The 288358-nt window shown below is 43.8% G+C and overlaps 4 protein-coding genes across 6 annotated transcripts in view; all 4 read right to left on the bottom strand.

Annotated features, from left to right (window-relative positions):
- LOC140476722 (cartilage matrix protein-like) overlaps positions 1 to 49094 on the bottom strand; it is a 51483-nt gene extending 2389 nt beyond the window's left edge. The window contains exons 1-8 of the mRNA XM_072569541.1: positions 49067 to 49094; positions 17203 to 17346; positions 13312 to 13881; positions 10658 to 10780; positions 8271 to 8393; positions 5348 to 5761; positions 3311 to 3463; positions 1235 to 1327 (exon numbers count right to left, since the gene is read on the bottom strand). Coding sequence (XP_072425642.1) covers positions 1235 to 1327; positions 3311 to 3463; positions 5348 to 5761; positions 8271 to 8393; positions 10658 to 10780; positions 13312 to 13881; positions 17203 to 17346; positions 49067 to 49094 — 1648 coding nt within the window. The remainder of the gene's footprint in view (positions 1 to 1234; positions 1328 to 3310; positions 3464 to 5347; positions 5762 to 8270; positions 8394 to 10657; positions 10781 to 13311; positions 13882 to 17202; positions 17347 to 49066) is intronic.
- Positions 49095 to 57163: 8069 nt separating this feature from the next.
- On the bottom strand, positions 57164 to 114599 carry laptm4b (lysosomal protein transmembrane 4 beta). 2 transcript variants are annotated; one of them, XM_072569743.1, is made up of 7 exons: positions 114272 to 114574; positions 104107 to 104218; positions 101318 to 101391; positions 95284 to 95406; positions 85777 to 85875; positions 72085 to 72177; positions 57164 to 60411 (listed from the first exon to the last, which is right to left on the bottom strand). In XM_072569743.1, exons 1-7 carry the CDS (start codon positions 114368 to 114370, stop codon positions 60337 to 60339), a joined length of 675 nt encoding a protein of 224 aa, XP_072425844.1. In that variant the 5' UTR covers positions 114371 to 114574; the 3' UTR covers positions 57164 to 60336. The 2 variants fall into 2 exon arrangements, with proteins under 2 accessions (XP_072425844.1, XP_072425845.1); XM_072569744.1 differs by lacking the exon at positions 85777 to 85875 and having other exon boundaries at positions 114272 to 114599.
- Positions 114600 to 148148: 33549 nt separating this feature from the next.
- Positions 148149 to 244915, bottom strand: LOC140476871 (protein LYRIC-like). 2 transcript variants are annotated; one of them, XM_072569741.1, is made up of 12 exons: positions 244182 to 244914; positions 219552 to 219665; positions 206069 to 206159; positions 190092 to 190280; positions 188053 to 188307; positions 177665 to 177751; positions 169930 to 170028; positions 167325 to 167449; positions 164015 to 164137; positions 156412 to 156534; positions 153663 to 153816; positions 148149 to 150286 (listed from the first exon to the last, which is right to left on the bottom strand). In XM_072569741.1, the coding sequence occupies exons 1-12, from the start codon at positions 244605 to 244607 to the stop codon at positions 150216 to 150218; spliced, it is 1857 nt and encodes a 618-aa protein (XP_072425842.1). In that variant the 5' UTR covers positions 244608 to 244914; the 3' UTR covers positions 148149 to 150215. The 2 variants fall into 2 exon arrangements, with proteins under 2 accessions (XP_072425842.1, XP_072425843.1); XM_072569742.1 differs by lacking the exon at positions 188053 to 188307 and having other exon boundaries at positions 244182 to 244915.
- A 7926-nt stretch (positions 244916 to 252841) lies between these two features.
- On the bottom strand, positions 252842 to 288123 carry mep1ba (meprin A subunit beta a). Its single transcript, XM_072569540.1, has 14 exons — positions 288066 to 288123; positions 287875 to 287925; positions 286841 to 286884; positions 286639 to 286717; positions 285328 to 285445; positions 280136 to 280314; positions 279814 to 280032; positions 274876 to 275028; positions 271226 to 271429; positions 267173 to 267634; positions 266905 to 267087; positions 261054 to 261228; positions 259250 to 259460; positions 252842 to 253206 (listed from the first exon to the last, which is right to left on the bottom strand). The coding sequence occupies exons 1-14, from the start codon at positions 288121 to 288123 to the stop codon at positions 253192 to 253194; spliced, it is 2151 nt and encodes a 716-aa protein (XP_072425641.1). The 3' UTR covers positions 252842 to 253191.
- Between the last annotated feature and the right edge of the window lie 235 nt (positions 288124 to 288358).

The following is a 288358-nucleotide window of genomic DNA, read 5'->3' as shown; positions in this document are numbered from 1 at the left end:
CTGGTGCTGAACAAGACTCGATGGGCCAATGGGCTTCTTCTGTACTGTGAGATTCTAAGATTGTTTCAGGATAACTATCAGATGTTCACCTCTAACATCGCTTGACTTCATTCCTGCCTCAGTTTAGATCAGAGTGGTGCTGGAAAAGCACAGCAGGTAAGAAAGCATCTGAAGAGCAGGGAAATCGACGTTTCGGGCAAAAGCCCTTCATAATTCCTGATGAAGGGCATTTGCCTGCAACGTCGATTTTCCTGCTCCTCGGTTGCTGCCTATCATGCTGTGCTTTTCCAGCACCACTCTGATCTTCACTCTGGTTTCCAGCATCTGCAGTCCTCACTTTTGCATTTATTCTTGTCTCAGCTTATCTGCTGAAATCCTTATCCGTGCTTTTGTTATCACCTAGACTTTCCAATATTCCCCTGGCTCTACTCCTATATTCTATCCTCAGAGAGCTTGAGGTTGACCCAACTTGTATCAAGTTTAGTTCATTCATCACCTTGTGCTTGTTGACCTACATTGGCCCCTGTTTAACCAGCGCTTTAATCTTTAAAATACTATCCATGTTTTCAAATTCACCATGATCTTGCCCCTCTGCTAAACCTAACCACCTCTAGCTCTGCCACTATCCAATTTCTGCCCTGTTCTAATCCTGAATTTTTACCATCTCTGATCCATGCACTAGGGTGCAAGGCTGTTTTAAATTCAAGTCTTTAGGATGGCACAGTGACTCAGTAGTTACACAGTCACAGGCCCAGGTTTGAGTCCACCTCTGCTACTGTTTGTGTGGAGTTTGCACATTCTCCCTGTGTCCGTGTGGGTACCCTTCCATAATTCAAAGATATGCAGGTTGGGTGAACTAGCTATGGGAAATGCAGGGTTAAAGGGATAGGGTAGGTAGGTGGGTGGGTATAAATAGGATATCCTTTGGAGAGTCTGTGTGGACTCTGTTTCTGCACTGCAAAAATTCTGAATGAGACCTGAACCCAGAACCTTCTGACTCGGGCAATAGCGCAGCCAATTACTTAAATGTCAATGTGTCTCCCTCCCTGCCCTTTTTTTTAATAGACTGCGATAACAACATTCCCAGTGCCTATGGCCACCAGAATATTGAGAAAATGAAATTAATCTACACGTACTTACAGACACTCAGAATAAATCTAGGTCATTATTTTGCATTGTGAAGGAAATTAAATTTTTTTTTAAAGTACTGTCGCACATTACATTGAAAGGATATATTTCTGGTTTAATGTCCGTATTTCTTCTTTAGCTTGAATCTGGAACAACACAATTGCTTCACATTTGCATTGATCACCAAGTGATGGAGTTCCTGTAATAATTTGTGTACACTTATTAATTTCATTCTTACTGTGTAGAGTTTCATACTAGACAAGTCTGATTCCAGAGTGAGGTCTGACTTGATAGACCATAAGTTTAGATTTTGCAAACTGCAGTGATCAATTGTGATAGTCACATGGAGGTATCAATGTACTTTTAAAAAAGTTTATTACATGAAAGGAAGGAGAAAACACAGATATAGGAACAATTTGAAAGGGTTTTATTACAAATATCAAATAAAGATTTTACCCTTTTACACTCAACAGCAATCTTGCAGACACTCGAATCTCAGTGTTTGTTTATCCAGTTTCCACTTCAAAGTTTGTCAGTTGGCAGAGCTGTATCTGGTTTATTTCAAACTTGTGTATTCAGAATTGAGTGGTGCTGGAAAAGCACAGCAGGTCAGGCAGCATCCGAGAAGCAGGAGAATCAATGTTTTAGGCATAAGCCCTTTGTCAGGAATGAATTCCTGACAAAGGGCTTATGCCCAAAACGTTGATTCTCCTGCTCCTTGGATGCTGCCTGACCTGTTTGTGCTTTTCCAGCACCACACGCTTGACTCTGATCTACAGTCCTTACTTTTTCCTAAACATTTGCATTCGCTCATTCTTCTTAGCAGTCTTATCAATAGATGTTAACTAAACAGCTAAAACAGGTGACTTATTCCTTAATGTGTTCCTTAAATTCGTGGAAGATTGGCAGGTAGGACAGGTCTTGAGGACGGTGCTGAGCTGGAAGTTTGGAACTAGGGTAAGGTGGGGGAGAGGAAATGAGGAAACTGGTGAAGTCCACATTGATGCCCTGGGGTTGAAGTGTTCTGAGGTGGAAGATGAGGCGTTCTTCTTTCAGGTGGTGAGGGAGTGGCGGAGGATGCCCAAGACCTGCATGTCCTTTGGCAGAGTGGAAGGGGGAGTTGAAATGTTGGGCCATGGGGTGGTGTGGTTGATTAATGCAGGTGGCCTGGAGATGTTAGGAGGCGTCCAGTCTCCCCAATGTAGAGGAGACCGTATCAGGAGCAACGGATACAATAAGTGACGTTGGTGGATGTGAAAGGTCCTTTGGGGCCTTGGATGGAAGTGAGGGGGGAGGTGTAGGTGCAGGTTTTGCAATTCCTGCGGTGGCAGGGGAGGGTGGGTTGTTGGGGGGTGTGGACCTGACCAGGTAGTCACGGAGGGAATGGTTGGGAGGTCATGTTTCAGCCATGCAGGACATTGGTTAGGCCACTTTTGGAATACTGTGTGCAATTCTGGTCTCCCTGCTATACGAAATACATTGTTAAACTTGAAAGGGGGTGCAGTAAAGATTTACAAGAATGTTGCAGAAATTTGAGCTATAGGGATAGGCTGGGGCTGTTTTCCCTGGAGCCAGGGAAACCTCTATAAACCCTAGAGGTTTATAAAATCATAATGGGCATGGATAAGATGAATAGCCAAGATGTTCCTGTGAGTTGGAGAGTCCAAAGCTAGAGGGCATAGGTTAAAAGTGAGGGGGGAAAAATTTAAAAGGGACAACTTTTGCATGCAGAGAATGTGTATATGGAATGAGCTGCCCAATTTGATAAATTGCAGCTACAATTGCAGCGTTTAAAAGGCATCTGTATGGGTATATGAGTAGAAAGGGTTTAGAGGGATATAGACCAAATGCTGACTGATGGGACTAGATTAATTTAGGATATCTGGTTGGCATGGATGAGTTGGACTGTAGGGTCTGTTTCTGTTCTGCTACTTGAAATTGCAAAATTCTTCCCTTCCAGATATTTTGAACCTTGCCACCAATTGCACCTAGAAACAAATGGTACCGAAACATGACACTAATTGGGTCAAGAGCTATATGCTGTATTTCAGTTGAATTAATGTCACAATGTTAATACTGACTTCAGAATTCTTCCCACTCTATACATGACAGGAATTATTCTGACTTAATTTTCCCTTGGAGGGAATTCCCACAGAAATTACAATACATGTTACTTAAGTACCTTGACAAATTTGTAGTTTGACTGTTTCTGCTATTTCACCCATGGTCCTGAAGTCTTTTGTGTAATGCAGGTATTCATCATGTGGCAATGAAGCAATTTGTTGTAGCTGTTCTTCAGTTGCCTTGCCAACTCCAATAGCGAATATATTGATACCTGTTGAGACAGTTCCCATGAGTATGTTGTTCCTCTTCACCTTCAATGCACTATAGAGCCACAGAGTGGGTTATTATGTGAAGCACACCAACTGAACAGGTGTTGGAAGCAGATGTGATTATAACTTCCAAAGAAAATTAGATAAAAACTTAAAGCTTTGCAGGATTTTGGGGAAAGTACAAGGAGAAGGACTAATTGGATTGCATTTTCAAAGAGCTAGCACAGTGATAATGGGCCAAATGGCATCCCGTGCTGTGGAATTCTGAAGAACATCTTGTCCTTGGTTGTCGATCAAGGAAAGTGGTGGACAATTGTGTAATGGGGACACATATAGGTAAAGAGTTTACCAAAGAGAAAAGGACTCCAACCAAAGTGGTGTCTGGACTGGCCCCATACTGAATGCTTTGATTTGATGATACAACTGAAATGAAGACACTTGGTCAATTTCAGATTCATGAGTTAGTTGCCTAGTGCCTGTTCAATAGTGCACTCAACTTGCAATTCATTTTCAATCTTTTGTAAAGGCCACAAATCAAGCATTAGTAAGGTGGTGTAACTGTGCAAGTTAACTACTTACTGCAGCTTTTCTTAGCTTCAGCCTCTGAAAGATGACAGCACATTAGAATTAGGCAGGTGTCCTGGCCACTATTTAGTCATCGATCAATATCACTAAGGATTGATAATTATGATTTTACTGTTTGAGAACTTTGTATGTGTAAATTGGCTGCTGTGTCTCTTAAATATTAAAAATAAAACAGCACTCCTGAATCCCTTTGGTGAATGACAATCTATCAATCTCAGACTTAAAAATTAACAATTGATTTGGTTTCAGTCACCATTTGCAGTCATCAAGTTCCCTGACCTCATAATGATCTAAGTACCTAGAACCAACCCAATTTTCTGCAGATGTTGAGATGTTTAGCTTTATATAGAAAATAATTTATCCTATGCTTTCAAGGTCCAAAGCGCATTACCTCACATAGGCCTACATTGAAATCCTTTTGCAATGGTTCTGCCCACTCACTTAATCAATATCTTGATGTGATTTTCCAATTTCATCTACCCAATTTACAATATTATCTACCCTTATTCAACAGCTCTCATAGACAATCATGGGACAGTGATGAGAATGTACAGTTCCTGTAGCAGATTGGCCATAATCCCATTAAAGGGGAAAAAGACCTGAGGCACTAAATAGCCCCGTGCTACTATGTTTCAGCATCTTTTGTGCTGATCTGAATAGACAGACAGGACTTTGATTAAATGCCCTAATAATAAACACTGCAGCAGTCGCTATATTGCAATTTGAGACTTTAGCCATGTCATTGAGCTACATATATGGATAAAATTATTGCTTTGTTACAATGTCCTTTTATCTGTAACTGAAAACCAGTATTCCTAAATAATTAAAATTTAATCAAGTTAAAATAGAAGATTATGTCCTTAAATGGCCTGACTGAAGAACAGAATGGCCTACTTCTGCCTTAAAGAAAAAAGAGTTGCATTTATAGAGGGCACTTCACAACCTTTCAATGCCCTGCAGGACATATGAAGGCTTGTGCTGGAACACGAGTGGCTTTATGCAGGATCCCAATGTGATAATGAGCAGTAATCTGTTTGTTTTAGTGGTGCTCACTAAGAGACACACATTGGCCAGGGCACTGTGAAGAACTCAGCAGCTACTTTTTGGAAAATTGCCTTTTGAGACTTTCGATGTCCACCCAAGGGGCCTTAGGCAGCACTCCACTGGCACCAGAGCTTAGGTTTTCTAGAGTGGCCTTGAACTTTATGACTAAAATGCGCGATTGTACGTCAAGACAATGTACAAAAGTAAGCTATACGATTCTGTGGGAGATTCTTTGCATGGTGTAAAATGTGCATTACCAGTCTGCTTTGCTTCAGTCGCCCATTCCACAACATCAGCCTGTTGCCGGCTATCAGTGAGCACGATCGCTATCCTCGGAATGTTTTCTGCAAGGGCTCGAGCTCCTTCGGCCACCTTGAAGCTGTTTTTAAAGATCTGTCTCCGAGGGCGTCCTCCTGTGGGCTGTTGGCCTATGGATTTAGCTCGACTCACTGCAGCCTTCACCTGGTTGACAGTGCTGTAGCGTCGGAGAGGAAACTCATTCCGGACCTTAGAGGAATACTGCACCAGACCCACTCGAGTTGCATTTGGTGCAACTTCCAAGCCATCCACGATGCTGTTAACAAACTGTTTCACTGAGCGGAAATGATTTGTTCCAAGGCCTTTGGATTCATCAATAAAGAAGACAAGATCCATAGCTCCATGGATACACTCTACAGCATCCAAACAAAACATTAAACAGAATGTGGGGGTATCACACACCGATAAACCCAATCTTAAACAAAAGTTAACATACGCTATTTAACTTTTGTGCAGATCGGTATTTTTTAAAAATGGTTTCTTGAGAAAGCATTGTGGCAGAAAGTGCTAAATTGTAATGACGATTAAATAAATCAAGTTTAAGAATTTACAAGTTAGAGACAAAATAATTGAAATAGAATAAAGTATAAGCTAATAAAAAGCTGGCACCGTTGTGTGTGTAGAATTGATCACATTTTATTGCAAAATCAAGGTCTTCTTACTTTCAACCTAGTGACGAGATTGGACAAAGTCTGCATGGATTTATGGAAGGGAAATCATGCTTGACAAATTGGCTGGAATTATTGATTAGATTAATTACATTCTTGACAAATTGACTGGAATTGTGGTAAGTTGGTACAACACAGATATCCAGACAGTGATAGAAAGAACATTGGAGCCTAATCGTTATATTGTTTGTTACAAATGTGTTTGGTGTATTAATGTGCCTATATAGAGGAACTCAGTTATGTCCCCACTTCATACAGATTCATCAACAATTCAATGTCCAATTAACCAGGCAGACTCCAATTTTGGATCACTACATCGAGAGGCTAGAGGGTCTCTTGTGGTATAGCAAAACTGACCCTCTCTCTGAGCCTAGAGGTGTGGGTTCAAGCCCCACCTACTGCAGAGATGTGTGAGATACCATCTCTGAGCAGTTTTAATAGAAACATCTAATGAAGCTACAACACAAAAAGAGGCCTTCAGTCCTAACTGATGAGACCCTGTCCATTACTTTTAATCTATCCTGGTACTCCTTTCTTCTTTTCCAGCTTCCCCAAAATAAGAGCTCTCATAGAGACACTGCACAGCAATGGCTTTACAACTCCAATAATGATCAATGTGAGGTTACACAATGCTAAGAGATCTCAGGCTTACCTCAGATGGTTATTTATCCAGTTAAAGTGATGAGCCATTCACAAATGAATACAAAATGATAAGGGGCTCTTGTAGTGTAGGAGTAGTATCCAGCTCTCTGAGTCAGGAGGTCTAGGTTCAAAACCTACCTGCTCCAGAGAAGTGTAATGACATCTCTGAGATGTGGTAATATGCAGAGAAGCTGGAGCATAACAATGGGATTAGTGAGGCTTCCTCTGGAAGGCTGTGTCCAGTTTTGGTCACCCAGTTATAGGAAGGGATATTATTAAGCTAGAAAGGTTTGAGAAGAGATTTAACAGGATGTTGCCAGGTATGGAAGGTTTGAGTTATAAGGAAAGGCTGGATAGGTTGGAACATCTTTCACTGGAGCATAGGAAGTTGAGAGGTGACCTTATAGAGATTTATAAAATTATGAGGGATATCAATAGGATTAATGGTCGGTGTCTTTTCCCTAGGATGAGAACTTTCAAGAGTAGGGGCATATTTTTAAAGTGAGAGGAGAGAGATTTAAAAAAGACAAGAGACAAATTCTTTTACACAGAAGGTGGTTTGTGTGTGGAATGAACTTCCTGAGGATGTGGGTACAATCACAAAGTTTAAAAGACACTTAAATAAGGACGTGAATAGGAAAGGTATGGAGGTATATGGGCCGAAGGGACTAGTTTAGCTTTGGGATTATGTTCAGCATGGCCTAGTTGGACCGAAGGGTCTGTTTCCATGCAGTATGACTCGATGACTCTTGTGACACAGTGGTGGTGTCCCATACTCTGAGACCTGAGGACCTGTATTCATGTCCCAACCACTACAGAGGTGTGGAGGAATGTCCCTGTGCAGGTTGACTGAAACTATCTGTATAGTGACAGTAAACCTACAGAATGGAGGTCGCCTGCGAATACTCAACCAATCAAGTTTGCTGATCTGCATCACTTATTTGATTAACAATCCAGCATTTTGCTACCTGCATTCCATTTTGATTCCTTGTAATTCCCAAACAATGAGTCTCCGATGTATGTGGTGCACAACTGACTCTGGGATTGTGATTTGGGCAAGTTTCATCAAGCATATCTGTTTAATTTAGTGTTTCCTGTCAATGATGATTGAATGACTGTTTCTACATCATTGAATCCCTACAGCATGGAAATAGGTCATTCGGCTTGTCAAGTCCACACTAACCATCCAAAGAGCATCTCACCCAGATTCATCCCCCATCCTTGTAACCCTGCATTTCCCACAGTTAACCCACCTAGTTTGTACATCCCTGGACACTATGGGCTATTTAGCACAGCCAATCCATCTAACCTGCCCATCTTTGGACTGTGGGAAGAAACCAAAGCACACACGGGAGAATTTGCAAACTCCACACAGACTGATGGTGGGATTGAACCTGGGTCCTGGCGCTGTCAAGCAGCAGTGCTAACCACTGAGCCACCCTAAATACATTGTTTGGATTGGAATAAAAAGGAATTTGGCTTGTTATGAGACAGGGTCTAGAAGAAGATGAAATGGTGTGTTGTGAGAGTGAATAGTTGCTGAGGGACATACGCAGACATGTCTTGCCATCGGGGTGAAGTTTATATCCTTTCCGACATCTGCAGAGATAACTATCCTCCGTGCTCACACATTCATGTTCACAGTTGTGCCTGGCCTGGACACAGAAATCAATTCCTGTAAAAAGAACAAAGAACGTATTGAATTGTGTTAATTTAAAGCAGCTGTTACTCTTTTTTTCCCCCAGTACTACAGATATTTTAAATCAAGTTGCTCAGAGATATTATTAGGCCTGCCCCCAAGTCTCCAATCTCAGAGGTAGGGACACTACCACCACACCACAAGTGCCCTACAGGCAAGGTACTTTATGTTAAGCATATACAAGTCATTTAGACTTTTCAGTTCGAACTGGGGGTCTGGTTAAGCTGATAGAAGTCTGTAAGATTCCAACAGGTTAGGTCTCAAGGGTGTGTCAGAAAATATATCAGGATATAATAATGCCATGTGAAAAAACCCAATCATGGTGATTTTAATCTTGCTGTAAATTGGAATATTCAGATTGGCAGAGATAACCATGAGGAATAATTTGTAAGTGAATTTCTTAGAATAATATATTATGAATCTGACCCAGGATAAGGCTTTTCTTGGATCTATAGATGTGTATCGAGGCAGGTTTAAGAAATGATGTCAGAGTAAAGGATCCCCAAGGAAATAGTGATCATAACATTTAGCATTGTTTGAAAGGGAAAAGTGCTGGTTGGAAATTAAGCTTAAATAACGATAATAACATGGGAATGAGGACAGAGCTGGTCTGATTGGAGGGGGAAAGGAGTTTATCAAAAAAAGATGGTTGATGAACAATGGCAAACGTTCAATAAAATAGTTCATGACTCACAATAAAGGTATATTCCCATAAAAAAGAAGGTTTCTAAGAAAGGGATAAGCCAACCATGGTTAACCAGGGAAGCTGATTAGCATCAAATTGAAAGAAGAAAAATATAGAGTATGGCAAACCTTAGAGTTAACCCAGAAAAATTGGGAAAATTTTCAAAATCAACAAAAGATAACTAAATGAATAATAAAGAGGCAGAAATTAAACCTTCAGCATAAAGCAGCAAATAATATTAGGATGGAAAACAAGAGCTTTCTTAAATAAGTAAAAAAGAGTAGGAAAAGTGACTGTAGGCCCCTCACAGGATGACATTGGAGAATCAATAATAGGGAAACGAAAAAAGACAGAGGACTTGATTTTTATTTATTAATATAGGAGACACCAAAGAATTCCAGAAATATTAAATAATGAAGAGGCAAAGGATGCGAGGAACTAAATTCAATAATAAACATAAGGGCAACAAATGGGGCAAAAGATTAACAAATTCCCTGGACCTGATGGATTGCATCCTAGATTATTAAAGGAAATAGCTCGAAGTCACACGACACCAGGTTATAGTCCAACAGGTTTGTTTGAAATCACAAGCTTTCATTCAGATGAACTTCACCTGACAAAGAGGCAGTGCTCCGAAAGCTTGTGTTTTCTGACTTTGTTCCCCCTCCCCCAGCCGAATCCAACAACGGCACCTCCACATCAAAGGAAATAGCTACAGAAAGAGTGATAGTAATTCTCCAGGAATCTTTAGATTCTGGAAAAGCACCATATAATCCCCCTCTTTTAAAAAGGGGTCGGTAACAAAAAGCAGGTTACTGTAGGCCAGTTAGTTAAATATCTGTTATTAATATTTCATTACACTCTAATATAAAGGATATAATAGTAGAGCACTTCAGAATAAATGATATGATCAAGCAGAGGCAGCCTGACTTCAGGAAGGAAAGGTCACACCCCTGGCAAATCTATTAGAATTCTTTGAGGGGGTAACAAGCAGCACTGCAAGGCATCGGACACACTATGCTGTCCCCTTTAACCCTTCAGATCTGATTGTAACCTTCTTTAACACTGTTGAACCTCACCATCACATTCTCAGCTACGACTAGGACAGGCTTTTTATATATTCACAGGATGTGGGCATTGCTGGCTGGGCCAGCATCTATTGTCCATCCCTAATTGCCCAGAGGGCAGTTAAGAATCAACCACATTGGCTGTGGATCTGGAGTTACATGTAGACCAGACCAGGTAAGGATGGAAGTTTTCCTTCCCTCAAGGGCATTGGTGATCCAGATGTGTTCTTCCTGACAATCAACAATGATTTCAAGGTCCTCATTAGACTCCAGATTTTATTGAATTCAAATTCCACCATCTAGGTGGATTCGAACCTAGGGCCCCAGAAAATGACCTACTTCTCTGGATTAATGGTGTTGTGATAATACTCGGTCATTGCCGACTAAACACTGGCCTATAATGCAACACCTATTTCACATGAAAGTGTTTAAAAAACATTCCTTCAAATGGTCAAAGCGATTTAAACTATGACACCAACTGGCCTTACTTCGGCAGGTTTTCTGATCACTGTTGAGGACGAATCCTTTTTTACATTTGCAAATGAAAGACCCTGGTGTGTTGACACATATCTGTTCACATCCATGGCCAATCACTCCGCAGAGATCCGTATCTGTGCACAAAAAGAGAAAGGTTTATCGTTAGTGAAATATTTCTCAAAGGTACATGACGAAAGACCACGAGGGGAAGATGAAGAGATGTGGAATGTTGTTCTTGAAAAGGTGTGGGAAGCTGATTCAAAAGGAACTTTTCCAAGGATTAAAATTAAAGCAGAAGGCCGTGTTATACTGGAGGAGGGACGTGTGGGATGAATTGGATAGCTGTTTCAGAGAGCTGGCACAGGTTCAATGGACCAAATAGCCTCCTTTGGTGCTGCATTAATCTATTTATCTACACTTCCTGCATAAGCAAACCCTGTGCATTACCTTCTATTTTGACCAGGACAGATTACTCCTTTCAATTAGTGTGAAATCACTGCTAAATGATTGACATTAGGAAATTATCCTGAAGGAATTCTTCACAATAGTGACAAGTACAGCTAGGTGAAGATGCATCAATTGTAGTGAATGAAACTTCAAAGGGTTTCATTGAGCTGGATTCCATTTAAAGGCAAAACAGTGGGCCAGTAAACTTCCAAAGATTTTATCAATATCTGCTCGTGGGTAAGTTGGACTTTCATGCAGTCCCTTCTCAAAGTTAATTCACTGAGAGAACTTGCATTTCTACAGCACCTCTTCCACCAATCTTCCTAAAAGGACTCCTGAATGCTTATAATGCAATTTGACATTACCTCCTCTCGGCCTTGCTGCAGTTTCAGCAACGACCACTGCTCCAGGTGGCACTGTCGGAATGAGTGAGTTGCTTGGCTCTTATTGGTCAGCTTTCTGAGGTGTAACGTCCTGTACCTTTATTCCTGATGAAGGGCTTTTGCCCGAAACGTTGATTTCGCTGCTCGTTGGATGCTGCCTGAACTGCTGTGCTCTTCCAGCACCACTAATCCAGTATTTGATTTTCAGCATCTGCAGTCATTGTTTTTACCCAGTCTATCATCAGCCAATGCTTACTCATGGTTGCATGGTTATCCTTCTTTGCCTGGTGATATTTTGAAAGCAGAGTTCACAAGACCCCTTAAAACCCATCCTTTAGACTGATGCAAAAAATAGGCCATTTGTCTATCTAGTCAGTGCTGGCTCTCTCTACAGTGATCCTGACAGTCCCTAACCTCAGGCTTTAGCCCTGTAGTCCTGCAAGTTTATCTCTTTCAAGTGCTCATGATTTCCTTCTGGAATCATTCATTATCTCCATTCTCACCTTCCTCCACTAAAATACCTCTCCTGTAGGCAGTGAGTTTGAGATCTTTTCAAATCTATTTGTTATAATAAAAATCTTCTTTATCATATTCTGATGCAAGGTCTTAAATCTGCAACCCTAGTCCTTAGGATGGCAACCAATGGAAACGGATTATTTTTGTTTATGTCTCTAAATCTGTCATAGTTGGGAACAATTCTCTCATGTCTCCCCTCATTCACCTTCACCCGAGGACCTGCTCAGATTCTCCAACTTCATCCTTCAGCTAAATTCGCTCATCCCTGGGACTGTTCTGGTAAAAGTCCTCATCCCTCTCTCAAGTACCCCTCCTCAGGTTGGTGACCAAAAACATTAGGTGCCACACTCGAGTTGTGGCCTATTGAGAGTTTCATAAACATTCAGCATAGCATGCCTGCTTTTGCACTAAACATCTCTTTATATGAAGCCTAAAAGAGCACATGATTTGCCAAATAATCTCCCAATATGAGCTGGCACCCTCAAAGATCAGTATACGTGCACCCACTAATCCCACACACCCATAAAACTCTTTTGACCCATGCCATTAAGTGTATATTACCTCTCCCTCTCTTTGGGAAGCACTTCGCATTTGGACAGATACATGGATAGGAAAGGTTTCCAGGGACATGGGCCAGACACAGGCAAATGGGGCTAGTTCAGTTTGAGAAACCTGGTCAGCACGGACGGGTTGGGCCGAAGTGTCTGTTTCCATGCTGTATGGCTCTACGATTCTCTGTATCAAATCGCATTCTGTCAGTCTGTCACTGCCTTGCTTGGCATCATTCTCCCCGTCTGCCACATCTCCAAGGCTAGTACCATTGGCAAATTTTGAAATTTTATTCTGTAATCCAATATCCAGGTCAGTTGGATATATTTTTAAAACAATAGCAGTACCAGGAAAAGCCATCATTCTGAAAGTCAAAAATTGTCGTGACTTCTGTTGTTGTCTGTATTTGACCAATTTTTGACCCAAGTTGGAAGTCTTGCTACTTGAACCTCAGTTTAAGATAGTGTGGTCTTTTGCACTCACTTGAGAGGGCAGGTAGCATTTAGGTTTAATGTCTCAACTGAAACACAGCACCTCTGGCAATCCTGCACTCCCTCAGTGATGCACTGGACTGTCGGTCTACATTTTGTGCCTAAATGTTTGTTGTGAACTCATAATCTTGGGAACCTCCTGATGCTAAGGGTGAGACCATTGGCCACAAAACACTCTACATGGCTAAAAGTTAAACAGTGCATTTGAAACATAATGGTGCTATTCCCATCCCGTTTCCCACCCCACCTCCCCGCCACCCCCCACCACCACCAACATACCACATATTTTGGTTTGGAATTCAGAGAGGAGAGTTTGGATCATGCTGAAATTCTGCACAAAGAACACATGTTTCTCATGTGGCTCGCTCCCAATCAGCTGGAGTGTCTGCATATCGACTCTCCCTACACCCACGGCGAATATCAGAATTCCTGAGTCTCTTGCTTGAGCTGCTACTTCTGCCACCTTGTCCTGGGGTCGCCCATCCGTCACAATAATTGCCACGCGTGGTACGTTCCAATCGAACGGCCTTGCCCCCTCCTGAGTGGAGAATGCCACGTTCATCGTGTATTCAATGGCCAGCCCTGTCATGGTGCCAGTTGCCAGGTGCACCATCTCCTCAACTGCCCTCATCATGTCCTCCACCTTCCTGTGGGTGTTGAGGGAGAACACACTTTCGACAGTGCTTCCGTAGAGGACAAGGCCCACTCTCGTCTTGGCCAGACCGATGTCCAGGAATTTAAGGATGTTTTTGATGAATTCCTTCACTTTCTGAAAGTCAGGAGGAAGTATACTTCGGGAACTGTCAATGATGAAGACTAAGTCTAAGGCCTTGCCAACGCATCGTTCCTCTGTAAAAATAAAACACAATATTTACAGTCTAGAAAATGCATTGGAGTACAGGTAGTTCTTCTATTAAGTGATGGTTGCTTTGTCATACAACTCTGCGTTATAGAAAAATTGCATTTTAGAAACAGCACATAAAGTATTGGCGATGTAATTGCATCACAGCCAATACATGTTTTAAAAGTTCACACTTTAGAAACAGTGTCCCCAATCGCGTTACAGCGAATTCGTGTTATCGAAATGTACTTATAGCAAAATGACCTGTAGCTTCTGTCATGGGTAAATACCACAGGAGCAGGCCATTTGACTCCTTGAGTGTGTTCTGTCATCAATGGCTGATCTAGAAGACACCCTCCTTTATTCTTCCACAGGACAGGCCATAATTGGCAAGCCCAACATTTGTTGAACAACCCTAATTACCTCTTGAACTGAATGACTTGCTAGGCCATTTCAGAGGGCAGTTAAGAGTCAACTACATCACTGTGGATCTGGAGTCATATGTAGGCCAGACCAGGTACAGATGCCAGATTAGCTTCCCTGAGGGATGTTAGTGAACTAGAAGTGTCTTTTTAAATTTAAGCACAATCAATAGTTGTTATCAATTCCAAGACAAGTTTTCAATTCCAGCTGCCCATGGTGAGATTTGAACTCATGTCCTCAGAGCAATGGTTTCAGGCCTCAGTATTGCTAATCCACAATAACATCACCATCCTTCCTGCCCCAGAACCCTTAATCACTTTGGGTGATAAGAACCTCTCAATGTATTTTAAAACTGACAACAAATTTAGCATCAACTGCCATTTATGAAGAGAATTCCAAGTTTCCAAATTTCTTGATTTTACTCCTGAAATTTCATGTTTTGATTAAAGCTCCTAGATCAAGATCCACACCTCATCTCCATGCCTCCAAACAGTGAAAATACTTTTTCGTGATCACCTCTTTTTTTGTTCTCATTAATATCTTGAAAATTTCTATCAAATCGTCCCATTCCAACCATGGTTTCATTCAGTAGTTGTTTGGTGCTGTCCTCCCAAGTACAATAAAAATTTTATAATTGAGATTTCTTTCACTCCTTTCCTCCTTCAACACCTTATCACAAGGATTTCGGCCTTCACGTCACCTCATCATCTTCTCACTCCTCTGAGATTACTGGCCTCTGATCCACTCTGAGAAACTCCCAGCACATGTTCAAAGTCATCTCCTTGATCTCACTATCTGCTCCTTACAATACCATAGTTTCAATCATAGGCAAGTTTAGCTCTGTTTACATCTTTAAGCATCTAAGGCCCCCTTCAACACCTCCAACCTTCCCTCCATCCATACAGCCCCTGGAAAAAGTGAGCCCAAATTCATTCACAGCTGCACTTTCATCATCTAGCCTTTGACCTTCCATTTTCCATGACATTCCTCCAACAACTGATTCACTCATATGCACGGTGTCTGATGTTGCCATCCCCAGTGAAATGGTACTTTCTCATGTGACAATGCTGTCGCTTTGAAAAGGTTATTTTGTCCTTGGTTTTTTTGAAGAGAGGTCGTAAAGGCAGAGATGCCGAAGGGTCTGTTTCATCAATGGAAGGGGAGTGGTCAGTTCTCCCAGTTCAGGTTTTTCTAGTTTGTTTTAGCTGTAGCAATCACAAGATGTGAGAGTCCGGGGGAATTATAAGCTTCAGTGAAGAATTCCTCTGACTTTCTTCTAAAATGTCTTGCTGGAAATTGTTCTTTCCTGCCAGTAAGAATCTGTGCTTGAACTTACCTTTTTATCAAAGGTGTGTCTATGGGATGTTACTGTATCGGGTCGGTTAAGTTTTCCAATAGTTGAGTGGGTTTCTCTTCGGAGGGTCGGTGTGGACTTGTTGGGCCGAAGGGCCTGTTTCCACATTGTAGGTAATCTAAATCTTAAGTTATTCTAAATTCTGCTTCCCTTTGTTCATGTTTTAAGTGTAGTGTTTAAATAAATACAGTTTTGCTTAAAGCCAACTGGCTTGACCAGCTGCATCACACCTGGAATATCCACTTCACACCTACCTTTAAAATAAGAAAAACTTAGGGTCTAGGCTACCCTCTTAAATATCTTGAGGGGATTTGGTCTGCTCCATAACGCTCTCTCATCCTGACTGTTCCCCTGGCATGGTTCCCAACTCCACTCCCTTACAGCAAAGGACGCAGGCATGAAAGGATATGACAGACAATGGTTTGGTCATCGTTCAGCAGATTTGGCTGGAAAATACCATCGGATCCTGTTGTCATCTGTTAAAATCACTGACTATTCCAGAATCCTGCTGGAATACATTCCAGATCATAGCATACTCACTGTGCTACCATTAGCAGCAAAAACAAGAGGACAAACAACATTAAGGATAGAGGATTGGCTAACTAAGAGGAGACAGAGAAATGGGATAAGGTGGACATTTTCAGGATGGCAACCTGTAAACAATCATATGCCACAGGGATCAGTAATAACCATTACTTTCAATATATAAATTACGAGGATAAAGTGCTGAAGATCAGAGTCAAAAAGTGTTGGAAAACACAGCAGGTCAGGCAGCATCCGAGGATCGATGTTTTGAGTGTAAGCCCTTCATCAGGAATGTGGATGAGGATAGCCAGGTTTGTGGATGACACAAAAATTTGTGGGAAGGCAAGTGATAAGTATTACACAAAGAGTTTGCTGAGAAATATAAACAGGTTAAGTGAGTGGGTAAAAGTGTGGCAGATGTAATGTGGGGATATGTGAAGTTATGCATTCTGGTAGGAGGATTGGAGGAGCTGAATATTACTTAAATGGAGAAAGACTGCAGAACGCTACAACACAAAGTGATTTAGGAATCCTCGTCCATGAATCACAAATTGCATTTTCCTTCCTAACTGCCAGCTGAACCTGTATGTTTTCCTTTAGGGAACTCAGACTCCTAAGTCCCTTTGTGCTTCAGATTTCTGAAGCTTTTGCCACATAAACAATAGCCCACATCTCTATTCTTCTGACCAAAGTGCAGAACCTCACACTTTCCACACTGTATTCCATCTGCCACTTCTTTGCCAACTCTCCTAGCCTTTCCAAGTTCTTCTGCAATCTTCCCACTTCCTCAGCACTATCTGTCCCTCCCACCTAGCTTTTTGTCATTCAGGTGAAGAGTCACCAGACTCAAAATGTGAATTCTACTTTCTTCCCAGAGGTGCTACCTGCAGGAGGTATGGATGGAAGATTAGTTGTTGCTGCTTATTTAACTCACTCACAGTTTTTTGATATGGTCCCTTTTCCTTACCGAGATGCTTTAGTGCTAATTTGTGTGATCTGTTGTTTTGAGCTATCTGCCAGTACTCACCAACATATTGTTGCGCTGCGATTTCATCCCCTGTGCTCACTTTGGATTGTTTTGCATGCTGTGTTTTTCTGGCCAATGCAACATTCAACAGTGCAATTTCCAAAAGAAGCAGGAGAAAGATATTTCGCGGTGTCATCTTCATACCTGAGGAGTTATAAGAACAGACGAACATTAAGAATAGGGAAGTCAGCCATTATTCCCACCTCGAGCTTCTTCAGTAACATCAGTGCTCAACTTCATTGGCTCCAGCTAAGTCTTACAGTTTTCCCTGCATCCCAAATTCACAAAATGCACACCCATCTATTGCTGTCAATACTGAACACTCCACAACCCTCTGAGGTAGAGAATTCCAAAGGTCTGCCGCTCTCTGAGTGAAGAAATTCCTCCTCATTTCAGTCCCAAATGTTAATCTCTTGATAATGCCCCCAGTTTCTAGACTCTCCAGTTGGTGGGTGGTGGAGGGGTGGGGGACATACAGTCACCATCTATTCTACTAAGTCCTCACAGGATCTGATAAATTTCAATGAGATCACCTCCCATCCTTCTAACTCCAGAGAGTATAGGTTGTCTTTTCCTTGACCTTGGGAACCCATGAGCCATGAATTGAACAAGGTTGCCCTTTGTCTATTTTTAATATATGATTTCTGTTATTAATATAGGCACCAGAGTATGGCGACTTAAACACTTTTCACTGTACCTTTTGCAAATGGTAATACATTACTGTTCTATTTTATTCTATTTTGTAATGACATGGAGAAAGACAACTGAACCAAATCAGCAACACGGTAACATTAAAGCATTCAAAGATCCTTAAAATTGACCCCAATGGTTCCTCATTAGAGTTTTTGAATAAACAATCCCGAACTGTGTGAATAGTCAATCTTTGACACCAGTTTGTATTTTAGAATAAAAAACATTGTAATTTATTAACAATATAATAACTTTGGTAGTGTAAGATTAAACGACAAAGTCATGTAGTTGGTTGATGCTAAAACCCAAAAACCTTTGATATCAGACACACACACACACACATTGCTTCAGTGGGTTCCAAAATGTATTGTTCTACAGGCTTGAGCCATGGTTCCTTGGTTGATTATCTGAAGATGTCAATTATGGTCGATTTTACAGTTCACCCAGATAAAGGCAGGAATACATCTAGCTTGGTTTTCTATTCTCTGAATGACTAAGAGATGCTTGTGGGAGGTTAGTTATGGAACTTTCAAATCTTCAAGCTGTAGCATCAATAATCAGAGAAAACACGATCCAAAACTCAATTCAAATGCTGTCCTCTCCCTGACAGACTGACCTTCCCCTCCATCAGGTCCCAGTTCTCATTTAATATCTACCATCTGTTAGGGCATAAGGTCCATTCCAAATTTGCTGTAACCAATTCCCAAGGACTGGCTGCATTAATAAACAACTTCAGTCAATCTGTTTACATGTAATGCTCTTACCGGATGATGCCACATCTGTAGAACCTTTTGATCAGGAACCAATCTGCAAATAACTTCCAGGGCTGGCCTCACAATTAAACAAAAGCTTTTCATTTACGATTCTATGGTCTTTTTCTCGTTTTAACACAAGCTGTTACTCACAGTCCAAGAGTCATTGTTAGCTTACAATTCTCAGTTTCCAGTTCCGTAAGAAAATTGATAAAAGAATAAAATAAAAACAAGGAAAATCAGCAAGGGCTTTAGCAAGGTCCCTACTCATTGGAAGATTTCAGGAATAATGTTTCGTTGCACTATCTGTCAAGAGTAGCTGAATGAGTTAGACCTTTATTCACCAAAGGGCTGATTTTATTGAAATGTACAAGATTCTGAGGTGGTGTGACAGAGTAGATGTTGAGATGTTTCTACCAGCTGGGCAGTCTCAAACCAGGATACATTGTTGCAGAATAATCACTGAAAACTGTGATGTGAGGGAATGTCTCCTCCCAGAGTGGAGTGATTGCCTGGGGTGTCTACTCAGACAGTTTAATGATCCAGCCCAAATTATGGATCAGACTCGTGGACGATACCTTTGTTATCATTGAATGGTCCAATTTGGAAAGTACACACCATCTCATCAATACCATACTCACCGGGATCAGGTTCACCAGAGAAGAACAGGACAACAACCAACTCCTGTTCTTTGACAAACAATGGGGAATTCCTTACCAGAGTGTATAGAAAGGCCAAACATGCAGACCAGATCCTTAATTACAACAGTAACCACCCCAATGTGCACAATCAGAGCTGTGTCAAGATCCTGCGTAAACAAGCTATAGTACGCTGCAACATCCCAGAACTCCACGTAAAAGAAAAGGAACACCTATACAAAGTTTTTGCCAATAATGGGTACCTTAGCAGCTTCATCTGCCGAAGCCTGGCATACAAACAACACCAAGAAGACACTGTGCCCCTCGACACACTGACCACCCTATCCTACATTTAGAAACGTCTCAGAACTAACAATGAGACTTTATGCCCTCTGGGAATAATGACAGCACTCAAACCCACAGCCACACGTCGCTAGCTACTATTCAGGACAAAAGACTCCATACCCACAACATGCATGATGAATGTGATGTATAAAACACCGTGCAGCAACTCTGAGAAAATTACATAGGACAAACAGGCAGGAAACCTAGCAGCAGAATACATGAGCATTAGCTAGCAACAAAATGACATGACCAATCCTCCCTCATATTAATATACACTGACAATGAAAGACACCAGTTTAACTGGGACAATGTCATGATAATGGGACAGGCTAAACAAAGAGAAGCTCAGGGAATTCCTGGAAGCCTGATATTCATCCACTGGTGCCATAAACAAACACGTTGAAGTCGATCCCATTTACAGTACAAAAACAGAACCAGAACCACCTGCCATGACAGACAGAACCGTATAAATTCTGGGCAGACCACAATGACAGCACTTCACAAGAGGCTACACAGCACTGAAGATGTCACCCAGAAGGGTGATGAAAAGCTTACAAGATAACCAACCAGCTCAGCGAACCGACAAACAACTTCAAATACATGGTGTAGCTGAAAAGACAGGTGTATGGCTGCTCCGTTTTGCAGTCATCCATAGAGTTCTAATCCAAGATCCTTACAGAAACAATGAAGAAAAGGTTCACAACAATGGTTCCAGGGATGAGGGACTTTAGTTACAAGGAGAGACCAGAGAAGCTGGTTGGGAAGGCTCTCCTTAGATGGAGAGGGGAGATTTCCTTTATTCTTTCATGGAACGTGGGATGTCACCAGCAAACTCAGCATTTATTGCCCATCCCTAATTGCCTGGAGTTAGTTAAGAGCCAAACACATTTGCTGTGGATCAAGTCACATATAGGCCAAATCAGGTCAATACAGATGATTTCCTTCCCTCAAGGAAATGAATGAACCAGACAGGAGTTTTGCTTAAAATAAATCATTGAGATTTTTCATAGTCACCATTACCATTAATATCCAGTGACGCTACAGTGAAATCACTATCATCATTTTGACAGATCTGTTCAAAGTCCTGAGGATCTGGACAAAGAGAAATGGTTACCTATTGGCAGAAGGGTCGATAACTGGAGAACGTGCTTTCAAAATGATTAGGAAAAATATTGAAAGCGAGATGAGAACTTTTTTTATACAATGAATTGTATGCTTTGGAATGTACTGCCTGAGAATGTGGTAGAAGCAATTCAACTGTGTGGAATGCTCTGCCCCAGAGGGCAGTGGAGGCCCAGTCTCTGGATTCATTTAAGAAAGAATTGGATAGAGCTCTTAAAGATAGTGAACTCAAGGGCTATGGAGATAAGGCTGGAACAGGATACTGATTGGGAATGATCAGCCATGATCATATTGAATGGCGGTGCAGGCTCGAAGGGCTGAATGGCCTACTCCTGCATCTATTGTCTATTGTCTATTGTCTATTGTTGATTTCAAAAGAAAATTGAATAAGCATCTGGACTTAACAACTATGGAGAAAGGTGGGGAATGTTTCTAAGTTCCTTTTTGGGAGGGTTAGTGTGATGAGGTTTTTAGTCATTTGTTACAGTCCTGGGTGTGCCCCCAATTTTATATTACAGTCTGTTTAGGTCCCAGTAACATTTTTGTCTAAAGTCAACAGTTTTTTGAAATCCTAGGTACTTATTAAGAGAGTAAAGCCACAACTTCCAGTTTTGAACAGTCTGCAGAAGTTTATTGTGTATTGTCAGGAAAGGAAAACAATCTACAAAATGCTTGCAATTTATATTCTAATATTCAAAATTATCATGAGGTAAAATGAATGAACAGTTAAAGATAGCGAAATACTCCCCAGAGCACATCAAGGTGCAGTCACTAATTTCTCTGTAACCCAGCTAGATTTTAGTGACACTATGGATAATCGAATCCCATTAAAAATTTCTCTCCTTCATGAAAGATTAGAACTCTTTATTTTTGAAGATCTAGTCTGTGAATTTCCTTAAAGGCTGCGTCAATTGTCACCTGCTGGTGGTTCAACCTCTTCTCCTGAAACAGAAACCCTGTGGACCCATTAAGCTGCACTCCTGCCTTTAATTACAAGCACAACTGTGAATGTTTCACAGACAGAAAGTAGCAGAAAATCTCCCAGTAACTCTTCTCGCTTGGCAAGTAACTAGGAAGAGCAAATTGCCTGTTGAAAGGATTAGGGTGAAAAACCACCTTTAGAAGCACTGAAAGGGGGAAATGCCCAATCAGTGAATGAAAGATAGCATCGCTATGGAAACATCATGGTCTGAGCAGGAAGGAAGGGGAAGGAAGTGATTCAATGTGCGTTAATCAAACTGGGGTCAGAATTGTTTTCTCTTTCTTTTACTTTCCCCACTGTAAAGACATGGGCCTTCTCTTGTCTCTTTGTGTGGCTGTATCTATGTGCATGGGCATTTTAGAAACAGATAGTTTAAGATTTTAAAAAATTCATTAATGGGATGCAGAAGCCTGGGCCCAGTATTCATTGCCTGTCCCTAATAATCCCTTGAGAAGGTGGGGGTGAGCTGCCTTCTTGAACTTCTGCAGTCCATACTGTGGCTTGGCCCACAATGCCCTTGGTAAGAGAATTCCAGGATTCTGACCCAGCGACAGTGAAGATCCAGTGAAATATTTCCAAGTCAGGTTGGTGAGGGATATAACAGATCCAGCTGTTTATAATCAATGGTAACCCCCAGAACATTAACAGCAAGGAGTTCCAAAAGGCCATACAAGAAAAAAGTAGAATTTAGGCCATTCAGCCCATTGTGTCTGCACTGCTATTCAGTCATGGCTTATGTGTTTCTCAACCCCATTCTCCTGCCTTCTCCACGTAACCCTTGATCCCATTACAAATCAAGAACCTGTCTTAAAAACCCTCAATGATGCCTCCACAGCCCTCTGTAGCAATGCGTTCCACACCATCTGGCTGAAGAACTTCCTCCTCATTTAAAGGGTCAACTCTTCACTCTCAGTTTGTGCCTTCGGGTCCTAGTCTCTCCGACTAGTAGAAAAGTATTCTTCACATCTATTCTATCCAGACCTCCCGGTATTCCGTAAATTTCAGTCAGATCTCTCCTCATCCTTCTAAACTCTATTTAGGACAGATCCAGCATCCTAAACTGTTCCTCATATTCTAAGCCCTTCATCCCTGGAATCATTCATGTAAACCTCCTCTGGACCCTCTTCCAGAGCATGTCCTTCCTTAGATACAGGGCTCAAAACTGCTCACAATATTCCAAATGTGGTCTGCAATATAAGTGATAGTAATTCAGTCATAGCAATGCTATTGAACATCCAGGAACCATGGTTAGAAGGAGCAGTGATATCTTTCCATTCGGATGGAGAGAAACTCTCAGGTAATAGTGTTCCCACGTATCTGCTGTAAATAGTCATGCGTTTCGAAGGTTATTTAGTTATAAATCAGCAATTCTTGTTTCTGTTTTGTTGTTGTTTAAAAATAGTTCAATTAAAATAAATAGTTATTTTCTTATTAATGATTCCCTGATTGGGGCTGTTAACTGATCCAATCAGGGACCCCTGGCTGACAGGAGTGTCAGAGGTTCTGTTCACTCTGAGAGCTGCCACTAAGGGACCTGGATCAGTGTCAAGGGCTCTCCACATGTAAATAAAGGGGGATTTGGTGATGGGATACCGGCCTCTATGGAGTTATTTCAGTTACAAGTCAACCACATCGCCGTAGGTCTGGAGTTACAAGTAGGCCAGACCAGGCGAGGATGGCAGATTTCCTTTCCCTAGAGGGATTAGTAAACCAGATCTGATCTTATAACAACCCAATAATTTCATGGTCACTGTTGCTGATGTGTTTTATTTTGATTCCAAATTTATTTAATGCTTTGAATTAGAGGTGGTGGTCAAGTGATATACTGGCTAGAACATTAATCCAGAGAACCTGGTGACGTTCTGGGTATCTGAGTATGAATCCTGCCACGGTAGATGGTGGAGTTTAAATTCAACAAGTATCTGGAATTAGGAGTCCAATGATGACCATGAAACCATTGCCGATTGTCAGGAAAATCCCACCTGGTTCACTAAAATCCCACCTGGGATGGCACGGTGGCTCAGTGGTTAGCACTGCTGCCTCACAGCGCCAGGAACCCAGATTCGATTCCAGCCTTGGGTGACTATATGTGTGGAGTTTGCACATTCTCCCTGTGTCTGTGTGTGGGTTTCCTCCGGGTGCTCCAGTTTCCTCCCACAGTCCAAAGATGTGCAGGTCAGGCGAATTGGCCATGCTAAATTGCTCTTAGTGTCAGGTGTGTTAGGCAGAGGGAAATGGTTCTGGGTGGGTTGCTCTTCGGAGGGTCAGTGTGGACTTGTTGGGCTTGAGGGCCTGTTTCCACACTGTAGGGAATCTAATCTCTAATGCCCTTTAGGGAAGGATATCTGCCATCCTTACCTGCTCTAGCCTACATGTGACTCCAGACTCATAGCAATGTGGTTGACATTCTATTGCTCTCTGGACAATTATGGGTGGGCAATACATGCTGACCTAGCCAGAGACATCCATACCCTGTGAATGAATTAAAAAAACCTACAATCTCCCAATCAGTAGTCCGGATCTCTAGATTACTGGCCCAGTGACATTAGTGACTTTTTTCCTTAACCCTCACACCATAGCTCCGTATTCATATCCCTCAACTTCAAATTCATCATTTTTTGGTATCCTTCCTCCAACTTAAATGATGCTGGGGTGACCTAAATCCAACATGGGCAACACAACTTTGTCAACCCCAACACATACTACCCAGAGGCTGATGGGAATCTGGACTCCCTGTGTGTCAGCCTGGTACAGACACAAACCCTGATAGCATTCCAATGTATATAATTGTGCATTGTGCATATAATTGTACAAGGTATGGGCCAAGTGTTGGAAAATGGGATTAGAGCAGTTAGGTGGTTGTTTTTGAGAAGTGTGGACACAATGGGTAAAGGTTTTTCTGTGCTGTAAACCTCTATGGCTGGTTTAGAGCAGCAACACTGGTGGCTGATGTATTCCTGAGCTTCACAAGCCTGTGGTGCGCTGACACTGCCCGATCATCAAACATGCACAGGATTTCAACTGCTTGGCACCACAATGTCTCTGGGAGTGGGTGCAAGGGGCTTATTGAGGGGGACACACTTTGCACAGCATTCCTGCTCAGCAGACCACTAAATGTGTACTAAGCTGGTCAAAAAAACTGTTAAGGATGCACTGCCAAAAATTACATAGCTTACCTTACTACAGCACAGTAACTTTAACCCAGTCACAAACATAGGAGCAGAAGTAGGCCATTCAGCCCATCAAGTCTGCTCCACCATTCAATGAGATCATAGCTGATTAATAATCCTCAACTCCACTTTCTTTCCTTTGCCCTATTGCCCCTGATTCCCCTTACTGATTAAAAATCTGTCTATCTCAGCCTTGAATGTACTGAATGACCCAGCCTTGAAAGCTCACTGCTGTAAAGAACTCCACAGATTCACTCCCCCTCTGAGTGCAACTTCTTAATCCAAAAATGTGCAGGTTAGGTGAATTGGACATACTGAATTGCCCATTGTGTTCAGGGCTGTGTCGGTTTGGTACATTCGTCAGGGGTAAATGTAGAGTAATAGGGTAGGGGAATGGGTCTGGGTGGTTTATTCTTCGGAGGATCGGTGTGGACTTGTTGGGCCAAATAATCTGTTTCCACACTGTAGGAATTGGATGATTGGATCATTGGGAAATGAACAAGAGGGGCATTGCGGAGAATTTATGCTAAAACCTGGTGTTGTGATCAGCAGTGAACTGCCTGAAGAGGTGGCAGAAGCTGATTCAGTCATAACATTCAAAACAAGAATTGGAGGGTTTGAGCTACAGGGAGAGGCTGAATAGGCTGGGGCTATTTTCCCTGGAGCATCAGAGGTTGAGGGGTGACCTTATAGGATATGGATAAGATAAATAGACAAGGTCTTTTCCCTGGGGTGGGGGAGTCCAGAACTAGAGGGCATAGGTTTGGGGTGAGAGGAGAAAGATGTAAAAGGAACCTAAGGGCCAACCTTTTCAGCAGAGGGTGGTACATGTATGGAATGAGCTGCCAGAGGAAGTGGTAAAATTACAGCATTTAAAAGGCATCTGGATGGGTGTATGAATAGGAAGGGTTTAGAGGGATAGGGCCCAAGAGCTAAATTCATTTAGGATATCTGATGACCATGGATGAGTTGGACCAAAGGGTCTGTTTCTGTGTTGTATCTCTCTACGACTCTATGACTCAATGCTCTCTGCTCCTAGATTCTTCTGCAAGGAAAAACAATTTCCTATATCTACCCTCCCATTCTTTTATATATATTCATTTCCTCTCATTCTTCTATATTCCAACGAGTAAAGACCAATCTCCTCATAAGACGGTCCCTCCATGTCCAGGATCAGCCCAGTCAACCTTCTCTGGACTGCCCCCCCATGCCAGTATATCTTCCTTCACATAAGGGGCCCAAACTGCTCTGGTCTGACTAGTATCTTGTATAGATTTAGCAAAACCTCCCTCATGCCCTGGAGGTTTTACAAATACCTGGAATTATTTAGTTAAGACTCCACCCAAGGAGGTCATTTGGCCCACCCTGCCTGTGCAAGCTCTTCAAAAGAGCAGAGCAATTAACTCCCCTTCCTCCTGCAATTATTTATCCAACTCTTGTTTTGAACATTATGACTGAATCAGCTTCCACCACCTCTCCAGGCAGTTCACTGCTGAACACAACGCCAGGTTTTGGCATAAATTCTCCGCAATGCCCCTCTTGTTCGTTTCCCAATGATCTTAAATGTACTCCTTCTGATTACAGATATTAAAATTCTAACCATTCCACCGACTAGAATTCCAAACAGTCTCAGATATCCCGTTGGGATCAGATCCACATTGTTGGAGATCACTCGATCATTATTTCCGCAAACTCTGACCTGGCAAAGTATTTAACGTTCCCATTTATTTAAAACATTTCAACAAAGCAGGATACCTGATTGTGCTGTAAGCTAACAGAATGTGAATCAAGAAATATTCGACTGTTCCCGGTGTTTGATTCCTGTGGTGTAGCCCCTCGCCCAGTGGGCTCTCTGGAGAGAGGGTTTGGAATTGGCAAGAGTTTAACTTGAACATTACAATTACTTCTATTGCAGCGCAGCAAATCTAGAAACCCATAAAATCAATTTCTTCGAGAAGAAAAGCCACAAAATTTAAAGACAGGGTGGGGTGAAAAATCTAGCCTTTCATTGGAAACAATCTGGAAATATTTCAGAGAAAACAACCAGTTTTTTTTTGTGTGACAGAACATTACAGGTCCCCCAACAATTATCCAGCTATTGTTTGATTTGAAAAGAAAGGGTAAATATGTAACTTCGTACCTGCTGCAGCGTGAATCGATCCAGACCTCGGAACCCAGTTACACGTTGGACCAAGAGCTGAGTTCTGAAACCACTCTGAAAGCGAAAACCTTATCCAATGATGCTGCTGCACTCGGTTGGTTAGAGTAAGGCGGGCAAATTTCCAGATGCAAAAACCACTTTTTAAAATTCTCGTTGTGTTTGTGGAGCTGACTATTCCATTGAGGTAAAGCTCAGTCCGTTTTTGCTTTAAGATGGGGTGGAGATTCGTGTTGCTAAACTAGACTATTATGGCCGATTCACACACTGCCAGGACTAATGATAGCCAATGTTATGATTTCCGTGACGCTAGAAAAAGGATTAACAGAGAGTGTGGAAATAGTAAGCTCCACGAACTACTGCTGATTGCCAGAAGAAAGCTTTTCGAAATTAGGGCTAACTAGCTGACAGCAAGGAAGAAAGCAGAAGGTCAACATGATCAGACAGATACACAAAATGAAAATTGTCATTTCTCATTGTGATAATGCACTAGAAATCAAACTTTGCTATTTCCAGAGTCATCACAAAATTGAAATGTTTTACTACAAATAAATAGATTCTAGCTACAGGTAAACAATAATGAACAGATAAATCTGATAATTAAAACTCTAACCTCCTTATAATACACATACAGAAGAACATGAACAGGCACCAAAGAAACATTGGTGTTATGGTTGGAGGGAAAGACCGAGAAGGCAGTTCAGTGATCCCTGTTCACAGGATTTGCTGAAATGATTCTTTAGGCTTGTCAGGATTGGCTGATGGTCAATTTCTCTCTAGGACAATTGTTTTTACATTGTTACAGAGCTACTGGTCAACAAATTATAAAGCTATGCCTTATTTGTTAAAAGCAACAGCTTACAGCAGTTGTTGAGGGAAAATGGCTTTCTTCGGTCTTCAGTTGTGTTTCCACAGCAGAGAAAAGGACATCACCTCCCCTTCTGGAGGTCAGAGGGATTTGGTTTTATCATTCACAGTCACAAAGTAGTCAGCTGGCTAGGAGCCAATCACATTGTTGTTGGCAGGCAGAAAGCCTTTGTCATCGATAACTGGTCACCATTCCACAGACCAATCAGCTACTTGTTGCTGGTCAAATCTCACTTTGTAATACTCCCTGGCACCATTGGCCAGCAATTAATATTTCTCTACTGGTTGAACAAACAGTGCGGTAAGCAGCACTTACAATAAAAGTGCATTTAAACAATGCAGAAATCCCTTCCCCAGTCCTGTTTTTAAAACAACATTTTTCCCATTTCAGTTGCCAATCAAAAATACAGGTAAAGAAAGGTTAGAGTCATCACATGCCTTCAGCCTTATAAGATGAAGCATTAGACAGAAGGTGGTATGTAAGGGTATACCTCTGTAAGGATATAGGGGCATGGAAGAAAAAGGCTGTAGGAATTAATAATAGAAATATTTAAGGCATTAGAGGAAACAGGAAGATGACAGTGAGGAGAAAGTGAGCAACAGGTTAAACCTTGTAAGGCCAATATCTGGGAGAGATCTGGGAGTTCAGGTCCGTTGTACCCTGAAGGTGGCTGCACAGGTGGATAGAGTGGTCAAGAAGGCATATGGAATGCTTGCCTTCATTGGATGGGGTATTGAGTATTAAGAGCCGGCAGGTCATGTTAAAATTGTACAAGACATTGGTTCAGCTGCATTTAGAATACAGTTCTGGTTCCCACATTACCAAAAGGATGTGGACGCTTTGGAGAGGGTGCAGAGAAGGTTTACGAGGATGTTGCCTGGTATGGAAGGTGCTAGCTATGAAGAGAGGTTGAGTAGGTTAGGATTGTTTTCATTAGAAAAAAGGAGATGAGGGAGGGACCTGACTGAGATCTACAAAATCATGAAGGGTATAGGTAGGGTAGATAGAGATCAGCTTTTTCCCAGGGTGAGGGATTCAATGCTTTCAAGGTGAGGGGAGGAACGTTTAAGGGGGATACACATGGAAAGAGGGTGGAAGGTGCCTGGAACGCGGTGCCAGCAGAGGTAGTAGAGGCAGGGCAAGGTAGATTAATTTAAGGTGCATCAGAAGAGATGCATGAGAAGGTGGAGAGCAGAGGGATACAGATGCTTAGAAATTGGGCAAGAAGTTTAGACAGTGGATTTGGATCGGCACAGGCTTGGAGGGCGGAAGGGCCTGTTCCTGGGCTGTAAGTTTTCTTTGTTCTTTCTTCTTTGCTCAATAGGAAAGTATTAGGGAAAAGAAGTCTGAAGACTTACATTTATGTAGCGCCTTTCAGGATCACAGGACAGCCCAAAGAGTTTTACAGCAAGTCGTGTACTTCTGTTGGTTGTTTAGGATACACGGCAACTACAGGAAGCTCCCACAAACATTAATAAGATGAAGCACTATTTTAAATATATGTTTCATCACTAGATATGTGATAGACAACAAAACACAAGAAACACATCCATTCATTCCGTTATACAATTTATACATTCTTAACAATTTGTAAACCTTTAACTTACTCCAACAATTTACACTCGGTAAAATGCACCTGCAATTGCAATGTTTATTCCAGCAATGTGAACACCTTTGACAATAAATGGTTGAAATAAATGACTCCACCTGAATAATCTCATGTTTTGAGTTTATAAACTTTTCAATGTAGACCAGTGCATTGTGATCAGTGAAGGTTAATGTTTCATTATGACAATGTCAGAGGCCTTTTCCTAACCTGCTCCGAGATGCAATGAGACATCTCTGCATCAGGTGGGACTTGAACCTTAGTGTAATAACTCAGGAAACCTGACTGGAAAAGAGCATCATTTATTGTTGAACACCAACATAGAGCTACTATTCATGGTATACATGTGCTAGGCCCAGCCTGGGAAGTAATGACCAGTCGATCTGTTTCTCAGTGATGTGGATTGTATGCCAGAAACATGTCCCCATCTCTTCGTCTAATAATATCATGCAATCCGTACATTCAGAGTCGAAAAGTGTGGTGCTGGAAAAGCACAGCAGGTCAGGCAGCATCTAAGGAGCAGGAGAATCTACATTTCAGACACAAGCCCTTCATCAGGAAGGTGGGCAGAGGGGCTGAGAGATAAATGGGCGGTGGGAGTAGGGAGAAGGTAGCTGGGAAGGTTCTCAATGTGGTCTCCTCTGCATCGGGGAGACAAGACACCGACTCATGGAATGTTTCAGGGAACATCTGAGGGACACACACACCAAACAACCCCATCGCCATGTGGCTGACCACTTCAACTCCCCCTCCCACTCTGCCAAGGACATGTAAGTCCTGGGCCTTCTCCACCGTCAAATCCAAGCCACCCGATGATTGGAGGAAGAATGCCTCAGCTTCCATCTTGGGGCCACACAGCATCAATGTCGATTTCACCAGTTTCCGAATGTCCCCTCCCCCCTACCCCATCCCAGATCCAACCTTCCAACTCGGCACTGCCCACTGACTTGCCCTACCCATCCACCTGCCTTCCCACTTATCCCCTCCACCCTCTGCTCTGACCTATCACTAATACACCCCACCTGCAACTACCTATCGTCTTCCCAGCTACCTCCCTCCCCCCACCCTCACCCTCCTATTTATCTCTCAGTCTCCTTCCCCCTCCACATTCCTGATGAAGGGCTAATGCCCAAAACATCGATTCTCCTGCTCCTCAGATACTACCTGACTTGCTGTGCTTTTCTAGTGCCATACTTTTCAATCCTGATTTCTCCAGCCCTCACTTTCCCTCAGATCTTTATATGCACCCAAGAGAGCAGACAGACCCTTAGTTTCACATTTCATTTGAAAAGTAGTACCTTCATCAATGCACCCTTCCCTTTGTAGCACACTGAGAGGATTAATCTAGATATTGTTGATAGATGTGAGGCTGGAAGAGCACAGCAGGAGAGTCAACGTTTCGGCTGAAACCCTTTGTCAGAGCTGGGGAGGGGGAGGGGAGCCCAGAAGTAAATAGAGAGAGGAGGGTGGAGCTGGGGGAGGGGTAGGTGGGATGGTGTTAGGTGGATGCAGTCCGGGGTTATTGTGATTGGTCAGTGGGAAGGGTGGAACGAATGGGTGAGTAGGAAGATGGACAGGTTAGAACAGGTCAGGGAGGCGAGGAGGATGGGTGGGGCTAGATATAGGATAAAGCTGGGAGGGACTTTGAAGCTGGTGAAATTGATGTTGAGGCCTTTGGGCTGTAAGCTTCCCAGGCGAAATATTAGGTGTTGTTCCTCCAGTTTCCGTTTGGCCTCACTCTGACAATGGAGGAATTTTTCGTTTATCTAAGTTAAGGCTAAGATTGAAAATGGCAGGAGATCTCAGACCTGTGTTATGCTCCTCTTTCTGAATGTGGGAGCTCAGGAACCAGCTGATGACCCTGGCTCCTTCATGTGCAGGAAGTGTGTCCAGCTGCAGCTCTTGTTTGACCGTCTGACGGATCTGGAGCTGCAGATGGTCTCACCGCGATGCTTAGGAGGTCGTGGATAGCGCGTTTAGTGAATTGGTCACACCGCAGATTAGGATTGCTGAGGGAGACAGTGAATGGGTGAACAAAAGGCAGAGAAAGAGCAGGAAGGCAGCGCAGGTGTCCCCTGTGGTCATCTCTCTCCAAAACAGTTATACCATTTTGGATACTGTTGGGAGAGATGGCTCACCAGGGGAGGGGGGCAATTGCCAGGTTCATGGCACCATGGCTGGTTCTGCTGTACAGAAGGGTGGGAAAGAAAGTGGAAGGGCTATAGTCACAGGGGATTCAATTGTAAGGGGAGTAGATAAGTAGTTCTGTGGTTGAAAACGAGACTCCCAAATGGTGTGTTGCCTCCCAGTGCATGGGTCAGGGATGTCTCAGATCGGCTGCAGAAAGTTCTGAAGGGGGAGGATGAACAGCTGGTTGTCGTGGTGTATATAGGCACCAATGATAAAGGTAATAAATGGGATGAGGTCCAATAAGTAGAATGTAGGGATTTAGGAGCCAAGTCAATAAGTGGGACCTCGGAGGTAGGAATCTCAGGATTGCTACCAGTGCCACATACTCGTCAGAGTAGAAGTGAAAGAATAGGCAGGATAAATGCATGGCTTGAGGGATGGTGCAGGAGGGAGGGGTTCAGATTTTTGGGATTGGGACTGGTTCTGGGGAAGGTGAGACTATTACAAATTGGATGGTCTACACCTGGGTTGGACTGGAACCAATGTCCTTGGGGGAGGAGAGGGTTTAAACTAATATGGCAGGGGGATGGGAACCAAATGAGGAAATTAGTGGACAGTAAGGAGGTAGTAAGTAAAACCTGTAAGGACCTAGATAATGAAGTCAGCGTGACTAAGGGGAATAGTAGGCAGGAGAAAGTGAGGACTTTAATATTAGTGGCAATATTAGGGAACCATGAATGATAGGTGAAATTGTAAGACTAGCTAAGAGGAAAAAGGAAGCATACATAAGGACTAGGCAACTGAAAACAGATGAAGCTTTGGAAGAATATCAGGAATTAGAACCAATCTGAAATGAGGAATTAAGAGGACTAAAACGGGTCATAAGATACTGTTAGCAAACAGGGTTAAAGAAAACCCCAAAGCCTTTTATTTATATGTAAGGAGCAAGAGGGTAACTAGAGAAAGGGTTAGCCCACTCAAGGACAAAGGAGGAAAGTTATGCGTGGAGTCAGAGAAAATAGGTGAGATTCTTAATGAGTACGTTGCATTGGTATTCACTGAGGAGAGACATGACAGATGTTGAGGTTAGGGATAGATGTTTGATTACTCTAGGTCAAGTTGGCATAAGGAGGGAGGAAGTGGTGTGTATTCTAAAAGACATTAAGGTGGACGAGTCCCCAGCTCCGGATGGGATCTAACCCAGACTACTGAGGGAAATGAGAGTGGAAATAGCTGGGGCTTTAATAGATACCTCTGCAGCGTCTTTAAACATGGGTGAAGTCCTGGAGGACTGGAAAATTGCTAATGTTGTCCCCTTGTTTAAGAAGGGTAGCAGGGATAATCTGGTAATTACAGACCTGTGAGCCTCTTGTCAGTAGTAAGGAAGCTGCTGGAGAAGATACTGAGGGATAGGATATATTCCCATTTGGAATAGGCAACATGGTTTTGTGCAGGGAAGGTCATGTCTTACCAACTTAATAGAATTCTTTGAGGAAGTGTCAAAGTTTATTGATAAGGGAAGGGCTGTGGATGTCATATACATAGACTTTAGTAAGGCATTTAATAAGGTTCCCTATGGTAGACTGATGGAGAAGGTGAAATCGCATAGGGTCCAGGATTTACTAGCTAGATGGATAGAGAACTGGCTGGACAACAGGAGACAGAGTGTAGTAGTGGAAGGGAGCTTCTCAAAATGGAGACCTGTAACCAGTGGTGTTCCACAGGGATCCATGTTGGGACCACTGTTGTTTGTGATATACATAAATGATCTGGAAGAAGGTGTAGGTGGTCTGATTCGCAAGTTTGTAGATGACACTAAGATTGGTGGAGTAGCAGATAGTGAAGGGGACTGTCAGAGAATACAGTGAGAGTGTGGTGCGGGTAAAGAACAGCAGGTCAGGCAGCATCCGAGGAGCGAAAGAATCGACATTTCAAGCCCGATGAAGGGCTTATGCCCGAAACATCGATTCTCCTGCTCCTCAGATGCTGCCTGACCCGCTGTGCTTTTCCGCACCACACTCTCAACTCTGATCTGTAGTCCTCACTTTCTTCCTGTCAGAGAATGCAGCAGAATATAGACAGACTGGAGAGTTGGGCGGAGAAATAGCAGATGAGTTCAATCCGGGCATATGCGAGGTGATGCATTTTGAAAGGTATAATTCAAGAGCAGTAAATGGAAAGTCCTGGGGAAAATTGATGTACAGAGAGATCTGAGTGTTCAGGTCCATTGTATTCTGAACGTGGTAACGCAGGTCAATAGAGTAGTCAAGAAGGCATACGGCAGCCTTTCCTTCATTGGACGGGGTACTGAGTACAAGAGTTAGCAGGTCATGTTACAGTTGTATAAGATTTTGGTTTGGCCACATTTGGAATACTGCGTACAGTTCTGGTCGCCACATTACCTAAAGGAATGAGGATGCTTTGGAGGGGGTACAGAGGAGGTTCATCAGGACGTTGCCCAGTATGGAGGACACTAGCTTTGAAGAGAGGTTGAGTAGATTATGATTATTTTCATTGGAAAGACAGAAGTTGAGGGAGACCTGATTGAAGTCTACAAAATCATGAGAGGTATAGACAGGGTGGATAGCAAGAAGCCTTTTCCCAGATGGGGCACTCAATTACTAGAGGCCATGAGTTCAAGGTGAGAGGGGAAAAGTTTAGGGGAGATATGCTTGGAAAGTTCTTTATGCAGATACATGAATGGGCAGGGAGCAGAGGGATACAGATCCTTGGAAAATAGGTGACAGGTTTAGATAGAGGATCTGGATTGGTGCAGGCTTGGAGGGCCGAAGGGTCTGTTCCTGTGCTGTAATTTTTTTTGTTCTTTGTTTATTGAGGAGGCCAAGGATGGACGTGTCGCTGAGGGATTGGAAAGGGGAATTAAAATGGATGGCAACCAGAAGTTTGTTCTCAAGGCTCAGGAGGAGGATTTGAGCACACAATCGCCTGACTGTCACAGCTAACAATCTTCTTCCTGACCTCTCCGCCCCCACCCCACTCCAGCCTATCACCCTCACCTTTACCTCCCTCCACCTATCACATTCCCAACGCCCCTCTCCCAAGTCCCTCCTCCCTACCTTTTATCTTAGCCTGCTGGACACACTTTCCTCATTCCTGAAGAAGGGCTGATGCCCGAAACGTCGATTCTCCTGTTCCTTGGATGCTGCCTGACCTGCTGCGCACACTGCTGCTACTGAGCATCAGTGGTGGAGGGAGTGGATGCTTGTGGATGTGGTGCCAATCAAGAGGCTGCTTTGTCCTGGATGGTGTCAAGTTTCTTGAGTGTTGTTGGAGCTGCACCCATCCAGAGCATGGAGCTGGAAAAGCACAGCAGATCAAACAGCATCCAAGGATTCTTGGATGAAGGGCTTATGCCCGAAACGTCAATTTTCCTGCTCCTCGGATGCTGCCTGACCTGCTGTACTTTTCCAGCACCACACTCTTGATTCTGATCTCCAGCATTCGCAATCCTCACTTACTCCCAGCTGCACCCATCCAGGGAGTATACCATCACATTCCCGACTTGTGCCTTATAGAGGATGGACAGGCTTTGGAGCATCAGGAGCTAGTTAGTCATCATAGGCTTCGACACACTGTAGGGATTCTATGACTTGATGATTCTATGATGAAGGAAGCTGCAATGAAGCCAAATGCTTTGGTCTGAATGTGGTGACTTTTGATCGCACATTGGAGAAATAACATTTGAAAATTGAACTTGTTTAATTGCCACACACTTCTCTGCCAAAGAAGCCAGGGCAAGCTGTCAAGTAATTAATATTTCCATTTATTATCTGGAGAATACTGTTGCTTTCAGTATTTCTTGTATTTTTGTAACTTAGTGGAAAAGATGTTATTTGCCAAATATTTCGTTTCCATTCTGAGATTTTACTTTTCAAATGTAGACTAATTTGGCAACACCCAGCAGTAATGTAGTTCAGGAATTCTGAATAGAAAATAGGTTGTTTGTCTGCTGTTAACCTCCACATGCTAACCCCAACATGGACAATGGAGGGTAGATGTTCCATAGATGTTTGTATCAATGGAAAGGATGGGTTTGGTTTGGGAAAATTAGGAGGAAATTCAATGGATCATTTTGTAATATTTCTCCATGAATTGTGAGTGTCACTGACAAGTTCCAATCCTAATTACTCTGGAGAAAGTGGTAGTGAGTTGCCTTCTTGAAACACTGTTGACCATGTGCTTTCGTAGACCCACAATAAGACGGTAAGACCATGAGATGTACAGGCAGGGTTAGGCCATTGGGCCCAGCTGGTCTTCTCCGCCATTCAATCATGGCTGGTATGTTTCTCGACCTCATTCTCCAAATCTTCTCCCTGTAACCCTTGATCCCCTTACTAATCTCCCCATGTCTGCGTGGGTTTCCTCCGGGTGCTCCGGTTTCCTCCCACAATTACAAAATGTGAATTGGCCATGCTAAATTGCCCATAGTGTTAGGGTGCATTAGTCAGGGGTAAATATAAGTTGGGAGAATGGGTCTGCATGTGCTACTCTTCGGAGGGGCGGTGTGGACTTGTTTTTGCTGAAGGGCCTGTTTCTGTACTGTAAGGGATCTAATCTAATAAAGAACCTATTTAGCTATCTCTGTCTTATATATAATCATTGACTTCACCTCTACAGCCTCCTGCAGCAATGAGTTCCACTGATTCACCACCCTCTGGCTGAAGACACTCTTCCTTCTCTCGGTTCTAACAGTCCCTTCACTCTGGGGCTGTGCCCTTGGATCCTCATCCCTCCTACTCTTGGAAATATCTTCTCTACGCCCGCTCTATCCAGGCACCTTAGTGTTCTGTAAGTTTCAATCAGACTCCTCCCTCATCCTTCTAACTCCATCGAGTACAGACACAGAGTCATCAGTCACTCCTCAGATGACAAAGCCTTCACCCCCAGGATCATTCTTGTGAGCCTGCTCTGGACCCCTTCCTTTGCAGCACATCCTTCCTCAGATATGGGACCCAAAGCTATTCACAATACTCCAAATGCGGTCTGAACAGAGCTTTATATAACCTCAGCAGTACGTCTCTGCTCTTGTAATCTATCCCTCTTGAAATGAATACTAACTAGTAACTAACCAAATAAATACTATTGCATTTGCCTTCCTGACTGACAACTGAACCTGTATTTAACCTTAAGAGAGTCCTGAACTAAGTCTCTTTGTGCTTCAGATTTCCAAAGCCCTTCTCCATTTAGAAAATACACCTCTATTCTTCCTAACAAAGTGCATTATCTTCCACTTTCCCACATTGTATTCTATCTGTCACATCTTTGCCCACTCTCCCAACCTGTCCAAGTCCTCTGCAGCCTCCCTGCTTCCTCAGCATGACCTGTCCCTCCACTTATCTTTGTGTCAACTTCAATGTTAAAAACAATGCCCTCAGTTCGTTTGTCCAGATCGTTAATGTATAATATGAATAGTTATGGGAGAAAGTGAGGACTGAAGATGTAAGAGATCACAGTTGAGAGCGTGGTACTGGAAAAGCACAGCAGATCAGGCAGCATCCAAGGAGCAGGAGAATCAACGTTTCGGCATAAGCCCTTCATCTGGAATGAGGCCATGAATAGCTATGGTTCCAAAACTGATGCCTGTAGAACTCCACTAGTCACCAACTTCCATCCTGAAAAAGACCCCTTTATCCCCATTCTCTGCCTTCTTCCTGTCGGCCAATCCTCTATCCATGCTCCCAACACTACGGGCTCTTTTCTTATTAAGCAGCCTCCTATGCAGCACCTTGTCAAAGGCCTTTTAGAAATCCAAATAGATAACATCTACTGGATCTCCTTTGTCTAACTTGATGCCGGAGAGGGAATTCCAGGATTTTGACCCAGCGACACTGGAGGAACAGCGATATATTTCCAAGTCAGGATGGTGAGTGGCTTGGAGGGGAACTTGCAGGGGGTGGTGTTCCCATGTATCCGCTGCCCTTGCCCTTCTAGCTCGAAGTGGTCATGGGTTTGGAAGGTGTTGTCTGAGGATCTTTGGTGAATTTCTGCAGTGCATCTTGTAGATGGTACACACTGCTGCTACTGAGCGTCAGTGGTGGAGGGAGTGGATGTTTGTGGATGTGGTGCCAATCAAGAAATGGTGTCAAGCTTCTTGAATCTTGTTGCATCCATCCAGACAAGTGGGGAGTATTCCATCACGCTCCTGACTTGTGCCTTGTGGATGATGAACAGGCTTCGGGGAGTCAGGAGGTGAGTAAGCACTGCAACATTCCTAGCTTCCGACTTGCTTCTTGTAGCCACTGTATTTTTATGGATAGTCTAACTCAGTTCCCAGATAATGATGTTAACATGGGATATTCAGTGATGGTAATGCCACTGAATATTGAGGGTGAGTGCGGCATCCTCTCCCATTGGAGACAATATTTGTCTGGCAGTTGTATGGCACAAATGTTACTAAAACTTGTCAGCCCAAAACCGAATACAGTCAGTTCTGCTTAACGTGATAGTTCAATCTTGTGCAATTCCGTGTTATAAGAAAATCGCGTAATAGCAGCACCATTTAAACTAATGGGGCCAGAATCCCATTGTAATCAATACACACTTTAAAAGTTCGTGCTTTAGAAACAGTGTTCCCAATTCATCAATTGTGTTACAGCGAAATCGCATTAACGAAACAGAATGACCTGCACTGTCCAACTCTTTCTGCATATGGGTATGGACTGCTTCAGTATCTGAGGAGCAGAAAATGGTGTCAAAACATGTGCAATCATCAGTTAATGTTCCAACATTTGACTTCTTTTGGTCTCTCACAGTATGTGGGTGACACTGCCAAGGCCAGTGTTTATTGCTTATCCTGAATTGAAGCTTGAGAAAGTGGCGGGAAGGTCATTGGTGAAGCAGCTGAGGATGGTTGGGTCAAGGACACTACCCAGAGGAACTCCTGCAGAGATATCCTGGAACTGAGCTGACTGACCTCCAACAACCACAACCATCTTCCTGCGTACCAGCTTTGACACCAACCTATATGTGCAATGGCAACAATCAAATTCACCCGAGGGTGGGATGAATTATTGACCATAAGCTGAAAACCAGTCACTTTGCCCTGTATTCCATATTGTCTTTGCACAAGGATTTTTATCAACACCAAGCTTACATGTTAGCAATTGATTAAGAATAAATAGTTATTTGCAGAGGAGAGTTCAGAGCCTCCATTGCCCATTGTGAGTAGAGACGTTTCCTAATCACACTCCTGAAATATCTAACTCTAATTTTTAGACGTCTCTCCCTCTGTGATTAATGTTAACCCCGGGAATTCTCAAACCTCCTGATAAACAGAAATAGATTCTGTCTTCTTGCAAGTAGTTCTAGGATAAGGTAATGTTTCAGATATTTCACATCACCTCTAACCCTAATGCAAACAAATCCCTTTACTTGTAGATCCCTTTCTCCCAGACAACTATGATTCAGAAGGAGCCAGTTTAATCATGCTCTCTTAAATTAACAAAAGGATGAGCTTAATAAAGACTAAATAATTAATAACAGAAAATAAATAAAATTACAGCACAAATATACACAGATTGGATTTTTTTTCTAATTCTATTATCGTAGGACAGTTATCCTGAACTTTTTATCTAGATTAGATTCTCTACAGTGTGGAAACAGGCCCTTCAGCCCAACCAGTCCACACCGACCCTCGGAAGAGTAACCCACCCAGACTCATTTCCCTCTGACTAATGCACCTAACACATGATGGGCAATTTAGCATGGCCAGTTCACCCTAACCTGCACATCTTTGGACTGTGGGAGGAAACCACAGTGGGAGCAGCGGCCGAGGAAAAACGAACCCGGGAGACTACAGCTAAGGTAAGACAGTTTGTTTCAAAATTACTTACCTGTAGCGGGCAGCGGAAGTGAGGTTGGAGCGCATAGCTGGGCGGGAAGGCAAGTGATTAGTATTTGAGTGGGTGTGTTCTAAACCCCAGGTTATTGACTCAGTGTTCTTGTTTTTGGAGACAGTGTACAGTCATGGCAGCACAGGCGGTGGAATGTTCCTCCTGCAGGATGTTTGAGGTAGGGGTGACCACCGATACTCCTGCCGACTTCGTGTGCAGGAAATGCAGTCAGATCCTGATCCTCACCGAACGAGTTAGGGAACTGGAACTGGAACTGGATGAGCTGAGGATTATTTGAGAGGCTGAGAGGGTGATCGATAGAAGCTACAGGGACATAGTTACGCCAGAGAACAGAGGTAGCTGGGTAACAGTTAGAGGTAGGAAGGGGAAGAAACAGGCAGTGCAGGGTTCCCCTGTAGTCGTTCCCCTAAAAAATAAGTATGCAGCTTTGGAAACTGTTGGGGGGGACAGCCTTGCAGGTGTAAGCTGCAGTGAAGGGGTCTGTGGCTCTGAGATTCAGAAGGGAAAGGGGGAGAAGAAGAGAGCGCTAGTTATAGGGGACTCTCTAGTTAGAGGGACGGACAAGCGGTTCTGTGGACATGGGCGAGACTCTCGGATGGTTTGTTGCCTCCCGGGTGCTAGGGTCCGAGACGTCTCGGACCGTGTCTTCAGAATCCTTAAGGGGGAGGGTGTGCAGCCAGAAGTCGTGGTACACATTGGCACCAACGACATAGGTAGGAAGAGGGGCGGGGAGGTCATTCAAGAGCTCAAGGAGTTAGGCTGGAAGCTAAAAGCTAGGACAGACAGAGTCGTCATCTCTGGGTTGTTGCCGGTGCCACGTGACAGAGAGGCAAAGAATAGGGAGAGAGTGCAGTTGAACACGTGGCTGCAAGGATGGTGTAGGAGGGAGGGCTTCAGATATTTGGACAATTGGACTGCATTCTGGGGAAGGTGGGACCTGTATAAACAGGACGGGTTGCACCTGAACCAGAAGGGCACCAATATCCTGGGGGGTAGGTTTGCTAGCACTCTTCGGGGGGGTTTAAACTAATTTGGCAGGGGGATGGGATCCGGACTTGTAGTCCAGCAAGTAAGCTAGCTGTGTGTCAGGATGTCCAAGACTGTAGGGAGGCTGTGGAGAAGGTAGCACTGACAGGGACTACTTACAGACACAGAGATGGGCTCAAGTGCGTATACTTCAATGCAAGGAGTATCAGAAATAAGGTGGGTGAACTTAAGGCATGGATCGGTACCTGGGACTACGATGTTGTAGCCATCACGGAAACATGGATAGATGAGGGACAGGAATGGCTGTTGGAGGTTCCTGGGTACAGATGTTTCAGTAAGATTAGGGAGGGTGGTAAAAAAGGAGGGGGGGTGGCATTGCTAATTAGAAATGGTATAACGGCTGCAGAAAGGAAGTTTGAGGGGGATCTGCCTCTGGAGGTAGTATGGGCTGAAGTCAGAAATAGGAAAGGTGCAGTCACCTTGTTGGGTGTTTATTATAGGCCCCCCAATAGCAGCAGAGATGTGGAGAAACAGATTGGGAAACAGATTTTGGAAAGGTGCAGAAGCCACAGGGTCGTAGTCATGGGCGACTTCAACTTCCCAAATATTGATTGGAAGCTCTTTAGATCAAGTAGATTGGATGGGGCGGTGTTTGTGCAGTGTGTCCAGGAAGCTTTTCTAACGCAGTATGTAGATTGTCCAACCAGAGGGGAGGCCATATTGGATTTGGTACTCGGTAACGAACCGGGACAAGTGGTGGGCTTGTTAGTGGGTGAACATTTTGGTGATGGCGACCACAATTCTGTGACTTTCACCTTGGTTATGGAGAGAGATAGGTGCGCACAACAAGGAAGTTTCTACAATTGGGGGAAGGGAAATTACGATGCTGTAAGACAGGATTTGAGGAGCATACGTTGGGAGCATAGGCTGTCAGGGAAGGATGTGGTGGAAATGTGGGACTTTTTCAAGGAGCAGATACGACGTGTCCTTGATATGTATGTACCGATCAGGCAGGAAAGAAATGGTCGTGTGAGGGAGCCTTGGTTGACGAGGGAGGTTGAATGTCTAGTAAAGAGGAAGAAGGAGGCTTACATAAGGTTGAGGAAACAAGGTTCAGACAGAGCAGTGGAGGGATACAGGATAGCCAGAAGGGACCTGAAGAAAGGGATTAGGAGAGCTAAGAGAGGGCATGAAAAATCCCTGGCGGATAGGATCAAGGATAACCCCAAGGCATTCTATGCGTATGTGAGAAACCTGAGAATGACGAGAACGAGGGTAGGTCCGATCAAGGACAGTGGTGGGAGACTGTGTATTGAGTCGGAAGAGATAGGAGAGGTCTTGAACAAGTACTTCTCTTCAGTATTTACGAACGAGAGGGACTGTATTGTTGAAGAGGAGAGTGTGAAACGGACTGATAAGCTAGAAGAGATATCTGTTAGGAAGGAAGATGTGTTGGACATTTTGAACAACTTGAGGATAGACAAGTCCCCCGGGCCTGACGGGATATATCCTAGGATTATGTGGGAAGCAAGAGAGGAAATTGCAGTACCGTTGGCAATGATCTTCTCGTCTTCACTGGCAACGGGGGTGGTACCAGGGGACTGGAGAGTAGCGAATGTTGTGCCCCTGTTCAAAAAAGGGAATAGGGATAACCCCGGGAATTACAGGCCAGTTAGTCTTACTTCTGTGGTAGGCAAAGTAATGGAAAGGGTACTGAGGGATAGGATTTACGAGTATCTGGAACGGCACTGCTTGATTAGGGACAGCCAGCACGGATTTGTGAAGGGTAGGTCTTGCCTTACAAGTCTTATTGAATTCTTCGAGGAGGTGACCAAGCATGTGGATGAGGGTAGAGCAGTGGATGTAGTGTACATGGATTTTAGTAAGGCATTTGATAAGGTTCCCCATGGTAGGCTTATGCGGAAAGTCAGGAGGCATGGGATAGAGGGAAATTTGGCCAATTGGATAGAAAACTGGCTAACCGGTCGAAGTCAGAGAGTGGTAGTAGATGGTAAATATTCAGCATGGAGTCCAGTTACAAGTGGAGTTCCGCAGGGATCAGTTCTGGGTCCTCTGCTGTTTGTAATTTTTATTAATGACTTAGATGAGGGAGTCGAAGGGTGGGTCAGTAAATTTGCAGATGATACAAAGATAGGTGGAGTTGTGGACAGTGAGGAGGGCTGTTGTCGGCTGCAGAGGGACTTAGATAGGATGCAGAGCTGGGCTGAGGAGTGGCAGATGGAGTTCAACCCTGCCAAGTGTGAAGTTGTCCATTTTGGAAGAACAAATAAGAATGCGGAATACAGGGTTAATGGTAGGGTTCTTGGTCAGGTGGAGGAACAGAGGGATCTTGGGGTCTATGTACATAGATCTTTGAAGGTTGCCACTCAGGTGGATAGAGTTTGTAAGAAGGCCTATGGAGTATTATCGTTCATTAGCAGAGGGATTGAATTCAAGAGTCGTGAGGTGATGTTGCAGCTGTACAGGACTTTGGTTAGGCCACATTTGGAGTACTGTGTGCAGTTCTGGTCGCCTCACTTTAGGAAAGATGTGGAAGCTTTGGAGAGGGTGCAGAGAAGATTTACCAGGATGTTGCCTGGAATGGAGAGTAGGTCGTACGAGGATAGGTTGAGAGTTCTCGGCCTTTTCTTGTTGGAACGGCGAAGGATGAGGGGTGACTTGATAGAGGTTTATAAGATGATCAGAGGAATAGATAGAGTAGACAGTCAGAAACTTTTTCCCCGGATACAACAGAGTGTTACAAGGGGACATAAATTTAAGGTGAAGGGTGGAAGGTATAGGGGAGATGTCAGGGGTGGGTTCTTCACCCAGAGAGTGGTGGGGGCATGGAATGCGCTGCCCGTGGGAGTGGTAGAGTCAGATTCATTGGCGACCTTTAAGCGGCATTTGGATAGGTACATGGATGGGTGCTTAATCTAGGATAGAAGTTCGGCACAACATCGTGGGCCGAAGGGCCTGTTCTGTGCTGTATTGTTCTATGTTCTATGTTCTATGTTCTAAACCGGAGCACCTGGAGTAAACCCACGCAGACACAGGGAGAATGTGCAAACTCCACACAGACAGTCACCCGAGTCTGGAATCGAACCACTGAGCCACCGTGCCACCTCTCTTTTATTTTTCCTAATTTATTGTTATGATTTTTGTACTTTTGAAGGTCTGAAATGCAGAAATTTTAATTTATTTAGTTTTCTATTTTGTTTTCCTAAGAATTTGTACTCCAGGTTCTAGACTTGGGTACTTTTGTACTAAGATGGCACTGTAAGTGGTGACTTGTAACCTTTTCACCGTACTCATGTGAGTAGATGTGACATTAGAGCTAATTCATTCATTCATTCATATTGATATTGGAAATGTGAGATAGGTCCGAAAAAATAAAAGAAAGGAAAAATCTCTGTATTGCTTGTGAGGAGCAGAGAGGTGAATCTTAGGTCTGTTGGTAGAATTGATGTTGATGATTGAAGATGTGGTTTTGAGGTTCCTGGCTTTGTAGTTTGCTGAAAATCCTTTGGTTCTGATTCCTTTTGGCAGTGGCTGATGAATGTGGCTTTCAGCAGGTTACTTGGTCCTGGTTTTTTTTTGAAGAGAGATTGGCTACTGAAGACCACTTGAGTAAACAGCATGGGAGGCCTTGAGGTGTTTTTTTTGGAACATTGGAACAATGGAAGCAGCCTGGATGTGACGAGCTCTCACAGACCAGGCTTCCCAGGTTTTGTTAGTTTTTAGATTTAGCTTCAAACAGTAGCTATTGGTGTCTCAAAAGAGTGGGAAGCTTCAGTAACCGTCTTCTGGACACCTCTCTCTGAATTTTCTCTTGATCTTTTTTCCTCCTGAATGTGTCTGAATTTGCCTTTTTGCCAAGGGGTGTGTTTATGGGATATAACTGTATTGGAACAGTTCATTAGCAATAGTATCTATTATTCTGATAAGCTTTCCAGTAGTCATGGTCATAGAGTCATACAGCATAGAAACAGACCCTTCGGCCCAACCAATCCATGCTGATCATAATCCCCAAACTAAACTAGTCCCACCTGCCTGCTCCTGGCCCATATCCTTCCAAAGCTTTCTTATTCACGTGTCCATCCAAATGTCTTTTCAACTTTGTAATCGCATCCATCACTTCCTCAGGAAGCTCATTCCACACACAAACCATTCTCAGTGTAAAAAAATTGTCTCTCATGTCTTTTTTAAAATCTCTCTCCTCTCACCTTAAAAATGTGCCCCGGGTCTTGAAATTCCCCATCTTGGGGAAAAGACAACTCTAACTCTATCTCTGCCCCTTGTTATTTTATAAACTTCCATCAGGTCACCTCTCACCCTCCTACACACCAGTGAAAGAAATCCCAGCCTATGCAGCCTTTCTTTATAACTGAAACCTTCCACACCTGGCAACATCCTGGTAAATCTCTTCCTCAATTCCTTGTACCTTGGTAGTATTTAAACTGCAGTGTTTAAATAAATTGAGTTTTGCTAAACATTAAGTAGTTGACCTGTCACATTGCCTCGGGAACAGACATTTTAGTTTTGCCTTTAAAATAAGAAAAGGTTAGAGTTTAGGCTCCTTTCTTAAAATATTCTTGGGGTGGGGGAGGGGGTCTGATCTAGTCCATAACAAGGCTCACTGGCTTCTAGCACTCACAGCAAAAGAGAAATTTTACCCTTTGTCTCTCCTACAGCACAAGATTGTTTGAACGGTTATTCCCCGGGCTGTGATGCTCCCAGCAGTCTAGCCCACATACTACGTTGTCAGGGCACCATCTGATTCACCCGGGGATGGGATGAGTTATTGACCATAAGCTGAAAACCAGTCACTTTTCCCCATATCCCACAAGGACTTTTAGCAACGTCAAGCTTACACAGGCTCAAGTTGAAGTCAATTTTTAACCTTTGTTTAATTTCCTGCAAAGCCAAAGTACAGAAAGTCTGCAAGAGGTGCAGCGAGGGAGAGTTGGCCAGCCTCTCATTACCTTTTCCTGTCATGGTTCTCTCTCTGTTTGAAGTTTCCTCAACACTCTACATGTGTGACAATCCATGGACCCCACACTGGACTTTGTCAGGCAGCAGCTGAATGTATATCTGCACCCATCTTTTGGCTGTAGTAGATTTCTTTTTTTTTCAAAAAAGAACTATGTTTTGAAGTTATAAGTTAACAATCAAACCAGACAGATCACCTGGCATTGGCCTGGACACCAGAAAAGACAATGGCAGCAACAGCCACATCAACCCTGTACTAAAATCTGAAGGGCTAGTGCCAACACTGGGAGAGCTGTGTCTCAGACTAGCCATGCAACAGTCTGACACAGTCATACTCCATGGGTACGAGGGCTTCTGATACGTCATCATGATACTATCTGTCCTCTTTAATATCTAGATGGCTTAACTAATGTGCTGAACATCATGCATTAAATCAGCAGTACCATTTTTATTGAAAAATTTCACTTTCGACAATGACAGCGTGCATTAATATAGCTCCTTCACTGCAGTAAAATGTGGTCAGTTGGCTTTGCAAGAATATAATCAAATACAATTTGACTGAGACGTGTCAGGAAATATTGGGATGGGTGATTAAGAACTTAGACACGTTAAGTATTATAGAGTCATCGAGTCACAGAGATGTACAGCACGGAAACAGACTCTTCAGTCCAACCCGTCCACGCTGACCAGATATCCCAACCTAATCTAGTTCCACCTGCCAGCACCTGGCCCATATCCCTCCAAACCCTTCCTATTCATATACCCACCCAAATGCCTCTTAAATGTTGCAATTGTACCAGCCTCCTCTGGCAGCTCATTCCATACACATAACCACCCTCTGTGTGAAAAAGTTGCCCCTTAAGTCTCTTTTATATCTTTCCCCTCTCACCCTAAACCTATGCCCTCTAATTCTGGACTCCCCAACCCCAGAGAAAAGACTTTGCCTATTTACCCTATCCATGCCCCTCATAATTTTGTAAACCTCTATAAGGTCACCCCTCAGCCTCCGATGCTCCAGGGAAAACAGCCCCAGCCTGTTCAGCCTCTCCCTATAGCTCAAATCCTCTAACCCTGGCAACATCCTTGTACATCTTTTCTGAAACCTTTCAAGTTTCACAACATCTTTCCGATAGGAAGGAGACCAGAATTGCATGCAATATTCCAACAGTGGCCTAACCAAAATTGAGAGCCCAAGTGTTTTAGAGAGAAAACTCTATTCACTGGAGTTTAGAATGAGGGGCAGATGTCATAGAAACCTATAAAAGTCTAACAGGAGTAGACAGGGTAAACATAGGGTAAGGATGTTCCTGATGACCAGGGAGTCCAGAACCAGGGGGTCACAGTCTAAGGATATGAGGTAAGCCATTTCGGACTGAGATGAGGAGAAATGTCTTCACCCAGAGAGTGGGGGAGCCGGTGGGATTCTCTGCTACAGGAAGCAGTTGAGGCCAAAACATTGAATGTTTTCAAGGAGTTAGATATAGTTCTTCGGGCTGAAGGGATCGAAGGGTATGGAAAGCGGGAACAGAGGACTAAGTCAGATGATCAGCCATGATCAAAGGGTCGAATGGCCTACTCCTCATTTTATTTTCGATGTTCACTAGAATGTTTCTGCTGAAGCCAAAGATGGAAATAGTTTTCCATGCTCATTTTCATTTTACACGGAAGCATTTCAGGAAACAAAGTGTGAACCAAGTACTACTAGTTTATAAAAGGTCAGGGTATTTTAGGAGGTAGGAGTATGCTGAATTTCTTCTGTTTGTTTTTATTGTACCTTTTATGCCTATTTTGCTTTGAAAGCCTATAGATGAATAAAATTCACTCACTTGATTTTGAAAGTTTACTTAAAACTTGACTAAAATTATTTGCAGCATTAAATGGTTACTTCAGTTTGAAATGGATCAATCTTTACTCTTTGGATAAGACTTTCATAGGATCATAAATCCCCTTTTTAATTTTGGACTGTAGACTGAAAATGGAAAAAAAAGGACACTAGTTTAAGAAAGAAAAAAGTTTGCAACTTCGACAAACGAGTGAAACTATGTGACACCTAAGAGACAATGTTACTTTTCTGGGCACAACAAATCCAGACGGATTGGTATCGATTGTTATGGGTTCAGGGCAGCACAGCATGGTAACAGCCTTCTGATTGGTCCAGCTACAATGGACCAATTAAGGAGGCGATGGCCTAGTAGTAATCGCGAGACTATTCACCTACAAATGAATGGCCTGGGAACCTGGTTTCAGTTCACGCCGCAGCAGATGGTGAAATTTGAATTCAAATTTTAAAAATCTGGAATTAAGAATCTTCTGTTGACCATGAAATCATTGTCGATTGTTTTCAGAGAAGGAAACTGCCATCCTCACCTGGTCTGGCCTATATATGACTCCAGACCCGCAGCAATTGGTTGACTCAATTATCCTCTGAAATGGCCGAACAAACCAGTCAGTTGTACCAATCGCTACGAAGTCTTAAAGAAGTGAAACCAGACGGATCACGTGGCAATGACCTGGGCACTGGAAAAGACAACAGCAGAAACTGCCCTGTCGACCCTGCAGAGTCCTCCTCACTAACATCTGGGGGTGAGTGCCAAAATTGAGTGTATTTAAGACAGAGATAAGTAGGGTCTTGATTAGTAAGGGGATCAAGAGGACAAGGTAGGAGAATAGAATTTGGAATCATATCAGCCATGATTGAATGTTGGAGAATACTCGATGGGTTGAATGGCCTAATTCTCCTCCTATATCTCATGGCCTTATGATAGATGGGTAGACTCTTTCGGATAGAGATACGATGCAATTTCTTTATGATGGGAGCGAATCTTTGGAATTGTCTGCCTCTGGGGATGTGGAGGTTCCATGGTTCAGTATATTCAGGACAGAATTCCAAAGACGCCTTGATGTTAAAGAGATATAGGATCACTCCAGGATTGGGTGTTGAGGTAGAGGATCAGTCAGGATCCTGATGAATGGTACAGAGGGCTTGAGGAGCCTAATGGCCTCCTCACTCCTACTGAAGCGTTCTCATGGTACCTCACTATTTGTCATTCCCATTCTGATGGTCTTGGTCCAGAACCTGTACAATGCTGCTGTTCTTGAACTCTACGACTAAACCAAAAACAGACCAGCAATGCCAAAGAACTGACAGGGAATTTGTTTGCCCAGTAAAGTCTTTGAAATACATCGTACCTAAATATTATTGAACAAACCTTGGCAACATCTCATTCAGACATTCCACTCAACATTATAAACCCCTTTTGATGTTGGTTTGAGATGCCCTTACGGCTCACAACTGTGCGAAGCTCCATCGACTAAAGCATAAGGACATACATACAAGAGTTGGGTCTCACTGCCCACTGGCCTGAATTTGTGTGGAATGGGCGGGTGCAGGACAAGAGTTGGTGGCAGATAAAGTCCACGCCCAATGCAATGAATTGGTTAGAGACTGATCGTCAATTCCACCTCAGACAATGTCGCCACTTGCTTCCGGAACCTGACATAGATGGTATGGGTTGGCGAATGGGCAAAGGCAGCCCCCACCCCCACTTACAGAGGCACACACCCTCTTTCACCCGCATCGTGGTGAAGGCCTTGGGGTATACATCGTTGATCTAGTTTTATACAAAACTCACTGGGCGGTAACAGGCCATTCGGCCTAACTGCTCTATACTGATCCCCACAAACCCCACTCTCGCTCCTCCTTATCCTGCCCCCAGCAACATACCCATCGCATCCATTCTCCCCTCATATATATGCCTACCTTTCCCTTAAACATACCATTTTAACCACATTCATTTTAACTGCTCCCTGTGGTAATAAATTCCACCTTTTAAAAAACCTGAATTTCCGATTGTATTTAGCCATCCTACCCCTTGGACCTGCTGTGCTTTTCCAGCACCCCACTCTCGACTTTAGCCATTAACAGGCTAGTCTCAGCAGTGATGGCCAGGAGCCAATCAGATTATTGGAAAATGTCAGCTTCACTAATAACCTTTAGCGAGGAAATCCAAAGTCCTTTTCCCAGTCTGGGCCCTATGTAATTCCAGACCCACATTACTGTCACTGACTCTTTAACTGTTTTCTCAATGAGTTTCATAGACAGGAGAAATAAATTGCTCGGGAAGCTCCATCGGTCTGGCAACATCTGTGGAAAGAGAAGTATAGAATCCCTACAGTGTAGAAGCTGGTCATTCAGCCCTCACCTGGCCCTCCAGAGAGCTTCCCACTCAGAATCACCCCTCAATCCATCCCTGAAGTACTGCATTTCCCGTGGCTAATCCACTTAGTCTCTTGCAGGCCTGTAGTGGTCTCAGGGCCTGGCCCAGTGGTCACTCGCAGGCCTGTAGTGGTCTCAGGGCCTGGCCTGGTGGTCTCTCGCAGGCCTGTAGTGGTCTCAGGGCCTGGCCCAGTGGTCACTCGCAGGCTTGTAGCGGTCTCAGGGCCTGGCCTGGTGGTCTCTCGCAGGCCTGTATTGGTCTCAGGGCTTGGCCCGGTGGACTCTCACAGGCCTGTAGTGGTCTCAGGGCCTGGCCCGGTGGTCTCTCGCAGGCCTCTGGCAGTCTCATGGCCCGGCTGTGACCTTCCAGTCCCGAGAGCCTCGGCGTGAAGCCTAGCGCAGTTTGGTGTCACAGCCCAGTGCAGTCTGGAGTCACGGCCCAGCGCAGTCTGGAGTCACGGCCCAGCGCAGTCTGGAGTCACGGCCCAGCGCAGTCTGGAGTCACAGCCCAGCGCAGTTTCGAGTCACAGCCCAGCGCGGCCTGGAGTCACAGCCCAGCGCAATCTGGAGTCACAGCCCAGCGCAGTCTCGAGTCACAGCCCAGCGCGGCCTGGAGTCACAGCCCAGCGCAGTCTGGAGTCACGGCCCAGCGCAGTCTGGAATCACAGCCCAGCGCAGTCTGGAGTCACAGCCCAGTGCAGTCTGGAGTCACAGCCCAGGGCAGTCTGGAGTCACAGCCCAGCGCAGTCTGGAGTCACGGACCAGCGCAGTCTGGAATCACAGCCCAGCGCAGTCTGGAATCACAGCCCAGTGCAGTCTGGAGTCACAGCCCAGCGCAGTCTGGAGTCACGGACCAGCGCAGTCTGGAGTCACGGCCCAGCGCGGCCTGGAGTCACAGCCCAGCGCAGTCTGGAGTCACTGACCAGCGCAGTCTGGACTCACAGCCCAGTGCAGTCTGGACTCACAGCCCAGTGCAGTCTGGAGTCACAGCCCAGTGCAGTCTGGATTCACCGCCCAATGCAGTCTGGAGTCACGGCCCAGCGCAGTCTGGAGTCACGGCCCAGCGCAGTCTGGAGTCACAGCCCAGCGCAGTCTGGAGTCATGGCCCTGCACAGTCTGGAGTCACAGCCCAGCGCAGTCTGGAGTCACGGCCCAGCGCGGCCTGGAGTCACGGCCCAGCGCGGCCTGGAGTCACGGCCCAGCGCAGTCTGGAGTCACAGCCCAGCGCAGTCTGGAGTCATGGCCCAGCGCAGTCTGGAGTCACGGCCCAGCGCAGTCTGGAGTCATGGCCCAGCGCAGTCTGGAGTCACAGCCCAGCGCAGTCTGGAGTCACAGCCCAGGGCAGTCTGGAGTCACAGCCCAGCGCAGTCTGGAGTCACAGCCCAGCGCAGTCTGGAATCATGGCCCAGCGCAGTCTGGAGTCACGGCCCAGCGCAGTCTGGAGTCACAGCCCAGCGCAGTCTGGAGACGCAGTCTGGAATCATGGCCCAGCGCAGTCTGGAGTCACAGCCCAGCGCAGTCTGGAGTCACAGCCCAGCGCAGTCTGGAGTCATGGCCCAGCGCAGTCTGGACTCACAGCCCTGTGCAGTCTGGACTCACAGCCCAGTGCAGTCTGGAGTCACGGCCCAGCGCAGTCTGGAGTCATGGCCCAGCGCTTCCTGGAGTCACAGCCCAGCGCAGTCTGGAGTCACGGCCCAGTGCAGTCTGGAGTCATGGCCCAGCGCTTCCTGGAGTCACAGCCCAGCGCAGTCTGGAGTCATGGCCCAGCGCAGTCTGGACTCACAGCCCAGTGCAGTCTGGACTCACAGCCCAGTGCAGTCTGGAGTCACAGCCCAGCGCGGCCTGGAGTCACAGCCCAGCACAGTCTGGAGTCATGGCCCAGCGCAGTCTGGAGTCACAGCCCAGCGCAGTCTGGAGTCACAGCCCAGCGCAGCCTGGAGTCACGGCCCAGCGCAGTCTGGACTCACAGCCCAGGGCAGTCTGGATTCACAGCCTAGCGCAGTCTGGAGTCATGGCCCAGCACAGTCTGGAGTCACAGCCCAGTGCTTCCTGGAGTCACAGCCCAGCGCAGTCTGGAGTCACAGCCCATTGCAGTCTGGAGTCATGGCCCAGCACAGTCTGGAGTCACAGCCCAGCGTTTCCTGGAGTCACAGCCCAGCGCAGTCTGGACTCACAGCCCAATGCAGTCTGGAGTCACAGCCTAGCGCAGTCTGGAGTCATGGCCTAGCGCAGTCTGGAATCACAGCCCAGCGCAGTCTGGAGTCACAGCCCAGCGCAGTCTGGAGTCACGGCCCAGCGCAGTCTGGACTCACAGCCCAGCGCAGTCTGGAGTCACAGTCCAGTGCAGTCTGGATTCACAGTCCAGTGCGGCCTGGAGTCACAGCCCAGCGCGGCCTGGAGTCATGGCCCAGCGCAGTCTGGAGTCACAGCCCAGCGCAGTCTGGAGTCACAGCCCAGCGCAGTCTGAAGTCACAGCCCAGCGCAGTCTGGAGTCACGGCCCAGCGCGGCCTGGACTCACAGCCCAGTGCAGTCTGGAGTCACAGCCCAGCGCGGCCTGGAGTCACAGCCCAGCGCATTCTGGAGTCACGGCCCAGCGCGGCCTGGAGTCACAGCCCAGCGCAGTCTGGACTCACAGCCCAGTGCAGTCTGGAGTCATGGCCCAGCGCAGTCTGGAGTCACAGCCCAGCGCAGTCTGGAGTCATGGCCCAGCACAGTCTGGAGTCACGGCCCAGCGCAGTCTGGAGTCATGGCCCAGCGCAGTCTGGAGTCACAGCCCAGCGCAGTCTGGAGTCATGGCCCAGCGCAGTCTGGAGTCACAGCCCAGCGCAGTCTGGAGTCATGGCCCAGCGCAGTCTGGAGTCATGGCCCAGCGCAGTCTGGACTCACAGCCCAGCGCAGTCTGGATTCACAGTCCAGTGCGGCCTGGAGTCACGGCCCAGCGCAATCTGGATTCACAGTCCAGTGCGGCCTGGAGTCACGGCCCAGCGCAGTCTGGAGTCACAGCACAGTGCAGCCTGGAGTCACAGCCCAGTGCAGCCTGGAGTCACTGCCCAGCGCAGTCTGGACTCACAGCCCAATGCAGTCTGGAGTCACGGCCCAGCGCGGCCTGGAGTCACAGCCCAGCGCAGTCTGGAGTCACAGCCCAGCGCAGTCTGGAGTCATGGCCCAGCGCAGTCTGGACTCACAGCCCAGTGCAGTCTGGATTCACAGTCCAGTGCGGCCTGGATTCACGGCCCAGCGCAGTCTGGATTCACAGTCCAGTGCGTCCTGGAGTCACAGCCCAGCGCAGCCTAGAGTCACAGCCCAGCACAGTCTGGAGAATAGGGGCTAACATGGACTAGATTGGAAGGACTGTTACTCTAGGCTTTTTATTTCTTTATTTTTTGAATTGTTTTCCCTAATGATATGTACTTAGAAATCTGTACCTGGATACCTCGTACCTAAGATGGCATCGTAAGTGGCAACTTGTAAACTTTTCCCTGTACTCATGTGGGTACATGTGACAATGAAGCTAATTGTAAGATTCTAGTGTCTATTGATGCAATTGCCAAATGGATCATTACGAACGCTTGGAGACATCACTACCTGCAAGTCCCTCAGCAACTCACCATTCAGAGCTGCAATCCATTCGGTCTCTTTAATTTGGATCAAAATGCTGGAATCAAATCCACCCTCACAGCATGGCTGGTACCCCGACACCCAATGGACTTCATTGGTTCAAGTTGATTAGGGTAATTAGGGATGGGCAATAAAGGCTGTCCTGGTCAGCAACACCTACACCCTTCCCTTAATTGCCCCGACCTGAGTGGCTTACTAAAATATTTCAAAGGGCAGTTACGAGTCAACCACATTGCAGTGAGTCTGGAGTCACATATAGACCAGACACGGATGGCAGATTTCCCTCTCTAAAGGACATTAGTGAATCAGCTTTTAACAACAATTGATGAGAGTTTATTGATTACTTTCCTGTAACTAACTTTATATTCTATAGTATTTCACTGAATGAAAATTCCATCAGCTGTGGTAGTGGGATTCGAACCCGGAGCAATCGAACTCGAACCCAGTAATATTACCCATGTATGATTTCTCTCTGTCCACTTCCTCCACCACTGGTGCACAGCGATAGGGAATGCTGCGAGTGACCAAGCCTCCTCTGATGCCACCCATCACCTCTGTTGCCAAGAAGCTGAAAGATAGAAGGTGCACAGGAGTTCCGCCACTACCTCCAGGTTCTCCTCCCAGATACATGCCATTGGGTTTTGGAAATACACTGCTGTTCCTTTTGATGCGGTCAATTCACACTCTCCTGGAACTTCCTCCCTTGTAGCATGTGACCTTACCACCCTCAAGAAGGTAGATCATTATTACCTTCCCCAGGGCCAACAGGAATGGGCAATAAATAAAAGAATTTGAATGCTGGCATGGGCCTGAGGGTTGGAATATGCCAATGCTTTTCTGATGGCAGTGTTCGTATTTTTTGAGCTTTTGACACAGAACATCCCAATGCATTTATCAATTATCCTTTGAAACGTTCCATCCATTGACTCCATCTTCACTTCTCACTGCCAAGGTAAGGCAGCTGACATCATCAGAGACCCCTCCCACCCTGGTTATATTCTCTTCCAACCTCTTCCATCAGGCAGAAGGTACGAAACCTTAAATAAGCATACCAACAGATTTAAGAACAGCTTCTTCCTCGCTGTTATTAGACTTTTGAATGGGCCTCTCAAATTTCAAATCTAATGTGGATCTTACTTCTTGCGTACCTTCTCTGCAGCTGTAGCATTGTACTCCTCGCTCCGTTCTATCACCCTGTGATCTTTGTATGGTATGATCTGCCTGTATTGCTCACAAAGCAAAACTTTTCACTGTACATAGGTACAAGTGACTACCATAACTCAAATCAGATCAAATAAAAGGAGCAATGGTGATTAGAAGCAATCCCAAGAGAAAGGATGTATTTGCAGTAGGATTGCTGTGCAGCGGAGGTTCACCAGATTGATTACAAGGATGGCAGGACAGTCCTATGGGAAGGGACTGAGGAGACAGGGTCTGCACTCACTAAAGTTCAGAAGAATATGAGGGGATTGCACTGAGATCTGCAAAGTTCTGGTAAGTACATGTAAAGTAGATTCAGAAAGGGTGTTCCCCCTGGGAGAAGGGGCCAAAAACCAGGGGGAAACAGTCTTTGAATTAAGCGTCAGCCATTTAGATAAGGGTGAATTTCCTCACGCAAAGGGGCTGGATCTCTCTCTCCCAAGGGGCTGTGGAGGATCAGCCATTCAGTATGTTCAAGACCAAGAGTGACAGAGTAAGAGGGTGGTGTGGAAGTTGTGTCTTTGAATCCTAGAGTCATACAGCACAGAAAAAGACCCTTTGGCCCATCACGTTTGGAGATGATCTAGAATGGCAGAAGGGCTCAAAGGGCTGAATGGTCTACTCCTGCTCCAGGAGTATATCCTGAAAGTGTATACATTGAAGCTAAATACAACAAAACAGTATCGTCAAAAGGAAGTTGCGAAAAGTGGAGGAGATGTACTGGAAGGCACCGTCAATGATGTGGGATGGGAAATTATGATCTTGGAAGAAGGAGGCCATCTGGGATTTTCTATGGTGGAATTCGTCATTCTGGGAACTGATGCAGCAGAGGCGGAGGAATTGGGAATACGGGATGGCATTTTTTATCACCACGTGGTCGATGATGCCCTCCAGCACATCTCCTCCCCTTCCCACACCTCCGTCCTTGAACCCCACCTCTCCCAACGCAACAAGGACAGAATCCCTCTGTCCTCAGTTTCCACCTCATCAACTTCCACATACATCGCAACATCCTCCGCTACATCCGCCACCTACAAACAGACCCCACCACTAGGAATATATTTCCCTCCCTAACCCTATCAGCATTCCGGAGAGACCATTCCCTCTGCGACTCCCTCATCAGATCCATGCACCCCCACCAACCCACAGCACACTCCCAATACCTTCCCCTGCCACCGCAGGAAGTGTAAAACCTGTGCCCACACTTCCCCCCTCACCTCTGACCAAGGTCCCAAAAGATTCTTCCACATCTGACTGAAATTTACCTGTATCTTCACAAATGTCATCTACGGTATTCATTGTACCCGATATGGTCTCCTCTACCTTGGGGAGACAGGACGCCAGCTTGCAGATTGTTTCAGAGACCATCTCTGCGACACCTGCACCAACAAACCCAAAACCACCTTGTGGCTGAACACTTCAACTCCCCCTCCCACTCCGTCAAAGTGGGAGGTGCAGGTGCTGGGGCCTCCTCCAGCGCCAAACCCTACGACCCGACACTTGGAGGAAGAACACCTTCCGCCTTGGGATCCTGCCACCACATGGGATTATTGTGGATTTCATCAGTATCCCCTTTCTCCCTCCCCCCACCTTACACTATTCCAAGCCTCCAACTCGGCACTGCCCTCTTGATCTCTCCATTGTCTTTCCCATCTATCCGCTCTATCATCCCCTCTGACCTATCACCTTCTCCCCAGCCTTCATCTACCTATTGCATTCCCAGCTACCTTCCACCCAGCCCCATCCTCCTCGCATTTATCTCTCAGCCCCCCGGCCTACAAGCCTCATTCCTGATGAAGGGTTTATGCCCGAAACATTGATTCTCTGGCTCCTTGAATGTTGCCTGGCCTGCTGTGCTTTTCCAGTACCACACTCTCGACTCATGTACTATTGGGCCAGGAATATCATACAATTTGCAACGATTGTGTATAAAGCAGGCATGCTTCTGGTTTTGAACCACAATTGTCAGCCTTGTTTGGAGGAGCAACAGAAATCGCAGGGCTCCAGGGCTACTCCTGAACCAGGCCCTAGGTCTGTTCCTGTCCAGGATTCAGGGCTGCTCCTGAACCAGGCCTCAGGGTTGCTCCTGTACGTCATGTCAGCGCTCCTCCTGACCAGGCCTCAGGGCTGCTCCTGAAGCAGGCCCCAGAGTTGGTCCTGAACCAGGCCAGGGTTACTCCTGAACCAGGCCTCAGGGCTGCTCCTGACCAGGTCCCAGTGCTCCTCCTGAACAGGCCTCAAGGCTGCTCCTGGACCGGGTCTCAGTGGTCCTCCTGAACACGCCGCAGGACTGCTTTTATACCAGGCCCCAAGGCAGCTCCTGGACTGGATCTCAGGGTTGCTCCAGAACCAAGCCCCAGGCTGGCTCTGACCCAAGCTCAGAGGGCTACTGTTGTACCTCAGGCCACAGTTCTTGGACTATGGTGTCCCATACTGACCCAGGCCCTGCTTCTTTGCATTAATGAAGGTGAACCACTGCTGCATATCATAATCCGGAAACAATTACATCTCCTTCAATACATTGAGGGTACAATGTGCAAATTATTCCCATAACATCTCTGATGACCAAAGTAATAGTTAACCACAAAATCAAATTCAAAGCATACACAGACTCAGTTTGCACAGGATTTATTGAACCAGGAGTATTTACAAGAAAATCTGTATTCAAACAGACAAATCTTTAAGTAAAAGTGCTGTGATTTCAATACTTAACAATTTGGTGCTTAACGTGCTAATAGTTGATTTAGTTTTCTGTTTTATTTAACATACATAAAAGATTTTTTTGAAATGCTGACAGTTCTGACCAACTCATACATTATTTTCGATCCCAGGACTAAATAGTTTTGGCCATGCTTTAATTCTATCTATTTGAATGTTTGATATGTGAACACACCAGGGAGAAACTCAGTAGTGACGGGTAACATGCAAAAAGATCCTGCAGTAAAATTTGTAATCCAACAGGGTACAAATAAATATGCTCAATTAAGTATAACATCTTCCTGTCAAAGAGCAAAAAGTCATGGAACTTTTTTGATAGGGTACTTCAGAAGGGTTGGTTAGCAGAGGATATAGGTTTGAGCGAATTGGTGAAGGAGATGTAGAGGATTCTTTTCTTACACAGTGAGCTGATATGATTCAGAATGCACCACTTAATGAGAAGCAAACTCAATGCATGTATCCCTTGCCTATACGAGAGACATCTTTAAGGAACTGTAGTGATCTTGACGACAAGATCCTTGATTGGGGTAGTTAACCTGGGCCATTCAGGAAAACCCTGGCTGATCAAAATAGCCAGGAGATACCAGGGCGGGCTGTCTAGAGGTGGCCGGAAGGTGCTAAGGGCGGTTAGGGAAGCTGTAAGGTGGGTAGGCCGTCCTGATCGCTGTTGTCCTGGGGAGGTTGGGGAAGCAGATCAGGCTGTCCTATAGGTGTCTAAAAGGTGTGTCAGGGCAGATTGGGAGCTTGAAGGGGCATGCAGTGGACCGAGAGCTGGAAGGGATGTAGGGGCAGGCTGCCTTTAGAGTGACTGGGAGGTGGGAGGGACGGGTGGCTTGTTGGGTTTTTTGGGGGCTCTGTCTTTTATGTACTGTTTTTTCTGTAATCGGACATTTCTGTAATATGTACATGTCATTGTTACTGTTTTGTGACTGAAGGTGGGATTTGAGGTTTGTCCTCGTTTCCCTGTAAACTGGTTGAACAGTAGGGTTTGGGGCCTGGTTTTGCTGCTCCTCTCCCTTGTAAAATTACTGTTTCTTTGTATACAGCTGTTAATGTTAACTGTTTTTAGTAAACTGTGTATTGTTTAATAAAAAAAACCAGGAGATACCAGGGCGGGCTGTCCTAGAGGTGGACGGAAGATGTGAAGGGCGGTTAGGGAAGTCAGAAGGTGGGTAGGCCGCTGTCCTGACCGCTGTCGTCCTGGGGCGGTTGGGGAAGCAGGTCTGGCTGTCCTAGAGGTGGCTGGAAGGTGTGTCAGGGTTGGACCGAGAGCTGGAAGGGGCGTAGGAGCAGGTTACCTTTGGAGTGGCCAGCAGGTGGGAGGGACAGGTGGCTTGCTGGGCTGCTGGGGGTCTGTATTATATGCACTGTGTTTTTATGTAATTGGACTGTCTTATATGTACTTACTGTTTTGTAATGATGAAAAGTGGGATTTGAGGTTTATCCTCATCTCCCTGTAAACTGGTTGAATGTTGGGGTTTGGGGCCTGGCTTTGTTGCCCCTCTCCCTTGTAAAATTGCTGTTTCTCTCTATACAGCTGTTAATGTTAATTATTTTGTAAACTGTGTATTGTTTAATAAAAACCAGGAGATAGCACTACCGATGTTAGAAAAAAAAACAGGGGATTTAGAATCTCCTCAGTTCAGGGACTGACTCTGGGTTGGCTGGCCACAGCCAGTGTACTGTGAATGCGTAAATAAAGGGTGACTTGGGGATGGGATAACAGCCGTGGTGCAGTTATTTCAGGAACAGAAACAGAAATCACTGGAAAAGCTCAGTAGGTCGGGCAGCATGGAGAGAAATGAGAGTTAACGTTTCGGGTCCGGTAACCTTTCCTCAGAACCCTTCCTCATCTTTAAGGGCAGCACAGAGTCAACATTGTGACTCTGTCAGTGAGTCTGCTGTGGTTTTGGAAGCTACACAAATAGAAATTAGCTGGTTGCTCTAATATCTGGTTTATAGATTATAATATGTCTTACTGTTTTAAATAAATGAATCTACAGAGTTAATCGATCCCTGATGAGCAACTGATAATAGTCTAGATCAGAGTGGTGCTGGAAAAGCACGGCATGTCAGGCAGCAACCAAGGAGCAGGAAAATCGATGTTTCGGGCAAAAGCCCTTCATGATGAAGGATTTTTGCCCAAAACGTCGATTCTCCTGCTCCTCAGATGCTGCCTGACCTGCTGTGCTTTTCCAGCACCACTCTGATCTAGACTCTGATTTCCAGCATCCGCATCCTCACTTTTGCCGAGCAAATGATAATAGTTTAATTACCATAATAATAACTTTTTAAAAGGAAATTGGATAATTATTTGAAGAGAAAGAAATTTCCAAGGCTATTGGGGAAAAAACAGGGAGTGGGATAGCATCCGTTCAAAGAGTTAGAACTGAGTGGCCTTGATGCAAAGAAATGTTACCCTTGTCTGGTAATCATTAGAAGGTCAACAATTGTATCTTTTTGTAGAACAGTTACATTGCTGTAAAGGTCAAGTCTCCATAGTCTCAGAGGATCATAGGACTGGACTCTCATAGGAGAGAGATGACTAGTGGTGAGTTTAATCTGAGGGTCACCATCCCTCAGGCGAAGGACAAGGTTGAAAAGGAATGTATGTAAGCACAGCGTTTACTAACAAAATATAATCTATTTTAAACCACAACAATTAGAGAAAGTGCTCAGAGTTACCCACAGATAAACTTGGCTCTCTGTTAAACACTGAACGTGGTTTATTTCCTCAATCATACTTGTGTTTTTAACTCAGTACAATAATCTCTGAGATTTTAGTGACTGGGATTTATAACCAATGTTAAGTGGCAAGTTCTCATTTTAAACATTACAACGAATGAATAAAATGCAAAACAATGCTCTTGAATCTCACTCCTGACAGCTATACCCAAAATACCCAACAATATAAAACAAATCATGTTTCTAGAAAGTTTCACTCCCAGGATAATGCAAATGTTTTTCACAATGGAATACAAGTATGTTTGAAATAGTTGTTGGTCGGACAGTGTGCGTGTAAAGATTGTTTCAATCCTAGTGTGGGTGGTGGTTGTTCTTGTGGTCTTTAAGCTGACATATAAGGTGGGGGTGGACCTTTGGTAGGCATCGTTACAGCTTCATCACTGGGTGGCAAAAGGATCTAAAGGAGAGATAACAAGACGGTTTATGTCAAAAAAATAGTTCATGTGTTCCAACTTGCAGGTGCCTCACCACAACACCTTCCTAATTACAAAAACCGGAAAGTGCTGGAGAAACCCGACGCAGTGGAGAGAGAAAAACAGAGTTAACATTTCAAGTTCCAGAAGAGATTGTAGCTGGGAAAAGGTAGTATTGAATTTGTTGGCAGGGGATTGTGGGGCGGAGAGATGGGAAGGAGTGAGTGGATAGGTGGTGACAGAGCCCAGAAACAGAGAGAAAGGCAGACAAGGGAATGTTTGATAGTAAGCCAGGGAGGAAGAAAACTGTGAATAGGGACAATGAAGAGGTGAGGATGGGTTGGCCACGCTGAAAGCAGCGCATGTGATGACAGGGCCTGGGGTGTGGGCATGGGTAAAGGACATGGAAGAAAGTGTTCAGTCTTCAAAATTAGTAATCTCGATATTGAGTCCTGAAGGCTTGAGGATCCCCAAGCAGAAAATGAGATGCTGTTCTTCCAACTTGCGCTGAACCTCTGAGTAGGCCCGATACAGAAATGTTGGCTGAGGAACTCAGCGGTGATTTATCCTAATTACTCTAACTGCAAGACGAAGGATAAGCTGACAGTTTTATAGCACCTTTCACAACCCCAAGACACTGCCAAGCTCCTTCCAACCTTTCAGTGCTTCCTGAAATTTATTGTAATGCAGGAAAGGGGGTGGCCATTGTGCTCCTACAAACAGCAATGTGAAAACTCAGCTAGCCAATCCCTGCACAGCTACTTTCAAACCCTTGACCCTTCCCACCAAGAAGGACAAAGGCAGCAGATCTGTGCAATCAACACTAAAATCAAGAAAGCACACCAACGCCTCTACTTCCTCAGGAGGCTAAGAACATTCGGCATGTCTACAATCACCCTTATCAATTTTTATAGATGCACCACAGAAAACCTCCTATCAGGATGCATTTCAGCTCTGCCCAAGACCACAAGAAATTACAGAGAGTAATTTCTGTAGCCCAGTCCATCACAAAAAACAGCCTTTCTTCCATTGACTTTGTCAACATGTTCCACTGCCTCAGGAAGCAGCCAATATAATCAAAGACCCCTCCCACTTCCGTTAAACTCTCTTCCACCTTCTTCCATCAGGCAGAAGATGGAAGTTTGGAAACACGGACCAACAGATTTAAGAATATCTTCATCCCCACTGTTATCAGACTTATGAACAGACCTCTTATATAATAGAGTTGATCTCTCTCTGCACCTGCTCTATAACTGTAACAGTATATACTGCATTCTGTTGTATTACCCTGATGTACTTATGTAAGGTATGATTGGTCTGGATAGCACACAAAACAATACTTTTCACTATATCTCACTGCGACAGTAATAAATCAAATCATGTCAAATCAGAATATCCATAAGTTCCCCTCCAAGCCAGGCACACTGTTGGAACTACATCACTGTTTCTTCACTGTCAGCGAAACAATAACTCACAACCCCTTCTCTAACAGCACTGTGACTGTAACAGCAATGCGACAAGATCTGGACAACATCCAGGCATGGGCTGACAAGTAGCAAAAACATTCGCCAGGCAATGACCAATTCCAGGTCATCAGCAAAAAGAGGACAAGACGTGATAATCACCAGGAGGTGATTACATTACCCAAATGTGACCGAATGCATCCGGGGTCAATGTTGAGGCCTCCCACAGCAGCTCTCACCTGACCGTACCCCAGTGCTGCTGCCAACTCTGCTGGCTTTGTCCTGCTGGTGGGACAGGGATGGTGATGCTGGTGTCTGGGACATTGTCTGTAAGGTATGATTCCATGTGCATGACTAGGTCAGCCTTCTGTTTGATTGGTCAGTGAGATACTTGTGCTGGCATAGTGGAGAAGGGCATTCATGTTCCCGAGCTGCAACTTGATTCCAGACTTTACTGAATTCATCCGCCATGAGGAGAAGTTCGAAACCTGTGACCCCTAGAATGTTAACCTGGGTGACCAACTCAGTGAGAGGGCCCAGAAATGGCAAATGGAATTTAACAGAGAGAAGTTGCATTTTGGAAATTCAAATCAAGGAAGGTGTTTCAGGGTGAATGGTAGGGGCTCAAGGGAGTATGGTTGAGCAGAAGGACCTTGGAGTTCATGTGCACAGTTCTCTGAAAGTGGGGTCCCAGGTAGACAGAGCAATGAACAAGGCCTTTGGCACACTGGCCTTCATCAGTCAGGACACTGAATATTGAAGTTGGGAAGTTACGTTGCGGTTGTAGGAAATGCTGGATGTCTTGAAACGGTTAAAAGTGGATAAATCCCCAGGACCTAATCAGGTGTACCCGAGAACTCTGTGGGAATCTAGAGATATTTTTATCATTGATAGTCACAGGTGAGGTGCAGAAAAACTGGACGTTGGCAAACGTGGTGCCACTGTTTAAGAAGGGCGGCAAAGACAAGCCAGGGAACTGTAGACCGGTGAGCCTGACCTCAGTGGTGGGCAAGTTGTTGGAGGGAATCCTGAGGGACAGGTTGTATATGTATTTGGAAAGGCAAGGACTGATTCAGGATAGTCAACATGGCTTTGTGCATGGGAAATCATGTCTTACAAACTTGATTGAGGTTTTTGAAGAAGTAACAAAGAAGATTGATGAGGGCAGAGCAGTAGATGTGATCTATATGGACTTCAGTAAGGCATTCGACAAGGTCCCCAATGGGAGACTGATTAACAAGGTTAGATCTCATGGAATACAGGGAGAACTAGCCATTTGGATACAGAACTGGCTCAAAGGTGGTGGTGGTGGAGGGTTGTTTATCAGACTGGAGGCCTGTGACCAGAGGAGTGCCACAAGGATTGGTGCTGGGCCCTCTACTTTTTGTCATTTACATAAATGATTTGGATGCGAGCGTAAGAGGTACAGTTAATAAGTTTGTAGATGACACCAAAATTGGAGGTGTAGTGGACAGCGAAGAGGGTTACCTCAGATTACAACAGGAACTTGACCAGATGGGCCAATGGGCTGAGAAGTGGCAGATGGAGTTTAGATTATTTTTAGATTACATTACAGTGTGGAAACAGGCCCTTCGGCCCAACAAGTCCACACCGACCCGCCGAAGCGCAACCCACCCATACCCCTACATTTACCCCTTACCTAACACTACAGGCAATTTAGCATGGCCAATTCACCTGACCTGCACATCTTTGGACTGTGGGAAGAAACCGGAGCACCCGGAGAAAACCCACGCAGACACGGGGAGAACGTGCAAACTCCACACAGTCAGTCGCCTGAGGCGGGAATTGAACCCGGGTCTCTGGCGCTGTGAGGCAGCAGTGCTAACCACTGTGCCACCTTAATTCAGATAAATGCGACGTACTGCATTTTGGGAAAGCAAATCTTAGCAGGACTTATACACTTAATGGTGAGGTCCTAGGGAGTGTTGCTGAACAAAGAGACCTTGGAGTGCAGGTTCATAGCTCCTTGAAAATGGAGTCGCAGGTAGATAGGATAGTGAAGAAGGCGTTTGGTATGCTTTCACTTATTGGTCAAAGTATTGAGTACAGGAGTTGGGAGATCATGTTGCGGCTGTACAGGACATTGGTTAGGCCACTGTTGGAATATTGTGTGCAATTCTGGTCTTCCTATCGGAAAGATGTTGTGAAACTTGAAAGGGTTCGGAAAAGATTTACAAGGATGTTGTCAGGGTTGGAGGATCTGAGCTATAGGGAGAGGCTGAACAGGTTGGGGCTGTTTTCCCTGGAGCATCAGAGGCTGAGGGGTGACCTTATAGAGGTTTACAAAATTATGAGGGGCATGGATAGGATAAACAGACAAAGTCTTTTCCCTGGGGTCAGGGAGTCCAGAACTAGAGGGCATAGGTTTAGGGTGAGAGGGGAAAGATATAAAAGAGACCTAAAGGGCAACTTCTTCACACAGAGGGTGGTACGTGTTTGGAATGAGCTGCCAAAGGATGTGGTGGAGGCTGGTACAATTGCAACATTTAAGAGGCATTTGGATGGGTATATGAATAGGAAGGGTTTGGAGGGATATGGGCCGGGTGCTGGCAGGTGGGAATAGATTGGGTTGGGATATCCGGTTTGCATGGACGGGTTGGACCAAAGAGTCTGTTTCCATGCTGTACATCTCTATGACTCTATGACTCTATGACATTGGTGAGTCTGCACTTGGAGTATTGTGTTCAATTTTGGTTACCTTCTTGTAGGAAGGATGTTATTAAACTGGAAAGAGTGTAGAAGAAACTTACAAGGATGTTGCCAGGACTCAATGGTCTGAGATATAGGGAGAGGTTGGACAAGCTAGAACTTTTTTCTTTAGAAGGTAGGAGACTGAGATCTTATTGAAGTGTATTAGGTCATGAGAGGCATGGATAGGGTGAATGTACTCAGTCTTTTCCCAGGGTTAGGGAATCGAGGACTAAAGGGCATCAGTTTAAGGTTAGAGGGAAAAGAATAAAAGGGAACATGAGAGACGACTTTTTTATGCATATGGAATGAGGTGCCAGCGGAAATGGTTGAGGCTGGTACATTAATAAGATTTAAAAGGCATTTGGACAAATACATGGATAGGAAAGGTTTAGAAAGGTTTCGCCAAGTGCAGCGAAATGGATTAGTGTGGATGGACATTTTGGTCAGCATGGACCAGATTGGGCCAAAGGGCCTGACTCCGTGCTGTAGGACTCCAAGACTGTAAGTGAAAACCCACCAATTTGAAAGATTTAGCCACCGAGCCCTTCTTTCATGAGTGTGTTTTATATTAAAGAATGAAACACCAAGCAGATCTTTCTTGAAATTGTGGGATGTAGAAAGTATACTCCAAAGGCAATATCGCCCTTTCTACTTTTGCTGTTCCTATCTTGCTGTTGGTTGACTGTCTCTCATGGTTCGATATATACAGTGGCACTATTTATTCTGGCAATGTTCTCAGGGTACAAATGAGAAGGTACTCTTGGAGCTAAAGGCTGGAAACTGAACCCATTTGTCTTTCACACCTCAATCCAAACCACGAGCTGCAATCAATATCCTCCCTTGCTACCGCAGTTAACCTGCCTGCTCGAGTACTCAAGCCCCAACATTAATACAGGCAGCCTGGCTCCGAGCTGGACAAAGACTGTCTGACGTGTGTTTGAAGCATTAATCCACATGCCGTGAGTGAGACACAAGATGCATTGAGAGAAGATCGTTTCAAGATCTTTACACATTCAGCAAGAAGAGGGCATGGTCGCCTGTTATTAATAAACTGTGATGACTGTGGAAGTTTGCAAGAATCGCAGAATAGTTACAGAACAGCAAAAGGCCATTCTGCCCATCGGTCCCTGCACTAGTCCTACCCCCTGACAGCATAGTCTCAGCGAAAGGGAAACGTTGAGGCCGCACAGCCTATTGGATACCTGTCACATTGCATATTGTGCTTCTGTCTCCTCACACCAAATAGTCTCACTGACCAATCAAAAGAGTTCAGACAGAGAAAGACTGCACACGGCTTTTTATCATTCATTCACGGGATGACAGTGTCACTAACTAGGGCAACATTTATTGTCCATCCTTAATTACCCAGAGGGCAGTTAAGAAGCAACCACATTGCCATGGGTCTGGAGTCACATGTAGACCAGATGGGGTAAGGATGGCAGTTTCCTTCCCTAAAGGACGTTAGTAAACCAGACGGGTTTTTCCCAACAATTGGCAATTCATGATCATCATTAGAATCTTAATTCCAGTTTTTTATTGAATTCAAAATCCACCATCTGCCATAGTGGGATTCAAGCCCAATCTCTGGAATATTACCTGGATCTCTGAATTAATAGCCCAGCAATAATACCAGGAGGCCATTACCACCCCCCTGTTCTTGTCCTTTATTCTTTGGTTATTTGTGGGCCTTGCCTTTGTTGCCCATCGGTATTCTCCCTTGAACTGAATGGCTTCTTCGGTCATTTCAGAGGACAGTTAAGAGTAAACCACATCTCTGTGGGTCTGGAGTCACGAGTAGACTAGCCCAGGTAAGGATGACAGATTGCCCTCCCTGAAGGGCATGAGTGGACCAGATGGGTTTTTTTACAACAGTCGATGATAATTCCATTGTCACCACTGAAAGGCTGAATGGCCTACTCCTGCTCCTATATCTATCATTCGGTTACTGAGACCAACTTTCATTTTCAGGTTTCTCTTTCATTAATTGAATTTAAAATCCACAAGTGTCTTGGGGTAGAGAGGTGGTCGGAGTGGGGTGGGGGATGAATTTGAGTCCTTGTTGCCAGGGCTTTAGTTGGTAGCATGGTGGCTCAGTGGTTAGCACTGGTGCCAGGGTCCCAGGTTCAATTCCAGCCTTGGGCATCTGTCTGTGTGGAGTTTGCATGTTCTCCCTGTGTCTGCGTGGGTTTCCTCCCACATTCCAAAGATGTGCAGGTGAAGTGTGTTAGTCAGAGGGGGGTGGGTTACTCATTGGAGAGTTGGTGTTGGGCTGAAGGGCCTGTTTCCACACTGTAGGGAATCTAATCTAATTTCAGGCCATGGGATGTTACTCCACCACTATCTTTAACTTCATCATCAAGATAAGGCTCTGGTAAGTTGCAATTATATTGTTAGGTCAGTTCTCTCTTCATATACAATGACATTCAGGCATGTAATGGAACTGCTGTGTATTATTCAGAGCGACTGCCTTATAAGTAAATTGATGAAACTGAGAGAAACTGTGTCCATATCAGGGGCTAACTTGTGTTTATAATATTCACATTAGTTGCCAACCAAAATTAATTATTAACAAAATAAACAATGGCACTAAATGCTCAGTACATTATATCTGTTTCAGTCAACTAATTAAAGATTAAAAACTAATTAAATGAAGAATTCGATCTCCTTTGCTCTCTTGCAAAGACATCTTTCCCCAGCCCAGTCGCTCTCCTCATCCCTGTCCCCAGCTCTGCCAAACCCCCTTTAAAACTTTCTAAAACTCCACATCCCTTGGTGGCACAGTGGTTTGCACAGTGGCACGTTGGTTAACACTGCTGCCTCACAGCGCCAGGGTCCCAGGTTCAATTCCAGCCTTGGACGACTGTCTGGATGGAGTTTGCACATTCTCCTCGTGTCTGCATGGGTTTCCTCCCATAGTCCAAAGATGTGCAGGTCAGGCGAATTGGCCATGTTAAATTGCCCATAGTGTTGGATGCATTAGTCAGGGAGAAATGAGTCTTCGGAGGGCTGGTTGGGCCGAAGGGCCTGTTTCCACACTGTAGGAAATCTAATCTAACCTAAAACCCTGTCTCCATTTCGGATCATTCATCTACACCAATAACTGAATGCAATGTTGTCCTGCTCAATAGTCATTCCTCAATCGACACTGCAAACAAACAGAATAGCGGATAATTGTCATGTCCCTTTATATGGGAGGTCGTTGTGTGGAAATTGTTTGCTGTTTTTCCCACATCACAACCGTGACCGCATTGCAAAAGTATTAGAATTGCTGCAAAGTTCTTTGCAAACTTCAGTGGAAATGCAGGGTGCCACATAAATGCAAGTTTCGCTTTGCTTTCTTTCAAATTAACCCTCTGCATCTTGGTATCACTTAACCACAATGAAAGCATACTCTGACAGCCAGCACTGACCACATCCACTGACCTGTTTCAATGTATCTGATGAAGTAGCAGTTTGAAGTCCTTATGAATTTATGATTTAGAGATGCTGGTGTTGGACTGGGGTGTACAAAGTTAAAAATGACACAACATCAGGTTATAATCCAACAGGTTTATTCAGAAGCACTAGCTTTCGGAGCTCTGCTCCTTCATCAGGTGATTATACACCACAACTATCTGATAAAGAACAGGCACTCCGAAAGCTAGTACTTCCAATTAAACCTGTTGGACTATAACCTGGCGTTGTGTGAGTTTTAACCTTATGAATGTATACCTTTAAATTTTGGTTTCTGGGAAAGTTATTTAAACGATGAGTAGTGGCAATGGCTGGCAGTAAAACACAAGGTGGAGTAGGGGTTATATTGTGAGAGGCTTTGATTTTTCTTTTGTGCACACACACTGATCCAGCTCCCTCAGAGCCAGCTCTCAGAGTGACAGAACCTCTAACACTCCTTTTTTTAAACCCCCCCCCCCCACACTACCGCCTAACTGCGGTAGTGCTTATTTTTTTTCCCCAGCACCCACGTTGTGTGTTTGCAGGTGTGACAGGCTTTGATGCTGCTCATTCCCTTATCAGAGCTGCTCTGAGGGACATAGAATCAGATGGGAGGTTCCAGCACCCCTTAGATGGGCAGAAGGTAGTTAAAATTGGAAGATGAGTAAGTGATGCTAGCAGCTGATTCCAGGAATAATTAATAATAAATAATTCTGTACTCACCTTGTTACATTCTGACCAGCTGAACAGATTCAAAAGATATGATCTTTTCTAAAAACATTTCCATCTTACCATTTTTATGATACAATAAAGTGGCCTTTTTAACCTGTCCAAAGATGTTTCCTTTCTCTCTTTATTCAAGACGGCTTTGCCAAAAGTGGGTCAACCATCTTCTATTTTCCTTTATCGTTCACAGAATGCGGGGTCGCTGGCTGGTCCATCATTTATTGCCCGTCCCTAGTTGCCCCTTGAGAGGGTGGGGGTGAGCTGCCTTCTTGAACCACTGCAGTCCACATCCTGTAGGTGGATACAGAGTGTTCTTGGACCCTAACATCTCTAGGTCAATCTTATCCTCGAGTGAGGCTGTCTAACCCTCTTCACAACCCCTACACTCTAACACCAACATACCATTCCCAAATTTCAGGGAGAAGGTGCAACAATGGTATTCTCTTTCGACTAACAATCCAGAGGCACAGGGACCCGGGATCGATTCCGCCTTCATGTGACTGTCTGTGTGGAGTTTGCACATTCTCCCCGTGTCTGCATGGGTTTCCTCCCATAGTCCAAATTTGTGCAGTGGACTTGATGGGCCGAATGGCCTTACTTCCGCTCCTATGTCTTATGGTCTTAGGTAGATTGCCCATGGGAAATTTCCCATAGTGTCCAGGGACGTGCAGGCTAGGTGGGTTAGCAATTGGGAAATGCAGGTTTCAGGGATTGGGTGGGGGAGCTGAGTCTGGGTAGAATGCTCTTTGGAGAGTCAGTGTGGATTGATGGGCCAAATGGTCTGCTTCCATTCTGTAGGGATCCTATGATCTGGAGACACAGGTTCAAATCCCACCCTGACAGCCAGCAGAAATTAAATTCAGTTAATCAATCTCAAATAAAACGTTTCTCACAGTAATGATGACTCTGAAAGTATAATCGATTGTTATAAAAACCCTTGGAACGTACTAATGTTCTTCAGAGAAGGACATGCACCCTCATCTGGTGGGGAGGGGTACTGCACACAGTAAGGAGACACTGGGTCAAAGTTTGGAATGTTTACAGAGGGTGGAATTTGTGAGGCAGACGTGGAGTGGATTTGAATAATCAATTCCAGAGTTACCGAAGGAACGGATAAGGGATTCAGGAGCTGGGGAGCTGAGGCAGAGGCAAACTATGAGGATGTTATAGAGATGGAAATAGCCGTTTCAGTTACAGGACAAAGATGTGGCCAGATATTTGCTCTGGGATAAATAGAAGACTAAGGTTGTGAATAGAACACTTTAAGTTTCATACTCTTGTCAGGGAGACAAAGAGAGGAGACGGGTAGGGAATAAAGATAGGTATTGGTGGGAAGGGGCAATGACAGTCGCAGTAAACATGGCTTGACAACATTGGGCAGAATGGTGGAACTGAAAAGCATTCTCATTCGTACTGTTGGAAAGGAGAGATGGCAGGAGTGACTCATCTCTGAGGTGCATTCCATAAGAAGGGGGTGGGATGACAGGGTTGGAGTTGGGAAAGGACATGTATGACACAGAAAACCTGGAAGGTAAGGTCTTACCAACATCCTACACTGTCTGGTTGGTGAGCCACTGGTGCTGGTTTGGGGAAGGGGTGGTGCATGTCTATGGTTGTGAGGGTGATGGAGGAATGGGGAGATTTTCAGACTAACTTGCTGGACTGGAGGACAAACTCCCTCTTCCTTGTGACCCTCAAGCAGTGCTGTAAAGACGTTTACGAATTGAATTTGGCCCGTCTTGTCTCCTGACGACGTAGGTTAAAATGGAATCCTTGTCAAATTGGGACATACCCCCTAATTATAATATTTGAAATGAATGAACCTTTTCCTAATATCAGATTGGTTGTCCACACCCTGCTCCACCAGTCGTAAACCTAAAAGTGGAAGCCTTTGAGGTGGAAAGGGTTCAGGTGCCAAATTTCTATCCTCCCTTTCGAACAAAATTGCTGCTTTTTTTGAATGATTAAATTTAATTATGAGCTGTCACTGAAATAAGAGAAGGACAATAATCAAACTGTCTCACATTATAGGTCAGTTTGTCTGAAAGCACTCACAATGAGGGTATCCAGTGTTATTATGTGTGGGAACTGTCTATGTAATAGGAGACTGGATACTGATCAATAATGGAGTAGGAAACTGTCCTGTCTCTTTTTGATGAACCATTGAGTATACTCAATCATTGAAGGCGGCAAAGCAGGTTAGTAACTGGTGAAATGGAATCCTGAGCTGTAGAAATGGGCACATCAAATATAAAATCAAGATTATTATGCTGAATCTTTATAAAGCAATGACTTGCTCTAAAGTTCAGTCATTGAATGGGCCCAGTATTTATTGCCCATCCCTAGTTGCCCCTTGAGAAGGTGGGGGTGAGCTGCCTTCTTGAACCGCTGCAGTCCATGTGCAGTAGGTAGACCCACAATGCCCTTAGAGAGGGAATTCCTGGATTTTGACCCAGCGACACTGAAGGAATGATGATATATTTCCAAGTCAGGATGGTGAGCGTCCTGGAGGGGAACTTGCAGGGGGTGGTGTTCCCATGTATCTTGACCTTCTAGATGGAAGTGGTTATGAGTTTGCAAGGTGCTGTCTGAGGAGTCTTGATGAATTTCTGCAGTGCATCTTGTAGATGGTACACACTGCTGCTACTGAGCGATGGTGGTCAATGGAATGGATATTTGTAGATGTGGTGCCGATAAAGTGGGCTGCTTTACCCTGGATGGTGTTGAGCTTCTTGAGTGTTGTTGGAGCTGCATCCATCCAGGTAAGTGGGAAGTATTCCATCACACTTCAGACTTGTGCCTTGTAGATGGTAGGCATGTTTTGGGGAGTCAGGTGGTGAGACACTTGCTACAGAATTCCTAGCCTCTGACCTGGTCTTGTAGCCACTGTATTTATATAGTTAGTGGCTGCCTGGATGTGCCTCCAAGTGTTTATGCTGCTCGCTTTTTGAGGATTCTGTCTGCTCTCTTCAAAAAGGCAGCAGCAGGCTCCAAGATGGCTGCCTTCCGCCTTTACCTCTAATGCTAAGCAAGTAGCTCCTGGTGACACTTGGCACCACTGATTTGGTTCCTGGGTACTCACAGTTCAAAATGCCACCACCGGAGGAGCAAGTCAGGATTTGGAATCTATTCATCCATCCCGTCCCTTCAAAATACAGCCTGAGGAATGGTGTAGCATCCATTCAACAATTAGATAGCGAAAAGGACTTCACCCGATGTGATTTCCTGCACCTTCAGGTCAACAGGAGGGTGGTGTTGAACAAATCTTTTCCCAGAGGAGAGGATAAAGTGAAAAGAAATGAAAACATTGAAATTTACACTTACCGCAGTGTCATTGGTGACGTAGACTAAAACATCTGCCGAGCGTCTGCCATTGATGTATCTGTAGCAGTTCCAGACACAGCCAATTAGGTAGGCCTGGAAAATACAAGAGATTGATGTCTTAGTTCAAATTTCTAAACCGACAGAGTGTCCATATCTGCTCAGCTTTGATCCAGTGGAGTACAAGATAACACAGAGGAAGCGATCAAAGTGCTTCCAACATTTTATGCTTTGTCAAGCTGTGACATTTGTTAATGTGGATGAGAAGGTGGTTGTTGTACACCTCAGGAATTCCTGTCAGGCCCACAGACTTTATGGTTTTCCTGGCAGCATGTCCTGGTGATGGAGGGAGAAGACCACACTAGATCTCTGCAAATGGAGGATGTTCCGATTGGTGTTAGGACAGGGAATTCCCAACTGGTATATTGGATGGTCCACATCCTGGGGCCTACCTGTCTTCCCTCAGTCACTGTCCCAAACCATGGAAGCCATTTCCTTTCTCAGAGATTGTCCAAGCTCCCCTACCTCCACCTTTCCCCTCCCCAAGCTTCTGTTTCTTTCCTTGTCCCGTTACCACTCCCTTCCACTAGTGACCCTATTTCCATTTCATTTCTCTTGGCTTACACCCTATCACAGACTATCCCAGTAAATAAGGAGCAGGGAATGAGGGCAAGTGAGGCATCAGTGTTTGAGCCCCAGATAGTTACAATCTTAATGAGGGAATCAAGTTCAACATTTCCAAGTTTGCTGACAACACAAAACTCTAAAATGGATGATAAAGACCATTTTTCTGCATTTTTGATTATGGACTGAAAATGAAAAAGAACTGTTTTTAAAATCAAAGAGCTTGGAAGGATTGCTGTGCTTTTTAAAAGCACCTGATACTCATTGTAAGGGCTGTTTATATAGCTTCTTGTTCAAGCAGCTGAGAGTTGAGGGGACGTTTAGTTACAGATGAGCTGGATCCAGGGGGCTGTGTATGAATGGAAATTCAGCCAGCAACATATAGCTGATTGGTTGCAGAATGTGACCCGTTGTCAATAATAAAACATTTCTGCCTGCCAACAACCATGTGATTGGCTCCTGGGGAACTGAACAGCCTGGGGGTGTGAATGAGATAGCCAGAAAGTTTTGGACATCCAGGAAGGAAGGTGCTGTCGTTGTCTCTGTGGTTTAAAAAAAAACCCTAAAGCCTGAAGTTAGCCAATCTATTTTCCCTTACCATTTACTGTAAGATGAGACTTTTCGCAATAAGTAAGAGGCATTATAAATTTGTGATCCAGTCACTGTGTGCCTTCTGAAAGAAAGTGAAGAACATTGGGAGAAGAGAAATTGGTGACAGCATAGCCTGACAGCCAAAAAGATCATCTCAACTAATTCTGTGGACAGGGTCTATAAAACAGCCTTCCTAGTCTTTCCCTTCATTCATAATACCAATGCTTTTTTGAAGTGTATCCATGTTTGTCTGCATGTCACAGAGGAATAGAGATGTTCAGCACAGAAACAGACCTTCATTCCAACACATCCATGCTGACCAGATACCTTAAATTCATCTAGTCCCATTTGCCAGCATTTGGTCTATATCCATCTAAACCTTTCCTATTCATAAACCCATCCAGATCACTCTTAAACGCTGTTATTGTACCAGCCTCCACCACTTCCAATGGCAGCTCATTCCAGACATGCACCATCCTCTGTGTGAAAAAGTCGCCCCATAGGACCCTTTTAAATCTCTCCCCTCTCACCTTAAACCTATAGCATTACTGCTGTACCTAGGGAGGATATTCCTGGGAATACATCCAGTGAAGTTATTTAGGTGGAACTGAGAAATAAGAAAGGGATGATCACCTTATTGGGATTGTATTATAGACCCCTTAATAGTCAGAGGGAAATTGAAAAACAAATTTGTAAGGAGATCTCAGCTATCTGTAAGAATAATAAGGTGGTAATGGTAGGGGATTTTAACTTTCCAAATATAGACTGGGACTGCCATAGTGTTAAGAATTTAGATGGTGAAGGATTTGTTAATTGTGGACAATAAAATGTTTTGATTCAATATGTGGATGTACCTACTAGAGAAAGTGCAAAACTTGACCTACTCTTGAGAAATAAGGTGGGGTAGGTGACTGAGGTGTCAGTGGGGGAGCACTTTGGGACTAGGGACCATACTTCTATTAGCTTTAAAATAGTGTTGGAAGAGGATGGACCAGATCTAAAAGTTGAAGTTCGAAACTGGAGGAAGGCTAATTTTGATGGTATTTGGCAAGAACTTTCAAAAGCTGGTTGGGGGCAGATGTTCGCAGGTAAAGGGACGGCTGGAAAATGGGAAGCCTTCAGAAATAAGATAATGAGAGTCCAGAGAAAGTATAGTCCTATTCAGGTGAAAGGAAAGGCTGGTAGGTATAGGGAAAACTGGATGACAAGAGAAACTGAGGTTTTGGTTGAGAAAAAGAAGGAAGCATATGATATGGGAGATCAAATGAATCCTCAGAAGAGTATAAAGGCAATAGGAGTATACTTAAGAGGGAAATCAGGAGGGCAGAAGGGGAACATGAGATAGCTTTGGCAACTAGGGTAAAGGAGAATCCAAAGGGATATTATAAATACATTAAGGACAAAAGAGTAACTCGGGAGAAAATAGGGGCCCTCAAAGATCAGGGTCAAGAGCGTGGTGCTGGAAAAGCGCAGTAGGTCAGGCAGCATCCGCGCAGCAAGCCTTTCTGATGAAGGGCTTTTGCCCGAAACGTCAATTCTCCTGCTGCTTGGATGCTGCCTGACTGGCTGTGCTTTTCCAACACCACACTCTTGAATCTGATCTCCAGCGTCTGCAGTCCTCACCTTCCCCTCAAAGGTCAGCAAGGCAGCCTTTGTGTGGAACCGCAGGAGATGGGGGAGATGCTGAACGAGTATTTTGCATCAATGTTTACTGTGGAGAAGGACATGAAGATATAGAATATGGGGAAATAGATGGTGGCATCTTGAAAAATGTCCATATTACAGAGGAGGATGTGCTGGATGTCTTGATACACATAAAAGTGGATAAGTCCCCAGGATCTGATCAGGAGTACCCTAGAACTCTGACCCCTTTGCTGAGATATTTGTATCATTGATAGTTACAGGTGAGGTGCTGGAGGTTGGCTAACATGGGGTCACTATTTAAGAAAGGTGGTAAGGAAAAGCCAGGGAACAATAGACTGGTGAGCCTGATGTCGGTGATGGGCAAGTTGATAGAGGGAATCCTGAGGGACAGGATTTACATGTATTTGGAAAGGCAAGGACTGATTAGGGATAGTCAGCATGATTTTGTGAGTGGGAAATCATGTCTCATTAACTTGATTGCATTTTTTGAAGAAGTAGCAAAGAGGATTGATGAGGGCAGAGAGGTAGACATGATCCATATGGACTTCAGTAAGGCATTTGACAAGGTTCCCCATGAGAGACTAATTAGCCAGATTAGATCTCATGGAATACAAGGAGAACTAGCCATTTAGACACAGAACTGGCTCAAAGGTAGAAGACAGAGGGTGGTGGTGGAGGGTTGTTAATGTCCTGGGGAGTGTTGCTGAACAAAGAGACCTTGGAGTGCAGGTTCATAGTTCCTTGCAAGTACAGTCATAGGTAGATAGGATAGTGAAGAAGGTGTTTGGTATGTTTTCTTTTATTGGTCAGAGTATTGAGTACAGGAGTTGGGAGGTCTTGTGGCTGTGCAGGACATTGGTTAGGCTTTTTTTGGAATATTGCTTGCAATTCTGGTCTCCTTCCTATCAAAAAGATGTTGTGAAACTTGAAAGGATTCAGAAAAGATTTACACGGATATTGCTAGGGTTGGAGGATTTGAGCTATAGGGAGGAGCTGAATTAGCTGGGGCTGTTTTCCCTGGAGCATCAGAGGCTGAGGGGTGACCTTATAGAGGTTTATAAAATCATAAGGAGCATGGATTGGATAAATAGACAGAGTCTTTTCCCTGGGGTGGGGGAGTCCAGAACTAGAGGGCATAGGTTTAGGGTAGGAGGGGAAAGATATAAAAGAGACCTAAGGGGCAACTTTTTCACACAGAGGGTGGTACGTGTATGGAATGAGCTGCCAGAGGAGGAGGCTGGTACAATTACAATATTTAAAAGGCATCTGAATGGGTATATGAATAGAAACGATTTGGAGGGATATGGGCCAGGTGATGGCAAATGGGACTAGATTTGGTTGGGAAAACTGGTTGGCATGGACGAGTTGGACTGAAGGGTCTGTTTCCATGCTGTATATCTCTATAACTCTATGACTCTATTCTGTGACCCCTAGTTCTGGACATCCCCAGCACTGGGAACATTCTTCATGCATCTAACCTGTCCAGTTCCATCAGGATTTTATGTGTTTCTGTGAGATCCCATCTCATTTTCGAAATTCCAGTCGATCCAGTCTTTGCTCATATGTCATTCCTGCCATTCCGGGAATCAGTCTGGTGAACCTTCACTGGGCTCCCTCAATAGCAGGAATGTCCTTCCTCAGACTGGGAGACCAAAACTGCACACAATACTCAAGGTCTGGCTTCACCAAGGCCCCATATGCTGTAACATAAATGTGACCTCTCTAGTCATGTGATAGAGACTCTGGTAGAAGATTGGAGCTGGAGTCTGAAAAAAATGCCTTGAGGTCTGGTGAGAGATTATCAGAGCTGATGAACTCATAACGAAAACAAGGTTTATTCACATCTTTCTGTTGTAGACTAATTGGTAAAGACTGACTGCTTTCATTTAGTCAACAATCCTTTTCTTGTATCATGAGACTAACTGTACACGAACTAGATGACCCTGATCTTTATCTAGCAATTCTTATATTCCTATTAAGGGAATAGAAACTGGCTGTAAGTCAATCTTCAACAGACCATGAAAGATTTCTGCTGAAACTGGTCCCTTTTGGGTACTGACCAGCTTCACTGTGCTTCCTCCTTCTGAACTGTATGAATTCTGTGATCTGCTTCCATTCCATTTTTCCATTGATTTTATTTTAAGAGTTCCACAAATTCAAAGCTTTCCATCTTGCATTCATCAGGGACAGAAGAAACCAAATGTACAAAAGGAACACCATTTTATACAGTAGGTAAAGAGGGTGCTGATTGGTTAGACTGGATAGATCTACAGCAGGAACTATTCACTGCCCATCCTAGCAGGTTAACCTCTGACCAGCAGGTAGACTTTGATTCTGTGAGCTCTTGTGTGGCTGAAGAGCCCAATCCAAGAGCCACATCTCCGAACACACATTTTATACTTTACAATATTGACACAATATTGACACGGTGGCACAGTGGTTAGCACTGCTGCCTTACAGCGCCTGAGACCCGGGTTCTATTCCCGCCTCAGGCGACTGACTGTGTGGAGTTTGCACGTTCTCCCCGTGTCTGCGTGGGTTTCCTCCGGGTGCTCCGGTTTCCTCCCACAGTCCAAAGATGTGCAGGCGAGGTGAATTGGCCACGCTAAATTGCCCATAGTGTTAGGTAAGGGGTAAATGTAGATGTAGGGGTATGGGTGGGTTACGCTTCGGCGGGGCGGTGTGGACTTGTTGGGCCGAAGGGCCTGTTTCCACACTGTAAGTAATCTAATCTAATCTAATCTAATCTAATAAACAGAAAGTGGGTCATAACATCAGTGCTTCACCGGAGGCTCACTGACAATGTTACCTATTATGGTGACGAACTGTCTGAAAATGAACCTTCCAGCTCAGCAAGCAAACTTACATCCTCAACTTGAGCTACAAATCTTCTCCAAACTCATTGACATAATATCTCCCTCGATGGCAATGGTGCAAGATGTGAACAAATTCCTTTCCCGTCAGAGAGCCAGGTCCTGTGTGAGAATGTAGGTGGGGTTTGCTGCACACAAATCACTCTGAGAGCCATCACACCATAAGACATAAGAGCATAATTAGGCCATTCAGCCCATCAAGTCTGCTCTGCCATTCAATGAGATTACAGCTGCAGTTATAATCCTCAACTCCAATTTCCTACCTTTTCCCCATAACCCTCAACTCCTCTTCCTGATTAAAAATCTGTCTGTCTCAGCCTTGAATGTACTTGATAACCTAACCTTGACAGCCCTTTGTGGTAAAGAATTCCACAGATTGACTCCCCTCTGAAAGAACCCAACTATGTTACAAGCAACTATGTTTTTGATTTCTAATCTTTCCGGGTTTGATTTTCAGCTCCACAGAGAAGTTTTCTTCTGCATAATTTTACAATCCCAGCACTGATGGATATATCACTGCTACCATTTGATGTAGACTCCAATTTGTTAAAAGCATCGTAGTCAGTCAGACACCATTGATCTTTACATCCTGACACAGGAATATAATGACTGTAAGAGAGTCCAGTTACCCAGAGTAGAAAATACCTAAATCCAGCCAATGACAATATTATTCTATGGGACTGTGTTGATTCCAAGTCCTTTAACAGCAGCTTAATCCATTGACTGTTAATTTTTTTTGGCACCTTCTAATATTTATATATATATATATAAATATTTTCAAATCCTAAAGAAGAAAATTCTCCTGTCATGACAGGTACAAAGAATAAAATTGCACTTTGTAAGAAGCAGGAAGAGTCTCCAGTTCAAAATGCACAGAAAGGTGTTATTTGATCTGAGAAAGATGCAGTAACATTTCTAGTCTGTTCCCATTCATAATCTGACAAGTGAAAGCACATCCACTCCAAGTCGCCCTCCCCATTAATCTATCATCCCATTTAAAAAGGAATATTTGTTAATTTATACTGGGCATTCACTCACATCAAAATCTAGTCAAACAGAAATCCACTGATGTGGCCTGTATGTCTGAGTATAAAAGCAGGAGAGAGTGAGGACTGCAGATGCTGGAGATCAGAGTAGAGAGTGTAGTGCTGGAAAAGCACAGCAGGGAGGGCAGGCAGCATCTGAGGAGCAGGAGAGTTGACGTTTCTGGCATTAGCTCTTCATCAGGAATGTAGGTGGGGGTGGGGGTGGGGGTGGGGGGGGGGGGTTGGTGGGAAAGGGGCTGAGAAATAATTAGGAGGGTGGGGATGGAGTTGGGGGGAGGTAGCTGGGAAGGCGATAGGTAGATGTGGGGGAGGGGGGGAATGAGAGTGCTAGGTCGTTGCGAAGGTGGAGCGGAAAGGTGGGAAGAAAGATGGACTGGTAGGACAGTTCAAGAGGGTGGTGCCAAGTTAGAGAGTTGGATCTGTGATGAGGTGGGTGGAGGGGAGATTTGGAAACTTGTGAAGGCTACGTTGATGCTGTGTGGTTGAAGAGCCCCAAGATGGAAGATAAGGCGTTCTTCTTCCAGTTGTTGGATGACTGGGACTTGGCGGTGGAGGTGGGCCAGGACTTGCATGTCCTTGGGGGAGTGGGAGGGGGTTTGAAGTGGTAGAGTTGAGTGTAAAAGTACTCAGATTTAGAGGAATATTCTGACTATGGAACATATAAAATTGTTTTATTTGGGTGGGAGAATATTCAGAAATAATATGTGAGTTTGCATAAGGAATGATTAAAGGATAGGAGCTTGGAGAGGTGTGCCATTCAGTGTAAGTTGTCTATTATATGTATTTAGTTGAATGCATGTAGTGGGCACCAACCAGGGAATCATTTGTGAACCTATTCAGAGGAGCAAGATTGAAGCCATGGTACTCGGTTAAGGAGATGTTACTTTATAATGGGCATCTCTCGTACATTAGTGCTTACAAAAGATAATAAAGATTGGGTTCTGAAGATGAGGCATCTTGGAATTCTAGAACTAGGGGTGGGGTGTTATAGTTTAACAATTAAGGGCCGCCCATTTAAAACAGAGATGAGGAAACATTATCTTCTCTCAGAAGGTTGTGAGTCTTTGGGATTCCAAAAGGTATTGATGCAGAATCTCTAAATACCTTTAAGGCAGAGATAGACAGAATCTCAGGGATGAAAGATGAATATGTCAGAATGTAGAGTTGAGATTAAAATCAGACCAAACACGATCTTGGTAAATGGTGGAGAAGACTCGAAGGGCCAAGGGGCTGACTATTGTTCCTTGTTTGTGTGTAACATCAACCTTGTTCCTCTCTCCGTAGACTGAGAGTTCCTTCAGCATTCTGAATTGCTCTTCAGGTCTTAACATTATGGTCTTAATTTGGTAAGAATATCACAAATGTCCAGTTCAGGAACCACTAAATACCACACAATGTTCGATCGATCATCCCTATTGTGTTCTTCTTTTTTAAACACCAGAATCCTTCTCTTACCCACACATTTGCTCCCCCCTTTTTAAAAGGCACTAATAACTACCTGGGTTCAGTGTCAAACAAACTGAGCACTATAAAAATGTTGGCATTTTGTTTTGTTTGAAACTTGTCAAGACCATAAGACAGAGGAGCAGAAATTAGGCCATTCAGCCCCTCAAGTCTGCTCTGCCGTTCAATCATGACTGATAATTTTCTCAACCCCATCCTCCTACCTTCTCCCAATAACGCTCGATCCCCTTGATACTCTAGAAGCTATCTATCTCCGTCTTAATTATCCTGAATGACCTGGCCTCCACAGCCTTCTGTGGAATGAATTCCATAGATTGACCACTCTCTGGCTGAAGATGTTTCTCCTTCTCTCTATTCAAAAAGGTCTTCCCTTTACTCTAAGGCTGTGCCCTAGGGTCCTATTCTCTCTACCAATGGAAACATCTTCCCAACACGGTTATGGGGTGGCATGGTGGCTCAGTGTTAGCACTGCTGCCTCACAGCATCAGGGACCTGGGTTTGATTACAGCCTTGGACAATTGTCTGTGTGGAGTTTGCACATTCTCCCGTGTCTGCGCAGGTTTCCTCCGGGTTTCCTCCTGTTTCCTCCCACATTCCAAAGATATGCAGGTTAGGTGAATTAGCCATGCTAAGTTGCCCATAGTGTTCAGGGATGTGTAGGTTAGGTGCATTAGTCAGGGGAAATGTAAAATAATAGGACAGGAAAATGGGTCTTTGGAGGGTCGGTGTGGACTTGTTGGGCCAAAATGGCCTGTTTCCACACTGTAGGGATTCTAAATTCTAATTTTAAAAAAACTACTCTGTCTAGGCCATTCTGTATGTTTCAGTTAGATCCCCCCTCATCCTTCTAAACTCCATCAAGTATAGACCCAGAGTCCTCATATGTTAAGCTTTTCATTCCTGGGACCATTCTTATGAACTTCCTCTGAACACAGTGCAGGGCCTGTACATCGTTCCTGAGATATGGGGCCCAAAACTGCACACAATACTCCAAATGTGGTCTGACCAGAGTGATATGGAGTCTCAGAAGTACATCCCTGCTTTTATATTCAAGTCGTCTCAAAATAAATGCCATCATTGCATTTACATTCCTAACTATTGACTCAACCTGCAAGTTTACCTTGAGAGAATCCTGGACTAGAACTCCCAAGTCTCTTTGCACTTCAGACTTCTGAATTTTCTCCCCATTTATAAAATAGTCCATGCCTCCATACTGGGAGAAAGGGAGGACTGCAGATGCTGGTGATTAGAATTGAGAGTGTGGTGCTGGAAAAACACTGCAGGTCAGGCAGCATCCAAGGAGCAGGAGAATTGACGTTTCGGGCATAAGCCCTTCATCAGAAATGAGGCTTCACTGTCGACTCATGCCTCTATTCTTCTTAATAGCGTGCATGACCTCACATTTTCCCACATTGTATTCCATCTGCCCCTTCTTTGCCCACTCTCCTAACCTGTCCAAATCCTTCTGCAGCCTCCCCACTCATATATTTTAGTTTTAGGCTCAATATCTAATTTGAAGCACCTACTTCTATCTACATTTCTGAGTAATCTTCAAAATCTTGGGTTATGTCTCACCTCCATCAATTTTCCCCTAATCAAAGCAAACCAATGTAGAGAGTTTTGTCTCGATATTACAATCTCAGACATTGGAATTGCTTGAATCAAACCTTCCCAATGCAATATTTACTTCAGCAGATAAAAGTCCGGCTGTCTTATCAAAATTTATGCAATGCTAGAATAACTTTCTTCAGACAGCGATAAGTGACCTTGTGGTGGATCTCTGTAGTCAGTCAACACTGGCAACATCTGGTCCAATATATCCACTGGATAGCAGCCACCTTCTCCTTCTCTTACAGTTCGACTTAAATGTTGGCCTAGCCACATGTCGAGACTGTGTTGCTGGAAAAGCACAGCAGGTCAGGCAACATCCAAGGAGCAGGAGAATCGACATTTCAGGCAGAAGCCCTTCATCAGGAAGGGGCCTAGCCACATCCCTATTATGGATTAAACAAAGGAATATTTTTATACGCATCAAGATCTAGTCAGACAGAAATCCACTTATTTGGTCCATATATCAAAGCAGTCGAAAGGCACATAGATTGCTGCCATCAACAAAATCTGCTAAATGAGGTAAAACAATGACTGCAGATGCTGAAAACCAAATACTGGATTAGTGGTGCTGGAAGAGCACAGCAGTTCAGGCAGCATCCAAGGAGCAGTAAAATCGACGTTTCAGGCAAAAGCCCCTCATCAGGATTAAAGGCTGCCTTTATTCATGATGAGGGGCTTTTGCCCGAAATGTCGATTTCACTGCTCCTTGGATGCTGCCTGAACTGCTGTGCTCTTCCAGCACCACTAATCCAAAATCTGCTAAATGTCAATTGTATATCCACCAATGCTGCAATTCCTCAGTACTGCAGGGCAGAGTTCTGCAGATTATGTACCCATGTCCGAGAGTGAGTCTTAGATTCACAATGCTCTGATAATGGGGCATCAGAGCTGGATCAAAGCTCAGACGATGAATGAGAAATGATACCTCAGGTAATCTCTGTCCTGTATGTAGTAGCAGGAAAAGGTCACAAGAGAATCAGAAAAATACCAGATGTACTTGAAAGCTTAGACACATGTTGCTCTATCACTTTCTGATCAGAGGCAGAGAAGTATTATAGATTAAGGGCAGCACGGTGGCTCAGTGGTTAGCATGGCTGCCTCACACTGACAGGGACCCAGGTTTAATTCCAACCCTGGACCACTGTCTGTGTGGAGTTTGCACATTCTCCCCATGTCTGCATGAGTTTCCTCTGGGTGCTCTGGTTTCCTCCCACAATCCAAACTTGTGCTGGTTAAGGTGGATTGGCCATGGGAAGTGTAGGTTTACAGGGATAATTGAGCAGGGTTGGATCTGACTGGAATGCTCTTCAGAGGGTCAGTGTGGACGCAATGGATCGGCTGGCCTCCTTCCACACTGTGGGGTTTCTATGAATCCGAGTCATACAGCATGGAAACAGACCCTTCGGCCCAACCAGTTTATGCCGACCATGATCCAAACCAAACCAGTCCCACCCTACCTGCTATACCCCTCTGAACATTTCTTATTCATGAACTTATCCAAATGTCTTTGTGATGTTGTAACTGTTGCCACTGCCTCCTATTTGTCTTTTCCTATCAGCTTTAGCTAAGGCTCTTCAACCAGTGTATGAATCTGAGTGTCTAAATCTTCTGATTATTTATTATGATTATTTATTCTGATTTTATTTAATATGATCTCTGCTTTCACCAACTTTCCCTTGAAATCCAGCTGTGTGGCTAGTTATGCGTGGTAAACAAACCGAGGCAAATGGTACGGTATACATCTGATTATGAAACACAGTTAAGATCTGCAAATGTCCATAGAAACCAAAATAGCCTTTTTACAATTCGATTGTATGAGATTAGGTGTCGAGACAGACTCTCTACGTTGGTTTGCTTTCATTAGGGGAAAGATGATGGAGGTGAGACATAACCGAAGATTTTGGAGATTTCTCAGAAATGTAGACAGAAGTAGGTGCTTCAAATTAGATATTGAGCCCAAAACTAAAATATACAAGGAGGGGGGGGAGCTGTACCCACCACTTCCTCTGGACTTACAACTCTGTATAAAAAGCTGTCCCTCATGTCTTTTTAAAATATTTCTCCTCTCACCTTAAAGTGTGCCCTTTGGTTTGAAATTCATTGTAACTGAAATTGAAATTTAATGTTCCAGCACAGAGGGAGGCCATTTGACCCATCTTGCTTGTGACTGCTCTCAAAATGAGTAACGCACCTCGTGCCATTCTCCCTGTAACTCTGCTCAGCCTTCCTTATCAGACAATAAGTGAATTCCCTCTTGAAGCCCTAGATTGAACCTGCCTCTGCATCCCAGATTCTAACTACTTGCCGTGTGAGAATACATCCCCCATGTTACTATTTCCTTCTTTTATTTCTTAAAATCTGCATTCTCTTTGTCCTGTTCCTTTCACCCATGAGAACAATTTCTCCCTATCTACTCCGTCGATAGGAGTAAACGATAGGTGATTGGGAATAAAGTCTAAAGCGAGAGAAGAACAGTCGGATAGACGAAGGAATGGATAACCATGTGGCTAGTAGGCTGAGTAGCTGTTAGTGGAGACTGTTAGTGGCTAACAATGGGTTTTGTATAATGGCAGACTATGTGATTTGTGGGGTAGGTGGCTGGGACATGGGAGAGCTCAAGCCCTGAAATTATTGAACTTGATATTCGGTACAGAGGGCTGCAGGGTCCCCAAGCAGAAAATGAGGTGCTGTTCTTCCAGCTTGCTGTGAGCTTCACTGGAACACTGCAGCAAGCCTGAGACAGAGATGTTGGCCAGGCAACAGGGTGGTGTGTTGGAGTGGCAGGCAATTGGAAGCTCAGGTTCGTTTTAGCGGGCAGAACGTACGTATTCTGTGAAGTAGTCACCCAGTCTACACTTCGTTTCCCCAATGTACAGGAGACCACATTGTGAGCAGTGAATGCAATAGACTCAATTGTGAGAAGCGCAAGTGCTGCTTATGCTGGGGAGGGAGGAGGGAAATGTGCAGGTGCTACACCTTCGGCGGTTGCAAGGAAGGTGTTGTGGGGCTGAAGGCAGAGGTGAATTGTTGTCGGGAATGAAGGAAGAGTGAACCATCCAAGATGCAACAAGGATGGTCTAGATGGTGGAGATGTTCAGAATCAAGTATCATAGTTTAAGGGTAAGGATTAAACATTTCAGAATTGTGATGAGGAAAGATTTCTTCACCTAGGGACTGAGAGTCTACGGAATTCATTTTACCACAAGAAGTGGTCAAGCCAAAACATTTTATTTTCAAGAAGGAGGTAGATATAGTTCGCCTGACTAAAGGAATCAAGGGATATGGAGGATGGTGGGATTAGGGATTGAGTTTGATGATCGATTATGATCATTTGAATGGCCGAGCAGGCTTGAAGGGCCAAATGGACTACTCCTGCTCCTATCTCCTATGTTTCTCTGAAGTTCCACATCCCTGGAACCTTTCTCAAAAACCTTTTCTGCATCCTCTCTCACACCTTCATAGCTTTTAATTAATCACGTAAGTTAATATTTAGTAATCACAGCAAGTGGTTGGAGTGTGTGTGTAGCAGCCAGCTAATGTTCCTTCTTAGAGCTGAAATCAGCACATTGCCTCTTGAATGCATGTTTTACAAATTTCTGCAGGTGGAATTGTTCAATCTTTAGCTTTTTCCATGATATTTTTGGCTGGATTATGTTGCTAAAAGATTACTTCCTGGAAAATTAAAATATGAGTCATTTATGAAAATGATGGATTAAAATGAAAAAGGTAACAGTCACCGTCAATGGTGTATTGAAGGCCTGAGTCAGGATAGGGAGCATCAATCACATATCATTGTTATAGCTCATACAGTCACTCTGATAAACTAAGAGGCTCAAGCTTACCTTAAAGGCCAGAATGATGCCAATGAAGGAAAGAACAACAAACACCAGGCATGCTGGGTTCATTGACATAAGGTGCTCCTTGTAGGGGATATTAGCAGGCTGTGAAAAAGGAATGTGAAAAATAAATGCTCGCAGAGCTGCCTCTAGGGTGGCATATCCAAAACGTGAACAGCACAGAAACAGACCATGAGGCAAACTGATCTACACTGGTGTTTCCACAGCTGCCGATCCCTCTCCCACCAACCTGGAAAGGGAGATAGTGTGAATGGGCTAAAGACCTTTATCTGTGCTGTATAACTCTATGACCTAACCAATCCTTACCAATCTGACCTACCCTACTCTTACCAATATGACCTGACATAACCTTATCAATATGAGTTAACCTACTCTTACCAATCTTACCTAACCTACCATTACCAGTATGACCTAACCTACCCTTACTAATCTTACCTAACCTACCTTTACCAATCTGACCTAACCTACCCTTACTAATCTGACCTAACCTACCTTTACCAATCTGACCTAACCTATCTTTACCAATCTGATCTAACCTATCCTTAATAATCTGACTTGACTGACTTTTACCAATATGACCTAACCTACCCTTACCAGTCTGACCTAACCTACCCTTACTAATCTGACCGAGTAACCCTTACCAATATGACCTAACCTACCCTTACCAATATGACCTAACTTACCCTTACGAATACCCTGACCTACCCTTACCAATATGACCTGATCTACCATTACTAATCTGATCTAACCCACCCTTACCAATATGACCTGACCTACCCTTTTCAATATGACCTAACTTACCCATACCAATCCAACCTGACCTAACATTATCAATCTGACCTAACCTACCCTTACCAATCTGACCTAATCTAGCTTTACCAATATGACCTAATCTACCCTTACTAAGCTGACCTGACCAACTTTTACCAATTTGACCTGACCTACCCTTACCAATATGACCTGACGTACCCTTACCAATCTGACCTGACCTATCCTTACCAATACGACCTGACCTACCATTATCAATCTGACCTACCCTAGCTTTACCAATCTGACCGAACCTACCCTTACCAATGTGACCTAATCTACCCTTACTAAGCTGACCTGACCGACTTTTACCAATCTGACCTGACCTACCCTTACGAATCTGACCTAACCTAACCTATCCTTACCAATACGACCTGACCTACCATTATCAATCTGACCTACCCTAGCTTTACCAATATGACCTAACCCACCCTTACCAATCTGACCTAACCTGCCCTTACCAATATAACATGACCTACCTTTTCATTCCCCCTCACATGTTTATCCATTTCTCCTTAAATGCACTTAATATTACCTACTTTTAACAAATTATTTCAGGTAATGACTTCCACATTCTCACCACTCCGTGAGCAAAGGCCTGCCCTTTTTTCAATTCATTCTTGTGCATCGCTGCCCAACCTTGGTTACCCTGTGAAGGAAGTGGTGAATTGCCTTTTTGATTGTAACTCAGCAGCTCACTACACAATTCTAGATGGCTATTAAAGGTCAACCACATTGCTATGGGTCTGGAGTCACGCTGAAGGCCAGATTGGGTAAAGACAGCAGATTAGGTCTTCCAAAGTGAGTTAGTTGGGTTTCTATAACAATTGATGGTAGCGCCATGTTTGCTATGACTAAGTGTTACTTATAATGATCAAAGTGAAACTGAAGTGTGACTGGGACTGGTTAAGCATTCCAGATTTTATTCATTAAATATAAACTTCAGCAGCTATCAGTTTGAGATTTCAGCCTGCATTGCCATAGCATTAGCCTCAGCCCCCAGGTTACTGAAGCTCTGATTATGTCATTCTGCTACTATAGAATATAGAACAGTACAGCACAGGAACAGGCCCTTCAGCTCAATATGTTTGTGCTGATTATGACGCCATCCAAACTAATTCTATCTGCTGCACATGGTCTGTACCCCTCGACTCGCTGCCTGTTCATGTGTCTGCCTAAATGCCTCTTAAACATTGCTACTGTATCTGCTTCTACCATCTTCTCTGGCAGTATGTTCCAGGCACATACCACCCATTATGTATTAAAAATACTTGTCACTCATATGTCCTTTAAACTTTGCCCCCCGCCCCCTCCACTTTCAACCTATACCCCTTAGTATTTGACATTTCCACCCTGGGGAAAAAGATTCAAACTTTCCTCTGTATCCATGCATCTCATAATTTTATAGACAGGTCGCTTCTCAGCCTAGAGTCATAGAGTCATAGAGATGTATAGCATGGAAACAGACCCTTCGGTCCAACTCGTCCATGCCGACCAGATATCCCAACCCAATCTAGTCCCATCTGCCAGCACCTGGCCCATATCCCTCCAAACCCTTCCTTTTCATATACCCATCCAAATGCCTTTTAAATGTTGCAATTGTACTAGCCTCAACCACTTCCTCTGGCAGCTCATTCCATACACGTACCACCCTCTGCGTGAAAAAGATGCCCCTTAGGTCTCTTTTATATCTTTCCCCTCTCACCCTAAACCTATGTCCTCTAGTTCTGGACTCCCCAACCCCAGGGAAAAGACTTTGTCTATTTATCCTATCCATGCTCCTCATGATTTTGTAAACCTCTATAAGGTCACCTCTCAGCCTCTGATGCTCCAGGGAAAACAGCCTCAGCCTATTCAACCTCTCCATACAGCACAAATCCTCCAATCCTGGCAACATCCTTGTAAATCTTTTCTGAACCCCTTCATGTTTCATAATATCTTTCCGATAGGAAGGAGACCAGAATTGCATGCAATATTCCAACAGTGGCCTAACCAATGTCCTGTACAGCCGCAACATGACCTCCCAACTCCTGTACTCAATACTCTGACCAATAAGTGAAAGCATACCAAACACCTTCTTCACTATCCTATCTACCTGCGACTCTACTTTCAAGGAGCTATGAACCTGCACTCCAAGGTCTCTTTGTTCAGCAACATTCCCTAGGATCATACCATTAAGTTGGTAAAAACAATGACTGCAGATGCTGAAAATCAAATACTGGATTAGTGGTGCTGGAAGAGCACAGCAGTTCAGGCAGCATCCAATGAGCAGCGAAATCAACGTTTCGGGCAAAAGCCCTTCATCAGGAATAAAGGCAGTGAGCCTGAAGCATGGAGAGATAAGCTAGAGGAGGGTAGGGGTGGGGAGAGAGTAGCATAGAGTACAATGGGTGAGTGGGGGAGGAGATGAAGGTGATAGGTCAAGGAGGAGAGGGTGGAGTGGATAGGTGGAAAAGAAGATAGGCAGGTCGGACAAGTCAAGGAGGCAGTAACTGAGCTGGAAGTTTGAAACTAGGATGAGGTGGGGGAAGGGGAAATGAGGAAGCTGTTGAAGTCCACATTGATGCCCTGGGGTTGAAGTGTTCCGAGGCGGAAGATGAGGCGTTCTTCCTCCAGGCGTCTGGTGGTGAGGGAGCGGTGGTGAAGGAGGCCCAGGACCTCCATGTCCTCGGCAGAGTGGGAGGGGGAGTTGAAATGTTGGGCCACGGGGCGGTTTGGTTGATTGGTACGGGTGTCTCGGAGATGTTCCCTAAAGCGCTCTGCTAGGAGGCGCCCAGTCTCCCCAATGTAGAGGAGACCGCATCGGGAGCAACGGATACAATAAATGATATTGGTGGATGTGCAGGTGAAACTTTGATGGATGTGGAAGGCTCCTTTAGGGCCTTGGATAGAGGTGAGGGAGGAGGTGTGGGCACAGGTTTTACAGTTCCTGCGGTGGCAGGGGAAAGTGCCAGAATGGGAGGGTGGCTCGTAGGGGGGTGTGGACCTGACCAGGTAGTCACGGAGGGAACAGTCTTTGCGGAAGGCGGAAAGGGGTGGGGAGGGAAATATATCCCTACTGCGAATCCTCTTGCAAGGATACCTGCCTTGAAGAAGTTTTCCTCCTCTCTCTACAAGAATCTCAGGGAGTCCCTCTCCCACTGCAACTCCCAGGTCATTTCCTCTGCTCTGAAGCTCTTCAACCATGTCGTCAAACAAACTCGCTACCACAGCCACATTTGCTTCCTCAGTGCATGCCTCCGTAACCAACTCATCCCACATGGACTCCAGACCACCTTTAAACCAGCAGAGTTCGGACCCGAACAGGACAAACAGTACAGACTACAGATTCAAAAACACCAGCAACAGTTCTCCTTCAAGATCCTCGCTCCACGCTTGCAGCAATGCGCCGGCACCTAACCTCTCTCCAGTCAGCCCTGCCTCAGCTGAGGGCCACACTCTCTCAGAATTGCAAAGGACCCACTCTGTACTACATCCTCAGGAGAATTCATACTCTCAACAAACAGTATTTCAATTCCATCTCAAACATCAAAAACTGTAAGTACAACAAACTTTTATCCACCCACCTCCATAACCAGCGCTCCTCAAACATTCCAGAAGATTCCCCTGGCCTCGGAAACGCCATTAGCCATGCGGCTGACGCAGCTACCACCCCCACGCTGAGTGATGATGTCACTTCCGCCCCCATCATGGCCACTCCCACAACCACTTCCGCCCTTCACATCATCGCTGATGCCACACGCTCAGTGACTCCCGCCACCCCTACTGCCATGATCACCACCACTTCCACCCCCACCAGCGCCACTCACCTGCATTCTGCTAACACGGCCCCCACAGACCCCACTGTCACTATCCCCACACCCCAGAACCCTGAGGGCAACATTACCCCTGCTCATGCCTCCACCCCCATTCCCCCCACCATCACACCCACTCCAGGTGCTGGCTCCGACCCCACTCCCAGCTCCACACCAACACCAGATCCCAGCTCCCAGCCCTGCCGAGTTTTCACCATCCCCCCAGACCTCCCACTCACTGAGGACGAACGATCAGTCCTCAGCAAAGGACTCACCTTCATCCCCATCCGTCCACGCATCAATGAATTTAATACACGACGTGACATCGAACAATTCTTCCGTCGCCTCCGCCTCCGAGCTTACTTTCACAATCAGGACTCCCGCCCACCTTCCGAGGACCCCTTCGCCCACCTCCAACACACTGCATCCACCTGGACACCCCGCGCTGGCCTATTACCTGCCCTCGACCTCTTCATTTCCAACTGCCGCCGGGACATTAACTGCCTCAACCTGTCGTCCCCCCTCCCCCACTCCAACCTCTCACCCTCACAACGCGCAGCCCTCCAATCCCTCTGCTCCAATCCCAACCTCACCATCAAGCCAGCGGATAAAGGGGGCGCAGTGGTAGTCTGGCGCACTGACCTCTACACCGCTGAAGCCAAACGCCAACTCGAGGACACCTCTTCCTACTGCTCCTTCGACCATGACCCCACCCCCCATCACCAAACCATCATCTCCCAGACCATACAGAACCTCATCACCTCAGGAGATCTCCCACCCACAGCTTCCAACCTCATAGTCCGGGAACCCCGCACTGCCCGGTTCTACCTCCTTCCCAAGATCCACAAGCCTGACCACCCTGGCCGACCCATTGTCTCAGCATGCTCCTGCCCCACTGAACTCATCTCTACCTACCTTGACACTGTCCTATCCCCCCTCGTCCAGGAACTCCCCACATACGTTCGAGACACCACCCACGCCCTCCACCTCCTCCAAGACTTCCGTTTCCCTGGCCCCCAACGCCTTATCTTCACCATGGATATCCAATCCCTCTACACCTCCATTCGCCATGACCAGGGCCTCCAAGCCCTCCGTTTTTTCCTCTCCAGACGTCCCCAACAGTACCCTTCCACTGACACACTCATTCGTTTGGCCGAACTGGTCCTCACCCTTAACAATTTCTCCTTTGAATCCTCCCACTTCCTCCAGACCAAAGGCGTAGCCATGGGCACACGTATGGGCCCCAGCTATGCCTGTCTCTTTGTTGGCTATGTAGAACAGTTGATCTTCCGTAATTACACCGGCACCACTCCCCATCTCTTCCTCCGCTACATTGATGACTGCATTGGCGCCACCTCGTGCTCCCGCGAGGAGGTTGAGCAATTCATCAACTTCACCAACACATTCCACCCTGACCTTAAATTTACCTGGACTATCTCTGACACCTCGCTCCCTTTCCTGGACCTCTCCATCTCCATTAGTGACAACCGACTTGACACTGACATTTTTTACAAACCCACTGACTCCCATAGCTACCTGGATTACACCTCTTCCCACCCTATCTCTTGCAAAAATGCCATCCCGTATTCCCAATTTCTCCGCCTCTGCCGTATCTGCTCCCAGGAGGACCAGTTCTACCATAGGACACACCAGATGGCCTCCTTCTTTAGAGACCGCAATTTCCCTTCCCACGTGGTTAAAGATGCCCTCCAACGCATCTCGTCCACATCCCGCACCTCCGCCCTCAGACCCCACCCCTCCAACCGTAACAAGGACAGAACGCCCCTGGTGCTCACCTTCCACCCTACAAACCTTCGCATCAACCAAATCATCCACCGACATTTCCGCCACCTCCAAAAAGACCCCACCACCAGGGATATATTTCCCTCCCCACCCCTTTCCGCCTTCTGCAAAGACCGTTCCCTCTGTGACTACCTGGTCAGGTCCACACCCCCCTACGAGCCACCCTCCCATTCTGGCACTTTCCCCTGCCACCGCAGGAACTGTAAAACCTGTGCCCACACCTCCTCCCTCACCTCTATCCAAGGCCCTAAAGGAGCCTTCCACATCCATCAAAGTTTCACCTGCACATCCACCAATATCATTTATTGTATCCGTTGCTCCCGATGCGGTCTCCTCTACATTGGGGAGACTGGGCGCCTCCTAGCAGAGCGCTTTAGGGAACATCTCCGAGACACCCGTACCAATCAACCAAACCGCCCCGTGGCCCAACATTTCAATTCCCCCTCCCACTCTGCCGAGGACATGGAGGTCCTGGGCCTCCTTCACCGCCGCTCCCTCACCACCAGACGCCTGGAGGAAGAACGCCTCATCTTCCGCCTCGGAACACTTCAACCCCAGGGCATCAATGTGGACTTCAACAGCTTCCTCATTTCCCCTTCCCCCACCTCATCCTAGTTTCAAACTTCCAGCTCAGTTACTGCCTCCTTGACTTGTCCGACCTGCCTATCTTCTTTTCCACCTATCCACTCCACCCTCTCCTCCTTGACCTATCACCTTCATCTCCTCCCCCACTCACCCATTGTACTCTATGCTACTCTCTCCCCACCCCCACCCTCCTCTAGCTTATCTCTCCATGCTTCAGGCTCATTGCCTTTATTCCTGATGAAGGGCTTTTGCCCGAAACGTTGATTTCGCTGCTCATTGGATGCTGCCTGAACTGCTGTGCTCTTCCAGCACCACTAATCCAGTATCATACCATTAAGTGTATAAGTCATGGAGTCATATAGTCATATAGTACGGAAACAGACGGAATTCTGTTCAACTCACCCATGTTGACCAAGTTTCCCAAACTAAACTAGTCCCACTTGTCTGCATTTAGCCCATACCTCTCTAAACCTTTTCTATTCATGCACCTGTCCAAATGTCCTTTAAATGTTGTAACTATATCTACATCCACCACTTGCTCTTGTTCATTCCCTGTACCCACCATCCACTGTGTGAAAGCGTTGCCCCTCAGGTCCCTTTTAAATCTTTCTCCTCTTATTTTAAAGGTATGCCTCTAGTTTTGAATTCCCCCACCCTAGGGAAAAGACTTTCTGCTGTTCCCTTTATCTGTGGCCCTAATGACTTTATAACCCTTTATAAGGTCACCACTCAACCTACAGCCTCTCATTATAACTCAAACTCTCCAGTCCCAGTAACATCCTTGTAAATATTTTCTGCACCCTCTCCAATTTAAGAATATCTTTCCAAAGCAGGGTGACCAGAACTGGACACAGTACTCCAAAAATGGTCTTATCAACATTCAGTATAATCGCAACATGATGTCCCAACTCTTATACTCAATGGTCTGAGCAATGAAGGCAAGCATGCTAAACCAGTCTACCTGTGATGTACGTTTCAAGGAACTATATACTTGAATTCCTAGGTCTCTCTGTTCTGAACATTCCCCAGGGCACTATCGTTAACTGCATAAAGCCTGCCCTGTTTGCCTTATAAGAATGCAACGCCTTGCATTTATTTAAATTAAACTCCATCTGCCACTCCTCGGCCTATTGGCTCGGCTATCCAAATCATTTATGTAAATGGCAACAACAGTAGACCCAGCACCAATCCCCGCAGAACTCCATTGTCACAGGCCTTGAGTCTGAAAAATGAACTCCACCACTACCCTCTGTCTCCTACCATCAAGCCAATTTGTATCCAATTGGCAAGCTCTCCTTTGATCCCATATGATCTAACCTTACTAACCAGTCTGCCGGGGCAGAACCTTGTCAAAGGCCTTGCTCAGATCCGTGTAGACAACATCTACTGCTCTGCTCTCATCAATGTCTTGGTGACATCCTCAAACAAAAAAATCAATCAAGTTTGTGAGATGTGATTTCCCAAGCACAAAGCCATGATGACTATCCCAAATTAGTCCTTGCCTTTCTAAATGCATATAAATCCTGTTTTTCAGAATCCCCTTCAACAACTTACCCACCACTGATGTCAGAATCACTGGTCTATATTAAATAAAAACAGACATAGTGTCCAGGGGTGTGCAGTTTAGGTGGTTTGTCCATGTTAAATTGCCAAAAATGTCCAGGGATGTGCAAGTTGGGTGGATTATCCATGGGAAATGCAAGGTTACAGGGATAGCTAGGGGGTAGATCTGGGTGGGATGCTATTCAGAGGGTCGGTGTGGATTCGAAGGGCTGAATGGCCTGCTTCCACAGGGATTCTATGATTTTATAATTAACCACCCTCCAGTCTTCAGGCACCTCACCTGTGGCTGTACATGGTACAAATAGCTCTGCTAGACACCTCGCAATCTCTTTCCAAGCTTCCCACAACATTCTGGGATACACTTGATCAGATCCCAGGGACCTATCACATGAACCTCCCCAACACTCCTCCGACTCACTCCAACTACTTTATCCTTCTGTTCCTTCACAGGAACAGGAGTAGGCCATTCTGCCCTTCATGCCTGCTTCCCCATTCCATATGAACACAGCTGATCATCCAACTCAGTCCCTGCTCCTGCTTTCCTTAATTTCCAGGGCTCTTTCTTGTTTAGAAATAGATATTAACCTACATTTTGAGATTAATCCATATTGCTTTTGGAGGCAATTCGGTGCTGAGCCATCAGAATTACATCGGGGCTGAACAGGTTAAATTACAGAGACTGATTGGACAGACTCAGTCTATATGCACTGGAGTAAAATAGTTTAGGGGATGTGATGATCGAACTTTGTTGTTTAGAATGAACAAAGACTTTGGTAGAATGAACGTGGACTGAGTTGGATGACCAGACATGTTCATACTGAATGGTGGAGCAGGCTCAAGGGGTTGAATGGCCTACTCCTGCTCCTATCTTGTATGTTTGAGGACATTATAATCTGGTCTTGCATTATTATATGATTTTACAACATTGTATATTTCATACCAGTTGTCGCAGGTAGTCTTGAATAGAGTTTGGATAGATGACCACACTGATGGCTACAAGAGTATTGAGGGCAAAGTCAAAGATCTGGTAACAGAAGAATGGGACAATCCATGCACTGAGTTGCTGGAAGACAATGAAGTAACAAAAAAAATGTTAAGTTTTGCAAAACTGAGAGAGTGACACAGACACTGTATTTAAACTAGAATATGACACCTTTATATCAGTATCCTGATAGGATTGACCAGGCACCACAGTTGCCCCTTCAAGAATGTACCCCTGATCAACATGGGTGTCACTGGCGAAGGATTAGTGTTTCTTTAACTCATCTGTAAATGAGAGGAGGGTGCTGAAAAAGCACAGCAGGTCAGGCAGCATCCAAGGAGCAGGAGAATCGACGTTTCATTCCTGATGAGGGGCTTATGCGAGAAACGTCGATTCTCCTGCTCCTCGGATGCTGCCTGAGCTGCTGTGCTTTTCCAGCATCACACTCTCAACTCTGATCTGCAGCATCTGCAGTCCTCACTTTCTCCTCTGCTGTAAATGCCCCGAAATTGAGTGGCTTGCTCAGCACTAGCTGGTTACGAATCAAAAATTAACAGTTAAGGGTAAGCCACGTTACTGGAGTTAAAGAAATAACCAGACCAGATAATAATGGTAAACGGACATTAATTAACAAAATGAATTTTTACAATAGCTGATGAGAGCTTCATGATTGAGATGATGTTTTTGAATAAACTGAAGTTAAACTTTATCAGCTGCCCTGTTGGGAGTTGAAGCCTATTTGCCAGGACATCACTCTGGGCCTCTGAAGGTCTATTCTAGTGACATGCTCAGTACCACATATACTCGAGTAATAGCCAATCTCATGTCAATGTCGACCCCCTATGTTTGGCCAAATAATCTGGAATTTTCCATACGTCTCGTGTAAAAGTCGACCCTAGTTATTCATAGATAACAGATCAATGTTTATGAGTCCGTGTGCTGGCCATAACGTTCCCACTCCAGTTTTCCAATCTGCCGGTTGTTCCACTCTGCGCCTAGTCTTCCAGTCCGCTGGCTGTTGTGTTCCACTCTGGGTTTTCAGAATTACCATAATTCATTTTTTTTTCGTTAATTCGTTTAGAGATCAGTTGGGCTCCTGCTAATGATACTTTTGACGGGCATGAATTTCAGCTCCTCAAAAGTAGTATCCATGTAATAGTCGACCCCATAAATTAAACCTTAGAAGTTAGTCAAAACATTCAACTAGGGGTGGCACGGTGGCTCAGTGGTTAGCACTGTTGCCTCACAGCACCAGGGTCCCGGGTTCAATGCTAGCCTCAGGTGACTGTCTGTGTGGAGTTTGCACATTCTCCCTGTGTCTGAGTGGGTTTCTTCTGGTTTCCTCCCACAGTCCAAAGATGTGCAGGTCAGGTGAATTAGCCAGGCTAAATTGCCCATAGTGTGAGGTGGGTCAGGGGTAAATATTAGGGTTGGGGAATGGGTCTGGGTGGGCTACTCTTCTGCGAGTTGGGCTGAAGGGCCTGTTTTCACACTGTAGGGAATCTAATCTAAACTATTACTCAAGTATATACAATATCAAGTATATATCACCATCTCCTCCAAATGCAAGAAAAGGGAGCTCATTATTTCGTTCGATATTTTTCCTTGTGTTTCCCTTGTCTTTGCATTGTAACTTGTTGAGAGTGTGGGCTGATAAGAGTGGGAAATGTGGCAGTGGGACGGAGATGAATGATGGGATCAACAGCTCGTCTAGCCAACAAATAATATTTCAGGATTGTGAAAAGAACTTCAGCTGGCTAAGCAGCATCTGTGCATGCAGAGAGTGGATTAACATTTCAAGTCAATGACCTTTCATCAAAGCTAGCAACAGTTAGAGATACAGCAGGTTTCAGGCAAGGGATTGGATGGGACAAGAACAAAATGGTCATGTGACATAGTGATAGTCTCAGTATGGATGAAAGGTCATCAAACTGAAATGTTAATGCTCCTTCTCTCTTCACAGACGTTGCATGACCAGCTGAGTATTTTTTGTATTTTCTGTTCTTATTTATAAAAACTAGGCTGTTAGGGTGGAAGGGACATGTTTGTAATATATATCTCTTTAAAGAAACGCTTATCAGCCTGTGGAAAGATTGGATCCAGTTCCATCCTTTACCGCCCCTAACTTTCTGGTGTATAACAGCGGTGAAAGACTCTTCTTGCATTTTCTGATTCTATTTCCATGATACACAGTATTTTGGATTTTGCTTTAAGATTTGTCTGATGCTGATTTAATAATGCATGAAGTCCAACAAAATAAATAGAATTGGCTGGGAGTGAATAGTAAGTCAGTGGAGACTTGGAATGCAAACAGAAATTGCTGCAGAGTTAACTAATGACTCTTCCTAAGAATAGATGAGGATCTGGAATAGACAGATATACTATTACACCTAAAGCATTGAATCTATCTGTCACTTTTAAGTAGCAGAAATGTAACTTTGTTTTCTTGCATTTTTCATTGACAAAACATGGAGAAAATGCATTCCAAAGCAATTCACAAATTCAGATTGAAGCACTTTTAGTCAGTCACCACATCATAAAACATTAAAAACCAAAATGCACAAAACAGGAATCAGTGCCATTAATACAATTGGCACCACATCCACACCCTTCACTACCGACATTCAGTAGACGCACTGCAGAAATTCACTAAGGTTTCTTGGACAGCACCTTCCAAACTCATTTTCCCCTTGGAAGGACAAGGGCAGCAGTTACATGGGAACACCACCCCCTGCAAGTTCCCCTCCAAGCCACTCACCATCCTGACTTGGAAATATATAGCTGTTCTTTCAATGTCACTGGGTCAAAATCCTAGAATTCCACCCTTAAGGGCATTGTGGGTCTGTCTATAGTATATAGGCTTCAGCAGTTCAAGAAGGTTTAAAAACTGGGTTGTTCGGTGGGAGGGACATGTTTTTGATCTATATCTCTTTAAAGAAATGCTTATAAGCCTGTGTAAAGATTGGGTCCAGTTCTATCCTTCACTCCTTGCTTTCTGAGGGCACCTTCTTGAGGGCATCTAGGACTGAGCAATAAATATTGGCCCAGCCAGCGATGACCACATCCCACAAGTGAATTTTTAAAATGAGCTGCTCTACACGGCTAACCATAAGAACAAACTGGTGCTCCAGATTTTGTGGCAATGATGAGAGTGAATTTTACAGTCATTATTCACCTGAAACTGTCAGCAATTACTGGGGTCTGCATGAGAACTGTTAAACGTAAAAATCCAGAGCTGTTGGAAGCTCATAGACATAGAAACCACTGAACTGAGTTGATTTTTCCCATGTTACAGTATTATTCTTTGTTGTCACAAACAAGAACTTGGGACTTCACTTGCTCAAGTCAGAAAGGTTAGAGAATTTAAAGCCATCTTGAAACTGCTCAACAACTATTAGCACCAAGCCACACATTTTCCCTTTACTCATTCAGGGGATGTAGGTGTCACTGGCTAGGCCAGCATTTAGTGCCCTTTCTCAGTTGACCAGAGAGAGAGTTAAGAGTCAACTACATTGCTGTGAAAATTTCCTAAAATACATGAGTGAACCAGCTTAGTTTTTACAACAACTGACAGCGGTTACAGGGTCACCCTTAGGTCACCAAATTTTTATTGAAATCGCATTTAAGATGGTGACTCCTCAACCAGCAGCTCATCCATTCCCTCCTCTTTTTGCGTTTTCCTTTTCCCCTTCTTCCTCTCTCTTTTATTTTAAGTTTCTTTCAGTGTTTTTGAAAAAACTTACCCTGGAGCAGCAATTGGAGTTGATAAGTGTGGTGCTGGAAAAGCACAGCAGATCAGGCAGTATCTGAGGAGCAGGAGAATCAACATTTTGGACAAGAGCCCGTTATCAGATATGTGGGGTGGGGGGGGAACTGAGAGATAGATAGGAGGGTGGAGGTGGGGCTGGGGGGAAGGTAGCTGGGAATGCGATAGGCAAACGAAGTTGGGGGGGGGGTGATGGCGATAGATCGGAGCGGAGGGTGGAGCAGATGGGTGGGAAGGAAGATAGACAGGTAGGACAGTTCAAGAGGGCGGTGCTGAGTTTGAGTGTTGGATCTGGGATGAGGTGGGGGAGGGGAAATGAGGATACCGGTGAAATCGACATTGGTGTCATGTGGTTGGAGGGTCCTAAGGCAGAAGGTGAGGCGTCAGGTGGGTTGGATTTGGTGATGGAGGAGGTCCAGGTCTTGCATGTCCTTGGCAGAGTGGGAGGGGGAGTTGAAGTGGTCAGCTGCAGGGCAGTGGAGGTGTTTGGTGCGGGTGTCCCAGAGATGCAGAGCGGGCTAGAGGCTCATGTGGAGCAGGGACAGGTCTGAAGATCCAGAGCAGAGTGGGGATGGTTGGAGGGCCCCTGAGCAGAGTGGGGACCATCAGAGTACATGGAGTGGGGATGGTTATTGGACTGGGGACGGGGTGGGCTGTCAGTGGTTTGTGAGCCTGGTCAGACCACATGTGGAAGACCCTTGTGCTGATCTACTACTGACCCTTTATACAAAGACTGCAATGTTTATTTTTTTAACATTATTTCTTATTTTTCTAACTTATACTTATAAATCACAGTAAGGTAATGTAACCTCTTTTCCTTTATTTTTCTATTTCTGTCGAAGGCCATTTTCTATCTAAGATATAGGCGATATTGTAAACTTTTTCCTGTACTCCTGTACTTGAGTACACGGGACAATAAAGGAAATTCTAATTCATTTCCAATTACTCCAAGTGGGAATTGAACCCATGGTCCCCAGAACATTTTCCTGAGGCTCTGAATTGTTAGACAGTCAGATGACCACTATGCTGCCACTCCCTCAGCTATGCCAAATGGGTAGCAAGCTGTCTCCTTCAAATGGGAATGGTGTCACTGAAAAAAGAATGAAGAAGCAAATCTGGAAAGAGTGAAGATCTTTTTATTATGCCACCTCACTCACATCAGGAGGGTAATTGCAACAGACAAGCTGTTAGACAACTGTCTTCTCCAATGCAATCCTAGCCCTTATTGAATGGCCTCACTCACATGCCACCCCAGGTCATTAACACCACCATGCTAAGGAGTAACAGCTATGGATTTATTAAGGGGGGATTGGCAGGAGATAACATCCACCCCATCGTTGTTGACACCACTGTTTATTCACTTGGCCTCAAACCGACACAGGTTCTGCTAAACCACTCCAGATGACACTAGGCTGTGGGTAACTACCCAACAGCAGTGGGGTCTCTGAGATACCAGGACTGTTTGGTCTATTGTGGAAGTGGCCAGTCCTTTCATTTGCTGAAGATGCCGTTCTGGAGAAGCACGACTCCGTATGGGAAGGCAGTGGTGCAATTATTGCTGTTCTAGCCATCCAGAAACTCAAGCCAATGGTCTGGGAGCATGGGTTCAAATCCATGTAGCGGTCAGTGAAATGGAATGGACAGTTGGCCTAATAGTGGCCATTTGATGGCTATCATTTGTCATCAAAAACCATCTGCTTAACTGACGTCCTGTAGGAAATCTTATTTACCCATGAAATGTCATTTAACCTTAGCTGCCTTCTGGGATGGGCAATAAATGGACAAGCCAGTGACACCCACAAACCATCAACAATTTTGTTTTAAGAGAAGTGTGAAATAGGTTTCCATTTCAAAATGCATAGACTTGCTAAAACTGCATTCAATTGGCCCAGATGGAATATCATATCGAATTTAGTCTGTGCTGCTATAGCACCTGTTTCTTCAACGCGAATTGGCTTTGACGCGATTGAAGAATTTAGACCGTTATTTGTAGAACACGATCTTTCCTTACCGTATTGGCTATAACGCGATTCTGGCCCCACTGGTTTAAATGGCACGGCTATTGCATGATTTTCGTAAAACACAAAATCGCACGAGAACTGAACTGTACTAATGGCGTTATATCAGAACTGACTGTACATCCATATTGGTTACAATAGCATCACCAAAATAAAAGCCACCAAATTTGTCTGTTGGATCCTGATTTTAGCCATTCATTTACAGTACCTTATATGCGCCATAAGTGGCCATTCCACAGATCGTTATCATAAGGAGAGAAACGGCAGTAGCGATGCAGATATCTGAAACAGAAAATAGGACGGAGACACAGAAGAAAACATATTATTTCTAGGCACCACATCCAAGCAAGTTGTCGTAGGAAAATGGGAGAACAGGTCAGAGAAATTAATTTTCCTTAAACATGTCAAGTCAGTTGATTGCATTCGTCTCCTTTCATGAGTGTTCTTGCATGAGCCATAGAACCATGAGGACATAGACACAGAAGCAGGAGTTGGCCATTCAGCCCATCAAGTTTGCACCGACCCACTGATCCCCACCCAGACCCAGCACAGCCACCCATAATCAGATCACTGACTGAATGGTGGATTGGTTCAAAGGGCTGTGTGGCCTATGCTCGATCCTTGTTCAGGTGTTTGGATCTATTTTGTAGGCGTATCTGCATTCTGTCACCACAACTCATACCTGAGAGAGTTCAGTGACTGAAAAAAAATGCTCGTGAAATAAGCCCTCAGAAGGTATTTTAGGCGATTCTGAGGAATCCAGTGGACCAATTACAAAAGAACATGAACAAGTCTATGCAGGGAAGATCCCATTTTAAATTACTACGGAGTGATTTGCAATGGAAATACAAGACTGATGGCTAGAAGTCAAGTTATCAACAGAATTTTTTAATATACATGCAGCAGATGTATGAAGCTTACTGAGAGACTGCTGGATAATTCAACAGTCATAGAGCTGTAGACAAAGAGTCATACAGCCTAGAAACAGGCCCGTCTGTCCACCATGCCTATAGTAACTAACAAACACCAAACTATACTAATCCCATTTAGCTGTACTTTGTCTGCAGCCTACTGTGCCCTGGCATTTTAAGTATTCATCCAGATGTTTCTTAAATGTTGTGAGAGCACCTGCCCGCCCACCACACTCTCAGGCAGCACCTACCATATTCCTACCACCCTCTGGGGGAGAATAATTCACCCCAGATCCCCTCTAAACCACTTACTCCTCACCGTAAGCGTATACTGTCTGATAATAGACATGCCTGCCATGGGAAAAAGATTCTCATGATTGACCCCGTCTGCGCCTCTCATAATTTTGTACACCTGAATCAGATCCGCCCTCAGCCTCCTGTGCTCCAGGGAAAACAAATCCCAGCCTGTCCAGCCTCTCCTCATAATTAAGACTTTCCATCCCCAACAATATCCAGGTGAATCTCCTTTGCACTCTCTCCAGAGCAATCACATCCTTCTGATAGTGTGGTGACCAGAACTGCACAGGGTATTCCAGCTGTGGCCTAACTAACGTTTTATAAAGTTGTAACAAGACTTCCTTGCTCCTATATTCCATGCCCTGGGTAATGAAGACAAGCATCCTATATACTCTCTTCCCCACCTGTCTACCTGTACTGACTCCTTCAGGGAATTATGTTCTTGTACACTAAGATCCCTTTGTTCCTCAGTACTCCCTCGGACCTACCGTTATTGTGTACATCCTTCTCTTATGAGACCTCCCAAAATGAACTTCTCAGGATTAAATTCCATCTGCCAAACTCTGCCCACTTTACCAGCTGATCAATAGCTCCATCTCCTGATGCTGCCTGACTTGCTGTGTTCTTCCAGCCTTCTGCTTGTCTATCAATAGCCTGAAACCATCCTCCTCACTATCAACAACACCGCCAACTTTCATGTCATCAGAGGGAGGCAATGGCTTAGTGGTATTATTGCTGGACTGTTAACCCAATGACCCAGCTAATGTTCTGGGGGTGTGGGTTTGAATCCTGCCAGAGCCAATGGTAGAATTTGAATTCAATAAATATCTGAAATTAAGAGTCTATTGATGACCATGAATTCATTGTGGATTGTTGGGAAAAACACACCTGATTCACTAATGCCCTTTGGGGAAGGAAACTGCCATCCTTACCTGGTATGGCCTACAGGTGACTCCAGACCAACAGCAATGTGGTTGATGCTTAACTGCTCTCTGGGCAATAAATACTGGCCTGGCCAGTGATGCCATCATCCCAGAAATGAATAAAAAATGTGACCTTCTTCACCCACATACATTGGAAACTAGTGCTTCCAATTAAACCTGTTGGACTATAACCTGGTGTTGTGTGATTTTTAACTTTGTACACCTCAGTCCAACACCGGCATCTCCAAATCATCCAAATCATTAATCTACATAACAAGGCTGTCAGCACTCAGTTCTGAAGAAGAGTTATACCAGACTCAAAATGTTAATTCTGTTTTTTTCCCCTCTCCACAGATATTTGGATTCCAATTTCCAACATCTGCAACATTTTGGTTTTGTGATCTTTGGACCCATTTGGCAGCCAATATTTGAGATCTTCACAGGGATAACCCATGACAGGTAGAGTCGGTGCTTTTCAGGCCACCCCCGGGTGAAAAGGCAGAGCTGAATGTAGAGCAAATCTCTGTGACACCTTGGTGAGTAGAGGGAAGTTTCCGAGCACAGCGAGCAGCCACTTCAGGAGGACATTCCAGTTTCGCAGTCACGCAAAACAAAGTGAGACACCATGACATGGGAAAGACCATAGGGTTGCAGAGGATGAATCTGACAGTATTCAAACCCACACCCCCAGAACATTAGCTGGGTCATTGGGTTAACAGTCCAGCAATAATACCACTAAGCCATTGCCTCCCTCTGATGACGTGAAAGTTGGCGGTGTTGTTGATAGTGAGGAGGATGGTTTCAGGCTATTGATAGAGGGTTGCAGAGGAGGGGTGCAGCAACATTTACAAAAGGTATGGACTTACTGGCATCATCAGTGAGGTCAAAGTCAGTGCCGAGTTCAGTATGGGTCAGGTAGTACCGTTCTGGGTCACTGAGGGCAGACAACAAAATCACCAGCACCACACCATTGATCAGCTAATGGGAGAGAAAGGAAAAGTCAGTGAGCTACTTAGATTCAAGTCATACCCTTATCTGATCGCACACGGAAGAGAATACCAATTGTTTTCAGTAATCTTCAGCAATCAGTGGACATCTCATGATACTGACGGCAGCTTGTCTACATCTAGGTCTGATGCTTCCAGTTTGAGCTACTTACCCCAGCTCCCCCTTCCCCTACTCCCCAGGATGTGCTCCCCCTCCCCTACACCCTGGAGCTTGTCTCCTCTCCCTGCCATGATAAAATAGGGCTGAGTCAACATGTTTTGTCAAGGATAGGACATGCCTGACAACTCTGTTTGAATTCTTTGAGGTTGGAACAAGCAAGTTAGATAAAGGAGAGCCAGTGGGTGTGATCTATTTGGATTTCTAGAAGGCCTTTGGCAAGGTGATACACAGAAGGCTGCTAAATAAGTTAAGAGCTCATATTGATAGGGGTAGGCTACTAGCATGGTTAGAGGATTGGCTGACTGGCAGAAGGCAGAGAGTAGGGATAGAGGGGTCTTTGAGAGTTTGCAAGTGTACAGGGCCTCAGTGAGACCACGCCTGGAGTATTGTGTGCAGTTTTGGTCTCCTGATGTTCTGGTTATTGAGGGAGCACAATGAAGGTTTACCAGGCTGTTCCCCTGGGACAGCAGGACTTGGGAGTCCAGAACTAGAGGGCATAGGTTTAGGATGAGAGGGGAAAGATATAAAAGAGACCTAAGGGGCAACATTTTCACACAGATGGTGGTGCATGTATGGAATGAGCTGCCAGAGGAAGTGGTTGAGGCTGGTACAATTGCAATACTTAAAAGGCATCTGGATGGGTATATGAATAGGAAGGATTTAGAGGGGTATTGGCCAAATGCTGGCAAATGGGACTCGATTAATTTAGGATATCTGGTTGGCATGGATGAGTTGGACCCAAGGATTTGTTTCTATGCTGTACATCTCTATGACTCTATGACTGACGTATGAAGAGAGACTGGATAAGTCAGGACTCGCTGGATTTAAGAATGAGGGGCATCTCAAAAACCTACAAATTTCTAACAGGACTAGACAACAAAAACACAAGAAGGATGCTTCTGATGACTGGGGAGTCCAGAACTCAGGGTCACAGTCTAAGGATACGGAGTGGGCCATTTCGGACTGAGATGAGGAGAAATGTCTTCACCCAGAGAGTGGGGAGCCTGTGGAATTCTCTGCCATGGAAAGTAATTGAGGCCAAAACATTGAATGTTTTCCAGAAGGAGATAGATATCGTTCTTAGAGCTGAAGGGATCAAAGGGTATGAGGAGAAAGCGGGAACAGGGGATTGAGTTGGATGGTCAGCCATGATGGAAAAGGCTGGAAGGACTGAATGGCCTACTAGTGCTCCTAGTTTCTATGTTACAAAGTCCACAAATCTTTTATTTATTGTTTTCTGGGACATGGACAGTGCAGGCAAGGCCTTATGTTCTCTTGAACTGTGGGACTTGCCATGTGTCTGGAGTCACATGGAGACCTGTCCAAGTCAGGGACGGCAGACTCCCTTCCCAAGAGGACACTGTGAACCAGCTCAGATTTTATAGTGGTGAATAAATAGTCACCGTAGTTCCTATGTGATGTTTCCGATTTAATTGAATTTAAAATTCCACCATCTGTCAGGGGTGGGATTTGAACCCATGCCCTCACAGTCTTAAACCTCAGGATCATGTGCCCAGTGAGTTATCACTGCTCCAGCACCACAATCATTACATGGGACCCAACCATGATTTGGCTCATTTTACAATGTAGTATTAACTGTTAGACATCTGCCAGGACACTTTAGATTTTCCCATCTGACCAATCTGGAATGTTTATTGTCTTATTAATTGTCCAGTCTCTCCATTGAAACATAAATACAGTACTTTTCAGAACAATTAGCATCCATCATTGAGAGGAGACATTCTCTCTGAAGCTAAATGCAAAACACATTAAACGTAATTAAGTCTGCAATTATGCTATCACATCTGTTAATGCAAAGCTGTTTTTTTCATCGGCACTGATGCAAATGATAAAACTGTGTCCCTCAAATGTCAGACGTGAACTGGATTACTGCACATACTACAGCAAGTTAGTGAAAGAATATCATCTCAAATTCATCTCTCACTCCTCTGCGTTAAGCAACAACAGTGACTTTCCTTTATAGGGTAGGCTCATTGATGCATGTCCCCCATCTACGATCATTCATGGTATTTTCATTTTTACAATTCCAGCCTCTTCAGTAACCATATTAAATCGATTGCCCATTGCCATGAGTCTTCAGCTGCCTTGGCTAACCCCGTGTTCTGTATTACCTCTCTACTTCTTTGCCCTCGTTAAGGGACACTCCTCTTACCCCTCAACTTATTTCATGAAGCCTTCAATGAACTGAACCAATGTCTCCTAATGTGGCTCAGTATCAATCTTGGTAATATTCCTAAGATGCCCCCTGGCTGGTTAACCAGGATAAAACCTCCATAAATACATTGTTTTGATCCTGTTGGAAACATTGCAAGGAGAGGTGAACAAGAGTAGATTTCCAGAACTCATGAGGGGTAAGAGCAGTGTTTTTTCCCTAAATTTATTGTTTTGTGCGAAATAGGTGACACTGGCTAGACTAGTGTGTATTGCACATCTCCAGCTGCCCTTGAGAAGGTGGAAGTGAGCTTCCCTCTTGAATCGCTGCAGTCCACCTACTGTGGTTTGACCCACAATGCCCTTAGGAAGGAAATTCCAGGGGTTTTGACCCAGTGACACTGAAGGAACAGTGATATATTTTTAAATCAGGCTCGAGGGGGAATTTGTAAGTGGTGGTGTTCGACTGTCCTTGTCCTTCGAGATGGAAATGGTCTTAGGTTTGGAAGGTGCTGTCTGAGGAGCCTTGGTGAATTTCTGCAGTGCATCTTGATGTTAATGCACCCTGTTGCTACTGAGGTTGGTGGTGGAGGGAGTTGATGCTTGTAAAGTTGGTGTCAATCAAGTGGGCTGCTTTGGTTCTGAATGGTTTTGAGCTTCTTGAGTGTTATTGGAGCTGTCCCCATCCAGGCAAGTGGGGAGTATTCCATCATACTCCTGATTTATACCTTGTAGATGATGGACAGGCTTTGGGAGATAGGAGGTGAGTTACTTGCTGCAGGATTCCCAGCTTCTGACCTGCTCTTTGAGCCATTGTGCTTATATGGTGAGTGCAGTTCAGTTTCTGGTCAATAGTAACCCCCAGGATATTGATAATGGGGGATAGAGTGATGGTGATGCATTGCATGTCAACTGTTGATGGTTTGATTCTCTCTTGTTAGAGATAGTCATCACCTGGCATTTGTGTAACATGAATGCAACTTGCCACTTGTCAACCCAAGCCTGGATATTGTTCAAGTCTTGTTGCATTTGGTCATGGACTGTTTCAGTATCTGAGGAGTTGTGAATGGTGCTGAACATTGTGCAATCAGCTGCCAGTTTACATTCATTTCCTGGACAGTGATGCAGAGTAACACTTTTCTTTTTGGTTATAGCTTCAACAGTCTCCATTATCTTAAATATTCACTCTATCAATCTGATCAGAATGAAGTGCTTTGGAACTTTGAACATTTTGGTTTTTTTTAGCATATTACTCATAACAATAATTGTTGATTTCCCAAATTGACCTTATGTACCAGACAGTCACGAAGGAGTCTGGGAATCCCGGTACATTGTTGTGGTGGTGAGGTTAAGATATAAATATCGAAAAGACAAACGAGAGAGACACAACTGTCAGTGTCTGGAACCACAAAATCAATCGCTTCACATTACAATTCAGAAGTCATCATACTCAGAGAAATCGGATTTGTGGGTTTGCAAATGAATGGAAATGATGGCACATTGCCTGTATATTAGTCCCCTTCCAATTCAGGTGCAATCCGTCCTTCATTTACAGGTCAGTTCCACCCCAAAAGAGATTCCAATGATCCAAAAATGTGAATCTTTCTCCCCCGCACCAGCTTCTCAACCACGTGTTCATCTGCTCTATCCTCCTATTCCTACCCTCACTAGCTCATAGCACCGGGAGTAATCCAGATATTACCACCCTCAAGGACCTCCTTTTCAAATTCTTGCCTAACTTCTTATATTCTCTCCTCAGAACCTTCTCTTCCTCTGTTGTTAGTTCCAATATGTACAACAATCTCCTGCCTGATCCGCCAGAGAATATCTACCACGCTTTGTATGTAGAAGTGCTTCCTAACATCTATCCTGAACAGTCTGGCCCTAATTCTCAGACTATGTTCCCAGTTCTAGAATCCCCAGTAAGTGGAAATAATTTAGCTTGATCTGCCCTCAATTTGTTGGAGGTAGTTCAAAGAGGATTCAATTAAATGGTGCTTGGGATTGGGTGCTACTTATAAGGAAAGGCTGGACAGGTTGGGCCTGCACTGAGGCAAAAGTGAGGACTGCAGATGCTGGAGATTAGAGTCAAGATTAGAGTGGTGCTGGAAAAGCCCAGCAGGTCAGGCAGTATCTGAGGAGCAGGAAAATCGACGTTTTGGTCAAAAACCCATTCATCAGGAATGAGGCTGGGAGCTTTGGGGGTGGAGAGATAAATGGGAGGGGGTGGGGCTGGGGGAATGTAGATAGGTGGATGGAGATTATGGCAAAAGTGATACGTCAGAGGGGACGGTGGTGCAGATAGGTCGGAAGGAAGATGGACTAGTGGGACAGGTCATGAGGGCGGTGCTGAGCTGGAAGTTTGGAACTGGGTTAAGGTGGGGGGAGGGGAAATAAGGAAAGGGGTTGGAGAGTCTCAAGGCAGAAGATGAGGCATTCTTCCTCCAGGCATTGGGTGGTAAGGAAGTGGCAATGGAGCAGGCCCAGGACTTGGCGGAGTGGGAGGGGGAGTTGAAGTGTTCGGCCCCTGGGCGGTGGGGTTGGTTGGTGCGGATGTCCTGGAGATATTCCCTAAAGCGCTCTGTGAGTAGGTGTCCAGTCTCCCCAATGTAGAGGAGATCGCATCAGGAGCCACGGATACAGTAAATGACATGTGGAAGTGCAGGGGAAACTTTAATGGATGTGGAAGGCTCCTTTGGGGCCTTGGACGGATGTGAGGGGGAAGGTGTTGGAGCAGGTTTTGCAATTCCCGTGGTGGCAAGGGAAGGTGCCGGGAGGTAAGGGTAGGTTGTTGGGGAGCATGAACCTAACAAGGGAGTCACAGAGAGACCGGTCATTACAGAAAGTGGATAGGGATGGGGAGGGAAATATATCTCTGGTGGTGGGGTCCGTTTGGAGGTGGTGGAAATTGCAGAGGATGATGCCATGAATACCGAGGTTGGTGGGGTGGAAGGTGAGGACCAGGGGGGTTCTGTCCTTGTTGTGGCTGGAGGGGTGGGTTTGAGGGTGGAGGTGCGGGACGTGGGTGAGATGCGCTGGGGGGCATCATCAACCACATGGGAGGGGAAATTGGGGTCTTTAAAGAAGGAGGCGATCTGGTGTGTTCTGTGATGGAACTGGTCTTCCTGGGAGTAGATGCAGCGGAGGCAGAGGCAGGCCTATATCTCCTCTTTAAAAGAGCGAGAGGTGATTATCTTGAGACCTACGAAATATGATGAGGAAATGGCAGAGTGAATACTGAGAGGTTGTTTCCCCCTTTTGGGAAAGATCAGAGCTAGAGGGCACAGTTTGAAAATAAGACTTCTCCATGTGGGAGGGAGTGGATGAGAATATATTCTCTCCGGGTAGTTTTGAGTCATTCAAACTCAGTGATGGCACTGTCAATGAATACTTGTGCAGCAGAAATAGAGAGAAATTCTTGGCTAACAAGAGAGCCAGCAGCTAGAGGGGATAGGGTGGAGTTGAGGCCATAATCAATTTAGCCGCAATGCTATCAACTGACAGAGCAGGCTGGAGGGGCTGAATGGTCTATTTTAGCTCCTGATTTGTATGTTTGCATGCTCAGAAACTGACCAGCACCAATTTAATGCATTGGAAATATGTGACCTCAAAAACTATTGTTGTAATTATCAACAAAACAATCCACTGTGAAGCTATTTTGATTTGTTTGGATGTAATTATTTTGCTTGGGGCTAGAAACACTGGCTGGCAGCTTAGCTTAAGAATAGCTTGCTGCTACAATTTTTTTCCATTCATTTGTAGGATATGTTTGGGGTCAGTAATTTATTGCCTGTCCCGAGTTGCCCCTTGAGAAGGTGGGGGTGAGCTGCCTTCTTGAACCGCTGCAGTCCATCAGCTGTTGGTAGACCCACAATGCCCTTAGGGAGGAAATTCCAGGATTTTGACCCAGTGACACTGAAGGAATGGCAATATATTTCCAAGTCAGGATGGTGGGGGGCTTGGAGGGGAACCTGCAGGGATGTGGTGTTCCCGTGTATCTGCTGCCCTTGTCCTTCTAGATTGTATAAGATCATAGTTAGATAAAGATGTTGGAGGCAAAAGGATCAAAAGGTATGGGGAGAAAGCAGGAACTGGGGATTGAATTGGCTGATCAACCATGATCATATTGAATGGCGGAGCAGATTCAAAGGGCCGAATGGCCTCCTCCTGCCACTACTGTCTTTGTTTTGTTGTTTCTATCACCAACATGAAGCAAAAAAAAATTAGCAAATGGTTTTATGAAATGTTGCATCAAAGGTAGAATTAGTTGTTATGGAGTTGAAGGAAACATGACTATTTTATTGCCTCCTTCATGTGTGTTGGTTACCTTACTAAGGCTTGGGGGGATTTCATGAGTTTTAATCTTTCATTATTGATTGATTATCTTCCTGCGTGATTTATCCATAGATCAATGACACAGGAAAGTAACTGTTCCCATATTACTGGCAAAATGATCTCGCCATTATTTTCCGAATTATCGGACAACTACGTTTACTGTTGTAGAACAATCTCAAGATACAAGGCGGTAATAGGTAGGGGGTAATGAATGTAATCTCCCTCCCAGATCAAATTCCAGTGTAGCACAATTGTAGCTCATGTTGCACAGTTTCCAACAGTAAGAGACCTGCCAATCTTCTGTCAACCTGTGTTAAATGGTCAGATTAGGAGCAAAAATCTTCTCTGAATATTGTGGCATTGCACCGTCATTAAAAAGGAAACCTTCATCTTGTTCCTATGAGTGGACCAAAGTGCTGCAGATGCTCAAAATATGGAAGGATGACTGAAAATGCAGGAGATACAAAGTAGGTCAGTCAGCGTTGCTGAGAGGAACAAGCGAAAGGAAACCATTGAGATAGAAAGGGCTAGAAGGACTTAATAAGGGGCCCCAAACTGTTCGCACTATTCCAGTTGCGGTCTGATTAGCGCTTGCATAGTTTTGGCAAAGCCTCTCCACTTTTATAGCCCATTCCTGTGGTGCAGGCACTGGGGTGTTGGTAAGTCAGAAGCAGAGATCTGTAACGTTGCACTCTGTGAATAAACCTGGTATCAAGAAATGAGTACCTGACTTGTTTGATAAATCAAACTGTCTTGGATTTGTTTAACCAGATCCTGCGTTCGGTGAAGCATGAGGTTATCAAACAGACTTCAAAGCAATCACTGACTGAAAACATAGCCTATGTAATATACATAAAATACTCCATTGTTATTGATAAGCAAGAGGACACAGCAAGGCCAAAAAACATTCGAAGTAATTAATCCGCTCGCTGGGAAAACACAGGAAACTCAACTCCAAAGCTGCACTCTCATCCACATCTTTCAGAATTTATTTTTAAATGCTGCTTTTTTTTTTGTGAAGAGTTTGATTTGTTTATGTTGGATTCTGTGTAGCAGGATTACCACATATTGTAAAATACCTGGATTCTTAATAAATTAGCATTTTCTAAATCCACTTTTATTCCAAGGGTTTCAATTTCCTTAGCTGGTCTGGCCTACCTGTGACTCCAGACCCACAGCAATATGGTGGACTCTTAAACTGCCCTCTGGGCAACTAGGGATGGGTACCAAACACTGACCTCGTCAGTGACATCCATCTAAACCAGTAACACCCAAAGACTGTGAATGAATATTAAAAAAATTATTGCGCCTTTAATAATCATCTGACCTATTTGTAAAATGTTGCTGAATGTTCTATGACTCAAGCAGCAGCTTAGAAGTGCGTCTAGTCTGAAGTATTATCTTAATAACTCTGGGGATATAAAGCTGTGTGAAGGTTACACAGTTCTAGAAATACCCTTCCAAGGCCAATAATAGTCCTGCTTCCAATTTCCATTTGGAAGGGGGATTTCTCCAGGACAATGTCACCTGTTCTCAGGTAGAACTGGGACCCACAACATGCAGTAACCTCCTGTCTATTTGGCCAACAGACCAACCTGTACATCCAGGTGAGACAACATTCCACTGGACTCTATTGGGATTTGACTGGACATTCCGTTTGCTCTGACAGCTCCTGACCGATCAAGGACAGCTGTCTCTCTTCTTCCTGGCCCTTCATTCATTTCCTCTCGCACTTTCCCTCACTCTCCTCCCCCCTCCCTCACTGTCCTTCCCCCTCCTTCACTGTCTTTCCCCCTCCCTTACTGTCCTTCCCCCTCCTTTACTGTCCTTCCGCATCCCTCACTTTCCTTCCCCCTCCTTCACTGTCTTTCCCCCTCCCTCACTGTCCTTCCCCCTCCCTCACACTCCTCCCCCTCCCTCACTGTCCTTCCCCCTCCTTTACTTTCCTTCCCCATCCCTCACTGTCCTTCCCCCTCCTTCACTGTCTTTCCCCCTCCCTCACTGTCCTTCCCCCTCCCTCACTGTCCTTCCCCCCCTTCACGTGTCCTCCCCCTCCCTCACTGTCCTTCCCCCTCCCTCAGTCCTTCCCCCTCCCTCACTGTCCTTCCCCCTCCCTCACTTATTCTGCTTCCTTCCCTTCCCTGTTACTCTTGCCCCCCTTCACTTTCCCCCTCTGCCCTCACTATCCTCCCTCTCCTTCCTCTCTATAACTACCCTCCCTCTCTCATCTGTCCCTCTCGCTCACCTGTTCTTCTCCGCTTCCCTCATTCTCACACTGTTCCCCTCCCTCACTCTCCTCCCCCTTGCACTCAGTCTCCTCCCTCTCTGTCACTTTCCTCCTCCTCCCTCGCTCTCCAGCCTCTCCCTCACTTTCCTTGTCCTCCCTCACACCACTCCCTCTCTCCCCTTCTTCATTCTCTCCCCTCTCCCTCACTCTCCCCCTTCCATCACTCTCTCCCTCACTCTCCTCATTCACTCCCTCATTCACTCCCTCACTCACCTCCCTCACCGTCACTCTCCCCCACTTTGTCCCCCTCCCCCTCACTCTCTTCCTGTGTTCTCCCACTCTCCACTTCTCCCTCACTCTCTGCCCCCTCCCTCACACTCTCCCCCCTCTCCTACTCTCCTCCCTCTCCCTCACTCGCCCCTCCCTCACTCTCCTCACTCTCTCCCTCACTCTCCTCATTCACTCCCTCACTCACCTCCCTCACCCTCACTCACCCTCACTCTCCCCCACCCTATCCCCCTTCCCCTCACTCTCTTCCTGCGTTCTCCCACTCTCCACTTCTCCCTCACTCTCTGCCCCCTCCCTCACACTGTCCCCTCTCCTACTCTCCTCCCTCTCCCCATCCCTCACTCTCCTCACTCTCTCCCTCACTCTCCTCATTCACTCCCTCACTCACCTCCCTCATCCTATCCCCCCTCACTCTCTTCCTGCGTTCTCCCACTCTCCACTTCTCCCTCACTCTCTGCTCCCTCCCTCACACTCTCCCCGTCTCCTACTCTCCTCCCTCCCCCTCAGTCTCCTCCCTCTCCCTCACTCTATACCCACTCCCTCACTCTATACCCCCCTTACTCCCCTCCCACTGCCTCACTTTCTTCCTTCACCCTCACTCTCACCCATGCCTCACTCTCCCCACCCTCCTATTCTCCTCCAATCCCCAACACTCCCTCACACACAGACACACTTCCTCTCCTTCCCCCTCCTCACCGTCTCATTGACCCCTCATCCTCCCCTTGGTGCCACTGCTGGCTTCCTTGCTCACTGCCCTGTCCCTCTCTCTCTCCCTCAATCCCTTGCTGAGTTCCCCCTCAGGCCCCCTGCCCCTCCCCCTAGCCCCCAGTGCAAACACTCACCATGTACCATGTTCCCAGAATGATTGTCCCAGTGCGGACATGACAGCAAAAACAGCAGCGGCTGGAATACCAGCCTCCAAACCGAGACTCCGTCCTCATGATTCCTGCCAAAGCCACACCAGCAGAGAGGAAATCAAATAACAAAACAAAACTGGAAAAATCCAAAAGAAAGAGGGCTGCTGTTAGCCCAGAGCTGGAAAAGCTGATGCGGCTGTTTCTCTCTTGCAGTAAAACTAACAGAAGCTGCACTGTGATCCTGTCACTGATCCTGTTCACAGACTCTCTCAGTACATCCTGGAACAGATGGAGAGGATTTAACCCTCTCTCTCCCCTCACACTCTCTCTCTCACACACACACACACACGCGCACTCACGCTCACACACACAGGCACACACAGATGCACACACACTCACACGCACTCACACACACATGCACTCACCACACTCTCTCACACACACACACACATGCATAAGAACATGCACTCACACACACACTCACACACATACTCTCACAGACACACACACTCTCACAGACACACACACACATACACACAAACTCATGCACACACACACTTACACACACACACACACTCAGACACACACACACACACACACACTCACAGACACTCACAGACACACACACACACACTCCTGCAATCTAAGCTGCGAAGACAGGCTGGGTAATCCAGCAATTATACAAACCACCCCCTCTGTGAATATTATACTTGGTTACCCCTACTCCCCCAACCTCCCTTCTCCTTCCAATGGCCCAAGTATTTTTTATCCCTCCAATTGCTCATCATGGGTCTCACTGGCAAGTCCAGCACTTGTTGTCCATCCCTTTAATTTCCCCTTGAACTGAGTGTAGCGCCATATCTGAGGGCAACAAAGAGTCAGTGACATTGCTATGGGACTGGAGACACATGTAGGTCAGACTAGGTAAGGAAGGCAGATTTCCTTCCCTAAAGACCATTAGTGGGTTTTCTTACACACAAAAAAATCACTGATAATTCCATGATTATCATTGTGAGACTAACGTGACATTTCAGGTATAAACACAGGAACTCAGCAGGTCTGGCAGCAAGTGTGGAGAGAGAAGCAGAGTTAACATTTTGAATCCAGTCTCCTATGGGGAACATTGTTGAATGCCTTACTGAGGTCCAAATAGATCACATCTACCACTCTGCCCTAATCAATCCTTTTTGTTACTTCTTCAAAAACTCAATCACGTTCGTGAGACATGATTTCCCATGCACAATGCCATGTGCTCCCCCATCCAAGGGAAACGACACCTACCATCAATTCTGTCTGTACCCCTCATTATTTTATAAACTTCTATCAGTTCGCCTCTCAACCTCCTACTCTCCAGTGAAAGAAGTCCCAGCCTTTCTTTATAATTCAAACCTTCCATACCCAGCAACATCCTGGTAAATCTCTTCTGAACCCTCTCCAGCTTAATAATATCCTTCTTATAATTGGGTGATAGTATTCCAGAAGAAGCCTCACCAATATCCTGTACAACCTCAACATAACGTCACAACTCCTATACTCAAAGGACTGAGCAATGATGGCAAATGTGCCAATCACCTTTTTAAACACCCTGTTTATATGTGACACAAACTTCAAAGAATTATGTATTTGCACCCCTAGGTCCCTCTGTTCTACCACACTACCCAAGGCCCTACCATTAATTATATACGTCCTACCTTTGTTTGTTGTACCAGAATACAAAACGTCCCATTTATCCAGATTTAAATCCATCTGCTATTTTTCAGCCCATTGACCCATTTGATAAAGATGAGGAGAAGTTGAACAGATTGGGCCTATCGTTGATGGAGCTGCGAATTTTCAGTAAGATCCCCTCTTATTTTTCTGAGTGGAAAACGAAACCAAAGAAAAGCAGATGCTGGAAATCAGAAACAAGAACAGAAATTGCCAGAGAAATGTGGCAGGTCTGGCACCATCTGTGGACAGAAAACAGAGTTAACTTTTCAGATCTTCTTCAGATTCTTTGTAGACCTATCAGGATAGATATGGAGAGGTTGTATCTCCTTGTGGGAGAGACTAGGACCAGGGGGAATCATCTCAGAATAAAAAGTCATTCAAGACAGAGATGAAGACTTTTTTTTTCTCAGAGGGGACTGAATATGTGGAATTCTTTACTGCAGAGGGCCGTCAAGGCTGGCGCATTGAGTAGGTTCAAAGCTGAGATAGATTTTTAATCAGTAAGTGGAATCAGTGGTTACGGGAAAAGGTGGGAAAGAATTGAACCATAGAAGAATCTCCATCAATGAATGGTGGAACAGACTCGATGGGCTGAATGGCTTATTTCTGCTCCTACATCTGATGACCTTGTGGTGAAGTGGTGCACAGCCGGGTTTTAAATATGGCACCTGGGTCACGAAAACAGGAAGACCTATGCATTAGCAAACACTGCCCATCTCTCCATCCTCGCAATTCTCCAAGGAGGTGCCCAGTTGATGAGGTGAAGAGTGAAAGATGGTTAGTTATGAGGGTTGGGGTTTGGGCACAATGGACCTCCCTTAACCGCACACGGGAACATTCCACCCACTGGGTTCAAAATGTGGAAACAAAAACCAAAATAAAAGTTTGGGTTTGACTCACATTTTAATTGGTGATATTTGATCAAGAGTTAGTGTATGTTTACCACACAATGCTTCCAGGTGATGATGATATCAAGACAATGTGACTAGATGGTCACAGATTCAGATCCCAGAATGGCAGCTGGTGGAATTTAAAAAACAAAATCTGAAATATCAAATAAAGGTTAGAAATCCGAAACAAATCGCAGACAATGCCAGAGAAACTCATCAGGTCTGGCAGCATTTATGGAGAAAGAGAGAGACGGAGTAAACGTTTTGAGTGCAGTCTGATTCTTCTTCAGAACTTAACTTCTGAACACCAGCTGACTACCATAGAAGACCCACACCAGCCGAATGAGCCAGGCTGGACAGATGACAGCCCAAGTGATACTGGGACACCCAGCACTGCAGAATAAAGGCCAGTGATCTTCGAAAAATTGGAGCAGGAATTAGGCCATTCAGCTCCTCAAGCTGCTCTGTTGTTCTCAATGACTGATGATCATCCTTCATACTCGCCCACAATCTCTATATGGCTTCATGCTATTAAAAACAAGAAATTGAGCAATCTCTGTCTCAAATTTACTTAATGACTGATCTAGCCCAGTCCTCTGGGTTGGAAACTTCCTAACATTTGCCACACTCTGAGTGAAGACATTCCTCCCTATCTTGGTTCTAACTGGCTTGTCCCTTATTCTGAGACTGTGTCCCCTGGTCCCAGACCCTATAGCTTGGAGAAGCATTCTTCCTGTCTCTATTTTGTTCTTCTTAAGAATTTCGCTAGTAACTCTAACATCACTTCTCATTTTTCTGAACTCCTGAGGAGACAGATCCAGACTCCTCAATCTCTCTTCATCCAGAAATTGGTCAAATGAGCCTCCACTGCACCTCCTCTCTGGCAAGTGTATCTATCCATGGGCAAGGCACCAGAACTTCACGCAATATTCCAGGTGCTGTTTCACCAGTGTCCTCTGAGAGAAGGAATTCCTTCTCATCTGCGTCTTAAATGTGTGATGCTTTACTCTAAGATTATGCCCCGGTTCTAGGTTCCCTTTCTGTATCTACCCTGTCAAGTCCCTTAAGAGTCTTATGTGCTTCATGCCTCTCATTCCTTGGAACTACACTAAGTATAGAACCAACTGTCTGCTCTCTTATCTGACCTACAAGACTCCAGACATGTGACAATGTCTTAACTACCTTCTGAGACGGCCATAGCAAGCCACGCAAGTCCAAGGGCAATTAGAACATAAAACATAGAACATAGAAAAATACAGCCCTTTGGCCCTCGATGTTGCGCTGATCCAAGCCCACCTAACCTACACTAGCCCACTATCCTCCATATGCCTATCCAATGCCCATTTAAATGCCCATAATGAGGGATAGTCCACCACTGCTACTGGCAGGGCATTCCATGAACTCACGACTCGCTGAGTAAAGAATCTACCCCTAACATCTGTCCTATACCTACCACCCCTTAATTTAAAGCTATGCCCCCTCGTAATAGCTGACTCCGTATGTGGAAAAAGGTTCTCATGGTCAACCCTATCTAAACCCCTAATTATCTTGTACACCTCTATCAAGTCACCCCTAAACCTTCTTTTCTCCAATGAAAACAGCCCCAAGTTCCTCAGCCTTTCCTCATACAATCTTCCTACCATACCAGGCAACATCCTGGTAAACCTCTTCTGCACCCGTTCCAGTGCCTCCACATCCTTCCTATAGTATGGCGACCCAAACTGCACACAATACTCCAGATGCGGCCGCACCAGAATCTTATACAACTGCAACATGACCTCAGGACTCCGGAACTCAATTCTTCTACCAATAGAGATGGGGAATAAATAGTGAACTTGCCAGTGAGATCCACACGAGGGAAATAATGAGCAATCTCTCTCTCTCTCTCTCTCTCTCTCTCCCTCTCCCAGCTCTTACCTCCACGCAACCTGGTACGTACTGATCCCATTTCTTTTTGAAAGTTGGCTGTGTCCCTTGAAACTACCAGCAGGTACTCACTGCACACGTGCAAAGTTCTGCGCATTTCTAGGTTTGCTGACAACACAAAACTAGATAGGATTGTATGTTGTGAGAACGAGCAAGGAAACAGATGCCATATTACATGAGTTGGAGATGCCAGTGTTGGACTGGGGTGTACAAAGTTGAAATAAATCACACAACACCAAGTTATAGCCCAACAGGTTTATTTGGAAGCACTAGCTTTCGGAGCGCTTCTCATTATAACATGGCTAAATGTGAGGTTACACACTTCAACCAGAAAAACAGCAAGGATTGTTTAAATGGTGATATATCAGGAAGCGTGGTTGGACAAAGGGACCTTGGTGTCTTGTACACCAGCTAATGAAAGTAGACAGACAAACAGTCAGGTGCAGCAAGCAATTGGAAAGGAAAAGGTCTATGAGCCTTCAATAAAAGAGGATTTGAGATCAGAAGTGGGGATGTCTTTCTATGTTATAAAGGGCCTTGTAGGGCCACAGTTGGAGTATTGTGTGCAGCTCTGGTCTCCCCACCTAAGGAAGGATTCACTTGCCACAGAGGGTGTGCAGTGAAGGTTCATTAGGGCTATTACTAGAGATGGCAGGAGTGTCCCATGAGGAGAGGTTGGTTAAACAGGCCTTATATTCAGAGTCTAAAAGTGTGGCGCTGGGAAAGCATCATTCCTGATGAAGGGCTTATGCCCGAACCGTCAACTCTCCTTCTCCTTGAATACAGTGACCTGCTGTGCTTTTCCAGTGCCACACCATTTGACTCTGATCTCCAGCAACTGCAGTCCTCACTTTCTCCTAGGTCTTGTATTCACTAGAATTTAGAAGGATGACAGAGAGAGATCTAAATGTCTAACAGGGTTGGACAGATTAGATGCAGTATGGGTACTTCCCCTGGTTGGGAAGACGAGAACAGTCTCACGACATTGGGGAGACCATTTAGGATTGAGATGCAGAAACATGTCTTCATTCAAAGGTTAGTGACCTTGTGGAAATCTCTACCACATGAGATCACATCACCGAATAAATTCAAGAAAAAGATAGATACACTTTTAGATTTCAATGGCATCAAGGGCTATGGGGAGAAATTGGGAATATTGGATACTGAGAGCATAGATCAGATATGATCATATTGAATGGAGGGGCAATCTCAAAGGGCTGAGTTTGCACATTCTCCCTGTGTCTGCGTGGGTTTCCTCCGGGTGCACCAGTTTCCTCCCACAGTCCAAAGATGTGCGGGTCAGGTGAATTGGCTATGCTAAATTGCCCATAATGCTAGGTGCATCATTCAGAGGGAAATGGGTCTGGGTGGGTTACTCTTCAGAGGGTTGGTGTGGACTGGTTGGGCTGAAGGGCCTGTTTCCACACTGTGGGGAATGGAATGTAATCAACCACGTTGCTGTGCATCTGGAACACAGGGATTAGGAGTGGGAGTAGACAATTCAGCCCTTCAAGCCTGCTCTGCCGTTTAGCATGGTCATGGCTGATCTTATCCTGATCTCAACTCCACTTTCCTCTTGCTCTGAGTTTCTATGTTGCTATGTTTCTATGTCCTTTGTGAAATCTCCTGCCAGTTAAAAAGAAGATTGGTGATCAAACAAGCACAATAGATTGGGACAGACTGACGTCACTACCATCCTGTCAGGGGTGCTGCACAGAGCATTTTGAACACTCAGTGAAAACCATCTGACAGTGTCGGCAGACACAACCTTGAAAATTATCATTGAATCAGCTCCTATCACATGTACAGACCAGCAGAACAATTTGTTTCATCAACAAAAAAAATCTTTATGTTTTGGCCCTCTGGCTCTTTTGCCAATTACTTCAAATCTGTATCCTCTCTTGCCAATGGAAACAGTTTCTGTACTTACATACAAATTAGGAACAATAATAGACCACTCAGCCCATTGAGTCAGCTCTGCCATTCAATAAGATCATCGCTGTTCTGATCACTCCACTTTCCTGCTTACGTTACTCCTAATAACCTCTCTCATATTATCTGTAGCAAAACCAATTTTAAAAAATCTCCAGTAACCTTCTCTGCTTGAAGGAGAAATATCTATTGCCATCTTGGAATCATCCTCTTCTGCTCTGTTTTATTTTGTCTTTAGTAGTCGTGAAACAAGATAGAAGTTCTCCAGTTACAACACACTCTGCTCCAGTGGGAGTTTAGTTTGTTCACTGAATACTGTGTGTGTTACTCAGTGGAGCTATGGATGAAAACATACTGAATTTTTCATAAATGTTTTCATTTTTGCCCAAAGGCTTAGCAATTTGGTGAAGCAACTTATTACGACACCTTGCAAATTTAGTTGATCTGAATTATGTTACAGCACAGAAGAAGACGATTTGTCTGTATACAGTGTGTCTGTATTCGCTGCTCAGCTAGTTCTACATTGCTCCGGCCCTGAAGTTGGTTTTTAAATTAACTCATGGGATGTGGACATCACTGGCCAGGCAAGCATTAATTGTCCGACCCTGATTCCAGAGGGCTGTTAAGAATTAATGGGTGGCATAGTGGCTCAGCACTGCTACCTCACAGCAGCAGGGTCCCAGGTTCGATTCCAGCCTCGGGCGACTGTCTCTGTGGAGTTTGCACATTCTCCCCGTGTCTGCGTGGGTTTCCTCCGGGTGCGCCAGTTTCCTCCCACAGTCACAAAGATGTGCAGGTCAGGTGAATTAGCTATGCTAAATTGCCTATAGTGCTAGGTGCATCATTCAGAGGGAAATGGGTCTGGGTGGGTTACTCTTCGGAGGGTTGGTGTGGACTGGTTGGGCTGAAGGGCCTGTTTCCGCACCGTAGGGAATGGAATATAATCAGCCACGTTGCTGTGCATCTGGAACACAGGGATTAGGAGTGGGAGTAGACAATTCAGCCCTTCAAGACTGCTCTGCCATTTAGTATGGTCATGGCTGATCTTATCCTGATCTCAACTCCACTTTCCTCTGTTCCCCACTACCCTTTATTCTGCTTTTCATCAGAAACATATCGATTGCTTTCTTGATTCTGTTGACGGATTCTGCCACCAGTGGGGCAGTGAGCTCCACAGATTCACTGTCCTCTGAGAGAAGGAATTTCTCATCCCAGTTTTGAACCTACCTCCTCTCACTCCATACAGTTCTAGACTGTCCCACAAAGGGAACATCTGTTCAATGACCTCTCACCAACCCCCTTTAGCAGTTTATATACCTCAATCTGACCCTCCCTCATTCTTCTGAACTCCAGCAACTACAGGCCCGAGGTGTTCAGCTGCTCCTTGTCCGACAGCCCTTTCACCCCTGGAACCAACCTGGTGAATCTGTTCTGAACTGTTTCCAGTGTCACCACATCCTTCCTCAAATAAGGAGACCACAACTGGACACAGTACTTAAATAATGGTAGCAACACTTCTTTACTTTCATAATCCGGTTCTTTTGCAATAAATGCGAAGAGTCTGGAGTCACATAGAACCATCGAATTTCACATTACAGAAGGAGGCCATTTGACCTATTATGACTGTTCTGGCTTCCAAAACAGCTACCCAACTTGTCTCATTTTCCAGTCCTATCTCTGCAACCCTCTTTCTTCTGAAAGACCTGGGGGTGCAGGTTTATAGTTCCTTGGAAGTGGAGTCACAGGGTGGTGAAGAAAGCATTTGGTTCTCATGTCTTTATCGATCAGTGCATTGTGTATAGGAGTTGGGAGGTCATGCTGTACAGGACATTGGTTGAGCCATTTTTGGAATATTGCATTCAATTATTGTCTCCCTACTATAGAAAAGATGTTGGGAAAGAGTTCTGGAAAGATTAATAAGGATGTTGCCAGGGTTGAAGGATTTGAGCTACAGGGAGAGGCTGACTAGGCTGGGGTTATTTTCCCCGGAACATCAGAGGCTGAGGGTTGACCTAATAGATGTTTATAAAATCACGAGGGTCATGGACAGGGTGAATAGACAAGATCTTTTTCCCTGGGTAGGAAAATCCAAAACTAGATGGCATAGGTTTAGGGTGAGAGAAGAAAGATATAAAAGGGATCTAAGGGGTAATTTTTTTTCGCACAGTGGGTGGTGCTTGTATGGAACAAGCTGCCAGCGGAAGTGCTGGAGGCTGGTATAATTACAACATTTAAGAGGCATCTGGATGTGTATATAAATAGGAAGGGTTTAGAGTGATATGGGCCAAGTGCTGGCAAATGGAACTAGATTAGTTTAGGATATCTGGTTGGGTGAATTGGACTGAAATATCTCTCTCCATGCTGTGTAGTTCTATGACTCTATGAAACCTCCTGTCGAATCCATCTCCATCACTCTCCCAGGCAGTGCACTCCAAATCCTAACAACTCTCATTACAACATACATTAATGATTTGGATGAGGAAGGTGAATGTATTGAAGGAAAGTTTGCGGATGAAACAAAAATGGATGTGAAGGCAAATAGTGAAGATATAGACAGAGGGATATAGATAGGTTAAGCAACTGGGCAAAACATGGCAGATGGAATATAATCTGGGAACCTGTGAGACTTTTTACATTGGCATGAGGAATACAGGAGCTGAATATTATTTAAATTGCAAAAGACTGCAGAAAGCTTCAGCACAGAAGGATTTAGGAATCCTCATGCATAGAACACTAAATCGTAGCGTAGAGATTGTTGGAAATTGGGGTCCCTTTAAGTTCCTTTTGTACTGCATCTTTAACATTTTCTGTACAGTATGAGACCTCAGTTAACTGTGTTACACCAGTAACTAACCTTCTCCACATTCCCATCTAATCCCAGTCTTTCCAACTCATTGAGCTTATCCACTTCCACCACCATTTCCCTCTATCATGCCCCCCTTCCATGTAATCAGTTGACTGTGGTGAGTGCAAATTCCACCAAAGCAAGACACAACAATTGAGTTTAGAAAATCTGGAACTGTGTCAGATGAAAGCATATGTGTTATTGCAAAAACCCAACTAGTTCACGAATGTTAAAAACCAATAGTCTGAAATTAAAAATCGACTTTAACACAGCAAAACATTCCAAAACCCTTCACGAGACCCAAATAAAGAGAAATTAGAGCAGATGACCAAAACCTCTGTCAAAGAGCAGTAGAGAGATTTAAGGACTCAATTCAACATCTTAGCTGCTTAAGGCAAGTCTACCAGTGATGGTACAATTAAAATTAGGGAGCTCAAGAGACCAGAATTAGAGGAGCACAGAAATTGCAAAGGATTAGGAATTTACAAGGGCACAGAGATAGAGAGGTTTGGGGCCCCAGAGGGATTTGAAAACAGAGTTGAGAACACTAGGAATCTTGTAAATGAGTTGCCTGAGACAAACAGGCCAAGGAATAGGATAAAGTGAGGCTAGGGCATACAGAGGTGTCATCACATGATCTTCAACTGCCTCTGCCCAATACACCCAGAATTCTCACCCCAATCAAATCACAAATCACTTCATTATTCAAGCAGGCAGTCTGTCAAGCAGCCGCCCTCCACTGCCTCAATGTCTGGCACTGATTGGCAAAAGTGTTCAAAGGAAATGAAAAAGAAATATAATTTATAATGTCCAAATGACTCTCCTCTTGTTTCCTGTAGCAGTGTCTTGGAGAATACTCTTTAACCAAAGGTCAGTAAATCTAGAGGACGAGAAAGAGAATGAGTAGAGAATGTGTAGAAAAGCTCTGAAGAAAAAGGTGTTAGGCAGTGCAAGTACAGACAATCTCCAGGTGACAAACAGGCCCCATTCCTGACTATATTCCTAAGTTGATTTGTACGCAAGTCACTACACAGCCCGAAATAACATATCTGTTCATAAGTACGGACAAAAGTGTGCATGTTGGATCCTTAAAATTAATAGTAACATCGGATGTTGTGCATAAATGTGAACATTAGTAAGTGCTATGTTCATAAATCAGGGGACCACCTGTACCAGAAGAGGTTTAGACAAGGTGCAATAGCACCACTAATTGATGGGAGGTCTGTACTGCAAGTCATTTTGGCAATTAAACTTCCCAAAGTGAAAGCGCAATAACATTAACAGAACATGATGCAGAAACTAAGGAAATGTTTGCAGTTGCAATACTTTTAAGTATACAGTATAAAATCTTCATAATATATTTCAATCACAAATTTTATTGGAAAAATGGGTTGAACCAAATCACGCTGATAGACATTTGTTTGTGAAAGTCAGTGGGAAGATAATTAACATAAAATCAGACTGAACTTTTGTGCATTTTGTGTATCATTTTCAATTTAACTTGAGGCACAGGATTAAGCACCAAACAGTAAAATATTAATGTTAATTCTCAGTGTGAACGATAACTGCAGTTTTTCTGATGTTTTTCAGAAAAGTTTTAGATTATTTTAAAGAAGTTAATACGAGTTTACTCGAACTAGAAACCTTGGATAAATCAGAAGATTCACTCCCTTTACAGGAAATCTAGGTATGATCTTTGCAAAGCTATCAGGGGCACCAAAGGACAATACCAGACTAAACTAGAGTCCTAGGCTAACCACATGAACACATATCTATTGTGGTAAGGCCTACACAATAAAATGGGCTACAAAGCAAAGTCGCTAAATCGCTGACAACGATGTATTCCCCACCCCACCACCTCCGATGAGCTGAATGCATTCTATGCTCATTCTGAACAGAAGGTCAATGAAATGATGTCACCTGCGCAGACAGCCTCAGGTGCTCCTTGCAGACAGTCAGTACTGCAGACATCAGATCAGCCTTCTGGAGGGTGAACCCACTGAAAGCAACTGGCCCAGATGGAGTTCCCAGCTATGCACTTAGATCCTGGATAGCATGCCAAACAATGCTTTTCACTGTATCTCGGTACATGTGACAATAATAAATCTAATCAAATCAAGATCATCAGATGAGTTCTCCTAACTTTGCTCGCCAACATTTATCTCTAACTAATATCATTAAAACCGGATTATCTGTTCATGCTTTTAATTGCTGTTTTATGAAAACTTGCTTTGTACAAATTGACTGTTGCTATAGATTGGCTGTTGCTCCTCAAAATTTAGTCCCTCCAATCCTTGTATCAGGCATTAACCTTCTCTGGTCTGCCTCCAATGCCAGTACATCTTAGAGAGGTGGCCCAAATTGTTCACAGTGTTCCAGCTGTGGTCTAACTAGTGCCTTGTACAGTTTAAGCAAAACCTTCCTATTTTTATATTCCATTCCATTGAAAGGTTAACATTCCACTTGCCTTCCCTATTAACCTCAAAACCTGGATTTGGGATTCATGGATAAGGACTGCCAAATCCCTCTGTTGCATAACTAGCTTCAATCTTTCTCCATTTAAATAATATTAAGCTCATATACTCTTCCTGCCAAAGTGGTTAACCTCACATTATGCTCCATCTGCCAACCTTTTACCCACATGCTTCACTTGTCTATTTCTCGAGCATAAGTTCCACATTCCTGAGAAACGTCCTGCTCCTCGGATGCTGCCTGACCTGCTGTGCTTTTCCAGCACCACACTTTTTGACTCCGTTCTCCAGCATCTGCAGTCCTCACTTTCTCTCACCTGTCTGTATCTATCTGCAGACTCTTCGTGTAATCTTCACTACTTGCTATCCCTTCCCATGTTTTTGCATCTTTCGTAAACTTGGCTACATTATATTCACTTTCTTCATTCAAGTCATTAAGACATATTATAAATAATAGTGGTGCAGCACTGATCCTTGTGACACTCCACTTTGTTACAGGTTGCCACCCTTATCCCAACTCTCCATCTTCTATTGGATAACCAATCTTCTATCCATGCTGACATACTGTCCCGACACCATCGCTCTTATTACTTGGCATAATGTGCAGTACCTTATCAAATACCTTTTGGAGATCTCAAATACATGATGTCTACTGCTTCACCTGAATCTATCCTGTTTGTTACCAACTCCAATAAATGTGTCAGGCATGACCTCCCCTTCATGAAGCCATGCTGACTCTGCTTGTTCATATTATATATTTCCTAAATACTCTGCTATTACATCCTTTATAATAAACTCTAATATTTTTCCAATAAAAAGTGTTAAGCTAACTGGTCTATAGTTATCTGCTTTTTATGTATCCTTCCCGTTCTAAATAAAGGGGCTACTTCTGTAGCCTTCTAATCCTGTGGGACTATTTCAAAATCTAAGGATTCCTTGAAGGTTACTCTCATGTATTCACAATCTCTGTAGTTGTTTTCAGATTTTATTTGATTTATTATATTCATTTTATTTATTGTCACATGTACTAAGTACAGTGAAAAGCTTTGATTGTGAGCAGTACAGGCAGATCATGGTAAGCAATGAAGTACAGATCACAGGGTGAAACAAAAACTTGGACAGAGTAAGGCATTCAGGCTGCACCACACAGGACATACACTACGCAAGATCAATATTAACAAGATCAACATTATTTGAAGTTAGAGAGTCCATTCTTCAGTCGAATAACAGCAGAGAAGAAACTGTTCTTGAACCTGTTGGTGCGTGTGTTCAAGCTTCTGTATCTTCTGCCTGATGGAAGAGGTTTCAGGAGACCATTGCCAGGGTGGGAGGGGTCTTTAATGATGTTGGCAGCCTTTCCACGGCACCAGTTGTGGAAATGCAGTCCAATGTACTGAGGCGGAGTCATCGGACCCAAAAGGTTAACTCTGATTTTCCTTCACAGATGCTGCCAAACGTGCTGAGGTTTTCCAGCAACATCTGTTTTCATTCCATGGATGGGAGGTTTGCTTCTGTGATGGCCTGGGCTGTGCACACAACCTTCCTTTCATATTCTAGGATGGATCCTACCAGCTCCAAAATCAAGAACAGCTAAGGCCAGTTTCGGAAAGACTCTGAGAAAATTGTCTCTGACTCAATGCACAAAGGAAACTAACCAAACTCCAGGAGTTAGCAGCAACTCAAGGCGGAGAGTTCCGCAGCCACCCAGAAATTCACCCTGAGATGACACATCCCTCAAGAATATATCCAGCTTCTTTCTCAAGGACTTTCATGAATTTGAACTGACTGTCTGCCTCAGTAATCTGTTCCAGACACTGAAGAACCTTTGTGAAAAGGAATGTTTCCTGCCCTCCAAATGAACATTAATCACATGCCCTTAACCATTCCAAAAGATTTCTCCAACTGGAGAGAATCAATTCAAAGACTCAACCGTGCCTTCTCCATCCATCCAATTTATTTCATTCTTTCATGGGACATCAGTAGTTGTTGCTAGTACCAAATGAATCTTGAGAACCAGTGGCTTGCCAGAGCTGTTAATAGTCAACCAATTCAGAGTCTGGTGGCACATATAGACCAGATCAGTTCAAGACATTACCACTGAATCATTGAATTAGCTTAACTGTCACACATAGTTTACAAGTCACCACTTATGGCCCCATCTTAGATACAGGGATACCTTTTTTTTAGATTAGATTCCCCTACAACAGTGTGGAAACAGACTCTTTGGCCCAACAAGTCCACATTGACCCTCCAAAGAGTAACCCACCTAGACTCATTTCCCTCTGACTAATGCACATAATACTATGGGCAATTTAGCATGGCCAATTAAATTAAACTGTATTTATTTCAATGCAAGAGGTCTAACAGGTAAGGCAGTTGAACTCAGGGCATGGCTGGGAACATGGGACTGGGATATCATAGCAAGTATAGAGACTTGGCTCAGGGATGGACAGGACTGGCAGCTTAATGTTCCAGGGTATAGATGCTATAGGATGGACAGAAAGGGGACAAGAGAGGAGGATGTGGTGTTTTTGATTAGGGATAACATTATGGCTGTACTTAGGATTTTCCTGGGAATACGTCCAGGGAAGTTATTTGGAAGGAACAGAAAAATCAGAAAGGGATGATCATCTTATTTAGATTGTACTATAGACTCCCAAATAGGAAATTGAGAAACAAACTTGTAAGGAAATCTCAATTATCTGTAAGAATAATCAGGTGGTTAACATAGGGAATTTTAACATTCCAAACATGGACTGAGACTGCCATAGTGTTAAGGGATTAGATGGAGAGGAATTTGTTAAGCATGGATGGGTTAAATAGACAAAGTCCTTTCCTCTATGTACAACAAAAGTTTCTGATTCAGTATGTGGATGTACCTACTAGAGAAGGAGTAAAGCTTGACCTACTCTTGGGAAATAAGGCAGGGCAGGTGACTGAGGTGCCAGTGGGGAGCATTTTGGGGCCAGTGATCATAATTCTACGAGTTTTGAAATAATGATAGAAAAGGATAGACCGGATCTAAAAGTTAAAGTCCTAAATTGGTGGAAGGAAAATTTTGATAATATTATGCAAGAACTTTCAAAAGTTGATTGTGGGTGGATGTTCACAGGTAAAGGGATGGCTGGAAAATGGAAAATCTTCAAAAATGAGATAATGAGAATCCAGAAACTCTATGTTCCTGTTAGGATGAAGGATAAGGCTGGTAGGTGTAGGGAATGCTGGATGACTCAAGAAATTGAGGTCTTAGTTAAGACTAAGGAGGAAACATATGTCAAATATAGACAGCAGAGATCGAATGAATCCCTGTAAGAGTATAAAGGCAGTAGGAATATACTTAAGAGGGAAATCAGGAGGGCAGAAAGGGGACATGAGATAGCTTTGGCAAATAGGATTAGGGAAAACCCAAAAGACGTCTACAAATACGTTAAGGACAAAAGGGTAACTAGGGAGAGAATAGGGCCCCTTAAAGATCAGCAAGGCCACTTATGGGTGGAACAGCAGAAGACGGGGGAGATACTAAACGACTATTTCGCATCACTGTTTACTGTGGAGAAGGATATGGAAGGTAGAGAACATGGGAAATAAGTAGCGACATCTTGAAAAATGTATATATTACAGAGGACGAGGCTGGAAGGCTTAAAACAAATAACATTAGATAAATCCCCGTAACCTGATCGAGGTGTACACTAGAACTCTGGGAAGTTAGGGAAGTGATTGCTGGGTCCTTTGCTGAGATATTTGTATTATCGATAGTCACAGGTGAGGTGCTGGAAGACTGAAGGTTGGTTAACGTGGTGCCACTATTTAAGAAAGGTGGAAAGCAAAAGCCAGAGAACTACAAACCAGTGAGCCTGACATCAGTGGTTGGCAAGTTTTTGGAGGGAATCCTGAAGGACAGGATGTACATGTATTTGAAAAGGCAAAGACTGATTAAGGATAGTCAACGTGGCTTTGTGATAGGGACATTATATCTCACTAACTTGATGGAATTTTTTCTGAAGGAGTAACAAATAGGATTGCTGAGGGTCGAGCAGTGGACGTGATATATATTGGCTTCAGTCAGGCATTTGACAAAGTTCTTCATGGTAGACTGGTTATCAAAGTTGATTCACATGGAATAGAGGGAGAATTAGCAGTTTGGTACAGAACTGGCTTGAAGGTAGAAGATAGAGGGTTGTTGTAGAGGGTTGTTTTTCAGACTGGAGGCCTGTGACCAGCGGTGTGCCACAAGGGTCGATGCTGGGTCCACTGCTTTTTGTCATTTATATAAATGATTTGAATGTGAACATAGGAGGTATGGTAGTAGGTTTACAGATGATACCAAAATTAAAGATGTAATGGACAATGAAGAAGGCTGCCTCAGAGTACAAAGGGATATTCATGAGTTGGGCTAATGGGCCGAAGAGTGGCAGATGGAGTTTAATTTAGATGCTGCGTTTTGGATAGGCAAATCAGGGCAGGACTTATACACTTAATGATAAGGTCCTGGGGAGTGTAGCTGAACAAAGCGACCTTGGATTGCTGGTTCATAGTTCCTTGAAAGTGGAATCACAGGTAGATAGGATAGGCATTTTGTACACTTACCTTTATTGGTCAATACATTGAGTAGAGAACTTGGAAGGTCAATCTGTGCCCTCTAGCTCTGGACTCCCCGATCCCAGGGAAAAGACTTTGCCTATTTATCCTATCTACGCCCCTCATAATTTTGTAAACCTCTATAAGGTCACCCCTCAGTCTCCGACACTCCCGGGAAAACAGCCCCAGCCTGTTCAGCCTCTCTCTATAGCTCAAATCCTCCAACCCTGGCAACATCCTTGTAAATCTTTTCTGAACCCTTTCAAGTTTCACAACATCTTTCTGGTAGGAAGGAGACCAGAATTGCACGCAATATTCCAACAGTGGCCTAACCAATGTCCTGTACAACCGCAACATGACCTCCCAACTCCCGTACTCAATACTCTGACCAATAAAGGAAAGCATACCAAACGCCTTCTTCACTATTCTATCTACCTGCGACTCCACTTTCAAGGAACTATGAACCTGCACTCCAAGGTCTCTTTGTTCAGCAACACTCCCAAGGACCTTACCATTAAGTGTATAAGTTCTGCTAAGATTTGCTTTCCCAAAGTGCAGCACCTCGTGTTTATCTGAATTAAACTCCATCTGCCACTTCTCAGCCCATTGGCCCATCTGGTCCAGATCCTGTTGTAATCTGAGGTAACCCTCTTCGCTGTCCACTACACCTCCAATTTTGGTGTCATCTGCAAACTTACTAACTGTACCTCTTATGCTCACATCCAAATCATTTATGTAAATGACAAAAAGAAGAGGGCCCAGCACCAATCCTTGTGGCACTCCACTGGTCACAGGCCTCCAGTCTGAAAAACAACCCTCCACCACCACCTTCTACCTTTGAGCCAGTTCTGTATCCAAATGGCTAGTTCTCCCTGTATTCCATGAGATCTAACCTTGTTAATCAGTCTCCCATGGGGAACCTTGTTGAACGTCTTACTGAAGCCCATATAGATCACATCTACTGCTCTGCCCTCATCAATTTTCTTTGTTACGTCTTCACAAAACCAATCAAGTTTGTGAGACATGATTTCCCACGCACAAAGCCATGTTGACTATCCCGAATCAGTCCTTGCCTTTCCAAATACATGTACATTTTGTCCCTCAGGATTCCCTCCAACAACTTGCCCACCACCGAGGTCAAGCTCACTGGTCTATAGTTCCCTGGTTTGTCTTTACCACCCGAGAGGGGAAAGATATAAAAGAGACCTAAGGGGCAAGTTTTTCACGCAGTGGGTGGTACGCGTATGGAATGAGCTGCCAGAGGATGTGGTGGAGGCTGGTACAATTGCAACATTTAAGAGGCATTTGGATGGGTATATGAATAGGAAGGGTTTGCAGGGATATGGGCCAGGTGCTGGCAGGTGGGACTAGATTGGGTTGGGATATCTGGTTGGCATGGATGGGTTGGACCGAAGAGTCTGTTTCCATGCTGTACATCTCTATGACTCTATGACTCTATGTTGCGGCTTTACAGGACATTGGTTAGGCTACTACTGGAATATTGTGTGCAATCCTGGTCTCCCTGCTATATAAAGGAAGTTGTGAAACTTGAAAGGGTTCAGAAAAGATTTACAAGAATGTTGCCAGGATTGGAGGGTTTGAATTATAGGAAGAGGCTGAATAGACTGGGGCTATTTAACCTGGAGAGTCAGAGGCTGGGGGATGACCTTATAGAGATGTCTAAAACTGAGGGACGTGGTTAGGGTAAATAGACAAGGTCTTTTCCCAGGGTTGGGGGGAGTCCAAAACTAGAGGGTTTAAGGTGAGAGGGGAAAGATTTAAAAGGGAACTAAGGGGCAACATTTTCATGCAGAGAGTGGTCCATGTATGGAACGAGCTGCCAGGGAAAGTGGTGGAGGCTGGTACAATTATAACATTTAAAAGGCATCTGGATAGATATATGAATAGGAAGGGTTTAGTGGGTTATGGGCCATGTGCTGGCAAATGGGACTAGATTAATTTAGGATAACTGATCGGCATTGACAAGTTAGACCGAAGGGTCTGTTTCCGTGCTGTATATCTCTATGACTGTATTGTATAATTCACCTGACCTGCACATCTTTGGACTGTGGGAGGAAACCGGAGCTCTTGGAGGAAACCCACGCAGACACGGGGAGAATGTGCAAATGCCACACAGACTGTACCTAGGTACAGATTCTTGACTGCAAATTCTTTGGAAAAAAGAAATTAGAAAAATAAAGAAATCAAACGTCCAGCCGTACGCATCTGCAAAAGTAATTATAGTAACAAATTACGAAAATAAACCCATGGTGGGATTTGAACCTGTGCCCCATTGACTTAGGTTACCAGCTCAATGACGTTACCACCACACCATCATCTTCTCCTCACACCCTCATACAAAATGCCCTACTTCCCTGAGCTGACTGAAATAACTCAGCTCTTGTTCCATATATGGTTTTGACCACCAGTCTCTTATACCTTAAACTGGGTATTTGTCTCCACTGTAGTTACGATGTTCTTTGGTCTAAATAAGGCATTGTGGGTGCACTCATGGGGAAGCTAGACAGGTAAATGAAGGAGAAAGGAGTCGGAGGATCTGCTTTTAGGGGGAATTGGTGTGGGAGGGAAATCATGTGGTATATAAACACTGAACTAGATGAGAGGGCCAAATAGTCTGATTTTCTGTGGAATTCAACATTATTCTATATATCTTCTTTTTTACTTTGTATTGTTTGAACCTCAAACCTTACCAATGCAAAATTCCTGTCTGTCAAATCATTTAGCCTTGCACTCTACAACCTTTGACAGTGATGAGGAGATCCTAAAATCTTGGTCAAATAGATAGATTTTAGTGAGCAGCGTCAAGCCAGATATGTAGGGAAGAGGAGAGATTGAGGGAGGATTTTTCATAACTGAAGACACAACTTACAAAGATGGTGTGATGAAAATGTCTGGAAAGGGAGGAATGCAGAGACATTGGAAGGTGCAAGGCGGGAGGGGATTACTGAGACTGAGAGGGGAGCATTTAGAAAACAGGGATAACAATCCAGGCACTGAGGCATTGCTTTGTCAGGACCCAGCGTGGGGACAGCGAGAACAGGGATGTTGGGTGAATGAGACTGAGTATGAACTGTGCTACAAGCACCAGAGTTTACAATAACCTCAAGTTTACTGAGGATAGAACAAGGGAGACTAGTCACAAGAATGTCAGTTTCATTGGATTTTAACCCAGCGATAGTGAAGGGATAGCAATATAGCTCCAAGTAATAGTTGTATGTGGTGGAGAGGAAAACATGCAGTTGGTAGTGCTGTCATGCATCTGTGGACTTGGCCTTCTGTATGGTAGTGCTCACGGGTTTGGAATGTGTTATCAAAGAGCCTTGGTGAGATAAGCAAAGCAGTACATTGGTCAGTGGTTGGCACTGCTGCCTCTCAGCACCAGGATCCCAGGTTTGATTCCAGCCTTGGGTGACTGTGTGGCATTTGCACATTCTCCCTGCGTCTGCATGGGTTTCCTCCCACAAGCCAAAAGGTGTGCAGGTCAGGTGAATTGGCCATGCTAAATTGCCCACAGTGTTCGGTACATTAGTCAAAGGGAAATGGGTCTGGGTGGGTTACTCTTCAGAGGGTCGGTGTGGACTAGTTGGGTCAAAGGGCCTATTACCACACTATAGGGAATCTAATCTAAACTTGAACCATTTTTACCATTGTGCATTGGTGATTGAGGAAGTGAATTTTGAAGGTGGAATGGGCAGTCTGCCTTGATCTAGATAGTATCAAGCTTTTTTAGGTGTTGTTGGAGCTCGACTCATCTAAGCAACTGGGGAGTATTCCACCATACTATTTTCTTAATAAAGATTTTTACTGAAAAGAAAGATTTTAGGTTTTTTACAAAGTTACAAAACCGGTACAAAATAGTATGACAACTTTATAATTAATAGCAATAATAGAAAATAAACTACTATTCTACTCCACAGACTACTGAAACACGAAAAGAAAACAAAAAAAACCTCCTGTATAAACTACAATTCAATAAATAACCAAGGAGAAGAAGAAAAATAAATTAACAAATGAAATAAAATTAAACCAAGTTAGAACAAGGTAATTTAAATTATATTAAATTAAATTACTGTACTCAGCGTAATCTCATCGCACTCCCCACCACTAGGAGCAATAGTAAGTAAACGTATTTGTTCAGGATTCCTCCCCCCAGGGGGCCCCAGACCGACAAACACAACCCTCATGGCTGTACAAGGGTCCTGGATAATACAGCTGATATGTCTGCATCAATATAATTCAAAAATGGCCGCCATGTTCTGTAAAACAATTCCGTTTTCTGGTGCACCATTCTCGTAAGCAAGTCCGGGGGGGATGTGCTCCATGACTATCCTGTGCCAACTCAAGAGTCCTGGGGGATTCTCTGACACCCAGCTCATTAGAATGTTCTTCCTCATCCACAAAGAAAGAATATTAAACAATTTTTTCCCATGCTCTCCCAGGGAGGGAAGATTTGGAAGACCCAAAAGGAGGGACACCGGATCCAAAGTAACCTCAATTCCCAAAACCTTTGCCAAAACACTCGCTATGTCATCCCAATACCTGCAGAGCTTGTGGTGTGACCACAAGCAGTAAGTAAGAGAATCAACCTCCATTTTACACTTGGGGCACACTGGGCCACTCCTGTCCTAAATTTTGCAAGCTGTTCCAGTGCCAGGTGAGCCCTATGAAGTACCTTCAGTTGAATAGCCTGGGTCCTATTACAAATCGAGATATTCCTAACATTTTCCCAGATATTCTCCCACATCTCTGAGGATGTTTCCACTGCTAATTCTTGAGTCTAGGTTTTATATAGCCATTCAATGTCCTTCAAGACATTACTACCTAACAAGTGATAGAGGGTGCTGAGAGGGCGCCCATTGACTGGAACACTCTCTTCTCCAGGTCTGACTTGTAGGGGTTAACCATCAGTGTAGTCTTTTTTTGTACGAAGAAGTAATGAAAGAGATCTTTCCCAGGTAGCTTGAACTTCTGTTCAGCTGTTCGAAGGACACTATGACCTCCCCATCAAATAGATCTCCCAAACAGAAGATTCCTCTGGACTCCCAGAGCTTAAAGCCGGAGTCCATAGAACCCGGCTGGAATCTCATCATTCCCACTATGGGAGTGAAAGGGGAAGTTTTTTGTAAATTGCCCTCGCCCTGCCGCATTATTCTCCATGCTTTAATTGTGTTTAGGACAATCAGGTTTTTACAGTGATCCATAACAGTTCTCATCTTGTCCATAAGCAACAAATTAATAAGAGGGCATTTTGTCTGGGAGGCCTCAATGTCTAGCCAAATTGATTGCGGATCATGACAGGCCCACTCAGCCACATAGGATAACAAGAAACTCAATTGGTACCTCCTAAAGTCCAGAAAATCTAGATCCCCCCTTTCTTGCGGAAGCTGCAATTTATCCAGCTTAATTAGAGGTCATCGATGATGCCAAATAAAAGACCCGAGCCAGCTGTAAAACCTGCACAGTGTTTGCCTTGGCAGCATCAAAGAGAGCATTCGCATGGGATATAATAACAGTAGAAGAACATTCATCTTAACCAGAGCTATTCTACCCAACCAGGATATCGGAAGATCTTCCTGAAGGTCCTGCGTTATCTTCTCTAACTACTGCCCATAATTGGCTTTACATAATTGATCAAAAACCAGGGTAATAAAAATACCGAAAGACAGAAAACCTCCTGGTGAACACTGGAAGGGGAAAGTTGGAGATACTAGGAAGACCCCCCACAGACATGGCCTCTGATTTCATGAAATTAATTTTATACCCTGATAACAAACCAAATAGATTAATCACTTGTATTAAGCGAGGCACAGATGTCATTGGATAGGTTAAAAAGAGGAGGATGTCATCCATATAGAGAGTGACTTTATGCCTGCCTAAACCTACCTCTGAGCAGTTAAATTGGGATCCCAGTGGCTCAATCCCCAATGTAAATAATAGTGGCGACAGAGGCCACCCTTAATGTCAGCCTCTGCCAACACTAAAACTATCTGATCTTATATCATTAGTGAGCACCACTGCTTTCTGATCACTATACAGCACTGCCACCCATTTGGTAAAAACCTCTCCAAGATCAAACCATTCGATGATGTAAAAGAGGTACGGCCACTCCACCCGATCAAATGCTTTCTCTACATCCAGGGAGACTACCAAACCCGGGATCGCTCTTTGTTGACATACTTGGACCATATTTAATACTCTTCTAATATTATTGGTATTCCTATGACCCTTAATAAAACCCGTCTGGTTCTCCTTTACAATAAAAGGCAATACCCTCTCCAGCCTTATTGCCAACATTTTTAACAGGAATTTAAAATCCACGTTCAGTAACGATATGGGCCTGTACAAAGTGCAATCCTCTGGGGCTTTTCCTTTCTTAATAATAGGAATATTTGCTTCTCTCAAAGAAGATGGGAGGCAGCCCTGACTGAATGAGTAATTGTCCATATCTAAGAGTGGCCCAGCCAGCTTGTCTATAAACTCCTTATAAAACTCACTTTGAAATCCATCTGGCCCGGGTGCTTTACCACTCTGGAGCAGCCTCACTGACTCCTGTACTTCCTGAATTGTCAGGGGGACACTCAAAAAGGTCGCCTGCTCTGAGGTTACACCCGAAAGGTCCAGGGTCTTAAAAAAGGACTCCACCTATCATTCTATCCTCACAGCCCTCCGACTGATACAGCTCAAAATAAAACTTTCTAAATGCTGCATTAACCTTTTCGGCATTACAAGTAAGAGTACCAGCACTCTCTGATGGATGTAATAGATTGGGGGTGGTGGGCATTCTCCTTACTGACCAGGTACACTAGATATCTACCTGGTTTATCATCATACTCTAACAACCTCTGTTTCACAAAAGAGATTTCCCTCTTTCCTGTTTGGGTAATTGCCGCATTCAAAATAGCCCTAAGGGCTGTAGTCCGCTGAAGTTATTTATAGATGGCCTATCACAGTATGCTAACTCAGCTGCCTTCAGGTGAACCTCAAGCAAACGTTGCTGTTCTCCCCTCCGTCGCTTCCGGGTCACCGAGTAAGAAATAATCAAACCCCGTGCATAGCCCTTGGCAGTCTCCCACAGTACTGATGAATTACTGGCTGCACCTAAATTAATATCCCAAATAATTTTAAACTCCTGCAAAAAATACTCTATAAATTTGCTATCTTTCAGGAGGAAAGGGTCCATGCACCAGTGCCGGTACCCTGTCCCGACACCATCAGCTTTGACCTCCATGTACACTGTTGCATGATCAGAAACAGTAAGACAGCACAGAGTTCAAAGAGGTCAATGGGACAAAAAAAATTGTCAATTCTCATATAGCACTTATGTAGGTGAGAAATAAAGGTAAAGTCCCTACCTTCGGGGTGAAGACATCTCCACACGTCCACAAACCCAACTCGTTGTTCAGGTCCACCAACTGCCGGGATTGCGGAGACATAGCCGCAAGGCCCCGAGGCATCCTGCCCACCCTGGGGTCAATAATATGATTAAAGTCTCCTCCTATAATTGTATGATGCGCCCCAAGCACCATCAATCTAGTGAGGGCATCCATTATTAATTTAAAGGGATGTGCCGGGGAGAGGGCAATATACATTCCGAATCCCATATTCCTCTCCATTTGTTAGAGCTTTAAGTGTTATCAATCGCCTGGACTCATCCTTAATTTGGCCGAGCATTTGAAATGGGAGGTTCTTCCAGATGAGAAAAGCCACTCCTCTACTTTTTGAGTTAAAAGATGAGGAAACACCTGGCCGAATCCTTCCTGTTGCAACTTCAAATGCTCTTTATTGGTTAAATGTGTTTCTTGTAACAAGGCCACATCGACCCTCTCTTTTCTCAGGCTTAAGAGTATCTTTTTTCTCTTAATTGGTGAGTGACTTCCCTTAATATTCCAGGTGCACCAATTAAATGAATGGCTAGCCACAATCATCCAAAACAGTCTATGACTGCCCCCCCCCCCCCCCCCGGGAGGAAAAACTCCACTCATAGCGCACCAAGTGAAAACCATAAACAGTTCATATAAGTTTAAGAATATAACTTCCAAACCTTCTAACAACTACTTCTACAACATACCAACATATAACATATCTGAAAGGAGGTGTTCCCCCTTGTTTGCAGGGGGCGCTCATACCATCCATTAATCCCACCATGACTCCTTTTAGTTGGAGCCAATGCCCCAACCCCAGACAACACAAAGTAAGGGAATGTTTTATGACAAGAAAGTTAAAAGTGGGCACCCAACCCATCCCCTCCATACTGAAATCCTAGGCACATCTGGTAGAACAACAAAAAAACACCTCCCCCCACTTCCCCCCCCCATACTCTTGACCTCTGCCTTACTGATAGTGGACAGGCTTTGGGTAGTCAGAAGACGAGTTATCACAGAATTCCAAACCTCTAACTTACTCTTATAGCCACTGAATTTATATTAGTGGCTAGTTTACTTTCTATTCAATGGTAACCCTCAGGATGTAATTAGTGAGGGATTCAAAGATAGTCATGCCATTGAATATCAAAGGGTGATGTTTAGATTCTCCTTTTTTACCCACTTGTGGGATGTGGGCATCATTGGCTGGCCAGAGTTTTATTGCCTGTCCCTAGTTGCCCTTTGAGAAGGTGGTGGTGAGCTGCCTTTTTGAACTGCTGCAGTCCACTTGCCAGTGATATATTTCCAAGTTGGGATAGTGAGTGGCTTGGAGGGGAACTTGCAAGGGGTGGTATTCCCATGTATCTGCTGCTCTTATCCTTTAGGAAGGAAGTGATCACAAGTTTGGAAGGTGCTGTCTGAGGACTGTCTGAGTGCATCTTGTAGATTAGATTACTTACAGTGTGGAAACAGGTCCTTCGGACCAACAAGTCCATACCGCCCCGCCGAAGCGCAACCCACCCATACCCCTACATCTACCCCTTACCTAACACTACGGGCAATTTAGCATGGCCAGTTCACCTGACCTGCACATCTTTGGACTGTGGGAGGAAACCGGAGCACCCGGAGGAAACCCACGCAGACACGGGGAGAATGTGCAAACTCCACACAGTCAGTTGCCTGAGGCAGGAATTGAACCCGGGCCTCTGGCGCTGTGAGGCAGCAGTGCTAACCACTGTGCCACCGTGCCGCCCACAAATTGTAGCTTCATACTGCTGCTATTGAGTATTGGTGGTGGATGGAATGGATGCTTGTGGATGTGGTGCCAACTAAGTGGGCTGCTTCGTCCTGGATGGTGACAAGCTTCTTGAGTTTTGTTGGAGCTGCACCCATCCAGGTAAGTGTTGAGTATTCCATCACACCCCTGACTTGTTCATTCTAGATGTCCAGAGCAGAAAATGTGTTGCTGGAAAAGTGCAACAGGTCAGGCAGCATCCAAGGAGCAGGAGAATCGACGTTTCAGGCATGAGCCCTTCTTCAGGATGGGTGCAGTTCCAACAAAACTCACGAAGCTTGTCACCATCCATCCCTGAAGAAGGGCTCATGCCCGAAACGTCGATTCTCCTGCTCCTTGGATGCTGCCTGACCTGCTGCGCTTATCCAGCAACACATTTTCTGCTCTGATCTCCAGCACCTGCAGTCCTCACTTTCTCCTGGATATTGTCCAGGTCTTGCTGCATTTGAAATGAACTGCTTCAGTGTCTGAGGAGTTGCGAATTGTTCTGAACATTGTGCAATCATCAGCGAACATCTCCACTTCTGATCTTATAATGGAGGAAAGGTCATTGACGAAGCAGCTGAAGACGGCAAAAATGTAACAATGAAATTCAGATACAAAAGTCCACATTTTACTGAAGATTAAAAAAAAGTTCAATAGGGTAAATTTAATCATTTCATTCTAAATTATATATTTTGTTTTAAATTTGGTATTTTTGCTGCTTAATTTTGTTTTCAATTTACTCTTACAGATGATTCTTAAACCCTCATGTCTTTAAGGGAATGCATACATGTCTTGAGCAGATCTTCCTAACAATTCTGACCTATTTGGATGATAGTGCAATTGAGGTATCAGCTGTGTTTCACTAGGCAGCACCGTCAGCGTCAAGGAATGACAAACTTGTTGATATTCTTCTATGTACTTTAGGTGTCAGTGTTGGCTCAGTTATAAAATGTTTCTCTGAGTCAAAAGGCTGTGGCTTGAACAAATAACACTCCAGAGCCCAGGAGAAACAGGGTTGAAAGTGGTGCTGCACTGTCAGGGTGTGGTTCCTACACACCAACCCCCTCCCTCCCTGCAGATGGTGACTGTAGAGGGAACACTGGGAGAGTTGGCCCAGGTGAGATATTCTACCCCTTTCTCACTAATTAGGTTCTGGGCAAAAAGGCTCATGGGCAATGTTTCCAAACTGTCAGGAGGAAAGGCCCTTTGGAAGGTCAATTAATAGCCTCAACGCACCATCTTAATGAGCACCTCCATCCTCAGCGGTCAAGAATGGTGGCTGCTGCCCTGTGAACACAGGGGCAACCTACCTGTTGGGTTGCTGGGGGAAGAATCTGGAGCCAACTGGACACACTGATATTGGGGGTGCAAAACAGGAGACAAGGGTAAGGACAACAGTTTCCACAGGAAGTGAACCGGGTGGGTTTTTAGAACAGTCAATGGGAGGTGTCATGGTCACTATTACTAGGAATATTTTCATGTTCTGCAATTTATAAATTAAACCTTTAAATTCCATGGTGGGATTTGAACCCACGTCCTGAGAATATTAGCTCAGGTCTCTGGATTACTCACTGACATGCGCACCAGGTCACTATCCTCACCTTTAGGGTCTCACCCCAGCTGGTGCCAAACATGCTCAGGAGAACAGCTCATTAAATCTATAGGAACATGAAAACACTCCCTCACTTCCCTGGGACCCCTTGCTTCTTAGCATTGTATTTCTAGAATCTTGCTTCTTAGCATTGTATTTCTAGAATCTCTCCCCTCCTGGCATCCCCCCATGCCTCACTCGCACACAGCAGTCCAATCTCTTTCCTGGGTACCTCACTTTCCACTCCCTGTTTCCTATGGGTGTGGCAGTGGGGAATTATGGGCTGGAGGTTTGCGGGTGCTGAGAGGAGGAATTGGAATTGAACAAAGATTAAAGAAATCATTGAAAACCATTTATTTATCATTCAGCCTGAAGAGCTCAATGGGCTTGACTTCTGGCTCATGCTCTTGAAAAGGGCTCATTTTCACTGGGAATGGGCTCTGCCTCAAGGCTTCCCAAATTGGGGGTCATGACCCCATGGGGTCACGAGATGAGGCTGAGGGGAGGGGAGAGGTCACAAACCCTGAGGCTCAGACTGAGTGCTCACAGTTTGGAAGCCCCTTTGAGTCCTCTTTTGTTTCTTTCTTTTTGCTGGATGTCCTGTAGTGGACTTTGACGCCTAACAGCTGCAAAACAAAACCCCGTGAAAAGGTAGATGTCGGCTCGTTTTCAGAAAAGTCCTGCAGTTCAAGCAGTTCTCGTGATATTTCCGTGGAGGTGGCATCATCTTCCACCTCCATGCTGATGGATAATGTACAGTATAGGAGGAAGCCATTTGACGCATCCAGTCCATGTTAGTTTTCCCATGAGCAATCCAGTCAGTCCCACTCCATCTCGATCCCTATGACACTACTGGATTAGTTCCTTATTGCATCCATTCAATGTATTTGTGAAATGATTGATTGTTTCCACATCCACTGTCATTGTGGACAAAGAGTTCTCAAATGGAATATGAACAGGAGTTGACCATTTGGCCCCTCAAGCCTGTTCGGCCTTTTGTTAAGATTGTGGCTTTTCTGTTTGTATTTTGAATCCCATATTCCCATCTACTCCCAATAAACCCTTGATTCCCCTGCCTAATAAGAATCGATCCACCTCAGTCTTAAAAATATTCAATCGTCCCCCCTTGATCACCTTTTAAGGCAGAGTTCCAAAGTCACACAACTTTTTAAAACATTCTCTTCATCTCCATCCCAAAATGACAATCCCTCTTTTTAAAACATTGCCCCCGAATTCTGAATTGATTCTCAAAAAGAAACCTCCCCTCCATATTAACTTTGTTAAGACCACCTTGTAAGTTACCTCTTATTCTTCTAAACTGCAGTGGAAACAAACTCAGTCTTATCCAACAATCTTTTTGACAACCTACTCTTTCCAGATATCAATCCAGTAAACGCCTCTGAACTGCCTCCAATGCACTTATAACCTTCCTTGAACAAACAGACCAAAACCACATGATATTTGAGATGTACACTCATCAATGTGCTGCATAATTGAAATGGCAATCAACATACTTTGAGATTGTGGTATACTATTCATCCTTGCCTATTGATCAACATTCAACACATTCCGACCACAGCGGCCTCCTCAAATACCAGTGTAGCATTCAGCCCCATGAGTTATTTAGAAAAGTGAAGATTGAGAGGTGATCCATAGAGATTTTTTGAAAATAATGAAGGAACCTGATAAGTTAGATGTAGAGATTAGGTTTTCACTTGTGGGGCAGTCCACATGAATGTACGTTTATAGTTATGTTGAGACCATCTTTTTTTTATTTTGCTCGGTTTTGGTTTGGAACAGCAATTTGAAGCTAATTGAATTTTGAACAGTAGCTTGTTTTAAATGAGTAGAGAACAAAAGACAGATGTTCGCCATGGGAACTAGTCTGGAAGATTAATGCAGGTCAATCACTGCTTGAACGACACTATAGATGATTCAGCATCAAGATGGTGTTATACTCAGGGACTGATCACTGGTTGGACGTTGAAATGGTCAATCAAGGGAGGACCAGTGCTGGTCAGCCAATCACAGAGAAGGTTGAAAAAAGAGAAAACAAAGAATGAATTGGCTCTAACTGGGTTTTGGGCAGGAGGCAGTTTTGTTGTGGAAGATTCGGAACTGGGCTTGTTTTTGGTCCTGCTGTCCCTAGTTCATCTCCATTGATATGTTGAAAGTTCTGAGAAAAGAACCCCAGTCTGCAAGAAATAACTAAAATTCTCCAGAGGTCTGGAGAAGTTGTCTGCATTGAGTGGCAACTTCAAAATTCAGGAAAGGTATACAGTCCTTTGCGCCTGTTAAAAAAACTCTTCATCCAAGAATATTATGAAGACTTAGTATTCATCTTTGAAGAGTTCACTGAATTCCAAGTTACAATATTTTTAATTTACCACTGAACTGTGTCCATCTGTCAATTGGCGGGTGGAGATTTATAATCAAATAAGATTGGGCTTAGATCGTATCTATTAACTAGACTGTCTTGTAGTTTATGTGCTCTGCTAAAGTTACATCCTTAGTAATAAATTGTTAATTTTTGTCTAGACTTGGTGTCAAAGATCTGTTATTTTTAAAGAAGACTTAAGAATAATTGAGCAATTTTGGGGGTTATTGAAGTTTTAAATTTCATTGTGCCGCAAATCCACAATGTGGATAGTGAGGCTGATTTGGTTCAACTTGCTGTCCCTGTTTTCAGTTATATAATGCCTTTAAAGTAGCAAAGCATTTCAGGGTGATTAATGTAAGCATTGGCAATAACATTTTGGCATCTCACCAAAGAAAATGCTCAGAACAGTTGGTCAAAAGCTTCACCAAATAAACAGGTTTTAAGGAACAGTTTAATACAAGAGAGAGGGATTTACGGAACAAATTCCCAAATTTAGGGGATTTGTAGTTGAAATCATTGGCACCAGTGGTGAAATGATTAAAATCAAGGATGTTCGAGAGGCCAGAATTGGAAGATTGCTGAGTTCTTGAAGGATTGTAGAGCTAAAGTAGGTTATAATATAAAGACTGTTTCACCTTAATTTTCTGTATTTTTTATTGCAGACTTTGGAAAAAGGACTCTTAAGAACCAAGACTTGTGGAAAGGTTGCTGCATTTTTTAAAAAGCAGGTTACTAGCACTCATAATAAGTGCTGTTTGCACAGCTCCTTGATCAAGCAGTACTGTAGACAAAATAGAGTGAGCCTGGGAGTGTGGATGAATGTAGATTTGGCTGGCAACAGGTAGCTGATAGAACAATTACCAGTTGTCAACAGACCAATCACAAATGTGTTCTGCCTCCAACAATCATGTGATTGGCTCCTAGGTAGCTGAATGGCTTGCTGGTGTAAATGTTTGGGCAGAAATCTCATTATATATCCCACTTTTTCAATCTATTGCTATTCAGGTAATAATCTGCCTATTTGTTTTTGCTGTCAAAGCACATAACCTCATATTTATCCACATTATACTTCATTTGCCCACTCACTTAACTTCATCCACACTGAAGCATCTCTGCATACTCGCATCTCACCTTCCCACCCAGCTTTGTCTCAGCTACAAACTTGGAGATATTGCATTTAATTTCCTCTCATAAATCATGAAAAAATATTACACTGATCTCTGTAATACCATACTAGTCACTGTCAACCACTAAGAAAAAACTTGTTTATTCCTACTCTTTGCTTCCTGTCTGGCAGTTCTCTATTCATGTCAGTACACTACCCTCAAACCACATGCCCTAATTTTACATGATAACCTTCTGAAATTCCAAGTAAACCGTATCCACTGGCTCCTCTTTAACAAACCAGCTAATTACATTCTTGAAAACTTCCAATAGATTTATTAAGCATGACTTCCCTTTCGCAAATCTATGCTGACTCTTTCCAGTCCTGTCATTGCTTTTCATGTGCTCCACTATAACATGTTTTACAATGCACTCTAGCAGTTTCCCTGCTACCGACGCCAGGCTGATGGGACTATAATTACCTGTCTTCTTGCTATTTCCTTTTTTAAATAGTTGAGCTACACTAGCTACTCTCTAATCCCTAGGAACTCCTCCGGTGTCTATAAAATCTTGAAAGATGACCGCCAAAATATCCACTATTTCTAGGGCTACGTCCTTAAGTACTCTGGGATGTAGATTATCAATCCTTGGGGATTTGTTGGCCTGTTAATTCTTCCATGCTCCCTAACAATTTCCCTACTAATACTGATTTCCTTTGTTCCTTCTCTCACTACACACTGTGCTCAATATTTTTGGGATATTACTCTTTGTGAAGGCAGAACTAGAGTGTATATCTCCTTGATCCACCATCTCTTTGTTCCCCATTAAAACATCCCTATTTCTGACTGTAAGTGACCTTCATTAATCTACTCTTAAAATCATAACTATTGCTAAGTATAGAATGATTCCGGATCCATGTTGTCACCCTGGCTTGAAAGGTAAATAAATCCGGGAATTTTGCATACTTTTATGAAGGCTTTTTGTGATTATGTGAATAATGGGACTTGATTTCCAACTCACTACCCCAGTAAAACATAACAGGAGAGGGAGGGTGGGCAGTGGCGTCTTGCTAACAACACGGCATGGATAATTCATGGGTTCAAACCTCACCATAGCAGATGATGGAATCTGAAATCAATTAAAAATAAAATGTGAGCCAAATGGTGACACATAATTACCATTGATTGTTAGGAAAACCCATTTGGTTCATTAACGTCTTGTAAGACTGGCCTACTTGATGGAGGAAAAAGAAACTTATTTCCTTCTTTCAACTTTCCTATGTGACATGAGGGTCACATGTCTGTCCTGAATGGTCACACAGCAGTGATGGTTACCAATATTTTTGGATTTGGCAGCTAAATTTGACAGCAGATGCCCCTCTCCACCATCAACCTTCCCCTTTGATCCAAGGCTTGAATTTGTAGCTCAGCTCAAGAGGAAATTCCCCCACTCTTACCACAGGCCTGTTGTTAGGATTTAAAGGGTGGTAATCAACTTGGCTGGCCATGTTACAAATGCACCTTCTTCAATGGCCATCAAATGCCCAGACTGGGATTAGATTAATTATATCTAACAGAGTCTAGTGATTTCAGACTGTAATCTCTGCCCCAGTTCCTTCCCTTTTCTTGGAATACTTTGGCCTTGTACTTGTTTGTGCTTTCCAACAGAAATGGTTAGTCACTCAGGAACTCTCATCTCCGCTGGACATATTTGTTTCCATGTCCCATTACCACTCCCTTTTGTCATTTAAACCCTCTCCCATTTTGCCTACTTTAAACCTACATGCCCAACTCTTCCTGGTTCTGATAAAAGAACATCAACCCGAAAAATTCTGAAGAATGGTCACTGGGATCAAAACACAGACTGTACTTGCTCTTCATAGATGCTGCCAGAGCTGCTGAGTTTCTATTACAATATCTGTTTTTGTTTCTATCTGTAACTTTAGCATTGTTTCTCTCTCCACTGAGGACGTCATGCCCTCAGAGTATTTCTAGCATTCTTTATTCAGCATGTTCTATTTGTTTTTCATGGTTTGCTGCCCTCTCTGTTGGAATATGAATTAGGGCCTGCCAGTTTGCACCTCATTTCCTTAGAGTACCGCATCCTAAAGATCGCTGTGCCTTGCCACCTCACCTCAGTCTTTCAGCCTTGTGTTTGTGAGAGAGGCATTTAGTTGAGAGTTTCAGGCACAAGAATTCATGTTTCATTTGGAACCTTTGCAGTTGACTTTGTATCATCTGATTTTAGCCACATCCGCCATTTCCTAACAGTCCAGTGAGAAATGGCGTATGTTAACATCACTAGATTAGTAATCCAAAGTTCCGGGATAATTCTCTGAGAACACAGACACCAGGAAGCTAGATTTGTTACATTCAATGAATTAACTTGGAATACAAAACAATAGTAACCAAACTATAAATTATTCTAAAGCTCCATCTGATTCACCAGTATTCTTTAAGTAATCTGTTGTTTTTATCTGGTCTGGCCTACATGCGACTCCAGACCTATAGCAACACAGCTGACTCTTAAGTGCCTTCTGAAATGGCCTAGAGAGCCACTCAGTTCGAGAAATTTAGGAACAGGCAACAAATGCTGGAGATACCACATCCTATGAATGAGAAAAGAAATTAGGTTCTATTTTTATAAATGCTCCAACAATTCATCCACCTAACCTTTAATTTCAATGTTTAAGTTGAGCATTCATATCATCCAGCAATCATTTGCTTTTATTTGAAGGCTATTCGAGTTAATAGTTAACTTTATGATTTCAGTATATAGTTTCCTTACTGTAGTTTATTTCAAACTACTCTCTTTTCCCTTCTGGATTGTATTGAATTGTTTTTTTTAATTTTCTGCTCTTCAGTTCAGAAGGTCCAAATGGCAGTAGTTTCTTCTCTCTCAGATGTTGTGACCTGCTGTGCATTTCCAGCAATTTCTGCTTCTGGACCTGCAGGTGGCTCAGTTCTCACTGTCTGGTCTGTCAACAGATGTCTCTTCACCATCAAATATAATAGGGGTCGGCAGGAAAATGGAGTTAAGGCCATCAGATTTGGACACAATTAGACTTGTGGTGCAGGCTCAAGGACCTCCTCCCATTTCTATTTCTCTCCAGCTTCCTTACAGCAATGTGGTTGACTCTTCACTGCTCTCAGGGACAATTAAGGATGGTCAACAAGTGCTTACCTTGGTACATCCTACGAACGATTAAAAATAAACTGACCGTGACTACTTCTATAAACTGCTGCAAGACCCCTTGAAGAAACAAACAATGCATGAGTATTAATTTGCTAAATTTATTTGAACAAATCAACTTAGAAATTCATTGCATTTTAACAAACTTTAGAACATGTAAACATACTCGCTATGTTTCTGAAACAGGTATAAATACATTTGTTTAACTTTAGTAATCAAGGTAATTACGAAAGCACAACAAATACCACGTCATAACCAATTAAGGCAGGTTACTGGGAGCATAATGACACTCATTATTTAAACTTTGCAAAATCTTAGCAATCTGGTGTCACCAAACTAAGTAACAGTCATGACAGTAGATTAGTGGACTAAGTACCATTAGTATCAGCTCGCTTAAACGTTATGCTCCATTGTTCTCACTGTGCAGCATGAACATTTTACACCCATTCAAAAACAATAATCATGGCTTACGATGATCAGGTTAACTCAAGTAGGTGGTGTAAAATACCATGGTCCTCATCAAGTGAATGTACATTTGGTAAAGTTATTAAACAATGCACATGGCATAACATGCACCAGTCACTCCAAACAATACTCAGATGCCAACACTGTAAAGTAGAAACTGGAATCTTTACCTGCAGGCTTTTGGTTGAGGTTCTATCCAGACTATTTCAGTTTAATGATTTGTTAACTTTATGTATAAACCTTATATTTCAAGCATTCCCATTTGTTCTTATCCAATTTAGTTTTCTTTCTTCTCTGTCATTAGTTTTCTAACTGTGATAAGCTGTGCGACAGCACTAATAATGAGATGCTGGGACCAGTAGCAATTCCCTCTGCTGCCACTGACTGATGGGTGTCCTTCAGATTTATGCTGCTTGGCAAAGTCTATTGCAGGGCTTCCCAAAGTGGTGGCATTGAATCCCAAGTGGGGCAACAAGCTGAAATTCTGGGGTGGTGGTCTCCAAGCAGCAGTAATGGCTCTCATGGAGCTCAGACGGAGTTATAACAACTACATGCACTCTCTCACATCACCCTACTTCCCCAAAACCCGTCCCCTCAAATCTCGCTGAGAGATTGTGACAATTTTCAAGGCTCAATACAAGGCTACCCGGGGAACAAGCTCAGGAAGCGCTGGTCTAGTTAGCGATTTGACTACTGAATGGTGTCAACTCCGACACCATCCTGATTTAGGAGCAGGGGCAAGTTTTCAGCAGAACCAAACTGCAGGTTAGACGAGTCCCACTTTAATCAGCAAAGGAATGGCATCTTGAGATTGACATTGATTTTTATTTTAAAAAAAGAAAGCATCCACCTGAACAGTTGGATATTTTACAGTGTCTTTCTAATGTTAATTGGTACGAAACATCTTCCCAGCTTATGCAACTGCTAATTTCGCCAAATCCACCCACTGTTATGAACCAGCGTTTACGGATTCATTGAAAACTGGAATTTCCCTTTAGGTTATCTAAACATCTTTCTCTCTACACACTACAGGTTAAGGCAGTAAAATGTCATTCCTGATATAAATTGTAATTCTGTCCACAAATATTAAAGCTATCTAAATGTTTTCGTTCCCTTTTTATCTGCTTTAGGCTCAACCTGATACCACTACGAACATCGTGTGATCTAATTTTAACTGCTTTCCCCAAAGTTTTTGGGGGGAAAGAGGTGGGGGGGGGCGGGGGAGACATTAGATGGGACGGGGAGCATAAAGCGGAACAGAAAACTCAAAGCCTCCCTGCAATTGCTCATCACATGGCCCAGTTTCTTCATTAAAGAAGGCAACTTTCATTGCAAATTTCTACTGTGGAGCCAAAGGTCATAATGTATGATGCAGTTCTGCACAGACTTGCCCAAACTCTTACAAAAAAAAATGAAAGAAAAGACAAAATCACATTTTCTAGTGTCAACAAACTCAGACCCAGCATGAAAGTGGCTGTAGACAGCATCAGTGTGTTTCACTTGAAGTTTGTTACATGGTATCAAATCAAGTTGCTCATGCGCATTGCAATAAGTTTTAATAAAAATTACAGTCAAATTTCTTCTATAAAATTCTGTACATTTTCACAAATTATTGCATAAACAGATTTTTTTTTCTTCAAGATCATTTTGCATAACAACTGACCACTGAATACAAAAAAAAGCTCATGTTTCCCTTCTTGCTCTCTTCTTTTTCTTGATCTGCTTCGGGGACTCCCAGTTTTCATCCGATTTTGCTGCAAAGAAGAAAACGACAGGATTCAGACGCAGACATAAGTAACCACATTTATTAATATCGTTGATCTTAGAATACACGCATGGCTTGTTTCTCATCCATTCATCAACAGGGGAAAGGGGGCATCGCTGGCCAGGCCAGTATTTATTGCTCATTCCTAATTACCCTGGAGATGGTGTGTTGAGCTGCCTCTTGAACCGCTGCATTGGGAATTTATTTGGGAGGGAGTCCTAGAATTCTGACCCAGTGACACTGAAGGAAAGGCAATATTGTTCCTATCAAGACGGTGAGTGATTTGGAGGTGAACCCGCAAGTGGTAGTGAATATATATCTGCTGCCCTTTTCCTTCGAGATGGTAGAGGCCATGGGCTTGGAAGATGCTGTCGAAGGAGCCTTGGCTAGTTACTGCATCTTGTAGCTATACACAGTGCTGTATTATGCATTGGTGGTGGAGTGACTGAGTGTCTAAGATGGTGGAGTGAAGAAGTGCCAATCAATCTCTGCATTAATAGAAAGCACTGTAGAGACAACAACTCACACATTAACCTGTCTCCCACCTCAATATTTAACCTAAAAACATTAATAGAGCAATACTATCTTAATCTGCATTTACTGATGAAAATAACATCTCTGAAGGACGTAATTCTGGAAAGCAGTTTCAACATTATCTGAAAACATATCTGAACATTAAAGACTTGTCTTAAAGTTACTGTATGTTTTTTAATATAGTGACATTTGTCATCATATATTCATCATGGGTCCAACTCCTGGAACTCCCTTTCTAACAACACTGATGTAACCAAACCCTAAAAGAACTGCAGCTCAAGAAGGGACCTCACCACTGACCTTTCCAGGGCAATAAGGGATGGTACAGAAATGCTGGCCCAGCCAGTGAAGCCCACATCCCATGAATGAATAAAATAAATTTCTTACACTGTATCATCTCTGCAAGAAACAACAGGGATTGTTACTTTCTCAAAGATAATTAAGGATGGGCTGTATCTGTGCTGGTCACTTTGAACCATTCTCTATCTAGAAATAGTCATGAGATAGACTCACGACTTATGCATACAACGGCATAAAAAAGTTCCCTGAGCCTGCTTCACTGCTCCATAATTCTGAATTACTCATCAACTTCACCTTCTTGTTTTATCCCTCCATGCCTCTATTACCTTGGTATGCAAAAGGCTATTGAGTTCAGTCTGCGAATGAGCATCCAAGCTCTCTGGGCTACAGAATTCCAAATGCACAGCTCTCAAGTGAAGAAATTTCTCTTCATCTCAGCCCTGAATGGCTAACCTTTTATCTTGAAACTACGACCAAATCAATGTTTAATAAAAGTTACTCAGGAGGAAAACACACAGTCCTTGCTCAATCTGCCTTAAACTGGACTTCAGGTCCTCACTCTGGCTGACTGGTAAATGACCCTGGAATTGCCTAGCTGCTCTGAAAGGTCACTAGACTCAAAGCATTAATTCTGTGTTCTCTACACAGATGATGCCAGATTTGCTGAGTTTCTCCAGTAAGTTCTGTTTTTGCAGCAAGCCTCATGACTGGATTCAACAACATGGTTTATCATCAACTTCTAAAGGGCAATTAAAGATGAGCAATAAATATGTGTTAGCAGCAATACCTGCATGGTGTGAATGAAAAAACGTTACTAGGTTATTACTTGTATATACATAAGCTGGACCTCAAAGAACGAAAATGCTGGACTTCTATGTTCATTTGATGTGGAGGTGCCGGTGTTAGACTGGGGAATGGACAACATTTTAAAAATCACATAACACCAGGTTATAGTCCAACAGGTTTATTTGGAAGCACTAGCTTTCAGAGTGCTGCTCCTTCGTCAAGTAGCTGCTAGTGGGGCAGGATCATAGGACACAGAATTTATAGTAAAGGATCAAAGTGTCATACAACTGATGTGATGTATTGGGGTGAATTTGCATCTGCAGATGCATTCTATTTTGTTCAAAAAGCACCCAATCTTTGATATGTGACATTTTATAAATTCCTACTTTGGAAAAAGAACTGGCCTGACTCAAGGTTGGAATACATACAGACTCTAACACATGTAATGCATTGCCTGAGCTGAGATGTCCCCTTTTTCAAAATAAAACCTTATCTCAGGAATGTGACTTGAAAGTAGTTCTTGGATTTACATATGAATGAATTGAAACCTGGAACCCCATTCTAAATGATTCAGACTTAACAGCGATCTAGGTTTGTTCAATACATCGCATCAGTTGTATGATACTTTGATGTTTTACTATAAATTCTGTGTCCTATGATCCTGACTCTCAAGCTACCTGACAAAGGAGCAGTGCTCTGAAAAGCTTGTACTTTCAAATAAACCTGTTGGACTATAACCTGGTGTTGTATGTTCATTTGAGGTGAAGGGGGTGAAAATCTCTCTCTTTGCCACTGATTCAAGTTGCAAGGTCTCCTTTCAGATGTGCCCAGTAGCCTCATGGCTCAAAGTTATTGAATTAAGAGGTTACGAAGGAGAGAAACCTTGTCCAGTGCCCTTTGCTGTGACTGAGGGAAATAGTGATAGAGTTGAGAAGATGGATGTAGAGAATACGATCACAAGAGTTGAACAGAGTAATTTGCCCTATTCTCAGGTGAGTGGCAGCATAGTTGGAGACCTAAGCTAATGGTCCGGGGTGCTGAGAAACCAACCACAGTAGATTGTGAAACTTGAAGGCAATAAATTCTAGAACTGAAGGCTCTTCTAATGTCAACCATGTACTCACTATCGATTGTTGTAAAAACTTAGCTGGTTCAGCACTGTCCCTTAGGGCAGCAAATCTTGTACATTATGATGTGTCCACGAATATTAAGCTAACACTCCATACAGAATAACATAGAACATAGAAAAATACAGCGCAGTATAGGCCCTTTGGGCCTCGATGTTGTGCCGATCCAAGCCCACCTAACCTACACTAGCCCACTATCCTCCATATGCCTATCCAATGCCCGTTTAAATGCCCATAAAGAGGGAGAGTCACCACTGCTAGTGGCAGGGCATTCCATGAACTCACGACTCGCTGAGTAAAGAATCTACCCCAAAGTGCTATGATCGCTCATGTTTAGGCTAATTGTGGTAAGAGACAAATTGCCATTACCTTCTGCACCCTCACTGTCAGTGAGTAAAATAATACTCAGACAGAATTTAAAGCATTGTCTATAATTTTTGGAATAAGGCAATCTTAGAGATAATTGAATGGTGTAAGTTTCACAATTGAAACTAATCATACACCACTGAGAATTACTTTGAATCACAAATTGCAGCTTACAGTACCTTTTATTTTGTTTGATTTTAATATCATAGGCACACACAACTTTGTCCACGTTGAGCGATTTCAAATACTGACCTTGTGAAGGAGGCAGGTTATTCTGTTTAGTGGCAGAGACAGGTAATTCTGTCTCTGAAAGTGTGTCTGGCACTTGGGAAGTAATATCCTGGGAAGAACTTTCCATAATTACAGCTGGTTCTTCAGTGATTTCTACCAGCTGTGCCTCTTCAACCTGAGAAGAATCAAAAACCAGAATAAAAAGTTTTAGATTTAAATCTTCCCTGCCAGCCCAAAACAGCTTTAGAGCCAAAAGCAGGAAATTCTCAACTGTACAGGTGAAGGATGTCACCTGAAATACGTAACCACCTATTTCTATCAACAATTTTATTGACAAAGCAAAATTAATGTACAGAAATGTTTGAGAGAAGAAATTCACCTAATATCAGTCTTAAATGAGCCACAATTTAAGATTCTCTCCTCTAGTACGAGATTTTCTCACAAAGGGAAATAACCTTTCCGCATTCGCCCTGTCAAGACTTTACGGATCTTTTTTGCTTCAATAAGATATGTTTATTCTTCTAAACTTTAATAAGTACAGACAGAACCTACTCAACCGCTCCTTACAAGACAGTCTTGCTGTTCTGGGATCAACCTACTGAATCTTCTCTGTACTGCCACCAATACCAGCACTTATTTCCTTAGATGAGGGGAACAAAACAATTAAATATTTTAGGTTTGGTCTGCCTAGTACCTTGTATAGTTTTAGCAAGACTTCCCTACCTGGATTCCCTGTGACAAAGGCCACCATTCAATTTTCCTTCCCTACTACCTGCTCAACTTGAATGATTTGCAATTCTTTTTTCAGTCTTACTCTGTTTAAACAACATTCAGTTTTTCTATTCTTCCTGCCAAAGTTTATAGCCTCAGATTTTCCGATAATGTACTCCATCTACCATGTTTTGTCCACTCAGTTAACTTGTCGAACAGTGTGGTGCTGGAAAAGCACAGTTGGTCAGGCAGCATCCGAGGAGCAGGACAGTGACGTTTCAACCATAAGCTCTTCATCATGAATGAGAGGGTGGCCCAAAGAAACTGAGAGATAAATGGGAGGGGCTGGGGAAGGTAGCTGGGAATGGTGGGGGGTGATGGCGATAGGTCAGAGTGGACGGTGGAGCAGATAGGTGGGAAGGAAGGTGGACATGTAGAACAGTTAAAGAGGGCATTGTGAGTTGGAAGGTTAGATCTGGGATGAGTTGGGAGGAGGGGACATGAGGAAACTGGTGAAATTGACATTGGTCCCCTGCGGTTGGAGGGTCCCAAGGCAGAAGATGAGGCATTCTTCCTCCGGGCATTGGATGGCTTAGAGTTTGGCAGTGGAGGGGACTTTGGACTTGCACATCCTTGAAAGAGTGGGAAGGGGTGTTAAAGTGTTCGGCCTATGGGCAGTGGGGTTGTTTAGTTCGTGTCCCAGAGATGTTCTCTGAAATGTTCTGCAAGTTGGCCTCCTGTCTCCCCAGTGTAGGGGAGACCACATTGACAGCAACAGACATAGTAGATGACATATGTAGAAGTACAGGTAAATCTCTGTTGGATGTGGAAGGATCCTTTGGGGCCTTGGACAGAGGTGAGGAGGGAAGTGTACGTGCAAGTTTTGCACTTCTTGTGGTGGCAGGGGAAGGTGGCGGGAGTGGAGGAAGGATTGATGGGGGGAGCGTGAACGTAACAAAGGAGTTCCAGAGGGAATGGTCTCTGCAAAACGCAGACAGGGTTGGGGAGAGAAATATATCCCTGGTGGTGGAGTCTGTTTGTAGATGGTGGAAATCACAGAGGATGATGTGTTGTATCCGGAGGTTGGTGGGGTGGAAGGTGAGGACCAGGAGGTTCTGTCCTTGTTGCGGTTGGAGAGGTGGGGCTTGAAGGCGAAGGTGTGGGAAATGGAGGACATTGTTGATTACATGGGAGGGGATCTTTGAAGGAGAAGGCCATCTGGGATGTTCTATGGTGGAATTGGTCCTCCTGGGAGTGGAGGCGGAGCATCACGTTTTTACAGGAGGCCAGGTGGGAGGTGTAGTTCAGGTAGCTGTGGGAGTCTGTGGGTTTGAAGTAGATGTCTGTGTTGAGTCAGTTGCCAGAATTGGAGATGAAGTTTAGGAAGGGCAGGGAGGTGTCTAAGATGGTCCAAGTGAACTTGTAGTTGGGGGTGGAAGGTGTTAATGAAGTTGATGACCTGTTCAACCTCTTCTTGGGAGCACGAGGTGGCACTAATAGTCATCAATGTAGTGGAGGAACAGGTGGGGGGTAGTGCTGGCGCAGCTGGGGAAGATGGACTGTTCCACATGCTGACAAAGAGGCAGGCAAAGCTGTGGCCCAGAGCTACCCCTCTGGTCTCAGCTAATGGTCTACATTTCTCTGCAGACTGTGTCATCCTCACTATTTGCCTTCCCACCTATTTCAAGTCATCTGCAAACTCAGTAATGGTACACTTACTTTCTCATCCAACTCATTAATATATATTGTAAATAATTATGGACCCAGCATGGCCATGCTGCACTCCACTAGTTACAGATGTCCAATCTTAAAATGCCTCCTCTATCCCAACTGGCTGTCTTCTACTAGTCAGTTAATCCTCTATCAATATCATTTAGAACATTAGCTTTATATTAGCTTTCAATCACACTGTCTGTTTGAATGGAAGAACCATCTTGGTTTGTTTGTTGGGGGGGGTGGGGGGGGGGGAAAAAAGAGATGCAAAATGGCCACTTCCTGTTCCAATGACAATGCAATTTTGAGTATGTTATTAAACATTGACCCCGCTGTTCACTCTTACCTCTGCTGGTTCACTAGTGCATATTGTTTCAACAGGTGGAGCTATCTCCTTTTCAGGCTGGTCTTGTACAATAAGTTGCTCCTGATCTCCACTGATGGATTCCTTCTCTTGTTCCTCAGTCTCCTTTCATAAATTCAGAAAACATTGAAATAGTGATACATTTAAAACCCAAGAAAATAATTCCTTAATTGTTAATGGTAATGAAGGTTAATGACGCAGCACAGTGCTTACATTAATATTTTTCTCAATCCTTTATGTATTTAAAGATTGGCCCTTTAGAATCAGTTCACCTCTCTCCCTAATCACCTTCTCCCCTCTCATTTGCCAACTTTCCTTTCCAGTGCTATTCCGAACACAGTTCAGAAAGCATTTGGAACTGGAAAACCTCGAAGTTTTCAGATGTTGTGCAACTTGGGGAAGATCTTGCAGGTTGTGGTGTTCCCATGTACCTGCTGTGCTTATTCTTAAAGGAGTAAGCCAATTAGCCCCTGGAGCCTGCTCTGCTCTAGGTGATAGTGCTCATAGGTTTGGAATGTGCTTTTGAAGGCAGCTTGGAGTGTTGTGGCAGTGCACCTTGCAGTTTGTACATACTGCAGCCAGTATATACTTATGGTGGAGGGAGTGACCGTTTAAGGTGGGAGATGTGGTGTCAATTGTAAATAATTATGGAACCAGCAATGCCATTACAATGACAAAGCAAGAGAGCTTGCTTTATCCTGAATGGGGGCAAGCTTCTCAAGTTGGACTGAACTAATCTGGCCAAGAGGAGAGCATTCCATCACACTCCTGACTTTGCATCATAGACAGTAGACAGGCTTTGGGGAGTCAGGATGAGAATTACTGAATTGTCAGCTCAAATACATGCTCAAGTTCTGGTGGGGGGTGTCACCACACAACCACAAGAATTAAAAATAATTACATGCAACTACACTGACTTGGTTTTATCCACGGCATTGCTCATTCAACTCAAATGATTGGATTACATTTTTTTCAGCCTCTAATTGCCACTTTACTTTTTTATTCATGTTGCTTAATTCAATTTCACTAGTGGCAAATGAGACCACTTGTCTGGATTTCATGTACTTGAGGCAGCTGTGAAGTCATTCTGAATGTAAAACAACGAATCTGCAGTAAATGCACAGCATTCTGCAAATAATAAGGGTTTAAGGCACAGGTTCATTATGATAACAGGGATGAAAACACATCTTAGTGTGACTGGAACTTCACAATGGCCAATCAAGGAGTTTCCATGTGCAAACCCACAGGATTCCAGCATATGCCATTAAGAAAACTAATGAGGATCTGAAATAAAATATATTTTAGGTTATGTTCAAATACAAATTAAATATTACTGAATTTTACCCAAAGATTGATCCAACCAGTGTAATCACATATTATCATGACTGCACAATCTGTCAGAATAAAATAAGGCCAGTGACCAATGATTTAAAACAGCTTCATCTTGCGTCACCTTTGAACAAAGTCTGAAGTTTGCACTGCATATCATTTCTCTGCTCTAATGCATGACAAAATAATTAAACAGCTATAATTAATATATGGACAAGAATGAGGAGCAGTAGGCCCTTCTGCCTCTCAAGCTTGCTCCGCCATTCCATAAGATCATGGATGATCTGATTAATCCACAATGCTGCTTGGGAAGACCAAAGATAATCCACAGTTATGAATCAAACCAACAACGTTCTGCGAAATCTCTACAGCTTCTAGTTTCAAATTTCTACAGTTGCCTGTCTGATGATCTGACACTTATCCAATCTCTTCCAGTGTAAACTTAGCTCAGATTTTTGCATGTGGTCATCACCTCACGTGAAACTGTTCCTCCATGTTTGAAGGACCATGCTCAACGATATAGCCAAATTATCATGCTTATCCAAATATGTTTAATGACTAAGATATACGGGTTCTTCCTTCCATGAACATGAGCATTGGTTACTTTAACCTTTGTAGCTCTCACTGGCAACTTCCATTTACATAGCACCTTTAATATCTTTAGCATAATGAAGCATTTGAAGGGGCATTATAAGAACATTCTAAAACAAAATCCCTATTTAATTTGTTAAGAATTTTTAAGGAAGAAAATCTGCTGTCCATACTTGTTCTGGCCTACATATGACTCCAAATATTCCATCATAACTGGCCCCCAGCAAGACACTAATTTCAAGGACAGTTAGGAGTGAGCAACAAATGCTGGCTTTGGTCAGTGATGCGGAAATTTTGAAACGGAATTCATAAGGAGATGTCAAGAGCGATGATCAAAAGCTTGGTCAGAGAAAGTTCAAAGAAAGCCAATTGTGAAGTGATTAAAAAAAATCAGGAAAACTCAACAGGCCAGAAACAGAGAAGCACAAATTTCAGAGTGTTGTGTGGGAGGGAAAACTCCATCACACACAAAGGAAATAATACCAGGAGTGAGGCCATTCAGCCCATAAAACCTTCTTCGTCATTCAACTAGATCATGGTTGGTCTTCCACCTCAATGCCATTTTCTTGTACTATTACAGTCCTGACTATCCTTAATAATTCGAAACTGATCAACCTCAATGGATATACTCAATGACTGGGCCAAAATTTATTGCCTGCCCCAAGTTGTCCTTAATAGGGAGCTGCTTTCTTAAATGCTGCAGTCCATTTGCTATAGTTAGATGCACAATACTGTTAGGGAGAGAATTCCAGGATTTTGACCCAATGATACATAAGAAATGATGATATAATTCCAAGACAGGACAGTGAGTGGCTTGGGGGGAAATTACAGGGGATAGAATCCTAATGTATCTGCTTCCCTTGAGCTTCTAGATGGAAGTAGTCATGGGTTTCAAAGGAGCTTTGGTAAATTTCTGTAACACTTTGTAGATTGCACACACTGCTGCTAGTAAGCGTTGGTGGTGGAGGAGCTGAATGTTGGTGGTACCAATTAAACAGAGTGCTTTGCTCCGGATGTGTCAATTTTGAAGTGCTTGCTGTATTTCATCACAGTCCTCACTTGTGCCTGGTTGATGTTGCATAGGCTTTAGAGAGTCAGGAGTTGAATTACTTGCTGCAGGATTCCTTGCCTCTGACCAGCTCTTGTAAGCTACTGTATTTATATGGCAAGTCAGTTTAGTTTCTGGTCAATGGTAGCCCCCAAGGATGTTGATAGTGGGAATTCAGTGATGGTAACTCTATTGAGGGTCAAGGAGCGATGGCTAGATTGTTTCTAAATGGACATGCTCATTAGCTGGCATCTGTGTGGCGTGAATGCTACTTGCCACTTTTCAGCCCAAGCCTTGGCTGTGAACTTCTTCAGTATCTGGAGTCAAGAATGACACTGAACGTTACACAATTATCCCCACTTCTGACCTTATGATGGAGAGAAGGCGTTAAATAACTGAAGATGCTTGTTGGGTTCTTGTGGGGTGGTGATAGCATCCCTCCCTCTGAGCTAGAAGGCCTGTGTTAAAGTCCCACCGGCTCCAGATATATACAATAATATCTCAAACAGGTGATTAGAAACTATCTTGAGGAATTCCTACAGTAATGTCCTGGGTTGAGCTGCCTTCTTCAGAATATTCTCCCTGTACTGGAGAACGCTACATAATATTCTAAGTGTCAATGGCAGGATGATATCCTAATTTTGGCCCAATAATTATCTTTTAATTCATGTTTCCTGGTATGGTAGGAAGATCGTATGAGGAAAGGCTGAGGCACTTGGGGCTGTTTTCATTGGAGAAAAGGAGGTTTAGGGGTGACTTGATGGAGGTGTACAAGATGATTCGGGGTTTTGATAGGGTTGGCCATGAAAACCTTTTTCCACGTATGGAGTCAGCTATTACGAGGGGGCATGGCTTTAAATTAAGGGGTGGTAGGTATAGGACAGATGTTAGGGGTAGATTCTTTACTCAGCGAGTCGTGAGTTCATGGAATGCCCTGCCAGTAGCAGTGGTGGACTCTCCCTCTTTATGGGCATTTAAATGGACATTGGATAGGCATATGGAGGATAGTGGGCTAGTGTAGGTTAGGTGGGCTTGGATCGGCGCAACATCAAGGGCCAAAGGGCCTGTACTGCGCTGTATTGTTCTATGTTCTCTATGGATTTCATCTGTCACCTTTATTCTGAAGTATATTCAAAATACCCTGTAGCATATCCTGCTCAGCTCTGCAGCCCAATATCTTCAATTAACTTTGCATCACATGAAAATTATCGATTGTACTCGGGAAGTTAAGTCCCAGGCAATTTAAACTCATTATACTTTCTCAAAGCATCTCAACATTATGATCTGGTTTGTGCAGCTATGCTTATTCTGAAGCCATTTTCCTGTTTAAGTTAGGCAATCTCTGTGGAGCAAGAATGAATGCTTCAAGAAAATGACCATTCATCAGAACTGGAGAAACAATAACTATAACAGGTATTAAAGCAAATAAACAGGCAGGTAAAGGGTGAAGTGCTGAAAGAACAAAAAGGAATATAATGGAGTGGTTGACAGGAGAGTTTAAATGACTAAGCGATGATATGATGCATCGCTATTCCTGTTACTGTTTAATCTCTCCTGGCTTTCACTCCATCAGATTTCCTATTTGGCTCTTTCTTCTTCTTTTCCTATCTTTGACTTTGTAGACCTATTAAAACCTATTATACTTCAAACTCTTGCCAGTTCTCAAGGGTCACTGATCCAAAATGTTGACTCTTCCTTTCTCTGCAGATAGAAGCTCAGATGCCATACTCCTTGTGGACCATAGACCACTAGATGACTAGTGATGGGTTTGACCTGAAGGTCACCATGCCACAGCTGAGTGGCAACGTTGAGAAGGCAAAACCTTTATGGGCATCTCAGCTGGTATGGAGTTGGCCCTGCACTGTTGGCATCATAGTGCTTTGCAAACCAGCCAAGTGAACTAACCAACCGCCAAACTGATGCCATACCTCAGTAATTCTACCATTTCCTATTTACACTTTAGATTTCCAGCATTCATAGTATTTTACCCTTCCATTTTGTGATAGCTGATCCTTTTCCTAAGGAACATTTCAGATAATACCTTACAGCCCCTTCATCACTCGGGCAAAGCCATTCCTTCAAGTTTAAAGTCCACATGCTCACTGTTTGTCAACGGCTTGATGTTTGTCAAAAAGCACACTTTCAAAGCTTTATCACTCTTTCTGTTGCTTTGCTATTTCTAAAACTACCACCCATTTCTGTCACTAATCTAATCAGCATATTGCTTAATGAGCTCTCACCTCAAACAGAGGGGTCATCCCAGGAGCTATTTCACACAATCATATAATATGGAGGGAGGACTACTGAACCTGTATGGATGTAATGGCTCTTAAATTGCCCAGTTAATCCCTCTGCCATTCCTTTTTCCTTACAGCTCTCCAATCTGATAATCTTCAAAAATAGTTAGCCAAGTCTTATTTGAAAGAAATGATTGAAATATTAGTGGAAGCAGATTCAGACAGTGCACCCAAGATTACGTAGGGAGATAAAAAATAAGGGGGAGTGGGCCATTCAGATCCTCAAGCCTGCTCCATGATTCAACAAACACCATTTGAAATGGATTATAAGACAAAAGCTTCTGGACGCAGGGTTGTCCAGAGGTCAAGAACAAATGACCTTGATCTCAGTATACATAGTGAGGAAGGCTGATACTGGGTATGAAAGGATTGCCTTATGAGCACAGATTTCAGTTTAGTAGTATGAGAGGTGACTTTATTGAAACATGTAAGATTCTTAGGAGACTTGACAGGCAGATGCAGTAAGGTTGTCTCCCTGTTTGGGACAGTCTTAATACCAGAGGGCATAATCTCAGAATCAGGGGCTGCACATTTAAAACATATGAGGGTAGAGGGTAGTGAATCTGCGAATTTGGAAAAGATTTGTAGCTTAGGTTATGGATCAGACTGTACGTTTGCTAGGTGAGTTGGTAAATTTGTTCTCAGACGTTTTGTCACCATGCTAGTAACATTAATGAGCCTCCAATGAAGCGCTGGTGTTCTGTCCCGCTTGCTATTTGTGTGTCTTGGTCTGTTGTGGGGGTGATATCACTTTTGGTTCTTTTTCTGAGAGGTTTGTAAATGGGGTCCAAAGCAATATGTTTGCTAATGGAGTTCCGGTAGCCCACAAACTTACCACCACACTGAAAAAGCTCCTGATGAATTTAAAGGACCCCATACCAACAACCAATTGAACAAATGTCATACACAAAATACCCTGCAAGGACTGCAACAAACATTACATCAGACCAATAGGCAGGAACCTAGCCACCAGGATACATGTACACCAGCTTGCCACCAAAAGACATGGCCAACTATCACAAGTATCCATACACACAGACAAAGAGGGACACCAGTGCAACTGAGACAATACATCCATCCTGGGACAGGCTTAACAAAGACATGCACGGGAATTCTGAGAGGCCTGGCATTCCAACCGGAATGGAGGAAAGGGGGGGGGGAGGTGTGGGCACAGGTCTTGCACTTCTTGCAGTGGCAGGGAAAGGTGTCGTGAGTGGAGGTTGTGGCCTAACAAGGGAGTCACGGAGGAAATGGGCTCTGCGGAATGCTGATTGGGGTGGGGAGGGAAATATGGTGTTGGGGTCTGACTGTAGGTGGTGGAAGCAGTGGAGGATGATGCATTGTATCTGGTAATCGGTGGGGGTGGAAGATGAGGATCAGTGGGGTTCAATCCTTGTTGTCGTTGGAGGGGTGGGGTTCAAGGACAGAGGTGCAGGAAGTGGAGGAAATGCACTGGGGGGGGGGGGGCATTGTCGATCACATGGGAGGGAAAATTGCGGTCATTGAAGGAGGAGGCCATCAGGGATGTTCTGGAGTGGAATTGCTCCTCCTGGGAGCAGATGTGATGGAAGTAGAGGAAATGGGAGTAACGGACAGCGTTGTTACAGGAGTGGGAATGGGAGATGGTGTAGTGCAGGTAGCTGTGGAAATCGGTGGGTTTGAAGTAGATGTCTGTATTGAGTTGGTCATTGGAAATGGAGACGGAGGGTTCCGGGAAGGGGAGGCAGGTGTCTGAGATGATCCAGGTGAGCTCGAGGTCAGTGTGGAAGGTGTTTGTGAAATTGATGAACTGTTCAATTTCCTCGTGGGAGTATGAGGTGGCGCTGATACAGTCATCAATGTAGCAGAGGAAACGGTAGGGTATGGTGCCGGTGTAACTACCGAAGATGGACTATTCCATGTAGCCGAAGAGGCAGGCATAGCTGGGACCATGGCTCCTGAATGGTCTGGCCCCAATTCTTAGACTGCGCACCTTAGTTCTACAATCTCCAACTAATGGAAATAGCTTATCTTTATCTACCCTTTCTTCTCCTGTTAATATCTTGAGGACTTTGAGATATTATGGAATACACTGCCTGGAAGTATGGAGAGAGGTTCAATCGAGGCGTTCTAGATGTTGTTGGAGAATTATTTCAAGAGAAGTAGCATGCAAGAGGATTTAGAAAAAGCAGGACATTGGCAATATGAGATGATGCTAATTTGAAGAGACAATAGGCCAAATGGCCTCAGTCTGTGCTGTAACACCTCTGCAATTCTGTGAAGTAGACCTCTCACTGTCTTTTATAACTTGAGGGTACAGCTTGGTTTTTACGTGACTCACTTGCACAGGAGCAGCAGCAGCACCTTCTTCGCCCTTTTTCTTCTTTTTTTTCTTCTTCTTTGATTTGCTGGTTGCAGAACCTTGCAGACCAGAGTCCGCTTTCTCTTTTTCTTCATCTGACGGCTAGAAATGGAACACACCAGTTCTTAAACATTATGCAACTTCTTCCACATACCAATCAAGTTCCTTTGCTAATTTGTAAGCCTCTTCGTCAGGTTGTAAGGGTGGACTATGTTATTGGTAGAACAGGACCGAAGGTTCATAAAACAGGAGTGCAAAGAATTAATTTTTTTCTGGAATAAAAACTTCTTTTTGCCACAATTTAATACATAGATTTTACTCTGACATGCATGCCTTCAAATGTATCCTCCTGAAGTTATCAACTTAGCTGGTATAGAATCAAACACAGTAGGCATTCAGCCCTTCCAGCCATTGTAGGCTCTGAAGAACCTATCGAATCAGATACATTGCCATTTGTCTTTCTCTACAGCCTGACAAATTTTATTTTTTAAGTCAAGGTTCAATGACCTTTAGAAAAGCAGAGTTAAATCTACCTTCACAGTCATCTGAAACAGTAAACCCCAGATCAGCACAACATGCTAATCAGAAAACAACTCTCATCACACTGGTTTTTTTTCCCCGTGGCCACTTACTAATGCTTTCTTGGTTAAATTTCACATCAATTTTACTGTGGAACAGTGATACTTTCATACTTCTAAAGTCAGAAGGGGGTTTTCCCTCAGCTGATATTGCTGATGATCGCAATGCAAAACATTTGTTTTTAGCCTTGGGTGGCATCTGGGAGGTGGCTTCATGAGTGGCAACCCTATGCTCAACTTGAGAGTCAGGTGTTACTGAAGGTCTCCAACTCAGGTGGCTCCCAAATGGCATCTGGAACCATTAAGGATACCACTCCACATTACTCCTGTCGTGCGAGTCATTGACAGACTTGGCTGCTTCTGACAGCTGAGCAACTCTCTATTGAATACAAGTACCCAAAATAGCAAATCTCAGTGGCAAAGAGAGATCAAAATACCATAAATAAATATCAAAACATCTCTGCTATCAGCAATGCTTTGAAGAAAGGTGTTTAGTACTGTTAGGGCTATTAATTCCTTTCGTTCACATTCTACAATCCTATTTTTATCATTTGTTTCCAGTTAACAGCTTCTTAAATTCAGGGAGAAAAATAGCATTGCTAAAAATAATTCAACCATGAATTAATTATTTTCTTAACTTCGCGTTTTGGTGCTCGAGGTAACTGTATAATTTGCAATCCCAAGACAATCAACATGCTCATAACATAATTTACGAGGTAAATACACTGACATTAGCACAGACTGAACAAGTTCATTCAAATATCTGCACACAAATAATGCATTAATCATGATCTCTCAGCCCCCTGAATTTGTCTTTCTGCTGCATTGTTCAAGTGTTCTAACAATCCCCCTGAAAGTTAAACCAACTGGCAAGCGACTCTGCTAAAGTCCAAAAAGTGCTAGGTGAGGTTTCTCAGGAGAAGAAACCCCTCATCACTCCACCCAACCTTCCCAAAAAGTTCAAGTACTCCAATACTCAATGCAGCTGGGAATTCTGAAGTTACAAATGGAACAGCTGCAAATTTGACAGCCTTGCTTCTTCAGTTTGACTCTGCATAGAGTTCCGAGTGTTGAAAGAAGGAATGACGATGTCTGGTTAAAACCTAGACAGTGGTTTTTCAAAGCAAGTGGGATTCTTCAGCTGATATTGATTCTGGAGGGGTGGACAAAGCAGCAGGCAACATCAGATCCATCTATTCTAATGTCTTTTCCATCTCATTCTTTTGTTTGCTGTCTTATAATTTTATTTCTTTTTTTTTGCTTATGTTTAACTCATTTCTGAACTGTTCACTAATGTTGCTCAGTCTGCTCATGTTTTTCCCTTTTGTTTTTATTCATTCCATCAGGCTTGAATTCCCTGTTTGGTATTTGTCCCTTCTTCCATTTTGTCCTCACAACATTGCCTCAGGGATTGCTTTTAAACACTCATCTTCCTCTGAGCAGAGCAATTCAAAGCCAACATAGGGGAAGGAAAAAAAAAGCCATTTTGAAGCAAATCCACTAGAGGTGGCACAGGGGGGTGGTCAACATTGATGCTGCCAGAAATTGAGAATTCTAACTGATTAGAAATGAAAAAAGCTGTGACTATCTTCATTGGACAGATGAGACTGGAATATAATTGAGAGGTCGAAAATTATGAGTAGCCAAGAGAGAAAGTGGAGACAAAGGACCTATTCCCCTGAGCAGAGGCTGGGACCGGTGGGTATAGATCATACTCTGAAGTAAGACTAGATAGAAATAGGATAAGGTTTTTACGCAGAGGTTAGCAGGTGCATGGGACATGCTGTCTGAAAGGATGGTCGAGGGAGAAACTATTGTTGCTTTAAGCAGTATAACCAGCAAACCCATAGACCAAAGCTGGAAAAGTGAGTTAGGATGAATAGCTTCAATTTTGTGGAGTGGGGTGGGGAAAGCACAGAAGCCTCTTCCTGTGCCATGAACGTTCTGAAACTTTTACAACCTGTTGCTATTAAAGAGCCCATGCTCTTAAAGAGTACATGCACACTATTTCTAACACTAACATTGCACGCAACTGATTTAGTGCAAAATGGAAAGGTCAAAAATAGGAACGGGGGAGGCCATTCAGCCCTTTGAACCTGATCATTCATTCAAGATGATCATGGTTGAGTGTTAAACTCAGTAGCCTGTTCCCACTTTCACCTCACACCCTTTAGTCCCTTTAGCTCTAAGAACTAAATCTATCTCCTTCTTCAAAACATTCAATGTTTTGGTCTCAACTACTTTCTATGGCAGAGAATTCCACAAGCTCCCCATTCTCTTGGCAAAGAAATCCCTCCTCTCCTGCATTTATCCTGTTTGTGCTGTTAGAATTGAATAGGATTCTATGAGATCTATCATCATTCTTCTAAACTCCAATGAGTATAGTCCTAATCGATTCAACCTCTCTTCCTATGTCAGTATTCAAGTGTAATCTAAACCCCTGTACAATTCTACCAAGACATTCTGGCTCTTTTACTTGAATTCTCTCACTAAATTAATGACTGTAATTGATAATGAACGCCTGTATGGATCACCTTGGGAAATGGGTTAAGTAGGAGCCGACATTGACTTGGATTCAAGTCAAACATATAGATGCAAACAAATGAGAGTTTGTTGAGGCAATACCCCACTGCTATTTCAACTATATAAGCTCTGGCGGTAGTGAGAAGGGAAGGTCACTGAAGGAAGCAACAATGGCCAGGGATACTAACTTTTTGAGTTTCTGCAGCAACATCCTCAGGCTGTGCTGGTGAAGTGCTTTCTTCCACCAGCCAGTTTCCCCACTCTTCTGTTGGAGCGTTCCAGTCAGAACTTGGGTCAACTGTCGAAATCCCATCTGTTGAACGGTGCGCAAAATATGAAATCAAGTTAATAGGTGCAATTATTGAACTAAATCAACTTCCAAATTCATTTTGATTGGTCTATTCCAGCTTCTGTCATAGCTTTCATGATAAGCACAGAAACATGCTCAACATTTAAGGACAGTAATTTAAAATCTTTGGTACGTTTTAAGGCTCCTCAAATCAGTGATCAATTATACATTTAAATGAGGTGAACGGTTGCATATAGCAATTATACTGATTTCAAATGACTAACGCTGAATACTTTAATTCCAAGCTTACAGGCAAGGCAGACTTGCAATTCTGGGGTTAACCACCAACTGAGAATCTTAACAGATCAATGAGGCTGTTGGTATTTCTGCAAATACCCTCCACTTGTCTTTATCATAACCAGCTTTAAAAGAAAACCACAGCAATTAGGGGGCTCGTTTCAGACAGACAAGTCTTGGCAAATGATATTTAAAAGAAAACAACTGAAGATGAGATAGCCAATAAAGGGACAGAAGAAATCAAATTAGATTAAATCAAGCCAACTGCAGAATGGAGAGAAACAAAGTAAAAATTCCAGACCTTTAATAAAGGCAGAGCATAAATTGTTAATCTTTCATTCATGAACAAAGAAGCTCAGCACATTAAAAAGTAAGTAATGAAAAGGTGGAGATATACAAATGGGTGGAAAGGAAAAACAAGATTCTTGAGAAATACCAGCTTGACATTTTTCCAACTACATTTGCGTTAGGCTCCCATCAATATGAATGTAAATTTTGGCAGAACAACATAGAACATATCCCTAAAATAAACCCTGGAGGGAATTTAATTACAAGTAAACACCAATTTATAACCACTCTGGGGAAAACAGCAATTACAACTGCAACTTGCCAGGTAAAATCCATATAAGATATGTTAGTGCTAAGTACTTGGCCCGACATGTGCCTCAGAAAAGAAGCTTTCATATGCACCTCAGATTTTCAAAAGTTTTCTACTGCTGAAAGACACCTTTGATAAGCTAACTCTGTGTTATTTCACCTCAGGATATTGAGTACATACATGCCTTCAGACACAGAAATCCTAATATTGTATTGATTATCAAGGAATAAGTTTGAAAATGTTTGTGGAAAAGACTGATTAAATCAAAACATGAATGGGCACTAGCACCTAAATATTGGACACCCAACATGGTTTGGTTTTTGACATAGCAGCAAAGTTATAGTCAGATAGTAGAGTAACATTGGTCATTTGGTCTGCCAAATGTGTGCAAGCTCTTTGAAAGAGCAAACCAGATAGTCTCACTGCCTACACCCCTGTAATTATCTCCAATTGTAAACCTGTTCCACCCAAACACTTCAAGATGAACAGACAAGCTTTGATGCACTACGTAGCTGTTCTTACTCCAAGACCTGTATTCGTCAGAAAATGAACTAATTAAAAATGTTTGATTAGGAATTCATGTACTGCAATCATAACCAGCTGAAGATTGAACATTCATGACCTGGGCCACAAGCTGCTTTTGGGAAAATAGACACAAGTAGGAAAGTTCTATAGAATTCAAGCTCTATCTTTCCTGACACTGGAACATTCAACACCTCTGGCCTGTTCTACCACTCAATGACCTCATGGTTGCACAGCATCCCAATTTTAATCTGCTCACCTTGGCTCCAGTACACTCAATATCCAAGGGAGTGCAAAAATCAAACTACCCGAGATTTAAAATGTATTAGCTGCTTTTGTGGGAATCTTCCACACCTTTAACATCTCGTTACATGAAGAACGACTTCTTAACTAACCTCTTTGGAATAATCTGGCTCCAAATTTAAGGCCATATTTCCTTCTTATACACTCTCCCACAAACAGAAACTATTTTCCAAATCCTAGAAGTTTAACTAAATTCCTGCTTCAATCCAAAAGAGTCATACCAGACTCAAAATGTTAACTGTTTCTCTTTCCATAGATATTGCCAGAAATGCTGAGTTTCTCCAGTATTCTCCATATTTGTCCCAATATTTCTACTATTCCCTGACTGCAAACTAATTTTAAATCCATGCTAACATATTACCATCAATCCATTATACTTTGATTTTGCATGCTAACTTCTTACATGGAACTTCCTCAAAAGCTTTCTGAAAACCCAAATCCAGCGCATCCACTGGTTCTCATTCATCTCTACTGTTGTTAGGGCTCTAAAAAAGACATCAGTAGGGTTTGTCAAATGGGATTTCACTTTCTTTTGGTTTAGAGTTGATACCAGCATAATGCATCTGAAATGCGCCTCATGGGACAAATGTCTGCTTTTTAACTACATAGCTTTTGCGACAAAATGTGGTCACTTAATGCTGCCATTACTTTTTTTTTGGAGTGGGTGGCAGGTTGCAATGTTTTGATGACTTCTGTTTTCCTTTTTGTCACATTCATCAAACATTCATTTTACTTTGCCCAATATCAACATGTGATTCGCTCACTATTAGGGAAAAACACGTACTTATTCCAGACCAGGCATCGTCAACAAGGTTGGGTGTCGGGTTAGCATCCCATTGATGATCAGCGGTGCTCGACTGGGAAGCTGGCTCGCTAGATGTACCTGGGGAGGGAAGGGAAAAAGCAAATTATACACGAACAAACTGGCATGAAGTAACAGGTTTCAAAGGTAACTGCTCAAACTGGAAGGGAGGATCCATTTAGACTCTTTCTCTGGTGAACTGATATGGATTCTTATGGAGAAGAAATCTAAAATTAATCAACTTTTGCTGTTTTTGGTTAAAAACTTAACTAGATCCACATTGTTTACTTTCTGAAAACAAAACACCATCACCAATACTCGGGATCGAATTACAGGATGCTAAAACCATGGCAGGCAGTTGTTTGGTTACATATCACCTGAGTAATGTTGGGGGAAAAGAAAAGACATTTTGTCAAAGCTTTTCATCTTGTGTTTATCAGGACAACTCACAGGAATATCAATTCAAGGGAAATGCAGCATTTGCACTGCATGAGAGAACAGTACTGATTGGCTGTTAAGTAGACTCTGATTGGTAGAGGCATTGCTATAGAAAATTGACGCTGTTTGATTATTACCTGCGAGGCTTTGAAAACATTTTAAACCAGGTAGGGTGACTCTGACCATACAGGGCAATGCCCTGAGAAATCACCCAGCAAAGGCTGACCCCAGATTGCCCAGGAAGGCTAAGGTATTGCAAGCTTTGAGTACTTCATGTTGCAATGCAGTAACAATATGAATTAATGTTTGACATGAAGAGGATGCTGCTGCTGGGCCAAAAAGACATCTTAACTATCTCACAAATAAATAATATGGCATATGAACTTCTGTGATAGTGTGATGCCAGCTATAGGCTGTACATCTCAAAGACTGGATAATTAGCAAACATCAAGTCCACTGAGCTGCTCACAAGAAGCAAGGTATTGACTGCATCAAACCAGCGTACACTCAAAACTTTCAACAGTGACTTATATTAGGTGTTATTTTGCAATTGGACATTTGTTGGGTAATCCTGAATATGCAAGGAATGACGGTAATAACTAATTTAGGATTGCAAAGGCAAACAGTTATGCTTGCAGTGAGACATAGTGTACATATTGGAAGCTACAAATATTCATCCACAGGGTTCCATTCCTTTCAGACAGAAAGAACAAGGACAGGCACTGCATCTGTTTCAATTCAACAAAACAGCTGCCAGCTATTTGCTGACTCATTTCTCAGGGCACTGGTATGTCAAATCAGAGTTACCCTGCCTGGTTTAAGTTTAAACAAAGCTTGGATGTAATCCGTCAATCAGCATTAATGGCGCATTCTCCATGGCAATGCCTCAAATTCACTTGCTAACCAACACTCCCCTCACGCAATACAAATGTGAGTTGTCCCTGTGAATTTATATTCTTGCAAAATATCCTGATGAAAAAAGACCAAACACTTTGACAAAACACTTATATTTTAGCAATACAATGGCAAGTGTTGAGAACTATCTTGATTGAAATGATTGAGACAGGGCCTTCTGATGCCACTGATCCTTCAAAAAGTGTTTTGGTGATGGGAAATGAAGACACAGTCAGCAATGTTAAACCGGTGATATTGGATACTAGCTGGCTGGCTACAATTTTAAAAATAAAACATTGGGGGGAGAAGATGTTCACCTCAAAAATAACAACTTCATATCATGATTTGGAGATGCCGGTGTTGGACTGGGGTGTACAAAGTTAAAAATCACAACACCAGGTTATAGTCCAACAGGTTTAACTGGAAGCACACTAGCTTTCAGAGCGATGCTCCTTCATCAGGTGACATCGCTCCGAAAGCTAATGTGCTTCCAATTAAACCTGTTGGACTATAACCTGGTGTTGTGATTTTTAACTTCATATCAGTAATCGTCAACTCAAAAGTATCGCTGACTTGACTAACAGAAATCTAGTGGAATTACTGAATTGCAAAATTCAGTGTTCAAACAAACCCAGCAAAATGTGGCACTCAGAAAGATGCCATGTTGCCCATCGTGTGTGTTCTGGCTAAAAGCTCTTGTGCCCTAGCCGTTTTGGTTAACATTAAAGTGTTTTTTTAAAAAAAAATTTGACGAGGGCTTCTGTCCCTCGCATTCCTTCACTGTGTGCCACAGACCCACTCCCCTTTGGTGAATATACTTACTCATTAATCCCAATATTGCTTATTTTTATACCATGTTAACTTTAACTCTAAAACTTTTAACTTGGGCTGGTGAGAAACTTGAATCTTGCTATTTATTGCCATATTCTGGATGGTTTGTGGTACTGAAATCACAGTACTCCCAACAAGAACAAAGTACAGTAATGCCAGAAACAGGCTCTCCGTTTCACTAAGACTGTGCCGACACGATGCCTTTTCAAACTAAAATCCTTTGCCTCTGTGAAGTCTGCATCCCCTTATTTCCTGTCTCTTCCTTTATCACTTAAATGTTGCAATTTCACCTCTACTCATAGCTATTACCCTCCATACCAGGCAACATCCTGAAACCATTTCCTTACCCTCTCCAAATCCATCATTCTTGTAGTGTAGCAACCAAAACTGAAAGCAATATTCTAAATGTGACCTAACTAAAGCTCTATATAGCTGCAACATGACTTGCCAATTCCGATATGCTATGCCCCAATGATGACAACAAGCATGCCATATGTCTCAACTAGCTTATCGATTTGTGTTGCCACTTTCAGGGAACAGTGGACTTGTACGCTTCCAGCCTTCTATATGTTGATGCGATTAAGGGCTCTGCCATTTACTGTATATTTCCCTCCTGCATTAGACCTTCCAAAACACATCATTGCACATTTGTCTGGATTAAACTGCAACTTCTCTGCCCAAGTCTCCAGCCTACCTATTTCCTGTTATGCCTTCTGGCAATCCTCCTTGCTATCTGTAGCTCCCTCAATGTTTGTGTCTTCTGCAAATTTAATCAGGCCAACTACATTCTCCTCCAAATAATCTATACATATTACAAACAATAGGGATCCCAGTACTGATCCCTGTGGAACACCCCTGGTCACATCTCCAGTCTGAAAAATGCCCGTTGACCATGCTTTTTATCTGACCAAGTCAGTTCAGTACCCATGTTATCAGCTCACCATGGATCCTTTGTAACTTCACCACTTGTATCAGCTTGCCACAAGGGTCCTTCTAAAGACCTTACTGATTTGGAACAACATTCAAATAGACAACTTCCACTGCTCTCCCCACAATTACCACTGTCACTTCCTCAAAAAACTCACATCAACACAACCTCCCCAGCACAAAGCCATCCTGCCTATTGCTAATATGACAGTATTTTATCAAATGAGAGTAAACCCTGCCCCCAAGAAGCTTCCCCAATAATTTCCCTACCACTGACAAAAGGCTCACTGGCTTGTAATTTCCCTCACTATCAAGGAAACCCCTCTAATAGTATCCAAAACCAATATACCTGTTCAAGGGGGAATAGCCAAAGGGGACTCCGACACTGCCTGCCCACACTTATTCATCTTCCTGGTGGTCAAGCAACTCTTCTGTCTGTTTAGTTGTTAAATCTGGTGTTTCATTAAGTCTCTCTCTCTCTCTATACGTATATAAATATATAGAATTCATGATCATATCAGGAAGTAACTTTTCTAGTAATCTTTGTTTTCATACAATCCTTGATACATTTACTTTCAACCCAGTTTTATTTAGTTCGTTCCCAAACAAGCAGGAGGGTTGATTAGCCTACCAAGACTGAATTATCCTCAGTATGTAAAAGTACTCACAAATTATTCAAGAACTTCAATTGTCAAATTAGCCAAAAAAGAACAAAGGATATTGGCCTCTATATGACTCCAGACCCAATGCAATGTAGTTAGACTCAAGTGCCTTCTGGCAAAAATTGGTATAGAACAGTGAATATTGGGCTTTTCAGTAATGTCGGTATCCCATGACTGAATACCTTTTTAAAACGAGACAAGTTTTGCATTTCTTGATTAAGACAACAGTTTACATAGAACACTATAACCCTACACTGGTTAAACTAGTGAGAAAAGTGGCATTTCTTTATTCTGATGAGTTCTTCATTTTATTTATTACTGCAAATTTATGGCCTATGGTTAATGATACAAATAGGTACTTCCCTCATCTAGGTCGAAATGGCTTGTTGCCTCATCCATCATTTCATTTATTAAGAATTAGACAATTAGTCAATTCATTATCCCAAGTCACACTCAATGAGAATTCTGTGTTTCTCCTTTTAAATAAAAACTTTGCTATGGACAAAATGGTCTTCAGCACTCAGTCAAAGATGCCATTGAGCAATGGTTCACTTAAGGACTGGATGCCTTTATTACATACACAATCCATCATTGAAAAACTGTTACAAGATTACCAAGTTTGATTGGACCAAACTTGGTATCCTTATCTGATGAGAATATGAATCCATTTTAAATAGAAATAAAGACCTCCCTTTGTAAAATTTGGTATCTCATGGCATTTCAAAACAATACTATAATAAGCTTGTTTCAGTTTCCTTCTCCATTCCAACAACACAGCAAGAGGAGGCCATTCAGCCCTCAAGTATCTCAGCTATTCATTTAGATGATGGCTAATCAGTCTCTCAATCCCTTGCCTGTTATTGGTACTTATAGGATGGGAGGCTTGTTCAATTTGTTCATGCCAACTTGACAATTAAAGTTCATGAATAATTAGTAATGAGCATTTTTAAATTAATAGAGGGCAGTTCAGACTTATCTCAGTGTTTTAAATGATCCTCCCAATATCCAGCTCAACACAAATTCCTCAAAGCTACATGCACATTGGTTGCTGCAACATTAGAGTCATAAAGATGTACAGCATGGAAACAGACCCTTCGGTCCAACCCGTCCATGCCGAACAGATATCCCAACTCAATCTCGTCCGACCTGCCAGCTCCCGGCTTATATCTCTCCAAACCCTTCCTATTCATATACCTATCCAAATGCCTCTTAAAGGTTGAATTGTACCAGCCTCCACCACTTCCTCTGGCAGCTTATTCCATATATGTACCACCCTCTGCGTGAAAAAGTTGCCCCTCAAGTCTCTTTTATATCTTTCCCCTCTCACCCTAAACCTATGCTCTCTCGTTCTGGACTCCCTGACCCCAGGAAAAAGACTTTGCCTATTTGCCCTATCCATGACCCTCATAATTTTGTAAACCTCTATAAGGTCACCCCTCAAGCAATTCTTTGGCTTTAAAAGCGCTTGGGACAACTTAAGGAGTGCTTCACAAATTAAAGTTTTGTCATTTCTACATCAAACAATTTAACAAAGGAAGAGAAAAGGACAATTTATTTTAATTTCAAGTAAATTTGACAAGTTCACACACCCACACAAATCAATATATTATTCCCTTGAGAATTTCTGTAATTGATGTAAGAGAATTTGAGTAAAGAAAGAAATGTATCACTTCATTTCAGATTCAAGAACTCCCAGAGCAGGTATAACCAAGAGAAACATTCTCTTTAGTCTGTCCTAGCAAGCGATTTTAGTTCTATTATCATAAAATAAATGTAGCAGTTTGAAAATCATCAAATTGTCATAATAGTCACCATTTAATCTCAGAGGTAGGCAGGCAAGTATAATGGCTACATTACTGGAGTAGCAATCTAAACTAATGATCCAGAGATTTAAATTCAAATCCCACCATTGTAGCTGGTGGAATTTAAATTCAACTGACTAGAAGATGTAGAATCAGTTTGGGTAGAGTTGAGGTACTGTAAATGAGAAAAGGCCATGATAGGAGTTATGTGCAGGCCTCCAATCAGTAGTCAAGATATGAGGAAGAAAACAAATCGGGAGATTGAAAAGGCATGAGAGAAAGGCATCATTATAATCATTGCGGGGGACTTCAATATGCAGGTGGACTGGGAAAAATTGGGCTGGTGGTGGATCCCAAGAAAAGGAACTTGTGGCATTTCTATGAGATGCTTTTTTTTTGGAGCAGCTTGTGGTAGAACCACTTTGGGAACAGGCTATTCTGGATTTGGTGAAGTGCAATGAGGTAGACTTGATTAGGGAACAGAACGTGAATGAACCCCGATGTTGTACTGACCATAATATGAGAGAATTCACCCTGCAGTTTGAGGGAAGAGCTGGAATCAAATGTAACGGTATCATAATTGAGTAAAGATAACTACAAAGACAAAGGGAAGAGCTGGCCAGAGTTGATTGGAAGGGGAGCCGAGCAGGGAAGATAGTGGAGCAGCAATGGCATGAGTTTCTGAAAATCAATCCAAGGAAGAAGAAACATAGTGAGGCTGACAAGAGAACTCAGGATCAGCATAAAAACAAAAGAAAAAAGCTTACTATGTGGTGAAGATTAGTGGAAAAGCAAATTATTGAGAAGTCTTTTAATTCCAGCTGAGGATAAGTTTAAAAAAGTTGGCAAAGAAGTGACTATAAAGTATAGTGTGGGAACGTTTGAGGTTATGCACTTTGGTAGGAAGAATAGAAGCATAGACTTGCTTCTAAATAAGGAAGGGCTTCGGAAATCTAAAGCACAAAGGAGTTCTTGTTCTGGATTCTGTAGGCAGTTAGGAAGGCAAATACGATGGTACCATTCATTTCAAGAGGACTACAATATAAGAGCAAGGATGTACTGCTGAGGGTGTATAAGGCTCTGGTCAGATTGCATGCAGAATATCATGAGCACTTTTAGTTCCTGTATTGAAGGATGGATTGCTGGCATTAGAGGGGAATTGCTGTCATATGTGGAACTGTTGATAAATCTGGATCTGATGAGTGAATGATTGGCAGCGGGAGGGGAATCTGGTTGAAACTTAAGAGAATACTGAGAGGCCTGGATAGAATGGACATGGAGAAGATGTTTCCACTAGTAGGAGCGACCAGGACCTAAGGGCACAGCCTCAGAATGACAGGACGACTCTTTGGAAGTGTGGGGCAGAAGAATTTCATCAGCCAGAGGATGGTGAATCTGTGGAACTCATTGGTGCAGAAGGCCAAGTCATTGAGTGCATTTCAGACTGAGATCAATAGATTCTTGATTCGTAAGTGGATCAAGGATTACAAAGGGAAGATAATAGGATTGAGAAACATATCAGCCATGATCGAATAGTGAAGCAGACACAATGGGCCAAATGGCCTAATTCTACTCCTATACCTTCTAGTCTAATTATATAATTCTGTGAAATTATGAAACTAAAAAGCTAATGTCAGCAATGTTGGCCATATATCTACTAGACCATTATAAAAATCTATCTGAGAAAGGAAGGAAACCCGCCATCCTTAATCAGTCTGGTCCATCCCAGCAACGTGACTGGCTCTTAACTGCCCTCTGAAATGGTCCTTTCATTCATTCACATGTATGTTGGGCAGCACCTCACCATCACCTTCTCAAGAAATATGGGATGACCACTGAAAGGGAGTCTTGGCACTGACACCCACACCCCACAAATGATTTTTAAAATTACAATTTTACTTTATTTTGTGGAAAGTGCAGTGTCTCTACACTACCTGGAACACAATGACTCAAGAAAAATCAGAACTTAATACTTGCTGTATAGTGCATGTAAAATGGTACACTAACAAAACCCCTATATATCTGAACAACCGAGTGTGTAGTGTGAAGAAATAACAGTTGAACATGCACAGGTTCATGGTTAGACTAATTTCTGTCTATACAGTGAAGGAGTGGATTCAAAACAATTTTTGGGTGAAATATCAACTATAAAACAATATTTACTGGCTACTGCAGCATTTATCCCCGTGGTTGAGAAAGGAGGTTTCTGCTCTGAGGTATTCATCCTGTTATTGACACCGGCCCAAGCCCCTGTTTAAAAAAAAACAAAATATAAAATTAACATCAACAGATTTTGTTTCCTGTAAAAGGTGTTTATATAGCTGCCTTAATGTAACAAGACACAGAAAGGGAGTCTATAGGATCAAAAATATTTGACACCAAGCTAGAGAGAAACATAAGGACAGGTGACCAAAAACCTGGACAAGAGGTAGTTTTAATGAATTTCTTATAAAGGAGAAAATTGTAGATAGACATTTGAAGCAAATAAACTTGCAGGGTGACTAAGATGGGAGAGAGAAATATGGCAAATGGATTATTTCACAGAGAGCTGGCATGGAACACATGGGCCTAATGGCCTCCTTTGTGGGATAATAAATAGAGGGGGAAATGGATGACAAATTAGCACAGAAATAAACATGAAGTTACATATACACCATAATAATGGAGTAAAATCAGATCTCACACTACTGAGGACAGAACCCTAGTTTTGCTAACATCAGCCAAGCAAAGATTCATCTCTCGTCCCATAATATTTCCACCCAGTCACAAGGCAGTTCTCCTGGGCAACAGTAAAAATTTGAGGCACCTATGTCGACATGTCTCTGCTTACACTTCTAACACCAGACCTTAAGCAAAAAATGATCTCAATCAATCTAGAGGGTCGAAAATAAAAACTAAATTCAGGGTACAAATCGAAGAGCAAATCAAGAGATAAAGCAGAAAGTAACAAAGATAATAAAAGTAATAAAATAATAGCTCTCTAAATGAATGCTAGTTGCATTTGAAACAAAACAGATCACTGATAGTGCCAAAAAAATCAGTACGAACTGATAGCCATTACAGAGACTGGCATGGAGTTGAAGTGTAAAGAAATGAAATGATAGTAAAGATACATAGCTACAAAAAGGTGGAGGGGCTGGTTTGTTGACTATTGACGATAATGTCAAAATAGGTGGGTTTTACAGGAAATCAGGAATTGGAAACAGGTTGGAGGTAGCTATGAGAAATACTATAGGCAAGAAGTCACTTGTGGGATTGGAAATCAGGCCTCCTAATTGTAACCATAGGGTGGGATGGTGCATAAAGGAAGAAATAATGGGAGATTAAACAGCAATTATTATGGGGGATTTAATCTATATATAGAATGGAAAAATAATATGTGCAAAGGTAGCCTTCATGAGGAGTCTATGGAATGGTTTTTGTTTCTGAGAACAACATGCCTTGAGCGAGAGAACAAGCTACATTATATCTAGTGGAAAAGGATAGGATTAATTCATGACTATGTAGTGAAGGCATCCCTAGCTTGCAGCTACCAAGATAATATTTTAAAACTTAAACAAAGGCAATTATGAGAACATGAAAACAAATAAAATGAATTGATAAATTAGGTTACAGTCAACAGAATGGTTGTACTGGTAATGCCACTGGCCAATGATCTAGTGGCATGGGTTCAAATCCCACTATAACAGATGTTGACTTTGGAATTCAATTTTTAAAAACTGTAATAAAGATGATGACCATGTTGATTGTCCTAACAACCCACCTGGTCATTAATGTCCTTTAGGGAAGTAAACTGCCATCCTAACTTGGTCTGGCTGACATGTGAATCCAGACCCACAGCAATGTGGTCGATTCTTAACTGCCCTCTGGGCAATTAGGGATGGTCAGTAAATGCAAGCCCTGGCCAGAATGTGGAGGAGTTGGTGTTGGACTGGGGTGGGCAAAGTTAAAAACCACACAACACTAGGTTTATTTGGAAGCACTAGTTTTCAGACCACTGCTCCTTCATCAGGTAATTGTGGAGCAGGACCATAAACAAAGAATTGATAGTAAAAGATTAGTGTCATGCAACTGAAATGATAACTGAAATCTAGGTTTATTCAATGTAAGTCTTTCATCGTTTAGAATGGGTTGCAGATTTTAGTTCATTAATATGTAAATCCCAAAACTTCTTTTAAGTCACTTTCTTGAGATAATTTAAGGTTTTATAAAAGATGGTGACACCTCAGCTCAGACAATGTATTAAAGGTGAGAGGTTGGAGTCTGTCTATATCCCAATCTTGAGTCGGACTGTTTCTGCTTCCAAAGTGGAATTTACAAAATATTATATCGATTGACTGTCTGTAGATTGTACGTTTTTTGAGCAAAATGGAATGTATCTGCAAATACAAATTCATCCCGCAGACTTGTGTGTGTGTGCACATGCATATGAGAGAGAAAGAATGTGTGCATGTGTGTGTGTGTGTGTGTGTGTGTGCGCATGCTTGGTAAACTGTGATGGAGTATAAGCCTGTGAGGGTGTAAGCATGGGTGAGAGTGTGGGGGTGTATGTGCATGAGAGAGAGCGTGTGTATGAGAGGATGTCTGTGTGAATGTGAGAGTATGTGTACATGTGTGCTTGAGAGTGTGTATCGTGTAGTGGGGTCACCTGTAATGTGACATGAACCCAAGGTCCCAGTTGAAGCCATCCCCATGGGTACTGAAATTTGCCATCAGTCTCCGCTTGGGCACATTGTGTTGTTGGTGTCCTGATGTCTGCCTTGGAGGATGGTCGCCTGAAGTCCGAGGCCAAATGCCCCTGACCGCTGAAGTGTTCTCCCACTGGGAGGGAACAACCCCGTCTGGGATAGTGGGTGTACTGTACCTTCAAGAGAGTTAAAAGCTAGCAGAACTACCTGATAGCACTAAGTGTTCTGAATAAGACACAATGTAACAGCGAGGGTAGTTGGTTGCCTGGAGACAAAAACAAATTTGAATTTGGCCAATCAGTTCAAATGAGACCTCCAAAAAATATCAAGTGTGAATTTAGTATATTGACGATATTAAAAACCAATGATACAATCCGATGCTTTGGGAGGTATAAGACTAGGAAAAATTGAACAGTTAGGAGACAACTGCCGAAAGACCAAATGATGTAGGCTGCCAGAAAGAACTTTCCAAGAGGTACCTGTCTAGAGAAGGAGTTTACGTAGAGAAAAAGCATCAACACTGATCTGGAGAGCAAATCTACAGAGGAAGATATACCAAGAAGATTCGGCCTCTGGCTGGTTTTTAAAATTTGAATTTTTTCAGTAAATCTTAATCGGACTAGTATTACAGAAGGGAAAGTAAAAGATAGGTTAGAGGAAGGAGTAGTAAATAGTTGTTAGTTAATTATTCTCTTTATACTTTAAGAAATAAAGTTGTTAAATGTAAAGTAATTTTTTATTTTAAATAGTTCTTGGCCTCTCGAAATTTCACAGATTACTGCATGGGATAAATCTTTCTGTTGCTGGTTTAAATTAAGCAGGGGATTTACCCAGTGTCGTAACAATCAGCAACAATGCAAAGTGGCCGAGCAGAGGCCGACTGCCAAGTTCGGTACCCATGGGAATGGCCTCAACCAGGACCTGGGGTTCATGTCACACTAACAGTGTCTCCACTACACTGTATACACACACACACAAACTTTTACATACTCACGCAGACCCTCTCATACACCAGCACATGCCATCCCTAGCCACGCACAGGCTTATACTCTATCACTCTCTCTCACTTTACCATGCATGCATGTGCCAACAAACACACTTCCTCCTGCACACGCACATACACACACATTTAAGTCTATGGGGTGAATTTGTATTTGCAGAATTACATTTGCAGATACATTCTATTTTGCTCAAAAAAATGCACAATCTGCAGACAGTCAATCCATATAACATTTTGTAAATTCCACTTTGGAAACAGAACCAGTTTGACGCAAGACTCAGACAGACTCTAACCTCACACCTTTAACGCATTGTCTGAGAAGAGATGTCTTCTTTATTCATGAAACCTTAAGTCATCTCGAGAAAGTGACTTAAAATTAGTGTTGGGATTTACACATTAATGAACTGAAATCTGCAACCCCATTCAAAAAGATGAAAGACTTAACAATAACCTAGGTTTGTTCAATATATTATTTCAGTTGCTTGATGCTGTAATCTTTTGCTATAAATTCTGTGTCTTATGGTCCTGCTCCACAACTACCTGATGAAGGAGCAGGACTCCAAAAGCTAGTGCTTCCAAATAAACCTGTTGGGCTATAACCTGGTGTTGTGTAGTTAACTTTGGCCTGGCCAGAGACACCCATATCCCTTGACAAGTAATAAAAAAAAGTCCCATAGGGAGGATCCACCATTCTTGGTTAACTAAAAAAGTTAAAGACAGTATCAAAGTAAAATAAAGATGGGGGTCAGTCAGCAAGTAGCAAGACCTTCTAAAAATAACTTTTAAAAGTCAAGAAGGTGGACATTGATCCTATAGAAAGTGAGTCTGGGGAACATAATGCAAGGCATGATGAAGGTGATGCATATCAGTCTTCAGAGGACATAAGTGACATCCCAGAAATAAATGTCATTTAGGAAATGGAAGTGAAGGAGGAACTCAATAAAATTACAATCTCCTGGAAAGACTACTGAACAAACTATTGCAGGGTGACAAGTCTCTGGTACCGATACACAAATCCCAGGGTCTTAAATAGCTAGAGAAATAGTTCAGGTGCTGATTGCAATTACCCAAAATTGCTTAGATTTGAGAAGCCGCCATTAGATTGGAAAATAGTGAGCTATTCATAAAGGGAGGGAAACAGAAAATTCCAAGACACAGGTCATAGGGAAGATATTGGAAGATGTTAGAAGCCATTATAAAAGTCATTATAGCAAGGGACTTAGGAAAATTCAAGATGATTATGCTGAATCAACACTGTTGAAAACAAGTTAGATGAGTTGAGACAGTTCTTTTTGGAAAAGAGATGAAGAGGTGACACAACAAAGGTTTTCAAGATGATGAGACATTTTGAGAGAGATTAAGAAATTTTTAAAAAATCCCCTGTGGTAAATGATTCATTAACCAGAGGCCATAGATGAAAAAATAATTAACGGAATATCTACAGGAGAGATGAGGACAATTTCTTTTCCTCAAGCACCATCTGAAAACGTGGTGGCGGTTATTCCACAAAATATTTTAAAGGGAATAAACAAGTATGTTGAACGCTCTTTCAAACAGATAGAATGGGCCAAATGAGGGGTGCTACAACTTCCTTTGATGTTAGGATTAAATTATTAACATAAGAAACAGGAGTAAAAGGAGACCATATAGATCTTCAAACTCACACTGCCAGTCAATGGAACCATGGCTAATCTTCTATTCATCTCAATATTGTTTTCCTTCAAAATCCATGCTTTCAGTCTACCAAAATTTATTGACCTTAGTCTTGAACACACTCACTGACTGAGCATCCATAGACCTCTGGGCCAACAAGTCCAAAGATTCCCCCTCTCTCAGTGAAGGAATTCCTCCTTATCCTAAATGGCCTGCCCCTTACTACTTTTGGTCTAGATACCCCCAACTAGGGAAGACATTCTTCCTGCATCTACCCCATTGAGCCCTGTCAGGGTCTTGTATGTTTGAATAAGATCAGCTCTTTCTTTTCTGAATTCCAGAGAAAACGTCACATAATATTCTTACTGAAGCTTTGTTTCATTGCAGTAACATATGTTTATTCTTTTACTCAAAGCCTCTCTTGATGAAAGCTAACAGAGCATTTGCCTCCTTTGTTGCTTGCCGTACATGCGTGCTAGCTTTCATGAGCAAGGACACCCAAGTTCTTCTGAAGTTCAACACTTACCAACCCTCTCACCATTTAAGAAATAACTTGTACTTCTGTTTTCCAACAAATGTGGATAACATCAAATGGCCATTAACTCCACCTTTCCAAATTCTGTTCAAGTTACTTTGCATCCTTCACATAACTTACATTCCTACCTAACTTGAGTCATCTGAAAACTCAGATGTATAACATGTAATTCCCACATCGACATCAATAGAGATGGTGGATAGCTAGGACCCAAGCAATCATCCTTGTAAAACCTCACTAGTCAGTCTTCTAACCTGAAAATGAATTATATTCAATTGAGGCATTCGAGTGGACATTGGATGATTACTTGGAGTAAAAATAACATGCAAGAGTATAAGGAAAGAACAGAGATTGGCACGAGGTAATGATGTTCACTTAACAAGCCAGTGCAGAATGGTTTTCTGTTAACATTTCTGTGATTGTTACTGTCTATTTTCCACCTGTTAACCAGTTCCCAATCCATGGTAGTATATTTCCCCTGGTTCCATGAGGTCTAATTTTTTTCAACTAATTTCTTGCATGTGACTTCATTGAAAGCCTTCTGAAAATCCTGATTTCTTTTGTTAGCCACAGGTGGAGCATTTTCCCTGTTGGTTTTTTGTGCTCTAAAGGAATGTATTTCTGTTATGAACTATGCATTTGTTCTTAAGCGTTTGCATTTGTCTGTCACCATAATATTTTTTAAATGGTTTGCCAATACAAAATACAGTCAATTTTACCGTCATAACTTCATAGATTTTTGTTTAAAATTGAGATCTCAATTTCTGATTTAACCACATCCCTTCTAAACTTAATGTAAAATTGCTTTTATATTATGGTCACTCTTTCCTAAAAGCTTCTTTACAAGTTAGCTGTTTTTTTTCAATTGCAAATAATCTGTTCTCTAGGACGTACTGCACTGGAAAATCACGTTGCAATCATTCCAAGAATTCACACTCCACAACTTGTACTTAGTAGTTGATTAGATTAGATTCCCTACAGTGTGGAAACAGGCCCTTTGGCCCAACAGTCCACACCGACCCTCCGAAGAGTAACCATTTCCCTCTGAATGATGCACCTAGCACTACAGGAAATTTAGCATGGCCAATTCACCTGACCTGCACATCTTTGGACTGTGGGAGGAAACCCACGCAGACTTGGGGAGAATGTGCAAACTCTACACAGACAGTCGCCAAAGGCTGGAGTCGAACCTGAGACCCTGGTACTGTGAGGCAGCAGTACTAACCACTGAGCCACAGACTGTCATAGAGTCCTACAGCACAGTGACAGACCCTTTGGTCCAAACTGGTCCACGCTGACCAAAAAGTTCATCCATGCTAACCCCAATTCCCTGCACTCGGCCCATATCCTTCTAAACCTTTCCTATCCACGTATTTGACCAAATGCCTTTTTAATATACCTGCCTCAACCACTTCTGCTAACAGCTCATTCCATATGCATACCACCCTCTGTGTAAAAACGTTGCCCCTTAGGTTCCCTTTTATTATTTTCCCTCTAACCATAAATGATGCCCTCTAGTCCTCGATTGCACAACCATGGGAAAAAGAGCACATTCACCCGATTCATGTCTTTCATGATCTTATACACTTCTATAAGGCTCCCCCCTCAATCTCTTATGCTCTTAATCAAAACGTCCTAGCTTGTCCAACCTATAACTCAGAACCTTGAGTCCTGGCAACATACTTGAAAATTTCTTCTGCACTCTTTCTACTTTAATAACATCCTTCTGAGAGCAAGGTGACAAAACTTAACACAATACTCCAAATGCGGCCTCACTACCATCCCATACAACTGCAATATAACTTCCCAACTTCTATATTTAATGCCCTGACTGATGAAGGCCAGTGTGCCAAAAGCCTTCCTTACTGCCCTGTTGACCTGTGACTCCACTTTCAGTGAACCATGCACCTGAAATCCAAGGTCCCTCTGTTCCACTACACTCTGAAGGCCCAACCATTCACCATGAAACTACTATATTGCTTTGACTTTACAAAATGCAAGGCTTCACGCTTATCTATATTAAAGTGGCCATTTCTCAGCCCACTTCCCCAGTTGATCAAGTTCCTGCTGCAATTTCTGATAGCCTTCCTCACTGTCCACGATACCACCTAGTTTAGTGTCATTTGCAAACTTACTAATCATGCCTTGGACATTCTCATTAAAATCATTGATCTAGATAACAGACAGCAATGAGCTCAACACCAACCCCTGAGGCACTCCACTCGTCACAGTTCTCCAGTCTGACAAGCATCCTTCCACTATTACCCTCTGCTTCCTACCATCAAACCAACTGTGTGTCCAATTTACCAGCTTCCCCTGGATTCCATGCAATCTAACCTTCCAGAGCAGCCTACTAAGTGGAGCCTTTTCAAAGGTCTTACTGAATCCTGTAGACTATGTCTATCGCCCTGTTCTCATCAACTTTCCTGGTCACTTCATCAAAGAACTCTCTCAAATTTGTGAGGCATGATGTCCCACTCACTAAGCCATGCTGACTATTCCTAATCAAATACTGGATTAGTGGTGCTGGAAGAGCACAGCAGTTCAGGCAGCATCCAACGAGCAGCGAAATCAACGTTTCGGGCAAAAGCCCTTCATCAGGAATCCTGATGAAGGGCTTTTGCCCGAAACGTTGATTTCGCTGCTCGTTGGATGCTGCCTGAACTGCTGTGCTCTTCCAGCACCACTAATCCAGTATTTGATTTTCAGCATCTGCAGTCATTGTTTTTACCTTATTCCTAATCAAACCCTGTCTTTCCAAATGCAGGTATGTCTTCTTGCTCAGAAATCTTTTCAAGTAACTTACCTACCACCAAAGTTAAGCTTTATGGTCTATAGTTCACAGGTTTTCTGTGCAGCCCTCCTTGAATACGGGTATAACATTTGCTAATCTCCAGTCTTCCGGGACCTCAGCAGAGGCTAGCGATGATGCAAAAATATCAGCCAGGGCCCTGCAATTTCTTCTCTAGCCATTTGCAGTGCTCTTGGATATATCTGCTCAGCACTAGACTTATCCACCTTCATACACTCCATTACATCCAATACTGAACTTTATTTCTGTATTACGCTTATTACAAGCACCTCTAATTTTCTGATATATACCGTAACTTGCATCATCGTTATTCCCACCGACGGCGCCTCAAACTGATGCTATCAAACTGATTCAACATTCTGAATTTTAGAACTAAAACCATCTCTCACATTAGTACTAATATTCTCATTTACTGATGAAACAAGACTACTGCGGTCTCCAAGACTTCTGTCCTTCAAGAATGTCTATACTCCTTGGATATTCAGGCCCAGTTTTGGTTTCTCTGTAGTCATGGCAGAGAAGTGACGATCAAATCATACATACGTATTTCTATTTGAGCTGACAATTTATTTTCCTGTGAACATGACAGGCATTCAGATGCAGGGACATTAATTCAGCTTTCTAAATAAAGTGTTATTTTGGTCAACTCTGGTCCAATCCGCAGACACACACTTAGTGTTTGCAAACACTGTCGTTTCTGCCATACTATTACCATGACCTTTTTGAGTATCTTTCATCTATTGTTTTACCACTTCCTCTAATTTACTTCATATTCTCTTTCAATGATCCCTTCTCTTCCCTCTTTAGTTTAAAGCCCATTCTACTTCCTTCGTTATATTACTCACTGAAAACCAAACTGTGCAGCACAGTTGAGATGAAGTCTGTACCAAAGGTACAGCCCTCTCACTTTTCCTCATGCTAGTGCCAGTGTTGCCTAAATTGGAACCCACTTCTCCCATTCTAATCCTGAAGCCATATCGTGACAAAAGTCTATAATTAATGCTGTGGAGGAGTACAAGAATTTTCAAAATTGACCACAAGCATAATTTCCAATATTTCACTATACCTGATCATTTTGTGATGATTGGGTTAACACTTATATCTAGAAATCAAGTCTGCATTGGGTCATGTATAACCTAATGAACGTAAATAAAATGGAATGCTTAGATGCTAATAAGATTACTTTATGATATGAGCATCAAAAAACTGTAAACTATAAACACAATCCGAAATTATGTTCAAAAAGTTTAAATTGAAATAGAAACAAGCTTCATGAATTTTGAAATCGTCTGCATCCTATACTGAGCTCAGTTGCTTAATCTCAACACTTCAGTTGTTATTCAGCTTCTCATATTTACAACATGTTAAAAGTAAAAGATGTAGAAAAAAATCAAAGTTTTTTTCATCAGTCTGGCCAGATTTAAAAGTGTAGTCAACCTGGATTAATCTTTAACTTTGCATTCCTTTAAAACAAAGAAAACATATTAATCCATGCATGCTCACAAACCTGCTAGTGTAGGGCTGGCTCCACTGTAACTACTATTCTTTAGCATAGTCCCACACTAATTCGTAAATGATGTTCAACTGCAAAAATATTGGTGCATACTTCCCCCTCTCTAACCACAGGGTGTTCACTATTGTCAAGTACTATCCTTTCTGAGATCTAATGAGTTAGCAATTAAAACCAGAAATCCTTTGTACTATGAATCAGTATCGACATTTACTGACAAAGCCAAAGGTTTAGTTTGAAGAAAATGACAGGCATATAAAAATCTTCAATCTTATTAAGAATTAATTATTTCAATCTCCCTCACGTTGAATTTAAGTATATTTCAATTAAGAGACACACAATTCAACACTCACCAATGCTGGGGTAAAGTGCATGCTCACTCCAAGTCTTATCAACTAAGGGTACTGCCCATTCTTTTGACCCTGCATTGGTATCACTGCTTTCCTGGCCCCAGGCAGGCTGATCCGGGCTTCTTTTTGCATTTGCCAATACTGGGATTTGTCGCCATTTATCATCCTTAGTTGCATTAATCTGAGTGGGCAGTTTCACTGGGATATCACACCAGCTTCCTCCATTCACTGTTAGCTGTTCACCCCACCCGGGAGCAACTTTGAAGAAGAGAAAAAAAAACATATCAACAAGCCTTATTCATTGCCAGAAAATTGATTCGGCCTGAAACAGTGGCTGCTTTTACTGTTTTGCCAAAGAGACATTTAAAATTCATTTTGCAACAGAAATCTATGTCAAGCTGATTGATGCTAATAATAGATTCAATATGTACAACTAGTTTAGAAGTTAAGTAAACTAATCTGCTTCTACAAAGGTTTCAGCCTTATGATGATAGCAATTTTTGACCTAAATTAGGACCAATCTAATGGAGCTAACTCAAATTTTTTGGTAATTACTGACCCCTGCTTACTATTATTCAAATAAGGCAGAGACAATTATCATTGAAACTTGATGTAACTCTTTGCTTTAAAAGAAAGCACCAATCATGGATCAGTAACACTCTTGTCTCCAACTTAGAAAACTTTAGAGTCAAGTCCCACTCCAGAAAATGAAACACAAATGTTGAGTCGGACACCCCAAATGCATCGCTAATGAAGGGCTTTTGCCTGAAACATCTACTTTCCTGCGGCTTGGATGCTGCCTGACCTGCTGTGCTTTTCCAGCACCACACTCTCAATCCCAAATGCATTACAGAGGGAGCCCTGTACAATCAGAGGCGCCATCTTTCAGATTAGATATTAAATTGTGGGCCTGTCTGCCATCTCAGATGGATGGAGAGGCTCCCATTGTATGATTTCAAAAAAGACCAGGGTTGTTATCCCCAGTGTCATCAATGATATTCATTCCTCAATCAACACCACATAAAACCAGGCTTGCAGTTTTTCCTCTCATTGCCATTTGTGGGCATCTTCCACTACACAGATTGACTGTCACATTTCCTACATTACAACTGAGCCTAGATATTCCATACTAATTCACTGGCTGCAATGTGCTTCAATATGCCATGAAAACCACTGCACAAAATCAAGTCTTTGCTCCTTTACAAATTAGATGAATCTAGAGACATTGCTTTCTGGGAGGGCATAATTAATAAAATGTTATTGCAACAACTGAGCCTTCAAATTAGTGCCCAACATTATCAATTCATTGCACACACTCCTGAGTTGCAAAATACACATGCAGCAAACTTCTCATCAATAAGGGAGTGGTCCAGGCATCGTAGTTCACTAACGTTTTTTAAGGAAGGAAATCTGCTGTGCTTACCTAGTCTAGCCTACATTTGACTCCAAATCCACACCATGGTTAATTGTTAACTTATCTCTGATATGGCCAAACAAGCCACTCGGTTCAAGGTGGGATCAAGAATCAACAAATGCTGACTTTCCAGATGTCTGACACAGCAACATCCATACAGTAAATCAAGTCGGTGATGACAATTCAAGGTTTAACTGTTTAGTTGTTAAACTGTAATTCAGTGCTAGTATCAATTTCACTTCTGGATGTTCTCCCTATCCAGCTGCCAACTAGCTACTGGGGAAGATCTCAAGCTTTTTCTTTCTTTTAGAAACCCAAACATTACTATTAAACAAAACACCCAATCACTCAAATATAAACAATAGAGACCCATCTCTCTAGGCTTTTAATCAACCTGCCCAATTATGTTGTGACATGACCCTGGAGGTAGGACTTGAATCTGGACAAGAGGTAGGGGCACCACAAGAAGCCAAAGACTTAGGTCTCAAGTACAAACTCTCACGAGCATCACATTAAGATTGAAATCGCTTAAAGGGGCCTACTTTTTAATATAAAAACACTGGCACCAGACACCCACAACCCAAGGAAGAATGCAAAGAAAACAGAAGTCCTCCCTTTTCTAACCAACCTGCAGTTTCTACCCCTTTGGTCTTTCGAGGGCCCAGCCCAGCTGAGGCTATTGTGTGTTGCTGTGCAGGAACAGCTTCAGATCCAACTGAAGGGAGACTAGAATCAACGGAGGGAGATTCATTTATTCCTCTGTCACGCCTGCGCTGTTGTCGTTTTTCCCGGCTACTGATTTTGGTCTCCCATGCCCCTGTGAAAGAACCAAAGTGAAGTCCAGTTAATATTTAGCTTAATAATTGAAGCAAAAACCATCCTTTTTCAAAAGCATGGTAAGTTTAAACAGAGAACTGCAAAATTACTAGAAAGGGGAAACTGTATTCTGACAGAAAGGGCAGGGTGAAGTAAGGCTAATTTGCTTGCTTATTCAGAGAGTTGACACAAACACACTGAGTCTCTGATGGTGCTGCATCACTTTATGATTGCATGAAACTCAATGTGGCATAGTGCACCAGATCTTCAATAGTGTACCACTGTCAGGATGCTGTGATGAGGTCTGTTAAAATTTATTTCACCCAACATTGGTAATACAGCGAGCCTAAAAGTGGAGACATTTCACTTATCTGATTCTACACCTAAATCCATGCCAGCAAAAATCGTAACATTCCTTTATCATGTGTCAGAATGCAATCAATTAACAGTATTGATCCAAACAGCGAACTGTTTCATTCAAAGTGACTGGATTATATAACTTGGTTTAGACACATGATATGTCAGTTTAAAGCACTGCATAATCTTAAAATGGTTTATCTCTACATTTCTCATTACTTTTCTTGTACAGAGAAAGCTAATAACTCCCTCAGCAAAATGGTACAACAAAATTAAAATTCAACATATTTTAACCTGTTAATAACTGGTGAAAGTGTCGCTCACAACAAGGTGCTCAGTCTGGAGTTGTATTGTTGCAAGAGCATGGTAAGAGTCAGGTGGAATCAAATGGAGTTGTGAAGTCTTCATTTCATGAGTACTGGGATACATGAAGAGATGTGTGACGTATGAGAGAGATGGAATAGAGAACATCACATCTGCCACTCGTGCTCAAGAAGGATATAGCCAAGGTGTAAGAAGTAATCACAAGGCTGGACAGCTGTTCGATGTGTCTCGGTGGGTAGCACTCTGGATCAGTGGGCAGCACGCTCAAGTCCCACTCCCAATATCATCCTGACTGACACTCCACAGGAATGTCAGAAAAAGAAAAAGAGTGCATTGCTTAAGATGCTAGTTGCTTTTCAGTTCAAGAGTAATGTGCAGCAGGTTTTCTGAGAATAGTGTACACAACTCATCCTGATGTGCATTATTATTCTGACTTGGACATAGGGGTTATAATTTCAAAGTTTGCAGATGACATAAATACCTGGAAATGTGGTAAGGTGCACAGTATTCTTTAGGTGACAGGATAGATAGAGGATATAGTACAGATTAAATTTAATGCACAGAAAGTTAAGGGAAGACTTAAAAAAAAAAAGAGGGATAAAAGCAGTAACCACAGGGCAAAGATTGAAGAGGACTTGTAAAAATAAGATATAAAAACCTATCAAATTCAACAGGTGTAGTTTGCATTCTTTCGTGGCATGCGTACACTGCTGGCAAAGGCAAAACTTGCTACCCATCACTCAGTGCCCTTAAGTGGAGTGTCTTGTTTTACCTTTTACCAGCAGTTAGGAATTGCTGCGGGTCTAGAGTCACATGGGTGAGGATGACATATCTCCTTTCTCAAAGGGCATAAGTGAACCACAAGAGATTTTTCAAACAATCGGTGATAGCTGTCACGGTTACCAGTGCCAAGACTAGCTTGATATTACAATTTTATTATCAACTTGAACTTCACCAGATCTGAACCATCATCCCCAGAGCATTAGCCTGGGACTCTGGATTACTAGTTCAGTGGAAGCAGCACATTATCAACCAGTGCCTAATGATCTGGGATATACTACTTGAAAGAACACTGAAAGCAGATTCTACAGTAACTTTCAAACGGGAATTATAAAAGACTTGAAAAGGAAACAGCAGTTTGCATAAAGTATGTGAATAGGACTAAATGAATAGCCTTTCAAACAGCAGGCACATGCATAAATGGGCTAAATGGCCTCTTTTTAAGATGCATTAACTGATGATTCCATGACCCTTACAGATCATGCCTTTGACCTCACATCCAATGCAATGCATAATTCTCAGCCACAAGTGGGGATCTGCACTCAAGGGATGGTGGGAGGGAAGGGAAGGAGTGTAGTTGTGAGATATGGAGGAGGGGATGTTCCTTTGGATCATGAGAGTAGATTCTGTAGTAGAGGAGAAAAATAAGATCATAGACAATACAAATCAAATTCAATAGAAACATCTGACGAGATTAGTTCGCCTGTGACTGGATTAAAGTGTTAAGTGCTAATGTTGAGCGCTTAAACACCACCTTACACTGGGTTATGAGCTTTCACACTTCAGAGAAAGATTTACTGCTGCAGGAACATAAGACAGCAGTGTGAATATGACATTCCAAAATAACAAGTACATTTTCTCTTGGGAATGCAAATTACACTAGTTTGAGTTTGTACATATGACACGGGGTAAACCGTTCTGCTAATTTAAACACAACACACAGAGAAGCTCACCTTATACTGTAATCTGTTAAATTTCAAGAGGCAAAGAAACATCCCAGATTTCACTATTTAAAACATAAACTAACAATTTATTCTTTAAGTCCAACAGAAAACATTAAAAACACTATTTACAACTCCCTTCCCCTAAACTGATCTTTTACCTCCCACTCTACAATACTGGTCCAAAAATAAACTCTGATTAAGATTGACAAAACAAAAAAAATCATATTTCAAAACCAGTCAGCTTTGTTGATTTTCCTCAGTAGATTTTTCTCTGGGTTTTCCTGGGTCGCCTCTTCTTCTTTTCTTACGGACAGGTACCTTTCAGAGAGCATTTTGGCTAACAGTCTATACTTGTTGGTTTTCTTGGCAGTTCTCTCCCTAACTGTTCAAAATGTCCAGTTTTATATCCCAAAACATTGGATCTTTTAGATTCTCTACAGTGTGGAAACAGGCCCTTCGGCCCAACAGGTCCACACCGACTCTCTGAAGAGTAACCCATCCAGTCCCATTTCCCTTTGACTAATGCACCTAACAATATGGGCAATTTAGCATGGCCAATTCACCTGACCTGCACATCTTTGGACTGTGGGAGGAAACCCGAGCACCCGGAGGAAACCCACGCAAACATGGGGAGATTGCGTAAACTCCATGCAGTCATCCGAGGCTTGAATCGAATCTGGGACCCTGGTGCTGTGAGGAGCCACCGTGTCGCCTCATTGGTTTGATGTCATGAAAATGCTAAAGTCCAATTCAATTGGATTTTGGTATCAGGTGCATAATTTAAACGGTTTGACCATATTTGAATTTGTTTTTGTTCCATGGCCTCGCAACTCCAGCTATATGATTCAACCAAGTATTACATTTTTATCTTGTTCAGCACTCTGTGCTTTCGGCCAGTCCTTGCTAGCTTCCTCCCTCTTTCTCTCAAAGGTACAGTACACATCTATACCTTCATAACAATATAACGCAAAATAATGTTTTATGTATTTTAAGTAAATAGCCCCTTAAAAATAAAGTATGTTGGCGCATCAGTTAGAATTAAATTTTGTGAACTGCGAAGTTGGAAGTGTAGTTATTTAGTTTCGACATAACATCACCGCTATAAGAATTTTTCTTTTAAAAAAGTCCTCATTAAACTCTTCACAAATTCCTTCCTCACTCAGGAGGCTAGTGCCATTACACTTCAAACTGGACCGCAAAATTAGTTTGTTCATTTAAGGTAGTTCTTCTGCTTCCATGCTATTGAGAATGTAGCGGCATAGCGATAACGTCACCAGACTAGTAATCCAGAGCCCTAGGTTAATTCTCTAGGGTCATGGGTCAACTCCATGGCAGATGGTGAAATTTAAATTTAATAAAAACGTGGAATTAATGGAAACCGTGTAACCATTACTGATTTCGCTAATAACCATCTAAAATTCACTCATGAGATGTGCTCAATGCTGGCTGGATCAGAATTTAGTTCCCATCCCTAATTGCGCTCAAGAAGAGATGGTGAACAGACTTTTTGAGCTGCTGCAATTCATCTGGCGTAGGTACACATAATATTATTAGTGTGTTTCAGAATTCTGACCCAGTAACTTCCCTGGAATGGCAATGTATTTCAAAGTCAGGATGGTAAGTGGCTTGGAGAGGAACTAGCGGTTGATTTGTGACATGTAGGTGATGGACAGGCTTAAGGAAGTCAGGAGGGAGTTACCACATTCCTGATGAAGGACTTATGCCCAAAACGTCGACTCTCCTGCTCCTCATCAAACCAGCGGACAAGGGGAGTGCAGTGGTAGTTTGGTACTCTGACCTCTACACTGCTGAAGCCAGGCGTTAACTCGAAGACACCTTCTCCTACCACATCCTCGTCCATGACCTCACCTCCCATCACCAAACCATCATCTTCCAGACCGTACACAACCTCATCACCTCAGGGGATCTCCCACCCACAGGTTCCAATCTCCCAGTTCAGGAATGCCGCACCACCCGGTGCTATCTCCTACTCAAGATCCACAAGCCTGACTACCCTGATCGGCCCATCATTTAGGCCTGCACCTGCCCCACCGAATTCACTTCCACCTACCTCGATATCGTTCTATCCCCCGGCCCAGGAATTCCCCACACTCGGGACATCACCCACACTATCCAACTCCTCCAAGACTTCTGTTTCCCTGGTCCCCAATGCCTCATCTTTACCGTGGCCATCCAGTCCCGAAACACCTCTATCCGCCATGACAAGAGCCTCCAAGCCCTCAGTTTCTTTCTCGCCCAACGTCCCCACCAGTACATGTCCGTTGACACTCTCACTTGTTTGGCTGAACTGGTCCTTACCTTTAATAATTTCTCCTTTCAATCCTCCCACTTGCGCCAGACGAAAGGGGTAGCCATGGGCCCCAGCTACGCCTGTCTCTTTGTCATCTATGTAGAACAGTCCATCTTCCGCAGTTACACCGGCACCACTCCCCACCTCTTCCTCTGCTATATTGATGACTGCATCTGCGCCACCTCGTGCTCCCATGAGGAGGTTGAACAGTTCATGAACTTCACCAACACATTCCACCCTGACCTTAAATTCACCTCGACCATCTCAGACAGCGCCACCCCCCCGCCTTTCTTGGACCTCCATCTCCATCAGAGACTGACTCAACACTGACATTTTCTACAAACCCACCAACTCCCACAGCTACCGGGATTACACCTCCTCCCACAAAAATGCTATTCCTTATTCCTCTGCCTCCACCGCATCTGCTCCCAGGAGCACCAGTTCCACCAAAGAACACACTAGATGACCTCATTCTTTAAAGACCGCAATTTCCCCTCCCACGTGGTTGATGATGCCCTCCAGCACATATCATCCACATCCCGCACCTCTGCCCTTGAACCCCACCCCTCCAACTGCAACAAGGAGAACCCTCCCCGGTTCTCACCTTCTATCCACCAATCTCCATATATATCGCATCATCCTCCGCCACCTAGAAACAGACCCCACCAGAGATATATTTCCCTTCCCACCCCATCTGCTTTCCATAAAGACCCTTCCCTCCATTGGACCTCATCAGGTCCACGCCCCCTCCTGGCACGCTCCCCTGCCATGACAGGAATTGCAAAACCCGTGCCCACACCTCCCCCCTCACCTCTGTCCATCCCCCCAAAGGAGCCTTCCACATCCATCAAAGTTTCATCTGAACTTAGATACATCATTTACTGTATTCGTTGCTCCTGATGAGGACTCCTCTACACTGGGGAGAGGGACGCCTACTCACAGAGCACTTCAGAGAACACCTCTGGGACTCCTCACCAACCAACCTCACCGGCTGAACACTTCAATTCCCCCTCCCACTCTACGAGGACATGCAGGTCCTGGGCCGCATCTATCGCCACTCCCTTACTATCAGACGCCTGGATGAACAGCACCTCATCTTCTGCCTTGGCATCCTCTGACTGTATGGCATCAATGTGGATTTCATCAATTTCCTCAGTTCCCCACCCCCCACCTTATCCCAGTTTCTACCTTCCAGTTTGGCACTGCCCTCATAACCTGCCCATCTTTCTTCCCATCTATCTGCTCTACCCTCCCCTCCAACCTATCACCTTTACCCGCACCTCTATCCACCTATTGCACTGTCAGCTACCTTCCTCCCAGCCCCATCCCCTCTCCCATTTATCTCTCCATTCCCCAAGGCTCCCACCCTCATTCCTGATGAAGGGTTTTTGCTTGAAATGCTGATTCTCCTGCTCCTTGGATGCTGCCTGCCCTGCTGTGCTTTTCCAACACATTTTCTGACTCGGACTTTCCAGTATCTGCAGTCTTCGCTTTCTCCTAGGGAGTTACCCGAGAGCTGCAGAATTCTAGCCTCTGACTCGGCCTTGTAGTCGCAGTTTATAAATAGATAATTTACATTCCTGAAGAAGGGCTTATGCCTGAAACGTCAATTCTCCTGCTCCTCGGATGCTGCCTGGCCTTTTGTGTTTTTCCAGCATTATATTTTTCAACTCTGGTCTCCAGCATCTGCAGTCCTCACTTTCTCCTCCTTTATAAATATAGTCCACTTCAATTTCTGGTCAATGGTAACCTCCAGGATATTGTTAATAGGGGATTAGATTAGATTAGATTACTTACAGTGTGGAAACAGGCCCTTCGGCCCAACAAGTCCACACCGCCCCGCCGAAGCGCAACCCACCCATACCCCTACATCTACCCCTTACAACATTCAAGACCGTGTTTTTTTTAGATTAGATGTAGTGATAGTTATGCCATTGAACTACAAGTAACCATGTTGAGATTCTCTTTTGTTACAGATGATCATTCCCTAGCAGCGGTGTTGCACAAATGTTACTTGTCTTGAGAACATTATTTTGCTTTAATTTTTCTCTTTTTATTTAGAATTGAATTGAAGTCAATAACTGAATTATGAATAGCAACTTGCTCTTAAAAGTCTGATATTTGCTCGTTGGAACTTCCCTGGAAAGATAATTCAGGTTAATTGCTGCTCTGATGATACTGCAGACCATTTATCATTGAGATGTTGTTACACTGAGGGACTGGCAGCTTGCTGGATGTTGAATTGGTCAAATAAAGGAGGTTCAGTTCTGGCCAGCCAACGACAGACTATATTTAAAACAAAAAAGAAAACAAAGTGTAAACTGGTAGTGTCTGGGATTTTGGATTGGAGATTGGAGACAGGTTTGCTTTAGAAGTTGCTGGACTAGAAAGATTTACTTTGCTTTGCTCTCTCTAGTCATTCTCCACTAAATGATTTGTTGAAAGTTCTGAGAAAAGAATCCCAACTGTGACATAAGTATGTCTCTAGCAGTCTGTGGAAGCTATTTGTATTGACCACTGACTTCAGAGTTCAAGCCACATGTACAGTCCTATGTGACTGTACTAGGATTTCATGAAGACCTGGCATTCTTTTATTGCCTTTTCTAAAATTTGTCCCTCAACTGTGTCTGTTTGTCTGTCTATGTCATATCATAGTGATATTAATATTCAAAGAAGACTGAGCTTTAATCGTGGATGTTGATTAGACCGCTTTGCAGTTTGTGTGTGTTCTGCTAAAGTTACATTCTTAATAATAAATTGTTCGTTTTTGCTGAACTTACAAGATTTGTTATTTTTGCAAGTTTGGTCAGGAACAATGGAACAACTTTGAGGGTCACTAGATGTTTTAATCCTACTGTGTTGCAATTACAAAGCAAATCTGGTTGGTTTGCTATTCCTCAGTTACAACACCTACCACTTTTCAGAACAAATCTAGACATTATCCAGGTCTTGCTGCATTTCGACATGCAGAGCTTCAGTAACTGAGTAGTCACAAAAGGTGCGAACATTGAGCAACCATCATCACTTCTCACCTTATGATGGAAGGAAAGTCATTGATGAAGCAACTGAAGATGATTGGACCTTCAAAATTACTCTGAGGAAGTCCAACAGAGACATTCTGCAGCAGAGATGACTACCCTTCAGCAATCATAACCATCTTCCTTCTGTGTCAGAAATGACTCTAACCAGGTTTTGCCTGATTCTCACTGACTCCACGCTTGATGCCACGCTCAGTCAAAAGCAGCCTTGATAACAGAGGCAGTCATTCTCGCATCATCTCTGGAACTCAGCTCTTTTGCCCATGTTTGAATTAAGGTGGCAATGAGGTCAGGAACAAGTGGCAGAAACCAAAGGTTATTGCTGACAAGTGCTGCAGGATAGCACTGTTGATGACACCTTCCATCACTTTTATGATCAAGAATGATCTGAGGGGTCAGTAATTGGCTGGGTTGGATTTTACCTGCTGTTTGTATACATGATATACCTGAATAATTTTTGACACTGTTGGGTAGATGTCAGTGTTGTAGCTGAACTAGAAAAGCTCGGGGAGAGGTGTGACAAATTCTGGAGCACACATCATCATGTATGTCTATTGTCAGAATGTTGTCAGAGGCCATAGTCTTTGCAGTACCCAGTGACTCCAACTGTTTCTTCATATCATGTGGAGTGAATTAAGTTGGCTGAAGACTTGCATCTGTAATGCTGGTGACCACTCGGCACTTCTGGCTGAAGATTGTTGCAAACACTGCAGCCTTCTCTTTTGCAATGAGTTGCTCATTGCCCTCATTATTGAGGATGGGGATATTTGTGGAAGGGACAAAACTTGACATATAAACATAAGAATAGGACAAGTAGGCACTTCAGCTCCTTGAACGCACACCATTATGCAATCAATGCTGATCTGATTGCTTTTTCAATTCCACATTCCCTGTTATCCCTGATAACCCTCCATTTCCTGCCCAATAAAAATCTATCCATTTTGGTCTTTAAAATATTCAATGACCTAACCACATTCTGAATATCACACTGGTAAATCTATACTGCACTCCTTTTAAGGTCAATATCATCGCCACAAGGGAAGCTGTAAGGACATTACACCCCCAACCCACCAGACTATTTGAGTGTTCACTGTATCCAGATTTTATCATATACAAACATTCAGTTCTATCCATATTTGTTTGAAAGCAATGGTCTCACATTTGCATTGAGATCCATTTGCTCCCATTTTTCCTATTCATTAATCTGTCACCATTTCCTTGTGATTTTATACTTTCAGCAAAACTACTTGCTACACCACATATCTTTGCATAATTGGAAAACGCTGATTCATTCAAACGACATGGGTCAACTTCTTAGAAAACTCAAATTTAATTTGAAACTTGGAAGATTAGCTGTAATTAGGGTGAACCTATAAGCAAAATAACATTCACTACAAGAAAGAGGGATGACATTAATTAATAACATAATTAGAACCATAATATAAGGAACATTTTAAAACTGATGGAGGTGAAGTGTTCTGTGAGAGAATTGTTAAATGGATGACAAATCCCACGAGGAAGGGAGTGTGCTGCACTTGGGGTCTTCTGCTCAGTTGAACTACTGTCATGGGGATGATCTTTCAGAGCACACCTGGTTAACTGAACCGGATCATGAAGGCAGTAAATTAACAGCAGCCCTAAGGGATCATTAACTGACAAGAATACACCTTACTTAAGAACAAATCTTCTGCGTTGCACTGAATCATAGAAAATGGCTAAAGGAGTAGGCCATTTGTTCCTTTGAGCCTGCTCCGCATTCACTATGATCATGGCTTATCATCCAACTCAGTCCCCTGTTCCCCAGTCCCTGACCCCTTTAGGAACTAAATCAAACTCCTTCTAGCCAACACTGAATGTTTGGCCTCAACTGCTTTCTGTGGCAGAGAATTCCACAGGCTCACCACTCCCTGAATGAAGAACTTTTCCCTCATCTCAGTCCTAAGTGGTCTACTCTGCATCCTTTGACTGCGACCTCGATTCTGGGCTCCCCAGTCATTGTTAACATCCTGTGCTTACCCCAAGTAGTCCGGTTAGAGTTTTCCAGGTTGCTACGGGCTCCCTCCATCTCACCCTCAGTCTTCTAAATTCCAGTGAAGGTAGTCCTAACTAATAGAGCCTCCCTTCATAACTAAGTCCTGCTATACCAGAAATTAGTCTGGTAAACCTCTGCTGCATTCCCTCCATAGCCAGAATATCCTACCTCAGATAAGGAGAAAAACTGCACATAATAGGCAATTAAAATCCTGTACAATAAGACCATAAGAAATAGGAATAGGAGTAGGCCATTTGGCACTAAAGTCTACTCCACCAAATAGGATCACGGCTGATCCAACATTCCTCGTATCCACTTTCCTTTGTAACCCTTGGCTTCCCCTACTGATCAAGCATCTATCTCAGAGGAAGACATTACTATTTCTGTACTCAAATCCTCTTGATATGAAGGTTAACAAATCATTCGCTTTCTTCGTCTGTTGCATCTGCATGCTTACTTTCAGCAGCTGGTGTAGAAGAACAACCAGATCCAGATGCACTTCCTCCTTTCTCAATATATCACCAAATAATTTACTTTCCTGTTCTTGCTACCAAAGTGAAGATGATACAGGTAGAGAGCACAGAGATGAAGAGAAATCTGATTCCCTTAGAAAACTGTGCAATTTTGGGATTCTGCTTTAGAAGGCGGTGCGGTGGAAGTGAGACCATTGACTACTTTGAAAACCGTGAATGATTGTCTGCCTGACAAGAATCTATCAGAGGTTATCAGGATAGATGGGAATGTGAAATTCAAAACACAAACTGTTTCAGCCACAACCTTATTGAATAGTGGAGTTGACTTAGAGGATCAAACGGTCTACTTTTGCTCTACTTTGTATAAGATAAAAAAGAAGTGGCCAATTCTGATTGTTCTGTCAACCAAGTGCTTGGCTCACTTTGAGATCCATTTCCAAGATCAATTTTACCAGATTCCTCTGCCATTTCCTGAAGAGCTCACCTTGAACAGCAGACAACAAGTGCTGCTAAAAAAAAAATCACCTCTGATCTTCTAATAATTTAATCAGATTTAACTGGCCAAGTTACAGCTGAATTGCTCTTCATGAAAAAATGTTTAATCTCTACATGATTGTATTCCTTGAATCTTCATAAGTGAAAAGTGGATTTATGAATATATACCTTGGCAAGAATTACAAATCCCCCTGTGAATAAATACTACTTTAGCTGACTAAAGTGTTAAAAAGACATTTTTGTTACTTAGTCTCTTACTTTGAAATGATCAGAAAAACAAATACTTCACTGGCTGCAACTTGCAGAAATATTTCAGTGAATGCACTAACTTACAGATATATTTTCTTCTCAATTGAAAATATGTTTTCTTTCTTTAAAAAAAAAATGACCACTGACATACACTGTCTTACACCTATGCTTACAGGAATTCAATTGATACGAAGTCAGCTGCAACTGTACCACCTTCAGTTCAGGACTGCGGCTCAGTGTGTGGTACTCCAGCCTTAGAGTTTATGACTCACTTCAGGGCAGAATTTTATTAAATTCTGGATTAGTGGTGCTGGAAGAGCACAGCAGTTCAGGCAGCATCCAAGTAGCTTCGAAATCAACGTTTCGGGCAAAAGCCCTTCATCAGGAATAAAAGAGGGCTTTTGCCCGAAACGTTGATTTCGAAGCTACTTGGATGCTGCCTGAACTGCTGTGCTCTTCCAGCACCACTAACCCAGAATCTGGTTTCCAGCATCTGCAGTCATTGTTTTTACCTCGACAATTTTATTAAAGCCTGTTCATGGGATGTGGGAAATGTGGCCTGCATTTACTGCCCGTGTTTCTTGGCCAATATACGCCTCCAGCTTGCTGCAATGCTCCAGCACAGCTCAGCACAAGACAGAAGAACAGCACCTCACTTTCAGCTTGGGAACTCTATAGCCTTCTGAACTCAATGTTGACTGTCACAAAGGTGTAGGTACGTACTGTAGTCTTAAGAGGGAGAGGAAACCAGCAAGGACTGACTGAAAGCATAGTGTGTCTGGAACAATTTAAAAATATAACACTTGGTTGAAATAAATAGCTGGAGTTGTGTTGTCATGGAACAAAAACAAATTCACATTCGACCAATCGGTTTAAATTATACCACAGATACCGAAATCCAAACAAACTTGAATTTTACTATTTGGGATGACATCAAACCAATGAAACGATCCAATGTTTTGCGGTATAAAACCAGACATTTTGAACTGTTAGGGGGAGAACAGCAAAGGGTACCCACAAGTATAGACTGCTAGCCGAATACTTTTCTGAAAAGGTATTGGTCCACGAGAAAAGTTGTGCAGCAGAAGACCGAAGAAAAAATGACGCAGGAAAACACAGGGGGAATCTACAGAGGAAAATCAGCAAAGATGGCTCGTTTTAAAACGTGATTTTTTTTTAATGTTCATCGGGGTTTTTTTCTCAAATTAGACCAGTATGGGGTTGTTTTCATTGGAGAAAAGAAGGTTTAGGGGTGATTTGATAGAGGTGTACAAGATGATTAGGGGGTTAGATAGGGTTGACAGCGAGAACCTTTTTCCACGTATGGAGTCAGCTATTACAAGGGGGCATAGCTTTAAATTAAGGGGGGGTAGATATAGGACTGATGTTAGGGGTAGGTTCTTCACTCAGCGAGTCGTAAGTTCATGGAATGCCCTGCCAGTAGCAGTAGTGGACTCTCCCTCTTTATGGGTATTTAAGCGGGCATTGGATAGGTATATGGAGGATAGTGGGTTAGTGTAGGTTAGGTGGGCTTTGATCGGCGCAACATCGAGGGCCAAAGGGCCTGTACTGCGCTGTATTCTTCTATGTTCTATGTTCTATTAGAGTGTGAGAGGTGAAAGGTATGTTTAAGAGAAAACAGTTGTAAATAGTGGTTGTTTTAATGTTCTCTGTCGGACTTAAAGAATAAAATTGTTAATTTTTACTTGAAATAGTGACCTCTGGGATAGTCCTTTGCCTCTCAAAATTTAACCGATTACAGTGTGAGGTGAGCTTGTGTATGTTGGGTTTAAATTAGCAGAGGGGTTTAGCCCCTATCATAACAACTTCAACAATTTTAGGGTTTGAGGCCCCTTTGCCTATGTCTTTACCTCAACCCCCACACACCAGGCTTTGTTATCACACTGCCTACTATTACATACAACCAATCTAGAGCCAGTAATTGTCAACTAAGCTATTCATTCATCCATGCTGTTCATTAACCACTCCTTTGTCTGTCTGACTGTTCTCCTCCCGCTTTGGACTCTATTCCGCCTATTATTTACTCCTTACTCCAACTACCCTATCTTGTGCATAAAAAACAACTTTTCTCTAGCCACCATCGGTTCTGAGGAAGGATCACCGGGCCTGAAATGTTAACTCTGACTTCTCTCCAAAAATTTGGAGCCATTATGGCTTTCCAGCAATTTCTGCTTTTCAGCATCTGCAGTTCTTTCGGTTTTTATTTATCACCTGATCTTGGTGTCCTGAACAATATTTAAACTTCAACGAACATCAGAAGAGAAAAAAAATCTCCTGGTCACTATTGTTAGATGAAAACAACTTTTTGAATTAGTTTCTGTCTTTAAATGTCAGTACACTTCAAAAGTGGCTTAATGTCCCGTGTGCAGGGACATCCTGCGGGCATAGAAGACACACTAATGGCAATTTCCTTTATCAACTGCACACTCACATGAACAGTTGAGCTAGTAGACTGAACTCAGCTCCTGTACAACATCAAGATCTCCACAAGCTAAATGAGGGCAACAGAAGAGAAATTGGTGGCAATCAAGAAATTGCTAATGCAGTAAGCACAGATAAAAAGTGTTGTTAGAACAATACAAGTTCTCTCTTTTCTTTCCGGCTCTAAAATACATCAACTTTTACCCCCCCTTTTAACCTAGGAGTAGAAACCAGATGAATAAGTATTTCATATAGGGGAAACATCAGCTTATGAACCTTATGAAGAATGAACCTTCCTTGGGATTGTTGCCAGGAATCGGTTCCAAAATTGTCAAAAACAAACAACCCCTTATCGAACAAGGCATCCTTTTTGTACAACCCTAAATAAGGTGTGAAGAGAGATTCTAAATTATTCAACACAAACAGTTGGCAGTTAAATAAAATCTTTCATTTAGCTTCCCCCCCATATAAACTGTTGAATGATTCTAGCCTTAAATATTGAAGGAAAATGCTGAAATGTTGGAACACGTACCAAAAAGATCCAATATCTAGGGACTCAGTAATAGTCTTATAAACCCATTGGGATTATATTTGGTAAGGATCATGCAAATGCAATTCAATTTGGTCCTGTGGGTTTGAATATGAACACTGCTACTGTTATTCCCCATGACATTACTTTTCCACCAACTAGTTGCTATTTGCTTTGCTAGAAGATTCCAAGATCTTGATTTATTTATTCGCTGTGGTCCTTCAGCTAGATTTTTAGTTTGTACTTAAATTTTGCACAGTTGTACATTTCAATGAAGCCTGGCACACAGTATTGGAACTACAGTTTTTCAGAGATTCTTTCCATCCACAAACAAAGAAGCAAAGTTTAAATTTTTGGAAAAAACCTTCACAGAAAAGTTAATCTTTAGTGGATTATTACAAGCAAAATTGATTTACAATTTAGATTATCTGCTGACTCAAATTGAAATACCTTATTATTGTTAAAATTCAATCTCTACCCCCCTTTAAACGGCATGGGCAGCAGATGCATGGGAATAGTACCAGCTTCCCTCCTGGTCACACACGATCCTAACAGACAACTACAGCACCACTCTTTCACTTGTTGCTCTTCTCTCCCGACTCATGGGACGTGCATATCGCTGGTTTATTTCCTGTCCTAGTTGCCCTTGAGAAGATAGTGGTGAACTGCCTTCGTGAACCACTGTAGGTAGACCCACAAAGCCAGTAGGGAGGGAATTCCAGAACTTTTATCCAGTGACACTGAAGGAATGGCAATATATTTCCAAGTCAGGATGGTGACTAGCTTGCAGCGGAACTGTTCTGAAGAACAATCATTGAACCAGAACAGTAACTCCGTTTTCTCTCCACCAGATGCTGCCAGACCTGCTGAGATTTTCTAGGATTTTCTGTTTTTGCTTTTGGCTTCCAGCAACCACAATTCTTGGGTTTTCTTGGAATGTTAAGGGGCAACAGTTCGACTGCCTTTTACTGGAGTTGGACATTGCCTGGCATTTATGTGGCCGGAATCTTAGTTGCCACTTTTCAGTCCAAGCCTGGATAGTTTCTAGGTCTTGCTGCGTTTGGACATAAACTGCTTTAGTATCTGAGGAGACATGAATGGTCCCAAACACACTGCAATTATCAGTAAAATCCCCACTTCTGAGCTTAGGTTGGAGGGAAGACCATTGACGCAACAGCTGAAAATGACTGGGCACATGCTGAATCTCCTACAGTAATGCCCTGGAGTTAAGGTGACTGACCTCCAACAACCACAATCATCTTCCCATGTGCCAAGTATGACTTCAACCAGCAAATAATTTTCCCTCTAATTTCCATTGATTCAGGTTTTGCTCGGGCTCCTCGATGCCATACTTGGTGAAATACGGCTTTGATGTCAAGGGCTGTCAGTTTCAGCTCCTCTGGATCCTGAAACTCCTTCCATAACAGCACTAAGGACGCACCGATACCAAAGCAACTGCAACAGTGGAAGGCTACAGCTCATTACCACTTAAGACCAACTAGGGTCAAGCAATCAATGTTGGCCTTGCCAGTGACACCCACACCACAAGAATTAGTAAAAACCAGTTTATCAATGAAAAGAGACATATGTTGCCAAAGCTTTTCCACCTTGTACTTATCAAGACAAATAAAGAATGCAAAATTTCAAATGATCATAAATTATACCTTAGGAGAACAGGGTACCGACTGGTCAGCTAGTCTGATTTGCTAAGGTGATGCCATCATGGGAAAAGTGCTGGGGAATAACAAGACTCCCAGATATTTGAAAATAAATGCAACATTAACATATTCTTGAACTATAAGACTGATATCCCACCTTCATCAGTTTCTTTCCCTTCAGCCCAGTTCTGTGGCTCCTCCTGCAATTGTTTCATGTCTGCCTTTGGCTTCTTCTTGTTTTTCTTTGTCTGTCAAAAAAGATGAAGGATCAGTTTTTCTCAGACAAATGGCCAACTTGACTCAGAGCTGGTAAATATGAGGCCAAATCTATATTTATTCCTCTGTCACTTAAGTGCTAAGTGACCTTTTTAAGCAATGTTGCATATCTGTTTGACTGGGTGCACTGTAGCACAAGAAAAGGTCATTTAATATAGATTTAACAGCACAGAGACTATTAGCATTGTCTTGTTTTCCTTTTGTCTACATATGCCTGCAAAAACATTACAACTAACACTACGTTTAACATGGGGGAAAAAAAAATCATATTACATTATACTACTTCAATAACTTTAGTATTTTTGGCTCAGCAGTCCATTGAAAATGAAGAAACCTAAAACAGGACTTTAAAATCTTGGCTGCATCACGGAAATGAAGTGACTTTTCAAAAGGAAACATTGGAGACTATCAAATATGCAAGGAGACAGACGGTGATCCATTCACATGCATCTGTACACATTATACCACTGTAGTTTGGACAATGAATGCCTTGGTTAGACAAATAATGCAGAGGACAAGGGTTCAAATCTCAGTGTAGTGGTTTCTGAATTTGACTCACGACTGAAAACTGCTCAAAAGAGCTGATATGACTGTCAAATCAACATGTTCACAGCTGGGTTGCAACTACCTAGAATGAAAGACTGGTAATACAGAAACCATTGCCAAACAGTCTGCAACCTTGGCATTGCTGTCTTTGGCTAAAGCTATGTCACAAAAAAAATCTTTCACTTCACTAATATCCATTTTTCCCTTGCATCAGCTACAGACGTAGGTAGGTCACTACAGTGTAGATAGAAACAAACAGAGGACTACCAGACTAATGGCATTTACAAGTCCGTTGAAGACACCACCACTGATGGTAGCCTTTCGAATCTCAGATGGCGACGAAACAAACTACAGACGGGAGATGGAAGACCTGGGAAAACAGTGCACCGAGAACAACCTAACTCTCAATGCCAGCAAAACCAAGGAACTCATTCCTGACCTTGAGCAGGATGTTACTCATGCCCTCCTACACAGAGGTGGAACGAGTGGAATGTGTCAAGCTCCAGGGAGTGGTCATCCACAACAAGCTTTCTTGGGGGATCTAAGATGGCGGTGATCTGAGAAGATCACACTGCAGAGTTTTGCATCGCAGCAGGAGCAGGATGGTCCTTTAACCCGCCCAATCCAGGTCATCAGGATTTCTTGGGGCGTTGGAAAGAATGTGAAGCCCCAAGAAACATTTAAAAATTGACATACCTGTATTTGCAGTTGTCCAGAAATGCCTAAAAAGGGAGGAGGAGCATCCGAGGTTGGGTCTGCAGCTCAGCCTGCAGCAGCCTTGGAGCCGATTATTCTCCAGGACCTGGTGAACCAGCTCTCGAAATCTCGTGAGATGCTGGGGCAACAGATTGAAGAGGAGCTGGCTCCAGTCGCTCTCATACTGCAGAAGCATGAGCAGCAGCTGGGAGACCTGGAGAAGAGGACAGATGAGGTGGAGCACAAAGTCACAGTGGTGGAAGCTGATGCCAGTTCATACAAGGATGAGATCCAAGCCCTGGAGACGCAGGTTTGTAATTTGCGTGACCAGGTGGATAATCTTGAAAACAGGGGCAGGAGAAAAAACATTCGGATCATCGGTCTGCCTGAGGTGAACAACCTGTGGAATTTGTTGAAGATTGGCTTCCGAAATTCCTTGACTTGGAGACTGGCATGAGAGGGTTGAAGATAGAGAGGGCTCACTGGGTCGCAGCGCGGAGTTTGGGTCTGGGTCGACGCCCTCGTCCTTTCCTGGTGCGGTTCCATCATTACCGGGATAAGGAGAGTGTCATGGAGGCTTCCAGGCTCCAGGGGAAGGATCCAAAGGCCCTAATTTACAAGGGGTCTAAGATCATGTTTTTTCAGGACTTCTCAGCGGTGGTGATCCAGAAATGAAAATCGTATGATGGTGTCAAGAGAAGACTGAAGGAGCTTGGGATTCAGTACTCCCCGAGACATCCGGCAGTGCTTCGGATCACCTTAGATGGATCTATGCATCTCTTTGACGCATTGGAGAAGGAAGAGACTTTGTGGACAAACTAACCTAACTTAAACAATTGTAGTATGAATAAATATTGTTGCTTGGGTATGTGTTTATCATTCTGTTAAAGAAATGAAGGAAATCCAGTTGGAGCTTTGTTTTTCCCTTTTTTTGTCTATTGATAATAATTTGGTTCAAACTATGTCTGGTGGTGGTTAAGGTGTACATTTTAAATTTCTAAGTTAGGACATACCAAAGGATGGGTCGGGTATTTATTCCTTTTTTTTTAATAAAATAATTTTTTTTATTCATATTGATATTCTATGGGGTGTTTATTCTTTTTAGCTTGTGCTTGCGATGTGGCTCTAGCTGGGAGAAGTGAAGACGGTTGAGATGGTTAGATGCCTATTTATGGGCAGTTCAGGACGGGTAGTTGCCCCATCCAGGCAGGGGGTGAGTTCCCCTACTCAGCGGTATTGGCGCTTTATATGTTGGTTTGTCTTCTGGTTTTTGTTGTTTTTTATTTTTAATAATTTTGTATGTTCGTTAAATGTAGTGGTTTTAGTTTATGTAGTTTTTATCTTTGGTGGACCATGTGACACTAAGGCTCAGCAATTTGTGGTTCGGGTTCCTCCTCTCTGGAATTTAAATGTAATTGCAGAAGATTATTGCTAGTGATTTGATTAAATGGTGTACCTGGAATATCAAGGGAAGTCACTCACCAATTAAGGGGAAGAAGGTACCCTTGAGTCTTAGAAAGGAAAAGGTGGATATTGCTTTGTTACAGGACACACATTTGGAAGACAAGGAGCATCTGAAATTACAGCAGAATGGCTTTGACCGAATTTATTTTTCATCATTTAATACCAGAAGTAGGGGAGTGGCTATATTGGTTATGAAAAATCTCTCATTTAAATTGTTGGAATGTGTTAAAGACACATACGGGAGGTTTGTAATTCTTAAAGCCCTGATAAATGGGGAAGAATATGGTATTTTAAATGCTTATTGTCCCCCAGCTCTTCCTCTTAAATTCTAGGTAGATGCTTTTTCTAAACTGATAAGTCTCAAGTCTTGGCACATCATTATAGGGGGAGATTTTAACTGTCTCATGGACCCCACAGTAGACAGGTTGCCTAAAGGTCCCTCGATACCCTCTGTACAAACTAAACAGTTACTGGGTTTGTGTGGGGAATTAGGGTTGGTGGACGTCTGGAAGTGTCTTCACCCTACAGGTAGGAATTTCACGTTTTTCTCCAATCCGCACAGATGTCACAGGGGGATTGATTTTCTTTCTGACCCCTGCGGTAACCCTGGATCTGGTGGTATCCTGTACGATTGGTAATATTGCCATCTCTGATCATGCTCCACCTCATGGTTAAAATTAAGGCTGTTACAGTGGATTCAAGGTACTGGCGAATGGACCCCTTTATTCTCACGGACAGTAAGTTTGTAGACTATTTCTCTAGGGAATTTTGGGCATCAACATAGGCTCGGTTGATAGCTCATCTGTTCTCTGGGAAACTGCCAAAGCTTATGCCAGGGGGTGAGTTATTTCATATTCCACCAATAGGAAGTGGCAGAAGGGTGAGCAGCAACGTCTCCTTGAAGCATGGTTGAAGGCAGCTGAGGCCTATTTTGACAGACCCTCATTGGTCAAACTACAGAGGATTATGGCACTGTGGTCTGCACTAAATTCTGTGCTCACGCAGACGGCAAAGAAGGAGCTGGCTTTTGCAAAGCAAAGGTTATATGAGCATGGTGACAAGCCAGGTAAATACTTAGCATACCTTGCCAGAAAGAGAAGTGCCCCACAAACCATTAGAGCGATTAGGGAAGGGTCTGGGAACCTAACATGTGATTCTAAAAAGATTAATGTGGCATTCCAGAGATTCTACTCTAAGTTACATCAGTCTGAGAATTGAGAGGAGGGGCAGGCCAAAATGGAATCCTTTTTGTTAGAGATCTGAAGCTCCCAGGTGTGACTCCTGAACAACAGTCCTTTCTCAATGCCCCATCATCAGAGCGAGAAGTGCAGGAAGCTGTGAGGCAGCTTCAGAGTGGAAAGGCGCCCCATCCTGATGGACATCCTGATGAATTCTATAAGGAATTTATAAGTATACTGTCAGGCCCGATGCTGAATATGTTTAATGATTCATACAGTCATGAATGTCTCCCACCATCTCAGAGAGGCCAATATTTCACTTATCCTTTAAAAAAAAAGGATCCGGAAGACTGTGCTTCGTACAGGCCCATCTCACTCTTAAACGTGGCCTTTAAGATCCTCTCTAAGGCTCTCACGTTAAGGGTGGAGACTGTGTTACCTTCTATTATTAAAGAGGATGGGCTTCATAAAGGGTCGCAAATCCTCCAATAACGTTAAGGGGCTGCTTAACGTAATTCAAGCATACCAACAGCACACAATATAGGGATTGGTAATTTCTTTAGATGCAGAAAAGGCATTTGACCGAGTTGAGTGGCCATACCTATACTATACTCTAGACCGGTTTGGTCTGGGTGAAGTTTTCATAAGATGGATAAAGGTTCTCTACACTGTGCCTCTCGCGGCGGTCATTACCGCCGGGGTACGATCAAGCAATTTTAATATTTCTAGGGGCAGCCGACAGGGCTGTCCCCTTTCACCATTACTTTTTACGTTGGTGATTGAACCTTTGGCAGAGGCCATTCGTGGGGATCTCAATATATCAGCTCCAGAAGTGGGGTCAAAATTACATAAGATTGCGCTATATGCAGACGATGTTCTTATTTTCTTGACAAATCCAGCAGTTTCAGTGCCTTGCCCTATACAATGCATTCAAGCGTTTGGCGCTTTTTCAGGGTATAAGATTAATTTTGCTAAATCAGATGCTATGCCTATGGGTGGTCTTACCAAAGAGTTGGCTCTTGAGAGTGACTATAGATTCCCATTTAGGTGGCCACGGGGGGGGGGGGGGGGGTTGTGTATTTGGGCATATTCATTACTCCAGTTCTGGATTGGCTGTTCAAAGACAATTTTACTCAATTATTTGAAAAAATTAAACAAGATTTCCAAAGATGGTGGGCACTTCCAGTCTCATGGTTGGGTCGGATAGTACTTATTAAGATGAATATTCTCCCTTGTTTGCTATACCCTATATGGATATTCCCCCTGATTTTCAATAAACAAACACTCAGGAGACTGAGTTCAGCTCCTTTATCTGGCACCATAAATGCCCCTCATTAAATTAGCCAAACTGCAGTTGCCTCACAGATTGGCTGGGGGGGGCGGGGGGGGGGGGGGGGCGGAGGGAGTAGACCTTCTGGACACTAAAAATTACCAATTAAGCTTGCTTTTGACCTACATGAGTGATTGGGTGTGTGGGGACCCTCTTTCAATATGGCTAGATATCAAAGCATCCCAGGCACAGTGCCCCCCATACCAGTTTGCTGTTTTTGGACAAGGTGAGAACAGTTAGGGAATATTGCCATGACCTAATAGTCATCAATACTGTTAAAGCATGGAGGGCAATTCGGCAGACGGAAGGCAATATCGGCAAAACATCTTTGTTTACACTTTTCGTGGGTATGCCAGGTTTTCAACCAGGTATGATAGATTCAGGATTTAAACATTGGGCAGCTAGGGGTATATCTTGCATGGGTGATTTATTTGAGGGAGATATAATGATGTCCTTCAATCAGTTAGTACGGAAGTACGAGTTACCTAATAGAGACCTCTTTCGTTTTCTTCAAGTTAGGGATTTTATTCAAAAAAAGACCACACTTTTGACTGATCCCTACAAATCTGACATAGAAAGAGGGGTACTAAGGGCTAAGAGTACACTCTCTGTCAGTACTTTATATCACCAATTGGGGGTACCACTTCAGATGAGTCTGATCGACTCCGCAAGATGTGGGAAAGAGAGCTGGGTGTTGAAGTTTCTTCAGAGGCATGGGAGGATATTTTGGGAGAATACAAGGAAGATATCACTTCGCAATAGGACCCATGCTTAACAGTTGAATATTCTCCACAGGGTCCACTTAGTCCCAGACTGTTTGTCAAAATTTAAACCAGGGGTATCTTCAGCATGCCCCAAGTGCAAGGTCTGCACAGGCACTCTTACCCATTGCCTTTGGTCTTGTGACAGGCTTCAAACATATTGGAGCACTGTGGCGGGTGCAATGGAGAGGATTTTAGGTGTAGGGGTGGAGAAGGACCCTATTTCTCTCCTTTTGGGCCTATCCATTGTATTTCCTGCAGACATGTATAAGAAAAAACTTTTCAGTATTCTTACGTTCTGTGCAAGGAAGAATATCTTACTAGGTTGGATATCAGAAACCCCCCAGGCCTGTCGGGTTGGCGGAAGATTGTTATGGAGCATATTCCGCTGGATTTTCTCACAAATATGGTACACCACAAAACTGAGAATTTTTACAAGACAAGGCAACCCTTTTTGAAATACCTGGATTTATCTGCTACACTAACAAGGGCTTTTATATTGTCGTAATGATTGTGTTTCATGAGTCCAATATCCAGGGAGGAGGAACTGTAAATGTATGAGTGTTTTGTTTGGCTGAGCTGAGTTATTACTATTTATTTGTTTGTTGTTAGGTACTTATTTATTTAGTTAACTAGGTATTTTAGCTTTTTTTTAAATTTTATATTTCTCTATATACGCTTATACATTCGTATAGGAAGGTAGGTTGGGGAATTTTTTTTATTATTTGGATTTAATTTTGTACTATTTTTGTACTGTTTTGAATTGCATTGTTTTGTATTTGTTGTAATATTTAAAAATCTATTTTTTCTTAATAAAAATATTATTTAAAAAAAACAAGCTTTCTTGGATTCTTCATGTGGATGCGCTGGTTACAAAGGCCCAACAATATCTCTTCTTCCCCAGGCAGCTGAGGAAATTTGGCATGACGGTGAGTACCCTCGCCAACTTTTATAGGTACGCCATCGAGAGCATTCTGTCTGGATGCATCACTACCTGTTATGGCAACTGTACCATTCAAGACCGGAGACGGTTACAGAGAGTGGTGAACTTGGCCTGGACAATCACAAAAGCCAACCTCCCATCTATAGAATCCACCTACCAGGCCCACTGTCAAGGAAAGGCCACCAGCATTCTCAAAGATCCATCCCACCCTGGCAATGTTTTTCTACAACCTCTACCATCGGGGAGAAGGCACAGAAGCATGAACATGCATCAGCTGGTTTCGAAACACTTTCTACTCTATTGTTGTTAGAATAGACTTTGTCTGCACCTGTGTTTTTGTTTTTGCCGCTGTTTACCTATTATTTACTTATCTATGATACTTAACTCTGCGATTTACCTCTATTGCTCACAAGACAAAGCTTTTCACTGTGCTTCGGTACCCGTGTCAATAAATTCAAGTCAGAGGAGGCCATTAAGCCCATCAATTGTGATCTAATTGAATGCTCTGCCATTCAATTAGATCACAGTGTTCATCTCCTTCAATGCAACTTTTCCATAGTATCCCCATTTTCCTTGTTGATATTAGTCTCCAGAAACATTTTGACTTTGTGTTTAACATGCTCAATGATAGAGCTTCCACCACCCTCTTGGGTAGAGAGTGCCAAAAATTCAGAGGTGGAAAAGAGACAATTCTGGCATGAGTGCTTTTGATAAATTTTTTGATCGATAAAAAAACTGTAATTAACAGTTATCCAATGGTGACCATGTAACCATTGCCAACTGTCATAAAAACCAATCTGGATCATTCATGTCCTTCAAGAAAGGCAATCTACCCTTGACTGGTCTGGTCTATATGGCACTCCAGATTCATAACAATTTGGCTGACTCTTAGCCACTACTCTGGGCAATCAGAGAATGGCAATAAATGGCAGCCTGGCCAGCACTGCTCACAGCAGAACATTTTTTTAAATTGTCTCTCTTAGAGGAAGAAGCTGGTCCTTCTTTCACATACCAGCCTATCCACTGCTCTAATCCCATCTCAAAGAAAAGCAATAACACTAACAGGAACATCACGGTATTGCTAGTAATCGAAAGGCCTGAATCAATGATCTGGGGTTTCAAACTCAAATACTGCAATACCACCTGGGGAAATTCAACTGTGAACAAAGCAAATCAGCACAATAAGACCTAGTAGTAGTAATGGGGATATATAGCTTCCTGATGTCCATTAAATCCCAAAACAAAACAAACAACTCGGATGCTGTAAATCTGAAAGAAACAAAAATTGTGGGATAAACTCAGCAGGTCAAGCAGTATCTGTGGAGAGAAAGCAGGGTCCAGCGACCCTTCTACAGAACTTCTTCGCTCACCAATGCCCTTTAGAGTGAAAGCTCTGCTGTCCCTACCTGGCCTGGATACAATTCCTGACCCACAGCAACATGGAGAGAGAAAAAAAGACTTGCATTTCTGTAGTGCCTATCATGATTACTGGCCATCTCATTGCCCATTTACAGCTATAAAATATTTTTTCTAAGTACAGTCATTGCTGTAACTCAGCTGTCAATCTGCACGTAGCAAATGTCCACAGTGTGCAACTTGATAACAATTAGTTTTGTTATGGTGAGAAATGACATTTTCACAAGAATATCAAAAATAATTGTTCCCTTTAGATTGGTATTCTTGCAAGATATCGTGATAAAGACAAGACAAAAACGCTTCAACAAAAAGTAACTTCTTCACAGTTACATTTGTTCCACAACTAATAAAGGACAAATACTGGCCTGAACAACACAGACAATTCCCCTGCTCTTCGTTGAAATTGTGCTGTTGGATTTTGTGTTCACCTGAGACTGCAGAGTGGTCTTCAGATTGACACGTTATCCCAAAGACAGCATCTCCAAAAATGTAGTAGACATGTCAGCCAAATGTGTGCGCAAAAGTATGAACTGGGACTTCAACATACAACCTTCTAACCCAGAGACAAGAATGCTATCACCCAGTTGATTCTTAACTGTCCTCTGAAATGGCTTAAACAAAAAGTTAGCTCAGCACCAGTTTCTCAAAGATAATTCATACTGCTTTTGTTAGACTTGCGCACATCTTGGAAGTGAATAAAAATTCAAAGCATCATTGGAACACCTTCATACAGTTGTCAGTGCCTCGAGACCCACTACCACCTCGTTAAGGGACTTCAGAGAGCCAATACAGGGGAACATCGATTATCTGAACGTGATGGGCGGGTACTATTTCGTTCAGACAACCGATTATTCGATTAATCGATTAAATGCCTTTTCTCTGGGGCTCAGAGTTTTTTAAATCTGCTCCCCGTTCAGGAGGCTGCAGCAGGACACAACACGCGAGACCCTGCCCCCCACCCCGTCCAACGCCGGTCCCCCCCGACCTTGACCAACACCGGTCCCGCCCCCATCCAACGCCAGTTCTTCCCGCCCCCGACCCCATCCAACGCCAGTCCCCCCGAACCCGACCAACGCAGTCCCCCTGTCCCCAACCCTGTCCAATGCCGGTCCCCCCACCCCCGAGCAACGTGGCCCCTCGCCCCAACCCCGCCCAATGCCAGTCACCCCCACCCCCGTCCAACGCTAGTCCCTCCCGCCCCCGACCAACGCTAGTCCCCCTACCCCCAACCCCGTCCATCCCTGCCCCTGCCCTACCCCCAACCCTGTACACACCTGCCCCCTCTCCGGGGCAGCTGGACTGGACACCAACAACAAGACAGCTACTGCTGCCTTAGTGGGGTAAGTCTCCCAATAGCACACACACACACAACTTTTTACTGCAACTTTTGACAGGTTCCACCTTCACCCTGTACAGGACAATATTGTAGGGATTATCTAAAGGGGGGTGTTAGGGTACATCCCTGTGTATAACTCCAGGGAAAGTGTGGGGAGAGAGAGAGGGCGGACAGTCATTTGGAGACAGTGCCTGTTTAATCACTGTAAACAAACGACGTGATCACTGCTGGCAACACGTCTTTCCCGTAAGGTTTCCATCGGGACCTTGATATCTCCTTCGGATAATCTGATTTTTGGATAATCGGTATTCGGATAATCAAGGTTCCAGTGTAAATTGCAACACTATTTATCCCACAACTTATTCAGAGATTACGTTCCTCCCTTAATTACCATTGCCAAAACCAGAAAAACTGGCCATTCATCTGATTTGCTGTTTGTGGGGCTGTTTGATAGAAATGCTGTCCTGTATCTAACCAACATAACAACAGGATTTACACTTCAAAATTGTTGCTGGGTGTGAACTACTTTGAGAGTCCAGAGGCTATGAAATTGGAACTAATCTCTTTGATCTATTAACTCACTGCAAAGCCTTGCTTTTCCCAGGCTTTTCAGCCACTGGTTAATTTAGTTTGTTGAATGTCTGCGATCAACTCTTCAATCGCTGCGCAAGGTAGCAGTTGGCTTCAGAGCCTCAGTTCTGAGCACGAATCAGCTGTATATATTGTTTCCATCCTCCTTGGCATAAAACTAGGTTGTAATTTTGTGACATTTTGATACAACATCAATCAGACCTAATTAAGAATTAATTGCAAAGTTACCTGCCTTTTTCCTCACTTGCTTTGCCCTTCTATTTCCATCCCAAGTCCATAATAAACATTCTCATTCTGCACATGCCTTCCCCGAACCTGCCCTGGAACCCTTCAACTCAATGTAAACTTAAAGCCTCCCCTTAGAAAGGCTTGTATAACCAGTGGCTCTCCATGAAAGACATCAACGCATCTGCTTCAACCACATAGCTTTGGCATTCTTGCACTAAACTAATCTTGAATATTTTTCTTTTAACTTTCCCCTTTCAGTTCATTTGCTTTTTGCTCTTATCTGCCTTCACAGATCTCGGAGAGTCATCAACAGTTGAGTGATGGTGCATCACTAAGGAATGGGTGGACAGGCAACATTGCAGGGAGCATCAGGTGTAACTTAGTGTACTCTGTCCAGGAGCTGAAAAGTCTGGAGAACTATAGTCTGCACTGAGACTGTTGAATGGAAAAATACACATGTATGACATTTTGAAAGGACAACAAGGACATAATTGAAATGTACTAATGGTAAAGTACTGCAAAGTAAACCAGGGACTTCAGCTAATGCTCTGGGGTCATAGGTTCAGATCCCACTAAGACAACCGGTGAATTTAAACTCAATTATTATATTAATGGTGACCATTGAGCTAATATAGATTGCCATAAGAACACATTTGATTCATTAATATCCTTCACCGAAGGAAATCTGCTGTCCTCACCTCGTCAGGATGACATGTGACTCCAGACCATAGGACTCTTCGCGTACAGCTTTTGTATCCGTACCTCTGGCCCAGGAGGTACAGGTTCAAGTCCCACCAGCCCTGGAGGTGTGTCATGGCTGATTAATTTAACTATGATTCCACACCCACAGGAATGTGGTTACTTTAAACCACTCTGAAAAGGCCTAACAAGCCATTTAGTTCAAAGACATTTAGGTATGGGGACAAAATGCCCATGAAAGAATCACGTTTACACATTATTTTGGATAGATTTTTTTTTGAAAAAGGACTGCAGCCTTAGTTTTGCTACTAAAAGGCTCATATGTTCATTTGAGTACAAGGAAGTTCTACACATTGGATTCTTGCCCATTGGCAATTAAAACTTCCCAAATGAGGTTGGCCTCTATATCAGCAAGGTTGCAGGAGGAAGCAACGAAATTTGGCTGCCATCCAGAGTGCCCGAGGTCAGCCTGCCCCTTCCGAGGGAGGTGAAGCGGTGGATTTAACACAACTGGAGTCTAATATGTGAGGAAGTTGTTTGAGGGAGAAAAGAACAAATCAGGAAAAAAAAAGTGACAAGTCATACTTGCTTGAGCTGTGGCGGTTTGTGTGGCCAAACTGCTTTGGAAAGACTTTTAGCTGTTGCAATGTGACTGGAGAAACTCTGCAGGATTGTGTAAAACTGAAAGTCCCCCACTGCCTTAAAAATAAAATTGGCCGGGATGCTGATATTTATAACGTTGTTTCCTGCTTCCAAGTAAAACCTGGGGTTCTACCTCCAATATCTGAAGAATCTACCACAAAAATGAGCTTCCCACATTTACAAGTAACAAATACAATCTCTACTGCAAGTGTTTAGAGTTCAACTAAATATTATTCCTTGCCATAAATTGATAAACGCTAAGTAAACTATCATATTTATTGTTCATACTATCTCAGGTATTTAACTGTACATTAGCACCAGATTTTAAACTTGAGTAAGTGATTTTAACTATGCATTTAGAGTTTGAAAGCATTTACAGCAGAGAGCAAGGTTATTCAGCTCACTGACTGTCAGGTCTCTATGGAAGAAATCATTCAATTTCTCTGTTGACGAGCGATCTAGACACTAAATGTTAGCTTGCTCTCTCTCCATGGATGCTGCCTGACCTGCTATGATCTGATAAATGTGTTGCTGGAAAAGCGCAGCAGGTCAGGCAGCATCCAAGGAGCAGGAGAATTGACATTGAGCATAAGCCCTTCTTCAGGAAATCCTGAAACGTTAATTCTCCTGCTCCTTGGATACTGCCTGACCTGCTGTGCTTTTCCAGCAACACATTTTTCAGCTCTGATCTCCAGCATCTGCAGTCCTCACTTTCTCCCTGACCCGCTATGATCTCCAGCATTTTTTTGTTTTCAGTTCAGATTCCAGCATCTGCAGTAATTTGCTCCTACATTCCATTTCTCTGTTCTACACATGCAGCTTTTTAAGTTTATTGCACCCATGTGCCCACTGGATTTACTTTTGAAAAATCATAGCCACCCCAATCCTGAATACATAGCACTTCCAGTTCATTACCACTTGCTGGATTAAAAAATTCTTCCTCACCTTTCTCTTGCAATTCTTGCCCAAATTGTCCTTTCACCTAAAACATAATTATGGTTTACTCCTGTTCCTATTTCTTATGTTCTAGAACCATCAACCACATTACACTATCACATTATGCTGTAAGGCATAACCAAAGTATTTCAAAATGGAGGTGGTCAACTGACATCAAGTTGAATGTAAAATTCTAACTTCAACCATATTGTGCTTTGAACTTATCTTTGAGAAATGGTCAAGACCTGTACATTATCGTCAAAACTTGCTGCCCAAGATTACGATAGGCCATCCCTTTGAACCACTGCAATATGTGTTTTTATTATTGGATACAAGGATTCATCCACGCTCACCCATTCAGTTGTTTCCAAACACGTAAAGCTGCAAAATGAATCCCACCCACCTTGTTCCAGTAACTACTTTTTGAATACATCTTTGAAATGTTCTATAATTAATTTTACTAAAAGGCATTGAATACAAGTTGGTATAGTAGAACATCACTCACAATTACTTATTTGAAATAGCTGGTTTAGCACATGTGCTTACACAAACATCATATCCAAAAATTAAAACATCTGACACACACACTTTAACAAACCTTTTCGGTTTTCTTCTCAGTGTCCAGTTGTTGTTTGACAATTAGCTTTTCAAACGGGTGAAGAATTTCCTCGTCTAATGGTTCAGTTCCCGCTCGCCCATTTGGCTGCGATTTCTAAGAAACAAAGACCAACCATAAATACACAGCCTTTAGATTCTTTATGAATGTCAGAACAAGTGGAGTAATATTATTTCTTAATTTTTCACTGCAAGTGACGTAAATAGCTCTGACAAAACAAGTCCTCCAAAGTCAAGAACAATGGTAACCCCCACCCAGCATTCAAACTTGCTACGGTTATTCCTGTGTCAAGTACTGCCAACTAAAGTCCTCAACTTGGAAATAATTCTACACAACAACCAGGCATCTTCTGAAAACAAATTCAATTCATTTTGAAATATGCTCGACAGCTACAACTTTCACAGAAGTTTGTCTTAAATAACAGGTTGTTTCACTTTGAAGTGTCAAACAATGAGAACAAAAGAAATTATTGGCAACTTTTTGATTCCAAAACCAGTTGTAGACAAGGAGGTAGAAAAATCAAAGAGCCAGAAGTTTTATGTTGACTAATACACAACAACTACAACAATACACACTTGGTTCAAGCAAATTCAAGATGCTGCTTGCCTTCGAGCAAATGACATTTACCCACCCTCTTCACATATTTCTTTTCCCTTTCTTCATCCACTTAAATACCAAGCTAACTTTTGATGTTGATACAGTCGGTTCCTCATCGAATACTCTCAATTTCACAACCTTGTTACAAATTTTATTTCATTCTCTCTTCACCTCCAGTCCCAAATTCTGAACACCTCCACTGCAGAGAATTACACGCACCAGCTCCTGTCCACCTTGCCCCATGCATGTAAAACCATATTTCTGTTATATTACTTCCAGAATTTGCAGTGTTACAAAAAGCCCCAGTTCCTCCTCAATTTGTTGTGCTTGTATTTTATACTAGAAAACATTCTAGCAAAATCACTGTGTTCTTATAGCAATAAAACCATCAAGAATGAGTATTTCAAGTTATAATGGGGGAATTCACTTAATCAAATATAGACTGGGATACTGGTAGTATAATAGCCAGTGAGGAGCAAGTGTTCCTAAACTGTGTTCAGGAGAGCTTCTGACAGTGATGTGTGCCTAATCCAATAAGAAAAGCTGCATTGTTGGACATGATCCTTCAAAATGAGGTGGACTAAGTGGATCAAGTGTCAGTGGGAGAACATTTAGGAGATAGTGAGTACGGCATCGTACAGTTCAAAATGGTGAGGGAGAATGAAATACAACAATCCAGTGTGAGAAACACTGGCTAGCTGCCTGGGGACGGAATGGGGCTCTGAAAGCGTGTGGTTTCAAATAAACCTGTTGGACTATAACCTAAGGTTGTGTGATTTTTAACAGTGGGAGAAAAGTCAACTGGCAAAGAGCTGTCTTCAATGGTGCAAAAACAGAGTTGGCCAGGATTAAGTGAACATAGAAAAGACAGCACAGAACAGGTCCTTCAGCCCATGATGCTGTGCCAAGGATTATTCCTAATCTAAAATAAAATAACCTAACCTACGCACCCTTCAATTCACTGCTGTCCATGTGCATGCCCAGCAGTTGCTTAAATGTCCCTGATATGACTGCTTCCATCACCACGACTGGCAACACATTCCACACATTCACAACTCTCTGCGTAAAGGACCTACCTCTGAAGTCTCCTCTGCACCTTCCTCCTAACACCTTAAAACTATGATCCCTCATGCCAGTCTATCCTGCCCTGGGGAAAAGTCTCTGGCTATTGACTCTATCTATGCCTTTCATTACCTTGTATACCTCGATCAGGTGACCTCTCTTCTTCCTCCTCTCCAGTCTTACCTCTCTTCGTAAGACAAGCCCTCCAGTCCAGGTAGCATCTTGGTAAACCTTCTTTGCACCCTCTTCAAAGCCTCCGTATCTTTGCTATAATAGGGTGACCAGAACTGGACACAGTTTTCCAAGTGTGTTCTCACCAGGGACTTACAGAGCTGTCGCAAAACCTTGTGGCTCTTAAACTCAATCCCCCTGTTAATGAAAGACAAAACACCATATGCTTTCTTAACAACCCTGTCCACTTGGGTGGCAACTTTGAGGGAGCTATGCACCAAGATCCAACTGTTCCTCCACACTGCCAAGAATCCTGTCTTTAATCTTATATTCAGCATTCAAGTTTGACCTTCCAAAATGCATCTATCTGGGTTGAACTTCATCGGTCATTTCTCAGCCCAGTTCTGCATACTGTCATTGTTGCGCTGCAGCCTGCAATAATCCTCGATACTATCAACAGCACCTCCAACCTTTGTGTCATCGGCAAATTTACTAACGCACACCTCACCCTCCTCATCCAAGTCATTTATAAAAACTGCAAAGAGCAGAGGCCCAAGAACAGACCCCTGCGGGACACCACTCATCACTGACCTCCACGAAGAATACAACCACTCTCTGCCCTCTGTCAGCCAAATCTCCCTGTATCCCATACCTCCTGACTTTATGAATGAGCCTACCATGGGGAACCTTATCAAATGTCTTGCTGAAGTCCATATACAACACATCCACTGCCCGACCTTCACCGAGCTGTCTCGTCAAGTCCTCAAAGAACTCAATAAGATTTGTGAGACATGACCTGCCCCTCACAAAGCCATGCTGACTGCCTTTAATCATGCTATACTTTTCCAAATACTCAAACCCTTTCCCTCAGAATCCTTTCCAATACCTTGCTGACCACAGACGTGAGACTGACTGGTCTGTAATTGCCAGGCATTTCCCTATTCCCCTTCTTGAAAAGAGGAACAACATTCACCTCCCTCCAATCCTCTGGAACAATTCCCATGGAGAGTGAGGAAGCAAAGATCTTCGCCAGTGGCTTAGCAACCTCCTTTCTCGCTTCCCGGAGCAGCCTAGGATAAATGTGGTCTGGGTCTAGGGACTTATCAACCTTATGTTTGCCAAAGTTTCCAGCACATCAACTTCATCAAACTTGATCTATTGTATTATTGTATCCCAGCTCCTCAAAGTTCTCATTCACAACAAGATCCCTTTCCTTAGGTGAAAACCAAAGTGAAAAACTCATTTAGGGCTTCCCCTATCTGCTCAGACTCCACATACAAGTTCCCTACGCTATCCCTGACCAGCCCTACCTTCGCCATGATCATTCTCTTATCCCTCATGTATGAGTAAAATGCCTTTGGGTTCTCCCCAATCCTCCCCATCAAGCCTTTTTCATGCCCTCTCCAGGCTCTCCTCAGTCCATGTCGGAGATCCTTTCTAGCAAGCATGTAATCCTCTAAAGCTGTGCTAGATCCTTGCTTCCTCCACCTTACATAAGCTGCCTTCTTCCTTTTGACGAGAAGCTCCTCTGTTCTCGTCATCCCAAGGCTCATTAATCTTACCCCTTCTTGCCTGTCTCAAAGGAACAAATTTATGCATCACTTGCAACTGCTCCTTAAACAGTCTCCACATGTCTGTTATCCCCTTTCCATGGAACAATTGCTCACAGTCTGTACTTTCCCAACTCCTGTCTGATAGCGTCATAATTTCCTTTTCCCCAATTAAATATCATCCCATGATAACTGCTCCTTTCTCTCTCCATGGCTATGGAAAATGTGAGGCAGTTATGGTCACTGTCACCAAAGTGTTCTCCCACCGCGAGATCTGACACCAGCCCTGGCTCATTGCCAAGCACCAAATCCAAAATGGCCTCTCCCCTCTTCTGCCTGTCTACATACTAAGGTTGGCAGGATTAACAGTTACCAAGCTTTCAAAGAGGTGATGGCTTAGGCATATTCCCTCAAATGGGAAAGCTAGGACAAATAAATCCAGAGTTCCTTGATGACAACGAAGCAAGAAATTAATGTCAGAAAGGAAAAAAGAAGTGTTCTTGACAAGAAAGTACAATTGAGAACCAAATTAAATACTCAAGGTTTAGACAGGAGATGAAAAAGTGTATAAGATAAATAAAGGGGAATTATGAGAAAAGACTAGCAGGTAATACAAAGGAGAATCCCAATATCATCTCCAGACATATAAATAAGAAGAGGTGGTTAAAGGAGGTGCAGGGCTGATTCAAAGCTAAAAGGAGATTTACATTTGGAGGCATGGGTTGCACCAAGGATTTTAAATGAATACTTTGCAGTTGTCTTTACAAAAGATGATGCTGACTAGGCTGTGCCAAAGAGGGAGAAATGCTGTCAACAGGAGGGTCAAAAATAATAAGGAAAATGTTCTGGAATATATGGTTTGTGTAATGTTGACAACGTACTGGAACTGGATGAGATGCATCTGAGGATTTTGAATGAAGTCAATGTAGAAACTGCTAGACCACTGGCCACAATGTCTCAGTATGCCCAGGATAAAATTAGTAGTCAAATGGAAAAAGCTGAGTTGATTAATAAGAGTCATCATTGATTTCTAAATGAGAAATCATGTTGAATTAATTTGCTGATATTTTGTGAAGTGGTAACAGAGAGATTGAATGATAGTAATGCTGTTAATGTGGTATACATGCACACATGATAGTGTCATATAATTGAATTGTGAAGCATGTTATAGGTCATGTAATAAGAGGTATAGGAGCAACACAGATACAAAAATTGGTTGAGTGATAGGAAACAGAGAGAAATAGCCATGGATATTTTCCGGACTGGAGAAAAGTTTGTAATGGAATTCTACATGAGTTCGTATTGGGATCCTTGCTTTTTCTTATAATATGTTAAGGATTTGGATCTTGATGCACAGGGAACAATTTTAAACTGTGCAGATGAAACAAAATTTGTAAGAACCATAAACTGTGAGGACGACAGTGCGGAACTTCAAAAGTACATTAACAAGTTGGTGGACTCTGCATATAGGTGAGAAATGAGGTTCAGTGTGAGGTGATGCACTTTGGTCGGATGAACATTGAAAAACAATGTAAAATAGAAGGTACGATTCTAAAGAGGGCAGGGCAGAGTGCACATGTGCACAGATCATTGAAAGTGACAGGACAAGTGGGGAGAGCAGTTAATATTAATAATAAAGTTCTTGGCTTTATTAATAGGGGTAAAGCATTAAAGGGCAAGGGGGTGACGCTGAACTTGTTAGATCGCAGCTGGAGCATTATGTACAGTTGCGGCTGCTGAGTTATAGGAAAAACGTGAATGTGTTGGATAAAGTGCAGAAGTGATATACAAGATTGGTTCCAAGAATGAGAAACTTCAATTAGGAAGAAAGATTGAAGATGTTGGGACTAGTCTCCTTGAAGAGAACATGGCTGAGAGGAGATTTGATAGAGGTTTTCAAAATCATGGGGTGGCTAGATAGAGCTGTTCCCTGTTGTAAAAGAAACAGGAATGAAAGGGCACAGATTTGAAATGATTTACAAATGAAGCAAGAACATTGTGAGAAAATAAACATTTTCACTCATTAGTTAAGGTATGGAATGCCCTGCCTGGAAGTGTGGTGCAGGCAGATTCATTTAAGGCATTCAGATGATTATTTGGATCGAGTGATGTACAACATTATCGGGGCAGGATGTGGAAGCAGGAAATCGACATCATGTCATGATGCTCATTTAACAAACTGGTACAGGCACAATGGACTGAGTGGCCTCCTTTTATGTCATAACAACTGACAGATTCTGTGCAAGCTCAATACATTTGAGTACAAGCAAATTTACATAGGGCGAAATAGATTCAGAAAGCTGACATGTGGCAAAGATATTTGATTAAGAAAGTGGTTGCATGTGATATGATTTTGATAATTGTATTGGTAGGAGCATGCTATGGTTCTGGATGGGCATCGCCTAAGCCAGGCAGGGACACAGTTCAAAGCTGAAAGGCTAAATAGGGCTCCAGAAAGAACTTTAAATCAACATAATTGAGGGGGAAGGGCTCTGGCAGAAATAAAAATAAGATTAAAAAGAATGACAGCAAAGTCAACTAATAAGTTTAAATCTGAGATAGTCTAATGAGCCAGCGCTGTTAAGGGATATAGAGTTAGGATGCAGGTCAGGTATGGCATCACAACAAAGCAGAACTGGTTAACAGGCTAAATAAATGTAAAAAACAAGAGAAACCAATGCTGATTCTAATCCACTCAAGAAGCTATCATCGATTTACGTGGCCTCAGTTATCTTTTCGTTTATACTTCTTTAATAAACCTAGCTCCAGTTGATTTTAATATAATATCACCACATCAACCCAGGTAATGTTCCATCAAGCTGTGTACATAAATTCCTCATCACTGAGCTTACTTGCATCCCAAGAGTAACTGTTTTTCATTTATTATTCATGTGGGTGTGCTGGCAAGACCGGCATTGTTGCTCATTCCAAACAGCTCATGCACGGAGTGCCTTGCTAGGCTATTTCAGAGGACAGTTAAGAGTGAACCACATTGCAATGTGTCTGGAGTCGGTCATACCAGGAAAGAATGGCAGATTTTCAACTTTAAGACCATGGGATGCAGAAGCTGGTCATTTAGCCCACTGAATCTGCTCTACCATTTAACGACATCCTGGTCGATCTGATAACCCTCAACTCCATTTTTCTGCCCTTTCTCCAGAACCGTTTATTCCCGTACTGATTAAAAATCTATCCTAACTTTGAATATACTTAACGGCCCTTTCTCAACAGGCCTAGGCATTAAAGAATTCCACAGATTCACTACTTTCAAAGCGATTCTTCCTTGTCTCAGTCTTAAATGGGTGATTTCTTACTTTGATACTATGCCCTCTGGTCCTCAATTCTTCCACAATGGGCAACATGTACCCTATCGATCACCTTAATTATAAATTTCAGCAAGGTTCTTCTAAACTCCTACGAGTACAGGCCCAACTGACACCATCTCATATCATTAGCAGACCCCTCCAGATCTGGATCTAACTTCATGAACCTTCTCTGGAATGGCTCCAATGCCAAATTATTGCTGCTTTGCTAACAGGATGAAATATGTTCACAGTACTCTAAGCGTGGTTAAACTAACGCTGTGTATCGTTTTAGTAAGACCTCCCTATTTTTACACTCTATTCCCAATGAAATAAAGGCAAACCGTCCATTTGCCTTCCTGATGCACACTGAACTTGCATGTTATCTTATTGTGACTCAGGTAAGAGGATCCAAAAATCCCCTGGTGCTGCATCTTTCTGCTGTCTTTCTTAATTTAAATAACGTTCTGCTCTTTTCCCTAAATAACATTAATAAGCTAGTTGGAGTTTTATAAGAATTGGTGATAGTTACCATGGTCACTAGCTCGATATTCCAGATTGAATATAAATTTCACCAACCATCATGGTGGGATTTGAACCCATGTCTGCACAGAATTAGATTGGTTACCTCGCTGACTGATTAACTGATACTCCCACCACACCAATATCTCCTAATCGCTAATTTCAGTTTTCGAAGTCTATCACCTCATTCCAGCTGATGTCTGCTGGTAGCCACTTTTTAAACTATTGCTAATCCGCTCTGCAAATGTTGCAAAGACCACCTTTACATTTGATTGTATGTCCTATTTCAGGATCAGCTGTTAATTACAACATTGACCATGGAGGCCACTAAATCATTTCATCCATATAAGGGATTTATTTTCTTATTTTATGCCAGAAAAAATTAGGACAAGAAGTTACATACTTGCTTGATAAGACGACAAGTATGCTGGCAGACCAACAATATCACTACCCACATTGGTCCTTGACCTTAATCTGTAGTAAATACACCTTATAGGGCAGTTTACTTTAAAAGGATTAACTCATATTGCAGCATTTATAGTCAGACTGATTATGGACAATGCCCACCTTTAATTGATTGCAATGGGCAGTTGACTTAATTGTCCAAATAAATGATGGAATACTTCAATACATATTGGTGCATACTCTAAGGTTTTACTCTGAAGTCGCCACCAAAAACCTATTTTAAAAACCACTATATATGGTTACAGCATCATGAGGTCCAGTGTTCTTCAGGAAACTACCAACAATTTGATTGCCCCACCTGCAACTGGGGTCCACACACAATAACACATCACAGAATGGATTTTAACCCATTGTGCCTATACTGGCCATTCGAAAGGGCTATTCAATCAGCTCAAGGCTGATGCTCTCTCCTCGTTGCCTTGCAATTGTTTTGCTGATCAGGCACATTCCTTTTGCGAAAGCTACTACTGTCTCTGTTTCTGTCAGCTATTCATTCAAAACATTCCAGATTCTAACTAGTTGCCTTAAAGTAATCTCTATCAAAGAAAGAACGGGGGGGGGCTAACACTTTACAAGAGCTAGCACTGATATATGGGCAGAATTACACCTTTCCTTGCTGTAACAACTCTTCCATTTCATCACCCTTCTCATTGTCGTCAGCTGTGCCTTGATTTAAGGACGTCATCTCTCCAGGATCGCAGTATACTCTGGTAAATGCTTGTAACTGACTTTCTTCAACAAGGGAGCATGCAGTGCCATCACTGTCCACATATTATTAATGGGTTGGTAATCATATTGTGGCGAGCGATTGGGACTATCTTCTGGCCTCGGCCTTCTTTGCCCTTCACAAATAAAAAGATCCATAGTCATCCTTTACTTGTTCTGATGAGGATCTTTTGGACCATATATTGTCTGGAACCTCCAATTCTTTGGTCATTTTGATTAAATTTGCATTCCTTGGTTAGCGAACTTTCTGCCAAAACGAGGGCCAGTAATTATGAATGAACTAGGGGAGTGTTGCAGCACCTTATTAAAGATCCCGTTAAGGTATTCTACTTTAACATTAACAATGCCATTGCTCCACATCATTCAAGTCACTGATTCCAGGAACAATTCTGATATCATCCAGAGAACTAAGATTTAGATCCACCTTCAGAAAATGATGTTTGATATTTGACCCAAGGCCTCCTCCAGATCCAATTCAACATCTATTTTCATATCATACATTTTAGCCTCATATACACTTTTAATTTAATATTACTTATAGCTAAATAGCAACAGCTTTTGGAAAGTAGAGGGCTTTTTTTTAATGAAGCAGATAATTTTAAACCTTTTTTATCCATTCATAGGCTGTCCGCATTACTGGCAAGGTTGGCACTTATTGCTCATCCTAGCTGCCCAAAACATGCTCAGCCAGCTCAGAAGGCAGTTTAAGAGTCAGTTAAATCATTGTTTGACTGAAATCAGGTAGCAGCCCAGACTAGAAAGGACAACAATGCACCAGCTGGGCTTTTACAACACATACTATTTCAACACTCAAACCTTATTAATTTCAACAATTGGGTGATTGTGAACTGGTTAGCGGTTCTTTCAGTGGGAAAGCCCCCACTCCCCCTTACAGAATTGGTTCAACTTTTGTGTAGAGCAGGTGTCGCAAAATGGAAGCACTTCAGCAGGAGGACGGCATTACACGTTGACCAGCTAAATTCATTTTTTAGTGTCTCCTGCCATTGCATTGGTACAGGAATTTGGTGACATCAGATTGGATTAGATTCCCTACAGTGTGGAAACAGGACCTTCGGCCCACCATGTTCACACTGACCCTCCAAAGAGTAAGCCACCCAGACCCATTTCCCTCTGACTAATACACTAACAATATGGGCAATTTAGCATGGTCAATTCACCTAACCTACACATCTGTGAGACTCTGGGAGGAAACTGGAGCACCCAGGGGAAACCCACATTCCCCCAGTGTCTGTGTGCAAACTCCACACAGACAGTCACCCAAGGCTGGAATCGAACCAGGGACCCTGGTGCTGTGAGGCAGCAGTGCTAACCACTGAGCCACCATGCTGCCCAATACAGGCCCAATTAGGGTGTGCCTGGAATAGAAAGTTGACAACCACCTTGCCAAAAGACACAACTGCAACACACACACACACAGCACTCCAATAGCCATGGTGGTTGGCTGCTGCCTGCTTGGCTCAGCTCGCTGTGCTATCTAGCTCTACACCCTGCTGCCCCGCTTGGCTCTGTGAACTACAATTCGGAGGTTCATATCAGGCTGGCAGAGAAAAATCTCACAATATTTGAAAAAGAACACATTTTGCAACTGTTAGAACAGGTTTGGATTGTTGTGTGTTATGGATGGACCCAATCTTTGATGCAGGAAGCTATGTGTGGCACAGTGGTGAGCACTGCTGCCTCACAGTGCCAGAGACCAGTGTTCAATTCTCACCTCAGGTGACTGACTGTGTGGAGTCTGCACATTCTCCCCGTGCCTGCATGGGTTTATTCTGGGTGCTCCGGTTTCCTCCCACAGTCCAAAAATGTGCTGGTCAGGTGAATTGGCCATGCTAAATTGCCCGTAGTGTTAGGTGAAGGGGTAAATGTAATGGAATGGGTCTGGGTGGGTTGCGCTTCGGCGGGTCGGTGTGGACTTGTTGGGCCGAAGGGCCTGTTTCCACACTAAGTAATCTAATCTAATCTAATCTTTGCACAGGCCCTGCTGCTACCTAGGCAGTGACAGCAACCCGTGCAGTTCTGGAAGCAGAGAGCACAGACTTTTGTTTTAAATGCAGACAAATCCATTGATAATGACAGGTTTGTCCAGGGAGTGCACACACTTGTAGGCTAATATATAATAGCTGATGAAGCAACAGAGACAGTAGTATATAATAGCTGATGAAGGGCTTTTGCCAAAACATCGATTTTCCTGCTCCTTGGATGCTGTCTGAACTGCTGTGCTTTTCCAGCACCACTCTAATCCAGACTCTGGTTTCCAGCATCTGTAGTAATTGTTTTTACCTAATATATAATAGTGGTTGCTTCTTAATGGTTGCATAATGGATTTGAAATTAAGTGAAGTAGGATTAAAGAGAGGAGTAAATAAACCAGAGGAGAGTATTGCAATTCAGTTCCCCATTTTTCAAGTTTATTTTTAGCCATCCAGTACAAATTTCCACATTTAAAATTGAAATTCCCAAGTTGTAATTATACACTTCTCCCACTTGCATACCATGGCCATCTTAGCGTTTTCCCCATTGCCCTGCATGATTGCTCCATTAATCTTTCCTGCCACTTAGCCTATCACTGCCCACCTCAAATATTCTTTACAGCCTGCTTTTCCTATCTGTTGCAACTGCAAAGCCAGACCCATCTCAAATTTTTCCCAGGTTCAACAAAATGGCACCAATCCAAAATGTTAATTCTGCTCCTCTCTGCACTGGTGCTGCCTGACTTACTGCATACTGCCAACAACCATAGTATTTTGTTTATGCATTAGTTATAACTGTTTATATTAGGAAAGGATAGTACATCCATCAATTTCTCTAAAATTTATTACAACTTGTTGTCAGAAACTGAGGTTTAATGGTGGGGTAGCAGAGTGGAGGAGGACCTATTAAAGATCTCTCTTTAATAGCACAGCAGCAGATGAACATAGCAATCACGAAGGTATTGTGCATACCATTCAGAAACAAGTTGTTTTGTCTAAGATACCCCATGGACAGCTACAGAAAGGTAATTTCCTTGAACTAAAACAAGCAGCGCATAATGAAAATTCAGATGGAACGTTGGTCAGAAACAAAGCAACTATTCTTCACATTCAAAAGGACTAATGAACTTGTAATTGTCTAACACCTTCTAAGTCTCTGAACTGTCTCAATGCTACTCATGACCAATTATTTTCATGACATTTTCAAGGGATGTCACTAGCAAACTGACAGTATCTGTTACTGGATTAGTGGTGCTGGAAGAGCACAGCAGTTCAGGCAGCATCCAACAAGCAGCGAAATCGACGTTTCGGGCAAAAGCCCTTCATCAGGAATAAGTATCTGTTGTCTGTCCCTGAATATCCTGGTGGTGAACTGCACAGTGTAATGGTCATTGAATGGGGTGCTTGAGTATTTTCACCCACTACAAGGAAGAAATGACAATATAGATCCCAGTCAGGAAGGTATGCGGTTTGGACTGGTATTTGCAAGGCATGTTTCAATGTGCCTGTAAACCATGAAAAATACCTTGAAGGGACATGAGAGGCTTTTTTTTTTAAAATACAAGAGTGGCTTGTGTGAGGAATGAATTTCCAGAGGAAGTGGTGGATGCTGGTACAGTGACAATGTTTAAAAGACATTTGGATACGTTCATGAATAGGAAAGGTTTGGAGCGATATGGGCCAAGCACAGGCAGAGAGAATAGTTTAGTTTGTAATTATGGTTGGCAGGGACTGAAATGCCTGTTTACGTGTAGTATGACTCTATGTCAACTTAGACAAAGGAGAATCTGAACACAGGAAGCATACCATAGACACATGGTTGTTAACATATTTTGAGAGTTGATTCCTCATGGGCATCTATTTCTGTATATTAATTAATTATTAGTATGACTGGGTAAACTCATTCTAAAAATTAAATGCTTGTACATAGTGTCAAGTTTATTAACGTTGCCAAAAGGCAAATACAGGTATGAATAAAAAAATTATTAGTGTGATATGTGCATCATATAAAATAAACTTAGACTGATCTCTCACTGAACTGAAGGTTCAGTTGCTGCAAGCACCTTCTAATTATTTTCAGGGAGATAAACCAGACCCTCACACTGACTTGGAGTCTATTTATAAAAGAGAGGTTTTTTTATTCTTTAAAGCATCCAGGAAAAGAAATCTAGCTTAATGTTCAATGATCAGAAAATCCTTGAACAGCACCTACGCAACAATTGCAGGGATAAGGATTAAAAAGACACACAGTTACACACTTCAACAAAATAGCACTTTGTGTACGACACCATGGAAGATGACTTTGATCACTAACCCATTTGCGCCAAGAAAGGTTTAAAAACCACTGAGATAGATCTTATTACAGGCACGTGATACATAGGAATACCACCACCTGAATGTTTCCTTCCAAACCACTCACCATCCTGACTTGGAAATGTAAAGCTGTTTCTTCAGTGTTGCTGTGTCAAAATCCTGAAATTCCCTTCCTAAGAGCTTTATGGGTCTATCCCACAGCACATGGACTGCAGCGTTTTAAAACGGCAGCTCACCAGCACCTTCTCCAGTGTAATTAGGGACGGTTAACAACTCGCTGGCAATGTCCACATCCCACAATTAAAAACAAAAGCCCGCTTCTGCTTATTATGCTGTATGCCTTTAGCAAAAAAGCAAAGTAAACTTCTTCATGGGCTTAAACTGCACAGAGTATGCAACAATTCCAATTAGGCAATTATCATAAACAAAACCAACCTTGTTATTTATGCTTTTAACTCTTATTCATGCTTTTATTACTTCTATACTCAATTCCAATGCATTCCCAATTGGTCTCCAACTCTAAACTTGGGGTTGAGGTTATTCTAAAACTCTGCTGACCATGCCTAAACCTACACTTGCTCCTCGTCAATCACACAGTTATGATTTTAAAATTATCTTCAATTTCAAACCCCTCCAGAGTCTGGTTCCTCCTGATCCCAGTAATATCCTCCAGCCTCTCAATTTGAAAATCTGCACTCCCCCAATATGGCCTTTCGAGAGTGCCCACAATTTTAATTGCTCTACCACCAGCAGCTGGGCCTTCACTAGTGGAGCCCCATGCTCTGGAATTTCCTCCTGACCCCACCTCAACTCTCTGCTTCCCTCCTTACAAGTCAGTCCTTAAAACTTATCTCTGACCAAGTCTTGCTGATATACCTTAATGTCCCCCTTACATGGCTCAGTATCATACTCAGCTTTATAATACACCTATGGAGCACATTGGGAAATGTTTATTACATTAACTGAGGTGTATAAATTCAAGTTGTTACAGTTGATCCATTTTGAATGGACACAAAGCTGAACCTTCTGCTGGCATATAGCAAACATTTCAAATCTAAAGCACCCCTTGCCACAAATTCTCTCGAAAGTACTCACAAATTCGCCTTTAATTTCAAACTCAGAAGAGACTTTTTTCATATCTTTGTGCCGAAGTGAGACTCTCTCAGTCACTCCACCTCCTGTCAACCTCAGCCAGGAACTAACGATAGGTTGAAGATACTCGTGTCATTTAGAATCAACTGAGAGTTGAAATAAAAGGTAAGCCTTGCAATTTTGTCTTGACTTGCATGACTGTAGGATGTCCAAGAGTGCTTTAAGGCTTTTGAACTGTAGTAATGGTTATAAACCAAGAAAAGCTTCATGCAATGTGAAAATGAAAGAACTTTGTTAACTGAGAAGATACATTTGCACCGACCTGTGAACTATTCTCAGCTCAACCCCTACACTATCCTATCATCACCCATGTGCTTATTTATGATCACGAGCTGCTATCTCAAACTGCTACTGTCCACCTGAAGGTACTTCAACCTGGACAACGGCTGGAGTGTGGAGTAGTTTAGCCAAACAGCACAGATACATTTAAGGGAGTGCCTTAATTACAAAAGGGACCAAGGTATAGAACAGATTGGGTTTCATATGAAAAATAACAGCAGCTCATATGAAATATAATTACTGACATCACTGTTTGGCTGAACAGTCTGCTTCTGCACGTAAAGTCTATGTAAAGCTAACGTAACTGTCACCATAGCAAAGCTATATAATAAAAAGATTTTCATGTAAAATACAGCAGCGTAAGCTCACTGCTGTTACACTAAAACTCTCCAATACACTGGCAAGTCCAAATTGAGAACAAACACCAGTACTGTCACCAGCATGAAGATAAAGTTTCTTTCAACAGGATACAAAATACAAAAAAGATTAAAGTAAAGGGTTTAAAGTTTCACAATCTTAAGTGTAATGGAAAAAATAATTTCAAAATGATTTTAAACCAGCCTTTAAAATGAGTCAGCCTTGACTATACAGAACAAACAAGCAACCACTCTGTGTGGTAGAAAATTTCAAAGATTCAAAACCCTGTGAGTGATGAAAGGGAAATCATGTTTGACAAATCTATTAGTTTTTTTATATTGAGGATGTAAGTAACAGGGTAGATAAAGAGGAAACTCGTACCAACGGGCATTTGGATTTTCAAACAACATTTGATAAGGCGGCACATGAAAGCTTGTTGCACAAGATAATCGCTCGTGGAGTTAAGTCTAATAGCATGGATTGGATAACAAATAGGAAGCAGAGAATCAAGATTAACAGCTCACTTTTAACTTGGCAGGCTGTAACTAGTGAAGTGTCACAAGGATGAGTGGTGAGGTCTCAGATATTTACAAAATACTTTAACAAACGTAATGAAGGCAACAAATATGCATCCCAGCTTTCTGATGACAAAGGCTAAGTGGAAGAGTAAGCTCTCAGGAAGGCATGAAGCATTTGCAAAGGCTTATAAGACAAGTGAGTAGACCAACAGGTAGAGTATAATAGGGGAAATAGAATTACAGAAGGATCGCAACAAAAGTGGAGGCCATTCAGCCCATTGAGTCCATGCTGGCTGGACATCCATAATCCTGTGTGTAGTGTTGGTCCCCCTACTTGAATAGCACAAGTAGTTGAGAAACAGTTCATTCAATGGATTTCTGAGATGAAGGGGTTGCTTTATGACGAAGGATTGGACAAACTAGGCTTACACCCATTGGATTTTATATGAATGACAGGTGATCACATTGAAACTTATGGGATCCCAGAGGGGCTCGATAGTGTGGATGTTAAGAGGATGTTTCCCTTTGTCTAAAACTATTAGGTAAAAACAATGACTGCAGATGCTGAAAACCAAATACTGGATTAGTGGTGCTGGAAGAGCACAGCAGTTCAGGCAGCATCCAATGAGCAGCGAAATCGACGTTTCGGGCAAAAGCCCTTCGTCAGGAATAAAGGGCTTTTGCCCGAAACGTCGATTTCGCTGCTCGTTGGATGCTGCCTGAACTGCTGTGCTCTTCCAGCACCACTAATCCAGTATAAAACTATTAGGTGTCTTCCATGTAAGACCGAGACAGCAGAATGTTTTATTTTTTTCCAAAGGTCATTTGACTGTAGATTTTCTACCCTTGAGGTGGGCTCCTGCTGGATTCTAGAATTGGTACGCAACACAGGAGCAATCCAGCCAGTCTCACTCTTCCACCTTCGCTTGAAGCTCTGTGTATTTTATCCCTTCAATTACTTTCTAATTTCCATTTGGAATCCATAATTGATTTTCCTCACCTTGACAGGAAGAGTCAGTAAAATGTGAGAAACCAATAAACACTTGTTTAATTAGATATGATAAGAGTTCATGCACTCAAATAGCCTTTTTCATTTCTGGAGTACTGTTCTTTCTTACAAATTCACAGAGCAAGAGTTTGAAAAAGAAAAAAATCCAACTGGAAATGCCAAGTCTAAAAGATATACTTTCCAGAGAGGAAATGTAAAGTTTCAGCAGACTGATTCCTGGGCTCTCACGTTTTTCCCCTAAGGAGATTGCATTGACTGCATCTGTATTCATTGGAGTTTTGAGAATGAGAGGGAATCCCATAAATTTCTAATCAGACTGGTTGCAGTGATGAGTCCCTGTGCCAGAGGACCCAAAATAAGGGGTCACAGTCTCAGGATATGGGATAGGCCGTGAAAAATATCTTCACTCAGGAGATGGCAAACAAGAGCATTCTCTCCCACAGAAAAGCTGTGGAAGGCAAGTTACTGAATATATTTAAGAATGAAACGTTTGTGGCAGCTGAAGGCGTAAAGGAGTCACTATGGTGTTGAGACAGAGCATCAGCCATGATGAGCTGAATGGCCTAATCCCACTCCTATTTCTATCTTTCAGTGGTTCGGTTTCTCTCTTAGAAGCAGAGAATCATAGAATCCCTACTGTAGAAAGAGGCCAATATGCCCATCAAGTCTGCACCGACCCTCCAAACAGCATCCCACTCAAACCCACCCCTCCCTGTAACCCCGTATTTTACCATGGTAAACTACCTACATTGCAAATCCCTGGACACTACCAACAATTTATGGCCAACTCACCTAGCCTGCACACCTTTGTACTGTGGGAGGAAACTGGAGCACCCCGACAATATGAGAATGTGCAAACCCCACACGTGCCTTTATCCAAGGCTGGAATCAAACCCAGGCCCCTGGCATTGTGAGGCAGCACTGCTAACCACTGAACCACCATGCTGCCCCACAGATGCTGACAGACATGTTAAGTTACTCTAGCACTTTCTATTTTTATTTCTGATCATGCAGCGTGATGCAGCTTGTAGGTGGAGATAGTCAGCATACTTTTGAACCACGGTATTCTCCTTATAAACAGTTACAGTGAGTTAAATTAATAAATCCATGTGCAAAAACCATGCCTGAGAGGGGAGCTGCAAAACAAAACTCCATCTTTATGTCAAACCAGCAGAAAAGGTTTCCATCAGCATTTTTTTTTCAGCCTGACCCAGCGTGCCGGCACTCATGTAGCTACAGTGGCCTTTTGTTCCGATAGTGCGGGGTGAAGGAATAGCAACAAATCTGGTAGTGCAAAGTTGCCAGCGAAATTCTGCTGTGACACAGCAGCACACAATGTTGTACTTGATAAAGTGCGCATTTGCAAAGAAGTTTAAAAGATTTTCAAACATAAACAGAAAGTCTGAACTACAGATTTCCCCTTCCCACATCTGATGAAGGGCAACCTTTCTCTCAGGGTGAACCCCTACAACAGAGGGAGCTCCAAACAGTGGAAATGTTTCAGATGCAAAGCAGAAATTCAATTTTATTCTTGAATCTTGCAAATTTTAAGAGTAACATTTTTGCAGATTAAAAGTTAAGATACAATTTAACAATGATAAAGCAAAGTCTACAATGTTCCAAATTGTGGATGCAGCGTTTCATTTTCTGAAATTTATTCTGGGCTACTTCACTCCCTTCCACCCCACCTCAACACAAGAAAGCCACTGTATCACCCATGCCTTCAAACTTGCATCACTGCCTATTAAATAGGCACACCTTGGGATAACAGAAGTTGAAGCAAAGCAATTTAAAAGGCTCTTAAGATGAAACTGAAGTGGCATAACTCTCAGTGCATCTTCAAACATGACCAATGTATCCAAACCTCTGGGTCAAACCTGGAGTACAAAACGCCAGATACTGCTTTCTGAAGCATGTATCTTTCACTGTTTATAATATCTCCATTGTCTGCTTTGTACAAAAAACTTATTTCTGTTCATGTTGCAAGACAGAGGCCATTATTTTGACTTCACATCATTCCATTCCCTTGCCACCAATCCCACTTCACATGTACTCGTTAAGCCACTATTCGGATGTTGCGTGTCCAAATAGAGTTGCAATCTTACACTTCAACAATCGCCAAGAATTCTTCTGAGCAGTACTGCCCTTGTTCACCACAAATACAGCTCTTTCACCACTGAAATCACTGACCCGACTATTATTTGAATCATCACTGCCCTTATCCATAGTCACAGGTGAGGTGCTGGAAGACTGGAGGTTGGCTAACGTGGTGCCACTGTTTAAGGGTGGTAAGGCAAGCCAGGGAACTACAGACCAGTGAGCCTGACCTCAGTGGTGGGCAGTTGTTGAAGGGAATCCTGAGGGACAGGATTTGGAAAGGCAAGGACTGATTAGGGATGGTCAACATGGCTTTGTGCGTGGGAAATCAACTTGATTGAGCTTTTTTGAAAAAGTAACAAAGAGGATTGATGAGGGCAGACTGGTAGATGTGATCTATATGGATTTCAGAAAGGCATTCAACAAGGTTCCCCATGGGAAATTGGTTAGCAAGGTTAGATCTCATGGAATACAGGGAGAACATCTGGATATAGAACTGGCTCAAAGGTAGAAGACAGAGGGTGGTGGTGGAGGGTTATTTTTCAATCTGGAGGCTTGTGACCAGTGGAGTGCCACTTTTCATCATTTACACAAATGATTTGATGTGAGCATAAGAAGTACAGTTAGTACGTTTGCTGATGACACCAAAATTGGAGGTGTAGTGGACAGCAAAAAAAGTTACCGCAGAGTACAATGGGATCTTGATCAGATGGGCCAATGGGCTGAGAAGTGGCAGATGGAGTTTTATTTAGAAAAATGTGAAGTGCTGCATTTGGAAAAGCAAATCTTAGCAGGACTTATACACTTAATGGTAAGGTCCTAGGGAGTGTTGGATTAGTGGTGCTGGAAGAGCACAGCAGTTCAGGCAGCATCCAACGAGCAGCGAAATCAACGTTTCGGGCAAAAGCCCTTCATCAGGAATAAAGGCAGTGAGCCTGAAGCATGGAGAGATAAGCTAGAGGAGGGTGGGGGTGGGGAGAGAGTAGCATAGAGTACAATGGGTGAGTGGGGGAGGAAATGAAGGTGATAGGTCAAGGAGGAGAGGGTGGAGTGAATAGGTGGAAAAGAAGATAGGCAGGTCGGACAAGTCAAGGAGACAGTAACTGAGCTGCAAGTTTGAAACTAGGATGAGGTGGGGGAAGGGGAAATGAGGAAGCTGTTGAAGTCCACATTGATGCCCTGGGGTTGAAGTGTTCCGAGGCGGAAGATGAGGCGTTCTTCCTCCAGGCGTCGGGTGGTGAGGGAGCGGCGGTGAAGGAGGCCCAGGACCTCCATGTCCTCGGCAGAGTGGGAGGGGGAGTTGAAGTGTTGCTGAACAAAGAGACCTTGAAGTGCAGGTTCATAGCTCCTTGAAAGTGGAGTCACAGGTAGGTAGGGTAGTGAAGAAGGCGTTTGGTATGCTTTCCTTTATTGGTCAGAGTATTGAATATAGGAGTTGCGAGGTCATGTTGCGTTTGTACAAGACATTGGTTAGGCCACTTTTGGAATATTGCGTGCAATTCTGGTCTCATTCCTACTGGAAGGACATTGTGAAACTTGAAAGGGTTCAGAAACGATTTACAAGAATGTTGCCAGGATTGGAGGATTTGAGCTATAGGGAGAGGTTGAAGAGGCCAGGGCTGTTTTCCCAGGAGCGTCGGAGACTGAGGGGTGACTTTGTAGAGGCTTATAAAATCATAAGGGGCATGAATAGGGTAAATAAACAAGGTCTTTTTCCTGGGGTGGGGGAGTCCAGAACTAGAGGTTTAGAGGGAGAAAGGAAAGATATAAAACAGACCTAAGGGGCAACTTTTTCACGCAGAGGGTGGTATGTGTATGGAATGAGCTGCTAGAGGAAGTGATGGAAGCTGGTACAATAGTATAAAAGGCATCTGGATGGGTATATCAATAGGAAGGGTTTGAAGGGATATGGGCTGGGCACTGGGATATCTGGTTAGCATGAGCGAGTTGGGACCGAAGGGTCTGTTTCTGTGCTGTACATCTCCATGACACTATTGTGCCATACTAAGCCCTGTTCTACCTCCCAGCTAAACAAAGTGACACACCAACATTACAGCCACACATCAGTCAAAGCCCTTGACAAACATACTCGGCAGTAGATGTGATCTATATGGACTTCAGTAAGGCGTTCGACAAGGTTCCCATGGGAGACTGATTAACAACGTTAGATCTCATGGAATACAGGGAGAACTAGCCATTTGGATACAGAACTAGCTCAAAGGTAGAAGACAGAGGGTGGTGGTGGAGGGTTGTTTTTCAGACTGGAGGCCTGTGACCAGTGGAGTACCACAAGGATCGGTGCTGGGTCCTCTACGTTTTGTCATTTACATAAACGATTTGGATGTGAGCATAAGAGGTACAGTTAGTAAGTTTGCAGATGACCCCAAAATTGGAGGTGTAGTGGACAGTGAAGAGGGTTACCTCAGATTACAACAGGATCTGGACCAGATGGTCCAATGGGCTGAGAAGTGGCAGATGGAGTTTAATTCAGATAAACGCGAGGTGCTGCATTTTGGGAAAGCAAATCTTAGCAGGACTTATACACTTAATGGTAAGGTCCTAGGGAGTGTTGCTGAACAAAGTGACCTTGGAGTGCAGGTTCATAGCTCCTTGAAAGTGGAGTCGCAAGTAGATAGGATAGTGAAGGCGGCGTTTGGTATGCTTTCCTTTATTGGTCAGAGTATTGAGTACAGGAGTTGGGAGGGCATGCACTGTTGGAATATTGCGTGCAATTCTGGTCTCCTTCCTATCGGAAAGATGTTGTGAAACTTGAAAGGGCTCAGAAAAGATTTACAAGGATGTTGCCAGGGTTGGAGGATCTGAGCTATAGGGAGACGCTGAACAGACTGGAGGGTCAGAGGCTGAGGGGTGACCTTATCGAGGTTTACAAAATTATGAGGGGCATGGATAGGATAAATAGCCAAAGTCTTTTTCCTGTGGTCGGGGAGTCCAGAACTAGAGGGCATAGGTTTAGGGTGAGAGGAGAAAGATATAAAAGAAACCTAAGGGGCAACTTTTTCACGCAGAGGGTGGTATGTGTATGGAATGAGCTGCCAGAGGATGTGGTGGAGGCTGGTAAATTGCAACATTTAAGAGGCATTTGGATGGGTATATGAATAGGAAGGGTTTGGAGGGATATGGGCCGGGTGCTGGCAGGTGGGACTAGATTGGTTTGGGATATCTGGTCGGCATGGACGGGTTGGACCGAAGGGTCTGCTTCCATGCTGTACATCTCTAAGACTCGGCCACCTTTCCTGGTTTTCCCATACCCACTGCTCCCAGCCTCTCATCTCTCATGTATACCCCGCTGTTGGTGACAGGTTCCTGCTGTCTCAATCCCTGTTCTCCTCTTTCCCCATATTTTCTACCTTTCTATCCTTTCAAATCTATTTCTTCAAGCTGGCTTTGGTCCATCCATCACTCCTCACCAACCCAAATTGTACCAGGCTCTGAGAAGTACTTTTAGAAACAGGCATTTTACATTATTGAAAGTACCCAACAATTAATGTCATTTTTAGAAGACGATCTTACATTTAGATCGGTTGTCTAACATAACAAAACACCCCAGATGCTGCACAGGGACAAAATCAAACAAAATATGAAACTGAACCACACAGAGATACAAGGCCAGAAAATCAAAGTTTGATCAAGAAGAGGTTTAAGGAACGTCTTAAATTTAGGGGGAGGGGGGAATCCCAGAGCATTGGCAGCTTAAGACACAGCTGTCAGAGGTAGTGCAACTCAAATAGGGAATGCACAAGAGTTTCAGAATTGCAAGGGTATAGATTGCAAAGAATTTCAGAGCTTAAGACGACTACAAAGATCAGGATGGGCTTTGCCACGCTGGAATTTGAAACAAGATTTTTCAAATTGAGCCAATGTAGGTCAGTGAGCATAGGGGTAATAAGCGAATAGCATTTGATGAGAGTGAGGTTTTGGGATGATCTCAAGCGTATAGAGGGTAGAGCATGGGAGGCTGGAGGGTGAAAGGCAACACCAAAGTTGCAATTTGTCTGGTCACAAGACTGAGATTAAAAACAGTGAGTATCTCAATCGTTCCCCACATCAAACAGAGTTTTAAAGGAGGAATTTTGGTCACAATACTGACAAAGTATATCTAGAGCATTTTGCAGAAAAATGTCCATTTAGTATTTAAGAAAATACAGCTTTCTGTATTCAACAGATTTCCTTTTCACATTTTAGCTTATGATTGAAACAGTGCCACAAAGTAACTCGCAGTAGCAAAATATTAAACAAACATTTTTGTTTGCTCAGTCAACACACAAGTTTATAGCTAACTACTTGCAGCCAAGACACACGCTTTAACTGTTCTTCAACAAATTTCTTCAGCTAATCTACACTGAAAAGGAAGTAACCATTTCATGTATCACTACAGTAAATTTGTCTATGCATGTGCAGTTTCACAAAAGAGCCATGACATTTGTGCACCCATAAATGTAGGTAGGCCACAAATTTCTTCCTCTCTCTCTCTCTGGGACTGCCACATCACACAAATTGGTCTTGGATACAGTCCTAACCACACCATAGTTGTGCTTTGTCGGCAAGCCTCAGTTGAGGCTGTTCACAAGGCACATTGAGAAGACATTTACTTTAGGAAACCCCCTCCCCATCCTCCCATAATTTTTCAGTTATTTGCTGACATTTATAACCCTCTTGTAAAGAATGGGATGTACAAAGAAGTTTCAAGATGTATAAAGATTAACAGTTATATTATGTTAAGAGTAGATTTGAAGATGACATTGAGGGGACTGTGGATGTTAATTATGAGGGATTCAAGGAGGCATATGTTGAGAAATTATAGAGAACTTAAGGGGTTTGCTTTAATGAATACAGAGATCTTCCTTGGTGAGATGTTTTTGGGTATGAAGAAAATCTAAACAGGAGATTCAGTTTCGGGGACACAGAGTGGGATATTCAATTTAGAAGTGGTATTTAGTTTCGGGGTATGGAAGAGGTTGTGCAGTTTAAAAGGATGTGAAGAATGAAGTTTGATATAAAGTTGTATTGGCTTAAAGGGTCATAGAGGGGGATCTTTGGTTTTAGGAACTATTCAGTTTCAAGGGGTTGGGGGGAATGGGGTTTACTGAGGAGGTAATAAGTGGCTACTTAACCACAGGGCCACTGAAGCAGGTCTATTAAGTTTAAGAGCTGAAAAATGTGTTGCGGGAAAAGCGCAGCAGGTCAGGCAGCATCCAAGGAGGAGAATCAATGTTTCGGGCATAAGCCCTTCTTCAGGAGGGGGGGGGGGGGGGGAGAAGAGAGAAGAGAGACAGTGGGGGGGGGGGGGGGGGGGGGGGGGGGAGAAGAGAGACAGTGGGGGGGGGGGAGAAGAAGAGACAGTGGGGGGGGGGGGGGAGAAGAAGAGACAGTGGGGGGGGGGGGGGAGAAGAAGAGACAGTGGGGGGGGGGGGAGAAGAAGAGACAGTGGGGGGGGGGGGGGGAGAAGAAGAGACAGTGGGGGGGGGGGGGGAGAAGAAGAGACAGTGGGGGGGGGGAAGGAGAAGGAGAGACAGTGGGGGGGGGAGAGTGGGGGGGGGGGAGAGAGAGTGGGGGGGGGAGAGAGAGTGGGGGGGGGAGAGAGAGTGGGGGGGGGAGAGAGAGTGGGGGGGGGAGAGAGAGTGGGGGGGGGAGAGAGAGTGGGGGGGGGAGAGAGAGTGGGGGGGGGAGAGAGAGTGGGGGGGGGAGAGAGAGTGGGGGGGGGGAGAGACAGTGGGGGGGGGGAGAGACAGTGGGGGGGGGGAGAGACAGTGGGGGGGGGAGAGACAGTGGGGGGGGGAGAGACAGTGGGGGGGGGAGAGACAGTGGGGGGGGGAGAGACAGTGGGGGGGGGGGAGAGACAGTGGGGGGGGGGGAGAGACAGTGGGGGGGGGGAGAGACAGTGGGGGGGGGGGAGAGACAGTGGGGGGGGGAGAGACAGTGGGGGGGGGAGAGACAGTGGGGGGGGGAGAGACAGTGGGGGGGGGAGAGACAGTGGGGGGGGGAGAGACAGTGGGGGGGGGGGAGAGAGACAGTGGGGGGGGGGGAGAGAGACAGTGGGGGGGGGGGGAGAGAGACAGTGGGGGGGGGGGAGAGAGACAGTGGGGGGGGGGAGAGACAGTGGGGGGGGGGGAGAGACAGTGGGGGGGGGGAGAGACAGTGGGGGGGGGAGAGACAGTGGGGGGGGGAGAGACAGTGGGGGGGGGGAGAGACAGTGGGGGGGGGGAGAGACAGTGGGGGGGGGGAGAGACAGTGGGGGGGGGAGAGAGACAGTGGGGGGGGGGAGAGACAGTGGGGGGGGGGAGAGACAGTGGGGGGGGGGAGAGACAGTGGGGGGGGGGGAGAGACAGTGGGGGGGGGGAGAGACAGTGGGGGGGGGGGAGAGACAGTGGGGGGGGGGAGAGACAGTGGGGGGGGGGGAGAGAGACAGTGACTCGGGGGGGGGGGGGGGGGGGAAGGAGACGGTGGGGGGGGGGGGGTGGGGGGGACTGGGTATTGCGCTCACCTTTGGCTTCTCCTTCCTCTTGTTCCTCCTCCGCTGCTCCTCCAGGCGCTGCTGCTGGATGTCGGCCGGTGTCTTGTCCCGGTTACGGGCTCCTCCTCCTCCTCCGCCGCTGCCGCTCCTGCGGCCTCCGTGTCCGAGCTGGAGCCTGCCCTGACCCTGGGCTTGCGCGGGGCCCGGCCTCTTGCAGGCGGACACCAGGAGGCGGCCCAGGGCCCACAGCACGGGCGGCACTCCCACCACCACCAGGAGGACGAGGAGGGCCAGGCCGGCCGAGCCGGGGGGCTGCCGCCTCAGCCACGGCTCCAGCCCCAAATCGATGCCCAGGCCGCGCCGCAGGAGGCCGAGGCCGGCCCACACTCCGTCCTCCAGGCGGCCCACCAACAGCTCGGCCTGGTCGGCCAACACGGCGTGCCAGCTCACTGCCATCCCCCTCCCTCTCCCTCTCTCTCTCTGGGTCGGTCTGTGTCTGTCTCTGGGTCTCTCACTCAGTCCCCGGCCCCCTGTCTCTCTACACTGGCCTGAACATGGCGGCCCGGCCCCACACAGACAGCCCTCAGGCTCCGCTCACACTCGGCGGCGGGCGGTGGGGGGGGGGCTGCGAAGACACACACTGCTTCACTCGACTCAACTCATCCAGGTCACCCCCCCCGCCCTTGCCCCGGTTTCACTTCGCTCCGCTCCACTTGACGACCGGGACCTCCGCACCCGCCCCACAGCTCTGCCTCCTCCCCCTCCCTGAAACTGCCGCAGCCGGGCATTCCTCCCTGGCGCTGGGGGGCGCTGCATTAGGAGGACACAGACTGATCCCTTCACATTCCTCCCCGGCGCTGGGGGGCGCTGCATTAGGAGGACACAGATTGATCCCTTCACATTCCTCCCCGGCGCAGGGGGGCGCTGCATTAGGAGGACAAAGACTGATCTCTTCACATTCCTCCCCGGCGATAGGGGGCGCTGCATTAGGAGGACACAGATTGATCCCTTCACATTCCTCCCTGGGACTAGGGGGCGCTACATTAGGAGCACACAAACTGATCCCTTCACATTCCTCCCCGGGGCTGGGAGGCGCTGCATTCGGAGGACACAGACTGATCCCTTCACATTCCTCCCTGGGACGAGGGGGCGCTGCATTAGGAGGACACACGCACCCCCCCCCCCCCCGCCAAATTCTCACACGGCGCTGGGTGCGCTGCATTTGGAGGACGCACGCACCCCCCACTTCACACTCGCGCTGGGGGGCGCTGCATTAGGAGGATACAGACTGATCCCTTCACATTCCTCCCCGCTGCTGGGGGGCGCTGCTTTAGGAGGATACAGACTGATCCCTTCACATTCCTCCCCGCTGCTGGGGGGCGCTGCAGTAGGAGGACACAGACTGATCCCTTCACATTCCTCCCCGGCGCAGGGGGGCACTGGAGGACACAGACTGATCCCTTCACATTCCTCCCTGGGACTAGGGGGCGCTGCATTAGGAGGACGCAGACCGATTCCTTCACATTCCTCCCTGGGACGAGGGGGCGCTGCATTCGGAGGACACACGTATCCCCCACTTCACTCTCGGCGCTGGGGGGTGTTGCAAAAGGAGGACACAGACTGATCCCTTCACATTCCTCCCAGACGCTGGGAGGCGCTGCATGAGGAGGATACAGACTGATCTCTTCACATTCCTCCCCGGCGCTGGGGGGCGCTGCGTTAGGAGGACACAGACCGATCCCTTCACATTCCTCCCCGGCGCTGGGGGGCGCTGCGTTAGGAGGACACAGACCGATCCCTTCACATTCCTCCCCGGCGCTGGGAGGCGCTGCATGAGGAGGATACAGACTGATCCCTTCACATTCCTCCCCGGCGCTGGGGGGCGCTGCGTTAGGAGGACACAGACCGATCCCTTCACATTCCTCCCCGGCGCTGGGAGGCGCTGCATGAGGAGGATACAGACCGATCCCTTCACATTCCTCCACGGCGCTGGGAGGCGCTGCAGGGAGGACCCCTGCTGCAAGTTCTGAAGCGGGGTGACTGGACTGAACTGAACTCTGCTTTCTCTCCACAAATGCTGCCAGTCCTGCAGAGTTTTCCAGCAATTTTTGTTTACTTTTGTTTCAGATTTCCAGCAGTTCTTCGGGTCTTTCCCCCCCCCGGCAATCCCGTCACCTTAGAGTCATCCTGGCGACTGGAGGGCGATACATCGGGAGGCCCCCCGCTGGAGAGCCAGTCCTCCAAACCGCTAGGTGGCGCCCCATTGCAAGTGGTCCCTCGGGTTCACAGTCCTCCTCGCCGGTGGGGGGCGCCGCAGGCGGCGTCCCGTTGGAGAACGCGCCTCATCCAACCGCTAGAGGCAGTGTCTCCGCTCGAATCTTGCTCCTGTCGACCACTCCTCCCTCCGCTAGTTGGGGCTTCAGGCTCCCGGAAGCCGTTGCCGAAGAATCCTCCGCACCGTCAGGGGGCGGTGTCACCGGAGGCTACCTGCTTTATTCCATGATCATCGCACCCGCCGGATGAAATCTACTCTTCCTGCCGGACGTGGTGCTAATCTCGGCTGTGGAACTTTCCGGGTAAATAGTCATCCGATCGCTGGTGACGCTGCGAAGGGGGTTTCGCCGCTCAACCAGTTCACGCGGGGTTGGATTGTCACTCTTCCAGCCGCTGGGAGTGGGGTACACTTACAGGCGTCTGGCCCCTGTGATTCCACATTCTAACACCAGAGGGAGCCTGCACCCCACCCTGCACTGCAGAGTCTGGCCGCTAGATGACGGCCTGAGTAACCTTGTTGGAGACTGAATGCAGGATGAGAATGTGGCCAAGAGGGGGCGCTGGTTTAGCCAAAATGGTTGAGACACAATGAGAGTTTTTTAATCAAGAAAAAGGATGTCATACCAAGTAACATTCGTAACAAATAAACTCTGTAATTTACTGCTTTTTCAGGGGGAAATTTGATAAACATCTGAAGTGTAAAAGAATTGCAAGGGTCCAGAGATAAGACGATGGAGTGGGTGATCTATGTGGTGACACTTGGAAAGATCCAGCACGCATTTAAAGGCCTGAATGGCCTCCTGTATTGTAACTGTTCTTCATCATAACTAATTAATGGACATTGATAATTAATTATGGTCTGATTTAGTAGAAAAACAGAGGAGACCAAATTAACAAGAGTCACAGAGCTTTTACATCATTGTGTTCCTCATATCTGATCGGCCTGTCTAGATTATCCTGTGGCCTCAGGCTTTCCTCGTCCTATGTTTGTGTGATCTGTGGGACCTACTGATCATCTACCAATATTCATGTCTAAATCATAATGTCTACAACAAACAGCAAGGAACCCATCACCAAACCCTGTGGTACACCACTGGAAGTAGGCATCAGTCACAAAAACACCTCAGTTGAGATTGTGGTGCTGGAAAAGCACAGCAGGTCAGGCAGCATCCAAGGAGCAGGTGAATCTCCCAGATACTGCCTGACCGGCTGTGCTCTTCCAGCACCACACTCTCAACTCTGATCTCCAGCATCTGCAGTCCTCACTTTCTCCTACAAAACCACCTCAGACCATCATCCTCTGACTTTAAGCCAATTTTGGATTTAATTTATCAAATTGCCCTGCATTGCACGGGCTTTCAGTTTCTTAACCAGCCTGGCGTGTGAGAGACATGGGGCAAATAGACCTTGAGTGAAAACAGTGGTTCTCAAACTCTTGGTTAAAGGATCCCTTTACAAATCAATTAATTTTACTCTTTCAATGGGGCGAGGGCATTGCTGAGGCCAGCATTTGTTGACTATCTCTAACTGGCCCTTGAACTGAGTGGGTTGCTGTGTGACCATCAGAACTATATGCAATATTACAAATGTGGTCTAACTAAAGTTCTTTACAGATGCAACATGATTTGCCTATTTTTATATTCTGTGCCGTGATCAATGAAGGCAACAATGCCAATTGCTTCATTCATTGACCACCTTATCCACTTCTGTTGCCAGTTTTGGGGAACTGTGTTCTATACGCTTGGATCCCTCTGTACATTAATGCATCTAAGGCTTCTGCCATTTACTGTTTCCTTCCCTCCTGCAATAGACATAGAACATAGAAAAGTACAGCACAGAACAGGCCCTTCGGCCCACGATGTTGTGCCAAGAATTATTCCTAATCTAAAATAAAATACCTGAACTTATGCATCCCTCAACTCTCTGCTATCCATGTGTATGTCCAGCAGTTGCTTAAATGTCCCCAATGACTCTGCTTCCATCACCACCACTGGCAACGGATTCCATGCATTCACAACTCTCTGTGTAAAGAACCTACCTCTGATGTCTCCTCTATACCTTCCTCCTAATATCTTAAAACTATGACCCCTCGTACCAGTCAATTCTGCCCTGTGGAAAAGTCTCTGGCTATCGACTCTATCCATGCCTCTCATTACCTTCTATACCTTGATCAGGGCACCTCTCTTCCTCCTTCTCTCCAGCGAGAAAAATCCGAGCTTAGTCAACCTCTCTTCGTAAGACAAGGCCTCCAGTCCAGGCAGCATCCTGGTAAACCTTCTTTGCACCCTCTCCAAAGCCTCTGTATCTTTCCTATAATAGGGCAACCAGAAATATTCCAAGTGTGGTCTCACCAGGGTCTTGAAGAGCTGCAGCAAAACCTTGCAGCTCTTAAACTCGATACCCATGATAATGAAAGCCAAAACACCATGTGCTTTCTTAACAACCCTATCCACTTTGGTGGCAATTTGAGGGATCTATGTACTTGAACACCAAGATCCCTCGTTCCTCCACAATATCAAGAATCCTGTCTTTAATCCTACATTCAACATCCAAGTTCGACCTTCCAAAATGCATCACTTCACATTCATCCAGGTTGAACTCCATCTGCCATTTCTCAGCCCAGCTCTGCATCCTGTCTATGTTGTGCTGCAGCCTGCAGTAGCCCTCTATAGTATCGACAGCACCTCTTTGTGTCATCTGCAAATTTACTAACCCACCCCACAACCTCCTCATCCAAGTCATTTATAAAAACTACAAAGAACCGATGCCCAAGAACAGAGCCCTGCGGGACCCCACTCAACACTGACCTCCAGGCAGAATACTTTCCATCTACAACCACTCTCACATGACCTGCCTCTCACAAAGCCATGCTGACTGCCTTTAATCATGCCATGCTTTTCCAAATCGTCGTAATAGACCTTCCAAAATACGTCACCTCACATTATTGATGAGACTAAATTCCATCTGCCATTGCTCTGCCCAAGTCTTCAGCTAATCTATATTCTGCTGTATACTTTGGCAATCTTCCTCACTCTCAGTAGCTCGCCCCAGTCATCCTGAGGATTGGACATTTGTACTCTCTCACTCATTTTACCGAGTCATTGATGGCAGGCTCAGTGCAGCTGACACAAGGCCTCACTTCATTATGTAATACGTAACTCAGTGCAGCGGTAAACAGTTCTCATCCCACTTCAGTCGAATCCCTATTGAAAAATTAAAGCAAATTGCAAAGGAACCTCGATTATCCAGCATTCGATTAACCAGATTTCGGATTACCTGAAGAAGATCGCAAGGTCCTAATGCTTGGCTAACTGTGTTATATGGCATTGATTATCTGAAATTCAATTAGCCGAACAAAATACTGCACCCTTGTGTCCTTCACATAATCAAGGTTCCTTTAGACACGATTGATCAAAGCATAGCTGGTGGTTTACTTAACTGACTGCAACCTGTGAGAATATTTCTCACTCATTGTTTGAACAGATGCCTGAGGACAGTCCTCTTCCATCCAGAACAATATTAAATGGATCATTTTAGCACTTGATGGGCCTGAGCAGAGGCACTGGAGAATGTGCCTTGGAATTCCGCACACTGGGACCCTGCACTGCTTCCTACATTTCCTCCCTGTGTCCCGCCCCCCCCAACATTTGTTCAAAGATGTTCCTTGGTGATCTGAGTGCCTTGCGAGTGTCCTATCAAAGTTAAGAGTCAACCACGTTGCTATGGGTCTGGAGTCACACATAGGCCAGACCAGGTAGCATTGGCAGATTTCCTTCCCTAAAGACATAGCTGAACTGTTTTCAACACTTGACGATGGTTGTCATGGTGGCTGTTATTAAGAAGAGCTTTTATATTTATGAGTTACCGCCTCCAGCTGCCATGTTGGGGATTTGAAGCAATTCACCCAAGACTTTAGCTCAGCTCACTGGATTACTAGCCTACGGACATCATGGACGCTGGAGGAGGCAACATGGCTACCTATCAGAATAATGTCTGTCATGGTGAGGGTGTTAGAATTGATCTGAGGATCTTATAGCTGGACGCAAAGAAAAATCAAAGGGAACTGGGAGGAATGAAGATGGTTTAGCCAAAGGGAAATCATTTTTGGCCAAATTATTTGAAGGAGATAAAAGAAACCCTGTTGATATATTTAAATTTCCAGAAAGCATTTCACGAGGTGCCACGCAAAGTGCTGTTGTGCCAACTCAGGGGGGGGTAACATGGGTAGAAGATTGGTTGGCTGACAGAAAACAAAGAGTGAGTATTAAATGGGACTGTGTCTGATTGGCAGGACATTGAGTAAAGTCCCACACAGATCTGTCCTGGACCCTCAACAATTGATCATTTACACAGAAGTCTTTCGATGAGGGGAGCAAAAGCATGATTCACAGATGATGCTAAAACAAGTAGAAAAGGGGACACTGTGAAGAAGCCTTCAGGAAGTGCAAGTGGGCAATGGTAGATGGAATGAGTGAGCATTAATCTGGCAGGTGGTATACAATGTGAGAAAATGTGAAGAATAAAAAGCCAGATGTTACATAAATGGAGAACGACTGCAGAATTCCGAGGTGGAGAGGGATTTAGGAGCTCAAGTGCATGAGTCACAAATGTTAGTGTGCAGGTGCAGCAAGTGAACCAGAGGCTACTACTGGGATGCTGACATTAACATGGGAGAAATTGATCACTGAATCACAGAGATGTACAGCACGGAAACAGACCCTTCAGTCCATACCAACCAAATGTCATAAATTATTCTAGTCCCATTTGCCAGCACCTGGCCCATATCCCTCCAAACCCTTCCTATTCATATACCCATCCAGCTGCCTTTTAAATGCTATAATTGTACCAGCCTCCACCACTTCCTCTGGCAACTCATTCCATACATGCACTGCCTTCTATGTGAAAAGGTTACCCCTCAGGTCCCTGTTATACCTTTCCCCTCTCCCCCAAACCTACATCCCCCAGCCCAGGGAAAAGACCTTGTCTGTTTATCCTATCCATGCCCCTCATGATTTTATAAATCAATACAAGGTCACCCCGCAGTCTCCAATGCTCCAGGGAAAAAAGCCCTAGTCTACTCAGCCTCACCCTATAGCTCAAATCCTCCAACCCAATGTAACATCCTTCCTGTTATGTTTCAGTTACACAAGGCATTGGTGAGATAACATCACTAACACTGTGTGCAGTTTTGGTCTCCTTATTTAAATAAGGATGTAAATGTGTCGGGTTGGTTCAGGGAGATTTGTAAGGTTGACACCGTCCTGGAAGGTGTGAATTGTTTCATGAGGACAGGTTGGACAGACTGTGTGTGTTTCCGTTGGAGTACAGAGAGTGAGGGGTGATTTGATTGAAGTGTATGAGATCCAGAATGGTCTCTACAGGGTGGATATGGAGAGGATGGTGCCTCTGAATGAGGGGGCACTGATTTAACATTTCGGGTCACTCTTTCAGGACAGAGCTGAGGGGAACTTCTTTCTTTCAGCGGGTTGTGTGACTTTGGAACTCTCTATCTCAGGCGGCAGTGGAGATGGGGTTATTGAATATTCCGAAGGCAGAGGCAGGAGTGGGTGGGAAGTAGAATACATAGCAAATCGTCCACAACCTTATTGAATAGCAGAGTGGGCAGATGGGCTGAATAGTCTATGCCCGCTCCCATTTCATATGTTCACAAAGCTGTGGGTCACCAGTATGAAAACCTGTTCAGAGTTTATTGCAGAGGTACAAGGGAGCAGAATACAGCAGCGGCAGGCTAGGGACCAGTGTACCAACAATGACTATCCTGTCAATCAGTAGTGGCTCAGTGGTTAGCACTGCTGTCTCACAGCACCAGGGACCTGGGTTCGATTCCAGCTTTGGGTGACTGTGTGGAGTTTGCACATTCTCCCTGTGTCTGTGTGGGTTTCCTCTGGGTGCTCCGATTTCCTCCCACAGTCCAAAGATGTGCAGGTTAGGTGAATTGCCCATAGGGTTCAGGGATGTGTAGGTTAGGTGCATTAGAGTAATGGGGAATGGGCTTAGTGGGTTACTCTTCGGACAGTCGGTGTGGACTTGGTGGGCCGAAGGGCCTGTTTCCCACATTACAGGGATTCTATAAATGTAGCTGGTTGCTATTGTGTACCTGATCACTAAACTACATCTTGTTAACTTCAATGGACTCTTCTGGTTAAACCAAGGGGTGGCTGTCTCTAACCTGACTGAGCGGGACCCTGAGATTTCTGACACTGCAGGAAGACAGCAGCAGCAATGGGCTGGTCTCATGAGGTCAAACAAACCTTAGTGCGTTCAAGATGGAAACATGGGCCATTTCATAAGTATCTATGAAATTGGTTGGCACAATTAAATGCGCAGTTAGTGGCCTTCACGAAAGCAGCTCAGAGACACTGACACTGAATGTATTCTCCATAACGAGTTGAGAATCCAAGTAAAATCACGTTGACTTTATATACATTTGTAAATCTTGTATTCATTTCAGAAGGCACAATCGCGTAATGTAGTAATCCCTCCTGAAATGGAGTGTCGAATGTTTTGGTACCTTAGTTCCTCTAGCTGCAACCTAAGCTTATATCATTGTTACATTATTTGGAATTTTGTAGGGTTGCGTCATAAAGCCAGCCCCCATGTTCCCTTTTTCCAATTTTCAAACAGAATGGGAAATATTCTTGAAGCAAAAGCACGATTTGCTATTTGATTCGTTTTTGTCTTCCATCGCCGTTGCTCGACTCCTTCAGTGGCTTCGCAATGCCTGAGGAATCCCGTTTGTGCATTCTCACATTGGGGTTTGCTGTAAAGACAATAATGGGGTAGACTGAGCAGAACTGTTGGAAAACCAGCAACAACTTGTACAACCAAATCAATCTGCTCAACAGCCTGCTTGAGCTATGTACTGATTGGAATGAGGTCATAGACTATGAGTTGCCTGATTGGGGCTGTTAACCTGGTCCAATCAGGGAGCCCTGGCTGACACATATAAACAGGAGGGAATTGAATAAAGATTTGTGCACTTTGTGTCTTTCACTGTGTCTCACACCTGCACACACACACCATGGGTGCTGGGGAAAAAAATAAGCACTACCGCAGTTAGGCGGTAGTGTGGGGGTTAAATTAAAAAAAAAGAAAAAAAAAAAAAGAAAAAAAAAAAAAGAGAAAAAAAGAAAGAAAAAAAAAAAAACAAAAAAAAAAAAAAAAAAAAAAAAAAAAAAATAAACAGGAGGGTTCCACACAGAGGAGGCAGGAATCGAACCCAGGTCTCTAGTGCTGTGAGGCCTATTTTGTAACTCAGGTTATATGTTGTCATTCTGTTATTTCCTGTTTCTGAGCTCTGTCTTGTAATTTTACGTCAGTAAGATGACTCTCCTATTTAATTCAGAAAAAGAAGAAAAAAAAGAAAAAAATAAATAAACAGGAGGGTCAGGGGTTCTGTTCACTCTGAAAGCTGGCTCTGAGGGAGCTGAATCCAGTGTCAAGGTCTCCCCACATGTAAATAAAGGGGGACCGGGTGATAGGATATCAGCCTCTGTGGTGTTATTTCAAAATGTGTGCACTACCTGAGTTACAGATCAGTCAGGAGGAGCAGAAGGTGTGATCCCCTTTAAATGGGTTATCCTCAATGTCGAAGGAGAGCAGGATGTAATTATAGAGTCATACAACATGAAAACAGGCCCTTTGGTCCAACTCTTCCGTGCTGACCAGATATACTAACTCAATCTAGTCCCATTTGCCTGCACTTGACCATATCTCTCTAAAGGTAAAACCTGTCTCTTTGTTGGCTACATAGAGCAGTTGATCTTCTGTAATTATACTGGCACCACTCCCCACCTCTTCCTCTGCTTGAAGACTGCATTGGCGCCACCTCGTGCTCTTGCGAGGAGGTTGAGCAATTCATCAACTTCACCAACACATTCCACCCTGACCTTAAATTTACCTGGACCATCTCTGACACCTCCCTCCCATTCCTGGACCTCTCCATCTCCATTAATGACGACCGACTTGATACTGACATTTTTTACAAACCCACCGACTCCCACAGCTACCTGGATTACACCTCTTCCCACCCTACCTCCTGTATAAATGCCATCCCGTATTCCCAATTCCTCCGCTTCCACCATATCTGCTCCCAGGAGGACCAGTTCCACCACAGAACACACCAGATGGCCTCCTTCTTTAGAGACCGCAATTTCCCTTCCCACGTGGTTAAAGATGCCCTCCAACGCATCTCGTCTACATCCCGCACCTCCGCCCTCAGACCCCACCCCTCCAACCGTAACAAGGACAGAACGCCCCCGGTGCTCACCTTCCACCCTACCAACCTTCGCATAAACCAAATCATCCACCGACATTTCTGCCACCTCCAAACAGACCCCACCACCAGGGATATATTTCCCTCCCCACCCCTTTCCGCCTTCCGCAATGACCGTTCCCTCTGTGACTACCTGGTCAGGTCCACCCCCTTCAACCCACCCTCCCATCCTGGCACCTTCCTCTGCCACCGCAGGAACTGTAAAACCTGCGCCCACACCTCCTCCCTCACCTCCATCCAAGGCCCTAAAGATTAGATTAGATTAGATTAGATTACTTACAGTGTGGAAACAGGCCCTTCGGCCCAACAAGTCCACACCGCCCCGCCGAAGCGTAACCCACCCATACCCCTACATCTACATCTACATCTACCCCTTACCTAACACTACGGGCAATTTAGCATGGCCAATTCACCTAACCTGCACATTTTTGGACTGTGGGAGGAAACCGGAGCACCCGGAGCCTTCCACATCCATCAAAGTTTTACCTGCACATCCACCAATATCATTTATTGTATCCGTTGCTCCTGATGTGGTCTCCTCTACATTGGGGAGACTGAACGCCTCTTAGCAGAGCGCTTTAGGGAACATCTCCGGGACACCCGCACCAATCGACCACACCGCCCTTGGCCCAACATTTCAACTCTCCCTCCCACTCTGCCGAGAACATGGAGGTCCTGGGCCTCCTTCACCGCCACTCCCTCACCACCAGACACCTGGAGGAGAACGCCTCATCTTCCGCCTTGGAACACTTCAACCTCAGGGCATCAATGTGGGCTTCAATAGTTTCCTCATTTCCCCTTCCCCCCCCCTCACCCCAGTTCCAAACTTCCAGCTCAACACTGTCCCCATGACTTGTCCTACCTGCCTATCTTCTTTTCCACCTTTCCATGCCACCCTCACCTGCCCCCAACCTATCACCTTCATCCCCTCCCCCACTCACCTATTGTACTCTATGCTACTTACTCCCCACCCCCACCCTCCTCTAGCTTATATCTCCACCCTTCAGACTCTCTGCCTGTATTCCTAATGAAGGGCTTTTGCCCAAAACGTCAATTTTACTGTTCCTCGGATGCTGCCTGAACTGCTGTGCTCTTCCAGCACCATTATCCCATATCTCTCCAAACCCTTTCTGTTCATATACCCATCCAAATGCCTTTTAAATGTTATAATTGTACCAGCTTCCACCACTTCCTCTGACATACACACACTACCCTCTGCATGAAAAAGCTACGCCTTAGGACCTTCTTACATATTTCCCCTCTCACCCTAAACTTATACCTTCCACTTCTAGACTCCCCACCCCAGGGAAAATACCTTATCTATTTATCCTATCCACGCCCCTCATGATTTTATAAACCTCTATAAGGTCACCCCTCAGCCTCTGATGCTCCAGGGAAAACAGTCCCAGCCTGTTCAGCTTCTCCCTATTCCTCCAACCTTCCCAACCCAGGTCACATCCTTGTAAACCTTTTCTGCTCCCTCTCAAGTGACAACATGTTTCCTACAGCAGGGTGACCAGAAATGTATGCAGAATTCTAAAAATTGAAACGTGCACTGTGCACTGTGAAAGAAAACTCCATTCTGAGCAAGGATCACCAGACCCGAAACGTTGACTCCGATTTCTCTCCACAGATGCTGCCAGACCTGCTGAGCTTTTCCAGCAACTTGTAAAAGAAAACGAAAGCTGGCATTGCCCACTCATCTTGCCCAACTAGTGACTAATGTGTGACGGCTGAGGGCTGAACTCAGAGATAATCGAGTGTGGTTGTGATGCTGTCGGAGCGGAATGCCTTGCCAGCAATTTAGGGCCCCAAATCCACCCGTCCAGGACAAGGGGGGTTCTGCTGGAGGCTATGGAACTGAGTCTGTCTGGGGGCCTTCCTGCTGCTGTGGGGTGACAATGGAATATCAGTGCATAGTTCAAGGGTTGAATTTGGGGTAGGATCCAGTAAAATTGAATCCTTATGCCAAGGTTTCTGTGGTATTGGGGAGTGGGGAAGGTGTTGGGAAGAATAATAGGAGCTTCACCGGTTTGATTATAGGGATGGCTGGTTATAAGTAAATACAACTAATGCATAAATTACTGGAGAAACTTAGCAGGTCTAGCAGCACTTGTGGAGAGAAAGCAGAGTTAACATTTCAGGTCCAGTGACCCTTCTTTCTGAACTGATGGTTGCTGGGAAAGTATGGTTATGCGCTGATGAAAAGGGGTTGGGGGTGGGTGAGATTGAAAGGAATAAGCAGATGAGTGGAAACAGAGCCCAGGGCGAGAGAAAGACATTTAGATTTTGATTTAGATTTTACTGTCACATATACTCAAGTACAGGATTACAGGGGGAAAAGTGTATAAAGTCACCTTTCTTCAAAGGCGCCATCTTAGCGTCTTAGGGCGGGATTAAAAACAGAAGCAGAAAGAAAAGCAACTGCTAAAAGAAAAGGAAACAGAAGAGATAGTGAGCCAAGGGAAGGAGAAAAGCTGGTTATGGGTTGGTGAAAATGAGTAATATATCTATGTTTGCTGAGGAAATAAATCTATGTGGGAATGGAAGCTGTGAGGAGGAAACCGAGAGGTTGTAATCAGTTACAGAATCCCTACTGTGTGGAAGCAGGCCATTCAGCCCCATGCCCTACCCTAGCCCATGGCTAGCCCGGAAAAAGTGAGGACTGCAGATGCTGCAGATCAGGGTCAAAATGTGTGGTGCTGGAAAAGCACAGAAGGTCAGGCCACATCCAAGGAGTAGGAGAGTTGACATTTCTTCATCAGGAGTGGTTAGTGTATACTCAAAGCATCACAACCAGCTGTGCTTTTCCAGCACCAAACTTTTATGACCTACAGCTAAGCCACCTAGCCTGCACATCCCAGAGCACGATGGGTAATTTAGCATCATCAATCCTGCACATCAGGAACAAACCCACACAGACACGGGGAGAATGTGCAAATTCCATACAGACTGGCCCCTGGGGTGAACGGCCTGTCCGATGTTGCCAGGCTGGGTAAAGTGACCCTATAATCTCTGGAGTTTAGAAAAGTGAGGGGTGATCTTGAAGATTCTGTGGGGGGTTGACAGCGGCAGGCACGAAACGGCCCTTTCCCCTGGTGACTCCAGAATGCAGAGACGCACTGTCAGGGTAAGAGGCTAGGATGAGGAGAGATGGCTTCACTCAAAAGGTTAAGAATTTTTGGAATTCTCAACCCCAGTGGTGCTGCATTGTGGAATAAACTTAAAGCTGAGATTGACCCATATTTGTTCTCTCAGCAACTATGCAAGAGAATACACAGTAAGCAAGAACATGTGGGTGGGTTCAATTCCCACCTTGGGTGACTGACTGTGTGGAGTTTGCACATTCTCCCCGTGTCTGTGTGGGTTTCTTCCAGGTGCTCCGGTTTCCTCCCACACTCCAAAGATGTGCAGGTCAGGTGAATTGGCCATGCTAATTGCCCACAGTGTTAGGTGCATTAGTCAGGGGTAAATATAGGGTAGGGGAATGGGTCTGGGTGGGTTATTCTTCAGAGGGTCGGTGTGGACCTGTTGGGTCCAAGGGCCTGTTTCCACACTGTCTAATCTAATCTAACACATTGAGTGGGTTTGATGAAATGAGAGGTCTTGTTGTACAAGTGCGCAGGTTCCTGAAGGTCGCAGTGCATGGAGATAAGTCTGTAAAGAAGGCCTTTATTGGCAGAGGTATAGAATACAAAAGTAGGATAAAATGATGAAACTGTACAAGTCATGGGTGAGACCACAGCTGGAGTGTTGTGTGTGGTTCTGGTTACCACATTACAGGAAGGATGTAATTCCTGTGGAGAGAGAGCAGGGAGGATTTATTAGAGTGTTGCCAGGGCTGGAGGATTGTAGCTACGAGGAGACGCTGGAGTTGTTTTCGTTGGAGCAGTTAAGGCTGAAGGGTGACACGAATGAGGTGTACAGAATTGTGAGGGGTAGGGATGGAGCAGACAGGAGGAACCTGTTTCCCTTGGCGCAGAGTTCAAAAACCGAAGGTCACAGATACAAGCTCAGTGACACAAGGATTGGAGGGGGCTGTTTTTTTTCAGAGAGCAGTCTGGAATTCGCTGCCTGAGTCGGTGTTGGGAGCAGTGACCCTAAACTCTTTCAAAACGTTCCTGGATCTGCACCTTCAGTGCTGTAAGCTGCAGGGCTATGGGCCATTGGCAGGGAGATGGGATTAGAAAGGGAATCTGGGTGTCATTGGGTCAGTACGGACACAATGGGCTGAAGGGTTCCCCTTCTGAGTTGTATCATTTCCACGGGGGGCGGGGGGGGGGGGGGGGGGGGGGTCAATGGTTTTAATGGAATCCAAGGATATGAAGAGGAGCTGACAAAGTGGAGTTGAAGATCAGAAGGATGTATGGAAATACAGAAAGGACTCGATGGGTTGAATGGCCTCCTCCTCTCTTTTGATTTGCCAGTGTATATTTGCCAACCAAAGCAAAGTAATTGAGGTTAGAATTCACCAGCAAAGTACGCTTTTAAGTGTTAAGTTGTCATCAAAACTATTTCAAACACTCACGTTAGTTAGATTTGTTCCGTGGTGTCCATCATTCTTGCCCATCTTCTTGTGGTATTTCTGTCTGAGGCAGTACACACTGGCCACAGTTATTATCAGCATAACCAGGAACACGACAACAGACGAGATCGCTGCTATCATCGCGGTGTCTTCCTGTTTGCTGTGGGTCTGACAGTATTTACCAGAATACCACCAATCCTCACCCGTAAGGCACCTGGAAAAACCAGTGGCTCCGTCACAGATCATGAGGGGCATAGAAAAGAGCTTCTTTTGTTTTGGAATGATGCCTAGCGCAGTGTACTCATCAACTTAACCCATCTGGGTTTTTCCTAGACAGTAACGTTCAGTCGTGTGTGGAGAAAGGGGAGGGTGGGGGTGTAGTTGAGACCCGGGGCCTTGGTCAGTGACATCCCAGTCTCTGGATCCCCTCTCAGGCCCAGTCACGCTGCTGAGGCATGCTGGGAAACTCCAAGGCCCCCCACCCTCACAAGAAGCAGCCTCACTGACCCATAAAACCACCAGGAGGCAAATGGGCCAGTCAGCAAATGGGAGTTGGAGGGGAAAGCCCTCTGTTGGATCCTGCTGCGCCTTTCAGGAGCACGGCCCTTCTTTGCAATGTGGAAGCCCTGACTTTTATACCACCCCCCCCCCCCGCCCACCCCCGACCCAGTCGGTATCCAAGAAAATGGCAGTCTCTGGGTGGCAGTTTTTTGTTGCTGTGGCAAAATTCCACAGTTGGGTCTTAGCTCAGTTGGCTGGGTGGTTGATTTGTGAGGCAGCGTGATGCCAATAGTAGGGATTCAATTCCCATCACCAGCTGAGGTTATCATGAAGGCCTGTCCTTCACAACCTCTCCCCTCGTCTGGGGTATGGTGACCCTCAGGTTAAACCATTAATGGTCTCTCTCTCTCTCACTCTCTTCCTAAAGAGAGAGCAGCCCTTTGGCCTGGTAAGACAGTGGTGGTGCAAAAGTCTTTGCAGTGATTGGCTAATCCTCTTTCTATCCTGCCTTTTGGGCAGAGAGGGGAATCATCTTCAGTGGAAGGGGTATGTTGAGAAAATATAACACATCCACACTCACCCCTTCCCCTGCCAGCCCAGAACACCTTCTATCCCTCCCCACATGGGGTATTGGGAAAATCCAGTTCCCAAGACAGACATTGCCCTTTGCCTAAGGCATTAAACCAACGCCTCTCTCTCAGGATACGTTCATAGAATCCCTACAGTGTAGAAACGGGCCCTTCGGCCCAACAAGTCCGCACCAACCCTCCGAAGAGTAGCCCACCCAGACCCATTCCCCTACCCTAATACTCTACATTTACTCCTGATTAATGCACCTAACCTACACATCCCTAAATACCATGAGCAATTTAGCATGGCCAATTCACCCTAACCTGCACATCTTTGGATTGTGAGAGGAAACCTGCAGAGACACAAGGGGAATGTGCAAACTCCACACAGCCAGTCGCCCAAGGCTGGAATCGAACATGGGACTTGGCGCTGTGAGGCAGCAGTGCTAACCTCTGAACTACTGTGCCACCCCAAGTTGTCCCCCAGTATCCTGGCCACCGAAGATAGAGGTACAAGATCCAGTCATAATCGCATTGCTGCCTGTGGGCACTTGCTGTGCACTGATTGGCTGCTTCAATTCCTACATTGCCATAGCGACTGCGCTTCAGAAGCGCCTCATTGGCTGTCATGCGCAGACGCAGGATGCTCTCAGGATAAATACTCTCCTTTGTTCATTACAAATGAGGAGGTTACTGTAATCCATTTCATGTTGAAACAATAACAGAGAAGGTGTTACCTGCAAATGGGTTTTCCATAAGATACGGTGCAGATGCCATCGTTTTCACATTTAAAATCAGCGCACAAATCTGGAGCGCTGGTCTCTGGCTGAGTGGTCGTGCCCGCAGGAACAGTTGTCACTGTGGTTGTGGGTACTGATGGTGTTGGCTGGGGGCCAACAAGATGGGATACATCTAATAGATCAGAAGACAAGATACGTCAACACTCAACACAACGATCCGTGTTGAAAACACAAATAAGAAGCAAAACACCCGCGGTTTCCGGGGACTGGAAATAGAGGAACAATAAACAGGGATAGTCCAGTAGGTGACAGAGGGAGAGTGAAGGGGAGGGGGGATGAGAGAAAAATAGCAACCATGGGGACTGCACCCTCTCAGTACCTGGCCATCAGGAGCCAGCCTGACCCACAGGACACTTCCCACTGTCCGGGCATTAATTCCGAAAGCTGCCCGCCAACTGAGTGACCAGCAGCCTTCCTGCCCCAGCACGTCCACTCAGAGGGGGTGGTCTTTGCTGGGACTGAAGCCTGTTTCCAATACATAAAGTTTGGTGTGGCTTTGCGGGAATGGGGCAGGGGTGGATCACTGACTAGCAGCACCCCTTTTTTCACAGCTTGGAGGGCATGGGGAGCAGGTGGAGTGGGAGGGTGTGTTGGGGATGAGGGAGGGATCTGATTGAAGGTGTACAGAGTTAGGAGAGGTATAGATCATGAGAATCTCTCCCCCATGGGCTGACGTTTTGCAGACCAAAGGGCATAGTATGATGGTGAAGAATAAGTGGGTTGGAGGGGATCTGAGAGTGAATGTTTTCACCCAGACGGTAGTAGGAATATGAAGTGTGCTGCTCGATGGGGTGGAGGCAGTTACTCTCACAACATTTGAGAAGCATCAAGATGAGCGTCTAGGATGCCAGAGCACAGTAGGCTACAGACCCAGTGCAGGTAAATGGGGTTAGTGTGGTTTGAGGTTGGTATAGACATGATGGGCCGAAGGGCCTATTCTACTGCTGTATGGCTCTATGACAAGCCAGAAGGGTAGAAGGATGGGGGTAACCCAGGATGGCAGCAATATTTGACAGAGATTGGTACCAGGGAGCCCATGAAGGAGGAGCACCCCAGTTCCATAACAGCTAAAGCTGGTGGTATGATGGCTCAGTAGTTAGCAAACTGCCTCACAGAAGCAGGGACCTGGCTTTGATTCCAGCCTCGGGCGACTGACTGTGTGGAGTTTGCAAATTCTTCCCGTGTCTGCGTGGGTTTCCTCCAGGTGCTCTGGTTTCCTCCCACAACCACAAAGATGTGCAGGCTAGGTGAATTGGCCATGCTAAATTGCTCATAGTGTTCAGGGATGTGTAGGTTAGGTGCATTAGTCAGGGGTAGATTTAGGGTAAGTAAATGGGTCTGGGTAGGTTACTGCTCGGAGGGTTGGTGTGGAAACAAAGGGCCTGTTTCCACACTATAGGGATTCTAATTGTAATTGCAATGTCCTTGGCATGGGTCTGTCTCCCATTGCTCCTGAATATTGTCCTAAGCATCCAACTGTAACACCATAGGAGGAAGGATAGATTCGCCATTAAAATCCTTCCTTCTCGTTGGTATTGATTCCAACAACTGATCTTGTGCAGGGAAGGATTCCCTGTTGTAGAAAGGCTCAATCCTGACAACAGTGACTAGGTTTATGCCCTAGGCCTTCCAAGCAGTTACATTCCATCTGAGATCTCATGATGGTCCCTTGTGTACCTATGAGTGTGTTCACATTGTAACTGCAGAAAAGATGGGGTTCGATTAAATTCCCCACAGTGTGGAAATAGGCCCTTGGACCCAACAAGTCCACACCGACCCTCTGAAGAGTAACCCACCCAGTCCCATTTCCCTCTGACTAATGTACCTAATGTTATGGGCAATTTTTTTACCATGGCCAATTCACCTGGCCTACACATCTTTGGACTGTGGGAGGAAACCGGAGCACCCGGAGGAAACCCACGCAGACACGGGGAGAATGTGCAAACTCCACACAGTCAGTCGCCTGAGGCAGGAATTGAACCTGGGACCCTGGTGCTGTGAGGCAGCAGTGCTAACTACTGAGCCACCATGCCGTCCTGGTCTTGTGGTAATGTCCCTATCTCTCAGACTCAAGTTTACCCCACCACACCCTCAGCTCCAGAGCAATCACATCTCTGAACCGCGTGATTATTGCAGATAAAATACTCTCACACAGCTTTGTAACAAACTCAGGATGGGTATAGCAATGGTTAGCACTCCCCTAGAACATTGCTTTATGTTCTGATGGGCAGGCCTTTCAGGTAGTCACTGTCTTATACAACAGTAAGCTCCATGGGTATTTTCTGAATTCAGTTCAGAAGAGCTCAGGAGGGATCAGTTCAGGAAAGAATAGTATTTTCTCTCTGAAAAGATCAGAGTCGGAGGAACTAATCACCTCAGCAGCAATGTTTTCTAACATATGGGGTTTCAGATCTGGGGGAGCTTATTAAGTCTTCAAGTTAGATTAGAATAGATTAGATTCCCACAGTATTGAAACAGGCCCTTCGGCCCAGCAAGTCCACACCGACCCTCTGAACAGTAACCCACCCAGACCCATTTTACCTCTGACTAATACACCCAACACTATGGGCAATTTAGCATGGCCAATTCACCCTGACCTCTGGTTTCCTCCCACAGTCCAATTCATCTTTGGACTGTGGGAGGAAACCGGAGCACTTGAAGCAAACCCACGCAGACACGGGGAGAATGTGCACAGACAGTTGCCTGAAGCTGGAATTGAACCCAGGTCCCTGGCGATGTGAGGCAACAGTGCTAACTGAGAAAGTTTAGAGCTGAGAATTGTGGAAAAAGCGTCCCCACAGTCTCTTGAGAAGGAATTAGAAAACTAAAGAGTTGACGTTGGAAGATAATCTCTCTGGGATTGGATGGGGTTGTGATGCTTGTGTTAAGACCTTTCTGAGCTATCTCCGAGAACTACATAGTTTCTTTTGCCTTTTGTGTCATGAACGTATATCTGTTTAAGAGCATTCTCATGAGAATATGTTTCAGTCAAAAAAACACTTGACCACTGCACCAAAAAGTACACATGATCTATCAAGTCAGCTTTCATTTTGGGATCAGACTTGGCCAACTGTACCATCAAATGGGATCATAACAACATGTGCAGATTATTTCAACCATTAAACCTCAGTCTGTGGTACTGTTCATCCTCTTGCTTTGCCAAGAATGACTTTATTACCATGTCCTACAAGATGATGGTCATTAACCAAAGTGTTGACTTAGTCAAAAATAGTTTACAGGTCTAATTAGTTATGTGAATTTATTCAAAGGTAGGGATGCATATCGTCATTTACTAAACTGGGAATTACAGACATTACAGGGATGTTTACATGTCCTTATTTTCTTAAGAAATAGAATCAGCCACTTTCTATTTACACTGCCCATGCTCCTTATAACATTATACACCTCTATCAGGTACTGTTTTGGTCTGCACCTCACCAATTATTATAATGCCATCTGCGAGATGCACTACTGAAATTCACCAAGATTCCTCCAGTAACACTTTCCAAACCCACAGTATCTTCCCATCTGAAAGCAGGGGGAGCAGCAGATGCATGGGATGACCACCTCCTGCAAGTTCCCCTCACCATCCTGACTTGGAAATATATAATCGTTCCCTCAATGCTCTGGGTCAAAATCCTGTAACTCCCTCCCTAACAGCATTGGACCTACAATACATGGACTTACAGCGGTTCAAGAAGGCAGCTCACCGCCACCTTCTCAAGGGGTAATGAGGGACGGGGAGTTAATGCTACCCTGTGATGCCCATATTCCATGAGTGAAGAAAATGATATAAGGGTGCTCCAATAGATGCACGCAAGAAAGTGCAAGGTATACACCCAAACTGATGGCTAGAACAGAAACAAGATTAGAGTGGTGCTGGAAAAACACAGCAGGTCAGGCAGCATCCAAGGAGCAGGAAAATCGACGTTTCGGGCAGGAGCACTTCATCAGCCCTTCATTCATTCCTGATGAAGGGCTCCTACCCGAAACATCGATTTTCCTGCTCCTCGGATGCTGCCTGACCTGCTGTGCTTTTCCAGCACCACTCTAATCTTGTCTCTGATCTCCAGCAGCTGCAGTCCTCACTTTTGCCCTGATGGTTACAACAATCAGGAAACATTGATGAAGCCAGAACAGTTTTCTCTTGAAAAGGGAAGGCTGACAGCTGACTTAACAGAAGCCTTCAATAGCGATTTAATAGGGTTGACATAAAGAAGATATTTCCATTGTGACAGACCTCACCGGTAGGAATTCTGGAGAAACTTCCACCTGAGAGTGGTGAAAATATGGAATCTATCAGCAGAGGAGCAGACGAGATAAAAAAATGCATTGGCCAGAAAACTGGTTAAAGACGGAAGGGAATGGGAAATCAAGGGTTATGCTGATCGGGTGGGATGAAGGAGAGTGGTTCGAGGCTCATGTGGAGCATAAACAAGGTGTCAATCAATTGGGCCAAATGGCCTACATCTGTGCTGCGTTTGACTGTATGTAATTCTTTGTAGAGCAAAGTTTTTAAGACCCTGGTGATATGAGTTAGACCCAGTCATATTAGTTAGACCCTGGTGATATTAGTTATACTTGCATTAAATTAGATAGATGCTGTTCCGTCTGATTTAAACGATTTGATAGTCTGTTACTAGAAACATTTCTTAGTGGGCGGCATGGTGGTACAGTGGTTAGCACTGCCGCCTCACAGTGCTAGAGACCCGGGTTCAATTCCTGCCTCAGGTGACTCTCTGTGTGGAGTTTGCACATTCTCCCCGTGTCTGTGTGGGTTTCCCCCAGGTGCTCCAGTTTTCTCCCACCATCCAAAAATGTGCAGGTTAGGTGAACTGGCCATGCTAAAATTGCCTGTAGTATTAGGTGAAGGGGTAAATGTAGGGGAATGGATCTGGGTGGGTTGCAGGTCGGTGTGGACTTGCTTGGCCGAAGGGCCTGTTTCTGCACTGTAAGTAATCTAATCAAGTCTTTACTTACTTTGATGTTCTTGACTCAAATGGGAAAAGGTTGCAGACTGGTTGTCAAATGAACTCTGATTGCCTGTGGCTGGTGAATGGGTACGGAAGTATAGATAACCAATCTCCTGGGAAACTTCATAAAGTTTCCTTTTGTTTGCAGAGTGCACATATGGAAATATGATGTTTCCAGTGAACATAAAAGAGCAATGTTATGAGTTTGGCTGAGGATCTTAAATTTGCTCTTAGTGTCAGTATTAGTGCGTTCAGCATTGTTCAACAAGTGCTATCTAAACACAGAACCAAATCTGACTGGGGCTGTTTTATTTTGGGTTTTACACACATGAGGTTCATGTTTCCAAAACCCATAGCAAAACACCTACTATTAGAAAATGGGCAACAGTTGCTGAACAATCCCAAGTGTGCTAACAATAACACTAAGAAACCATTTAAGAAAAGCAGCTGATCCCATAAAATAGCTCATTTACCCTTTGTAAATGTGACATACACTCACACAGAGTGACCTATTCTCCGCAAAGAAAAGTAAAAGGTTTGACGCTGAATTACCCTGGAAGATGGGGAGTGTCTTGTTCCATTCTGCTTCCTCTCTGGTAACGCCTCAGTCAAAACCAAGGTGACATGCCAGCCAATCAGAACCTTTCTGTACTGTGCAAGTGGTTGCAATGGTTTGAACTTTTGAATTTTTGAAGAGCACAAGATGAGAGGCTTAGGCAGCATGACGGTCTTTTCAGTAAAAGTTTAAACCCCTTCGACCATATGGCTGTTCTTGAACCATAAGATGAAAAAAGGGCTAGAAAATACAATCATACCTTCCATGGTCAACAGGAAATAGGCATCATCTCCCTTGATAAACTGTCTGCTTTTCAATCTCTCATGGGATATGAATACACTGGTTCCACTTCCAGGTCCCCGATAGTATTTGGTGCCATCAGTATCTGTTACTAAGACCCCTACTTTGTCAGGTCTGTCCCAAAAGTAGGATGATTGGTCAACTACAAAGCAAAGTCAGACCACAATTAACATGAACAGCGAAAATCGGAAATGAATGCAGAAAGACTATTGAGAATGTTACCTGACCTTTCTCAGGGTCCGTGGTGACACTTCTTTGATTGTTCATGCGGCGTCTAATATCTGGATGTTGATCCATTAACAACATGGTGCACTGCTTCCATGGGCATGGCCACTGCAATTTGTCATCATCGGGTCCGCTGACCAAGTAGAAATAAATAGCAAGGTAAGAGGGGCGACTGCTTGTTCCATTCACATACAGGCCGATCTGAAATCCATATCCCTCTCTCGAGTAGAATCTCGGACTGTAAATCTTGCCACCCAGCCCCGGGGGACTCGTGTCTAAAAGGTGGGCAAAGTTTTTGATATGCCACACGTGGGTGGGGCAATGCATTTCCGAGAGGTTAACATCATCGATGGAGATTCCTGCAGTGGAACTGCCTGCTCCTTTCACTCCTTCAAACACAACGCGGAATTTCTTGGACATAGTGAGGCTAATGTGGTGAAGCTGCCAATAATTCAGATCTGTGCCTGTTAGAGGAACCAAAGCACATTTCAGAGATATTTTCCTGTAATCACGGGGCCACTTTGAATTTCTGGGTGCTTTGATTCTAGGATGTCCGGGCTGACAACAGAGAACACTATTGGAATGCACACTGGTAAGATCTCTGCTGATGACAAAACAATTCATTATTCCTGGACTTGATGCAAACTAATGGATAGAGAATGATTGCTGGGATTAGCCAACAGACCCATTATCATTGACTCTGAAGTAAGGTCGATGAATGCAAAGCATTAATTCTGCTTTCTCTCCACAGACCGCTGAGTTTTTCCTGCATTTCTGTTTGTCTTCCATTGTCACTGTGTTGCTGTTCTACAAGGATTGTGCATGTTAAACAGTGTGTTATTGTCAATCCCTATGCCACATAAAATCTTGTTTTAATTCCTCCATAGGATAGGGGCATTGCTGATTTGGCCAATGTTTATTGCCCATCCCCAATTACCCTCGCGAATTTAGTCACGTGTCACCTGCCTAAAGTACAGAATTCATTGGGACATAGGGATACCCCCAGTGCTGTTAGGGATGGAATTCCTAACAATGTCAGCGAAGGAGTGGGGATATATTTCCAAGTCAGGATGGTGAGTGGCTTGGAGGGGAGTTTGCAGGGGGTGGTCCTCTCATGTATCTGCTGCCCTTGCTCTTCTAGATGGAAGTGGTTGTGGGTTTGGAAGGTACTGTTTAGAGATCCTTGATGGGTTGCTGCAGTGCATTTTGTAGATGGTACACTCTGAGTGTCATTGGTGGAGGGAGTGAAGGTTGGGGATGCGGTGCCAATCAAGCAGCTGCTTTGTCCTGGATGGTATTGAGCTTCTTGAGTGTTTTGGAGCTGCCTCCATCCAGGCAAGTGGGGAGTGTTCCATCACACTCCTGAATTGATCCCTATTTGTTTAAAGGTATTTCTGGAATGCCTCCAAATTTTCCCTTGCTCCTTCCCCATAGCCACCTGGAGAACTGTAAAGCATGATATTTGAATCTGTCATTAGTGCTTCCTAATTTTATTTGCAACTAATTAATTATACTTCCTGCCTCAAACTTGTTCCACAATTTAATGAATTCAAGACTGACCCATACCCAAGGTCTGCACCTGTTTTGTCCACGTGCCAAAATATCCATTGATAAAATTAACAGCTGAACTTGTCATCACTTGCTATTTGTGGAAGAGGGTTCCAAATTTCTAGAAATGTTTTCTATTCTCTGTTCGAAAAGGTCAGTCTCTAATTTTTAGTTTCATTCTCAGCCCTATAGCCACCAACAAGGAATAGTTTCTCCCAATTACCCTTTCAATTCCACTCAATATCCTGAAGGCCTTGATTTAATTGCCTCTGAACTATCTAAGTAAGGAACACAACACCAATTTGTTTCCCGTTTCTTCGTAGCTTAACCTTTGGAGTACAAGTATCGTTCTCATAAATTGACACTGCTCTCCTTCCAAGGTCATATGTTAAATAATGAAAGAAAGTCAATCTTTAACCCCTTTTATCAACATGTGTTTACAGAGGTACACATTCAAGCAAACACTTTTTTTTAGATTAGATAGATTACTTACAGTGTGGAAACAGGCCCTTCGGCCCAACAAGTCCACACCGCCCACCGAAGCGCAACCCACCCATACCCCTACATCTACCCCTTACCTAACACTACGGGCAATTTAGCATGGCCAATTCACCTGACCTGCACATCTTTGGACTGTGGGAGGAAACCGGAGCACCCGGAGGAAACCCACGCAGATACGGGGAGAACGTGCAAACTCCACACAGTCAGTCGCCTGAGGTGGGAATTGAACCCGGGTCTCTGGCGCTGTGAGGCAGTTGTGCTAACCACTGTGCCATCGTGCCGCCCACTAATTCATAATTCAATAACCATAATTCCAGTGGGAGAAAGTGAGGACTGCAGATGCTGGAGATCAGAGTGGAGAGTGTGGTGCTGGAAAAGCCCAGCAGTTCAGGCAGCATCTGAGGAGCAGGAGAATCGACGTTTCGGGCATAAACCCTTCTTCAGGAATGCCCGAAACGTTGATTCTCCTGTATCTCGGATGCTGCCTGACCTGCTGTGCTTTTCCAGCACTACACTCTTGGCCATAATTCCGGTGTCTGAAGGGCTTTTGCCCGAAACGTTGATTTCGCTGCTCATTGGATGCTGCCTGAACTGCTGTGCTCTTCCAGCACCACTAATCCAGTATCTAGGTGGTCAATGCCCACCACTTTTCCCTTGAATTGAAACAAAAAGCTTCAATCAAATGTATCCTTTCTCAGCAAGACTCAAGATTTTGTTTCATTGATTAGAGACTGGAATTTGAGGAAAAGAAAGACTTGCATGTCTGTTATACTTTTCAATACTATAGCATGCCCCCAAAGTCTCATACATCCAATGAATTACTTTTCAAGTGTTGTTATCGTTGTATTATAGGGAATGCGGCAGCCAATTTGTGCATTGCAAGATCCAACAAACTGAAATATGTTAGTGATCGGATAACCTGTTTTTGCGATGATAGTTGAAGAATAAATATTAGCCAGAACACCAGGGAAATCTCCTCTGTTCTTTCTCAAAATAATCCCACAAATCACAAGTAAGGGCTTCAGTTAAATATCTCAGCTGACAGACGGAACTTTCCTTTCTAAATATCACACCAGGGCATCATTTGATTATTACCGTTATGATGATGCTGTGACTTTAAGAAGTTATTTTGACCTGTTTCTTTTTGATGAGATGGTGTAAGGCAGAGGGCAAGAGCACTAGAGTCAATAGATTGGGAGGCCTTGGGCTTTTTTTTGTTAAACAGCCTGAATGGTCTCTCAGAGATCAGGATTTCTGGGTTTTTATGTTTAAGCAGAAGCTGTTGGGGTCTCAACAGAGTTGGAAGCTTGAGTGAATGTCTCCTGACTGCTACTCTCTCTGAAATTTCTCTTGTTGCTTTTTCCTCCTGGAAATCTGTGTCAGAATTTGCCTTTTATGCCAAGGGGTGTGTTTATGGGATGTTACTATATTGGAACATTTAATCAGTAATACCTATTATTCTGTTAAGTCTTCCAAAAGCGCTAAGTTATTCGAAACACCTTTTGTTTGGTTGCATTTTAACTACAGTGATTAAATAAATTGTGTTTTGCTTATTGTCAAGTAGTTGCAGCTGGAACAGACGTTGCACACTTGCCTTTACACTAAGAAAGATTTAGGCTCTCGTCTACCTTCTTAAAATATTTTGAGGGGGTCTTGCTCTGGTCCATAACACAGTCAAGTATTGGAGTGGGTTTTAGACCCATAATCTGATGATTTACCAGAAAGGGTGCTGTCCTCTGTGGCATAAAGAACTTCTGTTGTCCAGAGCTCTGAATTTTATTTGAGATTGAGGTGGTATTATCTCTTACTCTGATGAAGAGTCATCTAGTCTTGAAATGCTCGTTTGCTGTCTGTATGTAGATGCTGCATGACCCGCTGGTGATCTCCAGAATTTGTTGTTTTCAGTATTACCTGTGTTTTTTTTAACTTGTAATCCTGTCAGAGTTATATCACCCTACACATTCATAAATGAAGAGGAGCTCATTCTTTGTCTTTCAGTGACCCACCTTTTACTGCAGTGACTTTTGTTAAAGTCCCATTGGGGTTTGCTTCATCGTAAACCCTAACCCAGATGTTCAGCTCATCGCTTCCACTGTTGTAGGAGTAAAACTGCAAACACTGAAAGCCTCGTTTTGGGTAATAGATTCGAGATTCCAGTAGTGCCCTCTCACCAACTTGATTGGCGGTAAAATGCATGAAGTACCCGATACCTGTCAAAAAAGAGGATTGAAATGTTTAATGAACAAAGCTGCCACTATTTTAGTTAACAGAATATTATTTAAGAAAGGCTGGGCAGTTATGCTAATGTTTTTTTAAAACTTGTTCCTGGGATGTGGGTGATGTTATTCATGGATTCATCCCAACAGTGTGAAAACAGACCATTTGGCCCACTAACTCCACACCAACCCTCCAAAGAATAACCCAGACAGACCCATTCCCCCTGATTAATGCATCTAACCTACACATCCCTGAACACTACAGCCAATCTAGCATAGCCAATTCACCTAACCTGCATATCTTTGGATTGTGGGAGGAAACCCACACAGACATGGGGAGAATATACAAACTCCGCACAGACAGTCACCCAAGACTGGAATTGAACCCAGGTCCCTGCCGCTGTGAGGCAGCAGTGCTAACCACTGAGCCACTGGGCCATCATTTGTTACCCAGAGGGCAGTCAATCATACTGCTGTATCTCACAGTAGGCCAGACCGGGTAAGGATGGCAGATTTCTTTCCCTAAAAGGCATTAGTGAACCAGATGGGTTTTTAGCAACAATTGACAGGGAATATACGGACATCATTAAGCTAGATTTTATATATTGAATTCAAATTTCACCATCTGCCATTGAGATTTGAACCCTTGTCCTCAGAACATTAACCTGGAGGGATCTGGATTACTAGACCAGTAATGTTATAACTACACACCATATTAAAAGAGAAGTAAAAAACATTGTATTCAATACTGGAACCATACTTTGGGATAGACATTTGTTATTCTTTTATTTTTTCATAGATGTCGGTGTTGTTGAGACCAGTATTTATTATCCATTCCTACTTACTCCTTGAATTGAGTGACTTGCTAAGACCATTTCAGAAGGTTTCAGAAACATCGCTGTGGGTCTGGAGTCACATGTAGGCCAGACAGGATAAGGAGAGCAGATTTTCCTCTCTGACAGGGCATCAATAAGCAAGATAATTTGTTTTTGCAAGGGTTGATAGTTACCCTGGTCACCAGTGAGGTTATTTCTAAAAAAGAATAATTCGCAGTTTCATGAATTGATTGAACCAGCGTGGTGGGATCTAAATCTATACTAGTCCAGTAACCTAAAAATTTCACCACCATCTCCCTTGGAGAGTTCTTGAGAGATTGCGCTGGAACCATTTTTATAAGCAATTCTATGAGGAATTTTAATGATCGAATAAGATTGTTCACCATGGAGTCGAGAGATTGAGGGGAGATTTGACAGACATGGACAGACTGATGAGAGCAAAAGGGAAAGCTTTGTTTTTCATAGCAAATGATAAAGACCTGGAATTAAATGTGTGCCAAAGAGGAAAGGGTGGATGGGAGGTTTGAAGAGAGTGAGGTGGTCAAGTGGAGAAAATTGTTCTGAAGATGTGGGTATACCTTTAAGAGAGTTAAAAGCAGCAGAACTACCAGACCCAGCACCAAGTGTACTCAAAACTGGTAACAATGTAACACTGGGTAGAAGCACATTAGTTTGTTGCTTGGAGACAAAAACAAATTTGAATTCAGCCAATCAGTTTAAATTATACCTGAAACATATAAACTCCAATCAAGTTTGAATTGAATATATTGACAATCTCAAAAGTCAATGACGCAGTCAAGTGTTCTGGAGTATAAGACAGGGAAAAATTGAACTGTTGAGAGGAGATCTGTTACATCCGAGCATGTAAGACACTGCTTGAAAAAAAATTTCTCTTAAAAGTCCCTTTTCAATCAGTAACCTGTAATGCAGAAATTCCTAACAAGGAGAAAAGAAGACACAGGAAGATCCAAAGATAAGAACCTACAGCTGCCTGGTTTTGAGATAACAAGTGTTGTTTTGTAAGTTTTAATTGGGAGTTTTATCAAATTAGTATAGAAGGGAAGCTAAAAGATAGGCTAGAGAAAGCAATTGTAAATAGTGGTTATTAATTATTCCCTGTTATACTTTAAGAAATAGTTGTTATTTTTTACTTTAAATAGTTCTTGGCCACTCGATTTTATAGATTACTGCATGGGATAAATCTTTTCTATGTTGCTGGTTAACTTAACCATGTTGAAACAGTTTGGGGGCTCGGGTCCGTGATTTGAGCTGGTTTAGACAGATTTGAATAGATTTGAGTACGAAAAATCCCAGCAGATTTAAACACTTGCAGGTTAGTGTCCTCAATCTTTAAATAAATGTAGGTGAGGCAATTTGTTTAATTTCGGTGACTAGTGGTCAATTAAATTAAAAGTGTTTCTGGTTAAATTAAACAAGAGGGTTTACCCTGTGTATTAACACAATAAATAATTCTAAAAGAAAATCACATGGGCACTTGAGGGAAATAAATTGCGGTATTACAGAGATAGAATGGGGGAAATAGGACTGACTGAATTGCTCAATAGAGATCCAGCAGGGAGTAATGGGGCTGAATGGCCTCCTATTCTATTGTGACTCTATTTTATACGGCAATATTAATTTAAGGTGATATTTGTCAACACCATATCTTCCAAGCTTCAAATATTTATTGAATTGTGTTTACTAAAGTCCTGTAAAGGAGGTTAGGGCTGTGGAAATGGTCTGTCAATCAGCCTGTCTTCCTTCTGGTGGAATCCAGAGGGGCAGTGGGACGGCCACTCTTTTTGTGGGGACCCCAATCCGAGAGGAAAGTCAAGACCCCACTTTTTCTGTCATAGCCTTTGTGTTCAGGGAATGTCTGAACTAGACCCTGAACTTCATCATGGCAGCACGAGGACATGTAACAGTACCCCTCGAATGGGCGGAAATGGGAAGTGGGAATCGGGAATGGAATGGCCCAATTTCCTCCACTGATCGGAGACTTGAACTCTCCTCCTTTATTTGGTTGGGGCTGAGATGCTGCAGATGGAATTACTGACAAATGCAGTGTAACACAGCAAAATCCCAGATCCAATGACTATAAAACATAGGAGCAGAAATTAGGCCATTCAGCCCATCCAGTTTGCTCTGCCATTCAATCATGGCTGATAGGTTTCTCAACCCTATTTTTGTGCTTTGGATCATCAAACTTTACACTCCCAGCTGGGAGTGCTGTCCACCCCAATCAGGAATTTAGTCAGCCCTCTAACCTCCGTGAACAGCAATGGCAGCTGGGCTGAATGCCTGCTTCTATGCAGAAAGTTCTGTGCCATTCTATATCATCCCGAGTGGTACAACCAAGCTCAGTCAAAGAGCCAGGATCTACTTCAATGGGCTGAATGGCCTTTCCATGCCCTTCAGGAATATAGGATTCAGCTTTCCATTTCTCAGATGGACCTCAGGGGTCCTCTGAGTGAATGCCCATCTAATGCCAACTGTTGTAAAGGGGTAATGGTGCTGATTTCCACTATGGGCGCTCACTTGCCAAAGGTTAGGTCATGAAATATGATACCTGACCTAGCGTTTTGCAAATGAACGTTACTCTACCTGCACAGTCCCCCATGTTGGTGTAGTCTTGGCCAGGCCCGGGCAGGGCTTGGGTAACACGTTGCCAAGCCACCTTGTTGTCAAGGCCTTGAATCATGCCACAGATACTTTCCAGTTCAAAACTGCACCGATCCAAAAAACTAAGCGAGGAAGCTAAGAGAAAATAAAAACAGAAAGGTGAGAGTTCATGCTTTTCTACAACAACAGCTGCTTTCATTGAGTTTGTACCTTTCATATCAACAACAGAACATCCCAAAGCAATTTACCATAGAACATAGAACATAGAACAATACAGCACAGAACAGGCCCTTCGGCCCACGATGTTGTGCCGAACTTCTAACCATCAATGGTGTATTTTTGAAGAGTGGACACTGTTGTAGTCATGGTCTGCACAGCAAGATCCCACAAACAACCATGGAGTAATGTGCTGTAGGCCTCTATGACACTTTAAGACTAGATTGAATTACTTGCTGCAATGAAGATTAACTCAAACTGGAGAAACACTGAAAGAATTCAGGGAGAAGCTCAGATGGATAAAGCAGAGTAATGTTTCGGGTCTGGTATGACTCTTATTCAGAACATAGTTGACCTGAATGGTTAACTCTGTTTCTCTTTCCATAGACACTGCCGGACCTCCAATGTTCTCTGTCTTTGTTTCAGATTTCCAGCACCTGCAGTATTTTGCCTTTACTGGGGCTGGAGAACCTCACTTTGAAGCGCCCAACTCTGAGTCAGAAGATTGAGTCAGAAGAGTTGATCTTCATTGCACCAAGTAATTCAATCACTTAGTCTCAATGAGTTACAGAGTGCTACAGCACACAAAAAGGTCCTTCAGCCCATCACGTCTGTGCTGGTCAAACATAATCACCTAACTATTCTAATTTCATTCCTCAGCACTTGGCCCACAGCCTTGGCCTAGGGGCATGTTTCTTGCTTAGAACCTTCCATTGTGTCAAGAGTGTTGCTGAACAAAGAGACCTTGGAGTGCAGGTTCATAGCTCCCTGAAAGTGGAGTCGCGGGTAGATGGAATAGTGAAGAAGGCATTTGGTATGCTTTCCTTTATCGGTCAGAGTACTGAGTTCAGGAGTTGGGAGGTCATGTTGCGGCTGTACAGGACATTGGTTCGGCCACTGTTGGAATATTGCATGCAATTCTGGTCTCCTTCCTATTGGAAAGATGTTGTGAAAGTTGAAAGGGTTAAGAAAAGATTTACAAGGATCTTGCCAGGTTTGGAGGATTTGAGCTATAGAGAGAGGCTAAACAGGCTGGGGCTGTTTTCCCTGGAGCGTCGGAGGCTGAGGGGTGACCTTATAGAAGTTTATAAAATTATGAGAGGCATGGATAGGGTAAATAGGCAAAGTCTTTTCCCTGGTGTCGGGGAGTCCAGAACTAGAGGGCATAGGTTTAGGGTGAGAGGGGAAAGATATAAAATAGATCTAAGGGACAATTCTTTCACACAGAGGGTGGTACGTGTATGGAATGAGCTTCCAGAGGAAGTGGTGGAGGCTGGTACAATTGCAACATTTAAAAGGCATTTGGATGGGTATATGAATAGGAAGGGTTTGGAGGGATATTGGCCAGGTGCTAGCAAGTGGGACTAGATTAGTTTGGGATATCTGGTCGGCATGGACGGGTTGGACCGAAGGATCTGTTTCCATGCTGTACATCTTTTTGACTCTATGACTCTAAGCAAGAGATGCTGGGTTCAAATACAGGATGAGCCATTATTTCGTGAAACCTTAGTTCTGTGTTCACAACTCTCAACCTCCCATATTCTTGAACTACAGGTTTTGTTCCCATCCCCTTGCTGAATTAGTTTAAAAGAGCATTAGCAAAACCTCCCCCCCAGGATATAGGTACCTCTCCGGTTCAGGTGACTAGTTTTTTGTTTAGTTTTTCAGTAGTCTCATTGGGATTTTAGAATAGTGGGAATAGAGGTTAGAGCAGTTGAATGTTCCTCCTGCAGAATGTGGGAGGTAAGGGTCACCACTAGTGTCCCTGCTTATTGCATCTGCGGGAAGTGCACCATACCCCAGCTCCTCGAAAACCACGTTAGGGAACTGGAGCTGGAGCTGGATGAACTGCAGATCATTCGGGAGGCGGAGGGGGTGATTGAGTGGAGTTACTGGGAGGTAGTCACACCTCAGGTAAAAGAAGAAGGTAGATGGGTTACCATCAGGGGACAGTAAGGGAACTGCCAGGCAGTGCAGGGATCCCCTGTGGCCATAACCCTCAACAATAAGTATACTTTTTTGGATACAGTTGGGGAGGATGACTTACCAGGGGTAAGCAGTGGGGTTGAAAATGTGTTGCTGGAAAAGCGCAGCAGGTCAGGCAGCATCCAAAGAGCAGGAGAATCGACGTTTCGGGCATGAGCCCTTCTTCAGGAATGAAGAAGGGCTCATGCCCGAAACGTCGATTCTCCTGCTCCTTGGATGCTGCCTGACCTGCTGCGCTTTCCCAGCAACACATTTTCAGTTCTGATCTCCAGCATCTGCAGTCCTCACTTTCTCCTAAGCAATGGGGTACAGGGCTCTGGCACAGAGTCTGTCCCTGCTGCTCAGAAGGGAAAGGGGAAGAGGAGCAGAGCAGTAGTCATTGGGGACTCCATAGTTAGGGGGACAGATGGGAGTTCTGTGGGAATGAGAGAGACTCACGGTTGGTGTGTTGCCTTCCAGGTGTCAGGGTTCGTGATGTCTCTGATCGTGTTTTCGGGATCCTTGAGGGGGAAGGGGAGCAGCTCCAAGTCATGGTCCACATAGGCCCTAACATAGGTAGGAAAAGGGATGGGGATTTAAGGCAGAAATTCAGAGAGCTAGGGTGGAAGCTTAGAGCTCGAACAAACAGAGTTGTTATCTCCGGTTTGTTGTCCATGACATGTGCTAGTGAGGCAAGGAATAGGGAGAGAGAGGAGTTGAACATGTGGCTTCAGGGATGGTGCAGGAGGGAGGGGTTTGGATTCCCGGACAATTGGGGCTCTTTCTGGGGTGGGATGATCTTCACCCGAACCAGAGAGGTACCAATATCCTGGGGAGACGTTTGCTAATGCTCTCTGGGTGGGTTAAACTAATTCAGCAGGGGGATGGGAACCGAAATTTCAGTTCGAGTATACGGGAGGTTGATAGGAGTGAAGTCAGAACTAAGATCTTAAGATCGCGAGAAGGTCTAGCAAGCCAGAAGTTGGTCTGAATTGTAGCGGGTGTGATGCTGGAAAAGCACAGCAGGTCAGGACCCGGAGAATTGCATTTCAAGCAAATGTCCTTCATCAGGAATGAGACTGTGAACCAAGGGGATGGTGAGATAAATGGAGGGTGTTGGGGATGGGAGATTACTTACAGTGTGGAAGCAGGCCCTTCGGCCCAACAAGTCCACACTGACCCTCCAAAGAGCAACCCACCCAGACCCATTCTCCTACATTTACCCCTTCACCTAACACTACGGGCAATTATCCTGACCAATTCACCTAACCTGCACATTTTTGGACTGTGGGAGGAAATTGGAGCACAGTCATGGGGAGGATGTGCCAACTCCACACAGACATTTGCCTGAGGCGGGAATTGAACCCAGGTCTCTAACGTAGCAGTGCTAACCACTATGCCACCGTGCCGCCCAAGGTAGCTGAGAGTGCAATAGGTAAAAGTAGGTGGGGGTGAAGGTGATAAGTTGAAGAGGAGGGTGGGGTGGATAGATGGGAAGGAAGATGGACAGATAATCTCCAGCATTTGCAGTCCTCACTTAGTTGGTTTGAAGTGTGACAGATGCAGGTACAGTTACAACATTTAAAAGTCATTTGGACAGGTACATAAATAGGAAACGTTTAGATGGCTATTGCTCAAATGCAGGCAAATGGGACTAGTTTTTTTGGGAAACTTTGTTAGCATGAACAAGTTGGACTGAATAGTCTAGTTCTATGCTGCATGAGTCTATGACTGTATATGGGGAAAAGGCAGCAAAGTGGAATTGTGATTATCAGATCAGTGATGATCTCAGTCAGTAATGGAGCAGATTCGATGGGCTGAATGGCTATTTCCTCTCCTGTGTCTTATGAACTTATGGTCAGTAGTCTGGTGTTATCTGTCCATTTGCCTGCTTGGATGCAGCAACAACGACATTCGAGAAGCTCAATATTATCGAGGACAAACCGGGTCACATGACTGGCATCACACCCGCCACCTTCTGTCATTCCCTTGACCACCAATGCTCAGTAGCAGCAGTATGTACCATATTCACAGTACGCTGCAGAAATTCTCCTTCAATAAGACCTGCCAAATCCATGACTTCTACCATCTAGAAGGACAAGGGCAGCAGATACATGGGAACACCACCCCCTGCAAGTTCCCTCCCAAGCCACTCACCATCTTTGCACAGAAATATGTTGCCATTGCTTTAGCGTCCCTTCCTAATGCCAGTGTGATGCAGCCCAGTGATTCAAGAAGGTAATTCATTGAACCTCTTGAAGGTAACTAGGGATGTGCAATAAACGCTGGCTTAGCCAGCAAGAGGTACATGAAAATCTTGCTGCACCGTTAAGACTCAAGCTCATTACTGTGTGTCTGGAGTCATATATTGGCTGGTCCAGATGAGGATGGCAGATTTCCTTCACTCCAGGTTATTAGTGACTGAGATGGGTTTTAATGACAGCCCAGTGTTTACATGGTCACCATTACCAATACTAGCTCTCCAATTTGAAAATTATTCACCAAATTTAAAGTCTGCCCGTGTCGTGAATCCACAATTGACATTTGGATTCCTAGTCTAGTAACACAACAATCATGCCACCATGACATTTTATCCACTGGGTTGATGGTAGTTGGCAATTGCTTGTCACCAGACCTTTAAAATATTAGCCTTTGTGCTTCTTATCATTTTCTTTCGACTTTGTTAATCGACCGCAAATTCTGACTGCGCCAAATTCTATCCAAACCGCTGGAACTTACTGCAGTTGTAGAGTCGGCTGAGTTTCTGAATGTCATAATTGCTGAAATCTAACCGCTGTCCAATCACGTTACTGAATTCTGGAATCTTGGTGACGATTGTTGGTTCGGTGCCGTTATTAAAAGCTGTGGAACTGTAGTGCATCACTGAGGTGTAGTCATAGGGTACGTTGAGGTCACTGCTTTCTTTGTCATTGTATTTATTGAAATTGTGCTCTTTACCTGAATCAACAGCAACAAGAGGTTTCATCAAGAAACAGTCTTGTGTTGGCAAAGACAACCTCACTCACTCTGTCGCTCTCAGGATACAATCATCACTCTTTACCACTTTCAATCCTGTCCCAGACTATTGTGACATAGTCATCGCGATCAGCTCTTGACTGCTCATGCCAGAATCCCAGGGCATGGAGGAATTCATGTTCGATAGTTCCCATTCTTTCACATCCCTCACCAATGGACAGTTCCTGCCGTCCCTCCTGTTGGTTCCCCACAGAGGACCAGCACCTGAAAGATTAATGAATTCTTTGTGTTAAATGTGCTTCTCTTGCAGAGGACCAAAACTGGCCAGGAGAGTTCGTTGCGAGGCAAATGCAGAGATGCTTCAGTGCAATTTGGACAAGTTGAGTGAATGGAGGATGAAGTGTACTGTAGATAAATATTGAGGCTATTCACTTTGGCAGCAAAATCAGAATGTAGAAGGTCTGAATGGAAAGGGGGAGGGTAATGGGATCTGAGTGCCCTCATCTGGGGTGGCACGGTGGCTCAGTGGTTAGCACTGCTGCCTCATAGCACCAGGGTCCCAGGTTCAATTCCAGCCTTGGATGACTGTCTGTGTGGAGTTTGCACATTCTCCCCGTGTCTGTGCGGGTTCCCTCCGGGTGCTCCGGTTTCCTCCCACAGTCCAAAGATGTGCAGGTCAGGTGAATTGGCCATGCTAAATTGCCCATATTGTTAGGTGCATTAGTCAGGGATAAATGTAGGGGAATGGGTCTGGGTGGGTTACTCTTTGGAGGATCGGTGTGGACTTGTTGGGCTGAAAGGCCTGTTTCCACACTGTAGGGAATCTAATCTAATCATTCATCAGTCACTGAAGGTAAGCATGAAGGCGAATGGCATGTGGTCCTTCATAATGAGAGGATTCAACTACAAGAGCAGGGATGTCTTGTGCAATTGTACAGGGCCTTGGTGAGACCATACCTGGAGTATTGTGTACAGATGTGGTCTTCTTATCTGAAGAAGGATGCTCTTGCTCCAGAGGGAATGCAGCAAGGTTTACCTGACTGATTCCTGGGTTGGCAAGGCGAGGTATGAAGAGAGACTGGATTGGTTAGGGCTATATTGACTGGAGTTTAGAAGAATGAGTTGGGGGTAATCTCATGAAAACCTATAAAATCCTAACCAGACTAGACAGGGTAAACACAGGAAGGGTGTTCCCGATGACTGGGGGGGGGGTCCAGACCCAGGGGATCACTGTCTATGGATATGGCGTAGGACAATTAGGATTGAGATGAGGAGAAATGTCTTCACCCAGAGACTGGGGAGCCTGTGGAATTCTCTGCCACAGAAAGTGATTGCGGGCAAAACATGAATAATTTTCAAGAAGGAGTTAGATATAATTCTAGGGCTAAAGGGATCAAAGTGTATGGGGAGAAAACGGGAACAGGGGATTGACTGAGCCATGATCATATTGAATGGTGGAGCAGGCTTCAAAGGGCTGAATGGCCTACTCCTGCTCCTAGTGTCTATGCTTCTATTCCTTAACATGTAACAAAAGAAGCTTAGAGTGCCAAAAATGAATGGCCAGCTCAACTGAGCATTTGATAGACCCCAAGGAACAGAATACTTTGGTCCCACAGCTTTTACTTCTGAATTTTGTGGTATAAAACTGCTTGTGGCATTTCCTCTTTGTAGTTTCTGTAATTTTATCCAGCCCAACCCCTCCCTCCCCCAAGTCCCCCGTGGTTCTCCATACTTTCAGAACTTCTAAGCAAACCCGATTTTAATCACTCCACCATTTGTGGCTGTCCCTTCAGCCACCTCTGTCCTAAGCTCAGGAATTCACTCCACCAACCTCTTCAACCATCTCTCCTTTAAGCCTCTTCTTCTCTACCTCTTCAGCCAAGCTTTGGACCAGATATCCTGACATATCCTCACGCAGCTCAGTGCCAATTGTTATTCCTGAGCAGTATTTGGAACATTTTATTTCAATGTTGCTGTGGTCGGTACCATCTCACTCAGGTTGGTATAATTTGTGGATTAGTGGTGCTGGAAGAGCACAGCAGTTCAGGCAGCATCCAACGAGCAGCAAAATCGACATTTCGGGCAAAAGCCCTTCATCAGGAATAAAGGCAGTGAGCCTGAAGCATGGAGAGATAAACTAGATTTTTACCTTGGTATAATTTGTGGCAAGGCTGACCAATGATGTTTACAATGAAGGCACTGGATGAGACTTTGAGCAGGGAGCTGGGAGTTGGCTCAATATTCTCTTTCTGAAATTCTGAACAGGAGTCCTATTAGACTCGAAATATTAATTGTTTTTCTCTCTCCACAGATGCTTCCAGACCTGCTGAGATTCTCCAATACTCTCTGTTTTTATTTAAGAATCCATCCACCTCTGTTTCAAAAATATTCAACGCTTCCATCACCTTCTGAGGTAAGAGTCCAAATTCACACAATCCTCTAGGAGAAATCTTCTCTCCCCACCTCTGATATAAAAGCATAGACATCTAATTTATAAACAGTGCCCCCTATTTCTGGACTGAGCCCCACATCCACCTTGTCACCATTTAGTATCTTATATTAGAACATAGAACATAGAAGAATACAGCGCAGTACAGGCCCTTCAGCCCTCGATGTTGCGCCGATCAAAGCCCACCTAACCTACACTAACCCACTATCCTCCATATACCTATCCAATGCCCGCTTAAATACCCATAAAGAGGGAGAGTCCACTACTGCTACTGGCAGGGCATTCCATGAACTTACGACTCGCTGAGTGAAGAACCTACCCCTAACATCAGTCCTATATATACCCCCCCTTAATTTAAAGCTATGCCCCCTTGTAATAGCTGACTCCATACGTGGAAAAAGGTTCTCACTGTCAACCCGATCTAACCCCCTAATCATCTTGTACACCTCTATCAAATCACCCCTAAACCTTCTTTTCTCCAATGAAAACAACCCCAAGTGCCTCAGCCTTTCCTCATAGGATTTTCCTACCATACCAGGCAACATCCTGGTAAACTTCCTCTGCACCCGTTCCAGTGCCTCCACATCCTTCCTATAGTATGGCGACCAAAACTGCACACAATATTCCAGATGCGGCCGCACCAGAGTCTTATACAACTGCAGCATAACCTCAGGACTCCGGAACTCAATTCCTCTACCAATAAAAGCCAGTACGCCATATGCCTTCTTCACTGCACTATTTACCTGGGTGGCAACTTTCAGAGATCTGTGTACATGGACACCAAGATCCCTCTGCTCTTCCACACTACCAAGTAGTCTACCATTAGCCCAGTAATCCATCTTTTTATTACTCTTACCAAAGTGAATCACTTCACACTTAGCTACATTGAACTCCATTTGCCACCTTTCTGCCCAGCTCTGCAGCTTCTCTATATCCCGCTGTAACCTGCCATATTCTTTAATCAAGTCATCCCCTCATTCTCTAAACTAGCCCAATCTGTTCAAACTATCCTGAATGTAAAGGACTTTGGGATGTCACCTTTGTGGAAGGTGCTACCTCAATGAAAGTCTTTCTTCTTACTTGAAGATCATAAGAACACAACAACTATGAGAAGGAGTAGGCCATTCAGCCCCTCGAGCCTGCTGTGCTGTTTAGTACGATCATGGCTGGTTTCGTGTTGGCCTCAACTCCACTTCCCTGCCTGCTCTCCCTAACCTTTTACCCAGTTGATGATTAAAAATCTGTCTGTCTCCTCCTTAAATTTATTCAACATCCACAGAGCTGTTGAAAATTCCAGATTCAGGCCCTTTGAGAGAAGTAATTCCTCCTTCCACGGATGACATGGGGGGCAGTATCTATTGCAGATAGTGTCTCGTAAAGAGAAATTATTTCTATAGTGCATCTCATGACCCAGAGTGCCGAACAGCTAATGAAGTACGTCTTGTTCCTCAATTGCTCTTCTAAAGCAGGAAATGCAGTGACCAAGTTGCACACAGCAATCTCCCACAAACAACACTCTTTTAATAAATACATTGTTTCAATTTTGCAGGTATTAATGGGGAGGAGGTGATTATTGAGAAGGGAATCGGGGAGATCTCTTCTGCAAATAATGCCACAGGATCCTTTAAATCTACTGGTGAGGATGTGGATTTGACATCTCAGACCCACAGATGTTTACAACACAGAAAGAGGCCATTCGGCCCATTATGTCTGCACCGGCCAACAAAGTTCTGACTACACTAATCCCATTTTCTAGCTCTTGGCCCATAGCTGTAGGGGCTGTAGGGGCTAAGTGCAAATCCCTCTCATTTCTGCACTGAGGTGCATTCAGTCTGTTCTGCTCAAGACTGGTTTGAGTAATTGTGCCTGATGATTTCACCGCCGGAGTTCAAGTGTCATTCATGAAATGCTCTCTCATTGTGCTCTCTTTCTAACACCAAATATCCTCCCTAAACTGAAATGCTGACATTACCTGTAGGTGTGGTTTCACCTAGGCATTGTACAGTTTCTTTCCCTTTCTTCAGAAAATCAAAGACTGCTCCAGCGCAGCTGTTACCAGGTTAGCAACAGTTTGGTGGAGGCAACTTCAATTATAGAGTTGTACAGCATGAAAACAGATCCTTTGGTCCAACACGTCCATGCCGACCAGATAACCTAAATTAATCTAGTCCATTTGCCAGCACTTGGCCCATATCCCTCTAAACCCTTCCTATTCATATACCCATCCAGATGCCTTTTAAATGTTGTAATTGTACCAGCCTCCACCACTTCCTCTGGCAGCTCATTCCATACACATTCTGATTTCTGAATTTGCCTTTTTGCCAAGGGGGGCAATTTTTGGGATGTTACTATATTGGAAGAATTAATTAGTAACAGTTACTGTATCTGTTATTTGGTTAAGTTTTTGAACAGAGTTAAGTTATTCTAACTTTTTTTTTGGTTGTTTGAATAAATTGTGTTTTGCTTAATAGCGAGTAGTTTGACCAAACTGCATCTGGAACAAGGCACTTTGCATTTATCTTTACAATAAGAAAATGTTAGGGTCTGGGCTCCCTTCATAAAATAGTTTGAGGGGTCTGGTCTGGTCCAAAACATACAAGAGTGGTGATAAACTGTCTCTCTTTGTGTGATTTGCAAAGCTGGAGTCATTTGACTTTCAATCCCATTTTTTTTAATTCAAGAGTATATTTGAGGAATCAATAGTTACAAAGCTGAGAGAATCCATTCAGTCCAGCACTCTACAGGACGAAGAGGAAAGATGGGACTGTAAGTATTCAGTGCAGCAGTATCAGGAGGCAAGCCTTGAGGAAAATCGATGATGCCCTTACCCACTGCCTTTCAATACAGAGATGTAGTTTTCTTCACCCGTCCAAGGCTTAAAGTCAATGCAGGATTTGAGACGGTACTGTTCAAATGCTTTTAGGATCATACCTTTAGCATTTACATCTACAATCAAAAGAGATTTTTACCAACTGAGTTACTGTCACATAATTATACCACTATATGTTCCTTAACGATGCAGAAACTGAACTGAACTAGCCATTCCATACTGTGGCTGCAAGACCAAGAGAGAAGCTCAGAATCCTGTGGTGAGTAACTCACCTCCTGACTCCCCAAAGCCTGTCCACCATCTACAAGGCACAAGACAGGAGTGTGATGGAATAGTCCTCACTTGCCTGGATGGGTGCAGCTCCAACAACACTCAAGAAGCTCAACACCATCCAGAACAAAGCAGCGCATTTGATTGGCACCACACCCACAAGCATCTACTCCCTCCACCATCGATGCTCAGTAGCAGCAGTATGTACGAGTTTCCTCCTTCTCTCCTTATGTTCTAGCTGCTTTAATTGTAACTGGATATCACTTGATTCCAATGTTTTACTCACCAAAGTACTTTTTTTTTGTCTTTCATCTAAACCCAATTGCCTTGCTGGTACCTCAATTATCTCTATTAGAGTGGTGCTGGAAAAGCACAGCAGGTCAGGCAGCATCCGAGGAGCAGGAAAAATCGACATTTCGGACAAAAGCCCTTCGTTGGGAATGAGGCTGGGAACCTCCGGTGTGGAGAGATAAATGGGAGTGGGGTGGGGCTGGGCAGAAGGTATCCATGAGTGTAATAGGTGGATGGAGGTGTAGATGGAAGTGGTAGGTCAGAGAAGAGGGTGGAGGGGATAGGTGGGAAGGAAGATTGGCAGTTAGGACAGATCATGGGGACGGTGCTGAGCTGGAAGGTTGGAACTGGGTAAGGTGGGGGCAGGGGAAATGCGGAAACTGATGAAGTCCACATTGATGCCCTGGGGTTGAAGGGTCCTGAGGAAAAAGATGAGGCGTTCTTCCTCCAGGCGTCAGGTGGTGAGGGAGTATAGTCTGGTGATAGTACCACTAGGCCATCACCTCTCCTGTTAACTGAATTTAGATTGCACCAATCGATGTAGTGGGATTTGAATCCATGCCCAAAGGGAAAGAGTTTAGTAACCTCATGATATCACCAATAAGCATCAACTATCTGCTAGGTGCTACTTTTAGCTTTTGTCCACCTCCATTCCCTCTCCAAACACTTCTCAAATTCCTTGTTGTCCCAACATTGACATTCATAGAAACACAAATTAAAATGGTAAGAGATTCAAGTAGATACCTACTTAAATTATCTTCCAGATAATATGGAATTGTTTTTGGCCATCTGTATTTGTCACCCATAATAGAGCTTCTGTCAATTATCTGGTATCAAAAGAGACCGAAACCAAATCAGTGACATGGGACTGTGAACATACGTGTAACACAGAACATGCATCTGACAGCATGGATATGATGTTGGAATGAACCTTTACCTAGACAGCTTACCTTGTCAATTTTGATGTCCCCTTCTTCAAGGTTCAAGCCTAGGTCTGCAGAAGCAAAACATAAAGTTTGAGGGACTGGAGAAGGCACAAATGATGAAGCAGAAGAAATGATGACCTCTGGTAGGCTATAGTTATCAGGAAAGATTGGAAAGAGAAAGCTCTAAAGAGGATGACAGAGTTTATGAGGTTAGACATTGAGAATTTTGGGTCAGTTCAAAATCAATGATCTGAAATGAAGGAAGATTTCTTCCTAAGCCGATAGGAAATTCAGGAGAAATATCTTTATCCAGAGAGTGAGGAGAATGTGGAACTTGCTGCTACATGGAGTAATTGAGTTCAGTGAATGTGGTTTTAAGAAGAAGCCAGATTAACACAGGAATGAGAAATGAGGAGATGACATGTTGAGAAGGTGAGATCATGGAATACATACAGTCAGTTCTACTATAACGCATGTTTCTTCAATATAAATTGGCTTTCGCGTGATTGAAGAATTTAGCCCGTTATTTGTACAATTCAAACTTTCCTTACCTGTATTGGCTATAACATGATTCCAGCCCCATTCGTTTGCATGATTTTCTTATAACGCAAGATCGCGTGAGAATGGAACTGATTGTATTGGTATAGACCAGATGGATCAAATGTTTGTGTAGAATCAATATAATCCAACACAAGATTAGGTCAGACATCAGGTTACACTTATTGAAAATGAAAGGTGAGGTACAATTACAAAAAATAGAAAAGTATTAGCAAGTCCGCAGGGACATTGCACTTGGTCTGGGTGTCACTCAAATGTAGTGAGAAGCACAATGCTGCTGCAGTCAATGTACAATACAAACCCGACTGAGCATCTGCACGTACCTCATCCACAAAAAAGAAATGGTTGCAATTTTGCCAGGGATGAGAAAGCAAGATGTCCAAACATCTCCCATTGGAAAAAAATTGCCCAACTCATAACGTCACATTGCCATTATTGTACCACTCTGCAAAGCAAGCGAGAGACTGGTTTCAATAGGATAGAAAAAAATTCCAAGTTACCTTCATTTATTTCAAATATGTCCCGATCTAATCCAGCATCAACATCCACTTCTAAAAACATAAAATAAAAATGAATTTTAATCAATGGTCTTTTTCATAAAGCTTAAGAATATAAAGTTGGATGCAGTGCAGGAGAGGCTCATTCAGCCAATCAGCTCTTTGAGAGAGCTCTTTCAATTTGACCCACTGACCTTGCTCTTTCCCCTGTGACCCTGTAATGTATTTTTCTCTCATCAGGTATTTATCCATTTTCATTTGGAAAGTTACTGTTCCTTTTTTCCTTTCCAACAACAGGAATTGTTTTTGACTTGTTTATCTGTCTCCTATGACTTCAACGGCAAACTCTGTGATGGGGAAGGGATAGCATGCTTCTAATGTTACTGGATGAATAATGCAGGTGTACTCCGGGCTGATGATCCGGGGACATAGCTTCAGTAGTCACCATGGTAGGTGGTGAAATTTGGATTCAATAAAAGAAGGTCTG

The sequence above is a fragment of the Chiloscyllium punctatum genome, chromosome 5 (assembly GCF_047496795.1).
Source record: "Chiloscyllium punctatum isolate Juve2018m chromosome 5, sChiPun1.3, whole genome shotgun sequence".
NCBI lineage: Eukaryota > Metazoa > Chordata > Chondrichthyes > Orectolobiformes > Hemiscylliidae > Chiloscyllium > Chiloscyllium punctatum.
The sequence above is the reverse complement of the archived record's forward strand: the minus strand, read 5'-3'. Positions and strand labels throughout refer to the sequence as shown.

Excerpts from the sequence above, each read along its gene's own strand:
- laptm4b (XM_072569743.1), bottom strand. The coding sequence starts at position 114,370 with ATGAGGACGGAGTCTCGGTTTGGAGGCTGGTATTCCAGCCGCTGCTGT. Across the intron at positions 95,407-101,317 it reads CCACTTATGGCGCATATAAG|CAACTCAGTGCATGGATTGT; the intron begins GTACTGTAAATG and ends ATTGTCTTCCAG. Across the intron at positions 60,412-72,084 it reads ACGTCACCAATGACACTGCG|ATCCTTTTGCCACCCAGTGA; the intron begins GTAAGTGTAAAT and ends TCTCTCCTTTAG.
- LOC140476871 (XM_072569741.1), bottom strand. The coding sequence starts at position 244,607 with ATGGCAGTGAGCTGGCACGCCGTGTTGGCCGACCAGGCCGAGCTGTTG. Across the intron at positions 167,450-169,929 it reads CGATGCCTGGTCTGGAATAA|ATGGGATTTCGACAGTTGAC; the intron begins GTACGTGTTTTT and ends ACCGTTCAACAG. Across the intron at positions 153,817-156,411 it reads GCACTAGTGAACCAGCAGAG|GTTGAAGAGGCACAGCTGGT; the intron begins GTAAGAGTGAAC and ends GATTCTTCTCAG.
- mep1ba (XM_072569540.1), bottom strand. The coding sequence starts at position 288,123 with ATGGATAAATACCTGATGAGAGAAAAATACATTACAGGGTCACAGGGG. Across the intron at positions 286,718-286,840 it reads GGGACATCAAAATTGACAAG|ATAATTGACAGAAGCTCTAT; the intron begins GTAAGCTGTCTA and ends TTTTGATACCAG. Across the intron at positions 280,315-285,327 it reads TCTGTATTGAAAGGCAGTGG|GTGCTGGTCCTCTGTGGGGA; the intron begins GTAAGGGCATCA and ends TTAATCTTTCAG.